Genomic DNA, 274,710 nt, shown 5'->3' on the forward strand with positions numbered 1-274,710 from the left:
CTATTTTATATTCATTACGTGATTGTTTCTAGTTAATTATTTTTAACAATCACTTAAAGAGATACGTGATTTAGATGATGTCACATCATATATATCAAATAGATATTTTCAATAATAATTTTTATCTATATTTATTCTTTTTATATACGTGTGTGTGATGCAGATAATCCTAATCCCAAAAGATCCCAGAACATGGTTAACAACCTAGATTTTATTTGTATCAAAAAGTGGGACATGGACTAAGAACAATTAATACGACTTAGGTTCTATTTGATAACACGAATATTTTTAGACTATTTTATTATTATTCAAAAACAATTTATTACTATTGATAAATTATTTTATTATTATTCACAGATGATACTGAGATATTCTAACATCCAAACAGAAGCTAAATACTACCTAGTTACAGTCTCTTAAGTTTCAATTCATATAAAAGCTAAAAAACTTTTACGAAGTGTCGTATGAAACTTCTTTGGATACTCACTCCAAGAGATATGAGCTAGATTTGAAGATTAGCAAGGAATCCAGGTAAAGGCAATCGATGGTTCGCAGCCAAGCAAAACCATCACCTCCACGTCATTAAAAGCAATCCATTAGAGGGCCACCAGTCCTTTATACCATACCCAAGCTAGTCCCTGAGGGAAAACAAAGTCGAAATTTCTTTGCAGACAACTGATCAACCTGAACCAGAGTCAACAAAGCTCTTTAATTATATTATTTAAACAAAAATAATCATGATTTTAGAACTAATCCTTTAGGATGTGTTTGGATATTAAAGTGAGTTGAGTTGAATTGAATTGAGATGATAAAATATTGTTAAAATATTTTTTTAAATATTATTATTATTTTAAAATTTAAAAAAGTTGAATTGTTTATTATATTTTGTATTAGAATTTAAAAAAATTTGTAATGATAAATTGAGATGAATTGAGATGAATTTGAAATCTAAACTCACCCTAATGTTTTGGTCAATAGCCTTCTGCCACATCGGTCACCCAACCTCAGTTCTCACCTTGAAGGTTGGAAAAACTTGCACATTTGTTAGTATTTTATAAAATATTTGGTAATTTACCACTTTGAATTAAAGGTAATGGACGTAATCTCAAAATATACTAGAAATATTCAAGCAACTTTTTTGAAATTCTAACCAATCTTCAATTTCAGAGCTCTCTCTCAGAAATATCTCCAACTATAGAAAAGAGAATAAAGAAAGCGCACTAAGTAATTAATTACATATGTAACATGACAATTATAATTGTTTTCTTTGACTATCGTTTGCAATAATCAATGTTGATACATTTCATGCGAAAGTTTTGTATTTGAAGAACTTCACAAGCTAATTTATCTCATAAAATTAATTTTATAAGAAATAATTATTTATTTATTATAAACATATCTAAAATTTTGTTCGCAGATAATGTAAAATTATTCTTCAACATCATCCTTTACGTACAAATCAATATTTTTCTTGATTCTTGTCATATAGTATGAGCTCTTCTTCATCTTATGACAGATTTTAATATTATGAAAAAATTCATAAATTTAACTTATCTCGTAAATCGATTTTATAAAATAATATTACTCATTTCTTATCGGTATATCCAATACCTTACTCTCGAATAATGTGATATTATAACTCAAGAATATTTAACCCGAGGGATGGCATCGATGGACTGCACAGGTGCGTAGCAATAATGGCAGATAGCCAGCAGAGGCGCACACCAATGGCAAAAACAGTCGGATGTCACGGGATCCCTATGATGCCAATCCGAAATCAAATTAAAAAATGTTATTTATATTTATAATGGTATATGCATAATTATATATTGACAAATGAGTAATTAATATGAGAAAAAGTAAGGTTATAATCGAGTCGAGTCAAGCTGATATTTGATTTGTCGAATTCAGCTCGACTCAAAATATTCAAGCTTGAGTTCAAGATTTTGTTTATTCTTTGTTCGAGCTCGACTTGATAAGTTAAATTCTTAACTCGAACTCGTCCCACAAACGAGTCCGAGTCGAGCCGAGCTCGAGCTTGAATTATTATTTTTTATTTTTTTAAATAAAATTTAATAATTAATAAATTAAATAAATAAAAAATAAAATATCTAATATTGAATTTATATAACTAACAAGTAGAATTTCTATTGAATTATAAAATTTTAAGAAATTTATAAATAATTAATATCTAACTATTTGATATTTATCCAAAATAATAATATATTATATGCCTACATATATTATTAATACACATACCTTAATATGATAGCATATATCTATTTCATATATAATTCTCACATACTAGTATAAGAAATTATTAAATATAACTATAAAGTATATTCACTATATAGATATAAGTAATTAGATTACATATTATATATTTAATTATAAAAGTGGTATGCTTATATTATTAGCTAATATACATATATATATATACACACATAGGTGTATGTATATATTTATCAATATATGAATGAGTTTTAATCGAGTCGAGCTAACGAGTTTATTCGAGAATAAACGAGCGGGTCTTAACAAACTTTAGCCGAGTCGAGTCGAGTATGTGTCATTTACAAATTGAGTGGGTATTTGCTTTAACGAACGAGTTTTTTTTTTTTTTTTCACGAGTCGAATTTAACCGAACGAGTATCGAGCAGACTATTAAATAGATTAGGTCATTTATAGCCCTAATAAAAAGTTTGAAGTTTAAAAAATAATTTGATAAAATAAAATAATAATTATATAATATTGTACCTAAAATTAGAAAATTTATATTCATAAGTCTCACACACCTCACGCTATTTGTTTTAATATTTTCTCTTATTAAATATATAATATATAGATGATGAGTTGAAAAATTTAATTATTTAAAAATAAAAAATAAAAAATAAATTATAATGTGGTGTGTGAAATTTATAAATAACAATCTACTAAAATTATATAGACTGAACGTACAAATGATTGTAAATTAGTTGGCGAAATAATAGTATGCATCCACAGTCACGACACTTGTTCCAACAAGCCATGATCTAAGCCACTCCGCCATGAGATGCGCATAAGCATTTGTCTCCCACTCTGCACTACCCGAAGAACCACACACGAAATCCCCTTTAAAAAAAAAAAACACACACACACACACGCAGAAAAAGAGTACGAACAGAGCAGCTGCAGCGGGGAAAGTTCCATGCGCGATCACGCTTGAACAGAGCCATTGTCGATTCAAAATTCAAAAGCTTTACAACTTTCTCCAGGTGTTTGCTGTTTTTTTATTGACAAAAATCAATGGGTATCAGATCCACCATTCTAGCTTTATGTCACGTACAAATTAACGTTCGAACTCCAACACTATGCTTCAGGGGCTGATCTCTTCCTCTTCGCATCGAGGTGTTCTCTAAAATCTCTACAGCCAATGTAAAAATAGGGTTTCCGATAGGTTTTAGAGTAGTATTCGAAGTTTGAAGCTTTTTTTTAAATCTCTATCAATGTGGTTTATTTCTTACTGTTTTCGCCGAAATATTTCGTCGGTTCAGCTAAATCGCCCGTAAATATGGCGGTTTTTCAATTTTGAATAAAATATATTGCTATGTAATCTTATTGGAGCGAAGAATGTTTAAGAGATTGTTTTCGAGTAAAATTTTGCAATCTTATTCGTTACTGGTTTTTTATTTCTATTAATTTCCTTAAATTGTTATTTTTTTCAATTACATTGAATCATCATTGGCATGCATATGTAATAATTGAATAATTCTAGAAAAAAATCTAATAACTGAATAAGTCCATCAATGTGCTGTCTGACGTCTGTTGATTGTTTTTGAAGCCATTTGGCAATCATTATCTGCCGACTAGGAGTTTTTTTTAGAAAGCTTACGAAAGACGTTCTTTTTTCAAGGCGGTGATAAGGCGCTTTACTTGAACAAGTAATAGATAGAAGCCGCGGCTCTCTTTGTCTGGTTACCAAGAAACCTAGAATTTTCGTGGAATCTCCACCTCAGAACGGGTCACCCAGGTCGCGATTTATCCAGCTTATAAGCTTTTAGCGAGGTTTACTGAAGGATTTTTTTGGTGTTTGTGGTGGTTGTTCTGTAGGTGTTCATATAGGTTGGTTTAGTTGATTGGGTGCCTTGCATTGTGAACGACAGAAGCGGGTCTTGTTAAATAATTTGGGTGTCTTATCGTGCTTGATTTTGATTGTTTCGGTTGTCTTGGTGTCTTGCATTGTTGAGAACTCTCGGGGAATTTCTGTAGGGAATTAAGTTGATGGGAGGTTGGAGTTCAAAAGAGGGAAGTTGGAGGCAAGCTTCATCTCTCCGTTCGAATTCTTCTCCACGGAGTGGATATCAATTCCCGTACGAGAGTCAGAGCTATTCGCCCCAACAATCATATTCGTCGCAGCAATACTATCATCCTTCACAAGAATATGGCTCACAAGACTATGGTGGTGGTCAGGCCTCTGATAATAGAAGTAATCTGGAGAGTAAGTTTTTGAGAATCGCCGATAATTACAATTCCTTGGAGCAGGTACATCCCCATGAATTATCACCTTTTTATTTTGTATTTTTGGAATGAGAGGTCACATGCAAAACGGGTACAGAAAGGGGCTGGGGCATATACTAGATTTGTTATTCCGTTTTATTTTATTCTTCAACTTTGTTTTTCAGGTCTGTTCTTTAGTACTTTACCCTTCCAAAACAATATAATATTTGTTAGTCCTATTGAGATGGATTTATGGTATTTAATAATATTGGGATATGCTCAATGTCACGCAGAAATTGGTCTATGGATTAAAAGAAAAGAAATACCTCATTTTTTAGGAAAATCCTCCTGCATGCCTTTGATGTCACTATAAAGTTTTGGGACCTCAGTAATCTTATACCTCCTTGGGCTGGTCTCAGTTTTCACTGTTCTGGTAGGTTTTGAGCTTGACTTTATGGCATCAAAGACGTTCTAGAAAATGCTTCATCTGTGAAAAACATTGTAATCTTGTTTAATACCTTACCGCTTTCATTTAGATTTGCAAGTAATTGGATTTGTGGTGGAATGCCGAACTCCTAAGGTCCAACTAATAGTCCAAGGCAGAAGAATCACTTATTGATAATGTTACAGAAAGATGTTCAAATTTAATAACTTATCAAAAAAAAAAAAAAAAGATGTTCAAATTTAATATGGTCACTTGATGCTGATTTGTTACATCACGGACAGCATAGTGATGATATTATATAGGTCTTTATAAGACTTACCTGTAAGTGATGCATGTTTGAATGACATTGCCTCTGAACACTTGGTTACTGTAACAACAAGGTGAACTCAATGTTTCTTCCTTGCAGGTGACTGAAGCTCTTGCACGTGCTGGCCTTGAGTCTTCCAATCTTATTGTTGGTATTGATTTCACAAAGAGCAACGAGTGGACAGGTTAAGTCTCGTTTCTAATCTAATGCTGTAAATATGCCGGTTCTTCTTGTTGAGCGTGCTGAACTTCATTTCGTGAATAGGTGCAAAGTCATTTAACAGGCGGAGTTTGCATCACATAGGAGATGGTCTAAACCCCTATGAACAAGCAATATCCATTATTGGGAAAACCCTGGCTGTATTTGATGAGGACAACTTGATTCCATGTTTTGGATTTGGAGATGGTATTTTCATTTGAATCAGTTAGTTCATTTGTGTTATAATTGTTATTATTATCATTAATTATTATGTTTCCATTATGACTGTTCTAATTATAATTGCACCACTGAGATATGGGAGTGATAAGCACCACATTCATGCCTTGGCAGCATCAACACACGATAAAGATGTCTTCAGTTTCTATTCAGATGAGAGATTTTGTAATGGCTTTGAGGAAGTGTTGAGTTGCTATAAGGAAATCGTCCCCCACTTACGACTTGCAGGTTTGAATTTTACTTCATCAACCTGTTTTAATAAAATTCTTATTTACTGATAAAAAAATTTTTTACTTCACCAATGCGTTGTTCTAGTTTGAGATATTTCTTATATCTACAAACTTGGTTTTTACCCTTTATGCAACTGTTACTTGTTGCAGGACCAACTTCATTTGCACCAATAATTGAGATGGCTATGACCATCGTGGAGGAGAGTGGTGGCCAGTACCATGTTTTATTAATAATTGCAGATGGACAGGTATTCTGCCTCCATACTAGATATAACTTTTGTTGAGCAAGCTGATCAGAGGTGGACATGTTACTCATACCACAATTTTGTACAATGGGAAATGGCCTTCAACCTGAAAAGAATAAAGAATTAGTTTGTCATCACAATTGCAACTTTTAAATTGAAATCAAGCTAAAATAGTTGAACTGAGTCTACGAGTATGAGACTAGTTATATGGCAAGATCTGCAAAAATGTCAATTGAAACATCAATATATGGCAAGTTTCAGTGAGCTGAAATTACAAGGGCAGGGCAGAAAAATATAGGTGGTGTCTGTAAATTAGTTTTTCCTAAAGTATATCTAAGTTTTACTTTAAAAAAAGAAAAAGAAAAAAGAAACTAGTATATATAGATTGCGTTGAGTTTATGATTGCAATTTTGTTTTTGATTGGTGAGTTTATGATTTCAAATCATAGTGATTTGGTAATTTCCTCGCTTATAACACGTTGTTTGGGCATTATATGGTAGCTTTACGAACATATGCAGAGGAACCAACCACTCTGGAATTTTGGCATTTATGCACCTCTTAAGTTGGTGGTCATATTGCCACCTACCTAACCTTACCATCTCTGTAGTCTGGTTTTTTGACATAGGCCTAGGTCTTGCATGGATGAAGTATTGAGTACACCAGACTGTAATCTGTATTGAAAATATATAATACTCTTACAGAAAGAGCTACAATAGTTCTTGTTATTGTGAATGCTATAGTTAAGCTTGCTCTGCATCACTTACTGGATGTTCATAATCAATCATTTATTTTCGGGTTTTCCCCACTTGGGGTTGGGAAGGAGAGGTGAGGGGGTTGGTGATTTCGTTATATTGCTCTATATAGTTGAAGTGATCTCATTAAAGCGATGGTTGCCTCAGGTAACTAGAAGTGTTGATACTGAGCATGGCAAGCTAAGCCCGCAGGAGCAGAATACTGTTGATGCCATTGTTAAAGCAAGGTGAGTATGGACTAATTTGTTTGCTCCAATATTTTTTGTTTGTCCCATGGTTTTTTGTCTGATATGTATATTTGGGTACAGCAAGTTCCCTCTGTCAATTGTATTAGTTGGAGTTGGAGATGGACCTTGGGATATGATGAAGAAATTTGATGACAATATCCCTTCTAGGGACTTTGACAATTTTCAAGTAAGTTCTGGCAGACATTTGGAAGTTCCAAATTTCCAGTGTTTTCTCCCTTTCCTGTGTCATTATTGGAAAAGGCTTGATTGAAAATGTTATTTTGTTATTTTGTTATTTTTCTTCTTTAGTTTGTGAATTTTACGGAAATAATGTCGAAGAATGTGGCTCCACCCCGAAAGGAGGCAGAATTTGCTGTTGCAGCCTTGATGGAAATTCCTTCCCAGTACAAGGCAACTATAGAGCTTAACATACTGGGGTAAATCAATAATTCTCTCTATTTTGATGCCTTTTCAATTCCTTTTTTTCACATTTCTTTTTACTTGTGGAATAGTGGTAGGAAGGGCTTTTCTCCCCAAAGGGTTCCCCTCCCCCCGCCTCTCTATGGTGCAGCATCTTCCAGCAGCAAACCTTCTCATCCTGGTAGGAAGGGCTTTTCTCCCCAAAGGGTTCCCCTCCCCCTGCCTCTCTATGGTGCAGCATCTTCCAGCAGCAAACCTTCTCATCCTTCAAGTTTTGAACCCAGTGTCCCTCATTATCATGCAGACAGCAGGCCTGTCAGCTCAGCTCCACCGGCTAGTAGTTCCGCCGATGATAACCAGGTAATTAGGCTTTTAAAACGGTATGCATTATTTTTCGTCATTCGTAATTTCTCTTATGACAAGCTGCTGTTAAAAAGAGAGGGAAGAAGAATGCCATTTCTTAAGTTAATTATGAACAGAGAAAGAACTCTTGGTGCTTCTTCTACGACTTAGTTTGTCTAGCATGTAATTAACAGGAAATCTGTGTGATTAAAAAAATGTGTGGCAGTACTTGTATTAGTTTAGAGCAAAAATTGTCTCATCTGGAACTAGCTTATCATGCTTCTTAAGGGATTTAGATGGATTTACTACTGCTGTTCGAGACTACATGGTGTACTGTTTATGATATACATTCACTTGATACTGGAAGACCTTTACCCCAAACACATAAGAAAGCTATTGAGTCAATACAAGACCAAGTTAAAAATTGATGACATTGCCAGGTCAGCCATTCCTCTATGATGGGGAAACACTGTTATAAATGAAATAGTGTCATACTCATAAGCAATACTCCTGTTCGTTGAAAACTACCATTTTGTTTAGAAACGGCTTATCATGTTTTAGTGGAGCATTTGAACTTAGTCTATCCCTGCTTGGCTTGCTTGCTTGCCGTTTCAATTGTTTTGGTCATGGAAAATTGTGGTCCAATTAAAGGGGACACAATTCATTATAACAACAATTTAGATCTGGAGGTTTCAAGTTGGGATTGACATTTTGCATGGTTTTGGACAGCTTTGCCCCATTTGCCTCAGTAATTCCAAGGACATGGCCTTTGGCTGTGGGCATCAGGTAGATTTTCTTCTTTATTTAAGGTATTATCAATATTTAAACAAGTTATCAACATTCATATATCTTTATATGGCAGACGTGTTGCGAATGTGGAACAGACCTCCAGTCATGCCCAATATGTAGGAGCCCAATTCAGACCAGAATAAAACTCTACTAGCAACATTCTTTCTCATTTGGAATTTTCCAATTCGCTTGATTAAAATTATTTGTAGTTAGGTTCTTGTGAATCTTGCATGGAAGTCGATTTCATTAACCCCTGTAATTACTTTACTCGGATGGATATGCTGTTTGTAGGTGTGGTTTGGCCACATCATTTCTGTATTTACTGCGCATATGAAACAGCATGTTGGCAGAGAAATCTTGTCAGTTATTATTATAAATGATGTTTTCCTGGTGAGACTTGCTAGTTTTCTTTGTGTGTCCTCCTCGTCTTGTTTAGGATTCTCTTATGATATGTCTTTTTCCCGATTCAATGTGACAAATTTTCAAAACATGGGTTCTATATGGGCTTCAAACCATCGAGCAAATGTCTCTCCTATTGCCGTCAGATTCTTATCCACGGCAAAGGTCCAAACATCTCTTCCCAGTAGAGTGGGGACTTATTTTAAGCCATAAAATTCTACATTTCTTAAACGATACCGTTTCATTGGTGCCTTGGTGGCCTGCTTTCTGTAATTTGAAGATGATGGATTGTGTATTTTCACGATCAGAATGAATTCCCACATGCCGTTGTCCGTTGATAAATGCATAAAAAGTATACGGCTTCTGTAGAGTCAGCTCGGTTTGTTGCAGCTGTTCCTGAAATATATCAACATCCAGTGATCCATCGAACTGGTTGACTATGGAAATCTGATGGGTTTATATAAACTTTATTGGACCCTTGACCCATGTCATCCTGTTCCTGCCCACTAGTCAACAGTTGGTGTAATTAACCTTGTGTCGTCTTCTGATCTCTTTAAGATTATTAATGTACTGAAGAAGTAAACAAGATGTCTGTCTATTAATAATTCGATTGGTATTGTTTTTTTTATTTTCTCCATTGTTAGAGAATGAGCACCGAGCACGCATGTATTTACTTCGACAATACTGAACGTATACACGAAGTTTAGAGGTTGTTCAATTGTCACATCCTTTGTCATCAAATCAGAAGTAAACAAAGCATATTGATAGTTATCTTCACCAACTTACCCAGCCACCCATCATCATTTAATGTCCCCAACAGCTTCTGAAAAACCAACCCCCCCATCTGTAATGTTATTACTCAAGAAAACCAACCACTCGAGTCTCTGCATATCTTCCTCCCAGAGTTTTCTTTGTTGTTGCCTTTGTTTCTTTTCTGAGAAAAGATGGCCATGTCTTTGACTGCCAAGTTCCCTTACCAAAGACTTGGACACGATGTTGGGTTTGATGATCATGATGAAGAAAGAGACAGAGTGGTTATGAGATCGAGAGGTTGGTACAGGTTCAAAAGGGTGTCCATAAGGAGGAGATTCAGGCTCAAGGTTCCCAACTTGAGAAGGTTGTTGAGGAGGAAAGTTAGACTGCTATCTGCAGTCAGAGTGTCATGGTCTTGGGCAAAGGTGGCGAGGAGATTTAAGGAGAGTCAGGCTCATTTTGGTGATCTCTTTGCAGGAAACTACCTGTTCGTTCAAGTCAATCCTTCCTCATTGAAGTGCCTCAAGAGGGATAACGACCTTAATGGCTTGTCCTCTAGCTACTCTCTTCCAAGAGTACTTGCTTAACTGGTTTTCATGTCATGGTCATCATATAATTTACTCCGCCTGTAATGTATTTTAGGCTCTTATGTACGTACGTAAGCTTAGAATGCTCTTGCTTTCTGGGTTTATGTTTCTTGCTATTTATTAGACAATATCTCTTCCTTTCCAAATACCTCCTGAAGCAAAAGTGGTGGATGCAAGTGTTGGGCATTGCATCTGCACACCACACCGTCTTTGCACTTTTCCAACATTGCAGACTTGAAAAAACTTCTTCAATGTTGGGGAAAATGAAAGTTACACAACATCTTATGGTAAATTTGTCTATACCATAAATACAATTCCTGTTGGTGACATTAATCCTACAGTATTTTAACGCGGTTTTGTAAATGCCATATGCAATCGGTGTGGAACACAAGGAAAGAAAAATGATAATAATAATAATAATAATAATAATAATTTTTTTCCTCCAGAAAAAATGAAATTTCCAAATGCACAATAAACAAAAAGAAATGATATATATAAGCCCCAAACGCACAAGGCTCGTAGAAGCCCTATATAAAAAAGTGAATCTCACTGTAAAAAAGTGTAAAAAATTTAATTTTTCTTGATGGGACTCACATTTTTATAGAAGACTTGTACTTACATTTGGGACTTGTGTCTAGGGGTTAAAAATACACTTGTGGGAATTGCTTCCGAGTGTTTCCAGCAAATGGCTGGTTGCTATCTAAATCAATACCTTTTTGTCATGAAAGTGGGGCTGAAAGCTGAACCAATTTATTTCAGCGGCATACTCGGGCTTACAATAACAACATGATAATTCCGTATATATTAATAAAATAATTTATAAATAATAGTGAAATAATTTAAGTTCAAATATTTTATTAAATCTTGAAAAAGAAGAGATAAAAAGTTAACTAAAATTATTATAAAGTTAAAATATTATTTAAATATAATATTTTAATATGATTTTTCTTTTAAAATAAAAAAAAATATATTATTTATAAGTTTGAAAAATTTATAATGATTAGGTAAGATAGATGAAAAAGTTGAAAATTTGAATTGAAAAAATATTTCGTATTTAAATGATGTCTGGGAAGGAAATTATGAAAAGTTTTGAAATCAATTTCATATGAGCATCCTCAATGAATTAACTAAAAACTAAATTCATTGAGTATTTAGCTATTAGTGAATAAAATATGATCACAATGTATTAGCTAAATTCTAAATAATTAGACTTTAGCTACAGTGACTTTCAAAATATTTTTCAAAATTAAAAGTTACTGCAGATAGACCAAATACATATTTTATCAATTACTTCTTTTTCCACTTTCTCATCAATTATTTCTCTTTTCTCTTTCTTATCAATTGATTCGACTGCTTCGACTTCTTCTCTCTCAATTATTTCTCTTTCTTTTTTCTCATCAACAACATTAATTTAATTAGAATATGATTAGTAATTCACATATAATAGGTAGAATGATAAAATAGTATAAAATTAATAATTAAAAAATTAATATTTTTTAAAGTAATATTATTTTATTATTATATAATGAATAAATTAATAATTCAATGTGAGAATTTGATGTGAATGAAATAGTTAAAATCAAATTCATCTCATATTATTCTATTGTTATATAATGAAAAAATAATTATTTCAACATAGGGATTTGAATAACCAAAGCTAAATTCATCTCACATTAGTTAAAAGTCTTCTTTAATTTTGGCTAATCCATTAAGAATCATAATGCCCAAACATAGCCTAAATCATAATGAGAAATACTTTAGGACCTTAGGTATTATCGGCGTATCTGAAACTGCCGATTCTCAACAAGCTAAAGATCACGAGGAAATCGCATCTCAAGCCAAGATCACAAACGGTCAGCAGCAAATCACGCACAAGAGAAGGAGCTGCATAAATTATGGGATTTGATTTTTGTATTTGAATTTTGAATGTATACGTTACATTTACATTAGATACTCTAATTGTATTATATATATAGAAATGTATGTACTCATAACAGAGCAAAGAAAATAAAAATAACATTTTTCATATCTTATCTTCATAACATTTACATGGTATCAGATTAAGCCATCGACCAACGTCACTTGCAAAACTCCTTCTCCTCATCATCATGTCTGATGCTCAACCCAATCAACTTCCCCTCTTCAATCCCACCTCTTCACTCAATATCACTAAACTTAGCTGTACGAACTATCTTACTTGGAAGGCTACCATGCTTTCATACTTGAAAGGCCAAAAAAGATTTTGATTATCTTGATGGTTCTCTCAAACAACCATCAAAGGAGATTATTGATGTTGCCGGCACCAAGTCTCTAAATCCCCCGTTTGACATTTGGGAAACTCAAGACAACTTAATTCTTAGCTGTCTTAATACCTCACTTACTAATGAAGTTCTTGCGCTGGTCGCACCTTGCACTACTTCTCGTGAAGTGTGGCTTGCTCTCACCTCTTCCTTTGCTTCTTAGTCCAGGGCTCAAGTCATTCAGGTGTGGACTCAACATTCAACAGCCCGCAAAATTAATCAGACGACAAGTGAATATTTCATGCACATCAAACGTTTGGCAGACAATCTTGCCATTGTTGGACAACCTTTAAACAATGACGACCTCATTACTTATCTACTTGCTGGTTTGGGACCAGAATATGACTTTCTTGTCACCACAATTTCTGCCCGAGATGAATCACTCACATTTGAGGAGGTATACTCTATGTTACTTACTTGTGAGGCCCGCATCACTCATCACTCTCAGTCTTCCCCTATCTCAAATGCCTCAGCCAACATAGCTGCAAGGCAGCCCAACTCATCTGGAAATCGTGGCCGTAACAATTTTGGTAAAGCCGTGACTTTGGAGGCTCATCTCGCGACAATGGTCAAGGTAACTATTCGTCTCGTAACTCTGATTTGTGGTATCAATTATGTGAAAAAAGTGGTCATATTACCTCTCGTTGTTACAAACGCTATGACCCTCATTTCTAGCCCCCACCTCTACGTCGATCAAATTCCTAAGCCAACCTCTCCACCAACAAAACTCAGCAGTCGACTGATCAAGATTGGCATGTTGACTCTGGAGCAACGCATCATCTGTCAAACAACTTCAACAATCTTAATGTTCGTGGAGAAGAATATGTTGGCACTAATCAAATCCAAGTCGGTGATGGTTCATATTTGTACATAACTCACACTGGCACCACCTCCTTATCCACACCTTCAAAGTCTTTCATTTTTGATAAAATTCTTGTTGTTCCACAAATCACAAAAAATCTTATTTCTATTAAAAAATTTACTCAAATTAACAATGTTTATTTTGAGTTTCATGATGATTTTTTTTTCTTATTAAGGATTACTCGGGAAACGTCCTACATAAAGGCCACAACAAATATGGGTTGTATTGTTTCTCTCAGCCTATTCAACGAATTGTCTCTTCTGTCTTCATCGGTGTTCGTGTCTCTATTTCTGATTGGCATCGAAGATTAGGCCATGCTTATTTTCGCACTGTCAATCAAGTCTTGAAATATTAGCGTATCTAAAACTGCCGATTCTCCAAAAACTGAAGATCATGAAGAAATCGGATCTCAAGCCAAGATCACAAACGGTCACCACAAATCACACACAAGAGAAGAAGCTGCATAAATTCTGGGATTTGTTTTTTGTATTTGAATTTTGAATGTATACATTACATTTACATAGATACACTAATTGTATTATATATAGAAACATACACTAATTGTATTATATATAGAAACATCTGTACTCATAACAGAGCAAGGAAAATAAAAATACCATTTTTCATATCTTATCTTCGTAACATTCACAGGTATCAATGCAGGTACACCTAGCCTTTTATAGGTGAATTCATGTGGGACTCACTCACTCACTCACTTTAATGTTTCTTTATTTTTGTGGGGAGTACAACTTTTTGGACGTGAAATTAATATGTTTAATAATTTTTCTTTGTTCCGACCAATCTTGAGAGTGTACATAGCATCGATAAAGAGTTTCTCGACAAGTGCACTCGCGATTAATTCACTTATTAACAGCTGAATATCCATTACAAAATGTATTTTTACATGTAGTGATCACAATACAAAATCTTTGACCTAAAGTTTATTAGAAATGATAAGATCAAATCAACTTCCCATGAATCGATCTTGGGATGAAATTAGAATTGGGTCAAGAATCAAAGATCTCCGCCCATTATTTAACGTCGACGAGAGAGAAATAGACATGAGAAGGCCCAATGGATGCCTGGTCCAAAACAATTACGCTAATGACATTGAGAACCAACAGAACCTAATTACTCGGCCTGAATGCATAGCCCAGCCTAGAAAAATGGAGCGCTTAAACCCAACAGCTGAGTGGGAAACAATCCCGGAGCGAAGGGTTTTGCAGGGACAATCAGAATTCAGCAACCCCCGATTGAGAAAGTGGGAGCACTGTGATCGATTTTTCTCAGTGGTTCAGTCCAAATGAAGCTCCTCCTCCGATCTATCACTGGTACTCAACCGCCCTATCTCGAGTTTCTCCATTTTATTTATTTATTTATTTATATTTTCATAGAATGGGACTTCTCTTTTCAGGGCAGCATAGGCCAGTGGCTCGAGAGCTGGGACGTCGGTACTTCGCGGCGTCCACAGAAAAATACGCCAAGCGAAACTACGCAAATAATGTTTCCGAGTACAACACCGTTGTCGGCTCCCTCACTGCCCAAAGAAGGTCACCTTTTTTTGCACCCTCCCATTTCCATAAACATCTTATTCTTGTAAAACTTAATTTTTCTTTTCAATGGCATTTGACTTCGTTTTGTATCTCTCTGGGCGTGTTGTGAATCTTATGATAGGCATTTCTTGTTGAGGGATGTTTACGATAATATGATGCTGAACGGAGTGCAGCCCACTAGGGACGTGTTCCATTCATTGATAGTGGGGACCATGAAAGGCGCCCGCTTGCAGGACGGCTTTTACTTCAAGGACCAAATGAAAGTCATGGGTTTGCTTCCTGATGTATGTTTACATGTCTTTCTTCTTTTCTGTATTCCCGGTGATTTAATAATTATCTGTATATGCATGTATGTACATATGCCTTTTAGATTAATTGGGTACTTGAGGTTGTGTACGTGATGTGATGTTTTATTTTCCGTAAATTTCTTTTTCCTGCTACTCATATGTATACCTCCGGTGTACTTGGGTTATGCCTATCTTTATCAATACAATTATTTCTTACTTATAAAAAAAAGTTTATTTTTCCTGCTAGTGTGGAAATTTATTGTTGTGATGTTCTATTAACGGTGAGAAAAAAAAATTGATTTGTTTCAACTGTTTGACATCCGTTTGTCCAGTAATTAAGTTGATCCAAAGTTTGTGTTTGTGCTCTGTATTCTCGGTCTTTGTCTGAAGATTTTGTATCCGTAAGTTATTAATCAATTTGTTAATTGCAACGGCGGTGAATGTTATAGGTTAATTTATTCAACATTTTGATCTCGTTATGCGGGAAATGCAAAGACTCTGACCAGGCAATCCAGGTAGATTTTAGGATTAATTTTTACTCAACACCTTATTTCATTTTTAGGCCTCTATCAGCTTATTGCGGCCGATTTTGTTCCCTGATAATGTTTGCTCCTTGAATAAAAGATTTTGGAAGAAATGAATAAATCTGAAGTGAAGCCTAATGCCCAAACTTTTGTCTGTCTACTCAATGCATGTGCAGCAGCAGGGCATTTAGATCGAGTGTATGTTATTTCTTGCCATAACTTGTCTGATTGAGGGGCATTTCAGCATAAACATGTTCTGAACAATGATCCACTCTTTGATGTGATAGGTATGCAATTCTCCATGATATGACTGCTGCTGGTGTTGGGTTGAACAAGTTTTGCTATGCGGGACTCATAGCTGCACACAAGAACAAGACGCCTGTAGCAGATGATTTTGCCACCAAAGTAATTATCAAGTATGCTTTTCTGCCGTAATCATTCTATTTTCTTTCATTTTGCATAGTTATCTCTAATATTATTGTTTTATGGGAAGGTCATTGAGTTTGTTGATAGGTCCAAGGAGTTTCTACCAGTTGATACAGCAAGTGTAACTGCTGAAAACTTGATGATGGGTGTTTCAGAAGAAGAGCTGTATAATCTACCCACTGCCAAATATGTTAACAGGCGTGGAGCTTTTTTAAAAAGGCAACTGACTGTTTATCATGTTGCACTTCATGGCTGTGCAGACCTCAGGAATGTAGAGGTACTAGCTGACATCTTTGATTATGTCTTGATTTTAGATGTTAAGCCAACCTATGAGCTCCATTGGGTCTCTGTTCGTTCGTCTGTTCTTACACAAACAATATTAATCTAAAATATGACAAGGTGGATGGTGTTGTATTGATGAATAGACAATGCTTGGTCCTTGATTTCTAGTGAAAGGAGTTGCTTTACCACTGGTACTGGAATCTTTGCTCAGGAAAATCTAGTCGTGAAACTTCACAGTTGGCATGTTTCTTACCTAGACATGGTCCAAAAACTTGTTTCCACCATCAGCTTAGTTGACGCTCTTGTTGCTTTGTTTATTTTTCCCTTTCATACATATCTTATCGTCATCATAAAACAAAAAAGAAAACCTTAACATGTTTTTGAAAGATTTTGTCCTCATGGTTCAAATAATGCAATATGTAACAGAAAGCCATGAGAAAAAATTTACAACCAAAACAAACATTGTAGATTTGAAACCCTAATATGGATATCCTTACTTATTGACCAAAAATTTTCTTTGTTATTTCGGAGTATAGTGATATATTTATTTATTTTGATTGGCACTGGTTGTCTAAGAACAACATCCCGACTAATCTCGAGGGTGCATAGGCCCTCGACAATGAGTTTCCCTCAAGTGTACATCTGTTAATTCAAGGAAAAAATCTCCCAATCCGATGGCCCCTATAGATTGTTTGCACCCATGGGGATTTGAACCTTAGACATGGGGGGAGCATACCCCCTAGCCCAAGGCCTTTACCACTTGAGCCAACCCCTAGGGGTTTAGAAACCATGGATTTTCATTTTTCCTATTTTGTCAATTAATACTTTAGCTTTTAGAAAATTTATTGTTGAATGCTCTATAAGGTAGTTATTAATGATCTTGGTAGGTGATGGAAGCTTTGTTGGAAATGCTAAAGAACAATGGAAAAACTCCTGATGTCTTCATCATGATGCAAACTATGAGGTAAGTGGTTTTCGGCCACTAATTTCAAAGTAATATACTAATATTACAAAATGAGCTGTGTTCTTCCTTAGTTGCAGAAAATGATTATATGCATGTATGAGTAAATAGATATCAAAATCTCCATCGTTACGTAATAAAAAAAAAAAAAGATATTAAGATTATGGCTTAAGTTTCAGTTCTTAGCACTCTTTAGCTTCCTTTGGGTGTATCCTTAACATTTCCACTGGTTATTTTTGTAAGCTAGCTTTTTCATTTTCTTTTGTTCTATACTTTGGTTCATTGTGTGCGATCTGTCTGGAATATTATCTCTGTCTGCTAGACTTTACTCCTTATGTTATGTTCTGACAGCTTTCTTATCTTCATATTTGTGCATGCCTCTGTGTTTCTGGAATACTTTTTCTATTGCTGGGTTTTTCTCTTGATATCATGTGATGTTCTATCCATTTTGCTTTTATTTTGTGGGCGGTTTTTTTTTTTTGTTCCCATACTCTGTGCGCATGAAGCAGAGGGGGCTCTTGATGTAATATTCTTTTACTCTTCTTGTCTGTCATATCTTATTGGTCCTTTTTTTTTTTGCCATCTCACTACAAATGTATTTATATTGTCTTCATCTACCATATTTATGCAGGTGCTATTTACATTCAGGGGACATTGATGGCGGTCTTAAAACTTTTGAGGACTACATGATTTCAGGGAGGCCTCCGGCAATGGAACTATATGTGGTCAGTTTTTGACAAATATCTTAAGACATCACTTTGCTGTTGATACTGCATCTAAGCCATTGGACTAACCTATGGATGTTAAACTACTGTAATTTGTGTGGTTGTAGACACTTGTGGAGGGAGCCATGGTTGGGCATACTCCCAAGGGAATGCAACTTGCTCAAGACACGCTGGTATGATTGACTTAATGCACAGCTTCTTGATTCTGTTCCTGATTAAGATCATTGTTGTGATCTTCATTACTCGATCTGGTGTCCATGCTATAATGCAGGTAAATATGAATTCCAGGGGCTTCTTCTTGAGCCAAAAAATTGGGAGTGATCTCCTCCTTTCAGCTTCTGGAGAAAAGGTATGCAAATATTTAATTTAATTGCTTGGTTTCATCCCTGTTTAAGCTGTCGGTATATTCTCTAGTTTTCTTGCTATCAGATATATATTGGTTTTAGCTGTCTGTTTTCCAAGTGAACTATTAAATATTTCCTTGCAGACTGGTGGATATACTACTGCCAACTATATATGGGATCTGATGCAAGCTCGCAAAGTGACTCCCTCACTTCCTGCCGTGGAAGCGTATTACAAGGGCTTGAAAGTGAGTTTCTTGCCTAGAAAGTGTATATTCTTGTTGCTTCTATTTAAACTGCGTATATGACTCCCAAGTTTCAAAGACATCAGACTTGGTTGGTGGACTGCAAATGACCATGGACGTGTCAATTAGGAAATCATTAGAGTTTAATATTGTTTGGAAAGGATTTGAAATCTTTAAATCATACGAGCTAAAAACTGTTGTTTGATTTGGAGGGGAGCATTGGGTTACATTAATCATGCCACGGCTAGGATAGTAAGTATAAAGTATCACTATTCACTTGAGCACTGCAGTAAGCTGGAAGAGGACATGGACATTATTTCTTGGCTCGTTGTGAGGCATTTTTTCATAGATCTAACGCGAGTAAAATGAAGTTAAAGATTGTTTTCAAAACAGCACAATCAGAAGTTGAAACTGTTCATTGTAGAGTATTTTGGTGGGATTTCCAATTGGTCTTAAGAATGCATGAAAATTCTGGGAATTGTTTCTAAGCCTCACTTGCTGGTCCTCGTATAGCTGAGTATCTCTCAACATATTTGTATTATGTACATATCATTAACTGTTTCTCGTTTTCAGGACCGCGAGATACCGGAAGATGATCCACGACTGTTACTGGTTTCTCGGACTTACAACATCCTTCAGGTGAGATTTGGAACGGGACCCGGAAGACCTTAGTTGGATGATAAGGAAAGATTTTGCATGGAGATTTTTATTTTTATTGTACCCAACATTATTAGGTATTGAAGCGGGATATTTGGTATCAAAGATTAGTACTGGCCTAATCTTCTGTGTAATAAAGATCATGTTGAATTGGTAGGCATGTGAGATTCATAATGCTCACTGAAAGTGTTCCCAGCTTCATACTCTTATCTGCAAATTTAAAAGAGAAACTTGTTTTGAGGGCATGAGCTCGATGCCTTATCTTGAGTTATTCTATTTTCAAGTTGGTGTGTAGAACACCTAATCTATATTACTTAAATGGTAAGATTTGATTTGTAAGATTCAAATTTTAAAATTTATTTTACAAATTAAATTATGTTATGTAAGCACTTACTAGATGTGTTTTACACGCTAACTCGAGAATAAATATTTTCTATCTGTCATATATTTATAAGAAAATAAGGGTGTGCATAAAACAAGTGCGAGCATGCTCATTCCAATACACAAATTACCGCAAAAGCAAATTTAAAGTTTAAACTCTTGGAAGTATTTATATTTCTATTCCTTCTTGCTAAACTCCCATAAAAATTATTTACTTTTTAATCACTGATCATTTCCATATGTTAGGGCATATTAATTCAGAATTAAAGTGTCTTATTCTAGTAATAAAAGCAATTGATATATTTTATATTAATTTGAAATTTTAATTGTAAAAATATACGTGAAACTGAGGGATACAAAAAATATTTTATCTTATCATTACACATTTCTTACATTTATATACAAAATATAATAAAAAAATTAATTTTTTTAAATTTTAAAACAATAATAATATAAAAAATAATATTTTATTTAACTTTCATCTCAACTCAATATCTAAATTTTCTCGAGTCGGGTTTTGATTCACGGAGGTAGCAGAAATAAAAACAGTGCGTATAGATTGAGTTTCATTAGGTTGCCTCTCAAAATGACTAGAGTCACAGAAGTCAGAACTCCCCGACTCTCATCTCTTCTGCCACTCCAACAGACTCGTGCCGCCGTTTCCTCGGCCTCCACCAGTTCTCGGCAGCCGAAGACATTGGATTCTGGTGATTCCTTATGCTTATAAATCCGTTTCTCTGTTTCTCTTATATCTGCTTGTATTGTTTGGTTGCTTTATATGTTGCCTTTGTGAAGTGTGATTGTTGGCTTTCTTTTCTGTAGCTTGAATGGATGACAAAGAACGCAATTTTGATTCTCCACACTCGGACGGATGTCCAAACGTGCAGAAATATAAAAAGAACCTAATTATTGGGCCCAACAGAACCTAATTATTGGGCCTGAATGCGTAGCCCAGCCTAGAAAAATGGAGCGCTTAAACCCAACCGCTTAGTGAGAAACAATCCCGGAGCGAGGGTTTTACTGGGACAATCAGAAAACCTCGATTAAGAAATTGAGAGAGTGAGAGACATTGTGATCCATTTTTCTCAGAATGAAGCTCCTCCTCCGATCTATCACTGGTACTCAACCACGTTTCCCTATCTCGAGTTTCTCCAATTTTAATTATTATTTTTTATTTCTTAGATTTTCATAGAATAAGACTTCTCTTTTCAGGGCAGCATAGATCAGTGGCTCGAGAGCTGGGACGTCGGTACTTCGCGGCGTCCACAGAAGAATACGCCAAGCGAAACTACGCAAATAATGTTTCCGAGTACAACACCGTTGTCGGCTCCCTCACTGCCCAAAGAAGGTCACCTTTTTTTTGCACCCTCCCATTTCCATAAACATCTTATTCTTGTAAGACTATTTTTTTTTTTTTCAATAGCACGTGACTTCGTTTTGTATATCTCTGGGCGTGTTGTGAATCTTATGATAGGCATTTCTTGTTGAGGGATGTTTACGATGATATGATGCTGGACGGAGTGCAGCCCACTAGGGACGTGTTCCATTCACTGATAGTGGGGACCATGAAAGGCGCCCGCTTGCAGGACGGCTTTTACTTCAAGGACCAAATGAAAGTCATGGGTTTGCTTCCTGATGTATGTTTACATTTCTTTCTTCTTTGCTGTAATCCCGCTGATTTAATAATTATCTGTATGTGCATGTATGTACATATGCCTTTTAGATTAATTGGGTACTTGAGGTTGTGTACGTGATTTGATGTTTTATTTTCCGTAAGTTTCTTTTTCCTGCTAGTGCGAAAATTTATTGTTTTGATGTTCTATAACGGTGAGAAAAAAAAAATGATTTGTTTCAACTGTTTGACATCCGTTAGTCCAGTAATTAAGTTGATCCAAAGTTTGTGTTTGTGCTTTGTATTCTATGTCTTTGTCTGAAGATTTTGTATCCATAAGTTATTAATCAATTTGTTATTTGTAATGGCGGTGAATGTTTTCGTGTATGTTATAGGTTAATTTATTCAACATATTGATCTCGTCATGCGGGAAATGCAAAAACTCTGACCAGGCAATCCAGGTAGATTTTAGGATTAATTTGTACTCAACACCTTATTTCATTTTTAGGCCTCTATCAGCTTATTGCGGCCGATTTTGTTCCTTGATAATGTTTGCTCCTTGAATAAAAGATTTTGGAAGAAATGAAGAAATCTGAAGTGAAGCCTAATGCCCAAACTTTTGTCTGTCTACTCAATGCATGTGCAGCAGCAGGCCGTTTAGATCGAGTGTATGTTATTGCTTGCCATAACTTGTCAAATTGAGGGGCATTTCAGCATAAACATGTTCTGAACAATGACCCACGCTTTGATGTGACAGGTATGCAATTGTCCGTGATATGACTGCTGCTGGTGTTGGGTTGAACAAGTTTTGCTATGCAGGACTTATAGCTGCACACAAGAACAAGACACCTGTAGCAGATGATTTTGCCACCAAAGTAATTATCAAATATTCTTTTCTGCCGTAATCATTCTATTTTCTTTCATTTTGCATAGTTATCTCTAATATTATTCTTTTATGGGAAGGTCATTGAGTTTGTTGATAGGTCCAAGGAGTTTCTACCAGTTGATACAACAAGTGTAACTGCTGAAAATTTGATGATGGGTGTTTCAGAAGAAGAGCTGTATAATCTACCCACTGCCGAATATGTTAACAGGCGTGGAACTTTTTTAAATAGGGAACTGACTGTTTATCATGTTGCACTTCATGGCTGTGCAGACCTCAGGAATGTAGAGGTACTAGCTGACATCTTTGATTATGTCTTGATTTTAGATGTTAAGCCAACCTATGAGCTCCGTTGTGTCTCTGTTTGTTCGTCTGTTCTTACACAAACAATATTAATCTAAAATATGACAAGGTGGATGGTGTTGTATTGATGAATGGACAATGCTTGGTCCTTGAACTCTAGTGAAAGTTGTTGCTTTACCACTGCTACTGGAATCTTTGCTCAGGAAGATCTAGTCGTGAAATTAGGCTGAAACTTCACAGTTGGCATGTTTCTTACCTAGGCATGGTCCAAAAACTTGTTTCCACCATCAGCTCAGTTGACGCTTTTGTTGCTTTGTTTATTTTCCCATTTCATACATATCTTATCTTCATCATAAAACAAAAAAGAAAACCTTAACATGTTTTTGAAAGATTTTGTCCTCATGGTTCAAATAATGCAATATGCAACGGAAAGCCATGAGAAAACATTTACTGCCAAAACAAACATTGTAGGTTTGAAACCCTAATATGGATATCCTTACTTATTAACCATAAATTCTCTTTGTTATTTCGGAGTATAGTGATTTATTTATTTATTTTGATTGGCACTGGGTGTCTGAGAAAAACGTCCTGACTAATTCCGAGGGTGCACAGGCCCTCGGCAAGGAGTTTTCAGCAAGTGCACGTCTGGTAATTCAAGGGGAAATCCCCTAGTCTGATGGCCCCTAGAGATTGTTTGCACCCAAGGCCTTACCACTTGAGCCCCTAGCATGGATTTTCATTTTTCCTATTTTGTCAATTAATACTTGAAGCTTTTAGAAAATTTATTGTTGAATGCTCTATAAGGTAGTTATTAATGATTGTGCTAGGTGATGGAAGCTTTGTTGGAAATGCTAAAGAACAATGGAAAAACTCCTGATGTCTTCATCATAATGCAAACTATGAGGTAAGTGGTTTTCGACCACAAATTTCAAAGTAATATTACAAAATGAGCTTTGGACTTCCTTAGTTGCAGAAAACGATTATATGCATGTATGAGTAAATAGATATCAAAATCTTCATCGTTACTTAAAAAAAAAAAAAATATATTAAGATTATGGCTTAAGTTTCAATTCTTTGCACTCTTTAGCTTCCTTTGGGTTTATCCTTAACATTTCCACTGGTTTTTATCTTTGTAAGCTAGCTTTTTCATTTTCTTTTGTTCTATACTTTGGTTCAGGTGTGTGCGTTCTGTCTGGAATATTATCTCTATCTGCTAGACTTTACTCCTTATGTTATGTTCTGATAGCTTTCTTATCTTCATATTTGTGCATGCCTCTGTGTTCTGGAATAGTTTTTCTATTGCTGGGTTTTTCTCTTGATATCATGAGATGTTCTATCCATTTTGTTTTTATTTTGGGGGCGGTTTTTTTTCCCATAGTCTGTGTGTGCATGAAGCAGAGGGGGCTCTTGATTTAATATTCTTTTACTCTTCTTGTCTGTCATATCTTATTTGTCCTTTTTTTTTTGGCCATCTCACTACAAATGTATTTATATTGTCTTCATCTACCATATATATGCAGGTGCTATTTACATTCAGGGGACATTGATCGCGGTCTTAAAACTTTTGAGGACTACATGAATTCAGGGAAGCCTCCGGCAGTGGAACTATATGTGGTCAGTTTTTGACAAATAACCTAAGACATTACTTTGCTGTTGATACTGCATCCAAGCCATTGAACTAACCTATGGATGTTAAACTACTGTAATTTGTGTGGTTGTAGACACTTGTGGAGGGAGCCATGGTTGGGCATACTCCCAAGGGAATGCAAATTGCTCAAGATGCGCTGGTATGATTGACTTAATTTACAGCTTCTTGATTGTGTTCCTGATTAAGATCCTTGTTGTGATCTTCATTACTCGATCTGGTGTACATTCTATAATGCAGGTAAATATGAATTCCAGGGGCTTCTTCTTGAGCCCAAAAATTGGGAGTGATCTCCTCCTTTCAGCATCTGGAGAAAAGGTATGCTAATATTTAATTTAATTGCTTGGTTTCGTACCTGTTTATGCTGTCGGTATATTCTCTAGTTTTCTTACCATCAGATAATATTGGTTTTTGCTGTCTGTTTTCCAAGTGAACTATTAAATATTTCCTTGCAGACTGGTGGATATACTACTGCCAACTATATATGGGATCTGATGCAAGCTCGCAAAGTGACTCCCTCACTTCCTGCCGTGGAAGCCTATTACAAGGGCTTGAAAGTGAGTTTCTTGCCTAGAAAGTATATTTCTTAAACGTGTATTTTTCTTGTTGCTTCTATTTAAACTGCGTATATGACTCCCAAGTTTCAAAGAAATCAGACTTGGTTGGTGGACTGCAAATGACCATGGATGTGTCAATTAGGAAATCATTAGCGTTTAATATTGTTTGGAAAGGATTTGAAATCTTTAAATCATACGAGCTAAAAACTGTTGTTTGAAATGGAGGGGAACGTTGGGTTACATTAATCATGCCTCAGCTAGGATAGTAAGTATAAAGTATCACTTGAGCACTGACTGCAATAAAGCTGTAAGAGGACATGAACATCATTTGTTGGCTCGTTGGGAGGCATTTTTTCATAGATCCAACGCGAGTAAAATGAAGTTAAAGATTGTTTCCCAAACAGCAAAATCAGAAGTCGAAACTGTTCATTATAGAGTATTTTGGTGGGCTTTCCAATTGGTCTTAAGAATGCAGGAAAATTCTGGGAATTGTTTCTAAGCCTCACTTTGCTGGTCCTCCTATAGCTGAATCACTCTCAACATATTTGTATTATGTACATATCATTAACTGTCTCGTTTTCAGTACCGCGAGATACCAGAAGATGATCCACGACTGTTACTGGTTTCTCGGACTTACGACAACCTTCGGGTGAGATTTGGAACCGGACCCGGAAGACCTTAGTTGGATGATAGGGAAAGATTTTGCCTGGATTTTTTTTTTTTTTTTTAATTGTACCCAACATTATTAGGTATTGAAGCGGGATATTTGGTTTCAAAGATTAGTACTGGCTTCATCTTCTGTGTAATAAAGTTCATGTTGAATTGGTAGGCATGTGAGATTCATAATGCTCACTGAAAAGAGAAACTTGTTTTGATGGCCTGAGCTGGATGTCTTATGACTCTTATATTGAGTTATTCTATTTTCAAGTCAGTATGTAGAGTATATCATTTACATTAGTTAAATCGTAAGACTTGATTTGTAATATTCAAATTTTAAAATTTATCTTTCAAATTAAATTATGTTATGTGAGCATTTTACTATTTGTCATAAATATTTTCTATTTGTCATATATTTATAAGAGAATAAGGGTGTGCATAAAACAAGTGCTTGCATGCCGCAAAATCAATTTAAAGTTTAAACTCTTGGAAGTAATTATTATTTAGATCTGCAAACAAAATTATTTACTTTTAATCACTGATCATTTCCATATGTTAGAGCATATTAATTCAGAATTAAAGTGTCTTATTCTAGTAATAAAAACAATTGATATATTTTATATTAATTTGAAATTTTAATTGTAAAATTATACGTGAAATTTTATTAGGTTTGGATAAAAAAAATATTTTATCTTATTATTATAATTTTTTTAAATTTTTATATAAAATATAATAAATAATTTAATTTTTTTAAATTTTTAAATATTAATAATATTAAAAAATATTATTTTAAAAATATTTTATTTAACTTTCACCGTAACTTATCTGATGTATAACTCAAGAGAAAAGTTACACATCAGTCGGAAGCCGCAACACACCTCACTTCAATTTTTTTTTTTTTATACTCAATACATTGAGTGTGCTGCAGCTTCCGGCTAATACAAATGTTTTCTCATAACTCAATATTGAACACTCTCTCGAGTCGGGTATTGATTTAGAATAAATCTTCTTCATGCACTACTGTGTGAAGAAGTCCCAGCACACCTAACGTGTTGGAGTGAAAAAATTAAAAAAAAAAAAAAAATAATAATTATGAAGGGTGTGCTGCGACTTCCGGCTGATGCGCAGCACAGCCCATTGATTTATTTAGCAGCAGAAATCAAAACGGTGCGTATAAATTGAGTTCCATTAGGTTGCCTCTCAAAACGACTTGTCTCAGGTCTCCCCGATTCTCATCTCTTCTGCCACTCCAACTGACTCGTGCCGCCGTTTCCTCGGCCTCCACCAATTCTCGGCAGCCGAGACCGACATCGGACTCTGGTGATTCCTTATGCTTATAAATCTGTTTCTATATTTCTCTTATATCTGCTTTTATTGTTTGGTTGCTTTATATGTTGCCTGTGAAGTGAAGTGTGATTGTTGGCTTTCTTTTCTGTAGCTTGAATGGATGACAAAGAACGCGATTTTGATTCTCCACACTCAGACGGAAGTCCAAACGTGCAGAAAAATAAAAAGAAGAAGCGGTTATTCAATGAAGCAGAAGAGGTTTGCAATGATGTAAGCGCAAGAAAGGATAAAAAGAAGAAGAAAAAGCGTTTTTTGGTAGAAGCCGGGAAGGCTGAAGATGGAAAAGAGGTTAACGGAGAGAGTCGTACAAAGGAGGAGGAGGAACACGAGCTTAATGGAATGGGTTTGCCGGTCGAGGGGAATTCGGAATCGGACGTTGAGGGTGCAAGTAGTCGGAAAAATAAAAGGAAGAAGAGATTATTGAAGGAAATCGCGGCGGCTAACAGGCGCGGTGTTTGCTATTTGAGTCGGATTCCTCCGCACATGGATCACGTTACGCTTCGTCAGATTCTCTCTCAGTTTGGAGAATTACAACGGATTTATCTCACGCCTGAAAGTAAGTAATCATTTAAATTTTTAGGATGGTTTTCGTTGTTTACTTCTTCTTCTTCTACTTGTTTTTTTTTTTTTTTAATTTCTAAATTTTCCATACATGTTTGAATTTTGATTTTATAACAGATCCTACTGCTCAAGCACATCGTAAGCGAGCTGGGAAGTTTCAACAGCAAGTATTTTCAGAAGGGTACGTGTGATTGGTATCCTTCTCAATATCTCTCATTTTGGCATTACAAAGCTCTATTGCATTGTTATTGGCAGCGTCCAGTTATTTGATACACATTTTTTCGCTGTGTAGATGGGTCGAATTTACGGATAAAAGGGTTGCCAAGAGGGTTGCTAATATGTTAAATGGCGAACAAGTTGGTATGTGGTTTCAGAGGCTTTGTTTAGCTTCACCACACACACACACAGAGTTATATACGCACTTTCCAGTAACAGCATTCCCTTTCTCTTGGAATTGATAATAATTTTCTTCTTTTTTGGTTCTTGTTTAGGTGGGAGAAAGAGGTCGTCATTCTATTATGATCTTTGGAATATCAAGTATTTAAGTAAATTCAAGTGGGATGATCTTACTGCAGAGATCGGTATTCACCTCTATAAATTGTCTTGTGATATATATAATAGTGCTTAAAGCAATTTACCTAAGTTGAGTTGTTTCTGTTGCAGCTTACAAGAGTGCTGTTCGGGAGCAGAAACTAGCTCTAGAAATTTCTGCTGCCAAAAAGGAACGGGATTTTTATCTTTCTAAAGTTGATAAGTCCCGTGCTTTGAATTCTATAGAACGGAGATTGGAGAAGGTAGATATTTTCTTTTGTAAAATCTTAATACCATTGCTTGATCATTTTGCTTCTGAAATATTTTGTTCCAAATTATGAGTAGATTGACATAGTTAATGTTAACATTCGGCTTTGGATGCCTTTGATTTTGTTTTTGATTTTTTAATATCTAAATCTTGTACACTTATTTATGCATTATCGCTACTTATAAAACAACAATTATGCATTATTGCTATTTCACTAAAAAGGGAAATTTCCCATAACAATACTAGAAGATGTGGTCTTCTAACGAAATGGCATCTTCTCCAATAAAACAAAGGATGGAGAGGCCAACGGTTATGGAGTTGTGTTTCTTATTAAAGAAAAACATGACATTTTTCAATAACTTTGCAAAAATTTAACATTGTAATCTATGTTTGGAACTATTTGATATGCTTTGGTACCATTGAAATATTCGACTTCAATTAAGCTATATAACTTCTCATCATAGCATCTTGCATCCTTAAATGAAAAATGAGTGTGCTTTTCGTTTAAGGGCAGTATTTTTAAAAAATCTAATGGGAGTTTATGAATTTTGTAGTTGATACACTTTGTGGCAGCACATATTTTCTTGTATGGGATTCCTCAATTGTTTTCTACTTGTACATTTTTGCTTACTTGTAAACCGGTGTGAAGGACATCCCCTCTATGCCACTAACATTGCAAAACTTGATTTGTGAGAGAAGTTTAAAATTAATTTCTATTACAAATCTAATCTTGGCATATCAACAGAGTGGTCAGTTTATCTTCTAAACTGACTTGCAAGTATAATTTTTTTCACTTATTCTGCACAATAGGTTAGACACAAAGTCGGTTAGAAGTTGACATCCAGATTATGAAGTTGACATGATCTTTGTTATCTGGCATTTACAGAAGCAAAAGCTTAAACAGGGGGCGGGAATGAATTCTGAGCTCCCTGTTAGCCAGCAGGTAGCAAAGGTGATTCGGCACTTCCCACAAAAGCAACCGGTTGCAGATAATGCAGGACAAGCCAAACCCCAACTTTCTAAAGACATCCTGGGTGGGGTGAGTGCAGTCTGTTAATATACAGAAAATTCATAAATATGATGATCTTCTCGTTTAAGTTTGCCCATAATTGACTTTGCAGGTATTTGGTGGCTCTTAGCTGCGAGTACTCACCATATCAAGTCGAATACTAGAATACAAAGGTACTGTGCACCTTTTCTGAGTGCACCTTGGGTTTGTAGTTTTGAGTTCCTGAAAATTGTAATGAATCAACGGCCATTGTTGGCTTGGTTGTGTTCTTTTGATCAATACCGTGGCGCTTGGACTTTTTGGAGAGTGAAGATCAACAATACTTTAGAACAACAATACTACGGTGATCGATGTCCAAAGCATATAATGTCATTGGTTGGAATGCATTTTACGCTGACTTGATAGGAAAGTGGTCAGTAGAGGATTTTGATTTTCAACACGTGGGGTGAGGCTTTGATGTTCTGATACCGACCCAACCTTACCATCCTATATCAAAACCTAATTTTAGGATTAGGAGGAATTTGTGGGTAGGACTGACCCCCATATTTGATCAGGAAAAAAAAAAAAACTAGGGGAACATCAGTATCAAGCAAGCACACCATCTTAAAACAAATTTACCCAAAAAAAAAAGAGAAGAAGATGATAACCCCCATCGCATTAACCAATGTTGTCATGGTACAACTTATCATTTTCGTAAAGCCATCTTTGAGCACTCGTAAAGAGAACAAACAAGTCTGTCCCAAGAACAGTTGAAATCAAATCTATACATGTTAATATTCTCAACAAGTCACGTTGCAGTTGAAATCGTGTTTGTTTATAGAAAGGATAAAGAAGAAATTAATTGCAGAGGGATCCAATACAGAAGCTGCTTCGGTTTCAATTAGCGCAACATCCACCTCTCTGAGCCACTGTTCCATCTCTCGCCCCCGATGCACCTTGGGGACGCCCATACCCAACCTTGATGCCAGATGACTGCAGTTATTAGCAAAAGGGCAGTTATTAGCAAAAGGGTTGTCAATAAATTATAAAACAAAAAGATAATATCTAGATGCTCCTTAATACTGAGTTATACTTGAGTCGATGAAGTCCATATTAACTAAATTTTGGGTGGTTCTAAATTTTCCTAGTCCTGAACAGAGAGTCCAAACCATCTAATCATGTCTTCACAATTCTTGAATTCCTGATGGCTCTACCAACACAAAGCCACAAGAGATCGAACTTCAATAGCCTATTAGTCTAACAAATTGATTTTAGCCAACCAGATCTCCGTTGTTCATACGTCATCCTTTCAATTATTTGTCATGCAATAAAAGAAACTACAATACTAGTATGTGGAATTATAGTTAACAAAAACAACTCAAGATCATGTCCCAACTCCCAATATCCCAAAGTTTCTCTCCAGCATAATGACTTAAGCGTTACCTCGTTGGATACATCAAATACACCTTCCTGAATATTCTGAAGGATTTTTGCAGCAGTCCTTATGAAAGCCTGTAAGATTCATGCCATATATTTAATTTAAGTTGTACGAAAAATTGGAAGGTTTGACTTGTAAGGATATAATTTTTTTTTTTTTATAGGTAACTTGTAAGGATATAAATAAAAGTACAGAAGTATAGAAGAGAGGCCATTTTTGAATTTGATAGAGCTATACATCACCTCTTCAACATTTTGAGCTGTTCTTGCAGATGCCTCCAAGAATAAAAGTCCATTTTCCTTTGCAAATTGTTCGCCTTCCTCTTTGCTAACAGCCCTCCGATGTCCAAGATCACTCTTGTTCCCTATGAGCATGATTGTCATGTTGGGATTTGCATGCTGCCGAGCATCCTCTAGCCAGCTTGCTAGATGATTAAATGTCTCTCTCCTGGACAAGAAAACAAATTAATGGTTTAGTTGTAAGGTAATCAAACTTGTGTGAGAACAGGGGATTGGAGGCAGGACAATTGGACAAATATAGAAGTACTACACCTCCAAACCTAACATAACCTCATGACTTGTCAGCTAACCCTCAGAGCACACTGGCACAAATGATTATATATCAAAACAAAGGAATAATTGGGAGTCTACCCAAGCATGTACTACTATTGGTGCCCATATAGGCATCTCTCTCTCTCTCTCTCTCTCTGAGTGACGCGCGCGAGCGCACACACACACCTGGTTATGTCATATACCAAAAGTGCTCCAGCTGCTCCTCTGTAGTAAGATCTAGTGATGGACCGGAAAGATTCTTGCCCAGCCTGAAAGAAAAGCACAAGTTCCTTGGTTTATGACTATAATCAGTACACCACTAAAGTAAAGGGATCAGTGAGAGAAGATTAGGTGGTTAGGTTGAACATATGGACTTACAACTTGATGATCTCATACAAAAAATTATGATAAGAAGACGTTACGAACTGACAACATAACATAATATGATGTTTACTCTTGAATCTTTGATGGGATCCATTGACATGATTTTCTTCTATCTATTTCTCTTTTAGTTAGTTAGGCCTCTCTCTTGCATACAACCTGCATAGTTAGTTGGAGTGGGCCTTTTGTGCTTTTCAATGCAATTTTTATTACTTAAAAAAAGACATAACAACTAAAACTTAATAACGTCTATCTAAAATCGGTTAAATACTTTGTAATAAGAGAATGTGTTAAATTTCTACATTACACTATTTTTTCATCTTTCAAATGTTTTATTTTTCAAGGAGCACGGCTTGTTCAATCAAATGCTTGTTTCATCCCCGTCTGCAACCAGATGTGCAAGAGCTAAGCAAATAACCTAATCATATAGGAAAATTACATTATTTAGCTAAATTTTGTGGAGCAAATGACAGCATAGCATAGGAAATTATTGTTGGTAGTTACAAATTTTAAAATAAATAGAGAGAAAAATAGCCTAGCATGCTTATTAAAAGAAATAACCTCTCAAAATAGTATCTCCAATCTTAAAACCTACATTTTTCCAACTTCAATTTGCCCATATTGTACCGAGAAAGATTTTCTAATTACGGCTAAGTTCATTTCTGACAATAATTCTAAGTTTCAGTTATGCCGGCGACGGAAATAAACACATTAGGATACCCTCTCTACAATACATACAAACAGACAAACTAGTGAAAAAAAAAATTAACGCCCAGTGGTATTAGTATTAGGCTCAGCCAAACGTGGGTTTCGGCATTCTATGATAATAAATAGAAAGAAAAACTATGAATTTAATGTTATGAATTATCATTATTCTTTCTTATAAAAACAAAAAAAAAGAAATATCATTATTCTTTTTTTGCATAAGAAACAAAAACAGACTTACGGTATCCCAAATCTGAAGCTTGATGGGACGGCCGTCGATAGTGACCATTCGAGCTCCGAACTCGACACCAATGGTGAGATCATGAACGGGCTGGAATCTTTTGTCCGTGAATTGCAAGAGCAGGCACGACTTCCCTACACCTAAAAAAACACACCAATTATGCCCCCCACCCCCAAATTATCACCAACCACAGAAAAACAAAATGAAAAATGAAAATAAAAACCTGTGTCGCCGATGATGATGTACTTGAAGAGGTAGTCGTAAGACATAGCGGATACGAAGTAGTGGAGAGATTAAGAGCTTCGAGTTTGTTCGATTTCTTGTGCGCGCGCGCGCGTGTTTCTTCCGAGTATGGAAAAGAAAAAGAGTTTATGGTTTGAGAGTCGGAGACTTGAAGAAGGAGAAGTAGGAGAAGAAAAGGAAAGGAAAACAACGGAAATTTTATGTCTGTTTTGTAATTAAGGATAGAGCTGGGGACGACACGGTGACGTTTTGTTTACATACGTCGACACGTTAAAGCTTTGCTTCAGCCTTCAGCCAGCTTCTCTTTGGATCCCTATCGTAAAAAATCTATTTATAAAGTCTTTTTTTTTTTATAGATTTTGATAGATTTTTCTGTTACTATTATTATTATTAAATAAAATATCTTCATATTTTTCACTTTACTATGTCTTAGGGACAAAATTAAGGACCCGTTTGGTATTATAATTATCTCATCTCATTTCATCTCATTTTATTATTCTAATTTTTCTAATTTTTTTAATAAAATATAATAAACAATTCAATTTTTTTAAATCTCAAAATAATAATAATATTAAAAAAATAATATTATAATAATATTTTATTTAACTTATATAAAATCATTTTATCTCACCTTATCTCACTATCAAATTCAATATCTTAGTCATCACCCTTTTCTTCATATCCATCGATTGAGTTGACATTCATTACCTTCACGAAGATATCTTGTATTGGATAATAATATTATCATCAATTATAAGTTAACACAAAATATTTCCACATTATTTGTTGAAAAATCTTTTTTTTTTTTTTTAAATGCGTGTCAATATTATCAGTACCTTATTAACTTGTAGAATTATATTTTATTAATTAACTTAATTATTATCAATGATAATTATGATGGTAGAAGCACCATGACTTGGAAGAATCATACTTTATGTCCATTTTCCTAATTGAAATAAATTTAACATCACCCGGCCGTGATGTTCTAATGAAATAAATCTAATGTCATCAGAAACATCACCCGGCCGTGAACATTCTACATAGAACAAGTGCCTAGAACTTCACCCTGTAATGCTGACTGCAGGATGATTTTCACTCTTCCATTGCATCTCCTCCTTCAACCTTCTCCTTCAATGGAGTAATCTTTGTTATGAGAACCTCTGTAACCACATAAACATGACATAGTCAAACAATCTACAAATAATTTCACCCAAGAGAAAGCATCTGGAACAGACGCAAAACACAAGGGGCTGGCTGAATATGTCAACGTCTCTGTCTTTGCTTCAACATAGGAATGCAAATAAAAATAATAATTAAAGATTAAAAATAAAGCTTCCTAGCCAAGACTTCAAGACCAAGCCAGCCATAAATGAAGATTGAGGAGTATCTCACTGACCCGTCTTCTTAGGGAAAGAAAAGCCTTTTTGATTGACAAAGGTACGGGGATTTGGTAACAGATGATTTCTAAGGTACTCCTTGAGCCCCTGTGCCAGATGTGAAACTTGCATCAGAATTAGTCTAAAAAAGAGGTGTAAACTTGTAGGGAACAACAAACCTTGGTTATTACACAAACATCAACATTGCTTCCTCTTCCCAGAGCATATGGCTTCAACAACAAGATTTACTCCTTCCTCCTTCTGCACCACAGGAAGAATAAAAAACGAACTAAGAGAAAAAGAAATTCAGATTCAATTAAGAATGTTGAAGTAGATAGTAGGTCTTGTTCAAACTGCTTCTGTCCTCTACAAGTTACTAGGTTTTTTTTCTCTCTCTCGGCACAATTTACTAGTAGCTCGATATACAACATTAACATATTGACAGTCATATGCAACCTTCTAAATACAAAACTTCAATTTGAATATGAAAAGATAATCAGTAATCATCTTAATAAATGTGTAAGATGTATGGAGGTTGTTTATGTATCAATACTACTGAGTCATTGTGCTAGACTGTTAGTCAACTTATAACCAACTTTAAAAGTAATAAATGCTTAACTCACAGTCAGGCCTTCTCTGTACTTGGACTCGAATATGGCCATAGCAGCAAGTGAACCAGATCCCATTGTTGCAAATGGCAGTGTGTCAGTTGATCCATGGGGATATATCTATAAAAAACAATCCTTGTAATTGTGAGAAAGAAAATAATTATGCAAGCCAAGAAAACAGTCATTTTCCAATTTAATTCACGAAAGCAAACTCACAGTATGCAGATGAGATCCAGTAACATCAACTCCACCAAGAACCAAAGCCGCTTGCACATAACCTTGGTAGCTGGAGAAGATATTGAGCAGTTAAAATCATATGGTGAACTTTTTATTTTATTGTTAAGTAACAAATGAAACTTAACTTGAAAAGGTGTTTCTTCAGAAGGGTCAGTGCCGTGACAACCCTTGATTCTCGACCAGTATGGAAGCGATGCAGTTGTAGCTGTGAGCTAACCCTGTCTAAAGAAAGCAAACATCAAAACAGTGCATTAGTCATGCTCATAGGAAGATGATAAAACAATTTGTATCAGCATATGAGGTCATGCAACATAACATCATCACATTAAACTCAGACCTAAAAAATACCAACAAAAGGGTGCAACATCATCACATTAAACGCAGACGTAACAAATACCTGTTACTGCCTCTGTATCAGCAGCAGTTCCTGCTCCACAACAAAATTTTTCTCTGTTCTTTTAATATATATTTGCATGATTTACTCATCGACAAAAAAATCCGCCCAACCAATCCAAAAGAGTTGTAATGAGTTCAATTATGAGTTTTTTTTGTAGCATTTCACCCAAATTAACGAGAACCCTAAAATCTACGTCCTAAATCTCCTGAGCAACCAAATGGGGTCATATCAGACTCTAATTTTCAGAAACCATGTGCTTTAACAAGCCCAGATCAAGGACCATCTATCAAAATCAAGCCCTCAAATTTCCCAGATCAAAAGCCACATTTTTTTAAATTCTCCCTCTCGGCTAGAAGTTAACTAAGCAATTAGAAGTTAGTCACCTGGAAGGAACATAATCCCAATAACCAGTTCAGTGGGTGATATTCTGATATTCGTACAGTACTATTTTGTGATTCATCTTTATTTTTAGAAGGTGAACCAGAGAGCAAAAACCACACTAGAATCGAAAAGACCGAAATCTCGGAACTAATGCCGAAGAAGAAGAAGAAGAAAAACAGAAGAATAGGAATAACGTTTCGTTTGTATCGTAAACTCCTTTCGACTCATCACAATAATATTTTTAGAATAGTAACGTTAAGTACTTATATAATTATTTAAAAAAAAATAGAGTTTATTTATAAAAAATTAATTTTTTTATATGAATTTTATATATATATATTTTTTTAAAACGAGTATACGATATTTATATATTCACAACTACAAATATCATTTCTCTTTTTAAAATCCTGCTACGTGTCCCGAATCCCGAATTCAGAATTTAAAAATTATTTTGAAAATAGTAAATTTTTTTTTCTTTTTTTCTAATATAATTTTTTAATCATCATAAATATTTTTTAAAAAAATAAAAATTCACAACATCATTAAAAAATATTTTTTTAATCATTTAATAAAAAAAAAATCCCCACATTTTTTCAATTCTAAATTCGAAATTCAAAATATTTCTCAATTTTTTTAATTTTAATATAAAATATAATAAATAATTTAATTTTTTTTAATTTTAAAATCATAATAATATTAAAAAATAATATTTTATAACAACTACGTTAAAACAAAAGAAACACTCGGCCCCACCGCTCCAAACTGGGCAGGAAAGAGAGAGAGGAAGTCAAGTTTGACCCATTTACGGTTTGAAATTAATAAGGGTAATATATTTCTTTAATTTGTTTTCTTATTTTTATCGTTTATGTATTTAATTTTTTTAAATTATAATTAAAAAAATAAATATTAATATATTTTTATTTTTTAAAAATATTTAAAAAAATATAATTTACATTATGAGCATACCAAGTGAGTAAATTGAGGAGGCATAATAACACTACTCTTTACGGTTTTATTTTGCTGATGTTATGATTTTTTATTTTTTAAGTTTTAGATCTTTCTAATTATCTAAACCTTATAATTTTTTAAATAAAAATATATAGAAAAAGAAAATAAAATATTGGATCTTCATCTAGATTATTGTTTACTAATTGATAAAATGTAATCTTATAAAAATCTAATAAAATTCTTAAAGGATAAGAATGTTATTTCAAATTCCTTTAGGCTAAAGAGTTGGACTTTGATTCAAGAGCTTCTTGCTTCACCTTAAATAATTAAATCAGCTTGCCTTTGTCAAATAAATAATTGAGAGTGAAAGGAACTTTGGGTACAAAGCCAACACTTATTTACATTAATTGAGGATGAGAATGAAGAATCTTGTTCTTTGATTTGGTAACAAAGTATTAAAATTATATTCCTTAAGATTATTGTGAAAATTTGGATCATTGGAAAGTTCACTTTTTGTTTCCTTTTTATTCAAGTGTCACACTGGATTATGTTTCACATTAGTGATCTGACAATTGGGTGTCATTGTCTCTAAAAAAATTAGGAATTGACTCTTTCTATCCATATATTTTTCACATCCTGGATGGCTCCAAAAAGCATAAGCATTGTAATCTTAGGACCTTCTTTTTCTTTACAGGAAATGCTGTTTTTACATATTAAAAAAATATATATATTTGAATACATTTGCAGCTTCATCTATTTTTCTTCTCTCTTTTTCCTGGTAAGCAAATCATCAAGATCTACAATAAGCCTACCTAATACTGTTTAATATTCATGGTAGGCTTCAGTTTCAATCGGTCAGAGGAGGTTCCTTTTGATCCAAGCCACTTCTCATGCCATTGACCCAGACCTTGTTTAGTGCTTATAATATTGCTCATAAGCTCAGAGTCTTGGAGTTTTAAGGACATAATTGAGGTGAAAACACAATGAAGATCCCCCTTCCCAATATTATTCATTCTATTGGGTCAATCTCCAGCTGCAATCCTCTCCTGAACTGCACATAAGGGTGAGCAAGTGGATATTCATCTGCTTTTGTTTTCCACCTGATGCAAGCAAAAGCACAAAAAGGATAGCTTCAAATGGAAGTACCAATTGATCACATGAATTTTGAGTGCTAATTCCACCTTAATCATGACTAACATTAACATTAATGCGTGTCTCTGTTGAAAATGCTATGATGAGAACTGCTATGATTAATGCCAATATTAAAATGGCTGCTGCAGAAAATGCAGCAAACCCAATTATATAGATTCCTGAATGGGATTCAGCAGGTTACTGCTAGATTAACCTGCACGTTTCCGTCCTTAATCCATGCATGCTGTCATCTAGTGGGGGCACTTTACCTATAATTAAGGACAAGATGGTGAAGGAAGTATGCAATCTCTACTTTTGCAAGTTCAGCACCTGGACACAGCCTTGGCCCACCTCCAAACGGTGACACTTTTTTGCTGGTTGATTCATCCTGACAATGCGGGGGGCAAAGATCAAAATTCGATCATACAAGGTCAGGAAAATGTCCATTACATGCAAAAATGCATAATATTGAAAGATCTGTCTGTATCTATGTAAGCATCCAAGCCATTTCCTTTTGATAGTTTAGGATGCAAAATACAGGAGCCTTGAAAATGAAGAGTGTAAAGTGTATCTTTTAAAGATTACTCAAGGAAGGTGGACTTTTTGTGATAAATGTGATATTTTTTATATAAAAAAAAGGTATACCGTACAAGTTCAACTGAGGTGCCTTGGTTAATGGGCTACAGGAGGCATTGATACTTACAAACCATCTCCAAGGATTGAATTCTAAGGGATTTTCATGGAGAGTTGCATCAAAATTCACTGCAGTCAATATGGGGAAAACCTTCCATCCTGAGGGTATGACAAACTCTGCAAAAGTTCAAATCATGATCTCTGTTAAGTAAGAAGCAGCCATCATCAAGGAAATACACAGACATGTAATATCAACTGTACATGATGTAAGAACCTTTAAATGTAATGTCTTGAAGAGCTTTCCTGTGAACAAACTTGACTACATTCCCACATCTCATAGCTTCACATATTACCTACGACAAATTCGAGCATATAATTAGTTCTGTATGGAGAACTTTATCCCGCAATGAAAAGTAGATTGTGTGGAAAATTAATTTCTGAAATGATGTTATACATTGGAAGTGAACTCCATCTTCTTATAATCTGCCCAGTTCAAGGTTTCCCCTTCCTCCTTGCATTTCCTTATCCCTTGGTGTTCTTCCTGCATAAATGTTGAGTAAACTCCTCTTTAGCATAGCACATATAGTATTTTTACAGCATGTAGAGAGAGAGAGAGAGACCTTCAATTTTTCTAAAGCATTTGGTGCATGCCCCAGAAAGTAGACAATCAAGGCCATAAGCGTTGCCGTTGTCTCGTAGCCAGCTAGCAAGAGGTCCAATACAATGCTTACTTTCTCGTCATAGCTTAGGCTTTGATTTGACAAAATCCCATCTAAGAAGTCTCCTCCTGTAACCCCCACATTCCTTTCTTCCCTCTCTGTTATGATTCCTTTCACGGTGGAGCAAAGTCTTGCTCTAGCCTAAAGAAACCAGTAAAATGGAGACTAAATTAAGCTAGCTTGGAGAAGTAGCTTAACATAGTCATAATTTAGTTATATATTACCTTCACAGCTTTGGAATAAGCGCTCCCAGGGATTTTTAGAGGCAAAGACACAAAACCTGTCATGAAAGTCTCGAAGTCTTCTAATATGGTCGAGGCAATTGGCTCCTCTGGTTTAATACTCAAAAGATGCTTCATCATGGTATTGAGTGCAAACTGAAATGAAGACCAAGATGAATTCAAGTATACCATTATATTCTGAAAGATGGTGAAAGTAAATACTATATATACCACTTTAGCTTCTTTGTAAAACGAGACTGCTTTACAGTTTCTCCATGAATCCATCATTGAGATTGTCAGAGTCTCTACAGAATGAAGGAACTCTGGTGATGACTTGGACATGCCGACAAAGCTGACAGCAAAGCTCCTAATCTTCTTGTGAATGTCTCCGGACACAATAAGCAAAGAATGCTTGCCAAGAATGTCATGCATGGGCTTGGGGTAGCTGGCTTGAAATAGCTTCTCTTCATTCTGAAGAATAAACATGTTGAGTTCATGGTCGCAGGAAACTATGGTTGGTGAACCAAATAGATGGGACTTGAAAATCCTCCCATACCTGCATGAAAACAAAAGAAAATAACCATTATGTAATGTAATAACTAAGCCCTGACAATGCATTGATTAATTAAAGTTGGCTAGATACGAACATCTACATACAAATAATACTGTTGATGTTTAAATTCATTAAAAAAAACGAAAAGGAAAACAGAAGCAGAAAGTACAGAAAATTGGTAAATCACCTAGAGCAATGCTCTTGTAAGAAGCTCCCTAAAGAGTTTGATTTATGGGGTTTGAGGAAGCCAATAGTCTCCCCCAAAAGGGGCCATCCCATGTTACCAGGAGGTAAGTTTGGAAGCTCTTGTTTTCCAAAAAAGTGTAGGAGAAGAAAAGCCAAAGCTAGTCCTAACCAGAGAGCTAATATAATAGACAAAAACATCTCTCTTGCTGAAGAAACTCAAGAAGCTTGTCTTGTTTTGATGACTCTCGAACTCTTGCAAAGCTCTCAGCTAGTTTGTTTCCCTATACTTGCAAATATATATATATATATATATACACACATATATTCTCAGATCATCTCTGGAATACTTATTGTAGATTATGCCTTGACATTTTTTTAACTAAAGAGGAAAAAATAATAAGGGTAAGTTATATTGGATGAGTGAGTTTGGCTCCAAGGAAAAGGGGAGGGATAGGCTGGAAAAATGAACTGAAATTTACATATATCATAGATACATAAATTAAATGGTCTTTTTTGGTAAGATGGCTGATCTTTAGCAGTTGGGGATTTTTTATTTTTATTTTTAAAGTTTGGAGGACCATTGACCGAATTTAAGAAATTCAATTTTATAGTGATAATGCTTTTACTTATACATAGATAAAAGAAGAAAAGTCAGAAAGGTGCAATGATCATCATTGTCTCTCCCAAGATATGAATAAGAAATATAAACAGCAAAGCAAAGGGAGGCTCACCGAACCCTCTCAAAGACCAAAAAAGCCTTACTAATTTGCTTTCAATGTCAAAACATTATTCCAGCTCAAATAAATGATTGGGTTGTTTCTTATTACTGTTTATCTATTAATTTTTTTATATCTGATTTTTTTTTAATTTTTAATTTTATTTAATAATTAAGGAAAAAAAATATTAGTAAAGTTATATATATATTTTTAATTTTTTTAATAATTAAGGATGTTAAAAAAATACTTAAAAAAAATAATAAAAAAACTTGAAATGAGATAGAAGAGCAGTAATATGGTAATAATCCTATCACTATGCTTTTACTTACCCTACCCACACCAAAAAAGTCGCCTTCTTTATGTCCGCCTCCTAGTGAATTAGGAAATGTACTGCACTTGTTATCTCCATTAATTAACTTAGTTGTGGTACTGCAAAGAATGCTTGTTGATATGGTTGCCTTCTCTATTTCCAGTTTTTTCTTTTATGTTTGGATAAACTCTGCTTAAAGTTGTTTCTTTTTTATTTTATGCCGATTGTGTGTTGATGGGTTGAAGGAGAGTGCAGACGGAATGAACGCGGGCTGGAGATGGGAGAGGAGGTGAAGATTCAAATGGATGAATTTTGAGAGACGCACACGTTTTGTTGTAGGGGAGAAATTGGTCACTTTACTAGAGTGTGCAGTGGCTGCTGCCAAATAGTCGCTGCACCTAATATTTTTTCTTACAGACACTAGCGGACGATGTAGTGAGAGGCTTGAACACGTACATAAACAACGCGAGTATGTTCCCAAAAAGGAGAGCATAGAGGGGGCATACTTGGTTAAATTCTACCACTTTTGACACCCTTAGAGAACAGATGTGATGAGTTGCTTTTCCTTTTCTGTGGGTTTTGATGTGGATGTTTAAAATTTGTAATACAAACCCAACCCCAAATTTTCTTACTGCTTTAGTTTTGCATGATGAAACCCATCTTTGGGCTTCTTGTGAGATTTTAAAAAGAAGAAGAGGTGATGCAGACATCTGCAGAGGCAATGAGAGTAAGGGAGGCAAGGAAAGGGAAAGTGGGTCCTTCTGTCTGTACTTTTATCCCTGTGCATGGTGCACGTGCAATGGATTTGGGACCCCCACCCCACCCCCCAGTTCATCTAGAACTTCTAATTAGCTGGATATCAATTCATACTGCAATCATGGTTTCCTTGTTCTTCCAATTTTTTGAATTTCTCAGTAAGTATATATACGTCCATGTTAATATTATACACTTTCCACTGAATGAATACTCAGTCAAATGTTTATAATGAATGTTCACACAGTAGATGGCATGCACAATCTGGTGAAGATGTATCGCCTCTAACTCATCCGTGGGAAACATTCTCATACCTCTTTATTCCATCTTGTATTAATTGAATGGATGCATGCAGACCTTGGACCACCATGACCCCACACTTGTTTTTTTCTTACTAATGAGGGAGAGAATGTGTGTGTATAAACATTCATAATGCTAACAGTGCTGAAAAAAAAAAAAATTATGTATGATCACTATTCATTTTTACATTATACTTATAGCATAGAGTACGGAAGGTTCATTTTGAATTCCTGTATAGAAAAATCATAGTCTTTCATTGTCACTTTAACAAAACAGAGTCCTGTCTTATCCTTGGCATATGGCAATTACCCTTTTTGTGTACCTCTTTCTCTCTCACACTCTCTCTCCATCTGATATAATTATAGACAACCTTTAGAAAAGATCGACTTTCTCGAGTTTTTTTATGAGACCCAATTGCACGTTTGAGCAGACAAATCATGATTAGTCTTGTCTTCTAGTTGTGGGTCTGGCGAAGTTTGAGCTACGAATGAATCCCTAGAGGCTAGAGGGACAAAATGACTGATTCCCTTTGGTTAAAAAGTAAAACCTATTACATAGTAATCAAGGCATGGGTTGATTTTGTTTGCCCAAAAGCCGAGAAAGGGGCAGGGGAGGGACTTGCAGGCGGAGAGACGCCTGAGAAAACAAAAGAATAACTATACAAGTACAACTTTTTTACCGTTCTTTATATAATTATATTTTAAAATGAAAATATTTATATATAAAATGATATTATTTTATTAAAATATTACTCATTTAAAATATTGAAAAAAAATTATATGTATATCATTTCTCATAGCTATTAGGTACACATATGTCATTTTCGGTCGTACTTCCGGCCCATTGATGGATAGAGTTACTCCAATCGCAGGAAGATGGAAACGTGGGCCTGTGGCTATGATTGAGCCTATCTATACGTTGGATGAATCATCCATTAGAAGATAGAATTAAGCCCACCAATTGGCACATCTAGTTCAGTAGCTACAGTATATGCCTAGGCCCAAGAACAATGAACTTAGCAGCGGTGAGGTCATCATATATTATCTTCAAAAATATTCAAATCGTTTAAAAAATTTATTTTCTTCTGGAAATCCTAGGCAAAAGTTTGGAGTCTTTGGACTATCCTAAGCTGAATAGGACATCGTCCCCCGAGCAAGGCTTTCCCTCTCCTTTCTCCCTACCCCTTATCCTCTCCCTCTCCCTCTCCTGCATCCATCCTGCTCTTTAAAGCTATCGCAATGGCTGAAAGTTGTTTAATTTCTACGCCAACACTATTCACCACCAAAAACCAATACCCATTTCTCTCACTTCCCTCAAAACCCGTCAAGCTCTCACACCTATCATTCTTATCCTCTCCGTCTCCCCATTCATGGGTCTCCCTCAAGCACAAGTCTTCAACCTTCCGTGTAGTCCCGCTAGTGGCTCAGACCTCAGACTGGGCTCAACAAGAGGAAGAAGAGGAAGGAGAAGAGGGTTCTGATGGCTGGGAAGGTGAGGTTGGGGGTGGAGAAGAGAGCTCTGGAGAAGGGGTTTTGGAAGAGAGTGAAAAATTTTATCCTGAGCCACCTGAAGAGGCTAAACTCTTTGTGGGTAATTTGCCCTTTGATATTGATAGTGAGAAACTGGCTGAGGTCTTTAATCAAGCTGGGATTGTTGAGATTTCTGAGGTAACGTTTGCATTTTTTTAAAGAGAGAGCTAAACTGGAAGATAGTGAATTTTGTGATATGGAATAATGTTATTTTGTTGATTTTGTTATAGGTAATTTACAATAGGGAAACGGATCGGAGTAGAGGGTTCGGGTTTGTAACTATGAGTACTGTTGAAGAAGCCGAGAAGGCTGTGGACATGCTAAACCGTTATGTGAGTTGCTCTTCTCTTCGTGTTCAAATCTAATTTATTGTATGAACTATGTTATCTTTGAACAATTAAACTCAGAACAAGAATATCGCAAACGCAAGCATGCTGAATTCGTTAGGTCATTGTGCAGCCTAGCTTGATATGATGCCGTTTATTACATTTCATGGGTTTCCTTCTCTGCTACTCGCCACTCCATTTCACTAAATATGTATTTTTATCAGTACACCATTTCACTAAATATTAGTCATCTAATGCACCACACTCACCCCTTTGCATTTGTCTCAATGGAAATATTACCATGCAAACGTTATTGAGTCATGTAAGAGCCATGTAAAAGCTGTGCGGAAACCAATAGCTGAGCAAAGCTGCAATTGTGTCGCTTTTGAAAAACTGGAGACACCCAATCATTGTTTTATGGTAGGCCTGTAGGATAGAAAAGCTTTTCGTTATATCCATGTTTGTTGAATATAAAATGGTTATAATTCTTTTTTTTTTTTTTTTTATAAGTAAGAAGTAAATATTATTGATGCGAATGAAATAGGCATAGCCCGTATACACAGGAAGTATACAAAAGAACATAAAATGGTTATAGTTGTAATCTCCAAGTACCTACGTATATAAAAAAAAATGTAATCTCCAAGTACCTGAGTTCTTTATGTATTGCTAAACAGGATTTAAATGGAAGGCTTTTAACAGTAAACAAGGCTGCTCCTAGAGGGTCACGAGTAGAACGACCCCGAGTGAATGAACCTTCTTTCAGAATCTATGTTGGTAACCTGTCATGGCAAGTGGATGATGCTCGTCTGGAACAGGTTTTCAGTGAACATGGGAAGGTAATTGATGCCAGGGTTCTTTGCGACCAGGAAACAGGCCGTTCACGAGGGTTTGGTTTTGTTACAATGTCCAGTGAGACAGAATTGAATGATGCCATTGCTGCTCTTGATGGACAGGTTACTTCTATACCCTGTTTCATTAGAAGTTTGGATTCCATTTTCATTTGCGATTCATTTTTTTTTTATATAAGTAAGAAGATATTTTATTGATATTGAATTCAATTGCAAATCATGCAAGAGAAAATCCTGTTAAGCAATGGATTTTAGGTCAATAGGTGCTTATATCAGAATTGATGCTGGTTATCTTAAAGATATCATTCAGGCAATCCATCTAACGTTGTCGTTTTTCTTTTTATGCCTCGCGTGAACATCTTTGAGTACTCATGGGTATTGCAGTTAATCTACTTATCAAAATTGGATATTGCAAAGAAAACTATTAGATGTTGTTTAGATAGTGAGATGAGATGAGATGAGACGGTTTTAGATGAAAGTTGAATAAAATATTGTTAGAATATTATTATTGTTTTGGGATTTAAAAAATTTGAATTGTTTATTATATTTTGTGTGAGAATTTGAGAAAGTTGTAATGATGAGATGAGATGAGATGAGACACTCTCACTATCCAAACGGGGCTAATATGTAAATTTAGGTGCAAGGTGCACACTGAGTAGCATTACTCTTTTAGTCGCCATAAGTATGTTTTCAAAACCCTCTTGCAATTAAAACTGTATGATCACCAAGCTTGTGGTAAAACTCAGATTTTTTCTACAGTTTCTTTCATTTTGACATACAACCTGGTTCTGTCTTGCATTGATGGTGCAGAATTTGGACGGCAGAGCTATAAGGGTAAATGTTGCTGAAGAACGACGAAGGCGCGGATCATTTTCTTTTTAAGAAGATTGTTATTAAAGGCTTCACATTAACACTTCCAGTTTGGTTCGTTTTCTCTTCCCCCCTTCCCCCTTTTTCAAAGATAGTGGTGATAGGAAAGTTTCATGTTAGGAGTTTGGAGTTTCTCTGTTCTGAGTGAAGTTAAATTGATAAATCTTGTATTTGTAGTAAGACTTTTTATCACAAAATAGATCATCTACATTTTATCTAAGACTTTATCTACAAAGTTTGCCAAATCAGTTTTAAGTGTATGTGAATTTATTTTTATTTTTTATTTTTTTATGTCCATAAAAAATCTACCTCAATACTTGTTTACAAGGGCTTAAAAATTTATCAAAGGTTAATAATATATCTGATAAAGGAGAAGCCTAGGAACATCTTTCTCAAAATTTGGAAATAATTGAGAAAAACTTATTAGAAGATGAGCTGGAGGATCAATGGCTATGACAAAAGAACTCAAAACAGTTATGTTTTGCTTATCATCCAAGCTGTGTTCAATAGGAGAAAAATCATAATTGTCTAAAACAACAAATAGTAAAATTCAAACAGGGCCATCATTGTTGTTCAAATACTGATCATAGTGTTTGGATTATTCTGTACATGTTTACCAAACAATAAATAATTTTTTAATAATGAGTTTTTTAGTAGGGCTCTATAATTAATTAAAAGCACTATTATAAAAAACTCTATTTCCTACCACAATTCCAAATGAGGTGTTTTTTATTTTTATTTTTATTTTTTATGCCTTGATTTTTTTATGGATTTTAATAATTATAACTGCCAAGGTGTCTAATTAAATAAGAATTTTAGATTTTTGGGTTTGGGATTTTGATTTTGTCACTACCAAAGAGTCACTACGGTATTATTTATAGAAAGGGTATCGAAAATGTGTATCGAGTAGTGTTTTATATATATATATATATATATATTATAAACATTTATGTTTGTTTTTAGTATTTTTTATAAAAAGAATATACATATTTTTTAAAATGATTAGTATAAAATTAAAAAAATTTGAGAATCATTTCTATTTTCACATTGCGTAATTGCAGTTATTTTTTGTAAAGAGAAATAATATTTACAGTCATAGAATATATAAATGTATCGCATTTATTTAAAAAAAAAAAACGAAATATAAAATTCATATAAAAAAATTAATTTTTTTATAATAAATTTTATTATTTTTTAAAAAAGTGCACTTACACAACTAATGACTATGTAGCTCTTTTCTAAAAAGTTAGACCCTGGAGCCTAGTGCACAACCAATATGGTACTGTACTGGTACTGGAGAGGCGTCCGCTTTGTGTAGAAGTTGTGGGTAGTCCGAGGATGCTATTGTTAGAAGAGTCGTTCTTCATATCATGAAGAGAAGAATGGCATGGCATGGCCTGTCCATACGGGAAAAATTAAAGAGACTGCACGGTTTATTCATGTGGGTCTCTTATTTATTCACTTTTTTCAAAGCGACTGCACGGTGACTGCACGCTCACGACTGCAAGTATCATTTCTCAAAATTAAAAGACGTAAATGAGATAAAGGCAGCTGCTGGGGGAGAAGGAAAAATAGGAAAAAAATAGATTCTTGCAGTCTGCTGTTGCTGTCCCAGGAAAAGAATCTGGCCTTTACTTTTTCTTCCTAACTCACTCAGGGCTGAGTTATGCTTACGATTGGTAAGTGAAGTATATTGGAATTTATGAATTTAGGAAGAGGCAGGTTATACGATCGTGACTGCCTTCAACGATTATATTCTGAAATAAATGCTACATTGTGATACGAATCTTCTTCGACGTATATGCAGAGGGAATGGATTGGTCTGTTGTAAGCGTTGTTAAGATATAAAATAAATAATAAAATTTAATTCTTTTTATTAATTTAAATTTTTTAAATAATTGATAATTTTATATGATATCAGATTAGAAGTTTTGAGATCGAATTTTGACTCTACATTTTATATTATTTAATTAAATATTTTACTTATTTGGACAATTTATTAAAAAAGAGTCTGACTCAAATACGAGAAAAATGTTAAGATATAAAATAAATAATAAAATTTATCTATTCTTATCAATTTAAATTTTTAGAACAAGCATAGATTTCACACTTGTAACCTAATCGACAAGTGGCGAACTCTGTATCTTTTTTTTTTTAATTGAAGTCAATTTGTGATTTTTAAGACCCTTTTTCTTGGCAAAAAGAGAGAGAAGAGAACAATTTTTTTTCTTTTTTTCTTTTTACACATTGACCAATTCAAACTATTATCATGGAGAAAAATCTATGAAGCTAGGAGATTCTACAGCCATATTGCTGTATGGTAGTCTGCATGAACCATTCATATCTTGGGTTTTTTTTTTTTTTTTTTATTCGTTTTCAGAATCTAACTCGTTAAAGATTTTCTAGGGTCGTAATCTAGAGACTAGAGGTTCATACAAACTACTGATACAGATTGATTTGGGGGGCCAATCGAAAATGTTAAAAAAAAAAATGGGTGATGCACATTGTCACAATCATGGTCAGGGCTTTTGTCTTAACGTTGCTGGAATTTGAACCCAGCTGGAAGCAAAGGCGATTATTCAAATGAACTTTATTCCATTATGAGATATGATTCTATAAAGGGACGAGCATTAAAGTTTATCGACTCATGTTTACTGTGTCCTCTCCTTCTTTGAGTAGCCAACACAAACCATGACACAAACACCAGCCAATGTGCAGCAACTGATGAGAGGTGACCGACTCATGTTGTCATCCTCCGATGACAATGTGATGTTGGAGCAGATTCATGGAACCCATTCTCCTGATGGGCGTGAGGTTGATGTCAGATCTCTTCTTCGTATTGTTGAGGACATACTCAAACGTACCACGCCAAGCATTAATACCATTGCTGCCCTGGTGATGATCTAATGCAGAATGCTATATATATATATATATATATTTTTTTTTGTATATAAGCAGTTGATTTATGCAGATTCTCTCAGTCCAAGATAGCGTGTAGCCCTGTACTTAGTATTTACACCTCTTTGGCTCTTTTGCTTACCCAATTTAACTTTGTAGGGTATTCAACCACCTACAAAAGCTTTAGAGGACAAGACCTATCAAGCCAGCTTCATCGGCGTTCCAGAAGCTTTTGCCCTGGATCAAATTTCCTGCCATGTTAGTATAAACCATTAAAAAGATCTCTCTCTCTCTCTCTCTCTACACACACACACACACACACACACACACACTTTACATTCATTGTTAACTTGTGTGAATATCGACAATTGGACAGTTAACCTGCCAGTGTTCGGGTAGCGGGGGTGCACATGCAAATACAATCTCAATATTGAATATGCTAAGTAATTATTCATGGGATGCAAAGTTGGTGCTAGCCTTATCAGCTTTTGCATTGAACTATGGTGAATTCTGGCTTGTTGCTCAGAACTACACTTCAAACCAACTTGCCAAATCAATGGCAATCCTTAGACAACTACTTGAGATTTTGGAGCATTCTAACATCCTAAAACCCAACTTTGATGCAATAAATAACCTTACCAAAGTGATGCTGGATATTACAAGATGCATTGTGGAGTTTAGGGAGCTAACAGCTAAGTACAAGACAACTGATATTGCTGCACTGTCCATGGCCTTGGAACATATACCAATTGCTGTCTACTGGACCACCAGAAGTGTCGTGGCTTGTGCATCCCAGATTGTTGGCCTTACGGGATTGGGACATGCGTATGTTTTCTATTTCCATTACATTCCAAATCCTTCCAAGTGTTGTCATTGCAATCCTGCATTTCTATGCATTTTTTTTAAGAATAACCAACCCCAATATATGCACTTACATTTAAATGCTGGTTTGCAGAATATAAGCCTGTTAGTCCATTACCAAGTATTGAACTTAAAGGTTATGTTAATTTAAACAGACAGCCTTTAGAACTTGTCCAATATGGTGTATAGATAGATTTCTTTCTTCTCTAACTGAGATTTTTGGCAGCATGCTGTAAGCCCTGTTAGTGAGCATATAAAAGCTTTTCCTTTTGTCACGGCCATTATATTAGTGAATAAACTTTATTCATACTCTTTCCTGGTGATTATTTTGTAAATATATCATTGCAGCTGTAGTAAACTAAAACTTTTATCCAATTTTGAAATTGTTATTAGTTCTTATTTAGAAGAGATTTTTTCATGCAGTAAATGAAAGGTAAGATTCTTATTTTGGTTTCAGGCACACAGTTTTAACTACAGAGGCTTTGGAGCTATCGACCCTGACTCATAAGGTCAGCAACATGCATGGTAACCTAGCAACTCAATTGGCTATGTGCAACAATCATGTAGGTGAGTTTAGATCCATTGTGATGTTACATATGCACGTACTTAATAAGCAAATAAGCCTCATAAATTGAATGGTGGATGCTGCAATGTCACAATTTGGTGCAGATGAAAGAAAGCAAATTGAAGCTTTTCAGAACCTAAAAAATTTGTTTGACATGACCCATGATGACAACATGAGGATTCTCAGGGAATTGATTTATCCAAGGGATGACCAACAACCACTTGTTGATGGAGCCACCAAAAGAAGGGTATCTCATCTTTTCATTTCATATGCTATGACAGAACAATCATATTATTGGCCAGATACAAACACATATGTTGAGTAGCGACCTATCGTAAATCCTATTAGGCGCAAATTATATTTTCGAAGTTCTTTCTTATTATACAAAAACCATGAAGCTTCTTAAATGGCACTCATAATTTTGCAGTCAATAGTTTGTATAATTTCATATGTCCTATGTCAAGGTATGTAATGAAATGCAGCTCTTTTCTCAATAATGTTGTAATTATGAATTAGTCATAAGCAAGAATCCATAGGAATCAGGGATATGAAATGAAAAGAAAGGAAAATGCATAGGTTTAGGGTGTGCAAGCCCCATGTAGGCCATTTGAAAAAAAGCGGGATACTTTTTCATAATTGATCCCACTTTTTATTCAAAGGGTCCAACGAACACCCAAGTTCTGTATTAGTATTGCTCGAACATAAAATACTCCCTGATACAAATTAAGAAGGTATATCATATATTCTCAGCTTATAGTTCCTAACAAATGTGTATGACCAAATCAGGTTAACATTGATGTTCTAAGGAGAAAAAATGTTTTACTGCTCATATCGGACCTCGACATGTTGCAAGAAGAACCTACTATTCTTGAACGGATATACAAGGAGGTTTCACAAATTCCAATAAAGCAGGAGAGTCAGTACGAAGTTGTGTGGCTCCCGATTTTAGACCCAGATTCCCCATGGACTGAGACTAGGCAAAAGCAATTCGAGAATCTGCAAGCAACCAAATTGCAAGCAACAATGCCATGGTACAGCATTCGCCATCCTTCCTTGATCGAGCGAGCAGTGATCAAGTTCATAAAGGTGGTCTGGAATTTCAGGAAGAAGCCAATTCTTGTGGTGATAGACCCGCAGGGACGGCTTGCAAATACAAATGCGCTCCACATGTTGTGGATTTGGGGGAGTATGGCCTTCCCTTTCACTAGCACGAGGGAGGATGCTCTATGGAAGCAAGAGACTTGGAGACTTGAATTATTGGTGAATGACATTGATCCAACGATTTTGAACTGGGTACTTACTTTATAACAATGAATAGTTAGCAGTCAAAATGCTGTTACAGATACGACCGTGCATGCCACCATCATTCATGTCTGCATATTCACGACTGATTCACATGTACATGCATGTATGAGATATTTCCTATATTTTTTGGCTGAATAATTATAGTACTCACATCATAGACATGAATTTTTGCGACTGTTGCCGTTACATGGCATCAATATCTTAGTGTGCATTGTGCTTTTTACCCCCAAAGTTAAAATGCTAAATTCCTTGCTCCATCAGATATCAGAAGGAAGATACATATGCATCTATGGTGGAGACGATATAGAGTGGATCCGAAAGCTTACGACAACCACACGTGGTATGGCACAAGCTACTGGCATTTCATTGGGGATGGTTTATGTTGGAAAGAGTAACCCCAAAGAGCGTGTGAGAATAAACACTGAAACCATCAGAGTAGAAGAACTCAGTCACTACTGGACGGACATGACTTCTGTTATGTATTTCTGGGTTAGGATAGAAAGCATGTGGCAATCTAAGATGCAACTAGGAATAAATGTAGAGAACGATAGTGTAATGCAAGAGATTATGACATTGCTTAGCTTTGATGGCAGTGAGGGTGGATGGGCCTTGCTCAGCAGAGGATCGTCTGAGATTGTTAGAGCAACAGGGAGCACATTTTTAAATTGCTTAATGCAGTATGATGTGTGGAAAGAGCAAGCACAACTAAAGGGTATTGTGCCAGCAATTAGAGATCACCTTACGAAGCTTCAAACCCCACATCGCTGCAACCGCATCGTGCTACCAGGTACTGCTGGGAGGACGCCGGAAAGAGTGGTATGTTCAGAGTGTGGACGTACGATGGAGAAGTTTATCATGTATAAATGTTGCAACGAATAAACAGGCACATACACTTGTATTACACATTTACCATTATACTAACATTGCATGATGCTTCTTATTGCAGGCATGTTGTAGATTTTGTTAAAGATTCAAGAAAACATGTTTTCATACTAAAAACTGCAAGTGTTCACAAATTTTTCCTTTCTGTGTTTGCTTATCATTATAATACAAATTCAAATTACCTACCAAGGATAATCGCATGAAGCAATCAAAGAAGAGAAGTTTAATTTAACAATTTGGCAAATCAGTTCCTCTTGTTGCTTGTATAGAATACTATAACAAACCTCATAGCCTTTCATCTCATAATTCAGACAACAACAGAAGCAGCAACACGTACAAGACTTGACGACCAAGTCTTTCTCATCTTAATCAATCCTTATTAGGATTACTATTTAAACATTTTCTTATATGATTTAGATAGCAAGCTTTCTAGTCTAAAAGATGTACTCACCTCCCTTTATTTACTTTTTATTGTTTTGCCTATCATCACCATATGGATGTTCCTCTTGAGCACATGAGTGAGAGCACTGAGAGAGAAGAAGGATGCTCTGCCTCCTTAGACAAAGTACATAATAACATAGGCTAAGAGTAAAGCACATCTTTATTTAGAACAAACCTGGTTACCATACTGCTTGCAATTATCAACACACCATCCCTACTTACAAAGGTTAGAATCAACTTTGCTTATGAAAAAACTTGAGAATATTTGATGATTTTTAAGCAATTTTCGTGTCAAACTCTTAGGAAGGTTGAAATGATTTCAAGAATGTGAAAAGGAATAATGAACAAAAAATAGAAGCCATATTTCCCCAGTAAGCCTACCCAATCAATTGGCAAATTATAAGGACTACCATAGAACATGTTTTCAGAGTCCATTTCCATTTCCAGTTGCCTAGACTGCATACATGCCTAGGTACGTACGTAGTTCCATTAATCAAACTACAAAACTACACAAAAAACATGGGGACTAAACGACTACTGAAAGACATATAAACACTTCCATGACTCAAGTACTTATTGTAAACAACAACACATGATTTGAAAGAGATCAAAGCTGCCACTCTCAGAACTTCCTGCCTATATTGCTCTCCTAGTCCTAGAAAACATAGATCACGTCGAAGAATAAAGCAAGAGTGGCTTTATTGCTCATACCACATCAAGGAGTCATTCCAAAGGATTTTTTTGGCTTTGTTTTATTAGGTCTAAACCCAAACTGGATTTGACTGTAACATTGACTCTATTTGTTAAGGTATTATAAATTACAAAGAAATGACATGCATATAATATGTGATATTGATCAGTTTTTGTTTGCAGAATGAAGAAAAGCATGCAAGCCAAACAAAAGCATTTAGTAGTAGTATTTTGCTTATTAAATTAGATACGGCCAAAAGGCATGGGACTAATTGGAAGTCTTCACACAATTGTTTGGAGTTATTAAGGCAGGTTTTGACACCAAAAGAATGTTATCAAGAGTTTCCAAATCCATGATTGCGTATGACCAAAAAGCATATCAATTTGGCCCCACAGTTCCTTTTGGAAGTACATAATGCAAGCTTGGGAGTGTATGTTTAAGGCTTAAAGTTTTATTTGCTCCTCCATTATCTTGCTTTATTGGCTAACCAAATCAAATCTTCAAATTTACATACACCAAAAACAAACAAAGTCAGGGAATCAAATCCCTCTCTTTCCCTTTAAAGCTTTACCATACAGACAAGAGTTGTCAGCTTACCAATACAAGCAAAAAAAAGGAATCAAGTAAGGAAGCGAACACCAAAAAAAAAAAAAAAAAAAAAAAAAAAAAAAAAAAAAAAAAAAAAAAAAAAAAAAAAAAAAAAAGAAGAAGTAAGGAAGCGAACGACAAGATTAGCTTTCAATATGTTTCTCATTGGTTACAATTGATGGCCATGATCCATTGAACCCAAATGATACTGCATATTCTAGCTCTAGGGACTATTGGTTGCCAATGGTCCAAACATTAATCTTGAAATAAAATAAATAGTTTCTACGATCCAATGCATGTTTATTCTTTATCAATTTTTAAGCGAATAACTTTTGCCAATATACTAAGCTAGCCATGAGACATGGGGACCACCATCCAAAGCTAGGCTTCCCCTTCACATACAATGGTTAACTACAATGGAAGCAAGGAAGTTAATGCAAATGAACTTTATTCCCTTTATGATGGTTATATAAAGAGCTGCAAAATTGCAACAAACACACAAGCCATATCCTCTTCCTCTTCCTGATCTAAACCTTGAGTTTTTAACTCTTGATCTTCGTGTTTTTTGTATCTTGCACAACATGGAGAGAAAGGTGCCAGCTGGTTCGTCGCAGCAATCCAACGTTGCTAGTTCTGCACAGCAACCCACTCGGGCTAACAATCCATTGCAGGTTCCGTTTTCGCAACCCAACCAGCAATTGGGTTCATATCAGCAACCCAACCAGCAATTGGGTTCTTTGCAGCAACCCAACCAACAATTGGATTCTTTGCAGCAATCCACCCAACTTGGTCCTGTGCAGCAACCCCGTCTGACCAGCAATGTTTTCCAAGGTTCATTAATGCAGCAACCAAGCCAATTGGGTAGTTTCCAGCCCGCCAACAAGCTGGGTTCTTTCCAGCCCAACCAACAACTGGGTTCTTTGCAGCAACAAGCTGGCCTGGCCAGCAAGTTCGCACCTAATTCCATGCAGCAACTGATCAAAGGTGATCGAAGCATGATAACATTGTCCGATGACAGTTATATGGTGAAGCAAATTCAGGAAACCCATAATCCAGATGGACGAGAAGTTGATGTCAGACCCCTTCTTTATATTGTTGAGGACATTCTTAATCGTGCCACTTTGCCTGCTGAAGGCATCATTACAACGGTAAATATGCTAATCCTTCACACAAATGTTTCGGGAAAAATAAAAGAAAGAAGCATCAACAAACTTGATGCAACAGATGTATATATATGTAACTTATTTGAATGAATGAATGAGTTAATTATAACTAATTATTTGCATCTTCGTTAATTATTTTCATATCTAAGTACTAGCTGCTTGTATTTTATTGCAGGGTACGCAAGCACAAATTGAAAACTTGGAGGACAAGACCCACCAAGCCAATCTCCTTGTCATGCTTGATGCTCTGTCTTATACAATTGATCGAATTGCTTCCGAGGTTATACAAATTTATGATTGCGACACTTTCAAGTCACATATGATATATAGATCAGCATATGTTTCTCACAAATTAGCAAATACAGCATCATTCATGAAACATGACATATATACTTCCTTCTCCACGTACAAATCAGTAATTTGCATATATCAACTATAATATTTGCAAATAATCTATGAATTTTCAGATAGCATACAAGGCTTTCAGTGGCATGGATGCACACCAAACGACACTCTCAATATTTAACATGGTATCTCCCTTTGCATGGGATGCTAAGCTAGTGCTGGCCGTAGCGGCTTTTGCTTTGAACTATGGAGAATTCTGGCTCCTTGCCCAGATGTACTCAACAAACAACCTTGCCAAATCAATGGCGCTCCTGAGGCAGGTACCTAGCCTCATTGAGCATGCAGGCATACTAAAACCCCGATTGGATGCACTTAATGATCTACTTAGGTCGATACTGGAAGTGAGCCGTTGTGTGGTTGAATTTAAAGAACTACCATCCATGTATATCACCCAAGATGTACCTGCATTAGCCTCAGCCTGGGCACATGTTCCAACAGCTGTCTACTGGACCGTAAGGAGTCTTGTGGCTTGCGCAGCTCAAATTAGTAGCTTCACAAGCTTGGGTTACGAGTATGTTTTACCATCCATCTCAATATGCCGTCCTCATATCCTTGAAATTAATTAGATATTGTACATTTCCTGACATGACTTAATTGGTAAGTAATATAATGAGAAATTGTTAATATTACTTCATAAAAACTAGTGAAAAATAGTCGTTGCAATCCTCACTGCTAAATGGCGCTATTGATTTCAGGTTTGTGACATCCGCCACAGAATCATGGGAGCTATCCACCCTAGCTCACAAGCTCAAAACCATACGAGACCATCTCAAGAAGCAGTTGGAAATATGCTACCAATACATAGGTAAGCCTTCTTTTTTGAACTTTTTGTACCAAGTGTGGATCATGAAAGTATGCCATTAAAGAACTGCATATGAAATATTTAAAATTTAATGCAGAGGAGAAAAGGGACATTGAAGATTTTCAAACGCTTGTCAATCTTTTTGAGATGATACACATTGACAACATAAAGCCTCTCAAGGCGTTGATTTACCCAAGGGATGATCTGCAGCCTCTTGTAGATGGTTCCTCCAAGAAAAGGGTGGGCTCTTCTAAACACATCGATCCCTATCATTTATTACTACTATATTATGTATTTAAAATATTAGTTGAAGTAATTGTTTTTGTAAAACAGGTTAACATAGAGGTTCTTAGGAGGAAGAATGTGTTATTGCTCATTTCGACCCTTGACATCTCCCAAGACGAGCTCTCGATTCTTGAACAAATTTACAATGAGTCCAGGCTCCACCCAACGAGGCAAGACATTCAATATGAGGTTGTGTGGATCCCGATTGTGGATCGTTCCGTCCAGTGGACTGATCCCATGCAAAAGCAGTTTGAGGCCCTACAGTCTGGCATGCCATGGTACACGGTGTACCACCCATCCTTGATAGGGAAGGCGGTGATGAGGTTCGTCAGGGAAAGGTGGCACTTCAGGAATAAGCCAATCCTTGTGGTGCTAGACCCTCAAGGAAAAGTGGTGTCTCCTAATGCAATCCACATGATGTGGATTTGGGGAAGTAATGCCTTCCCTTTCACTAGCTTGAGGGAAGAAGCTCTCTGGAGGGATGAGACTTGGAGGCTTGAGCTGTTAGTGGATGGCATTGACCAAACAATACTGAACTGGGTAAGTATATATGCATGCACGTGCACTAAATTACAGCTAAATGCTCAAATCCATATACCTACTTAGGTATTTTATTAATACTCGAGGTTTGTGCAATTTTCTTTTGATTGAATAGGTTAAAGAAGAAAAATACATTTTCGTGTACGGAGGAGATGACATTGAATGGATTCGAAAATTTACAAACGCAGCACGCGCTGTTTCGGTGGCAGCGAAAATACCCATAGAGATGGTCTACGTTGGAAAAGGTAGCAAAAGGGATAAAGTCCGGCGAGTCATAGCGACCATCACAGTAGAGAAGCTGAGTACCTGCTGGCAAGACCAAACCATGATATGGTTCTTCTGGACCCGCCTTGAAAGCATGTTGTTCTCCAAGATTCAACTAGGCAAGGCTGACGACCACATGGATCCCATGATGCAAGAGATCAAGAAGCTGCTTACCTACGACAGAGAAGGCGGTTGGGCTGTGCTCAGTAAAGGGTCTAGCGTGGTGGTAAATGGGCATGGGAACACAATGCTGCCCACTTTGTTGGAGTATGATTCATGGAAGCAGAATGTTTCCGTGCTTGGCTTTGATTTGGCTTTCAAGAACCACCATGACATGCTTCGTGGTATTTCTCACCCCTGCTCTCGCTTTGAGTTCTCGCATGTTGCCGGAAAGATCCCGGAAGGCATGAGATGCCCCGAGTGTCACCGCGGCATGGAGAAATACACTACTTTCCTCTGCTGCCATGATGAGGGTATTCTAAGCATACTGCAGTAGTGCCTCTGCATTTCCTTCCAGCTACATTGCAACCATGCATATATATATCTATGCAAGATATTGCTGCTGCATGCTGCTATAGCTCCCAATAAGCACCTTTTTTCCCATGTTATTTTAATCCTTTCTGCTGTATGTACGTAATATGATTTCAGTGTGATCTCAGTGGCCACTTTCTGTCCACTTATATTATCGGTTTGATGCTATATATGTATGAATAAAAGTTTGTAATATTGTGTGATGTAATCAACCTTTTATTTGAGATTTATATAAAATATATGCACTATTGCGTTATATTTTCCTTTCCCATCCCTACCTATTTTTCTTGACTTCAAGGTTCCTTTCCCATTCCTAACTGTTTGATGTCAAGTGCTTGTTTAAGTTTGAGTTTGAAAGTTTAAAAAGCTCTTTTAAAAAAGATGGTATGTATGTTTGATAAATTTATTAATAGTGCTTTAAGTACATAACAAAAACGAAATTCCAATTTTTTAAAAAAACACTGTCTAGATTGGTAATTAAGATGAGATGAGATTTATCATATAATCATTATTAGGGGTGAAAAAAATACTGGTAAACCGGCGAACCGGACTGATCAATGGATTTGGTCTAGTCTGGTTTGGTTTGGTACCGGTTTCATTTTTCTTAAAACCAATCAAAACTAGTCTGGTTCTAGCTTTCTTTTTTCTAACATCAGACCGGACCGGTTCATACATATATATTTAATTTTTTATATTATATAAAATAATTTATACTTATATGTAAAATAATTTATATTATACGCTAAATTGCTAATTAATATAACATTAAATTTTAAAATCCTATTATTCATGTATAATAATAATAATCTAATAACATAAAATTAATATAATATAAAATTAATCTTATAAATCTTAATATAACATTTGATATAACATTATCATTAAAAGTTTTAATTTTATAACATAAGATTTTAATCTTAAACATGAACAATTGATCATATATTATTAATATAAACTATATATATATTAAGGATAAATACATTTTATAGCGTAATAAATTATAGTATGTACTCTTTTTTATAAATACATTTCTATACACTTGATTATATACACTCATATAAATTGTATGTCATCATCATATTATCACTAACATATATAATTAAATATATAAATAAGTTAGATACTAACATATGTTAGTTATCACTACCATACATAATCAAATACTATATCACTGTATATATGATACTATTATATATATATATATATATACACATACACTAATATTAATGCTAATATCATTAGTAATCCACTATATATAAATAACTATATAAATAACTATAGTATTAATAGTTATACTAATATTATATCACTATATCACTATTATATGGTTATACTCACTATATAATCCATTAATGCTATACTAAATTGAAAAAATCGGATTGGAACCGATAAAATCGAAAGTACCAATTTAAGGGTAAAATCGGTGAGGTATTGATTATTCAAATCTCAAAATCGGTGTATATCGGTTCAGTTATAAAATATGTCCAAAACCGAACCGATTACGCTCATAATCATTATAACTTTTCTATACTTCTATACAAAATATAATAAATAATTTAATTTTTTAAAATTTTAAAATAAAAATAATATTTTAATAATTTTTTTTTTAAATTTTTATTTCTTCTCAACTCATTTTTATAACCAAACGAGATAAAATTGAAGCTTTTGTGAAAAGTTCCGACAAATAAACTATACTATATTTTTTTAAAGAATATCGCAACTAACTTTAAAACTATTTTAGGTGCATGTTTATCTAAACAAATATTTTAAATATAGAGATTTAAACTTTACCATAAAAAACTATATTTTTTTACCAAAACTCCAAACTCTATTTTTCTCGTAAAATTGGCACTTGGAGCTAGCCCCTCTGCCTCAGTGGTAGAACGTCAGTCTTATAAACTGGGTTTAAGGTTGGATCCTGCATGGGGGCGATTTTGTGTTTGACAAATTACAGTCTAGTTTGCAGTTTACTTTTGTTTGTTTGTTTGTTTTAAATTAGGTAAAAGCCAGAACTTCGTCGAATTTTTTTTATGATCATAGTATTAACAAACACTTCCCAACCTCTCCTTAAAGCGACGGCATCCCCTAATCAGAACATCACATCGCAATTCACCTTCACCAACACCCCCCCCCCCCCGGGGGTGCCCCCGCGGCGGCGGCATTCCTTCCTCGACTTCAATGGCTTCAGGGTTCCACAAGCTCCTCAGAAGATCGCCGGCCGCAAGATTCATCGCGGCTTTGCAAAATCCACATGCCCCGAATCCTACAGCATCCCTTATTTTTTCCCAGACCCGCATCGAACCCACCGATCCAACCCCGTTTCTGGGTTCATCCAAAGCAGAGAACTTGACCGATTCCGAGTTTTCGAGGATTTACCCGAGCTTCCCATTTGGGTTTTACTTGAACCCGATTTGCTCTTGTTTGTCGGTCCCGTCCGAGGCAGAGGACGCGGTGCTTGGTGATTGCGGGACCGTATGGGCGGATAGTGTGAAGAAGAAGAGGAAGAGAAAGATGAACAAGCACAAGTACCAGAAACTGAGGAAGCGTCTCAGGAGGCAGACTTAGGTGCCTTTCTTAGGTGAGACTTGATGATGTTTTGCGGACAGTATCAGATTCGCTAACTTGTTTAATTTGAAATTTAGTGTTTTGATGCTGAAAACGATTACTTTGTCGTTCTTTTAGGCTAAATATTGGAAGAGATTGGTTGATTTTGTATTCTTACCTTTTTCTTTTTTGATCGGAAAAATATGAGAAATTTGGACCATTTCTCGATATGTGCGTGTCATCCTTGCGCAGGCTTTCTGGTAATATGAAGAATTCTTGGTGCTCATTTTACTCGGAAACCTGTCTAATTTTCAGCTGTTTTGAAGTATATTGCTAATTTTTTGGTTGTGGAATAGGATACATCCATCAGGGTTTATGTTCATGTATGTATGAATGTATATGCATGGGGCTTTTGGATTGTAGCATATGTTTGTTTGGAAATTATGAACTTGGCTTTACTGATCAGTTTATCTAAAGGCTGATTTTGTTGTAGATGAGAACTAGACCTCTAGGTGTAGAGACCCATCTATTTCTCCTCCTGCTGCCCTGCATGCTGCACTTTAGCGTGTCTGCTTATGGTGAACTATTAATGCAAAGCTTGGGACTTTTTCTACTTTTAGCATGGACGTGATTTATTTGTCACTAACAAGGGCACACTAGGATAATATATTGGGATGTGAGTATTGCATAATGTGACCGTGGTATTATATCTGCTGGGTTTTTTTGAACGCTAATGGCAGGAATCTGAGTATTTATGCTTGAGAAGCCCTGTTTTCTATGAAAAAGTCGTCTCCTATATTTGTTACACTTTTCTGTTTGAGCCTTTTGATGTGGACTGTTGATTATTTTGTGACGTTCTAAAATCAAAGATGTACGCTTATTTTCTAGTCTTTGACCTCTCTCCCATTATTAATTATTGAAATTGTGGTTCTCTGTTTTGCAAATGAGTAATTTATAATTAACTGAGAGGGGATGACGAACTGGGTTTTCATATGCATTTATTGCGTGTGTCTGTCCGTGGAGATAGTGATGGAACATATGTGTGCGTCATAAACATCGATATATCTAAATGTACACGTCTTTTGCATAAAACTTTTACAAGACATTGAATCAAGGTTGTTACGGTTCAAAAGATTTAGTGTGAATTAAGATCAGCCAAACAGTCGTAATATTGTAGTCCTGAATAATTATTCAGAATGAAGATTATAATAAGTAAGTTAGTTGTAGATCAGCCAAGAGAGGAAAATAAAAAGGTTGGATTTTTATATGCAGCCGTGCCCCCTACTCTAGTTGGGCCATGCAGTCAACTTCATAAAAGTGAGCATAGTTGTAAGATTTGTTATAATTTTACCAATTTGAAGATTACAGGGGGAAGTGTAGAAAGATACAGTTGCTTCTTTAGTTAGTCTGGGAAAGAGATGTTACCAATAATAATAAAAAAAAGAAAAAGTAAGGCTGAGAAAAAGATGTTGAATAAGAGTTATTTGATGCCTGTTTAGGAAAAGAAGGATGAAAACGGCCATGATACCTAGCATCTAGCGAGAAGGCAGGTCACTGAGTAGGATTTTGGTGACGATTGTTCTGATTTGGAACTCTTGGAATTTCTGTCACTAATATCAGGGTATGAACATAGATCTTAGTTGTATGTGAAATATGTTGATTTATGGCTGTGATTCTAAAGTCTATTTAGCCAGTTAAGGTTGGGAAAATGAAGATCAATGTTGCTGGGAAGAAAACTGGCCTTGGTAGTGCCATTTTTTCTTTGATTGGTATTTGATTTTGACTTTTCATCCTGAAAATGACTTGTTTATTGAGTAACAGAAGTCTACTTTTGAGACTACTTACTATGGACTGCATGTTGCAAGGGAAATGAGTGTAAATTTATTGGTGGCATCTTCTGTTATAGTGGATGAAATTTCTCATCCAATGAGAAAATCAGTTTTTTAACAATTTTTGGTGGTTTTGGGGTCAAGAAAACCTCAGACCCTGAGTATCAGCTTTCCAAATTATGGCTCATCGATCGCAGTCGATTCCGCTGGATGGATTTTGGAAGCTATCTCTGCCTTTGGATTTCCATCTCCATTGGGTAGAAAACGGGAAGGGGTGCTTTTTAGTAACAACATCACCCTATTCCTTTGTTTCACGTGAACATCACCAGATAAATAAATAAAAATAAAAACGTTTCTTCCGAGCGCTCGTTCTCTCACGTTTCCCACGATCTTTGGTACCACCGATCTTTGATAGAAGGGACAACCCCTCCTCGTTACTGACGGGAACCAGACAAATTAGATCTGCTCAGTGCCGACCAGGACCACAGCACCAACTGCGTCTGCCACCCTAATGGTATTGGGTGCTCTTCCATATTAAACTGGGCCCAGAAAGTTTTTTACCTTTTTTCCCTTGTGTTAGGGCACCCCCATTTGCCGGTGCTAAATATTAAACATTTGCAAGATGGTCCATTATAGTATATACACAGGAATGAATCTCTTCTAACTTTTTTTTCCTACTTATGACGAGTAATCTCAAAAACTGTGCAAACGAAACATGTGTTTTATCCAGTTAGTTTCTGAGTCTCACATTCTCTTCAATGTTCAAACTCATTCTCCATACCATAGTAGATTCACACAATACATGTCGTTGAGAACAATGACTGCAGGTTTCTGAAATGTTAATCTGGTGCTCTGATCACCCCTGATAACTACTAAAACCTTCTCACGGGTTTCCTTTTGTGGGTTAGACATAGTTCTGTCATTTGTTTTCAGAAAGTAGAACCATAGGAACCACCCAAATATATACATACATATATATATATATAATATAAATCATGTGAGTCATTTTCAAACAGTTCTGCTGCGAGCAACAGACATGTCTCATCCTCCTCCAATCCCAAAACAAGAAGATAGAGTTAAGGAGAGTGAGACCCACCACATCTTTCTCTTTCATTTGATTAAAATTTTATGGACCACATGAAGACACACACATCCCATTATTCAGTCACCTTTAATTCTACATTTGTTGTTATTTAGTCATTTTACCTGCAAGATTAGTGCTCGTCTTGTGACCTTGATTCTAAGCACAGTCCTTAAATTAGGGTCCATGAGGTGTGGCTATTATCATGGTTTGTTGCCTCTCTCTCTCTCTCTCTAGATATACATATATATATATATATATATATATGTAGGGATCCTACCTGATATTGGTAGACCAGAAAATCAAAGTGATTAGTTTTGACTAAACCACAATATAATATGTTCCAAATCTTATATTATACATCTCTCGTGAACTTTTTGCTCTGTTGCTGTCTTGGGATACGAAGTATCCATTAAGATCGGTGGTCCTATTTTCATTGGATCAATCTTTTGTTATCTGCAGCATATCTGGTTAGGAGTTCTTCTAATAAGATCCCAATCATGTTGGTGTGCATGTGTTCATGTTCATGTCCATATTTTAAGAATGTTTTTTGTGTTTGCCATCATTCATAAGTACAGGGGAGGATTGAAGTGAAGGAGGAGTGTCGTTTTACATTTTCAACTCGTGATTTGAGCTCTATATTCTGGTAGAGAAAATGGCCTACTATCATCCCTTCTGCATTCCCTTGGAAGCATCAGTACTACCTTGCAAGCTGGATCTCTGTTTACTAATGACTACGTCGCATTGGTAATGAAGCCAAGCTGGAATGTCAAGAAGAGTGTCACCACTTAGAACCCGATTACATTTTTATTTATTAGTGAGAAATTAAACCAGATCTCAAAGGTCGATGGATGAGAGGCTTTTGCTTGAATTTGGGGTACAAAGCTGTGCTCGGTTGCATACATTCCAGCTGGCTTTCAGTCACTTCACTTGGACTTTAAAGTTTAAAAATCAAATAAAAGATGTCTTAAAATGGCCATCAGAGTCCACATGAAACCACACAAGTAGTCCGTAATTAAATAAATATAATATTATTAGATAAATAGAGAGATAATGAACTTCCTTGGAATACTGTTTTTGGGAGGAACAAGGCTTGTTATCATATAAGGATAGTTTGTTATTTATCTCATTTTATTTAATTATTATAATTTTTTAAAATTTTTATATAAAATAAAATAAATTTTTTAAATTTTAAAATAAAAATATATATTCTAACAATATTTTACTTAATTTTTAATTTTAATATTAACTTATTTTTTTCTCATCTACGAAGACAAATGAAGTGAGTTTCGCTCTTGTATCTCTCAATCCTTTTGCTAACATGTCCTTCTCTTTCCTTCCCTGTTCAGATCAACACTTTCCCTACACCATAACATTCAAAAAATTTTTTTTTTCTTTCAAAAAAAACAAATGAATTCAGATCGAATTATCAACCTGAATGGGGAGGGGGGGAACTTAATCCTCAAAAGTAAAAGAGTCCACGTGTAAGAGTGGAGTCCAAAATAGCAACTTACTTTATGCACATGACGGGTTTAACGGTACCAAAATAAGAATTAAGAAAGAAGCAAACTTGGTGTATTGTATTGTATGTTGCTACTTTGAGTCCGACCCTACGTCCATCATCATTCCATGCTTACTGTGACCCAAAGTGCAACAAAAATAAATAAATAAAGGAAAGGCAAGAAAGAGTAAATTAAAGCTATCAAGCAAGCAAAGATATATCTATCTATCCCTCTCTCTCTCTCTGTGACTTGAGTGTGGACTATTCTCTTTTCTCTTCTTGTATCTTTTTCTTATTGCAAAAAAGTTTCATCTTCTGGAAAAGAGAAGAGAAAACAAAAAGAGAGATGCAAAATAGAATGTCGATCTGAATCGCTTCAGTCTTTAGTGTATTAACAAAAGAAAAACGAAGATTAGAAACTTCGAGGCAGAGACAGAACTTGAGAGAGAGAGAGAGGGAGAGACACACACGCACACACAGATGGGTGGGGTGACGTCGTCCATGGCAGCCAAGTTTGCCTTCTTCCCGCCGAACCCACCTTCGTACAAGCTGGTCAAGGACAACCTCACGGGTCTCCTGCTTCTCAGCCCGTTTCCCTACCGCGAAAACCTTCCCCACCGCGAAAACGTCGAGGTTCTCAAATTGCCGACTCGCCGGGGCACCGAGATTGTCGCCATCTACATTCGGCACCCCATGGCTACCTCTACTCTACTTTACTCTCACGGCAACGCTGCCGATCTGGGCCAGATGTACGAACTATTCATTGAATTGAGCATCCACCTCCGCGTCAATCTCATGGGGTACTCTGAATTTCGCTGCTGTCTTTTTCCCTGTGTCTATTCATGCAAGATTTGAACTTCTTAATTCTTTTTTTCTCGTTGTTTGGTTAGTTTTGGCATCTGGGTGCCGTAAAATTTTGGGCTCTCCTTGCTTTGTTCTTACTGATTTTCGAGTTTGGCTAATTGGTTGTTTTGCTAGTTCTAGGTTTAAGATGTGGTTTGCTAGGAACTTTGTGGGTGATTTTGGTTGTGTCCTGCTTTGGTTTTTTAAGTGCAAATTCTGTACGTTAAGCTTGGATTGTTGACAATTAGCTAAAAATTGAGATTCAGTTGGTTATTTCTAGTTCTAGAGTGATTAATTTAGCTTGACGATTTGATTGGAATTAAAATTTCGTATAACTTGAGTTGCGTTGTTGATATATAAATCAATTTAGTAGTTTTGGAGTTGTATTTTCTTCGTTTGATCTACCTTTTCCCACATCTGGTGCCATCTCTTTGTGAATTCCGCAATAATTCTATGTAGTGATCGTGCGGTTTGCATTGTAGGCTGATCAATTGATCACTGCCAGAATTGGGGAGTGGGTTCTGGCTCTTTTTTATAAGTTGGCGCCTTGGAGGCAGAGCTTTGTGACCGTGATGAACAATAAACTCACTCCCCTTTTGTGGACTCACACTAAACCTCCCATTTTGGACTCTCGCGTGTTAACTAGATAATTATGTGTTACTGCATAATTACTACCCCGTGCTTGTTGTCTGGTGTGGATAGGCAACTCCATGCCCAATTATCGAGTACATTATGGTGTGATTGGTCCAGAAGTTTCTAAGTATGGGTTTATTATTAGATGTATTTATGATATTCTTGTTGATGAGTTATACTTTGTAAGAATGTCTTATCTGGAGACGTTATCTGTTACTGCATAATTTACTACCTCGTGCTTGTTGTCTGGTGTGGATAGGCAACCCCATGCCCAAGTATCGAGTACATTATGGTGTGATTGGTCCACGAGTTTCTAAGTATGGGTTTCTTATTAGATGTATTTATGATATTCTTGTTGATGAGTTATACTTTGTAAGAATGTCTTATCTGGAGACGAAGTGTCTGACAAAGCATAAAAATAGCAGCTTTCTCATACAGATGGGTAATTCTGTGCAGGTATGACTATTCTGGATATGGGCAATCATCTGGAAAGGTTTGTTGGAAATTTGAAAGTTTTTGCTTACAAAACTACCTTGTTCTGTAACTAATGTGGCAATAGTGGTCAGTATTGAAAGTATCATCTTAAAGCATCTCTTTCCGCCTTGCAGCCTAGTGAGCAGAATACATATGCTGATATTGAAGCTGCATACAAGTGTCTTGAGGAAAGCTATGGTACTAAGCAGGAAGATATCATCCTTTATGGGCAATCTGTTGGCAGTGGCCCCACTTTGGACCTTGCAACTCGACTGCCTCAATTAAGAGCTGTTGTTCTGCATAGTCCCATACTCTCTGGCTTAAGGGTCATGTATCCTGTAAAGCGTACATACTGGTTCGACATTTATAAGGTAATATAATTCTGTTTGGATTTCCTTTCATATTTATTAGGCTTGATCAATACATTAATGAATTGTTTAATCGAATAGGATACTGCTTTCTGTTGTTTGAGTGCAGAATATTGACAAAATACCACTGGTCAATTGTCCTGTTCTTATCATTCATGTAAGTATGCTAATCTAAATTTTTCTGTTTTATAATTGCACATGCTAAATATCATCATCATATTAATTTTAGATGTATGAGACAGGATTTTATTTCTTCTTTAATATGCTGCTTATTGCCACATGAAAATATAATTTGATACGGTGGAAGTTAACATAACTTGGGGAAATCTTGTTTGCTTGTGCTCGAGGCATTTTGATATTATTTCCTTTTTAAACTTTTTACTGCCGAGTGAATATATACAATCTTAGTTTATCACCAATTACAACTTTTGTGTCGTCCTATGGGTTTTTTTTTTTTCTTTTCAATCAAGTCTGATTAAAGTGGTGCTGCATATGTCTTGAAGCCCCAGTAAGGGGTTCAATTCAAAGTTTAAACAAGAAGATAGCTGTCATATTGGTGAGTACAAATTGCCAGTTTTGGAAGATTGGCAAGTTGCACGTAGTTTATTAGTGATGGTCAAATAAGTAAGAAGTCACCCTCAGTGAGAGAACTGTGGGATCAGTGCTCTCATAGAGGGGCTTTAGTTGACATTTCTTTAGGTATGATTTAGTTGAGTCTCTGTTCTAACTTACTGTTTGGATGGTTAACACAACATCTAGCTTCTTCAAAGGATTTTGTTTTTGACATGTCCCTCATGAACAACTTCTAGGGATCAGAGAATAACAACACAACGAGGGAAAATAGTTAAGTTGTAATTTGTAAATACATAAATGGAGCCCTTCTATTTCTTTTTTATTTTTCTTATATCATTTCATGTCTCGTGTTTGGAAAAAATAATCTGGGAATGGTGCATTCAATTCAGTGCGTGTACACTAATCGTATAGTTAATACAATAGAGAGAGAGATTTTAGTGGTAGAGCGGAACAAACAACATTTTTCACTTGGAAGGCAGGGATTCTAGTCAAATTTGTTTTGCCATTTTTAATGTCTCTAAATCATGGACAGTAGTAATATATTTTTCGTCATTAAAAGTCTGGTTTGCCGGATGCTCCTAAGAAAAATGAGAATTATACCACACATGCTGGTATAGATTACTTCTTTCGTAATCTGACTGTTTTGCATTCTTTTGTAGGGGACTTCAGATGAAGTTGTTGATTGCTCCCATGGTAAGCAACTCTGGGAACTGTGCAAGGAGAAGTATGAACCACTGTGGCTTAAAGGAGGAAACCACTGCGATTTGGAGCTGTATCCTGAATATATTAGGCATCTCAAGAAATTTATCTCAACTGTTGAGAAGTCTCCTTCCCAAAGATACGGTTCCAGGAGAAGCACAGACCAGTTTGAGCAGCCTAGGAAGAGTACTGATTTTTATGAAGTTTCAAGGAAGAGCACTGATCGGAGAGAGAAACCAAGGAAGAGCACTGATAGGCCTGAAAAAATGAAAAATCTGTCCACCAATGTTGATAAGCTAGAAAAATCAAGAATCTCATTTGACCATGTGGAAAGGTCTAGGAGAAGTGTTGATTGTCACGAGAAGTCTCGGAAAAGCATCGACCACCCGCTGGAAAGAGCACGAAAGAGTGTTGATCGGCTGGATAGAATACGAACTGGATGATTTTTCATATAAACCAGTTGTAAAATTCATTCACGGGTTTGGTATTGTGGGGGATTTATTTGGGTTTTTCTTTTTCTCTAAAAGCATGGTTTTACAGCTGTGTAGCTTGGCTTATGGCAGTTCTATATAACTATGGTATGAAAATGAGAATGGGTATGGTGTTACAATGGGATTCTGTTTTTAATTACCTACTGAGTAGTTCAGTACCTCTACCTCTATTTTCCTTGATTTTCATTTTCTTTGTAGTCATTACACCAACCATTTAAGCATAGATTTTCTCCTTCAGTCAATTGTACCCATAATTTCAAAAGAAAATCTATTTGCTAGCCTACTTATTGATACACCAAACTCATGGAAGCCTGTCTTGGATCTGATTTATTTATACATTGACTTGTAAAATCTATTTGCTAGCCTACTTATTGATACACCAAAGTGACCAAACTCATGGAAGCCTGTCTCGGAGCCTTATCTCAAATATACTCCCTAGTTTTTGGGGTCACAGCTTCCTTGTCCCAACGCCCCAACCTCCCTTACTTCCCCCTCAACGAGCGCTTCCAAAACCACTGTTATTCCTTTCGTGCTTCACTTGGTGCAATTTCCCTGTCAGGTCAGTGAACTTGGTGAAAAAAATACCCTGAATTGGTTAATAAGATTCAGCTATTCACTAAAAGGTTGGAGTTTAATCAAGAACGCTGATTAATCCCACTTCTGTTATTGTATGATTTGTATAGTATTATCATTGAGGAATTTGACATTTGGTGACAACACATTCTGCATGACATATAATCAGTACAATTCACGTGTACCAGAGAGTGAGAAAAGAAAAGAAAAAGTACGTGATAGACAATTTGAAAGTGGTTAATTCTACTCTTCAATGGAAACAGCCTGAAGCTCCTTGACATTCTGATCCCAAACTGAAACAGTGAAGCCTTTTGTTGCCCCGGCATAATATTTTCGAGCTTGATGAATAACTGAACAAAACTTCTGTTATAAATTCTGTTTGTGAAATATATTGTTGAATACAACGTACAGTCAGCAGTATTGGGTGGCAGAGCCATCTAGTAGAGACAATCTGGGTCTGCGCTCCCTATGTTCGACTATGGCTGATGGTGGCAGATGACCAATGCAAATCTCATGCACCGTTGCAAAAAGTGGAAACAACTCTAGCCATCCACGGTGACTTAAGACCTCATAAACCTCCCTAGCTGTTGAGACACCCTTTGAGAAACAAATAAAAATAGATCAGTTGAAGAAAAATAGAAAGTATTCACAATCCAAATAACACTTTTTTAATAAGCTGATCCAAATAGCTATACTTAATTTGTTCTCTGGCATTCTTCTTCTTGTAGTTTTTTTTATAGGTGCTTAATTGTTAGTATCTGTAGATTATGCATGTTAAAAATGTTACAATTATCTAGCTCAAGTGTTCAACTCATTAAACCTTTTTCTCTTGTATTTATTTTTATTTTCTTCTTAGTCCAGAGGAATTCAGCACTTTATTATGGTTAGTTTCAAATATAAACCTGTAATTTCTGGCCCTGCAGCATCTCTGCTTCAAGCTCATCAAATGACCTGCAGCCAAGTAAGAACAGGGTCACACATAGATATTTTTTATTATAAGATGACAACTATGCATTAGAATGGCAAGATTAACCTTTTCCCTCCATTCTTTGCAAAAGCTTCTGCAACTTTTCTGTTTCTTCCGCCCACTGCCATACATGTTTGGTTATATTAAAAGCAAAATTATGCTGTAAGGAGAATTAAAGGAATCTATCAGCTTCCTTACAGCAAGTTGTAATCAGGTCGGCTACACCACAGCTCTCAAAGAAGGTGGTATCCTTAACAGATGAAAACAACAACTTGGAAAATGCCTTCATCTCTCTAAGACCAATTCTCATGATTGCAGCCTAAGCAAAAATAAACAGCCAAACCAAGATGAATGGTGAAGCAAATGAGAATTAGCTTAAATACCTTCTAGATAGGTCAGTATTGTTTTCACTCACTTTTGTGTTATTACCCATCTCTAAGCCATCCACAAAACCTGTACCGTAAGTGATTCAGTTCTCCATTACTCATTAAATTTGTTAAAAGGATACTACAAAGAGTTATGTTTACATACTAACCTGCTGCTAAGGCCACAACATTTTTCAGGGTACCGCATAGTTCTACCCCTTCCACATCTTGAACCTATTTATAAAATAAAAAATAAAGAAATAACAAACAAAGCATGCTTTAGATATTGAATCGATGTATACCTATCCATACCCAATATAGAAAATGGCACTTTGACTTTAATGTTTCTGCCATGTTATAATCTATTAGTCTTAGAGATCATTCAAAGAGAATTCCTTTATTCATGTCAAGGTTTCTTCAATGATTGAAATTATAGTTCTTTATATCCCTTATTAAATATTTACTAACTTAATGCTTATTGACTGAACAGTGTGTCTATTGCACTCACAGCTGTGACCAGGAAATAGGGAGTACTAAACAGTTGAACCCATTTATCTGCAATCTGCCTGTTCTCTCTGTATCCAACTGTTGCTTCGCTGAACTTCTCCATGGCAATCTGCATGGTAGCCTCTAGTTTCAGGAAAAGCCGATGACCAATGAAATGGCATGTGAACTTTGAATCCCATGAAGAGTTATTGGTAACTTCATTAATTACCTCGTTGGCGATGTTGGCCCCCATTAGGACACAACAATTAATCCCCAATTGCTGGGAGATGAGAGAAGAGATCATGCAGGGGCCTTCCATTTTGACCTCCATTCCTTTTATAAGGGAAATAGCCTCCACATTACCCTTTATTTTCCCAACAAGCTTCCTACATATTCCCTCCATAAATTGATGCGGTGTGACAAAAACCAACATGTTCGCATCCTTCACTGTATAATGCCCCCATCCGAACAACAAACCAGGTGATCAATCGAAAACCAAAAATCAAACTGTAGACGTTAATGAATATGACATTATCGTAAAATATGACACTGTAAAAAGCAACAAACTCATCGTACCTGCATTTTCAAGGTCTGGATCCGCAACAACATTTTTTCCGAGCTTAACACCAGGGAGATATTTAACATTTTCCTGTTAAAGAAACTAAAATATTTCAATCGAGAAATACTGAAACACAGATGATATTGAAGTCATGCAGGTCATGTGATTTATTTACATTGATACTGTTGATGACATCTGTGAGCTTCGCACCAGTTGTTAATGTTTCCTCGTACACCCACATCCTCACTTCATCTGAATTTCATAGGAAAATTAAATTCAAACTTGATTTCATCAAACACCCATTTATGGTCGGTGACGAAAAGAAATCAAAATTCTCTGCATCAAGTCGTACGCTATTTGGAAAATCAATTCACCGTGCCAATTACATTTATCCGATATTGTTTAGAAGCACATTGCATTATTAGAAAACGAAACAACATATTAAAACAAAAACAATCAGCAAGAAAGAGAAAGCGCAAATACCATGGAAAGAGCCGAGCCTAAGGGTGTTGGAGGCAAGGAGCTTTGCAGCCACACTGCCCCAGTTTCCGCTACCGACGACGGTGACTTTGGATTTGTGAGCAACCCCATCGCTGGAGAAGTCGTTGCTGCGTGGCGCAGATGCTTCCACTTGTGGTCGTTCTTGGGGTTCCATTGCTGGAGACATGGAGCGAGAGAGAGATGAGAATGATAGGTGTAAGCGCGGAAGAGGGATTGAATGATGAAGGCGAAGAGCGAGTCTAAGAGGAGAAGAGGGAGTCATTGGGGCGGAGAAGCCATACACGCACCGTGAAAAACAATGCGTGTCATGTTAAAATCTCGGCGATCTCATCCACGTTGTGTCTCTACGTGAGGTGTCTCCCTCTTTCTTTTCTTTCTTTTTTTTTAACTGTCATGAACTAAAAAATTAAGAAAAATGATATTTACAGTCGTAAGTGTGTAAGAATCGTACAGTCGTTTTAAAAAAAATAAATAAATATGAGACTTACATAAAAAGAAATTAATTTTTTAATAATAGACCTTACTCTTTTTTAAAGCGACTGCACGACATTTATGCATTCCACAAATATATGTAACATTACTCAAAAATTAAATATAAAAAATATTAGCTGAGCTACAATCAAATTACTGTTCATAAAATGCTATCTAGAATTATAATTTTACTATACGTACTAACATGTCAATCAAATTGCCACTTAATACGTATAGTGTTGTTCGTAAAATTGTGGGTGATTATATCATTACTCATTGTTGTTTAGTATAACACTGCAATTATAATGATTTTAGTGTAGTTACAAGGGTCCGTACACATGGATTACAGAATTGGAAAGGTGCGAGGAAGTTGGATAGTTTCAGATTCTCTCAGTTTAAAAAAGATTGGGACTAAAGAAGGCAGTTGGCATGGCGTGAGCTCATTCTCCCGCATCTAAGGAGTAAAGAGAATAATACAATTTTATTTTCCGTCGAGAGGTGTATGAAGCTCTTAAATTTGACATTTGTAATGAATGATTGAGGCAATGAGCAGAGCAGGTGGAGTGTGGTCAAAGTGTCAATCGAAAAAGGATTTTAGCTTATATGTCTGCTATCTCTTTCTCTTTTGATATATTTATGTCGACTTATGAACATTTCCTTCAGAAATGGAACGCCAAATTAACATGTTTCCTTCCAACCAACCATCGAGGTAACCAGTTTAAGGTATATTGAATTTGTTTTGTAAAGAGATGATTCTAAAAGATTTAATATTAATCAAAATATTTATAAAAATAATTATTTTTATCTTTTTGTAAGATCTTTTAGTTTGAGAATTACGTGTATCGAGGGGAAGATTAAAATAATAATAATAATAATAAAAGCAAATCTGAAAGGTGAGCCGAAATTTGAGCTTGTAAATTCACCAACACAAAAATAAGTTTGATCTAAGCCACCAGATTAGTTTGATTTTCGAAAAGAAAATATATATTCATCATCCTCTCATCATGTGGCATTAAATGATAGGTTCACAAGTGAAATATAATAAAGTCTCCAAAAAAATAGATAATGAATAGCATTACTCTTTAAAAAAAAAGGACATGCCTCGAGCCCAAAAAAAGAAAAAAGACCTGTAGTGGATCAGCATTTCTATGAATGTCTATCTACAACAACATGCTCTATAATTTAGTTGCATTCTATCCCAAAAAATACTTATTTTTCTGGTACACCTTTGTGCTCAGCTGCACATGGCTGGATCCATGAAAAGAAATTTTCCTCCCAGAGTCCCAAACGTGGCGTCTTTTCACTTCAGCAAGTTGAAAGGTTGAAGATTATTTTAACATATATTCAGCGACAACATAGGTAATAGAGCAGTAAAAGATTATAAAAGACCGTCCAAAGGAGATGTTCTATGATAATTAAGCATGGCATTTGGTACCACAAAAAAGTAATGCAATCCCAATCTGCACTGTGGCTTTTGGAACATGGGCAACCACATACAACTGTTTATCCCTGTGCAGCCAAGCCACTGTGCCCAGAAGGAGAACGAGAGATCAGTTTCACTCCCATTTGCTTTATTGCTCAAGCAAATTCCATAATGGTGCTCATATAAAGTAGTAAGTACATTTCCCTCTTTCCGCATTTGTCGGTTAAATTAACAAATAGGTTTTAGGTACTAAAGTATACTAGTGAATGAGACTTGCAACATCTAGCCTCAAGCTTAGTCAAATTGAATGATGCAAGATTTGAATAATGAAATTAGCTGGTCGTATACTGGCTCTCAAGTCAAGAGAATTGACAACAATAAACTGTGCGAAAATGATGCAATCTGGACCCGTATTACCCATTTTTAACTAGCCAGCATCATGTTTATGCATTAGAGAAGATCAAAAGGTTATTCTAATAAGTTCAGTATCTATATCCAATATCCCAGCTCTAGACAAGGCCTGTGAGAGCTTTGGCTGCTTCAATCTTCACGGGTGTGCTTGAGGTTAGCAATCAAAGACCACACCTCAGATTTCAGCAAACCAAAGATTTCATGTACAAGTTTCGCCGAACTGCAAACTAGAATAATCTTCTCATGAGCATTGAATGTGTTCAATCGCCCAGAACTGAGAGCAATTGAAATTGCCACCATCTGGAATTTTCACCGATTGCTTTACTCATAGTTGTGCTAACATAAGTAGAGTTGCCACTTACTCAAATCATGTCTCAAGCCAGTACCAAAAGATATAAAACGCTAACAACTAAGTAGCCACTCACTACAGTTACAAACAGAAATCTCAGCAGAGGAAAAGAGAGGGAAGCCTCACTCAGGGGTCCAGCTTATTGTGCACAGGCCGCCGCCTGTGAGGTAGAGAATAATCCTCGGACCACCACTGAGGCACCGGTTCCTGCTCATTTATTTGTTTCCTTTCCATTTTCAGCCGGTAATCCGGTAACCCCTTAACACCTGCAAACTAACAAATGTTGTTCCAAGCAAAAATGCAAATAAAATCGTAAAAACAACACAATAAGAGCAATCTGTTTCTACCTGAAAGATGTGGTAAGGCAGCAATCGAGTGGCATTGACCAAGAAAGAAAAGGCAAATTATCATCTTAAGCACAAACCCTACCTTCATGTTAATCCTTCGCCATACCATTCCCTCCCAACTCCCTATATGCTATGCAAAACTTCTTACTCTGGCCACCTTTTATGAAGATGATAAGACTAGTAAAGGACCCACTGATGTAAAAATAAATAAATAAATAAAAGAAAAAGAAATATGCACTTAAATAATGAATAGATGAATCTAGCTAATTTAAAAAGAAGAATCTTAGAGGCTTAGCTGGGGTTTCTTTTTGTTCTTTCTACAAGTATAAACTATCAAGCCGTATAAAGATAGATGGATATTGCCACTTGGTCCACATTCTTGAAATAAAGTGTACCATTCAGAAGACTGAAGACTGGGCTCAGCCGGTCATCCAATCAATCAACTAGATGGTTTGATTGGCAACCTCTCAAATGCAAACTAGCACACATGAAGAAAAGGCCAGCAGATTATTGAAGCTGCTGCAATTATGCCTATTGAACCATCATAGTATTTCTGCCTGAAGCTCTTTTTTTGGAACCTCAATGGTACAACAGAACCATCTATGTGAAGTTGGAAGAACTTCATTGTTGCCCGACATTTTCATTAACTGAATTTCTCTCCTCTTGCCAAAGATTAGTCAACCTTCTTTTATATGAATTATGACTTACCCAGCAACCACAGCAGAGGTAGCTGTCACTCCAACAAGCACTGAAACATGCACATCCCAATCATCATAACATGCATCATTTGCATGACAGAAGCATTCCATCAGCATTAAAACATATTTTTCACTGGATTCTTATTTTTGAATTTGTCATTAAGAAAAACATCAATCATTCGTGTACAATGCATAACAATGTGTAACGTTCAAAAATTGAAAAATCGCTTCCTCCAGTTATATCTAAGAGGCTGGGAAAAAAGCCATTAAATCAAATGAACTTTCTGATTGACTAATGTCATATCAACTCAAAAAATAAGGGCATGCTACTCCCTTCGAAGTCAGTGTCTGGAACAACATCATTCCTAAAAGAAAACTGGAAGGGACAGTTGGTGCAGCATCGGCAAATAGTGATTGGCAAGTTTCAGGGAGCTCTGTCAAAGGGCTGCGTATCATTGTAGCAAACATCCCAGACAGCTTCCATGGCATCCTTTGCCGCTGCTTCTGAGCAGTATGGATTAGCAATTACTGATTTCATGACTCTTCTTTGCACACAGTCCTTCAAAATTCAAAATCAAACCAACAACCATGTTAATTACATGTAAAAGAATACCTAAAATATGCTATAGTACATAGTGTATGGCATGTATTGTGCAAGTAGACAAAGATTAACTGTGCATGAAATAATCCTATACAGTTTATCCCTTTTTGCTCACCCAAAAAAAAAAAACTCTTAAGACGGTATGCACTCCTAGTTTCCCCCTATAAAAGACCTGCCTTTTCTCTACATCTAAAGAAAACGGATCACATCAATTGGTGAAGCATGGTTGGTAATACAAAACAGTGAAAACTTAAATAAAACAAGAACTTAGTACATAATATATATATACATGTGCACAATGCATACACAAGGGAATTATGAGAATGTACTTCTAGGTCCTCAACAGTATTCAGGGCATATGGTTAAGATACTTTAATTTCCTTTAGGTTGAGAGCAAAGGTCTCACTTAGGTTATACCAATAACATGAGGAAAAATTCTTCTTATTGTTGTATTCAGGAGTAATGCAGGTTACTTTCAATCAGCCTAAGTTATTCTCTGAAGCAAGGAGGTATTTAAAACCTTCATTGCTGAATTCTTCATCTAACAGAATGATTGAAATCCCATATCAAAAGGTGGGCCATAAAAAAACCACTGCCTTGCTAGGGTATGTATTGAAACCCAATATTTCAAATAGAGCCATAACAGTAACTACTGCCTTGCTAGGGATGGTAATAAACTATAAAATTCCACCTCTGGTTCTAATATTATAAAGTTAGAGTCCTCGAAGAATATATGACTTTAATAATGAAGCATCCTTCACAGGTACACCAAATACTCTGGTGTTGGATCTAACCAAAAGTTGAATCAGTTTCCTTGGAGCACCCTCACATGCCCTAATTTAGATATGATACCCAGTTGACTTCCTGTAAGGTAATGAGCACTTGGGGCTGGCATATGAATTTTTGAGCTGCCACAAAGCTGGTAAGCTTCTCATACCTTAAAATTAAGCATACTGTATCCAGTGGCATGAAGGTTAGTTAGGAATACTTCCATTTGTAACTGGTGATGTCAAGTCAAGAGATTTATGCTGAAACACCTAACTCCCCATGCAAATAAAAGATTATGTCCTCTCTGTTCCACTGCTGCCTTACAACTGAGTGTTTTGGTCTTTGCAGAAATCACAATTGAAAATATAGCTAAAGTGATGGAAATAAAATATTCAAAGCTATCAGATACAGGAGAAGAGAAAAATAGAGATGGAGGTTCTTTCTAAAGAACTTGTTTAAAATGAAAACAGAAAAACTCACCTGTTCATGGCCTCTTATCTTTGTAAAACCCCGCAGCAACTCCCGTTTGTAGTGGCAATCACCACTTAGATGACCAGCCCGAATCTGTTGCACGTAGATAAATGCATCATTTTTAATTTTATACAAAATGAGAAATTTATATGGATTAAAAAATTTCATCACAACTAATGCAAACCTCACTACAAGCATGGTGAGCACAATTAGCCCAGTCCAAATTTGCAGCACGACAGTCATCATATGCATGAATTAGCTCATGTATCACCACTTGATTGACCTCATCTTGAATGCTCATGTGATTACTACACACCACAATCTACAAAAGGTCCATACAAAAATGGCAACACATTACCCCTACACACTCAGAGAATTAGCATATAATAAACTTTTTTGTGAACGAAATATGGATTGTAAAGGAACTCTTTATGTAAGCAATTTCAGAAAGATCACATCCGACAAGATAAAATTTCATTTTGGCCTTGTATACCTACTTTGGTTATGAAGTAGATACCAGTCAATTACCAATCAATAGCTATGTAAGATGGGTACCAAATGACATACTTTTTTTTTAAATTAAAAACCATACGCATAAAATTAGCATTTGAAAGAAGTACCATAATTTGAGCGAACTAAAACAATTAAACCCCAATTACATTGAAATACAAAAATATCAATTATAGTTGTAAATTTTAACTATAACAAAATAATAATACCCCTTCGCCACGAACGTAGCCGCCGCTGATCTGCTTGTCGCAATGGACAGCCTTGATGAAGTTTTCCCCAACCACACACCCAGCTTTCTCCAAATGCTCCCTCAGAAACTTCACCATCGGAGCTGTCACAGAAAAATTGAAGAAACGAAGTCCGTTAAACAACCAATCCATGTTTCGTATTCAGCAGGAGGGGAAAAAAAAAAAGGAAAGAAATTGAAATCGCGATAAATTCCTAAAACCCTAAACCCCGACTATATGTATCAGATTAATTTTCTATTAGAAAAATAATGGAGAAGTCTTGAGCATACTTCGGAGACTTCGTCTGATCATGTCCTGGCACTCCTCTATGGACTTGCCGCCGTTGACGGCGGAGGAGAAGCTTCCGGATCCGGATCCGGATTCCGGGGCGGGTTCCTCTGCCATGATTGTGTGTGTGGGAGCCCTTGTTTGCCGTCTTTGACTCTTTTGTTTGGCAGAGGAGCGTTCTCCCTCGCAAAGTGATTTCCGGGTCAATTTTCAGTCCGGGTCTTTCAAAATGCTTGGGGCCTGGCCCCTGGCCCTTGGGGCCGGGTACGGTTACCTTACTGTACAGTATTGAGTATACGCTTTTAAACGGCACGAACTTTCTCTGTCGTTTTCACGATGTCAAAATTGTTTTGCCTTCGAAAATTAAAGTTGAATTTGCTTTAGAATTCATCATTTTTAATTTTTTGAGTTATCTAATTCATTGATATTTTTTTCTTCAAAATTAATTAAAGATCTCATCATAATATCATAAATGTTCATGTAGTACGTTAGATAAAGATACCTATAAATAAAACAATAATATTAATTATTTATATAAGCTATACAAACCACATATTATTAAAATATTCAATGCATATATTATAAAATTACACATGATTTATACGTTCTAAATTTGTATCACTACCCCAATAATCAAATAGCATCACTACCGCGCTCAAATAATCAAACCAAATAAACTAGCCCAATAGATAAATCCATTAATATTGGTGACTTAAAAACATGCATGAAACCTTACTGGTCGACCCCACACACACACATATATTTATATTTATAAGTAGTACTAGTGTTCGAGATCGTGATTATTAATGAATCAATTAACGAACCTAAGCGGTAGTACTTCCTTTCAAACATGTAATCCCTGATGATCTATATGTATACAATTCTATTATATACAATCACTTTTACGTATTTCTTATATATTTTATTGATGTGATTAACTAAAATAATTATTTCATATGAAAAAAAGTGACGCAATTAATCACATTATAAGTAGAGTGCGTAAGAAGTATTCAAAAGTAACTCTACATAGAGTTTTTTATATAAATATATATAAGTTATAATTAAGGTTATATATATGCATGGTAACTACTATAATCACTTTAAAGTTGCGTTTAGATGTTGAGATAAGTTGAGTTGTGAATAATAATATGTTGTAAGTCCCATTGAGATGAGTTTAACTTTTTGAAGTTGAGATGAGTTTAAATTTTTACATAAAATTGAAAAAGTAATAGGTCTCATCAATAATAGATTTGAGATGAGTTGAGTTGGATCCAACAACCAAACACAGCTTGTGTTTAAATGTTGAGGTGATCTCAATAATTTGAGTTAATCTGTAAATAGTAATATTGTATGAATCTCATTGAGACGTATTTGAATGTATAAAATATGTTAAGATAGATTTAAACTTTTTATAAAAAGCTGAAAAAATAATTAGTTATATCAATAATTGATTTGATATGGGTTAAAGTGATCTTGACATCCAAACCTAGTCTTATAAATTGAACCCCCATCGAACGTTAATATATAATATCTTGATGTGTGTGTGTGTATTCTTAAGATATATCAAAATTACCAGATCGAATACAATTTAATTTCTGTACGTACGTACATGTTGATCAGATAGGATGATGATGATGTATAACGATCAAATTAACTTACAACTGGAGTATCTATTTCGGCTGTGATACAAAACCCAAGTTTGGCACTTTATCGAAACAAAAGACCCGCGCAAATCATCCCCAAGACCACCAAATCCGGTCGGTCATCCAATAGCCCTCCTCTCTCTCCTCTCCTTTGCCCTATAACCGACTAATTAACCAACTATATCTCGATAATCGAAATGCGAAAGCCACCGGCCTCCATCTTAACCCTCCTCCATACATTTCCCTAATTTTCCTCCCACCCCTAACCCTATATATTCCCTTCTCATCTCTAACGTCTTCCCTCATTCTTTGGTGCAGTGTTAATTCTCTATATATCTTTAGAGAATTACTGCAATCTTTAGAATCATCTTGCTGATCTTTCATCTCTCCTAACAAAACGCAGAGAACCCACAAAAAACATAAGCAAGATCAAGTAATAATGGCTCGTAAATTTATTGTTTTGGCTTTGGTTTGCATTGCCGTTGCTGGAGTGGTGGCAGCCCAAGCTGAGGAAGCTCCAACGAGCTCTCCCAAGGCCTCTCCCACCCCGAAATCCTCACCCACCACTCCATCATCGTCACCTTCCGCTGCTCCAGTACCAAAAGGCTCAGAGTCATCCGCTCCTAAGTCATCAGCATCCAGCCCCACCGGCTCCTCCTCACCCAAGGCTTCTGCTACTCCCACCTCCACACCTGCCGCCTCTCCTTCGGATGCCTCCTCCCCCGACACTGGCGCCTCTTCTCCTCCCGCCCCAGGCAGCGAGTACACTGAAGGACCCGCAGCTGGACCTACCGCTGATGAAGCTCCTGCAGCCGCACCCATGACAGAAAGCAGCGCCTCCGCCCTCAAGGTCTCTGCTGCCGCTGGTGCTGCCCTCGTCGCTGGCTTTTTCGTCTTCTAAATTAAATTAGCGACGAGATTGAGATCGTGTTGTTGTTGTTCGCAACGAGTAAACTCTTTATGCAAGCAGCATGTGTTTATGATTAATTCATACGTGTGTCAGATTTTCAATCCAGGGGAAAGCCGTTTAAATACAAAAGGGACATGATCTTCTAGTCTAGGAGTCGGTCCTAATTAATTTAATTGTTTATAACTTTTTCGATTTTTATTTATAAATGTATGCACGTGCATGCATGCGATCGATCGAGTTTCTGGGTTATACATGAGACATTCTTTTGGGAGAAGCAGAATAATTTTCATTAATTTGCTGATCTTTTGTGAATATTAATTAATTTGGCATGCATGCATGCATATTCTAAATATATAATTAATCTCATTAATGATATTCGCCCCTGCATGCATATATATGCTGCATGCATTGCTTATATATATAATAATTATATACCTTATAATATTCTCAAGCAATATTAATAGTACTCCTTTTTTTTCTCAAATAAATTAATTTGCTTGTTAATTTGGTTATTTCATTTTTTTTATTAACCCTAAATATTTTAAATTTCCGTTGACCAGATCATGATCATCATGAATACATACATAACATAGTTTATTTTGAAGTAACATTCATTTAAAACGTAGCAAATTTTACTATTATTTAAAATGTTGCCAACACCCGCCCGTCGACCACCTTAATAAGTTTTAATGTGTCGGCCCGTACGTAGCTGCAACATTAATATTGTCGTGAACCATATATATATATATATATATATATTGTTATGGTGCTCCTTGTAATCTAATGTAACTTCGGTAGACTGTTGTAGTGTAATGAAGGTTGGGCTTGGTTTGTAATGAAATGTAATGAAGCTGCTGTAGAAAAACAGAGTGATTTGCGGAAGAAATAAATTGCAGGAAAGGTGTTTGATAAAAAGACTCATAGACTCATTTGTATTGCTAAGGGAAACTTCGAGGGTTTCCAACCTCCAGATCTATTCTTTTTCCAGGTTTCAGAATGCATCTTCTCTTCCTCAGTCCCGTTCCTTATGCTCTGCAGAATAACAAACCAATCCAATACATTACTGACACGTAGCCTTTTAATAACTAACTAATGCAGGAAACAAAATACAATAGAAAGCTGTAAATCTCCAGTACGCCAAAACGGTGCGTCAAGAGCCATTTATTGAAACTGTGCGTTTAGCTAAATTCCCCAAACGGTGCGTTGGGCCTTCCTTCTTCAACGTTCCAAGCTCCTTCTCCTATTCTTCATTTCTTCATTTCTTCATTTCTCCAGAACCTTCCACGCAGCTCTTCTCTTGCCCGTAAGTCCTCTTCAGCTGCCTTCCTTCCCTTCTCTCCAAGAGGCCATAACATATATATATATATATATATATATTAAATATATATACACTCAACCGTATGATCAGTGTATACACTCAGTAGTACACGAGTCTGACATGAAAAAGCCTAGATCATAGCTCATCAACGTCAAAATGAAAGGGCGGGCAATTTCACCAAATTAATTAAAGGCCATTTAACTTTATCCATCGATCGTTAAATACAGAACAAATCATAATTTGCATGAATGTTATTGCATGAGCAATACTAGTAGATGTTCAGAGATCATCTAATTGGTGATATGCATGAAATAAATAGATTAATTATATAGTCAGTCATGTATCATGCAGAAATTAGGTAACTAAAATTGTTGTATGTTATCCGGCGTGCGTCGGAGCATCAGACCCACCATCTCTCAAGTCCAACACAAATATTGATTATTATATATATATATATATAGAGAGAGAGAGAGAGAGAGAGAGACGTGCCCTTGATCATGTAAAGTTAATTAGGTCCTCGAGCGCGCAGCTGGCAATTCTGCAGATTGACGACAGGATAAAGGAGGGAAAAAGTTTATTCCGACATATGTCTTTAATTAATTATTCACCCATTAATCATGCATGGTAAAACCACCTTGTTGCCTAGCTATATATATATATATGATTGTGTATGCTCTATTAATTCGTGATATGTACGTAGTAATGATCAATCGGTTGCTTTTGATCTTAGTGGCAGTGTGGCGGACTTACGTTCCTAATTAATTTGGAGCAATGTTCATTGATGCTCATGACTTAGACGTACGTACATTATTATAATGTCGTTTTCTTCTGATCAATAACCCATCAAGCCACTGACTTTCAGTACTTATTCCTTTTTAGTTGCTTTTTATTTGCTATTTATATTCGAAATTAATTATCACTTCAGTCATGAAAATAAAAATGGAATATAGATTCGAGATTAATTCAATAAAACCGAATTCTTGAGTCGTCCGATGTACGCATGCATGACGCATCCACTGGCTGATCACGATGAAAAGGCCGATTCCACAGAAATGAGAGGGGGCTTTTGGGAAGTGCAGAGGGGTCCGGCCAAATCGATCGGGGTTAATTTGAAACGTGCATTACAAATGTCAACTAAATCGGCACTTTATAACTTCCGTGTCATTAGACAGGATTAATTTTCAATAGCATCGATCCATGATGTTTTATAAATTAAGCTATATATAGGCGGAAGGAAGCTGGAAGCAGTACTGATCTAACTTCTTACGTACTAGTAGTACTACTAGTCCAGCTTAACGTGGCTATATGATATATATAAAGAAGTGACTTAATACTATATATAGTCTATTATGGTAAACTGCTGGCAAACAAGCTATATAGATGATCTAGAGTGATTAATATTCTTGATCTCATCCTTAATTTTTGTTCTTGCTTCCCCGCAGTTATTTTCTACTCATATTAATGATATCTCATGCGCGCGTGATCATTTAGCTAGCAGTGGGAACCCTTCCTACACGTAAGTGCACCAGCAGTCCTGGTCATTGAGCCCACCAGAGAAGATGGCCTTGCACTCAGGCTATTTGCCCTGGCATAGCTGGATGATGCTCCTGCGCCAGACTGCAGGAAGTATGCCCCATTCAACAACAAATCCCCTTCCGACCTCCAGTTCCAGTGCCTCCATTCACTCTCTGGTGCATCTTCATGCTTTGTCACCTCTTTTCTAAACCTCAAATCGGGTGCCAGAAATCTGTTGCCTTGGCTGTAAATTGTAGGCGCAGCGCTCCCTCCAATGGCATACATTTCCCAGTGAGTGTAATCATTGTTCACCACATGAAAATACCCAAATCTGCACCTGCAATATATAATGTTTGTAAGCAAATTAGACCCCCAGGGTAGATACTATGTTTATCATGTACTTCTGAATGAAGTCAAGGGTAAATCTGCAATTTCCACTTTTGAATATTTTCCTCACGCGTAGTACGTACGTACCTTGGCATTCTCTGTACTAGCCCTTCTCCAAAGTGATTAAAGGCTATAGTAACTTGCATGTTCTTGTCTTGTGTGTACGCGTCATTGTGGCCTAAAAGCATGACCTTGTCATGATGAGTCATGTAGTTGTTGGAGATGGTGATGGCGGTGGATCCATGGATAGCATCGATGAGGCCATCATGGCAGTTAGACAGTGAGCAATGGTCCACCCATATATGCCTCCCGCCAAAGATGGACACTCCATCACCGTCCGATCTGGTCCACCAACCAGAATGGTGAGGGGAGTTCCTTATATTGGCATTCCCTCCTTGCTTACAGTCATGGATGTTGATGCCATGGATGATGATGTTAGAGACATAATGTATGGTAATGCATGGCCCACCGGCAATATGGACACTGGCACCTCTACCATCGATGGTCTTGAAAGAGTTCATGACAAGCTCTTGCTCCAGCTTAATCACCATATCTCTTTGGAAAATGATCCACAAAGGCTCATCTTGTATAACTGCGTGTCGCAGAGTACCGGGCTTGGGATTCACGGGGTCATCGTTGCCGGAGTCAGTGACCACATAGATGCGACCATTTCTTCCTCCAATGGCATTCTTTCCGAACCCGATGGCACAGTCGGCTAACCTCTGGCGGTTCTTCTCCCAGTTGGGGTCGCACCTCCAGCAATCATCAATGGGGTTTCCGGTTCCGCAGGAGAGATAGGCCAAGTTCCTCCTGGAGGCATTGATGCTCCTATATACCCAAAAAAAAAAAAGTGACACAATTTCAGCATGCATAAATCATAGTACAGATCACTAAATATCCTTAATTAATGTATAAAGTGAATTTTAACTACCTGTGCACATCTTGGACGACAAGATCAGGGTCTTGTAAAGGAGAGGAGAAAACGAAACCTGGATTGCTGCTTAGAAAATAGAAGAAACTAAGAAAGAAAATGGAAAGATGGGCCATTTTCTGATCTTGGGGATAAGTACTAGTACTAGTTGAGGGGAGGAAATTAGAGATCAGTACTAGTGGGGGGGAGTGAGGTCATGTGGTGCAGACATGGTGGATTATAAAGGAATAAAAAGCCGGGAGTAATGGCGTGATTAGGCAGGTTGAGCATGTGGGGTGCTCTCATTATCGTAATTTCAGGGCCTTTTTAATTTTCTTGTTCTTTTTCAGTTATACATCCGGTAGTTTGAAAGTACCGTTGATCAAGCCCTCATAAATAAAACCCTCCAAGTCAAATTGGTTGACTCTTTGTTTTTCTGATGGACCCCACGGACTTTTATTTCTCTGAAATGAGAATATAGAATTTTTCATAATAAATATTACTACATTTGAATTTTTCCATGGATCTAATTAGGTTATGTGGTGGAGTAGAATCTTAAAAAATCTTCTTCAAGTAACGAGTAAACAAATAATAAAGTAATTAATTAGCACCCAACAAATTATAAAAAAATCCATTTTTAATTAATGATATCAATGATCATGTGTTGATGGTCAACGATTTTATAAGACTAATTAAGTAATAGGTGCACGATCAAATTATTTTTACTCATGATTGTGCACGACATTTTGTTAGAATTAAGGTTTGATTGAATTATTCATAATGTGCATTGAGGTTAATATATATGTAATGATTAATTATTTATTAACTAGTCTTGATAATTTATATATATATAATAATAATTATTAGCTAATCTCTATGAACATTATATATTAATATAAATATATATATATATATATTCTCGATCGTTCTATCAGTAAATGTTATGCCGTTCAAAGTGTTTGCAAAAACACTAATTAGTTAAGGACATAACATTTCGTACTAACATAAAAAAGTATCATGTTATCATATTTAAAAAAGAAATGATATTTACAATTTTAAAATGTGCATGAAGTCACACTTCTAAGGTGGATAAATATGAGACTCACATGAAAGAATTAATTTTTTAATAATAAACCTCACTCATTTTTAACGGGAGTCCTGTGCGAGATTTATATATACTATTTAAAACTATATCTACCATTACTTTTTATTATATATTATAAAATGAGACGTAAAAAGGAAGACGGTATTGTAAAGGAGAAAAATGTCCATAGCTCATAAATTGGGCTCAGCCCATCAAGATATCATTAAAGGACAAAAGAATGAGATAATAGAGATATAAGGACTGCAAATACCAGGGAAAAAGTGAGAAATAAAAGAGATATGAGGGTTGTAAAATGCCAGGTTAGGAGAATAACGCAAAAAGACTCACGCAAGGGAGATCTGCCACCTGGCATCCAAAATAAAGAGACGAACAAGGTAGAAAATGAGAGGCCTAGACAACATAGAAGGGGACTAAACTAATGAAATAGAGAGAACGGCAAAAAAGAGACAAACGGATAAAGAGAGAGTTTTAAGACAGATAAGAAGATCTTCAACCTTCTCTATATAGTGAGATATGAGGATTCATGAGTAATTATAAACATATATATATTATATTGGAGACTTCCCTCCTTAAACTTCTGTGGACGTAGGCATATTATCAAACTACGTAAATCTTGGTGTCATCTCTTTTTACTTTCACAACACTTATTTTTTATTCACCGTCATAGACGTACGAAACGTCACTATACAGCCACACTTGAATACTATTATGGACTCTAAACAATACACATCGTGACACTGCCTACGTAGATTTGTCCAAGCCCATGAAACACGACATTAAGAAGTATAATGTTCACGATCATCATGTAGTTGATGAATCCCTCGCTTAACGATCGACTGCGCATTCATCTATATATCGATGATTTGGACAAAATGACTTATTTAATTAAAAACTTACCCGAACAAAAAGACTGATGATCCGAATGAAACTCATGTTTATTATTTGCGAAACCTAATTGGGCTGACTTTGGGGTCGTGAGCAGTGGAAAAAGGTGACCCTCAGTCCCCGATCTTCCTACTTGAATGAATTGGCTCCTAACTTTCTTTGTAAAATGAAAGTAAGTTAGGTGTAGAAGCTGATCTCGATCGCATGAAAAAGAGAAAGTACTAATTCAGCCGCGCGGCGCTTATATATATATATATATATATATATATATATATATATATCTAATTAATTAATTAATTAATTAAGGGCTATTGTTTTCAAAGATTCTGAACAACATTTACTGTATGCGCGCATGTTTCCTCTGACTATATTTACCAATGAATAATATTAGATATAGTTTTCAAATGGGAACTACAATGTAAGCCTATATTATTTTAACTTTAAAATTTTTTAAAATTATAAAATTATCCCTCCTTAAATTATATTTTCTCTCATTTAATAATGTGCATGCATATACAATCTCCATTTGAAGACTGTAAATAGAATTTCTCTTTATTAATTAATTAAGGACTTATATACAATGAATCGTTGGTCAAGATCCAAGATCAAAGGTCCTGATCAATTTAGTCCGTATTGGCCGTAGTAAAGTACCATGCTTTTTATAACTACTTAATTTGCATGCATGATCTCCGGCCCTTTGCTAAATTTTCAAAGACATCGTAATTATTGTCAATTAGTTTGGTATATATACAATATATATAGCATGAGATCAAGTCATGATGATCAGATCAAAAAAGTTGCCTCTCTCTCTCTCTCTCTAAAAGTCTAGCTAATTATTCTGTCATTGGGTTCAGATTCTGTACACTTGTGGCTTAATCACGTTATATGCATGCCATGGCCCCAACGGACTATCTGGCGATCGATGAACTTAATTGAAAGCATTATTAACAAAACATTGACGATAACATGAGGTTTTATATAACGAGTAATACTGCATACAGTCGTGAAATGCGTAAATGTCGTACAGTTACTTTGAAAAAAAGTAGAGTCCACTGTTAAAAAATTAATTTCTTTTCATGTGGATCTCATATTTATTCACTTTTTTTAAAACGACTGTACGGCACTTACACACTCACAATTATAAGTATCATTTCTCTTATATAATTATTATATATAAAGTGATCATGCACGATTGAGTACAATGCATGATGTAGCCAAAGCAATGATTTTATTGGACCTAAATTAATGTATATATCTATGGATAGTGCTACATGTATTTACACTTTTACTTACACGATTCATTTTATTAGTTTTTTTTTTTTTTAAATTGAATTTTAATTTTTATTATTTTGAACATATCAATAACTAATACGTGGAGAAGTAAGATTGATATAAAATTAATTAAACTAAAGAACAAATTAAGTATACTAGTACTTTGTCATTTTATGCACAAACTAATTCCCAAATTGGAAATTCTTACATGCAAGCTGCCAAGTTGATTATAATAATTATAATATGATATAACCAAATGAAGGACTTCGATCGTGTGAGACTCAAAATGGCATATATATATATATATATATATATATATAATAATGCAACATTCCATGCCATCTCTCTAGCTACTTTTTTTCTTGGATGCCAAATAAAGATCATATATATCTATCCTGCACCACTTTATGAGTACAGCTTCTTCTAATATATATCTAAGTACCAACTCCCCACCCAAACACAAATAAATATTTAAAAATCACACACACACACATATATATCAATAGAATATTTGTTGATTTTTTCATTTATTTTATGCGTTCTTTTTGAAAACCGGGGTGAGGCATATGCTTTTGTCTTTATAAGTATTTCTCCTGCCTACGAGCTTTGTTATTCATCATCTCTATATATTATATATTTTTTATTTTTTTAAAATTTGATTTTATTCTTCTTAAATTAATTAAATTATTCTACTCATCATCCATATACTATACATTCGGTAAGAGAAAAAAATAAAATAAAAATATATATAGTATATGAGAATAATGAATAAAATTTTTCCCTACCAAGATGCATTCTTTCTTTTTTGAAAAATTCTACTACATCATTCCTATACCACACACACTATATATATATATATATATATATATATATATTACTTACCAAATTTATAGTATATAGATGATGAATTGAAGAATTTATTTAGTTCCCGCTAGAATAAAATTAAAAAAAAAAAAAGAGAGAGAAAGAAAAATCAAATATAATGTAAGGTCGCTGACTCGCACGTGAATGTTTGTGGATCAGGAGGGATTCCTTAGGTCGAAAGTAAGCCTTGAACTTGGGGCCGAAAGTTCAGCCCAGTTTGTTTATCCATGCCCAAAGAAAAAATTAGCAGTCTGCCTTTTGTTTTTGTTTTTTTGGTGTTTGAGCCTGATTCATACATGGACTGTTAAATCAGATCCAGACGGTCCAAATAATTACAACCGTGAAACGCATGCACTCTGTTCAACACAACAGTGTCCCGCTCCCACTGCCAAAATGTGCACGCAAATGATCTTTATAGTCAGTTTGTGAAAGTTTGCATATTTATTTTAAAAAATATTAAAAAATATGAAAATTTTAATTTTTTAATAATTATAATATTATTATTATTATTTAAAAAAAAAAATGTGAGGTTTGCACAATCGTTAATCTAATTCCACCGACACCTTCCCATCTTAAAGTACAGTAACCAGTTGTCGTCGTAAGGGCATTTGGTCTGGTGGTAATTGTATGGTCCTCGCTTACGGTCCGTCGGTGCGAGAGGTCCCGAGTTCAATTCTCGGAATGCCCATCACCACCTCAATTCCAGAAGACCATGGAAGCAAGCACGACGTCATCAGCATTCAACTGTGCAATTGGGCTGACCAGTAACAAACTGCAGTCTGCCGCCATTTATAAAAGAGGTACTTTTAAAATTTTAAATTGGGATATTTCTTTTTCCGCCAACTTGGTACACGTGGGCTGCCAGCAGTACACTAAGGTGAAGACAAAAGCGATAAAGACTCGGGTCCCACCCTACACTTTTCCGTGTAAAGCTCATGCTGATTGGAGGATTTTTTTGCCCGTCATCTCTGGACATTTCCTATTGTGCCAACAAAATGTAAACCCATGTGTGTTAAGTAGAGTCGAATGATGGCGATAGTCTCACACTCAGTAGAACAGTGAAAATTTTGCCGTAATTTCTTTGGGAGCCTTTTATCTTCGGACCAAACACAATTAAGCAGAAGTAAGACCAAACAATGCTCTTACTTAAGAAGGATATTTGCAGCTCGAGTTATTATATTTTTAAATCGGTATTTAAAATATATTATTTAAATAATAAAATTTAAATAAAATTATAATATTAAATAATACGTGACATGGATATTTAAAATCATAAGATTACTCTTGCAGCATTGCAAAGGAGCTAGCGAATAAGGCACCCATCACGTGAATTAACATTACTCAAGAGTCCAAGACTCACAACGTATAAAGTATAGAGTGCAGCTTTTATTGCTAAAAAGAAAAATAATTAAAAAATAATAATAATAATAGGCTTGAAATACCCAATCCACCATCCATCGGCAAACGATATCTGGATAACAACACAATCCAGTCCCTCACCCAAATCCCAATCCTCTCGGCCCACGTGTCGATAAAAGCATTCTATCACTGTCATCCCTCAATACGAGATAGCTGACTCTAACCCCTCTCCTCTCTCTTACCTTTCTTCCCAACGGGTCCAACTCCTGCGGCCCCCACAAAAAGTTGTTCACTTTTTCTCACAATTTCTTCATTCCCCGGCTTCAACCAGGAAGAGAGATCAGCCTGAGGAAGCCATAGAGTGCCTTGTCTGTGAGTGTGTGAATGCGCTGAGAGATCATGTGCAACAAGAACAGTCCTCTGGATATGAAAACCAGGTCTCGGACTAAGAAAGAGAAAGCCAGAGCAACGCTTAAACCAGCACGCAAAACAAGAACCAAGACCAGGAAGCCCAAGTTCCTCAGTCTCCGCCTGGAACTTTCCTCAGAAAACTCACCAACCTCTTCCCAAATGACGCACAGCCACAAAAACAACCAACACGATGCAGATGATCACAGTAGCCAGCACCAGCTGAACCTGTTTCCTCTACACCCGGAAAACCTAGTGGACGACAAAGACATACACGACGAGAACGTGGCCTTCCTCTTCGACACCGAACCCGGCGCCACCCTTAACAGCCTCCTTGCCGAGGCTTCGACGTCCTCGGAGGATGACTCGCTCTTTTCCCCGCCGTCACTAACGTACGCCTACGGGGGAAAGGATAGGGATCAGGAGGGTGTTGATGTCGGTGGCAATTACTGTAACAACACGAACTCCAAGCTGGTACGGACGGCCATGAGGAACAAAGAGAGAGAACCGAGTGAGGAGGAGAAGTGGGTGTGTTACTCGGAGGTACTAGTGGAGAAGAAGGAGCTGGAAGAGGTGAGCAGCTGCACGGCGGACGTATGGCCGCCTTGTGCAATAAAACGGACGAAGATGCAGGGGTTGCTGTCATTGAAGCTTGATTATCAGGGCATCTTAAACGCTTGGTCTGGAAAGGGCCCGCTTTTCATTGCCGGAGAGTCCCCCCCACAGACTGTGCCTGACTTGCACGAGGATCGGTTTTTTGCCCATGACGGTGCCAATGTAAGATCTTAGCTACGTACAGTTCTATATCCTTATTATTATCTCAACAATTTTCATAATTCATACACATATGTTTAAATTGTGAAGCTGGATGAAGATCATAGCTATATCATTGTGGTATTAATAAATTTTTTTCGTATTTGACTCCGGCCGATTGCTTATTGGAATTCTGGGCAACATCACTTTTTCGCTTATGGTGGCCCAAGCGCACCTTACCTAGCTGTGGCTATGGCCCAGTTCACCAACACTTTTTGTTGTTGGTTGGAATGCCTGATATTTTCAGCTTTACATTACTGCAGTGACCCATAGAAAGATTTTACTCATGTTTACTACATCACACGTGATTTTTTTTTTTATTGAATAAAATAAAATATGGTGTATAGTATAAAGATCATGACCAATATAGCCTTATAGGTGCTCGTGACCGGAACCCAAGCTTGCAGGAAGATCAACATTAATCCACATTCTTCTTTTTCTTCACTCGCATGGGAGCGGGCTTGGGTTAGATTGGGGTTGTTTCCTTATAAAAAGCAAAACAAAAATAGTGGGGTTGGTCTCTTACTTTGACACTTGCTAAGAGTTTTGGGAGGAATGGAATGTAAAAGAGTAGAAACCTATCATTGGAAGCCTTTCTAGGGCCAATAAACGGTTCAGACTGCAGAGGGCATTGACAATCAATCACTCCTTCCAATAATAGATAGATAAAGCTAATTAAAAAACTGCTATAATTGTCAAATCAAGTGTTTTTTTTCTTGTGTCTTAAAGATCCAAACATAAAAGATATAATATCTATCATTCCATTATACTATATTATATTCTGTCTTGGTCCATCGACATCGGCCAGAAACGAATAACCAAAAAGTAATTTGTATAGTTGGTCTTGGAACTGCATGCACTGAAGTTGGCTTGTGACATTTCATGTGGATTGGGCAGATTCTAGGGGATGGTTGGGGCAACGTTGGTAACATATGGGCGGTTCCAGAAATGGGTTGCAGTAGTGCTGATATTGGTGGCATGAAAGTGGAGGAGGAAGCGGAAGGCAAAGATGGTTGGAAGACAAGGCACAGAGAAGCAAGCGTGTTGAGATACAAGGAGAAGAGGCAGAACAGGCTCTTCTCAAAGCGTATCCGATACGAAGTTCGAAAGCTTAATGCTGAGAAGCGACCCCGTATGAAGGTATATAACCCTCACTCTCTTTCTTTTCTTCCTTTTTTTTTTTTTTTTTAATGTGAAATTATCGTATGAAGAATTCTGCTATGATAAAATCGCTACTTATTTTAAAAATTCAAATCAGATAAATTTTATTATTTATTTTATATATTAAAAAAACTTAAGGTGATATCTTACAATATTTATTAAGTACTTAAATATTTTTTAAAAAAAAAAATTAACGAAGAGAGCCATAAATGACTCACTTCCTCTGATTTCAAAATGTGGATGTTCTTTCATCTGACATCTGTGACCAAATAATGACACTGGTAGTTATTAATCAAGAAGAGAACTGGAGGTGATCTCGAGAAGTTCTGTGATAAGTGTAAATGTAAATTTTTATTTTGTGTTTTTTTTATAATTATCTTTTTTACAAGAGTAATTAATTTTATAAATTAACGTCATTTTATTTTATTATTTTATAATAAAAATAATTTTATAATATAATAAATCACATAAAATTTTATTAATTTATAAAATTATTTTTATATAAGATGTCGGTAGCTAGATTACTTCCCAAAAACAAATTGACACAAGTCGGTGGCCATCCCCAGTAGGGTTTTCCAATCTAGAAAGAGTTCCATTCAAGTTAGACTGCCTGTGAAGTGTGAACAGGGAAATAGTTAGGTTGCGATTAGATGTTAAATTGAATTAAGTTAAGATAATAAAATACTGTTAAAATATTATTATTTATTATTATTTTGAGATTTAAAAAAATTAAATTATTTATTATATTTTATGTTGAGATTTGAAAAAATTATAATGATAAGTTGAAATGAATTGAGACGATTTTAGGTTCCAAACAAAGCCTAATCAACATTTCCGATGTGTAATGTGTCACGTCAACATATTAATTGAGAAAATGGTACATGATGCTGAAACGTCTAGCTAATTCTTGCCATTGCTGAGGCTACCGGCAATCAGTATGAAATTCTGAATTCATTAACCCTAATTTTATCTTGTTAGAGAGGATGTCCCAATTCTGTCTCATGTTTCACTTTCAATCGATGTCACACGACCCACACCGCTATTAATTTCAAAGCTACCTTATTTTGACAAGTCTTTTTTTTCCAAAAATTTCTCAGTAATCTTATCCTATCCTACTTTAATTTTTGGTCGTGACAAGTACTGTTTGATTAGTTTATGAACAACTGGTCAAACCAAACTCTGTCTGAGATCTCTAATCCAAATGGACTTTGCTCAATCTTATTGTTCTTATCTTTGAGACTCCAACTGATTGTTGATCATCCCTTCAACATGCATTTCAAAGAACCAAAGGTTCAAACTTCTAACAGCAAATAACGGTTAGATTTTTCGGGATAGAACAAGAACAAAAGTTATTAGAACTTAGTATATTATAAATTAAGAAACATTGGACATGTTTATTGATCTGGGTATGTTATAATCTTGTCTATTTGTCGCCAATGCTACATCAATTTCATCTCGGTGATTGATGATCTCTTAAAAATACTTTGTGCAGGGTCGATTCGTGAAGAGAAGTTGAGAAGGCATAGACTCTTGGACTTTTTCTTTTCCTTGCAACATAGTAGGGGGCACTGAGATAATGTTAGTCAGTGCCAAAACAAATCCAAATGAATAAAAAAACAAAAAGAAAGTTGTAGACGCACAGAGATTTAAGTTATAAGGAGTGCCTACTTTGGAATAATGGATGAGATCCATTCCTGTTTGCTTAATTTTCCCATCAATTTACAGAGCCAAATTACGTTTATTTGCAGAATGTTTGGGACGTCAGGTTAGGGTGTACTAGTGGAGTTACGATACAATACTATTGGCAAAGTTAATAGAAAAATGTTACTTTGTCCACTTCATTTTTTGACACTTCATATATTTTAATTTTTTTTTACTTAATAGACTACTGGTTAAGAAATTGATTATTAGTGTATTAATATTTTTTTTTATATTTTTTAAAAAAATTTTAAAATGATAAAAAAATTATGAATTAAAAAAACTGCATGCGTTCCTTACAAGTTCAGACACAAATTTGAGGAGATTTTTATTTTATTCTCAGAAAATCCCTTTGCAGTCATAGTGAATATTGGGATTCCTTCAATACTTTGTAATAAACATCATGCTCTGCTATAAAAGTGAACAACGCCAAGAAGAAGAGATAGGAATAGGATACAGTCTCAACATGTCGTTTTCACATTAAATCACCACTAGGCATGGGTCAACTGTTTTTTGAACATGACAGTCAACATAAACATGTCTCTGCATCCCAATACGTTTTCATTTGCATAGTAACAGAAGCAAAACAGGATTAGAATCTCCTTCAATTATATCTTCTGAATTTAGAAATAGAATATAGATAGTTACAACATGTAGATTCCATAGTATTTAATGTCGAGATATTATGGGATCTCACATTGTGTCTATCTTAATTTAGAAGCTAATTCTAGAGAAATTACTTTGGCACAAACAACTGCAACAAAATAAAAGTTAGGCTCCCAAGATCAGAGACACAAATTTCAAACCCCGGAACAAAGTTCAGTTGAGGATAATTAACCTTATAGCAAGAACCAAGTATTCATGTATCTTACCTTAACAGAACATGGAGATATAACAGAAAACCCCGAGGCAAGGAGGATGATAATGTTCGAAACAGCAGAAAATTATGGTGACAGAAGAAGAGAGAGCACAAACAGCTCAAACACAAAGCCTTTGTTGGGTTTGTTCAGTTGTGCTCTCTATCTTCTGTCAACACAAATAATTAAAACCATCTTCTCAAGCAGAAAATCATCACCAACCTATTATACTCTGTGATCGGGAAAAAGAAAAGCATCCATCTGCATCAGCAGTCAACAGAGCACATGCAATATATATTGGATCAAAGATGTTAGAAAAATAAGAGATGGAACCACATATGCTGGAATTTATGAGACTGTAGGAGATTTTTGCATACCATAGATAGAGAAAACAAACTCGATCCTTTGGTGTTGGAAGTTGGAACGCTTTAAGTCTGTCAACTCAGAGAAAGTTGTGGAGTGCTTTGGTTTGGGGTTTTTACTTTTTTTTTTTTTTTTCTAACTTTTTAAAGGAACATGGAAGTGAGAGGCTGTCTTCTCTTGTTGATAAGAAGGGCAAAGGGGGGGATCATTATAGATATCTGAAGCAAGTGGGTAGATGATAGATCATTGACTTTCATAAACTTGGTCTAAAGTAGCTCTGCATGCTAACCCTTAAGCTAGCTTTCATTATCTTGGAAGATGACTTTTTTTATGCATATACTCTGAATAATATGCATATCCATGGCTGGTACATATATGTATTTGAATACAGAATATTATCTGCTCTCTATATTATCTCTGGAAAACAAAGTAAACAAAAGGCAAAACACATGCTGGCTCCGAGTAGATCCATTAATTGGGGATAAGAAAAAGTAGATGCTCGTCTCTTATCTGCATACAATTGTCTCAATCAATCGATCTCGATCTGGAACTTTCGAAACAGAAATATAAGGAAATATCTATCAATACCCCCTTTCATCTGGAACTTACACAAGCTACCTAAGACCCCAACACGATAAATCAATTAGGACCTATAGAGACTTTTTAGTCCATGGAATTGTATTTAGGCTTCGCTATTATTCTTGTATTGGGCTTTGTCGCTCCAGCTCTGGGCTTCTTGTTAATATTATGTGGCCATGACCCAAATTAAATTCAAGCAATTCTATCCAGAATAATGATACATGTATAATCATTTTTATAATATTTTATATAATTATATTTTAAATTAAGATTATTTTTATAAAATGATGTTATTTTTATAAATTATTTTAGAAAAATATCATTTATTTATATAAAAAGTTACGAAAATTATTGAATGTGTATTATTTTCATGCTCTGCTAGGGTTTAAGGTTTTCTCTTCTTATTAGGGTTTCACGTGGTTTGCATGGTCGCTGATGAGGCTCTGCTGCATCCGGCAGGCCTCCCTCGGTCATTTGCAGACCTTGTCTCCGCTGTCCCGCAACCGTTGCCTGAGATGAAGGTGTTTTTCCATCCTCCGAAAATTATAGATGGGGAGCTCTGTTTTACATTCTCTGCAGAGGAGATTGAACGCTCTGCTACGCCTTTCCGATATTCCATAGTGATCAAGTTTCTCCAATAGAGGCCTTCATTAGATGATATTAGAGTGTTCATTCGTTCCTGATGGGGACTGTCAAGCATGCCAGTTGTCTCTTCCATGCAAAAACCGCATAATGTCTTTATACGAATCTCCAATGAAGCGGATTTTAACAAAGCATTATCTAGAAAGTCATGTGATATGAATGGGTGTACATACCGCCCTTATGCTTGGACACTAGATTTTGATGAGAAATTCGAGCCCTCTTGTGTCCCGGTTTGGATTTTTTTACCAAGACTTCCTCCAAACTTTTTTCATTCTTCTGTCCTGAAGGTTTTGACGACACCTATTGGGAAGTTTATATGTTGTGATAATACGACGAAATGTGCAACCAGAATGGACGAAGCACGAGTAAGTCTTGAGGTTAACGCGTCGAAGGAACCTATTCATTATTTTTGGATAGGTCGACTTGGGCTGCAAGATAGTCGGTGGCAGGAGGTAGTGTTTGAAACACTGCCTGCCTATTGTCCTTCTTGCAGATGCCAAGGGCATAATGCTACAACCTGTCGAAGTGGTAGTGAAAAAAAAAAAGAAATTGAAGGGGGGCAAGTTTGGGTAAGGAAATGAGAAAAACAGGGCTTGATGATGAGGCTACTCATGTTGAAGATGCCCCAAAAATTACAGGTGTGAAGGAGCCTATTGAAACTGAGGAAAAACATGAAAGTGGCATGGGAGGGTTTTTGGATCTTCAGGGTTCTGGAAATGAAAAAGAACAGGAGCAAATGGTTAGTCCCGCTGTGTCTAATGAAGGTGAATGCAGCTGTCCTGAAGGGTCTGTAAATGATGGTCCTCAACACGACGTGGAGAAGCTTTCCATTATGATGTGGAAGGCTTCTAATAATTGTTTGAGTGTGGATGCTAAGGTTAAAATGGTTGGTATTCACCTAGCCTCGAGATGTAATTGCTGCTCCTCAGGGCACATTAAGGATCTTATCATATGCTTTGTATTGATGATTTTGCTCGACAGATTTGGCGCCTGGCTTCGGTTCAGTTCGGTATGCATATGGGTATCTTTTGAACTTGGCAGGAACAAGTTAATAATTGGTTTCGTCGTGCTGGTAATGGGTCTCAAGTTAGGACTATCTTTGGTATTCTTCCTTCCCTTGTTTCTTGGAAGCTTTGGAATCGGCGTTGCAAAGCTAGGTATGAAGGCAAGTTTGAGACAGTGGGATCGGTCTGGCATGTTTTTAAATTTTGGATTCATAGAATTATACAGTTAATCATCAAAGTGTTGAGACTCCCGATTAAGGATTAATTTCTTAAAAAGGTTAGATATTCCGGATTTAATTCCAAAACCAAATAAGGTTTTTGTGGTTAAATGGATTAGGCCACAGCAGAACTGAGTAAAACTTAATATTGATGAGAGTAGTTTGGGTAATCTTGGGTCAGCTGGTGCTGTGGGTATTATTCGGGATTCTAGTGGTAATTTATGTATGACTTATTCAGTTTTTTTAGGCCAATGTTCTAATAATTTTGCTGAGATGAGAGGTTTGCTGGAAGGGGTTAAAAGGTGTTGTCAGCTTGGTTTTCATTAAGTTCATATTAAGACAAACTCTCAAATACTTGTTAGATGGATTACTATAGGAGAATGTAATATTTGGAATCTTGAGGACTTTTGAGAAGATATCCAAACTTGTCTTGGTTGCATGGAGTATAAAGTAAGTCATGTCTTTCGAGAATGAAATGTTGTGGCTAATTTTCTTGATCTTGCAAAGTAGGAAGCTGGAGGTTTAAATATGAACTGGAATGACGACAGTCAGTCGTTGCCCAGTGCCCAGTAAGCTTAGTGGCCTTATTCGCATGGACAAAATTGGATTGCCGCATATGCGGCTATCATAGTGAGATATGTGATCCGTTGCTTTTGTTTTAATTTGGCATTTTAATTATTGTTGTGCACTAACGATTCTATGCAAGTTGTTTTTATCTCTTGTTTTGTGTGGGTTCTTCTTGTGGTTTTGTTTTTCTTGCTATGTGGGATCTTTGTATGTTGGTCTTATAGTTAAGGTTTTTTTTTGCTTGGGTTTTAAGATTTTTTGTAATCACGATTTTCCTCCGCCACAAATGAGGGCTATCAATAAAATTGAGGTACCGTCCTCTTTTTAAAAAAAAACATAAATAAATAAAAATATGTGTGTTTTTCATCTTTATTTTCTTTTTCTATTCCCAAAATTTATTGTTTTTCATATATCTTAAATAGTTACTTCTGTTAAATCCCTATTAATTAGAATTAGTAAAATGAGATGCAAATTATAGCTTTCATTCTTGTTTCTCCCCCTCTCTCTCTAAACAAACTCTACACTCAAGAAAACTATTTATTTGTGACTAGTTATTTTCAACGAAAATAATTATTTCTTGTCAAAATGAATCTATTTTTGTCGCAAATAATCCTTATCGTCGTAAATAATCCGTTACAAATATTTGTATTTCTTGTAGCATATATATATATATATGGTGTCAAATTATTCTTGTTTGCCTACAATTTTTTTTTTTTATTATTGGACTATACTAGCTTTTATTAATATTGTTAGCATAGCAATAGCAAGTAAGGGGGTGGGGTGTGCATGAGGAGGTGTGAGGGGTCTACGAATGATATTGTCCAAAGTTATACAACAAAAAAAAAAAGAATTGAATACCTGTCATTGGACCCCTTTGCCCCGCACTTTGAGAACCTAAAATATTTGATTCTTTAGGATATTTTCTTCGAATGAATTATCAATAGAACTCACTCCCTTTTGGCTCAAGCAATCTATACATACATGCTGTGGAACCCATAAAATGCCAGCTTTTAGCCATAAAAATAAACTTACTTTAGTACTGCTTTAGCTTTATTCCTCAAAATTCTATGAGTCGATCGGCGTGCACGCATGGGTCGTATATATTATATAATGAGGGAAAAGGCCAGGAAAATAAGTGAGGGAATGATTAATACAAAGAGATCACCCATATATATATATATATATATATATATATATATTAGCTTAAAGCCAGCATTTAGAGTTGCTCACTCACACACAGAAAAAAGGGATACAAGCAGCAGTCCCTAATCTAGCCAAATGGAGAAGGACTCATCACCTTGTTTTAGCATTGTTTTTTTTAATGGTTAGTACTGAACAATATGTTTAATTAAGTTTTTTCATTCATACACTAATGGTATGAAAGGGAGCCCCAATTGATTGGTCTCCTGCCAAGCCATATTGTTTCCTCTCCTTGGTAGCTGGATCTTCCAGCAGCAGCACCTTGTCCTTGTCTCTAACCCCAACCATGTGTAAGTATTCACCATCCTCTCTCTCTTTCCCTTTGAACAGTAGCCTTTGCTCTCCTGGCTCCAAACCAGTCACCAATGACAGTATCATCTTCAATTCTCCTGAACATATATATATATATATATATATATATATATTCAAATGGAAACTTAATCACTTCCCACAAGAAATTAAGATCATCTCCTATACATGCTCAAGCTCATGTTCTGATCAGAGGATCCAGTACAGTAAAACAATGCAAAAACACTGATTGTAAGCAAGTACGTACAAGATATGCATGAGATCAAGGCATAATTACCAAAAGTTGAAGTGGCTTCAATGGAGATGTCATGCCATTTTGAGACAGTTGATGAGACTCTAACTGTGATCATTCCCTCTCCCACACTTTCCCCAGTGTCTCTCTTTTGGACAAGCATGCCACCAGGTCGAAGTTCCCATTTGATTTCACTTATGCCTCCACAGCACCCTTTTTCTCCTCCTTTGATTTTGTTGCCATTTCCACTACCACCACTGAGCTTTGAGCTGCTTCTGCAAAACCTCTTTGACCTCAACTTGATCATGATCTTTCCTCTCTCTCTTTTAGCCCTCTGATCTATCTCTCTCGTAACTCAAACTCAATGGAGAAGACAAAGTGCTTGGTGGTTTGGTAGTAATATATATAGGAGTAGAGAGCGTGCATTAAGCTATGAATATAAAATACAAGTCGCCTTTAGTTTTGCCATAAAATTAAGGCTTATGTTGGTAATGAGACAATGAGTTTGTGAACAATATGGGCACAGTTTCGTGTGGTAATTTTAGGCACATGGGGGTGGGTGCTTCACTACACGCTTGCTTGATTAGCGGGCCAAACCCAATCGAATTGATTGGTCAGTTGGTCCTTTTCGTAAAATTTTATGTTTCTTTTGATGGCTAGCTTCTATCTAGCTAGTCTTGGACTCTGTTTAAAAACCGTACTGTCAAATTAAGGCCTTGTTTGGAAAACCAAAAAACAAATAAAAAGTATAAATTTTTAACCTTAAAGAGTACATGGAGTTTTCTCTTAATAATCGTAAGAGTAATGCATGACATAGTTTTAAAATATGTAAACTGTGCACTCTTTTTAAAAAATAGTTAGATTTATTATTAAAAAATAATTCTTTTATATATGTTTTAGGTTTATCCATATTTTTTAGGTCAAGTGTGTAAAACTTATATACCTTATGATTGTCGAGATCATTTTCCTCCTCACACTATCCTTCACTTTTTCTTTTTTTTTTAGAAAGCACTAACTTAGAGTAAAAGAAAACACCTTCCATCATGGGTAGCTAAGAGGCCCCGTTTGGATAATAAAAGTATCTCGTCTCATCTCATTTCATCTCATTTCATTTCATCGTTATAATATTTGTAAATTTTTACACAAAATATAATAAACAATTCAAAATTCTCAAATTTTAAAATAATAATAATATTAAAAATAATATTATAATAATATTTTATTTAACTTTTAACTCACTATCCAAACCATACCTAATATACAATTCAAAGTTCAAAGAGACCCCAAATTGATAAAATAGCTTCTTTTTTTACTTTTCTTTTTCCTGGATCCGAAAGGTCATAGCTCTCAACTGTCCCCATGGAATATATGTTACATTAAACATGCAAAGACATGAAGTTTTTTTGTCCGGACTCGTAAACTTGTGATTTTGGTTTAATATTGCTTAGTTAGGTGGTGCTTATATATATATGATTAATTTCTCTTTTGGGTTTGCTATATATATATATATATATATTTGTATGGATGATTGACTAATCTTTTGGGCATCAACCCATGTGGGAGACAGTTAGAAAAATATAGAGTCTCTAGCTCTAAACCATGTCCAAGACTCTAAAGTCCTCATCTTTATATTAAAGATAAAATTATCTGCTGAAATTAAGGGATAAGTAGCCAACTTAACAGTGAAAGATTCTCTAGACTTGCACTTAAATTACTAGAATATAGCCTCCTGACCAGACCTATTCAATTAGTGTGCGACAACTACTAATTATCTGGCCATCCGAATTGGACAGTTCGTGTAAAGTGACCCATTAAAATTTACAAGTTCCAGCTGACATAGCACTTGCAGAGGGAGAAATATATGAAAAGGGCAATCAGTTTCTAATTTTCTATTAGCTTTTATGCAGTGGACACCCCACATGTTCGGGTAATGGTCCTTAAGAGATAGATAGGCTCGTGGGTGTTTCTGAAAACCAGTTTAAGCATATGCGTACGAAGAAAAGGTGCGTAGGAATGGGCCCTGTGCTCATGTTTTGCCGCGCATTCATTATCCAGGGACCAGGCATGGGCAAAGCAAGCCATTTTTCAATACTTGCAGATGAATTATTAGCATATATATATATACATGTTCTTGCCTCAACCTGAAGAATTAATTTGTTTTGGTCAAAGATTACTGTTCATAAGAAACGCAGAATTTTTGTTTTAATCGTTGAGAAATTGGCAGCAGGAGCACGTGAAAATATGGAAGATGATGATATCTACCATGGCAGGCAGGCAGGCAGGCTAACGCACATTACAAGGGGAAGAAAGGGAGAACAAGATTGATTCTTTCACGCATCCCACAAGATTTGCTTGATCTTGTTGGCATGCTGAATCAGAAGATCATATGTATATATATAGCCAGAGATTTTATGCGCATCGAGGCAACGTCCATCTCAATAATAATTATATATGATCAGTTGCAAGGCATGGGCTAGACTATAATAATAATAATGTTTATATGCAATGTCTTCCTCTTTGTTCTATTGTGTTATTAATTGTTTTTAAGCGATTTCATTGAATAATGTCACGTCAATATGAGTGAGATCAAAACATAGTATATAGCATTTTTTTATATTGTAAATAGATTTGTATTTAGCTTGCTATATTTTTTGGAAAAAAAAAACTATTTATACGCCTGTGTAAATAGCACACATTTGACAAATTATTTATATGATGTAATTTAATTTAAAAAATAAATTTTAAAATTTAAATTTTATAAATTAAACCTTACCATTAAATGATATAAATGATATGTTCTGTACATAATAACTATTTTTTGGGACCTGGGAATTGATCAAGATTACAAACAATTGGTTGGGCTGGTTGTAAAATAGGCCCAAATATCATAACAAAACTACATACATAGTTAATGTAGTTTACACCAAGTTCCCTGTTTCCGGTTTTGGGTCGGTCGGAACTATTCAGTTCGGATTTGAGTTCTGGCCCAACTAAAATTCTCTGGTCGGCCCACAGTTTCATCGTATTATGACGTCGTTCCTTTGATGGGATATGCTGGTTTTTTTGACACATTTATTAATTTTCAGGTTTTCAGGCATAGCAGCTGCACTGAATCACGTCCGCGTTACTGATATTAACGTGACCGCTCGTTCTGGGTGCAATTGAATGAATGGCTGAGAGATGACCACAGCGACACAGAGAATACGAGAAGTGCCTAAAACCCACTTCAGACATCCACTAAATTCTGCCTGCAAAGCTTAATCTTGCAGCTCTCTCTCTTTCTCTCTCTCTCTCTCTCACCTATCTTCGAGGTACGAACCCACCAATCCAAACTCAATTGAACTGTAAGTCATAACCAAACCTCACTTGCTATTTGCCTGTTGTTTCTCTCTCCTCTTTTAGGCGAGAAACTTTTCCAGAAAAAAAAAAAAAAATTGTCATTGGAGAAAATACTATTCCTTCTTATGTTTTATAGAATTTTCAGTTCTTAGTTTTTGTCTTTACTTGTAAATTGTATACGAAAATGCAATCCTTAACCACTTTGCCATCAAAGGGTGACCTTTGGGTGGTATCTCAATCGGGCATTGAACTGGGTTCTCATAGAATTGAAACTAGGAGGAGAAAGAAAAAGTTGAGGGGCTTTGGTTTCCCTGTTTGTCATAGTAGAAGTGCTGGTCTCTTGATGCTTTCAAATAACGAGGGAGTTGTTCGGCGTGGGGCTTGCTGTGGGAGCTCAGAGTTCGATTTGGGATGTGGGTATTCTAAACTTAAAGTTGAACTCTTTCGTGTACCTAAGAAAAGTCCTTTCAGTGCCTTGATTGCATTGGCTTGGGCAATGGAACACCAAGCAATTGGGAATGAATTTCCTAGAGAAGGATCGGATTTTGTTAATGGGTTGTCAGGGAAAGTTGAGAGCAAGGATGGCGATTATATTAATTTGGGTGAAGTGGATGATAATAATGATCATAAAATGGGAGATGATAACATCGAGAGTGCAGAACAAGATGGGGAAGGGAAGACTTCAAAGGTTGATGTTCGTTCACTAGCATGGAGCTTACGATTTGCGAGAACTGCGGATGATGTGGAAGAGATTCTAAAGGACAAGGGTGAGTTGCCCCTTCAAGTATACTCATCCATGATCAGAGGTTTTGGTAGGGACAAGAGAATGAATTCTGCACTGGCTGTTGTTGATTGGCTTAAGAAAAAGAAGCTTGAAACTAATGGATTGATTGGCCCTAATCTTTTCATATATAATAGTTTATTGGGTGCAGTCAAACAGTCTGAAGAATTTGGAGAAATGGAGAAAGTCTTGAATGATATGGCGCAGGAAGGGGTTCTTCCTAATGTTGTTACCTACAACACTTTAATGTCAATCTACTTAGAGCAAGGACGAGGTGCTGAGGCCCTTAATATTCTTGAAGAGATCCAGAGGAAGGGCTTCAACCCTTCTCCAGTTTCCTATTCTACAGCTTTATTAGCTTATCGAAAAATGGAAGATGGGCATGGAGCTTTAAGTTTTTTTATTGATTTCAGGGAAAAATATCATAAAGGTGACATAAAGAAAGTTGCTGATGAAGATTGGGACAGTGAATTTGTTAAACTTGAGAAGTTTACTCTTCGTGTTTGCTACCAAGTAATGCGACGATGGCTTGTGAGTGGTGAGAACTTGAGTAGCAATGTGTTGAAACTTCTCACAGATATGGATCTTGCTGGGCTTCCACCTGGTCGGGAAGAACAGGAACGTCTTTTGTGGGCTTGTACCCGTGAAGAGCATTACATTGTTGTGAAGGAGTTGTATAATAGGATAAGAGAGAGATATTCTGAAATTAGCTTATCCGTCTGTAACCATGCAATTTGGTTGATGGGGAAGGCTAAGAAGTGGTGGGCGGCTCTGGAGATCTATGAGGATTTATTGGACAAGGGGCCAAAGCCAAATAGCATGTCACAGGAGCTGGTAGTTTCTCACTTCAATATTCTTCTTGCCGCAGCTAAGAGAAGAGGAATTTGGAGATGGGGTGTTAGGTTGCTCAACAAGATGGAAGAGAAAGGTCTTAAACCTGGAAGTAGGGAATGGAATGCAGTACTTATTGCCTGTTCCAAGGCTTCAGAAACTTCTGCTGCGGTGCAAATATTTAAGAGGATGGTTGAACAAGGTGCAAAACCTACAATAATCTCCTATGGAGCCTTGCTTAGTGCACTAGAGAAGAAGAAGCTCTATGATGAGGCCCGGCAGGTGTGGGACCATATGATCAAGGTAGGAGTTGAACCAAACCTGTATGCCTACACAATCATGGCTTCGGTTTTCACTGGGCAAGGAAAGTTTAATTTGGTTGATGCCATCATCAAGGAAATGGTTTCAACAGGTATAGACCCAACTGTTGTGACCTACAATGCAATAATTAGCAGGTGTGCACACAACGGCATGAGCAGTGTAGCATATGAATGGTTTCATCGCATGAAAGTTCAGAACATCTCCCCAAATGAGATTAGTTACGAAATGCTGATCGAGGCTCTGGCAAAGGATGGAAAACCAAGGATTGCGTATGAGTTATATTTGAGGGCTCAGAATGAGGGCCTTAACCTCTCGTCAAAGGCTTATGATGCAGTCCTACAATCCTCTCAGATTCATAAAGCAACTGTTGATTTAAGTGTTCTAGGTCCTCGGCCTCCAGATAAAAAGAAAACCCTCCATATTAGAAAAACTTTGACAGAATTCTCTACCTTGGCAGACGTTCCCAGGAGAAGTAAACCATTTGTCAGAAAGGAAATTTACAATATTTCACATACAGAAGGAAACCCTTAAGTGATTTGTGACGATGAGCTCTGTACAATGTTTTTCTTTTCTCCCATATTTTAGCTTATGTGGACATGTAATAAACTCTGAACCAACCTTTTTAAGGCGCAGCTCTGATACTGTTGTTCGCTGCTTAAGCACCGTCTCTTATGCAGAAATTCAGAACAAACGACAACCGGCCAGGTATATTCCGATGTGGAAGGCTAATAAAAGCATATGTAATAAACTCAACCCTCTTGCTTCTGAGTAACAAAGGGCTTATGATCGAAAACCACGTTCGCTTTCATAATCAATGTCACAAACGTTTTCAATCATCCTGGTTCCTGGAATGAAACTTTTCTACAGAACTATTTATTTGAAGATGTTTTATAGGATCCCCTTATATTCTCAAACAAGTACTCCGCATTTCTCTATACTTTCTCGAACTATTTAATTCATTATGCTTGAATTGTTACTATTTTCGTGCTTTCCATATGGAGCATGACCTACCCCTACAATGAGCTGTAGATGCCGTATTGCAGAAACATCAATGAGAAATCACAGTTGCTTTAAACAATATTTGAAGGTTTGAGCCCCTCTGAGTGATCAATTGGAGGTCCAAAGCGATTGATCTATTCCCGAAAAATTCTTTTCAGCAGCTACTATTTACCACCCCGCATTCTATGAAAAAGTTATAGGTATGGGGTGTAAGATTGAATGGTGACTGATGCATAACATTTCTCATCTATTTCCAATGGTTGAAATAATTTATTTTTTTTGTAAATAATAATAATAATAATAATTGTTGTTGAAAGAAACATTAGAAATGATCTGAATTTATAAAAACTCGCTGGCGATATTAACACTTTTAAATACAAGTACGTTTGACGAAAAAATAATAGAACATGGTATACCAGAGCAAATGCTTGTTGACTAGTCTATGATTGCCATCAGCATAATTGGTCTGACTGGAGTATGAATTTTGTTTCCCAGGTTTCGAATATGGTAGCCGATTCAAGATTTCTGACAGATTGAACAAAATGACACCGCATAATTGAGACAAATACCTCTTAATTGTGCTGCCTGCTGCTTGCTTCCTACCATTGAAACATGACGAGGATACTCTCAAATTGCTCAAGTATGGGGTTCATTATGCACATACCACACTGCAGCTGTGAAACTGCTTTTTGTGACCATGAATACTCTGTTTTTTTTTTTTTAAGATTCTTTTAGTCACATTTCGACACCAAAAGAGACAGAGCCGCTCTTAGCATTTGTGATTTGTCTGAACTTTTTATCTTGTTCTGTGCACCCTCTAAAAAACAGCACATTTTATCTGTTATCAATCTGCAGAAATGATTGGGAACTGTACTGTGTGAGTCAGTGACAACTCAACATCTCAAAATATGATGTTTCGGTTGTAGTTTTTTTTCTTGACCAAGACAAAAGCCATCGGCAGACATGTTACTATACCTAATTTAAAAGAGAAATTTTCTGGTTAGTACTTAAAACATGGCTTATCTCAATGATGCAAAACACAGGGCATAATTTTCTTTAGTTTGTCTTCTTTTTCTTGCCGCAGTGGAAGAACTTAGTTTTCTCTCGAATTTTTATTGGTATTCTAAGATGTAAAATAAGAGATAATGACACACTACAATGTTTACAACGATTCGAGATTGCATGAAAGGTTTGTCAACGCAAGCACTAGTGCATAATTTCCACGCGCAGACAGATGATGCCACGAGAAAGGGTAACAGTTATATTAATCACTCTAATAATGGAAAACAAATAAATAAATAACTTGGGCCCCTACCACAATACATTTTTTTCCTCGCACATGATATATAATTAAAGAAAAATTCTTCTCATGCTGTGATATATCGTCGCCTTTTGGATTCTTCTGTTGATTCTTGGCCAGTGCTGTGAGCCAGCTCAAGCGGCTCAGCAATAGCAACTGTACTCAGGTCACTTGTAGCATTTAATATGAGACATTGAGAGTGGGCATATGAATTTTTTGTGCTAATAAAAAAAAAAATGATTCATCCTCAATCATCAGGTATCCAGATTTAAAATTGAATATGGCTAATCTCCTGTTGTGAGGTTGGATATATAACGCATTGAATTATTTCACGAGAATTATCCCTTCCGTTCCCATGCACCAATTTGCTGTGGCGTCCTGCCCATGAAAATGGCCGATGGCTATGGTGAGTCTTGTCAACAAGAAAATATAAAAATAAAAATAAAGATTCCATCCAATAAAATATTAGGAAATAGCTTTGCAAGCATCCAAACGCTTTTCAAGTTTTCCTCGTTTCCCATGCAATTGTTTATGTTTTTCTGGTCAGTGACAGATTGGAACTGAGCCCAACTTGCTTTTCTTTTGGGGTGAGCACAAATAATGAGAAATATATTTGATAAAGAGAGGAAAGAAGGAAAATTTTGGGTGATCGATCCTTGATCTTGAATCTTTGGCCTTTGGATTCAATCCCAAAATCCTTTTGGTGCGTGCTTCTTAATTTTCAACGTTCGAAAAAAAGAAAGCAACACAGAAAACAAAACAGCCACCTGTTGTTTTCATGGTCATTTGGTCCAGAAGAACAGTAAAGCAGTGATTTTGTTTAAGTTTCTGTCGTGGGTTTGCAGCAAATTGTCTTTCTGTGTATTTGGTATTTTATTTTTTATGGTTACAGGCTATTGTTGGGAGTTGAGGTGCTGAAGATGGCGTCTTTTGTTATTGCAAGTCGGATTGGAGTTGACTATGGGATGTGGCCGTAGTGATTTCTAGGGAGATTTGGGTGAGCGAGGTATTTCGGGACAGAGATGGAATCTCCGAAGGGGGTTCTGGCTTCTTTGTGGAACTTCATTTGCTTTCTACCTATCTTCAGTGGGCTTCTGATTCTGGGTACCATTAAAGGTCAGTGTCAATTGCTTTCTACCTTGAGGTTGATGTTTGAATTCTGTATACTGAGAACTTGAGAAGTTAGAATGCGCATTTCTCTATTATATCGTAGACATAGGGTACAACCGTACAAGGTTTCATAATGTAAAGCGTAGCATCTGAAGCATTGATTGGTGAATCAAGATATATTGTCTGTATGCTGAGTGTGACTTTTGGTCAACACATCAAACTTTTAACCAAACTCTGATTTCAGGTATCATTTTCTGCCCGCTGATATGCCTAATCATGACAATCGGAAATTCTGCCATTATTTTGGGTCTTTGGCCAGCACACGGTGCTTGGACATATTATTGCATTGTGAGGTGCTTTCATTGACAATCAATCCACCGTCCTATTCTAGTTACCTGATCTATTTATCTATATTGGTTAATCTCTCTCATATGTTGTGTATTTCTTTAATGGGCAGAGCTAAACGATTAGGACCTGTTTTGAAGCTAGTTATCTGCATATGCGTTCTACCTTTGCTCTTGATTTTGTGGCCAGCGGTTGGCATTCTTGCGAGTATCATAGGTGGAGCAGCGTATGGCTTTCTTTCACCAATATTTGCTACTTTTGATGCTGCGGGAGAAGGAAAGACTAATAAACTACTCCATTGTTTTTATGTATGTCTTCGATATTCAATTTCAGTCATTATTCATTTTTATTTTCACTCTCTTGTTGCCTTTAAGCGAGGTCTTTCTTTTGCTACATTTGCAGGATGGGACTCGGGGAACTATTGAAGGGAGCCTCACTACTGTCAGAGATTTTGGGGACGTTTGTTACCATTCCTACTTCTCATATATGGATGACCTTCGACAAAAGGGGCCTCCAGATGTGGACTATTACGATATTAGGTTTTCTCTTTTCTGCTCTACATATGCTTCTTGTTTGGTCCATGTCGCTGCAACACGCTAGTGAAGAGAATATATTATTAGGCACAAGTCCTTCCTGATGACCAACTAGGCATAAGTTATCAATATTCTCCTGAGCCATATAATGAACATTGGCTCTTGAACATTTACAAACATGGTTGTAATATCCATGCATTGACTTTATATTTGTGATGGACGGACCAATCAGAGGTGAGAAATCTTAGTTCTATCCTTTACTTATGGTTTTTCTGCTTCATACATCATCTTTAAATTTGTAGTCGTAGGTCCCAGGACTGGTAGAATCAGGACTTACTTCAGGGGGAAGGGTAAAAAATGGACCATACAAAAGAAAATTAAAGTTAAGCTTGCAATACTGAGAAGATATTGAACACCAAAACTTGTTTGGTTTGGTTTTGACTCAAAATTAAAAGCAAACTGACTCAGTTTTCAAGCAGTTCGAATATATGCAATTTGAAGTTGTTTTGTTGTTAATATAGCCAGATGACCCTTGTAACTGCTACCTTTATTGTTAATATTCGTAGTTACCATAGCTGTCTCCCTTCATGTGTCCATGCTTGTGCTTTGTGGGTTTCTTTTCCCACTTCTTTCTCACCTGGCCGTACCTTAGTATAAGACTGGCTTTAAGTGTAGAAATTTAATTAATCTGCCATATGACTACAGTAGTTAAGCTTTGTGGAATGCTTTCCGCCATGAACTTATTTTGTTTTATTGATTTGTTTTGTTGACTTTTTTGCAGATTGCTTTATCTTCCTGCTGCAGTTATAGCTGGAGTTCTTGGCTCCATCATTGATTTGCCCTTAATCTCACTCATTGCTATTTGCAAAGGCCCTTACATGCTCTTAAAGGGATGGCACCGTTTGTTTCAAGACCTTATTGGTCGTGAAGGCCCTTTCTCGGAGACAATATGTGTACCTTTTGCTGGTCTTGCTATCCTCCTCTGGCCATTGGCAGTTGTTGGGGCAGTGTTATGCTCCATGGCAGCAAGTATCTTTCTTGGTTCTTATGCAGGGGTGGTTGTTTATCAGGTGAAACTGTTGTTTGGTTAGCTCAATTCCAAATGCTGATTCCTAGTTGTTTAGTTATCTAGCTTGTTTATAGATTGTTATTGAGTATTTTTCTGTTGTTGACAGGCATTTGGAAGTAGCATCTTGAATTGAGCTAGTTTGTTGTTCACGTGAATGAGACCACAATTACAACTAAAGAATGGCACTAAATGTTTTTTAGTGCGCTTTAGTGATAATCTTGCATTGTAGATTTATATTCTAAAGATAATGAAATAATTACATTTCCATGTGGTCTAATGCCCTCAACTGCAATAGTTCATTATCATTTTCTTCAACTGGTTGCTGTTAAACATCTCTTTCAGTTTAAATCAGAATAAATTGCAAGTTGTCTCATCTTTTCTAGTTGCACCAAAAGTGGCCATTCAGGCAATTTATATATTTGATTGTAATGTCTTTGAATTACAGGAGTCCTTTTGATTTGGGCTTTTAGCATTTAGTCTGTGTAGCACACTGATTAGTGTGCATGTTTGGCCTTTGGATTATAGGAGTCCTCCATTTGGTTTGGGCTTTGCTACATTGTTGCATCCTTGTCCATATATGATGAATACAGCAATGATGTTCTTGGCATGCCAGAAGGATCCATTATGCCCAGGTTTTGTTCGGCACTCTAATGCTTCATGGTTTTGGTATAGGGCTCATGCAGTTTTGACATGGTTTTATAAGTTTATATCAACAGGCCACATTTCCGAAAGAAAAATGTGCTGTCTCGCACCAGCTCTCTTGCATCTTCTTTCTCAAGGCCCAACTCTTTCCTTAATGCTCCTTCCCGCACAGTATCACTCAAGCACACTATGGTTGAGTTGAAGCCACTTGAGGTATCTTGTATAATTGCCTTAGACATTGAAGGAATGTTTCTGTCTGGAATGAATTTCTGCTCTCTATTTTCATGTATTTGATGATGCATAACTGAGCACTTACAATTTTTGTAGACGCCCAAGTTTTTAGCTCATGATTTAGGTGCTGACTGAAAGTTTGTTCATTATTCATGTAGCTACTTGATCGCTTATTCAAGGAGATGCAACGCCAGGGGGAGATTATGGTTTCTGAAGGACTAATAACACTTCAAGACGTTGTAGATGCCAAGTCTGATAACGGTAGCCAAGTTATTAGCATAGGATTACCAGCTTATTGCCTTCTTCAGATGCTTCTGCGCTCTGCAAAAGCCAATTCTGTGGGTTTATTGTTTGGTAAGTGAAAAAAAAGATATTGTTAATCTACAATACTTTGCAAACAGTTTTTATGGCAGATAAATAAATGCTTATTGTACATGATTGATGTAGCGGACAATGTTACTGAGATCACTAGCACAAACAGGCCAGAAGATACCATCTTTGATTGGTTTCTTCACCCACTTCTGATCATCAGAGACCAGATTAAAGCTGCGAACCTTTCTGAGGCAGAAGAGTACTGTTTCTCCAAATTCGTTTTGTTATTTGGGGATCCTGTGAGGTTGAAAAACTCAAATATTGGCTCGCCACCTGAATCTGATCGTAAACGAGCTGAACTTGATGCATTAGCCCGAAGGTAATAAAGTGAAAATACTGGCTTGGACCCTCTTGAGTTCCTGAGATTTTGTTTTCTTTTATTTTCCCCTTTTAGTAGTGCTGTTTGATTCGTCCTCTTATTTCATCATGCAGGCTGCAAGGGATTACCAAATCCATCTCAAGGTATCCAACTTTTAGGCGTCGTTTTGGATGTCTTGTCAAATCCTTATCGGATGATCTTGCCAAGAAGAATGGTTCATACAGCAGATCATCAAACAATGAGCCGAAAACAATTTTAAGATCAAAGAGTGCCTTTGGACGAATGTTTGGCCAGAAATCTTCCATGAACAAAACAAGCAATGATAAAGAGCCGCAACAAGTTGTAAGAGATCATGTGGGAATTTTGTGATGAAAGATGTCAAATGGTATATTTATAGTTCCAATCTTAAATTCTTTTTCCTTGATTTCCCAATTGCATATTTTTAATTGGTAGCCTTTATTCACTCCCAGGTTTATGAAGAAGTACTACTAGTAGATAGGATCAATCATGTTCTCCCATGCAAGAAGTAATTTTCCCACTTGCTGAGCTATAACCTGCTGGGTGGGACGGCGCGCTTCTCTCCTCCATTACACTGACAAAAGAAGCATCATGTATTTTTATGTTGTGCAAACCCCCATTTTCCTTTTATCCGTGAAGAACACTACTGTTGGTTTTTCATCAAATTGATGTATTATCTTGCTAAAAACCTCCTACAGCTAGCTTAAGGTTCACTCACAGTCACAGACTGATCACTCTTGGTTTTCTGATTGAAAGCACCATTATATATGAAGTGGAATAAATTGCGTTTGACAACTCGGCCATTAATTAAAGAGGAGGGAATTAGAGAAAGGCAAGAAAAATTATATGTTTTAAAAGAGAAAAGACATTTGCTTTCGTGAATTGTGTAACTGTCGTGTAATCGTTTTGAACAAAATGAATAAAACTTGCGATTTGTATAAAAAAAAATTAATTAATTTTTTAATAATAAATTTTACTTTTTTTTAAAATAATTACACGATATTTACGTATTTTACGATTGCATGCGTAAAAGTATTTGGAATTAGGAAACCAGAATGTGCTCGATCGCTATAGAAACATTCTCAGATCCAAGAGAAAAACCTTTTTGTTTTTCGCTTTTTTCCAACACGAAAGAAAAAGCAAAACATATATATATATTCTCCATACATAAATCACGACATGTTCAATTAAATCCCACGTAAAATATAATCTTCGAACGAAATTAAGAAACTAACAAAGACCTTTGATACCCTTAAAATTCAAACAAGTCGACGATACGTACAACAAAGTATATAGCAGTAGTCTGGCATATATAATAAATATAGTTGGAGATAGACTATATAATAACCTAAAAACTAAGCACCATATATGATAAAGCAAAGCAAAGAAAGAACAATGCAGAGACTACTCCAAGCGAGGAAATTAACCGCAACACGGGCACCAGACGATTTGTCACCTTCAGATGGAGCTGACTGCTCGGACTCCGCCGACATCACCTTTACGATCAGCCGCTGACCCTTCTTGCAGTGCCCGGATACTCCACTAATGAAGTAGAAAGGCCCCGGATAATCCAACCTAAAAACTGTGTTCCCGGTGTTGGAGAAGAAGTTGGGGTGAGAGGAATTGCACCTCTTGTAGTCTGTCTCATTCACCTCCATAACCGAGTCCTTCTCATACTTAAAACCTGCACCAAAAGAAAAACGCAAAGAACCAAACCACAAGAACAAGACATGAACATCGATATTATACCGAACTTGTGATCATGTCTTGAAACACTTAATTCTCTGAAACACATGTCATGAATTTGGAAGTCCATCTGTGTCCATATATATGCATGTTGAGGTGTAGTACTACTTACGGACAGTGTCGCCAACTCGGAAGCGGGTTTCAGAGGCCCAGTCATTGTAGATCTTGCTATCATTGGCCTGGGGGACGACCCAACCTTGGGTTTGGGTGCCTCCGACTTGGAACTCAAAGGAGGATACTGGGGAAAGGCCAATATAAGAGAAGACGGTCAATAAGAAGAGCATTAATGCTGTAATCGAACTCATGGAGAAAGAAGCCATTAATAGCAGCTTTTGGAAGTGTGATATGCGAGAGTTAGCATTATAGCCTAGAATTGGCTAGCTTTTAATATATACCAAGGAAGTCAGGGCGCGTTGAAGTTGGTTAACTGCATGCACACTCACCCGAGAGAGGGGATGCATGCATGCAGGTAATGGAGATAGTGGGAGGTTGTGGTTAATTAGCTTAATACCGTTTTCATTTTGACTTGGTCGGTTAGTTAATTGGTCTAGTCGATCCATATTAAATTTAAAGTAGGGAATTTTGAAGGGCATTGGGCAATTAATGAGAGTAAAAAAAGGACAACTTTGATAGTTTGAGAGATCAATTTTCTTGAAATAAAATTAGAAAATATTGTTCATTAATTCATCCCCGGCCCCAAGTATATATATTATATATTCATGAGAATCTACTTATATATAATATATATTCAATGAATTGCCACACTTTTTTAAAGAAATCAATGTACAATTATCATGTAATGGATAATGATCAGGCCAGGATCAAGCTGGTGGCGACTCATGATCTGAATCAACAAATTATATATCAACTCCAGAAAAGATGCAACTTTTAAGAACTTGTATTTGTCCGTCTTTATTTCCTTCCTCCTATATATATACACGTACATTACATACGTACGCAAAGATTTGGCAGATGATGAAAGAGCTAGGTCTAACAAAGTACTATCGTATTAGAACTAGATCACGATCGATCGACATGCATCGACCGCGCGCCATTTATTCATCATTACTGTGCGTGATCATCAATTACCGCGGCAAGCTGCAAGCTAGTCGATCGATCGTACGTGTTGTTCAGAAACAGCAAAACCATTTTTTCTGCAAACAGATACATAACAAATTATAAATACTACATATATAAAACTTCAAGAGTACTTTAATTTCCTACTAAAATTAAAACTACTACATTAATTATATATATTGATAACAACATGATGATCTCATGCATTGTGACGCTAATTTGTTAATCGTACAATTACCGTTTGATCATCAGGATGTTGATTATTATTTTCTTGTGATTTAGATTGATTATGATTACTGCTTGGATGAGTACTGGCTGCTGCTGCTGCACTCCCAGTGTTATAAGTACCCTTATTAGATTTCTTCTCATCTCTGGCTTTGCTGAATATGACCGTAAACCCTTCTGCCGACGCCGGATTGTTCACATCCCACTCCCCAAACTTAGGTAGAGGCCGACCCTTATCCTGCTGCATTCATTCATGCACATATATTGATTCACAAACATATAATTGCAGATATATACTGCATATATAACGTCATGATCATGTGCACCATGAATCTGATTATTATATAAATACATCACATATATGCATGAACTATGATGGTTTCTGGCCAACATATTTTCCCAATAAACTTTTCAACATATATATAATGAATTTATAGATCTGGTTGCAATTAATTCAACATGATTTACATACATGATATATGTGCAAAAACACAGCTACCAATTAGCAGCTATTGCAGATTTCCTACTAATAATATGTATAAAACCGAGTAATGTCCCGCATGCAATGAAAAAGAGAGAAGAAAAGATCAAAAAGCAAAGAACAAGCTGGATTCATACGTACCGACGCCATTAAAATATATCGCAGGATCAGCTAATTGATCCTGATCCTGTGAGAATGGGAGAGAAGCAATGATGCTGATCAGATCATGAGAAAGAGATCAGTTGGGAGATTATAGAAATGGGGAAATTAAAGGAGAAAAACAGGAATATGGATCAGAGAGCGAGTAATAAGGTAGAAACGTCGTAGACAATTAGAAGCGGGTATAGATTCTTGGTCATCGTTGAGCGAGGCATGCACCCATGCATGCACGTTGGTCATGTCCGCGTTCGTACATATCCCCGTCTGTTTTTCGTAACCTCCTGTCTCTTCGATCTCCTCTATGTAGATCTTGGAACTAATTTATTTAACTGAAACTTATTTAATGCCACTTTTTTAGTAAACGCGACAAGGGATCTTTCTACTCCTTAACTTTAAACACAGATCCATGAGCCACCGTTAATTTATAACTATATTAGATGATGATAAATGATTTCTAGCCTTCTAAATATATAGAAAGGTAGACAAGTCTCCGAATGTGGCAACTCGATCGTCTTGGATCATTTGAGTTTGGATAGTCAATTAATCAATCATAATTTGATAAATAGCTATATATGTTTGGTTAGTGAGGCGTGATTTTACTCCAAATTATCTTATTATTATTTATAAATTATTTATTACTATTTAATTACAGATCATTTGACATCACTTCTACATCCAAATGTAACATGCAATGTACCAATCGAGTTAGTAGTGTTGGGTCCACATTCTTTTTGTTTTACCCTTCGTATAAATCGTATACGTACTACATATTTAATTTTTAGTGGATTTATTTTGATTATAATGTCATTATCTTCTTTTTAGTGAAAATATTTTTAAATACATGATTAACAACATTTATAAGATTAAGAATATATTATAAATAAATATAATATTTTAATTATAAAATAAAGATATTCCTATCCCTAAGTAAGAATTGTTACAAATAAAATTATGTTAGTAATTGAAGAATGAGAAACTAATTTCAAAGAAACTTATCTTTTCAATTGGTATTTTTATTTTTAATCCTTGTTTGTATTTTTAAAAACCAAAATTAAAATTTAGGGAAGTGATTTAACAAATATATTTATAATATATATATATATATATATTCTATTTAGGCTCTTAAGTAAGATATCATAAAAATTTGAAAAAATAAAAACAAAGTTTACAAAAATAAAAAATAAAACAAATCATATATAAGTTTTGGGGGGACCTCATCAATGTAGGTCACACAGATTGAAGTGAGTTTCGACTTTCGAGTATCTTGTGACGGTGTAATCAAGGAAAGACTATTAATTGGTCTAATAGTCCTTAATTGTAATTATACAAAGGGCCAAAAAATCATTCATAATTTGGGGATTTTCGTTGTGAATTTTTTAAACTCCATCATATATCATAACAAATGTTTAAGGTGATTTTATCATTTTATTAATATTTAAGATAAAATACTCACTAAAATTGAATAATTATTAAACAATATAAAATGAACTCAGATTATAAAATTGATGATAATTCTATTATTATTTGAAAAGTACTGTTATATTTATATAAAAAAAATCTATAATTTTACAATTTAACGTATAAATTTATAAATTTATGAATCTTGATATTGGATTATTGAAGTAGAAACGTTCATTTGCAATTCTTTTTCAAAGCTTTTTCTTCTTCTTTTTACTAAATTAATTTTTTTTAAAATTTATTAAATTAATTAAATTTTTTTACTTATCATTTATATAGTACGAATTTAATACAAATAAATAAATAAATAAAAATTACCATCTAGCAGTAAATACTGGGATGCCGCAAAATTTATGTTTTTTATTTTTTTAATTCTCTTTCGTATTTTTTAATATTTTTAGAAAGATGTGTCGTGTGGTGCTTGATAGTGATGAGTGCGTTATTAGATTTCGTACTTTATCCCAGACGACCAGCCTATCAGAGAGTTCATTTCTCCGTCTCCCTTGGTCGGAAGACAGTAATGGCGACGGGTCTGTTCAGGAGAACAATCTCTAGGGTGTCCGCATCAAGATTCGTGTGGGTCCGGGCCCACGCGAGCGAGGCCGAGGCGCAGCAGGTGGAGGCTCGCGCCTCCACGACTCTCAAGACCTTCTCCATCTACCGGTGGAACCCGGACAGCCCGTCGAAGCCCGAGCTCCAGGACTACCAAATTGACCTGAAGGAGTGCGGGCCCATGGTCCTCGACGCCCTCATCAAGATCAAGAACGAGGTCGACCCCACCCTGACGTACCGACGCTCGTGCCGGGAGGGCATCTGCGGTTCCTGCGCGATGAACATCGACGGCTGCAACGGCCTCGCTTGCCTCACCAAGATCCCGTCATCCGGGTCGGCGACGACGATCACGCCACTGCCACACATGTTTGTGATTAAGGACCTGGTGGTCGACATGACCAACTTCTACAATCAGTACAAAAGCATCGAGCCCTGGCTTAAGAGGAAGACTCCACCCGTGAAAGGCAAGGAGATTTTGCAGAGCAAGAAGGATAGGGCCAAGCTGGATGGGATGTACGAGTGCATTCTCTGCGCCTGCTGCAGTACATCCTGCCCCAGTTATTGGTGGAACCCCGAGTCTTATCTTGGCCCCGCCGCTTTGCTCCACGCTAATCGGTACTGTTTTAATTTAATGTACGAGATTTTGTTACTAGTTATTGGTGGAACCCCGAGTCTTGTTGAATGTGATTGGCTTAGAACTTCTTCTTTTTATATAGGTCTTGGCTTAGAACTTCTTAGAAGGAAAATTAGGTAATGTTATGAAGGAAAATGTTGTTTTCATCTTGCATATTGTGAAAATATAGTTTTTAGCCTATGTTGTGGCGTAAGTTATATGCTTCATATAAAAACATAGAATTTTTGCTTCCCTGTCTTAAAAGAGTTGTTTATATCTTCTAGAAAATCTAGATAACTCTACCATATGGTGAATGGGAGATCTAACATTGCTTGAGAGCTACATGTTCTTGTGGTTTATAATGATGACAAGGAATTTTGTTTGTGGCCTTGACTAGTCTTTTTGAGTATATCTATAGGATAATGCTTAATCCACATATGAAGGCCATCGAAAGCAGCCACCGATTCTTTTTTTTTACTTAGTAATTAAGGAAGTAGTTTTAAATGATGTTGTGAATTTTAAAAAATATATATATATATTATGGCTTTGACTTTTCTTCTGGTGGTTACAAATGGTATTAGATAGTCTCAGTCAATTTCAGCCAGAGATAGAAGTCATGCCACATATAATGGAATGTTTGATGTGGACGTCAGTGATTTAAGAAGTGAGATTGTGATATAGAATCGCACATTGCATGGGAGAAACAAATTGTTATGATGTATAATGATTACAGGGGATTCTAATTGTATCATTGACTAGTTTGTTAGAGTATAAGCCAAAATGTAGTTTGAACTTTTCCTGGGTTGTTTCACTTTCTTGGGAGGCTCTTAGTTTGATTCCGTATTAAGAGTTCTTGTGGATTACCTGATAACAATTCTTATGGGTGGGATCGCGTCACGAGTTTACAAGGTTTACTCTATAGGGTTGGGTCCAAAGGACCCTGCGTCTGTGAGGTTGCATGTCACAAAAAAATGTGGTATTCATGGTTAGAGTGACACCGAGTCAGAAATACTTAATATTGTCTTGGCTACCAAGTACCTTCTTGAAAAGCCTTCAATTCCAATAGGGGTATACGCACAATGACGATATAGTTAAAAACTATACTCGCTAAATCCATTTTCTTTTACTTTTTAGGATCATTATCTCAGCAGGTTACTAGGAACAATATCTTAATCTACACCTAGAGAAATGGAATTGTTGTGTTGCCTTAAAGGTGCGGATTGATCATAGTTTCAAATCTTGTTATGTCTGTATCTTTATGTGCTCATCCTAGAATCTATCTTTATCAAAAGCATTGGCCTGCTTGTAAGTAATATGGTAGTTCTTAAGATTCTTGTGTCTTGGTTGTACATGCTGCAGGTGGATAAGTGATAGCCGTGATGAATATACGGCCGAACGGCTGGAGGCTATAAATGACGAGTTCAAGCTCTACCGCTGCCATACCATACTCAACTGTGCCCGTGCCTGTCCGAAGGGCTTGAACCCTGGAAAGCAGATCATTCATATCAAGCAGCTCCAACTATCTGGTGGCGCTTGAGTTTCTAGGTTCATGTAGTATTGCATGCAGATGTGAATTTGACCAGTTATTATGGTATAGTTTTGGTGATCCAGGCACAGACAGCTGTGTATTGAGTTAATAATGTGAAGAATCGAATGTGTTGTTACCTATCCCCTTTGTACCCACAAAATTTGAATTCAAGTATGGTCTTTCTTTGCTATTTATAAATAAAAATGTTACTAGAACTTCGTGGGTATCTGGAGTTGTGATGAGATGAACTTTTTGTTTTACATGAGGTATCATTCCATAAAGAGTCTTGTTGTGTCCCACAATACCGGGTTTAAGGAAAATATAGATGATAATAACTTGTAGTTCACGAGCATAAACTAATCTCCTCATACTTTTGTCCTGAGATCATTTGATATTCCTTCAACAATTTCTAAAAAAAAAAATAATATATAGTATTGTAACCCACGATTACACTGTGATCTTAGTATATGTTTATAGACTACTTTTTTTTTTTTTATAAGTATGCTGATAGACAAAAACACATAGTTTCCAAGTCACATCAAATGATCAGTTTCCTCTTCTCCTAACCCCAAAGAGGTCTATATAAGCAGGTTATATGAGAAAACTTCACCTACAGTGCAGCTAACCTTAGATATTAAGCACATTGGTTAGATCATGAAGAGGATGAAGTTGTTGGCAGTAGCAGGGTTTTTGGTTTTCCTGGTCTCCATTGAGGTTAGGACAAATCTTGTTCAAGGAAGCACTCGACTTTCACTTGTCTCCGACTCTCCAAACCTTGAACCATTCCAGTACGTTACTGTAACAGGTGATGCAACTGAACTTGCACTTCTCATTGGCTTTTAAGCTCAGTTCCGAAAAATTTATATAGATAGGACAGGAAGAGCCGCTATATTCATTCACTTAATATGGCTAAAACTTTCTGAGATCTTGCAAAATAGAGAGGGAGTACTGTAACATTGGACTGTCTTTTATAGGATGCAACAATGACTGCGATACAGCATGTTGTAACTGTGATATCAGGAAACAGCCACCACTATGCGTGCAATGCTGCCAAGAATAGCCTTGACATGAAGGTGTGCTTTTAGGCACTCGGTCTGGTTCTGCAGGTAAGCATTTTTTTCTGCACTTCTTGTGATCTAGAATGGGGATCTTGTGTAATTGTTTGGAAAGTTGTACTTTCAATTCTCCAATGGCCAGAGGCCCAGAAGAATACAATTGCACAAGGAATTCTCTCTGTTATTTAGAAGAATGGTGAGATTACAATGTCATTTATTTCAGCCACCACAACAAAATCTCTGAGCATTACATGCCCTAAGTTGTCAAGATTTACAACAAACAAGGAACTGAAACTAGCTTAAAAGATGGCTCTTAAAACATTAATGGACAAAGTAAAAAGTGTAGGGGGGGTTATATCCTCCTAGAAAGACCAAGAAATACAGCAGCAGAAGAGATTTGTACCCTAAGATCGGCAATATCCAGATCATGTCCACCTTCAACAAGACCCCACCTGTCCATCTGCACAGACATAAGAAAGAGCAATTATACTTAGGAAGAGAAAGTCACGGGCTACATCCTAATGTCATTAAGTGTTCATTTCTGCATGGATGCAAGACAGAGAGAAGGGAAGGTGGGGGAGATGGGAGTAATCCAATGTAAGCGATGAAAACCTGCAAATCTTCTTCAAGTCTAATCAATTCAATCGCTTCCTCAATTTGCAATTTCCCACGAGAGATTCCAACTGCAATAATCAAAGAATGTGCTGCAGCTGCAATAGCATCAATTGCTGCCAATTCACAGTCATCTGTTTTCTTCAGAAGGTTATCTATGGCCTTTATGAGACCATCTTCCTGCTTCCCACCAAAAAAGCTGGTGTAGACGATAGGCTTAAAGCCAAATTCAGACTCTACCCAACCAAGTAAAGGATCGATTTTCTGCACTTGAGATTCTACAAAAAATAAAAATAAAAATTAGTAAGGCACCATAGGCTACATTATTTAACACATAAGAAGATCCATGTCCACAGTCCAGTAAAAAGACCGTATGCTTACACATACACATAAAGCATTATATATATATATATATATTTTTTATAAGTACACATAAAGCATTATATTATACCTAGCTATTGCAAAATTTACTTTAAAAGGACTCAAACTGCTAGAAAGAAATGCAGTTTTCTAGAATGGGCACTGATGACATACTACAGAATTTCCTTTTTCTTTTTCGGATAGGTGACATACTAGAGAATTTCCTAAAAGAAACTTCTTAGACTTTTAGCAACATGAAGCTCCTTTCCTGAGAGAGAGGTAGAATCATCCAAGTATTCTTAACAATCTGGATAAATCAGTCTATGAAGACCAGGAAACATAACTACACAAAGTGATAAAAATCCATTGGCAACAACTCACTATAGCCTTGGCACTATTCATTGAAGAAGTATCGCTCTAAATCAAATACACATTATAATTTAAATCAAGGAGTGAATAAGTACGATTACATACCATAGACGCCACGTGTCAGATCATTATCTTCCGGTGCTCGACAGAAGACCAAATCTTGGTTAAATTTCTTCAACAAATATTCAATAATCTTTGCTCGGTTGAGTGGAACTCTTTCCAGTGCAGTACAAGCAAGTCTCATTAGAGGCATTGTGAAGGGTCTGATCCCATCTATTTGCTACAAGCAAGAAAAAGTATGAAAAAACCAATGTCTAAGCAAAAGAAAGCATAGTAGCCCTGAAAAAATAAAGAAAAAGAGTGAATTTCAAAATCATTTAAGTCATTGTAAATCCTTCATTTTTTTTATCAAATTCAAAGAATTCGTCCCCATTCATCTCATAAACAAGTTTAAAACTGAGCATAACTTTTCCGACGGAGATAATGAGTAATGATATACACATAATACATTTCACAACAATGTTATAAGATGATGGTATATTTGGATCTTACTTTTATAAGATGTTTTACGAAAATGTCTCTAGTTTAAAATATAGTTGTTTAAAGTGTTGTAAAAAATGTTTGCGCGGGAAATACTTCTAAGGTGATTTAAAGAGTAGTCAGATACCGTGAAAATGTAGACAAAAAAGTCCATTTCAGTCTTTTCAGATAAGATAGCAGTACAACAATCCAAGCTTTAGCACGAAAAAGGATGACAACCCATTCAAGTTTAAGCAAGTCCAAAAATAGCCACAAAAGTATTCGATAGTCGATACAAATAACATACAGAACCGAAGTAAATTTTAAAAAAATGATGTAATATAAAAAGAAAATTACATAATTTTAGCGCACCACGAACCTGGTATTCCCACTCAGCAGCAATGGCCTTAGCGAGAGGCAATGTAGGGAGCTTGAGGGGCCTCTTGGAGGGCGTCTTAAGCGTCCGATAATCAAGCATTACCGTCCACCCAATACCACCATCGGCTTCTCTTAACTTCACGTCCTTGTAGAACCTCCTCCCCACTGTGGACCCTGTCACGAAGGACATCGGCATCGTTACAGAAGACGCCGTCTCGGGCTTCGAGCTCGGCGCCTTGACGTAAATTCTGTCATCTCTGTCGCTTTTGTTGGTGTTGTTATTGCTATTGCCATCTTCTTGACCTTCGGGTGAGAACGTGAAGGAAGAAGAAGGGTCGTCAAATTGAGGGTCATCGGCGGTGGCGATGGAGCTGGTGAAGAAACGCGTGTGGGACTGGGATGAGAGTGGTGTGAGAAATTTGGGGTTCCTTTTGAGATAGTTTAGGGTTTGCTTTACAAGTGAATTGGCCATTTATTGAGAATTTCCTCTGGATTTTTGTTTCGGAGCTTGTTGGAAACGTGTTCGTTCCAAGCCCGCTAGGGTTTTGACTGTTTTTTTTTTTTTTCAGAGGAATTTGGATCATTTGGATTTTGGACTCTCGAAGATGCTTGTGCCTGTTTAGATACTAATGTTCAATAGAGTGCTCTAACACCCTCTTTGAAAAAAGGAAAAATCCATAATTAATTCAAAAAAAAATCCATAATTAAAAAATAATTATTATTAAATATAATCATGAATTATATAAATACCAATGACACACATTAATATAAGGTAAAATTTATTATTAAAAAATTAATTTTTTATTTAAATCTCATATTTATTTATTTTTTTTAAAAAAAAATATAAAACTTGCATTCTATATATAGAGGTTTGATGTGCATCAGCCGGAAACTGCAGCACATCTTACGGAAATTTTTTTTTTTTTCACTAATGCGTTGAGTGTGCTGAGGCTGCCGGCTGATGCACATATTTTTTCTTATATATAACAGTCTTCTCTCTTAAAAAAATAATTTTTTAATGTATATCCCAAATTTACTTTTTTTTTTTAAAAAAAAAAACCCCTAAAACCGTGTTTCTCATTTTTTTTGGTCGATTAGATTTTTAGATCGAATTTAAAAAAAAAAAACAAAAATCTATAAATTACACTTGCTTTCTATTTTTATCTTACTAAAATGAAATGATAAAAAATAATTCAAAGATAATAAAAAAAAATCCCATTTTATATAGTAAAATAGGAATGCAGTTTATAGCATGACTCGTATTGATGATTAGATCTTAATACAAGAAATTATAAAAAAATGATAATTTAAAGGAACAAACAAACAATTTAGCAAAATTCATACACCTTTTCCTCTTTTCCTTTCCGAGTTTTGTTATATACAAGCAAGTTTGCGTACTAATCTGCAAACTAATGTTGTTGCCTTCATATTCTAAATTTAAATTAGTATTGTTTTCAATAAAATCTACTTTCTGACCAATCACATTGAAGGGGTGCACGTATTAGTACGCATAAACGCTTACACCTCGATTTTTTCTTTCCACATAACAGCACAAGCTATTCTTTCGTATTCATTTCATTATTTGTAAAATCAAGTGTTTCTTTTGAGGGAGAAAAAACACAGAACCCCACTAAATTCAAGTGACTTTTACATTGAGTAGAGCAAAGTTTATGCATATTCATTCAGACTCTCGGCTGTCAACAGATAAAACAAGTGGCTCTCTACTTTCCTCGATGGATTTAGGGGAGACTTGGGGTTCCTTGTGAGGATAGAGCACAAAACGTTGACACATGAATATAATGTCAAAGATTATGGACACCTGCAACAACACATTTCATCAAATATTTTCAAATAATAATAATAGAAAAAAAAAAAATACAGATGCAGGCAACCACAATATATTCTATACCAGGCATAACAACATTTTTCCCATGTTCCCACGAAAGTTCACCCAAGAACCTGGTCAAAGGCAGCAAGTTAGTGATATATCATGCACAGGGGATAAATTTAGATGGCAAGATCTATAGTTGGGGAAGAAAGTACCTTGATCAGTAGATTGCACAGCCATTTGCATCAAATTTTTCACCCCTCCACAAAAATCCAGCAAAATGTAACCAATGCTGAATCCTTCCGTGTTCTTTCTCGCAAAATTCATAAACACCTACTTTTCACAAAAAAGAAGAAGAAGAAGAAAGTTATTAATACATGTTGATGACCACTTCAGTTGTAACTTCCAGAATAAAGTTTGTACAGCTTCATAAATGGTTAAGCGATTGCAAAAATTCTTTTTTTCACCATTCCATGGGGTGAAGGCAATTGAGACGACAACAATTGGTGAAACTTCCCTCTATTACCAATTAATTGGAGGTAAACAGTTTTTGGAGCACATCAAAGCCATGCATGTCAGAAAGCTATCTCACTTCAGCATGTAAATTTGCATGTCATTATCTAGTATATGATAAGAGAAGCATATATTTCAAAAACCAAGCCCAATGCTATTCTACACATCAATGCCCCAACATCGACCCTCCTGTCCCGATACATTCTTTTAATGTCAGTGCCTGTATGGACTTTCCATGTACAAGGAAATTGTCAGATCGCACTGACCAGCATGGCCAAAAGATTAATCCTTTCAGCATCTCCTTAAATAATACAAAACGACTAAAAGGGGTAACAAATCTGACCTGAGGAATATATTTGATGACTGTCATGAAAACTTGAATTGAGCTGCAAAAGAATTGAGTTCATAGAAAGTTAGAAGGAAACAATATCCTAGTCAAACTCAGTTCTTTTGAAGTTAACTAAAGAGATAAAATTTGAGAAGATTCTGTTAGATAGGCATATGGGAAAAAACACTTTGTTCAGTAATCTGCACCACTACATATCACAAGCAACATATATTACAGTAAATGCAAATTGTATATTTTTACTTGTAATCCCTCCTTTTGTCTCCATTTTTTGTGGGAAGAGTTTGCAATGTTACTAGCACAGGGGAAGAAAGGTTATCCTACATTGCCTATTTTTATCAGTAAGGATACAAAAGCCTCTTTTCATCAGTAAGGATGCAAAATAAATGCCCCCTTAAATTGAATACAAGCAATGAATGCAATCAAGGTATACAGATAGCAATTATCTGCCCCAATATTTGCTGAAAATAGGACATTTCATTTTGCAGTGTATGGGGGCCCATTAATTTCAACCTAAGCAGCTTAATGATCGCTGTCAGTGTGAAATCCCTATAACCAAGTGACAAGGACACCTTTATCAAGTGCCCCTAAGTTAATCCATATCATCATGCCAAATTTCCAGAAACTCAGCAAAAAGCCAAATTTAAGATTGTCCACTTTCACTAGATTAGTTGGCCTGCCAAGATGGCCTTCACACCAGTGTAAAGAGAAAAGTTTCACAAGGATAGGAGTCTAGAGTTTCTTTAACTTTCCAACACATGGGCTTCAGCAATTTTCACAAACTCTAAAAGACAACAGATTATATACATTGTCATTATTAGAGAAAAGCTAAGCATTAAGAACCAAACAGGGAATAACCATATCTTATTATCTTATACAGAGTGAAAAGCATTTTATTGCCCAGAACTTTACAGCAGCAAAACTAGTACCGGAGACTATATAAACAAATGCAAGTAAGATAGCAAAAGTAAAAGTGAAGGCCTCTACACCACACACCATCCACATGGCATAATTTGATATGTAAGATTCAAATTTTAAAATTTATCTTCCAAATCAAATCATGTCATGTGGATGGTGTGTGGTGTAGAAGGCTTAGAATATATTTATTCTTATGGTAAGAGTAACGCTATTCTGAGTCAAATTAGAATAGATTACCTCAGTGTAGAACTATACCCTTTTTTCCGTAACTAATGTAGAATTATACTTAATGCAGGCTTTGTGGTAATGGAATATATCCTGCTGATGTCGAAAAGCAAACTTAGAAAAAAATCACTTCACATCTAATGCTCATCTAATAGGAATGACCATGTTGCAGTCACTATTGCCATTCATAAAGATGAAATTCAAGGGGAAGAAAAAACAGAAATACAATATCTTATTTGAAGATGGAGATTAGCCAAAGCCAGGAACGGCTTGGCAAAGCTATGAAAAAACAAACAGCAGCAAACAACCATACAGCGGATACGATTGCAATGGTTATCTTGGAAACCTTCTGACCTCCGCGCTGTAGGAAACCATCAAAAGAGGTCAAATGAAAACACTCAATATCTGATAAGAGTACTAAAATAAAGATCTACAGGTGGAAGAAGATATATATGGTCAGACGAGTAAACCACATACTTCATAGATTGCAATCTGGAGCAAGATAATTGATGTCACAAGAACAGCGTGGATAGAGAAAGAAACATCATTTGCAGCCACAGGTATCATCTGCAGTAATTAGAATAACAACAAAACAAATGAAGGGTTATAATTTATGTACTAAACGTTAAAAAAACCAAAAATAGAGCGCTCAACCTTTAACACGCAGAAATGAAGTTAAACCATTCAGATTCTACATACTGCCAATTTCAAATATTGCCTTGATCTTAACTTGCACTCTATTTTCTAAAACCAAACAAAAAATTACCTGAAGTCCTGAACAATAGAAAAAAGCAACTAAAGTGCCCATATCATCGATCCTATCATATTTCAAGCGATTATCTTCACCTAAAGAAAATTTTGAAAAACATACAAAATTAAATGAATAAATTATTTTTTGTTCTTTTCTTTTCTTCTACGAGAAAGCACCAACCTGTCCATAGCCGTATTTTTCGAAGTATTGCTTCTGAATAGCGGAGCTAAAGTAGAGGGACGCGTTGTGTATCAGATAAGACGTGTGCTTCGTTAAGTTCAGTATTACGAAGTCGAAGCTCAACCCCACCACACTATGTTCACATCCCAACACAAAAAAAAATCAGCCAATCAGAATATAAAAAAAAAAAAAACCGTAGAAATGAAATCCAGGCCGAGAAAGAAGATGATAGGAAGTCATTTGCGTTGCAGGAACTACGCAACTTTTCCTACGGAAATTAGAGATGACTTGCGGGTAGTAGCACAAAGTCCACGACAAGAAAGCAGTCCATCCCAGAACCTGGTACGTGATTTCCAGCGGAACTGAATTCCACGAAGCCATATCTCTATTCGACGGTGAGAGTGACCGACGAATTTACTTTTTGTTCTACATTTTTCCGAGGACACACTGTCCTATGCAGTGTCCTCGAACAATTATATATATATATATATATATATCCCTGTACACGTCATCTCCATTCATTTTGCTGCTTGCGTGACCCATACGTGGTAATGCAATGTCTTTTCCTTACAGTTTTATTATATTTTAGTTAATAAAAAATAAAAATTTTATATGCATATTTTTTGTATATTCTATTAATAGAATTGGTTCTGTTATTTTTTTAATATAAAATAATTATTTTAATTAATTACATTTATATAATACATAAAAAATATATAAAAATAATTATATATAACAGTACTCATAAACGCTTAACACCATCTCAACAGATCCGGGCTGGTTGGATTTATTATCTAAAACCTTTTAATCATTAATTAAAATTTACTACAATTATAAAAGAAAATAAAACATAAATACCTTTTCATATTAAATGATTGTGTATTTAATGCATTAATATATGAGTTTGCAAGTAAATTCTCTCAAATAATCACATGCGAATGGTACGAATACCATCGTGAGTTATTATGAACAAACACAATTATATCCATAACTCCACAGCTACTTCTGTTCCACAGCTACTTCTGTGTTTTTTCTCAGGTTAATACATAAAAAAATTAAAAAAAAAAAGAAGAAGAAATGCTTCGGCAACAAAATAATTTCACAAAAATAAATTCACAAATTAACATAATTTGATGTAATCCGTCAAATTATAAAATAAATGTAACGTATTACACGAAGATACATCAATTTCTAGTTTATTTTTATAAAACTTTGTAGCACTTCTAAAAAAAAAAAAAGTAGAAGAAAAGTTAGAACCATGCTTGACTAGTTTTGTTGCATTACAAGTTTCTGCCTGTACTGCCACCTTTGGCATAAAGCCATTTGTTTCAAACTTTTTACATGATGGACGATGTAGAGCTTTACACATTTTCTGATTGTGGCTGATCATCAGAAGACTTAACAAGCGGTTCTCTGTTTTCCTCAATGAGTTTGGGAGAGACTTGGGCTTTTTTCTCAGGATAGAGAATATAATGTTGACACATGAAAATGATGTCAAAGAATATAGATACCTGCAACAGCATATTTCACCCAAGTTTCCATGATAAACAAAGAAAAAAGTCAAAATACTTGTTGATGCATGGAATAATGGTTTCAATGACCAGTGAAATATCAATAACACTTAAAATCGTACTTAAATGATTAATTATGAAGTTAAAACAAAAAGGAAATTAACAAGAAAAAGAACAGCAAAGTTATATGCACATGTATTATGGTAAAAACATGAGAAATGCAAGAACATTGGTAGATATCATTTGCATAAGGCAAAGAAGGTCATAGTAAATCAAAGAAGTGGAGAATATTCTATACCAGAGACAGCAACGTCTTCCCTATGTTTCCATAAAAGTTCACCCAAGAACCTGGAAAAAATACAAGTTAAAAACCTCTTACGCTTTTTTTTTCGCGAGGGGGAAGGGGGAGGATAAATTTAGATGGTAAGATCTATGGTTCAGGAAGAAATAATAAACCTTGATCTACAGATTGCACAACCATCTGTGCATAATTTGTCACCCCTCCAAAAAAATCAAGTAGAATGTTGCCAATGCTAAATCCATCTGTGCTCTTTCTTGCAAAGTTCATAAATGCCTGTATTTCATAACAAATCCATTAGTACAACATTGATGGCCACTCAAACTCTTACTTTAAGTACATGGGTCACAATGCCATCACAAAATATTAAGCAATTAAAAGCATATTTCTCGTGATCTTATGAGGCAAAGATGATTAAAACACCTAAGATAATTATCAAAAAAAAAAAAACTCTTATTGCCAACTGAGCAAAAGTGAACTACTTGGAGCATATCCAAGCCTTGGGTGTCAGGAACTATCTCACTTCAGCTTATTTATGAGTGCCACGTTATGACAATAGAAGCATGTATTACAACCACCAAAACCCAATTCCATTTTCCGATTGGTGGTCCAACTTACCCAAGTGCTATGATGGCAAGTAAAATAAATGAGAAAAGTCAACTTTTAGAGGATCGTCCAAACACCCTAACTTTTACAAATGTTATAAGCTTAAGGTATGATCCTAAGTGAAATACGATGAACAAAGCCAAATTTTAGATGCTTGTCCGAATAACCTTCTATCCTAGTTATTTTCTTTTCCCATGCAACCCCAAGAATAATCAAGTAATTGAAGTTCCAATATATTATGGCTACAAAAGAATGAAAGCAATGTCTGTGCAGGAGCCTGGCTAGTCAAATAGAAGATAATTATTGGGCTGCATCTATCAGTATAACCAAAAGATAAAGTAATTCATGTATCTGACCTGGGGAATATACTTGATAACTGTCATAAAAACTTGAATTGAGCTGCAAGATAATTGAATTCATAGAAAGTTAGGAAATTTAAAATCGGGTCTAGGCATCATTAAAAAGTATAATAGCAGTCAAAGACAACACTTTTATGGTGAAGTGAACAGAGAGGTTTAAGCAAGTTTCTGAAAGATAGACATGAGGGGAAAAAATTTGCATCGTGTTCTGCACCATTATATAGGGTAAATGGTGTAATAACGGCACACAACTGTCAATTTACAAAAACACTTATTGCAACCCCTCCTACTATCTTTGTTTTCTATTTCTTTTTTTGTGTGCAGAGGGAGGGGAGGGGTAGGAAGTCTTGGGAATGCTTTTAGACAGAGGAGAAAGGCAACAACCCCAGAATGACCCATTCTTTCAGATAAGTAAACAGAAGTGCCGCTTGAAAAAAAAAAAAAACAATGAAAGGAATCAGGGTACAAGGATTTGAAATATCAGCCACCATATTTGCCCAAAATAGGACACCTCACCGTACAATTTTTGGGGTCAGTACTTTCAACCTAAGCAGGTTTGTCATCACTGTCTTAATGGCAATCTCACTCTTCCTTATGGCTAAGCCATAACTTAGAAAGCTCATTGATGATAAATTTCAACGAAGAACCATACTTGATAAGTCAAAGAGGTAATCCAAGATATTATGCAGATGTGAAAGATTAAGCATAACTTGTCAACTGGTAATGCCATTCACACAAGGTTAAAATTCAAGGCATAAGAACATAAAGAGAACAACTTACTTAAAGATGGTGATCAGCCAAAGCCAAGAATGAGTTGGCAGAGATATGAAAAAACAAACAGCAGCAAATAACCACACAACAGAGACAATCGCAATAGCTATCTTGGAAACCTTCTGACTTCCACGCTGTACATAACCATCAAGAAAGGCAAAATTAAATACTCCACTCTCTAAGCATTATTAAGATAGAGATCTGCCACCCATAAGATAAAGAAAGCATGAACTCAGGGAAAAAGAGTGAACCACCTACATCATATATTACAATTTGGAACAAGGTAATTGCTGTCAAAAGAACAGCATGGATAGAGAAAGCAACGTCATTTGCAGCCACGGGAATCATCTGCAATAATTTAAAATGACAACAAAACAAATCAAGGGTTAGTATAAAAAAATAAATAAATAAAGGGTTAATAGTGTATGTGTTAGAATTTAAACAATTAGATTTACCTCTCTCTTTTCAGAATTTAAGCTTTTGGACCAATGTGTGATTTGGCATTATATTAGAGCAGAAGTCATGAGCTCAAACCTAACTCCCCCTTTGAGCCCCCATTTAATTAAGTAATTTATGTGTTAGGCCCACTTATTAAACGGGTCTATCCCACATATGAGGAGTGTTAAAATTTAAATGATTAGCTTTACTCTCTCACTTCCTCCCATCATCTTAAACTTTTAAGATACATATTGATTCAATGGTATGCAAAGAACACAAAAACCAACTCGAGCACTCATTCTTTAACATGCACAAATTAAGTTGACAGTGCAGATTATAGACACCGGAAATTTTAAATGTTGCCTTGCTCACTTGTACATGTGTCTCTCAAAACCAAGATAAAGAAATAACCGAGACTATTGACAGACGTAACTCTATTCCCCGTACCATCCTACCCCACCCCCACTTCCGCGACCAAAATAAAAACTGCTGGTAGAAAGTCTAATCTAGGCTAATGTCTTCTGCAGTAGCCAGCAAATAAACACACCACATTCTTGATGACAATGGCTCACCCAGAAATGGGATTTTGATATTCATTACTTCAAGTTCACCACTTCAACGCCTCTGTCGACATCATATGTAACACGACCACAGCAATATGTAAATTGGGTATTGTTAACGTCGTGTTTTATACGCCTTTGGCTTATGAGTGAGTGGGAAATCCTATAATCCTAAACTCAACAAAATTATTTACTCTTAATTGAAAACTAAAAATAAGTTGTTTTTTTTTTTTTTTTGGCGTTCGTAGTGAGAAAGCACGAACCTGCCCATAGCCGTATTCTTCATAGTACTGCTTCTGAATAGCAGTGCTGAAGTAGAGGCATGTGTTGTATATGAGATACGAAGAGTGCTTCGTCAAATTGAGCAGCACGAAATCGAAGTTCAACCCCACCACACTACGTTCACGTCCCCAAAACGGAAAAGATTTAACAAAAATGAAAACCCGTGGAAATGAAATCCAGGCCGAGCAAAAGTATGATGGGAAATTTTTGTTGGGAGGAATACCTTTTCCTGTGGAAATTCAAGATGACCTGCGGGTAGAAACTGATGGACCATGATAGGAAAGCCGTCCATCCCAGAACCTCATAAGTGATCTCCAGCGGAATTGAATTCCACGAAGCCATTTCTCGATCGCTCTCTCGGAGAGGAAGCCGTATGAACGTTATTGTTAATAAAGGAATCCTTTTTCCTAACGTTCAGAGTCAGAACTGAAGACCATGTCCTGTCCCAAGCGATGAAAGGGCAGTCTTTTTCTTGTACACAGTTAACTGATATCTGAACCGTCCGATATGTGTGTGATGTGGTGGGCCCGGTTATGAAGTTGACGGCCCTTGAATTTTACGCCTTAACGAGCATTTCTCTCTACAATTTTTTGTTTTTACTCTGAAACTTAAATATGACTATGACTATATCAAATGTGTCTGTTGTTATATTTTTATTTTTTTAATAATTAAGAAAATGATTATTAATAAATTTTTATTTTTATTTATTTTTTTGATAATTAAGAATATTTTAAAAATACATATAAAGAAAAATAAAAAACTCATTTACACTAATGCACATACTTGAAATGCACATTTAGTATGTACCGTAACATTGTCCATTATGATATTTTATTTATATTTATAGACCAAATACTTAAATAAAATAAATTATAGATATCTTTTTTACGAGTCTTGTTAGATACAAGCGGTTTGACACACCAAACAGCGTACCGTGTTAACATAACCTTTTTTATTGAAAGAAAAAATAAAAGAAAAAAAATTTTGAGAGAAAAATAAGGTCTTCTATATTATAAAAATTATTTTTATCTTCAATTCACAACGTTTCATTAAACAAATGTTTTACATGTCAACATCTGTGCGCAATTTAGTGCATGAACTTGCTTGCAATTAGATTTTTTTCCTTTTTTATAACTACAAACATTAAAAAAAAAATCTACAATAATGAATCTATAAATTATATGTTTATATAATACGTTATATTTATTTAATAATAAAAATAATTTTATAATCTAACATTCAACATCATATCATGTTAATTTGTAAATTTATATTTGTAAAATAATTTTGTGGCTTAATCATTTTTTTATAAGCCTACAAATTACGAGTTAGTTGAAGTGCAGAAAATTCTAAATGAAAAATATCATTTTTCCTCTTAAGTTTATTTGAAATTGAAATAAAAGTAGGAGCAATTTATCTTATTTTATGATTTTTTTGATGTAGCGATTATTTAAAATTTATTTTTTTATTTCTTGGTTAAATATATTTACTGTCTATAAAATAAATCACAACAAAAAAAATAAAAAATATTAATAATATCATTTATGTTATTTCGAGACGTATCTACGTGGACATTGTTGCCAAACTGCCAAGTTTTTTTTATTGGCAGTTTGAGCCCTACGAACCAAGACGGAATTAAAGCCCAATTCATTCTTCCAATCCCATTATAAACCTTATGGGGAAAGGTTGTTAGGTATATACGAACGCCTCTCTCTGGTCTTGCTTACTTCATCAACTTATCCTGACTGCCCGTTTAGTTTGACTTTTATGCAATATCATGTCACGCAATGCGTGCTCTACAGATCTTAGAATGGTAGTGTTTTACTTTTATTCCATGTGACAAGTCCGTCGACTTTTAATTAGTTTTTATTTTAAAAAACTAAAAATAAAATGTTAATTTCTTATCAACGTAGTAATAAAATTAAAGTGAGATTAGAATCTAATATATAACATTTTTATTTTTTCAAAAAAAATGCTATATATTAAAACCATTTTGCGCTTCTCGAATTATGTTGATGGAAGCAAAATATACTGCATAACTCTTCTCGTAATATCTTCTCTTGATACCAATCAATTATAATATAATTTAGATAATTAAATAAATTTAAACTTTTAAAATAAATGATGGGTTTAAATATTAAAATAAGATTAAATTATATGGAGGAAATAAAATATCTCAATCAGAATAATCAAATCCAATCTATCAAATGACCTCACAGGAAGATAAAAGAATGAGAGAAGAAGAGAGAGGGGATGAAAGCTCTGGGAGGATAGGTTGTAAGAAGGAAAAGGGAATAAGTGACGTAAAAGATGATGAGACATAAACGAAGCAAGGGTTAAAAAAAAAAAAAAAAAAAAGGGAGTAGAAGATAAAAGAGAGAGAACTAAATGAGTTTAAGGATTTTTGGCCAGGCTTCTTTAACCTTACGACAATAGCTCCAGTGATTATCTCTCTACTAGAAGATAAACATATGCTATATATTGTATAGTGGGGATGAGAAATTGTAAATAAGTATATCATAGTGGATTATCCCACTCAAACGACCTGTGGATGTAAGCAATATGTCGAACTATGTAAATTTATATGTCTCCCTCTATTTACTTTTTCTGTATTTATTCCTTGTTCACTATCATGATAAAAGTTGGATAAAATATTGTTATAATATAATTTTTTATAATATTTTTATTTTCAAATTTGAAAAAGTTAAATTGTTTATTGTGTTTTGTGTTTGAGTTTGAAAAACTTGTAATGATTAAATAAGATAAGAGCACTCTCAATGGCTATTGTAAAATACAATTTTCTTTAAAATATAAAAAAAAGATGGTTGAAAGTCTCTTCTATTGGATCATCTATTCTATTTCTATTTTATATTTAGTTACAGTAAATCTTCTACATGTAAAGGTAACTATTCATTTCTTAAATAATTTTTTATTATTTCTATCTCATTTCATCTTCTTTCTTTTTTATCTTATTTTCATCTTAACCATTTTATCACTTTTGCACAAGTCTCACTCCCATTTATAGTCCCTTTAACTTTTATGCATGCAAAAGTTTTGATATTGTTAATAATAAAGGTAGATATTTTTTATCGTTCTATTTTTTTTAATTAATTTAAAATATTACATTATATATAAAGAAATATTACAAATATATGATGTATAGAGAAATATTTAAAATATGATGCTGTGTAGAGAATATAATATTTGAAATAAATAAAAAAGATTAAAAATTTATAATATTTAAATGATATAAAAAAAATAGATAAGTTGATATATGACTTATTGTAAAAGTCAGTATATAAAATAAAATAAAAAATTTAATGATGTATTTTAAAAAGTAGGATAAAGAAGCCATATTGTTCTTAATTAGATAGTTTGTATATACAAGGATATAATTATTACTTTTTAATAGCTGATATAAATGTCTTGAGTTTTAAATACTTATAATATATATTATATAAGAGCGGTGTTATCTATAAATTTTATATTGTGCATATTTATTTAAAAATATATTATTTTATTTTATTTCTAAATATATCTAAAGTCATTTTTATTATATGAATAAAAAGATAAAATGCGTAGAGAATGTAATACTTATGTATAAGATTTTTCATTATATAAAGGGACCGATACGCACGAAGAAATATTAAGGACACAGCTACATCGGTCAGTCGCTGTCCGTCCGTCCGTACCTCTCACAATCAGAGAAAAATGGCTTCGTGGAATTCAAATCCGGTGAAAGTTATGTACCTGGTTCTTGGATGGTCACTGCAGACACAGAGAGAAATGGCTTCGTGGAATTCGATTCCGATGGAAGTTATGTACCAGGTTCTGGGATGGACCGCTTGCCTATCATGGACTACGGCTTCCTATCCTCAAGTCATCTCCAATTTCCGTCGGAAGAGGTAGTAGCAGTACGGTAAAAAGTCTATAACACTAACTACTATTGTCCCCTCCCTTTTTTTCCTCGATCGGCACGGATGTCATTTCCATGGTTTTTCAATATTGTTGTTGCTTTCTTTCTTGTTTTTTTGATGGGTGTGAACCTAGTGTGGTGGGGTTGAGCTTCGATTTCGCGGTGCTGAATTTGACGAAGCACTCCTCGTATCTCATATACAACGCGTCCCTCTACTTTAGCTCCACTATTCAGAAGCAATACTACGAGAAATACGGCTACGATGAGGTTCGTGTGCTTTCTTCTCGTAGTGTTTAAAAAACAGAGAAAGAGAGTGGAAGAAGATCAATAACGGTGAAAACAGAAGAGAAATAAGTTTTCCATAAAGCATAAGAAACAATTTTTTTTTAGGGTTCCACTGCATATGTACACATGTAGATCGACGATGCTGACCGAACGTATTTGGACTGCGTTGAGACGATGAATTTTAAGTTCAGTATATCGGGATCTGCTTTTCATTGATTTTAGGCTCTTTGTAGCTCATGCTGTTCCCTTTTTGGTTGCATGTCCAGGTCAAGAAGGCAACATTTGAAACTGGTGATATTGTGGTCCGTCGTGATATTGAATTGAATTGAGATGAGTTTAATTTTTTATAAATAATAATAAATTGAGATAATAAAATAAGTTTTATGAGGTTCACTTAATATAAATTTAAATGTGTTTAAATGTTAAGATGAGTTTAGATAAATTTATGATAAGTTAAAAAAGGTTATAGACTCTGCGTGTAAATAGGTATTAAGTTGAAAATTATTGTGAGTTTTACGTGTAAAGAGATTTTGAATTAAATGAGTTTAGTGATTTGATAGTTGAGTGTTTAGATATTAGATTCAGTTTAAAATTAAATTAAACTGATGTCGTTTTTACAATTTATCTTAATTCATTTCATCTTATTTAATTATTATATCTTTCTTAAATTTTCACACAAAATAAAATAAACAATTCAATTTTTTTAAATCTCTAAATAAAAATAATATTAAAAAATATATTCTAATAATATTTTATTTAATTTTTAATTTTAATCTCAACTCATGTCTGCAAAAATAAACAAGATAATTGATCTCAATTAAATCCAATTTCAATCGGGACCAATCTGTCCAAGTTGAAGGTTTTTGGTGTTCTTTACATGAATTGGGTACCATTTGTCTTATTTGTTTGTATTATAATTACTGCAGATGATACCTGTTGCTGCAAACGACGTGGTTTTCTCTGCCCACGCAGTTCTAATGACAGCAGTTATCTTGTTCCAAATTCTAATCTATGAAGTATGTGGCTTACTCGTATATCCACACCGAGTTCGTATCTTCTTTCATCCTACAAGGGTTCATCTATATTACATAGTATTTTGTTTTTTGCGTAGTATGGTGTTTAATTCGATCTTCCTTTCTTGATGGTTTTGTAAAGCGTGGAACTCAGAAAGTCTCCAAGATAGCTATTGCAATTGTCTCTGCCGTGTGGTTGTTTGCTGCTGTTTGTTTTTTCACAGCTTTGCCAACACATTCCTGGTTCTGGCTCATATCTATCTTCAAGTAAGATGCAGTTCCGTTTATGTTTTTTGTACCTTTGAATTTCAACCTTATGTGAATGGCAATAATGGCTGACAACTTTCATGTCTGCACACTGCAAAAGATCATGGTCATTCGATGCTTAGTGATTGTCCCTTCTTCTTCTTCTTGCAGCTCAATTCAAGTAATCATGACAGTAATCAAATATATTCCCCAGGTCAGATTACTACCCCTTTTCATTGAGACGGTTAAAGCACAAAAACCTAATAACAATATTAAAAAATAATATTCTAATAATATTTTTTCAACTTTTTATTATCCCATCCTGTCTCTGAATGCAAACCAATGTCATCTATTCTAGGTGTTTTCATTGTCTTCACCTTACAAGATGGTAAAAATCTTGAGAGAAAAAAAAAGGTTGCTTGTAATTGCTGAGATAGATGACTTTTATACTTAAGTCCCGTTTGGATTCAAAGATGAGATGAGTTGAGATGGTTTGTGAATAATAATGAGATGGGTTGAGATGTTCAATCCAAACCGGCTCTAATAGTTACATGATCTCTGGAATATCCATCCACATTTCAGTTATGAATTTTATTATGAAATATAGGCGTTTATGAACTTTGCGCGAAAGAGCACAGATGGATTCAACATTGGTAACGTTTTACTCGATTTTTGTGGAGGGGTGGCTAATTATGCGCAGATGGCTGTGCAATCTATTGATCAAGGTTCATCTTTTCTTCCTCAAGCAATGATTTTGACATCGAAATTGATCCCCACCCACCATGCACAACATATTACCAAAATTTAATGCTATTTTCAGGTTCTTGGGTGAACTTTAATGGAAATATGGGGAAGATGTTGTTATCACTGGTATGGATATTTCTTTGCTTATCTGATTTAAGAACAGCTTCTATGCCCCGTACTATATATGCTTTTAAGGATGTTTTTTTGTATGTGTTGGGATGTGTCTAAAAAATTGGATGGAATATGTTGTTGTAGGTATCTATTTTCTTTGACATTATTTTCATGTGTCAACGTTTTGTGCTCTATCCTCGCAAGAAGTCTCAAGTCTCTCATAAGCTCATTGCGGAAATCAGAGAACCACTCGTCAAGTCTGCTGACCGCCCACAATCAGAAAATGTTTAAAACTTTGCTCTGCTCTAAATTCTAATTATAATGTCAAGAGTCTATTTTAAGGGCTGTGTTTATTTCCAAAAGAAACAAATCAGATTTCATGTGAAACGAAATCATATGGAACATATTGTAATATTTGGAAATAAACACAGCCCTTAATTTGATGGGATTAAATATAGTAAAAAATATTATTATATTTAAAGTTGTATATAGATTGTGAATATATTGTAAGCCTATCTTTACTTTTCACGAGATATATCATGTTAAAGAGTAAATGGAATGTTTGGATTCAAGAATCACTCCAATTCATTTTATCTTATCTCATCTTATTATTATATTTTTTAAAATTTATATGTAAAATATAATAAATAATTCAAATTTTTTAAATTTCAAAATAATAATAATATTCTAATAATATTGTATTTAACTCATCTAAAACCGTCTCAATTCATTTCATTTCATCTCATTATATAAACCACACCTGATAGTAAAGTTGACTTATTTTTTCACTTAAAACAATCTTGTTCATTCATTTTTCAAACAAAACGTTTCTGAATTTTTAACATATGATGCAAGTCAAATCCAATAAAATTAAGTTGCTTGTTCCTCTTCTATGTCTTTCGTATAATAAATCGATGAAATTAATGTAAATCCAATATCATGCTGTTCTCAATCTTATAACTTTTTTCATAATAATTCATTTTTTATTTTAATCAGCCAACTCGACTTCCTTGTCATTTCATCTAAACGAGCTGTCTGATCTTGCTTTGCTTGGTCCACACGTACTATGTCCAACCAGCACAACTTGCCTCCCAAGCTTCTCTCCCTATAAAATGAGAGTCACAACTCTATCCTTTCTCATTCATTTCCTTCTAGCCCTCAACACACACCAAAACATGAAGAGAGAGGGTCGCCAACATGGGATGGTTAGGACTTACCGGATCCTACCATCTTCAGTAGATCCAAGACCCGAAACGCGGTTCATCAATAAATTTGATTCGCCCCCAACTGCCGGGTTGTTCACCAAGGTGCCATCCAAGCCCACCAATCACTCAAAGTTTACAGGGAAGTGTGCTACCCCACGGTGCACCGATTGTCACGTGCACCCAACAAGTAAGTCCAAGCTCAAGGCTAAAGGGGCACAGAAGCTAAAGTCAAATGACGTCATGATAAATTCTCGATTTATCAGTTGGCGGATCATGGATGGGCAATCCGGATTGAATTTTTCCAGTATCTCTGCCACTGATCTTATGGATCATTTGTCAAGTGATTATATGGATGATGATGAAGTTTATGATCTCGATGATGAGCATAATGAATCGGTGGATCTTACATCTAGAGGAAACGGCGACATAGAGGTCGATACTAAAGACAATAATAAAGAAAAACATGTTATAGATGATGATGATGGAATGAGTTTTTGTGATGTGGGGTTGAGATTGGATCGAGTTGAGGAGGAGGAAGGTTGGTGTTTAGTGGGGGAATGGTGATTGCTAATCTATGGTTAATTTATTATGACCATTTCGAATGATTCCTTTGTAGCTTTCTTTCTATCATGCGTCCTTTGTTTACTTAAAATAATGTAATGTACAACATCTCTTAGTGGAGAGGTTGTCGCAAGCTCTTATTCTTGGTTTTTATAATCGCAAGTGTCGGCAATAGCTTTTTAAGTATTATTGGCTTTTCACTCCATTAATAGTGTCTTAATCTATATAGAAACTAGAAAGAGATGTATTATATACAAAAAAAGATTTTATAAAAATAAATTCATAAATTGATGTAATTTATTTGTTACATATATTTTATAGTAAAAATAATTTTACCATCAACATTTCACATCAAATTACATTAATTTATAAATATAGTTTTATCTAAATTTATTTTTTATTAAAGTATTCCTCAAATCTCTCTAGGACAACCTTACATGCTGTCTAGAAACAAAAAGGGCATTACCACATGGGCTGAAAATCTATTGGTGAGCTCTGCGACTATAGCTTGACTCTTGAGAAACATGGGCCTGAGCGAAGGTGATAGGCCCATTATTGGACCCGACCCATAGAAAAATTTACTTTTTAACGTAGATCCCACGTTTGACGAAACCTTTTCTAAATGGTAAAATTCTATCTCAACAACTCCATAAGGTGGGAAGGATCCTAAACTACACGATGATTTCAATTCATTTACAAAATGCTGATTGCTGGGTACAGATGAAATGGAAGTATTTTACAGTGCATACGCCTGCTAAGTACTACTAATTTCATTAAGAACTGCTGCTTAAACGTGTGAAATTTATCCAAATCGAAGTGCTGGTATCCCTGGCTGTTTTTTCTTTTTGGCACACAGAGTCATTGTGCACATCTGAAAGTCGCTCTAAGCTTTAAGCAGCAATGGTGTTATTGAATGATATTGGACCTTGTTCAATGATATTCTGCTTTCCATTCCTAAGTGCGATATTTGTGGTTATGGCTATCCATCTGAATATTTGGAGACGTATTCTCATGAGTATCCACTACAGATTGTGGAGTGAGAGAACGAGTTGGAGTTTGATTATGCTTTCCATGGAGATGCTTGGAGCCGCTTCTTTTGATTGAAGGCCTATGAGGAGGTAGAGAGGATGTGCTCTCTGCCATGATGCAAGTGGGCTTTCTTCCTAGCTTGGGTGACCTTGGTGCCAATGGAATCTGCACATAAGAAAGGATGCATAATCATAACTTTTGCAGATTAAAATAACACCACTCAGGATGGCCATTTAAGTTTTACATAGATGAAGAAATCGAAAGACAAATGAATTTCGGTTTTTAGTCGATGTTTTCTTCGATGCTGTTTTAAATTGATGTTTCTGTTGCTGCTTTGTGAGACTTTATTACAGGTCTTTTCCAGTCTCCACAAATGACAAACAATATATTTGGTGTAGCAAATCTATTTAACGATACCGAACAGCTAGGAAGGTCACAAAGATACCTTATTCATCTCATTCTGTTGCTCTTTTATTTCCTTGTAAAAACTAGGCAGTGGCCTGGCTTTGAAGCAAAGGCTTTGGCGCAGTTTTCTAATTTCTGTTTCTGCTTTCTCCTGCACAAATGGTCAATAAATTGATGTCATTGACTGAGAAAATATTTCAAGATTCAAATTTAGCTTGGTGATGAGATAACAACCATGATTTTTGTTTGCAGCTGCACTTTTTGTGCATCATTAGCATTGAATTTGTCTTCTAGCTTCTGGAAGCAACAGGGGAGAAATGGCAAAGATATACAAATCTGTGAGCTACATATTTATAGTCCATGAAAGAGTTCCTTATATAAAATTATGAAAAGACCCAGACCAAGCCTTGCCTTCTTTCTTCTTGCAGCTCTTTCCTCTGTCCTGAAGCTGAAAGGGGTGGATAAAATTGGGGACTGCATTTTGTTTCTGCATGCACTCAAATATTTGGAACAACTGGCATTAAAATAAAAATTATTATCAGAAATCAAGGGCCTTTAACTCCTTCAAAATGATCTGTTCCACATCGGATATTCCTAAAATATCTGTTTGATCTTATAAACTTAGCCTTCTAGAAAAAAGAGTGAAAATAGTCTGTTCATTGTGTTTTCTTTCCTTTAAAAAAAGGTTTTTACCCGTTACCATGAGTCCCATTAGCGGTAGACTGGGAGTTGATGTATGTATTTTTTCTTTCCATACCACCCCTATAATCTGCCTAGAAAGAACAATCTCTAGTTCCATTATCCACTATCCCTAGTATCGGGAATGCACTATGTATTAATCAAATATGAACAATCTCTTGCAACAATATTAGTGAAATATGCTTACTCAGTAGGAAGCAAGCGCCATTTTTGGCTGACTTTTGTGCTCTCAGAGGCTGAGGGATCAAGTGGTGTCCTGGCCCTGTGATTTTCAGACGTCACAATATTTATGTGCAGGACTTAAAATTTTGAACAAATGCCCCATCTGTAAGAAAACATATAACTTTTGAAAGTTTTTCTTATTTAGTTTCTAAAATTAGGGTACCTTCTCTCTGCTGACCAAGGGGCAGCTGAAGGATGCCTTCGTACCTCATTTTTCGATACCTGCAGTTTGAAGATGCACTCATCTTAACATGATTGATGAAAACGGAAAAGTTGGTAGTTCATTCAGAAAAAGAAAATGGTCTATGTGACCAGGTGAGGGGAACAAAGAAAAAGCACCGTAGTTGGGGTCTTCAAAGGAGTCGAGCAATCTTTAGATGTCTTGGAAGAACTAGCACCAGGTCTTGAACTTTCAATCTTCCGGATAACTTTCGAAGTTAACCTATTAATTTCTCTAATGGGAGTGAAATTGACTGACTTGTAATGTGATTTCGGAGTTGATCTCTTCTTATCTGCTGAGTGTATTGCAGACTTCATAATCATGGGAGTAGCATTGTTATCCTTCTTGGGACAAATAGGATCCACGTCTTTGGCAGGTGAAGATGGGACCTTAGTTGCTCTACCTTGAATCAATGAACTTGAGGAAGAAAGTGATGGTTTCTTCTTGCTCATTGACGCCAAAGAATCTTGATTCGAGTTTGAGCTCTGTTGCCATAACAATCATGTAAGCACGATGACTTAGAAATCAAAAACAAAATTCATGAACATAAATCAAATGTGGTACCCTCAATAGAGGTTTCTCCATTTGGGGCGTTCCACCGAGCTCCGTTTCAGCTAACTTGTGATTATCAACATCCCTAAGCTGGTTCGATTGTTCAACTTCCAACGAATTCACCACAAAAACATGATTTTCAGGTACCAGATCAGCTCCATCCACAATGCGACTTTCAAACTGACCCTTCTCAGCGTTTGAACCAAAATCATTGTCGTTGACAAAGGAATATGCTGCGGTATATGGAGTAGCGACCACATGTTGTTGGTCAATAACCTCGTTGGAATATGGAATCACTATCTCCGAATCAGGGGGACTGATATTGTTAGCTACTTCTTCTTCAGCTGTTTCATTGTTTGATGCAGCATTAGCTTGTTCAAGCAAAGCTGCCGCCTTTTGAGCAGCGATTTTCTTGTAATGAGCTTCAAAGAAAGCTTTCTTCTGAGCTACAGAGCCAGGCCGGGAGTACCTTTCCGCCTCTTCAACATAGCGGTTGTTAGAGAAGGTAGACCATTTCTCCCAAGCTAAGGACTCTGACATGAACCTCCCAAATGAGATTGACTGCCCCAGATCATGAATAGGGTTACCCTGAAGAAGAGGGAGATTTTTAAAGCCATTGAGAAACTAAAACTGCCGCAATTCAGTCCAATTACAAGATGAAAGAAAAAATTTGAAAGTAGTTATGCAATCTTATACAAGAAACTGAACGGAGGTCGGGAAACAATATCGTTGGGAAGGTAAAGGAATATGTTTGGTTGGTGTAAAAAATGCAGAAAGAATACGAGTTTAGGTCCTTTTCTCGGTTTTCATTTGGAGAGAAAATTAGAAAACTTACCCAATCAGGCTTTACATAATTACATCTAATTTTTTGAAGCAAGAAATTCTATTAGTGGATGCTGAGATAATTTCTAGTTCAATTTTCTGTTATTTTCTCAGCAACCAGAAATGTCGTAAGAGAAACCGGAAAGAAAGAAAAAAGAACAGATTCAATACTAAATTTATGCAAAGACCATTTCAGCGAATGGTAATAAGCAGCCCATATCCACGACTAACAAAAACAAGAAAAAGAGTACTCAGATTGTTGTGTAGTTTCATGAACTGACCTCGTTGGCTTCATTGGAAATGCCAGAAGTGTAGGAGAATGGTTGCATGAGACAAGCTGAGTCGGACATGCTTCGTTGGTTGTTGCAACCTCAACAAATCGAAGCTAGAACCGTTAATGCTCCTCTGTCGTTCTATGCCGTCAATTTCTCATAAGTGCCGTTTAAATTTGAATTTCAAATGGAAAGAAGCGAAGAGTCCATGTCGTAGAAAAGTAGGCTATATGCAGATGAGAAAGAGGAGTGTACTGCAATCTTTTATTTCTGAAGTGGGGTCTCCCGAGTCCCAACCATGTTTGGAGGAGCTTCGATCTTTTTCAACTCGACCTGGGCCCCACACCTTGAAACTAATAAACAAAAAAGATATATCTACAACGTTCACTTTTTGGCAAATTTGAATTCGAAGATGCCCTCAATTATTCTCTCTATTATTTTTTAACAGTATTATGAAAATTCTATAAGCGACACTACTCTCTTATTTTCATCTCATTATATAAGATATAATATATATTATTATTAAATATTATTTAATAATAATAAATATATCATATTTTACGTAATAAAATAAAAGTGTAATTTATAGAATTACTCAATTCATCTAATGACCGACTATTTTAATATTTAATCCTAAAACCTGAACAATATTTTTAAACCTGCATATACGGAATTGTCGATGGTTTAAGCAAAAGGGAGAAGGAGAGAGGATGATGTTTTGGGTGGTAAGTTAGATGGTAGAGGACAGAGATGTAGATGTTGAACTACCAGTAGTTGCAACGTTACCATGTCAACTAACGAGGCAAATGTTGTGAGAAGTGCAAGTTGGTCCTAGGATGGATGCTTGAGATCTTTGTTCTTCTTCATATGCAACACCCGAAGCTCCCCCAACAATTTCTTTCACTCTAATGTTTGCTTAAATGGGTGGGGGCGACATGTATCCCATCTAGAACAAGAAGGAAAATAAATTGAAACTTTAAAAATGTCTTAGGTGGCTCGTTTTAATGGCTAAAATGACAAAAAAAAAAAAAAAAGGTCTAAGGCAGTGGTTGATCACGGCATGAAAAAGTGATTTATTTTTTTTGAAATGCATGATGGCATATCGTAAACTTCGTGGAGCAATGATATTCATACAATACATTTCATAATATATTTCACAGTATATGTTTTAAAATAGAGATTTTTGTAAAGTGATGTTACTTTTATAAAATATTTTACTAAAATATCATTCATTTTAAAACATGATTATGTAATTTGTTATGAAAAGTGATATGTATTTATCATTTTTCACCTGACAATGGGGAATGGGGTGAGGGGGTGATTATAGCGAACATGGCCAAAAAAAAAAAAAACAGCATCAGTATCCCAACCATAGTTCCTGTTAGAATATTACAGTAATTCATACAAAACCAAAACTATGAAACACATTAGGCTTATTTTGTAAGGGTACAAGCACACCACTTGCACATTAACCAAACAGTGAGCAAGCGTACAATATGAAGAAAAGAAAAAAGAAAAGTCTCTCAAGTATAAAATCTCATGCAGATCTCTTCCCACACATGCTATCTTTTCTTCATAATGTCCTATTTCTCATATGTCCATCTTGATCTCTGTAAAACAATACTAAAAAATATAATAATTAGAAGGATGAATGCTAGAATGGATTGGTCTTGCCGATTCCCTGTAGCATGCAATGTATTGCTGTAATTCCCAAAAAAATAAGGATTTGTCAACACTGCAAAGTTGCCTCTCACGTCTTCATATCAAAGTATCAAGTATGTGAAGATCTTCTCTTGTTTCTGTAATTTTTTCCTCTTGTTCTTTTTTTCCGACTGGAAAACACCACAAACATGACTGCCAAGAAACCAAAACCAGCAAAAGCCCATAGAGCAACAAGCCAGAACCTGAAAGAACTAAACATCCTGTCTATCACGGCAGGCTTTGACAATCCATGAGAATTATTATTTGGCAAGTGGTTGCTTCTTGCAGCATTAATTTCATCAAAGCTACCAAATTTCCTTGACATTGCAATTTCCTTTGCTGTATTCGGCCTCGAGGTGGATAGGGTACTGGGATCAAGGCAGTTCCTCTTCTCATGATGCAGGCGTAGTGCCTCGTTCAGCGTCTTTATGCATTCTATGCTAAGCAGGTCACGCTGTAGTACGTCCTCATTAGTGTGATCAAGTGTTGAAGGATCCGGTGGGTCTGGAAACTTTGCCCAGCATCTATTAACCATTTCAACATCCCTATAATTTGCCTTGTCAAAGCTCCAATTTCCAACTCTGAACTCCAATCCATAGTGGAAAACTCTATATTTGACACCAGGTTCAGGAATATATCCAGGGTATATCAATATCTCCCTGGTAATGAGATGCCTTAATTTCAACTGCACAGCAGATAATGAAGAAGAGAGGAGAAGAGGGGCACTTGTCAGAACATTGTAGTCGCTCATAGGAAACTACAACTCCTCTGACCACATACATCATTTTGCCACATTCCATGAATAACAATGTAAAGCGTACCAACCTATAATCTAAATTATGAGTTGCTTTACAAGAAATTTAAGTACCTCAGCTGCACCGAATGAATAACCATACATCTCACTTATCCACCCAGATTCATATATATCGCCTGTGATATTTTTGGCATAATGAGCTTTGTCAGCACGGACCTCCTCTGTTTTATGCAGCCATAGCAGAGCAAAATTCCGGAGATCATCTATATGCATGATGATTACACCTCCAACCTTGTCACATGCATCAGGATGGCGAGTATGGAGTTTTGCAAGCTCATTGTCACACCCAATAAGGTACCTGGCATGCATAGTGCATAAATAAGGGAGTCATATACATCGTATGCAATTTCAAATGCAGGAAAGAACATGCAAGCAGTAACAAGCACTTGCACAGAGAGAGAGCGAGAAAGAGCAATGCCTAATTGCACTCAAGTGCCTAGAAAACACAAAACATTATAGGGGTTATATGTTGCTGTATCTTACTCGTAGGGAGTTGAAACTGGCCGCCCACGTTCTGCATTGAACTCCCATGGAGTAATCGGACCTCTTAAGATCATATCTGCATCAAGAATTACTATGAACTCGGCATCAATATTTGCATGATTAAGCCAGTGAAGGACCGCAGCCGGTTTATTGATTGCTGGATACCTGACATTGAATAAAACAAAAGTACATTTTTTATCCTCCCCTGCGATTCATGTCATCACATCTACTTCTCTACACATTTTCTATCTTCTTCTTCTTCTTCTTCTTCTTTCTTCTTCTTTTTTTTTTTTTTTTTTCTGCCCAGTTTTTAGGAGGGGCCAGGGCCGGGGAGGGGTAATTAGCATTACATATTCAGCTTCTCACAGATATATTAAAAAATTCATTTTTTTTTTTTCTAATTCTTGTTGTGTCATGATCTGGATATACATGTTTGTATCCAGATGATTTAAGCAGGTCCCCCCAGTGGACATGTCAAAAAGAGTAGAGTCCTAAACAACTCAATGGAAGATAATTGAACTCATATAGTGGTAAATTCTGTTTCTGATCACAAATTAGAGACATTCACTAAAGTTTAAATGTTTGTTTGACCGTAACCGAGATATTGTCTGGGATAGTGGTAGAGATGCAAATTAAACACACATGAAGCAAATGGCTGGATGTCACTGCTGAAATTAACATCGGGGCCTATAAGGAATCTATCAGAATTTTATTGCTAAACTGAAGAGAATAGAATTACCAATCGCCTGTTAATGGATGTTTGCTCATGGAAGGAACATAATGAGTAGGAGCCAGGTCATGGCCAGTGTACTGCTTCAAGTCTTCATCGGAACAGCTGAGAAGTCGTGTGATGTTTCCAGGCTGGCCACTCAGGTGGAAGCTGTGGACAAGTCCTACAGTCTGCCAATCAAAGTACGTTATACATTCTGTGGAAAAAATGGTGTGAATTTTTGGATATTGCCTCCCAGGCTCAGCAATGAACTGCTTTGGTACAGCCTGTATTGATTCTTTCTCAGTTTGTATAGTAGCAGGAGTTAGAAGTTTTGGCCGAGTAAGTTCAGCAAAAGTTTTGCTCCTTAAAAAGCTCAAGTATTTTGACCAAGTTGGTTTAGAGCATCCATTTGCCTTGTGTTGTAATAAAAGACCTTCATTCAAAGTGTGAATGCACTCTATACTTAAAAATAGTGCCCGCCTTTTATTTGGATCAGATTCCATCAGATGTACCTGCACAAAGAAAGAATCTTAAGTTTCCACCATACCAACCAGGAAAATATTACTTTTGCAGAAAAAATAAAAATATTGAATGAAGTTTGGGATGTAGAACTCTATGCCACAGTCCAAATGGTTGTCACAAAAATGACTCAAACCGTTGACATTTTATTCAGTGCTTCATCTAATTGAAGCCTATAAAAAATCTGACCCTAAAAGGATCATCCTTTACTTTGATCATATTAAAATTATGCATAAAACATGAAGCCATAGACATGTGTGGGCTTCTACCGCACAAATTTTTTTCTCTATGAAAATGCATGATCATTTTTTATTGGTTAAAATACCTCTCTAGGAAATGGAGGTTCAGGAAATAGTCGACCACAGTCATAAACTATATCATCCTCATGGTGATCTAGTTTACTAAAAGACCAATTTCCAACACTGAATGGCAAGCCATAGTGAAGAAGAATAGGTTCAACTCCCTCTCGTGGGATGTAGCCAGGGTAGATCATCAAGTTATCATTGATCTTGTGCTGAAGACCAACCTGGAAAACCCACATATTATTAAAACATTCAGCAAAAGATAAGATGTCAGGAACTGCAGCTCAAGTAGTAGATGGTTCAATTGGAGTTGATATAATAATGGGATACAGATCCATTTCTAGGTTATAAACTTTTGTCAAGGAATTCAAAGCAACTTACTTCTGCAGCACCAAAAGAGTATCCATACATCTCACTGATCCACCCTTTCCCATAAATATCGCCAGTTAGATTGGTGGACCAGTGAGCTCTATCTTCTCGCACTTCTTCTGTTTTTGAAAGCCACAAGGGAGCCAATGCTCGAAGATCATCAATATGCATGGCTAGAAGCCCACCAACTTTGTCACAGAGTTCTGGGTGTTTTGTGTGCAACTTAGCTAGTGCATTATCGCATCCAATCAAGTACCTAAAGGAGAAGTCTTCAATAGGCATTGAAAGCAACAGTCTCTAAAAGAGGCTAAAAGAACTCTTGCATAAACTTTCCTGAGAGAATACACTGCTATGACACAGTAACGCTTTAAAAAGAAAAATCTAAGAAATCGATACCCATAATAAGCTGCAACAGGTTTGCCTTTCTCAGCACCAAGTTCCCAAGGTATTATAGGGCCTCGGATGATCATGTCTGCATCCAGAATAACTACCCAATCAACATTATCAGCATCTTTACTGTGTTTAAGCCAGTGCACAACTCCAGCAGGTTTATTAATTGCAGGGTACCTACAAAGCCAAATAAAGAATTACTTTCTTTTCCCCCCCTTTAGGGAAAGGGTTCCCGGAAAAATGTAACGTGTAAGAACTTTTTCTTACAAACAAGCAAGCACCAAGATGATAATACAATGAAAGAGATTATGGAAGAGAACCATTAGTACAAAATTTGAGAATAATATTAGAGTGCAGCCAAAAGGACCCGCTAAGAAGCATAAGGCAGAATTACTAGAAAACAAAAAAAGTAGCTAATGCCTGTATGCTGAGATTTCGCAAGGAAACACCCTTTTTTGGTATATAATTTGACTTATTCTAGAAGAATCTAGAGCAAGAACAGGAACTGAAGAAGCTCTTGAAAGCCTCACAACTTTCTTGAGAGGCACAAGACATAGCAACCATCGACAAAACCTCTAATACAAGAACTGAAGCATATATGATGCTGAAAAATTCGATATTCAGTACAACAGCAGACTTCACCATTATGTCAACAACATAAAAAGCGTAATCCTAAAAAACATTTCTCAATTAACAACACCAAGCCACTGCTACCACCAGCAATATATCATATCCACATTTTTCTCTGTGACACAGGAATCATTATTTCTTAACTGCCAGCCAAACTTGCTCTTTATTGAATTTGACATGCCTTTTGATACAGTTGCACCTTCTAAACTCAAAATTTTGTAAAATGCTGTTCTCTACCTTAGCTACACACCTCTCAATCTAACTCAGTTTCAATCCTTGGCCCTTACCTCAGCTCTTCCTGCTCATCCTCATGGCCATTAAACGCCATGGCACCACTTACCAGTATAATCACACTTCACCTCGCCTCCTACTTTGCAGAATCTTAGAAAATTTTGATTTACTTGGCTAAACAATACAACAAACGGTTTAAATTTCACCTCTACTTTCTACACCTACAGCCTTGTGTTGTCTAAATCTACTTAATCATATAAAAACTACCAAGCAAATTGACACTTCTAAAGCAAGGAAAACATGACGCATTCAAGAGAGAAATTACGAAACGATATTTTTTTTACTCGCCGCATACTTAGACCAAACCCATTTGTTAGTAACACATACCAATCAAGAATTCCAAGGCAAACTCGGATTTAAATTCCCAATTTAGACAAAGAAGGAAAAAAATACGAAGAAGATCAATAAAAATAGTGTTCTTGAAAAAGTAAAAACAAAAAAGGGAGAGAATTTACCAGTCTCCAGTCCTGGGGTGTCTGCTCATGGAAGGGACCTCAAGCGTGGGAGCCAAACCCATCCCTCTATAGTTCTTCTTCTCCTCCTCTGTACAGCTGAGGAGTCGGGTAATAGGCCCTGGTTGCCGGGCCTTTCTGAAGCTGTGCATCAGGCCCACTGTCTGCCAGTCGAAGTAGTTCTGGCACTCCACCGAGAACAGCGTGTGTATCCTCCACGGAGCCTTCCGACCCGTTTCCGCGCTCCACCCAGGACCCATCAATCCCACGACCACCAAGACCAAAATCAACAACTTCGCCATTTGCAGCAGCTCCAAATTCAGGCTCCGATTTCAAATGGGTATTGCCGGAAGGATCTGAATCTCATGGCTTTGATGAATCTCACAAGTTTGGTTGAGGTCAAAATGAGTACTTTTTCTTCATTCATGTCCGTAATTGTGGTTGTCTAATTAAATAACTAAACACGATCAAAGTCCTTACACTCATTGACTCATTATCATGGGTTTTAATTAAATTTTAATTTTGTGAAATAAAAAACTGTTTAAGAATAAGAAAAAGGAATCCTGGGTTGAAGAAGTGAACATACTCCCCTGGCTGGCTCACATGCAAAGCTCCATCAATCACTGTCGCAGACTCGTTCTAAATTCTAACTGCAGCCAAGTTTGGAAATCAACGAGTGAACGACACCGTTATTTGAATGAGAAATTATATTTGCAGTTTACATCGTTGTGTAATTTTTTTTTTAAATAATAAAAAATATAGAATTTATATGATACAAATTAATTTTTTAATAATAAGTTTTATTTTTAAAAAAATAATTATACAATATTTACATATTATATAATTATATTTAATATTATTCAATTTTTCAATTTTGTAAGAAGCAAACGGCATCGTGCTGGGAGAATTGCTGCCACAGTAAAATACGTGATCACTGTCCTCAAAACTTCTCATAAATAATAAGTACAAGTGCAAATCTCGTTGATTGGGTAATTTTTTAAAAGAGTTATTTTATTCTCAGGGTATAAAGCATATTATTTATTTTATTTAAATAGTAAGATTTAATTTGTAAATTTAATTTTTTTTTTCCAAACCAAATTATACCATGTAAATATTTTACAAATTTTTTTAAAAAAATGTTTGAGGGATTCAAAAAAATGTTTGAAAAAAAGAAATTTACTCAATCGATAGGGGTGTAATCAATCTGGTTTTGGACAAAATTTGAAACCGAATCGATATGTACCAATTTTATATTTTCGAAAAGCGATTACCCTCCTAAACAGATACCTCCAATTTTACCAGCTTCGGTCCAGTTTTCTGGTTTTAATAATATTAGTATATATATTGGTATTAGTTATAGTGATTAGAATAACTATATATTAATATTTGTCATAGTGATTTTAATTTATTATAACTATATCATTGATAGTGATAGTATTAGTATAATTAGTATTACTATATTATTATTTCATATATAATTATTTAGTATAGTGATTTATATAGTAATTTATATATAGATTTAAAGTATATTACTAATTGTAATATAGTATCAGACTATTATTCTTGGGTGAGGGGTCTAATAATTTTTTTGAATTGATAAGCTTATTAGAAGGGGTTCAAAGGTTTTGGCAGGGTTAAGATTAAGACAGACTCTCAATTACTTATTAACTGGATTACAAAAGTAGCTTGTAATATTTGATACTTAGAATATTTATGGGAAGAGTAGCAACCAGCAGGGTCTCTTGGGCTGCATGGAGTATCGTTTTACCCTTATTTTTCATGAGGATAATGTCATGGCAGATTTTTTAGCCAAGCAGAGAGCTGAGGGTTTAAATATGGATTGGACTATTAATAGTGAGAACTTGATCGGTCACCTCCAAAGTCTTCTTCGTATGGATAGAATTGATCTTCTCTATTTGCGGTTCAAGTAGGTTTCTACTGATAAGTTCTATTTGTTTTATTTGAGTTGATATTATTTGTTGGTGTTTTCTTTTTGCAGGTGCCTTTCGTTTCACCATTTTTACTTTATCTTGGTCCTGTAATTTTTTATTTTTTAATTTTTTATGAATGTTACTGTCTGTTTTGTATTGTGGTTGGGTTGTTTAATTTTTTAATGCATGTGTTTTGGTTTTTGTTGAAAATTTGTAATCCCCGTGCATCTGGCTATAATTATGATTTTCTTCCGCCATAAATGAGGGCTACCAATAAAAATGAGGTACTGTCATATTATATATAAATATTATATATAATATAAAAATATTATATATAATATTAAAAAAATTAATTTAAAATATATAATATAGCAAATCGGTCTAGTCCTAAAAACTATAGAACTAGAACCGCACCGGTACAAGCCGATTTTGGAACTAAGGGAACGGGTCCCGAACCAGACCGGTTCCACAAGTTCGGGCCAGTCCAATTCGGTTTCCTGGTTAATTTTTAGACCCCTACCAATCGGTGAAGAATCATCGGTGACTATAGCAACCCTTTACTAAATATGCTCTACACAACTAAAGAATTTAATTTTTCCTCTCAAAATATTGAAGGAGCCATCTACGTGTTGGAAGCATTTTTATTGGGTAGATTAATAATAGGGATAAGTCTCACATGAACAAGCCTTACATAAATATTTTGTAAAAAAATAGACTCTATCAAGAAAAAGTTAGTCTACGTACAATCTCTATTTGGAAACTGCTCACGCAAGTCTATACAGTTAGTTATCTTTAAAAAAAATTTAAAATTACAATAATATACTTTTGAAAATGATTTTTTTTTTCCATTTACCCCATACATCAATGGGTCTGCACAAGCAATTCCCTATCTAGGACTATAAATAGAATTTCTCATAAAAAAAAAATTTTCATATTTTTCATAATGAAATATATTTTTTTATAAAAAATTTACACGAGACTAGCACATTTGTGGCTTATATATATTATTATTCTTATTGAGTATTGATTGAACATTAGAAGAAAAGAGACCCTCAAAGTCAAAGCCCAAGTTAACAGGGGTCAACTTAAATGGGCCAAAGCCCGTGTCTCAAAATTTTTCAATTCATCTAATTTTATTATTATAATTTTTTAAAATTTGTATATAAAATAAAATAAATAATTTAATTTTTTTAAATTTTAAAATAAAAATAATATTAAAAAAAATATATTATAATAATTTTTTATTTTCATAATTTTATCTCATATGTGAAAACAAACGAGACTAATCACCAAGTTGATATTTTGTTTTTAAGTACCTTTCCCTCTAACACTACTTCTTAGTCATCTAATCTTTTTCTTTTGAAAAGGGTATTTGCATCAAAATCAAAGTGAGAAATATTTTAACCATAAAAAAATTTTATGAACATAAATTTATAAACTAACATAATTTAATGTGATATAAATTTTTAAATTTATTTTTATGAAATCTTTTTACAAGTACAAGACTTTTCAATCGGAGTATCCTTCAAAAGAAGCTAAATTAAAAACAACCAACAGAAAAACCAGAAGTCGATGTCCATGCATGAATAATTTGAGCCATTTGAGATTTTTTGATATAGAGAATCCGAGAGCACCGGGAAGAAAAAAAAAAATTCTATATATATATATATATTAATCGAACTTCCAAAATTAAAAGATTAATAATCAAATATACAATTACAGAAATTTATTTAATTATTATCAATGTTTGGCTTTGGGAGACCAATGCCTTCCGTATTCCGTAATGCAGGTAAAGAGATATTTAACTACAGATGCATGCACGTCAATAATTAATTAAAATAAATAAAATAGAAAGCCATATATATATATATATATATTAATATATATGTTCCATTTCATTAATTACTTGGTCCCATTAACGAATTAAACGAAAATTTTTATCGAAAAGTTAAAGCAGTTTCCTATAGCATATTATTTTAATTAATCCTATAATGATTAAAAGAAGCTTAGTCTCGGTAGACATGACTGACTGATAATCATCATGGCCGTCTAGCGATAATTTGTTGTTCTCTTTGCTGTCCTGTACGTCTTGTGATGTCAAATTTTAAAAAGAAAAAAGAACAAAAAGATACATAAATTAGGAACAACATGGAATGAACCCCCACTTTCATTATTATGATGGATGACACTAGAAAGAAATTCACGATTACATCAAAGGATACCCAAAAATTAAACTGCAAATAAATCAAGATCATGAGGGTAGAGAAGCTTTTAAACCTCACCGGTCGGAGCTCTATCCAGGTGAAAATGAAAAGAAAAAAATAAAATAAAAAAGGAATTCCAATGATCAAATTATAAGAAAAGACATGATATCATAGATCATGACATAATATATATATATATATATATATATATAGATAATGGCTGGTTTGTTTATACAAAATCAAACTATCTTATCTTTTCTTATCTCATATAATCATTACAATTTTTTTAAATCTTCAAATAAAAATTATATTATAACAATATTTTATTCAATTTTAAACAAAACATTTAATCTCATCTCATCTAAACTGTGTAACCAAACGAAATATACTATCTTCACACACATCCTTCGTAAAAAAAATAGATCCCACGGTAAAAAAGTCTAAAAAAGGCACATTTTCTAGTAGAGTCTACTTTTTTATAAAAGGCTTGAGTTAGATTTGTATATCTAAGACACTTAACATTATATATTATATATATATACATATATGTATATATATATGCATATACATATGCACACAACTTAAGTTTTATTATTGAAGACCATAGTGTTGAAAAAAATGAACGCACTCAAGTGTCTCCAAGTGTTTTGAGCATTTACTTTTTGCATGAGATCTTTAATCCACCATATGAATCAGAAACGATATCGCGAACCAAAAATTAGAACAAATGGAAAGGACTGGCATGCAGTTTCTTACTTCATAGAAAGTCACTCACAATCATCTTCACAATAACTACTTCTTCCAACAAATTTCTTGCCCGGTGTTCAAGAAACTAATTAAGACACTTTTCATCCAAAAAGAAACCATAGATACTTGGGAGGTCAGATGGGAGTGTGTTCATTTGCTGTTTTGCAAGAAGAAAAGTTCCTGTTCCAGATAATTGAAACCATCCCAAGAGAGTACGGAATCCACACTTTCAACCCATTGTTGTAGAGACTCTTCTTGAATAGAGGACGATTCACCCATAGAGGGGTTGACAGAATTTTCCAAGCTATAATAACTTTTTGTGTTGGTTTCTTGATGAATCCATGATCCAAAATCCAAGCCTCCCCACCAGATGTCATAACTGCTCAGTAGATCGTTTGTTTCATCCAAGATTAGCTTCACTCCATCCATTTTCTCCTCCGTTCCTAGAGAATCTCTCTTGGCATGACTATCCATGAACTTAAATTCCTCACTTTTCTCTTCTCCTTTCGATGAACGTGACTCTATTGCTGTCTCATTTTTATCACTACTTATTCCCTTTTGCTCATTGGGCTCGTGAGTCACAGGGTCTAAGCTAAGGAGCTTTAATCTCTTCTTGATTCGTGTATTCCAATGGTTCTTGATTTCATTGTCTGTGCGGCCAGGAAAATGTGCAGCAATCTTAGACCACCTGCAGAAAGTTTTTATTAGTTTTAGGAGAAAAACCAGCTTTGCCACTCAGTATCCTATGACATTGATTATAAATACTATGCTCTTATATAAGCACTCATACCTGTTACCCAGACGTGAATGAAGTTGAATTATTTCATTCTCTTCATTTTCAGTGAAACAACCTCTCTTAAGATCTGGCCTCAGATAATTTATCCATCTTAATCTGCAACTTTTCCCACATCTCAGCAAACCTTCATGATGGTGTACACAAATTAAACCAATGTTTGAGAGAAAGAGGAGAGGGAAGGGGATCAGGGTCATATCGATCAAAACATACATACCTGCAAGTTTAGGAACCATTCTCCAGCAGTGGATGCCATTGTTGAGGATGAAGTTCATGAGCTTGTGATCTTCCTCAATTGTCCATGGACCTCTCTTCAATCCAATCTTATCACAACAAGGTTGCCTTCCCATTTTACAACTCTGGAGCTTGTGATCCTACCAAGCAAAAGTGAGGAAACCCCCGAGCCAGCCTATTGCGGGTCAGCAATCAAAGGCTTGCTTATATAAAGGAGCTTCTGGTCCAAGCAAAGATGCTGCCAGGTCATTCAGACATTTAAAAAAAAGAGCAGGATGTTGTTCATGGAGGGAGATTAATGATTGAATGGAAAACCACTCTGAGTTTATTTCCAATAAAGCATTGAAGGTTTTGATTATATATTGACCAGCACTCTTATGGAGACAATGGAAAAGGTCACGTTTTGAGAGACACCACAGAAAAGAAGAACCAGACGTGGGTCGTCCTCGTTGACAAACTCCTTTTCTTATTTTTCTATATTTTTGCTACCAAAGTAGTCTCCCATTGGTTTTGTTCTATGCAGAGCCAAAATAATAAATAATAGCAAGAAAATTGATTAGATTCGTTGATTCTCTAAAGGCTGGCCAGTTTTTCCTCTTCTTTTGTTTGAAGGCTGGCCAGTTTTGTCGTTTGGAGGCAACTCTTCCCATTTTTTAGTTTAAAGAGTTGGATACCTTTCATCAAACATGTAAGTAACATAAAATTCGGACCGTGGATTCATTTGGAAGCGAGAAACTCAATGAATCCAAGTACATTGGCTACACGACATGGTTCATTAATAGTAGAATCAAGGAACCAATGTCCTCCCTGTGAGACTGTAGGGTCAGTACATACAAATTGAGATGATTAAGCATGAGATGAATGACATAGCAAATACTCAATCACTCGCATGACTTCTCTGCAGAAATTGATTTCCTTTCTGACCCTTGTTTTGGGAGGTTAAATAAATACCTTTCTTTTCGTTGGAATGTGCAAATCCCACAGTCATAGAACTATTAATTTCCCAATTGGAAATTAATACCAGACCCATCTCCATCCATGACATCTTCTTGGTACAAAAAATAAGTAGTAGATGTTGACAAAGGCAAGCTAGAGTTGGAGGCCGGAGCATCTGGTATTCTGCCAATGCCCGAATGATCCTGCCCATATAGCAACTGCAGAGCCATAACAAAAAAGAGTGCACGTAAGTTGTCGTTGATGCCTACCAAATACCCAGAAGACAAGAAAGAAATTATTAGTGAATAATCAAAGATGCTCGTGAAATCATGGTGCTGACAAAACCATTGGGCAAAGAGGTTTCACAGTAGTTTGAAGTTCACAATCATCACTTTCTTTCGCTATAAAAAATCATTTCCTTGAGGTTCCATCGCTTTCTGCAGATAGAAAAAAAAAAAAAAGAGAGAGATTCACTTGAATACCAATAATATTGTATGTATCGAGATAGGCATCAGAAAGAGCATAAACCATTAATCGAAGCAGAATAATGAAGAACAAAAAGAAAAAATAAATATTTTTGGGAGCTTTCTAGCCTCTGACCATTAAAATATAAAATAAATAATAAAATTTATTTTTTTTACCAATTTAAATTTTTAAAATAAGTGATGATTACACATAGTATCAAAACAGAAATCTTGAATTTGAAGTCTGACTTTACACTCAATCCAATTAATTAAATATTCTATATGTTGGGCCACCTCAATTAAGAAAATCTATTTTTTATTTTCATTAGCTTAAATTTTTAAGATAAGTGATGATTATTAGGAGTGTAAAAATTGACCGAAAAATCGAAAAACCAGTTCAGGACCAGTTCCCTTAGTTCTAAAATCGGCCGGTACCGGCACCGGTCCAGTTCTAGTTCTAGTTCTAATTCTATGCTGTTTAGGACCGGACCGGACTGGTTCATTATATTATATATTTTAAATTAATTTTTAAAATATTATATATAATATTTTTTTATATATAATATATATAATAATATAAATTATAATTATATATAAGATAATGTTATTATAATTTATAACATAAAATTTTACTTTTAAACATGAAAATTTATTTGATCACACATTTTAAACATAAAATATATATTAATAACATTTTATGGTCTAATAAATTCTCAATATATTTCTTTTGATAAATATATAATATATTAGTAATATTAATATACATTAGCATATTAATTACATTTTACACCCTAATATTAATACTATTAAAATAAAAAAAAGTAAACCGAACCGAATTAAAACAAATAAAATTAAAGATATTGATTTATGAGAATAATTAATGTGTAATCAATTTTTAAAAATATAAAACCGATATGTCGATTCAATTCTAAATTTTATTAAAAATTGAATCGGACCGATTACTTTAGTGATTACACACTGACTGACTAGAATATAATAAAGCAGACTAGAATTGTTTTTTGGGACACTAGTTTCACCTTTTACTGCTGCCAAGTTGCCAACGGATCATCTGCAACGCTTGAATGCGTGTAATGGATGAAACAAGATTTTTTTGAGGCAGAGAAGATCATGAAAGTTTGACGTCGACTGCTTATATTACTCACTTTCTTATCTAATCAGGTTTTTCTTCTTTTTGAAATACCGTATAGTTCATAATAAAAGAATAAAAATATAATGATATTCATATAAATATGTTAACTTTATATCGGACTATCAGAGCTTCAATGTTGTTTATTAAAATCTTATATTTTTTAGAAAATTATAATATTTCAAAAGAACATAAACTGTTGTTCTTAAAGATAAAAATTACTTACATTTTTTTTTTTTTAACAAAAAGGAAGGTGAGAGAGACCAACGTAACTACTCTCCCTGAACATAATCATAAGAGTCGCTTTGTGATGTAGAATGTCCAGTTTGAATCATAACTATTGCCTAATGAGCAAGCCCATCCACAACACCATCGAATTGTCAGCTAGTCCAAAGCCTATCCCATAGATTCTTAGTTAGGCATTTCTCCTGCAAGCAGTTTCGACTTACGCCCAACTCGAACTCCTAATTTCGAGACAATGAAATATCAGCTCGTACCAATTGAGCTATCACCTTGGTGGTTTTACTTACAATTACTTACAAATATATTTTATAAAAATAAATTTAAAATTTGATATTATTTTATATAATATGTTAAATTTATTTTATAATAATTTTTTTTATAATTTTAATTAAATACATCAATTTATGAATTTATTTTTATAAAAAAAAATTATGATAAAATGATTGCATTGTGTGCCGTTAGAGCATTCTCATTGACTTGATCAAATTTATCTTCAAAATTTAGTTGATATCACACTTTTTACATTTACATATTCCATTTAAATTCAACCCCACATTAGATTATCCATTTATTCTCTATATAATAATAAAATATTATTAATTTAATAATTTTGTTATTTAATTTATTTTTATCACATTTTGTATCTCTACCAATTAAATGTTAATAATAATTATATTCTAATTAAATTAATATTAACAATAATAATATTTTCAAAAATAATTTAATGCTAATAACAACAAATATTTGGTTAAATTCATTTTAAATTCTATCTAAATTTCTTAATTACAAACCAAATAGTATTTTTATTTGGAGTGAAAAAGTAATATTTTAATATTTGTTTGAAATGAGAAATTAAGATTTTAATATTTGGTGATTTAATTATGGTTCTCTATCTTTGACCAATTACTATAATAAAAATCTAAATTATTTTAAATTTATTAAATTCAATATAGGATATTTTTTATATCAATTATATAAATTTTAGACAATCTCTTCATTTGGCAATACCAATGAGATTCTCTTAGGCAAGTTTGGGGGGTGGGATGAGACATAAAATTCTCATCTCATCTCATCTCATAATTATATCTTTTTCAAATTTCTATATAAAATATAATAAATAATTTAATTTTTTTAAATTTCAATTCAATTTTTTTAAATTATAATATTAAAACATAATATTTTAAATATTAAAATAAAATATAAAATTTTTATGTCATCTTCAAATATGCCCTTCTCAGGTACGCCAGTCCCAAAATGTTGTCAGAACCTTCTCAAAATCTGGACGCTTTGCTTTATATGACGTGGCAGATTTTAGGAATGTACTCTTTTGAGTGGGACCCACGTCCGGGGAAAAAGGAGTCCGCAATCCGGCGAATATGGTGTACCATTGTAAAAAAATCTAATATTTATTTATTTAGAGAGGAGTGCACGAAGGAGCAAGAAAGGTATCCAATATGGTGCCTGCGCGACCATGGCAAGATAATATATATATAGTTGTGTTGTATACAGATATTTTTATATATTTTTTATACACTTTATTGATGCAAAATAGTTATTTTATATTAAAAAAAATGACATAACTAATTACATTAATAAAATATTTAAAAAATATACAAAAATGATTGTACATAAAATTTTTAATATATATATATATTTATTTTGTGTGCTTTTTTTCCCATTTCTCAAAATATTAAAGACAAAACAAAACATTTCAAATGATAAGTTCATAGTCTATGTATTATGAGATGTTGATGCGTTTTTTCATGCGAGTCGAGTACAATAATACAATTGTACGATGCACAATAATGATTTGAACGATGATACGATACTTGTATACTTATTCAAGAAATAAACATAAATAAAGTATATAAACTATAAATAAATAGAGATAAATAAATTTAAATGAATTGACATAAAAACCACAAATCATTTGGGGCTAAGTCTATTATATCGGTTGATTTTAAGAATTTATGATGACCTCTCATATCTTTATATACAATAGAAAAAATTAAATTCTAAAAAATTTGAAAATGATGTGTAAAAATTCATTCCCGCTTTATATAAGAGAAAATGCTAATTTGTTTCCTCATTTCACCCCTCACTTTGCCCCAATATCCTTTAATAACCTTCGTCGGTCAACTTACCTCTCATTACAATGGACTTTCAATGGATAAGACATTTCATATAGCTTTTTTATTAGCACTAATTGTTTATGAGTAGACAACATTAAATTTCAAGCGCAAAGCAAGATCCAACCAAAAAATAGCATCGTGGATTTTATGGAAGTTTCTATTTATTTTACGGGCCAAACAAATAAATCTTTCTTGGACATTCCTTAATTATTCTAAAAAAATGTCAGATTTATCTTACACTTCCATATTTATGAGATTAAATTTACGACATTTTTAGTTGTCTTACATGGTAGTATTAGAAGGGTGTCTGTCCAAAAAAACAAAAAAAAAAATGTTCTCTCCATTATTTGAAGGATTATTTTTTAATAATTTTTAAGTATATCTTAAAATGCAAGAAACTCTTGAATGGACAAAATATAAAATCTAAAATAATATAGAATTACTAGCTAATTCTCAATTTATGTTGTTGATGTGAGCGATATAATATTATAAGCTATCGTTTAAATATAAAAAATGTTTTATTTAATTTTATTATTATAATTTTTTTAAATTTTAACATAAAATATAATAAATAATTTAAATCTTTTTAATAATAAAATAATATTTTATTTAATTTTTATCCTAATTTATTTTTTCTCAATTTACAGTGCAAACCAACTAAGAATAGTAGAAAGCAATTAACAGCAAGCAATTATCAGTATTTTTTTTTTTCCTTTGCCCTTTCTTTCTCACTGGCAAAGGACTAGATAGTCCTTGAATAGTTATGAAGTGTCGTGATGTGGTTGGTGGTTCAGCTTTTTGGCAAACGAAGCAGGAAGTACACGATTGGCACGGTACTGACGCTTTAACGACCGCATATAAACCGACACAGGCGGCCGAAACAGCAAAAATCTATGATCGGATGTGGTCGTCCCTTCCTCTCCCATCATCAACCCCCCGTAATAGCACCTCCGATTTTCTCTCTCTGTCCCTTTCACCATCCACCATCTCCCTCTCTTCCACTCTCCCACTTGCACGCACACACGCACGCTTTCCTCAGAGGTTTCGAGCACCCCGGAGAAAGTTTCTTTCTTCTTGTTTTTTTTTTTTTTTGTGATTGTTGTTTTTGGTTTGAAAGGAAGTTCAAAATCCACTACGCCGAACGAAATCTAATGAATGAGAGGGAAGAAGAGGTACTTCTTGTGGAACCTTGCGGTGTCTCTGTAGTAGGCAGCGCCGGCGGCAATGAAGGATCGTGGTAAGAAACACCGCGACGTCGTTTCTTGGAGCAGGTTCTTCTGGTGCACCCTCTTCGTTATCTTCTCTTGCGTCCTCTTCACTGGTTTCACCTTCTCAACTTTCCGCCTCCTCTTTGGAGGTACTGTGATTGATTCATTTAAAACAATATATATGTAATTCATCTTAGAATTTACGATTTCTTTTCATTTATCGTGATCTGATTTGGTTCTATTTGTTCACTTTTATTTTTATTCGATATAGTGCTGAGTTATTCTAAAACAGAAATAAATGAAGTAGTACTAGTAAAATAGATTGAATTAACTACTTTCATTACTTCGTATGATCATCTGAACAGAAACGTTTCGACCAGCGCTGGTCTTTAAATGGCGAGCTCCGGTGATGGAATCCATTTCTGGCGACTCTCCAGTCACTCGGTCCATCTCAATTCGAGAGACGGTTATGCTTCCAGACCAGGCTCTTATTTTCCTGAATTACCTTCCGTCGGCTCGGTTATTTACCAAAGAGGACATTGACTGTGTTTATTTCTCCGCCGAATCGTCGCAGCGACAGCTGAGGAAGCCGCCGTTGGACGTGGAAGGCGGCGGGGATCGAGATAACCAGATCGTACGGTGCCCGCGCCAGCCACGAGGCTTCACGGTCTCGCTTGCCTTGAAATCGAGCGGCCACGTCCCACCACCGGGGCCCTCGCACAGGTGGGACTCGCTTGCATACGAAGCCATGATCGATCGGGACAACACCACGATCGTGTTCGTGAAGGGCCTTAATCTACGGCCCGAAAGACTCTCCAATGTTTCGAGATACGAGTGCGTGTATGGCTGGGATTTCGGGAGACCAAAGTTTTTACTGAGGTCCGACGTCGTATCGATCGCGCAGGAGATTGTACGGTGCAAAACCCCTTTGAGTGTTCTGAACAGCCCACGTAGGATGAGCACGAGCAACAATTTTGTCAAGGTCTCAGTCAGACCGAAAGGTAGAGGAATCTTCCGCTCCATAGCCCGACCGGGGTCGGGGCTCCGCCCTGGAAACGACCCGTACACCCGAAAACAGTACGAGATGTGTGTATGCACCATGCTGCGCAACCAAGCACGGTTCTTGAAAGAATGGGTGATGTACCATGCCCGAATAGGGGTGCAACGATGGTTTATCTACGACAACAACAGTGACGACGACATCGAAGATGTGATTGATAATGTCGTGGACATGTTATCCAAGACCAAGGACATGGACAAGGAAGTCAATTACAATATTACAAGGCACGTGTGGCCATGGATCAAGACCCAGGAAGCTGGGTTCTCCCATTGTGCATTACGGGCAAGGGACACGTGCGAGTGGGTTGGGTTTATTGATGTGGATGAGTTCTTTTACTTACCATCAGGTCTGGTGCTGCACGATGTGTTACAAAACCAATCGAGGTACAGCTATGTTGGAGAGGTGCGTGTGTCGTGCTACAGTTTTGGGCCATCGGGTCTCAAACACGTTCCGGAACAGGGGGTGACTGCCGGATACAATTGTCGGCTGGCGGCACCGGAGAGGCACAAGAGTATAGTGAAGCCGGAGGCCTTGAACTCCACATTGATAAATGTTGTGCACCATTTTCATCTCAGGAAGGGTTTTGAGTATGTGAATGTGGACAAGGGAGTGATGGTAATTAATCACTACAAGTACCAAGTTTGGCAAGTTTTTAAGGAGAAATTCTATAGGAGAGTGGCTACTTATGTGGCTGATTGGCAGGATGACCAAAATGCTGGGTCCAAGGATCGAGCCCCTGGTCTGGGAACTAGAGCCGTCCAACCGCCGGATTGGTCGAGCCGGTTTTGTGAGTTCACGGACAATGGCCTCAGGAATCAGGTATTGAGGCTCTTTGCAGACCCAGAAACACAAACTTTGCCTTGGCAAGAGGTGGGTGAGCAAGCCAATCATAGAAAAACAAGGAATAAAAGGAAAGCATAGTGAAAGTTTATGACTTAATTTGTAAGATACATATAATGTTTCTAGTTTTTGTTTTTTTTTAGTACTGTTTTTTTATAAAGGAATTATAAGTTGTAAACAAATTCTTTTGTAGAGAGACTCAAATAGAGGCAATTTAGAAATTAGACTATGACATTCATACTCGAGAGACATCTTCATGACTGACTTGATTGGAATTTTATTTTGTTATCTTTATACTCCTCAATTTCGTGGAGTGATGGATGCCTGTTAAGCATCATTTCCATGGCTGCTAATTTGAAAACAGAATCATATTGAGGAAGATCGAGGCCAGGAAGTTGGGGAGAATTCTAAAGATTGAATTGTTGTTAGAAAAAGCAATTACTACAATCCCACTTTAACATATTTGTAAAAGTGAAGTGTTACCTACATAAAGAGAGTATATACAAATAAATCTACAAACTTATGTGGTTTCATATGATCTGTTAGATCTATTTTATAATAAAAATAATTTTACAATCTGACGTATTGCATCAAGTCCTGTCAATTTGTGAGTTTATTTTTATGTAATCTCTTTATGGTTAAAGTATTTTTCTTTATAAAAACCGAAGGACCATTCACGCAGAACTTCCATAATTTAACCAGTTGGGAAACTTTCTTTTGAATCATATTTTATTTTTACTAAAATGCAATATACATACTCTCTTTTCCAGTATGTTTTGATAATTCTAATCACTCATTCTCTGAAAGAAAATCTATTTGCAAGTCTGCTTTTGATATATACTCAAGATGGCATGGTGTGATCAGTCTCATGATGTCGTTGATGAAAAAATGTTAGTATTTAATGTTTTTATAAGAGTAATGCGATGGACAAGTCCTAAATGTATAAAATTTACATAAATCTTTTGTAAAAAAAAATGAAGAAAAGTAATTAATATTTATTTTTTGCATGGTGAAATTCACTTTTTATAAGGGAAATGATTTCAGAGTGGGTCATGATAAAAACTACCGGATGGTTTTTTTTTTCTTACTAATGGTTAAAAAAGTATTTTTTTAATGAATTTGTGATTTTTCTTAAAAAAAATATTTAAGGAATTTGAAAAAGTTTGAAAAAAAATTTCACTATTGGTGACTTTTCTCGAAATCAATTCTCAGTTAGTGTAGCAATGCCCTTTCATAAAATGCATGCGTGAGATTTGTACATTTAAAATTTGTATATATCATTATTCTGTATAAATATATTTGTTTAAATAAAATGATAAAAATGAGAAATAACATGTAATGTAGAAAATAATAAATAAAATTTCTCTTTTTAAAATTATAATAATATCTTAAGGATATTTTTTTTTCATTTAATAAAAGATCTGCACCAAATAGAATTTCTCTTATAGCTATAAGAAGTTACACATGCAACATAGACGGACCACGATCCCACGGTGAGAGATCAACGGTTGGGGGTTATATCGTTATAGAGCACTCAGTATTGTCTTGATTCATTAATATCTTATAAGATTTTACAAAACCCTTATCACTTAATTAAATATATTAGGTGATGAATTAGTAGTTGTTATTCTTGTTTCTTTAGTTATGATTGTGCTTGTTCAATTAGTTAGATTTTTGGTGGTTTGTTTTTTCGGTCTAATTCGAACCAAATCGAGTTTTCTTTAATTAATCAGTTCTGATGTTCTTGCAGATCTGTCTAGTTTGCTTTCAACCGAGCACCACTCCTTGTGGACATAGGTAGACTCAATTTTAAATGAACTAAACAAAGCCTAAATTTGAATTTAACTCAGACTAGAGGGGATGCCTTTTTTTTTCTTCCCAGATACATATATTTCTTTGATTTGTTTCTAGGATTTTAGTTTCATTGATTTCACATTCTTAAGTCCAGTAGGATGGATGAGTCCTGGCTCCTGAGTATTTATTTATCTTCGATTGTAGTTTTTGCAAGAAATGTTTAAGATCCGCAGCCGATAAATGTGGTATCAAGTGCCCAAAATGCAGACAACTAATTAGGTAACTCTCAGCTGTAATTTGAAACTAAACAGCTATAGGCTTTCATGTTCACAGGGTTTGTTTGTTTATAATAACATTTACTTGAGTTTGCAGCAATGGAAGATCTTGCAGCGTGAACACGGTCCTTTGGAATACAATACAGCTTCTCTTTCCAAAAGACATAGAAGCAAGGCAGGCAGCCAGTGCCTTGAATAGTCAAGAAGCAGTGTGTCAAAACCGCCTGGAAACAGCCTTTTTATCTTGCCACTAGTGTTATCTACACTGATTCTGCCTCTGATGTATGGGCTGACTAAGAAGAAAGATTTTCTCAAAATAACGCTACGTGCCGTTATCAAAGCCGACAGGCCATTTCTTCCTTACGACAAGACGAGTCATCTGTAGCAATTTATTTTAGCAAGCTGAAGGGGTATTGGAATGAGTTGGCATCTTATTCACCATTGCCTCCATGTAATTGTGGGGCAATGAAAACTGTCCATGATCATGATCAAGAAGAAAAAGTTCTTCAATTTCTTATGGGACTCCACGACTCCTATGCTACTGTCCGTGGATATATTTTGCTGATGAATCCTCTATGAAGGAAACTGAAGAATTCAAACAAGTGACAACTCAAGTCCAGCTACCACAATAAATATAGCCAGATTTTGTGCCTTCCGTGATTCTAGGATCAGTTTTTATTTCTGTAAATAATGTCCTTTATTGTGTTATAAACTTCCTTTTTTGTATGCCTAAAATTAGGCCTCTCGGGTTGTACATATATGCAGAGCATGAATAGAAACAGATTGAGTTTTACAATTCAAAATCATAGCAGTGTTAAGCTTCTTTATGGTATCAGAAGAGCCAAACCTCTAACGAGTATATTTCCTTCCTTGCTTCCTGCGACATGGCTGTCATTCCTGCCTCTACAACTGATTTTTCCATTATCACCATCAATGCCTCAACCACCATAAACGAAAAACTCACCCCCTCTACGTTCCCTCAATGGAGGGCTCAATTTGAAGCCTTACTCACTGGTTATGATTTAATTGATTTTGTCACTGGTGTCAAAAAATGTCCTGCCATTGATGCCACGAACTCCAATGCCTCCAAAGCCGCGAACTCCCATTGGGTTTGCCAAGAGAAACTCATCCTCCACGCCATTCTTGCTTCAACCTCCACCACTATTACCCCCCTCCTTGCTGCTTACAAAACCTCTCATGAAGCTTGGAGAGCACTTACAAATTTATATGCAGGAAAATCACGAACTCGTGCGATGCAGCTCAAGGAGGACTTGACGTTGAGCACTCGTGGCACTCGCACAGTCACTGAGTTCCTTCAAGCAATCAAAGTGCTTGCCGATGAACTCGCAATCATTGATCACCCTGTTTCGAATGATGATCTAACCCTCTATATCCTCAATGGATTGGGTCCCGAGTTTAGAGAAATTGCGGCACCCATTCGTGCCCGTGAGACCTCTCTAAACTTTGAAGAAATCCATGATCTCCTTGTAGGTCATAAGAGCTATCTTCGTCGGTTAGAGAATCAATCGGCAGCAACTTTTGTTCCTACTGCTAATTACTCTAATCGGCAAGGCAGAGCACCTGGACAGCCAAAACAAAGCCCTAAATCTTCCTCCCACAAGCCACGCAGCAACAACGGGAACCACAAAAATGGGCCCTCAAATTCGGGCTTCAGGAAATACAAGCCCAAGTGCCAGTGGTGTGATCAAATGGGCCATAAGGCCAAAAGCTGTCCAAAAATGCCTTCGGCTGAATTCACAGCAAACTGTGCCGGATCCTCCCGTGGAAAAAATCAAAAGTGGCTCGTCGACTCGGCGGCATCTCACAATGTGACCACCAATCTCTCTAATCTGTCGATTCACTCTGAATATGATGGTACTGATGAAGTGGTAATTGGTGATGGATCAGGTTTGCCCGTATCTCATATTGGTTCCTTATCTCTTGCATCGTCTAAACGTGTCTTTCATTTACGTGATACTCTTTGTGTTCCCACCATTCAAAAAAATCTTATTTCTGTTCATCACTTCACCAAGCACAACAATGTTTATCTTGAGTTTCACCCTACTTATTTTTTGGTGAAGGATCGGATCACGGGGGCGACACTACTCAAAGGCGAATGTGAAGATGGAGTATACCCATTTCCGGAGAATCTACCATCAACCTCCAAAAATGTCGTTGCCTATGTTCATGAACGCACCACCACCGATGGATGGCACAAACGTCTTGGTCATCCTTCGTCAAAAATTGTTCATCATTTAATCAATGCTTTTTCTTTACCAACCAATAAGAATGATCATTTATCTCTTTGTACTTCATGTTCTCAAAATAAAGCTCATCGCCAACCGTTTCATTCTCATGGTCTCTCTATTACTACTCCCTTGGAATTCATTTACACAGATGTGTGGGGTCCATCTCATGAAATTGGTATTGATGGTTCAAAATATTATGTTATTTTTGTTGACCACTATACCAAATACATTTGGTTTTATCCTATGACTCATAAGTCCAATGTTCAAACAATTTTTCCGCAATTCCGAAATCTCTTGGAAAATAAGTTTTTAACACAAAAATAAAGAGTCTTTATTCTGATAATGGTGGAGAATATATCGGGCTAAAATCTTATCTTTCCATTCATGGGATTAGTCATTACACAACCGCTCCTCACACTCCACAACAAAATGGTATGTCTGAAAGACGACATCGCCATCTTGTTGAGACTGGACTTACATTACTCACAGATGCTCACATGCCTCTATCATATTGGCCATATGCGTTCCAAACCGCTGCATACCTCATAAATCGAATGCCCACCTCCACGTTGCACAATCAATCTCCTTTTGAAAAATTGTTCAAACAAAGCCCAAATTATATCAAGCTCAAGCAATTTGGATGCCTATGTTATCCACTAACTAGGCCTTATAATAAAAATAAACTTGAGCCCAAGGCCCAACCGTGCACCTTTGTGGGCTATTCTCTCTCCCAAAACGCATATATATGTCTTCAACCTAGAACCCGAAAACTCTTTCACTCTCGGCATGTCATCTTCCACGAAAAAACTTTCCCTTTTCAAACTGCAAACCCTAACCAGTCCGTGCCGTCCTCATCTTCCCTAGCCGAAGAAAGACCCTCGGTCACAATCCACTTGCAGAAAGTTTCCCTCCCTCCAGCCTCTCATCTCCCTCGCAATCCAGAATCTCCGGTATTGGGTGCTGACGTCTTGACATCGCCTGCGCATGGGTCCTCTCCTGAACCGTCTCCTCTCTAGGTAAGTAACCCTTCTCCTCCTCCTTTGATTTCGAATCAAACACCTCCATTGCTAGTACATGAAACCGAGGTTTCTGAGAACAATGAAGTGCGATCACGTCGCATGACTACCCGATCCATGAACAACATCCATAAACCAAAAAACTCATTTGTTGTCACTAAGCATCCTCTTCCGCCCTCCTTGGAACCCACGAGTGTTACTGAAGCACTCAATGATTCCAGACGGCGTGATGCCATGTCCTCCGAATTAACTGCTTTAATGCGTCACAATACATGGCAACTTGTTCCATCACCGAATGATTGTAATATTGTTGGTTGCAAGTGGGTGTTTCGGATTAAGCGGAATGCAGATGGATCTGTTGATCGGTTCAAGGCCAGACTCGTGGCCAAAGGGTTTAATCAGAGACCAGGACTGGATTACACAGAGACATTCAGTCCTGTAGTAAAACTAGTCACAATACGCACTGTGTTAACCCTTGCTATTATGCAAGGTTGGTCTCTAAGGCAATTAGATGTCAACAATGCCTTTCTTCATGGGCATCTCACTGAAAAGGTCTATATGAAGCAACCACCTGGTTTTAAGAATCCGGAAAAACCAAATCATGTTTGCTGCCTTACAAAGGCCATATATGGGTTAAAACAAGCACCTCGTGCTTGGTACTCTGCCCTCAAACAAGCACTGTTAGCATTTGGTTTTATCAATGCCAAATCCGATTCTTCTTTATTTGTGTTTCATGATGGTCCTCTACTTGCCTACTGCTTAGTTTATGTCGATGACCTGATTCTTACTGGAAATAACTTGACATTTGTTGCAAGCATTATTGATAAACTTGGGAAACAATTCTCCATTAAAGACTTGGGATCCTTACACTTCTTTCTTGGTGTTGAGGTTCTCCCTACAAAAAATGGCCTGTTTCTATCTCAGCATAAGTATATCCGAGATCTACTTGCTAAAACAAGTATGGATGGAGCTAAGGATGTTACAACTCCTCTATCTACCTCAGTTCCTCTAAAGCTGTCCGATGGCTCCTCATCTGTTGATTCAACCGAATATAGAATAGTGATTGGAGCATTGCAATATCTGTCTTTAACTCGGCCTGATATAAGCTTTGCAGTAAATAAACTCTCACAGTTTATGCACTGCCCCACACAAACTCACTGGACAGCAACCAAAAGACTTCTACGTTACTTGAAGAACACAATTTTTCATGGAATCAATATCAGCAAAACTTCAAGTCCAGTACTCACATGTTTCTCGGATGCTGATTGGGCTGGTAGTTTGGATGACAGAAAATCAACTTCAGCCTATCTCATCTTACTTGGTAGCACACCTATTTCATGGAGCTCCAAAAAGCAACGTGCCATTGCAAGATCATCCACAGAGGCTGAGTATCGTGCTTTAGCAATGGCTGCAGCTGAGTCTATGTGGCTGCTATCTCTTTTTCAAGAAATGAAGTTCACATTACCACAGCCACCTATACTTTTGTGTGACAATTTGGGCGCCACCCAACTCAGCTATAATCCTGTCCAGCATTCAAGGATGAAGCACATCCATATAGACATTCATTTTGTGCGAGATTTGGTTGAAAAACAGATTCTTACTATTTGACATGTTCATACTAACAACTAGCTTGCAGACTTGCTCACCAAGCCCCTTTCCAAACAACGGACAGACTATCTAAGAAACAAAATCGGCCTATCTGATGGTAGCCCGTTCTTGCGGGGGCGTATAAAGGAAACTGAAGAATTCAAACAAGTGACAACTCAAGTCCAGCTGCCACAATAAATATAGCCAGATTTTGTGCCTTCCGTGATTCTAGAATCAGTTTTTATTTCTGTAAATACTGTCCTTTATTGTGTTATAAACTTCCTTTTTTGTATGCCTGAAATTAGGCCTCTCGGGTTGTACATATATGCAGAGCATGAATAGAAACAGATTGAGTTTTACAATTCAAAATCATAGCAGTGTTAAGCTTCTTTATCCTCTCCCTTCTCTTAATAGGTCTTATGCACTTGTCTTCCAAGAAGAAAAGCATCGAGAGATCACCAATTCTCTCCATAGTTCTGATGGCATGACCCTTGTTGTGAATTGATCTTTTTCGGGGTCACGTTATGCTTCAAATTCCAATGGGAATGGCTGGGTCGTGGAAAGGTAAAGATCGAACATGTGATCATTGTCGCAGACAGAGATACCTATGATACCAAAGACATTATTTCTAACAAAGTTGTCCTGAATTCAGAGCTTTGAGTCCTTTAGGAATTCAAGACACTGGTTTATATCTTACCCAGCATTGAGTCGTCTAGTTAGTTGATTAGTCTTTTGAGTTTAGAGCTTGCCACACATTAGAGTGGTCTCTTTAAGTAATCCTATTGTTATCGATAGGTTGTTCCATTTTGCTTAATTATTTGTTTTGTTGGATCGTTTGCATAAAAGAATATGAGGTGATAATTTAATGATTAGGGTTATTTATCAATGTGAAATCCACGAAAAGTTGGCTTTATGATGGAAACATCCCTCAATCAGAGTTCTATGTAGTATGAAACATTAAACGGATTCACATTAATAACAATATATATTCTATTATCATAACCTCATGATTGTCCAACCACTTAGCAAATAACTAAATTAATTTAGAAAGGTCAACTTCTATACGCTGCTTAACAATCAGCCGCTTCACGTATCTTTCAATATTTCCTTCACCTAACTATGAGCACCACAACATATTTCACAGCTTGGGGGATTCATAATTCTCTTAAGAATTCATAGTGTGAGCACTGAGCCAGCTTTACAAATTCAGACTTCTACTGTGCAGCCCTTAAATAGTCAGTCCAAAAGGCAGCAGCAGGGGTTTTCATTGCTAGTTTCTGTGAGAACACTTGCGTGCTAAGTACTGACTTCTAAAGCCCTCCCGACTTCATTCATTATATATAATACAAGATATTGTAATCTTGGACTGACCATTTCTCCACAAATTGTAATAATAATAACAATATTGAATTACAATAATAACAGCATCTTGGACTGAGGAAATAGAAGAACTAAACAAATTGATGAAAACCGGACCATTGGGTACGTGGTAGGTTGACTAAATGGACAAAATGCGCCATTGCCTTGTGTAACAAGCAAGTTGGGTAAGTTTAGGAAGATTGTAGCACCTCCATTACCATGCATTTCCCTATTCTATAAAGCTTCCACTTTGAGACACAATAAGCTCACTCATTGCCTGAATTCAGTGGAGATGGCAACCAGAATGTTAGGGCTTCCCTTTGCCTCATTTTGCACGATACTTGCAATGCTAGTAGCAGTGGGTATGTCTGACTCCGTTTGGGACTATGTGCACTCACCTACATCAAGTCCGTCTCCTAACACAGGCGCTGGACATGGTGGCTCTGCTGCTTCTGGTTTCTCTCCTCACTTTCTCACCACGGTTGTACTTGCAGCCTTAGCCTTCCTTTTGCCGTTCTGCCTCTCTTTCTTGTGCTAGTTGCTTGGAAAGCAGCGAGTATCAGGATCCGTGTAGTCATGTTAGTGCTGCTGTGCTGATTTTGGTCTATTGGATTCAGGCTTGGGAAGGAATTAATTTTCTCGATTGCTTCTTCATAATAAATGGTATTCAGTACTCTTAATTTGAATGTTGTTTGATGTAACATGGGAGTAATTATAATTACGATAGGTGATATTGTCATTGTAATTTAGTTTCTCATAGTAAGTTGGTTTTATTTCTGTTGTCTGAAACAGAGACAGAGTGCACGCATGCAAAGCATCCATATCCATTTCAAAAACACGAGTGGCGTAGTAAGTAAGTAGTCCACTCGTGGTATTCAAATTTTAGCAGCAGTCCTTTTTCACAATCAGATGTAGAAGAAATTCAAAATTCATTAATTAGATTTATCGTCCGGCTTGTTTTGAACATGCAATCCCAAACTATCACCATTCTTCTCTGCTAAGAGCACACTTCACAAGCCAAACACTCTGCTCCCATTGGTAAGACAAGCGGCTTTCCTCCGTTGATTTTTAGACAAGTTGCTCAAAAATATCAACTAAATGCCACAAAATGGTCCCAACACATGAAAAAAAGGACCCAGCCTCCTATAAACGCCCCAGATACAACTGTATAAAGTCTTGCTCCTTCCCATCATTACAGCTTTTCACCTGTAAATAATGTCACTTGAATGCGAGGATTCTGCTAGCAAAACTGTGGTTCTTGGAATGATTTCCACAACACCTGACGACTCTTGTGGATGAATCGTGGATATCAGCAGATAATATATGATCGATTGTTCAGGGGACCTGGGAATCTGGCAGCGCACCTACCAAAAAACGATCTTGATGTGCAGTAAATGACTTAATGGAAAAGCTCTCTCAATGTCGGTGTGAATGCTTTCGGCTCCCAAAAGAAATCTCACCCTTTTCCCGGTTTCTTCTCTGCAGAGTCCTCAAAACAAAAGAAATGAAGCCAATGGCGGCCATGACATAAATTGCTCTGTATGGAGCCAAGGCTAATCCCGAGAGATAGGAATAGTATCCGGCAACAAGGTAGACAAAATCAAGTCTCACTTCCCTGCTTGGGATGCCAGGAAAAGAGAACGGGTAGTAATTGAACTCAGGCTTTGAATTGCAAATACCATGAAGGATGACACCAGTGCAAAGAGCAGAATCCAGGAACCATGAAAAGCTCTGGCCCATCCCTATTCTCTGCAACCATGCCGGAAGTCTTGTTAAGGCCAGCCACATGTTTGAAATACACAGCATAATTGATTTTCTTCAGTAGGTCAAGGCAACATCATGCCTTAGTAACTTTTTTTTTTTTTTTATAAGTAAATAAACTCTAACGATGGTAACAAATAATATATGTGGTGTTTCCGGGATCAAATGGCATTGGAAGAAACCATTGATCAGGATAGCCACAAACGTTATATGTAAAGCCCAAGCCATTATACTGCCTTAGTAACTAAGTAGAAGGTTTTAATTCCAAAGCTTGGAAATTTGCTATGCAATATATATCCAAGAGCAAAGCACCCATTTTGTAACCATGTTGTGTTTACTATGAAGACAAAATAAGTTTGATACACATCATGTCAAGTAGAACCCAATATTAAGATACGCCATAGAACTGAAGATTAAAAAAAAAAAGGGAAAATATAGACATATAGAAGCAAAATCAATGGATGCTGGGGCAGTAAACTCAACCTTGCAGAGATCGACTTTCAAACAAAATAGAAAGAGATGTATGGATAAGATTGTTAACTGCTTGGGTACTTGGTTGGGCCTTATGCATGCACGTGTGTGTGTGTGGGTGCACGTGTAAGGTTATTTGCAGTCGGTCTTAGGTATAAACTGAGCTTAACATACATCTTCACAGTGTAGGAAACTAGAATGCGTTGATAGCAGTGATGGTAATTGCTCGAGCATCCAAACTTTCTTTTCATTTGTTTTAAAGTCACAATCTAGACAAAGAAAGGGATATATTTTATACCTGCAACCAAGCCACAAGTGAGGGAGCAAACATAAGTGCTGCAACAAGATGCAAAATCAACATGCCATGCCGGTGATGGAATATCTCTAATTGTGAGTCCCCAAAACTCTTTGGAGAGTCTAGACTATTGGAACTGTTCTCTTCCAAAGGCAATCTCTGGTTGGATTTTTCATCAAATTTGGATGTAAATTGCCGAGACCCATCATTGCCTTTATTCTTATAGCCAAATAATTCTTTTCTCCATGCATGGCTGCGAAAGGAAGCCGTCAAAAAACTGTTACAAAAACATGAAGCAACACTTAGGATCACCATAGTCGCAAATAATGACACATGAAAATTTCAATATTATCTTTCTGACATTTTTTTGCAAGTAACATTATCTTTCACCATACACCGGGTTTGATTAAAGAGTTGAGCAAACAAAATACAATAAGCAATTATTAGTTTTATAATACAGCCTTTAAATTACATCCCACTTGTGGATGCTTGAGCTTTAACTGTGAGTCAAGTCTAGCAGATGGACCATAATTGAGAGCAAGGAAAAATTAGTGAATGCTACCACTAATCTGCCTCCGTATGTCATCAGACTTTAATAATTTAACAATGAAGCATGACTCTAGAAAATAAAGAACAACGAAATAAAAGTACATAAACAGGACCAGTTAAGGGCAAATCACAAAACAAGCCCCTCCATAATTTGGGCCAAATTCCCATCAAAGACCATCCCATGCAGTGTTTTCTCATGGCTGTCAGACATTAGCGTCACTAAATAAATACTAAATTGAACATCAAAAGCCATTCAGATCAATACTGCTACCAAAGAAGAACACAACCAGAGCGTCCACGCACTCACATAACACAATGTGAATGTGTACGTTCTCAAGTGTCAAGAAATAGGAAGCATGCAGTGCTCCACCTTTTCAATGCTTTTGAGTTTTTTTTTTGGTTGAGGCTGTTCTCATAAGAGATAATGTGTTCCATATATCCCGTGCACAAGGGACTAGCTTCTTGTCTAGTTACATCCTATCATGCATTCCAGTACAGTGAAACAGATCAGATGAACAAGTTTTCCTAGTTGCATGGCTGTCTTGCACATCATTTGTGGCAGAATTTATTGAAATTTAAGTTACCTACTTTTTTACCGTGTCATCATTCTTGAGATGGTTTATAGAAATTGTATGTTCTAACTTTCCATGGCTTTTACTGACATGCATGCGTAAATACTAATAATTTTGCCCATGAAAGAGAGAAATTCCTCCACAGTTTTTTGGCAAAATATATTACTTGAGAGAGAGAGAGTAGCAGCACATAGCATACAGTTAAGCAAATCCACAAATTTGAAGCCCACATCTTTTTTTTTTTTATTGTCACCGAGTGTCCAGGAACAACGTCCCGACTAATCCCGGGGGTGCACAGGCCCTCGGCAAGAAGTTTCTTGCAAGTGCACCTCGGGTAATTCAATGGGAAAATCCCCCAGTCCGATGGCCCCTAGAGATTGTTTGCACCCAAGTGGATTTGAACCTTAGACGTAGGGGGAGCATACCCCCAAGCCCAAGGCCTTTACCACTTAAAGCCCACATCTTTATTTCAATGATTCACGCATCACACCATAAAAAAAAACCAAGAAGGAATTTAAACTTGAACAATACCTGCACAGCATATCGTGACAGCCCAAAGCATGAAATAAGAGGAGTGCAAATAATCCTAGTGCTGGGTGAACCAAGCATGCCAACATAACTGCAGTGAGTGCTGTAACAAGTAAGGGATTGACTCTTAGAACCCTTACCACCTGTTTTATGATTGGATTAGATCAAAATCGACAAGTTAACATTTGCCCAAAAACATAAAAGGAAAGAAAACAAAGTGGGATATAAATTTTTGTGCCACAGGAAATTTTTTCCTTATCTGGCTGGGCAGAAGTGAAGACAACATGATAGCACAAAAGAAATTTTAGTCCAGTCCACCAGAATCCATTAATTGCACATTTGTATCAGAGATATGTAGTTACCTTTAACGAGGAAAAACGGGAGGACAGATTAATAAACCAGTGAAAAGATCCAAAGCAGACTCTTCCTTCCCACACCTCCCACCTGTAAAAAACAATAGTTCCTACCATTCAGCAGATGGAGTTTTAGACTTGGGATCAGACAAATGACTAATATACAGATAAATAAAAGAAAATGTCAATGTGTTCAAAGAAAACATGTTTTTTGTTCAATTTCCATAAACAAAAGTGGTGTAGTATCATTTAGTCTATTCACATTGAGTTAAAAAATATTATTGGTAAAAAAGGAAAAAAATAGTGGTATTTCCAAGTTTTCATGTAGATAATGCAGAACCATGTTGCAAAGATTGGACACTTCAAAAACAGCTAAAGAGGGATTCTTAAATACACTACAAAAAAAGGGGGAAAAACAGATACACCAAGTACTTTCCCTTTTTCTCTTCTCATCTTGGTTCAGGCGTGAGGGTGGGTTTCTACAAATGTTACAAATAAGATATCTACAATTTAAAGTGACAAACACATCAACTCATATCATATTCCATACTAGTGGGATTGTAGAAAGAGCCTACTAACCTTGTCTTAATGAAAATATGTATAATGGCAGCCACATAGAAGACCAATTGGGTTACCAAAATCAGAATGATGATGAACCCATTTGCAAATAAGTAACAAACCACTGAGACAATGATGAAGCTAGCAAATGGAGGAAATGGTTGGGACATCAAAGAGGTCAGCAACAAGGAGACCAAAATTGGGACAATGGCAAGGAAAAAAATTGGCACTGGCATTCTCAAATTGGATTCTACAGCTGATAGCATCGAAGGTATGGGCAGATCGAGATCCCAGGAACGTGCTTGCCGCATTAGAGCAAAAAAGATTACAGCAATGGAGAAACCAACTATCTGCATGAATACAGTTTAATAACATTATAACCGCTGCTAGGTATGAGGCATAGAAAACCAAAAATTATAATTGCCTGGGCTATGAATTAATGGCAGTTCGTAATGGTCAACTACATTCAGAAAATATCAGTTACTTATTGTCGAGCCTTCTATCGAGAACAGTAACACTTAGAACATGCTTAAGGTTGATTAGTTTCTGATGTGCATTTAAATCAAACGTCCAATTTGCTCTTCATTATTTTTTTTAATAAGTAAAAATTTATTAATACTGATAGGCGTAGCCAAGTATAGTGGATGTATACAAGAGAAAACACCTAGTTGGGGCAATTTGCTCTTCATTATAAAACCTATCGGATTTAGCAATTGCTTGGACATCACTTTCAAGATTGCTTTAGAGAAATTAAAAGGTTCCCTCATCATATCTTGTGTGTGTTTCTTCTCACTTGTATACCACCTGTGTAATCGGGCTATGCCTAATTTTGAAGATCAATAAACTTGATTAATTATAAAAAAATACCTTGTGTGTGTTTCCCAAGAATTGCATTAAAAAACACAACATTTGGGCATTCATAGTTTTTCTTCGAATCTATAGGTGATAATTCCATGCATATATTTTTTAATAGATTGCTGCAAATTAGAAGTTCAAATAGTTAATCATTAAATCTCTATAGCCCCAAAGTCTGAGTGTAAAAGGAATTATTGTCACAAAATTGCAAATGAAGCATATAGGGTAAAGAAACATCGTAACTGCATGCTGTTCTTCCAACCAATTTGCTCCACATAACCTTGATGGCAGCCTTTGGCCTTGGATGCTATGAGAATGGAAAACCCATCCCAATGTTTTCTACTCATAATAATCTTTTATAAGAATTGTTTGGCAACAACTTATTCAAGCAAGAACCAGAAAATAGTCTAATAACCCACAAAGGTGAACATAAATATAATAGACCGAAGCAATTATGTTTTTTGAAATAAGCACCAAATACATACAAACCCCAGTAGGCAAATATCATGCACAAAATTAGAATATGCATCCACATCACCACTGTTTAAACTTATCACCTGTGGACTGTACAAGAGCAAAAATCTGCTGGAAGCTGCAGTGACAGAGACAGTGATGCTTGTCCTGTATGAACAATGTGGGTCTACCTGAGCAAAGTGATGCAGACATTAAAACCTATGATCAGTAACAATGGGGGAATGAGATAATGAAAAAACACTATAACTTGCTACCATTGCATGCTAATATCATATTAAGTGACAAGACACTTTTATTTAGGTGACCTCTTACCAACAGCAAAACAGTAGTTTTCTCAGAATCCCGAGTTGAACCCCAAAGTGCTGGTGAGGAATCGACAACAATTGTCTCACTGTACAAATTGGGAAATATGTGAAGACCAGATGTATCATCCCACACAAGTGCAACAGGCGGGAAACAACGCAGTTTACAAAGCCCTGTAATAAAGAGGTGGCTCATGAAATCTGTTGGTCCACATCTGCCAAAATCTTAGTCCAATTCACTACAACAGCCTGAGATCTAAGACCATTGGTCAAGGGCAAGCTTTTGTTAAGGTTGGATAGTCTACTTCATCCAAACACATGTTTGGACAATTGCAAGGACTATCCACCTTTACTCTTTTGGACATATACATCAGACTAAATGCATCGCACATGCTTTTGTTTAGCCTACCACCAACTTAAGCAGGTAGTGTCTTTTATTCGTAAAATCTGTTATATATTAGCCACTCCTTTCACTTATCATATATGTATATATATAAAACTCTAAACTGACTACTGAAAAGCGTATAGATTACTTACTACTGTTGTCTACATTTCCAGCCGCTTCATCTGGTAGCCCAGAATTTTTAATTCCACATCCAACAGTTTTCAATGACAGAGTGACAGGAAGAAGCCCTAAGCTAAGGGCGAAAGATAGATTGAGAGCAAGGGGATGATCCTCCTTGACAAGTGTCTCCTGCTTCACATCAAAGTCATGAACCAGTGAAAGATCAGTGAACTAAATTAATGGAAAAAAAAATGGAACAGATAAAAGTTCTATGATTTCATATTCCAGGTAGTATTTAAGCCGCCTCATGAGATAATAACCTTATGAGAATAAAAAGATTGAAGCATGGATAAGGGAGGAAACTCTATTTTCCCTTCCTCGGGATTAAAGAACTGCCCAACTGCCATGGATGCTGCTGGTGGAGGTCTGCCTGAAACAGTCTGAGAACCAGATTGTCACCAAAAGAATCCATACCAGCAATAAGCTTATACAAAGTTTACATTTCTGTTAATAAAGGTTAAGAAAAAAATATCCTAAGACTACCAGAAAAAACAGTCCCTTGCAGGAAAAAATAGAATATAAAAAAGCAAAGGTATGCTTACGATGGTGCATCCATGAGATAGAAGCATCACACAGAAAAAGCAAATTGTTAATAACCTCCCAGTGCACAGAAGCCGTCGTGCGAGCAAGGGTCATCGTCGATGGTGGTAGGTTTGCCGGCGAGGTCTGGGGTTTTGGAGAGTGAGCTGGCAGCTTCCAGAGATTTAGTTTTGAGCCGACAGCTCTCTGAAAAAGGGTTGTGTAGTGTCGAGAAGGACATGCTGTAGTCGGAGTCAGCACAAAAGCAGTCGAGTGTGGTGGTCGGAGGTCCCACCGACTTTTTTGTGCCGTCTGTCATGCCGGAGTATGGGCTTCCGAATCCAGTGAAGGATTTGGGCTCTCCAAGAAGTTTTTTTCCTCTGGAGATGGGTTTTTTTTATGGAAAGAAGTTGGAGGATTGTGTGGGAGCTGATTTTGAAGCTGGGATGGAACTTTCTGAAACCTTTGTTGTACCTAGTGAATCTGTTGCAACTAGTGTCTCAGGTTCAGACTCAAACATGCAATTGACTTTGTTTGACAATAATAGTACTGGTGGGGAGGGGGCTGTTTTAACCCCTCTGTGTACACTTCCTCCCAGTTCTAAATACGGGAGTAGTCTGTCAAATTGGGTGTTTAAGAAGGTAGATGAGTTACAAGCTGTTATATCTCTTTTGGAGGTTACGAAGAACAATTCAAGGCCCTTCTTGTGGCACTTGAAGATAGCCATTCGAAGTTAGCCACAAAGCGGGATAGGGAACTTAAAAGGCTAACTTGTTCCATCAATTATGATGTAAAGGAAGGGAGTGGCGGAATGGATAGATCGAAAGGGAAGGGCAATCTATGTCCAAATGAAGCCTAAGATTTTATCTTGAAATGTACGGGGGCTCAATGATCGCAATAAACGCATTCATATCAAATCTTTATTGCGAATGTGGAAGGGTGATGTGGTGTGCTTTCAAGAAACAAAGTTGCGTTTTATTGATAGAATAATTGTGCGGAGTTTATGGGAGTGCTCGTATGTGGGTTGGTCTTATTTAGCCTCTTGGGGAGCCTCAGGCATGGTATTATTAATATGGGATAAAAGAGTGGTTGAGGCGATTGAGGAGTGTATTGGAGATTTCTCGGTGGGGACTGTATTTAAAAATATTGTTGACGGAGGGAAATGGGCATTTGTAGGCTCCTCCTTATGTGGATAGGGAGAGGAGAAGGTTGTGGGAGGTGTTGACGGGCATATACTCACTATGGGGATGTGCCATGGTGTATGGGGGGTGATTTTAACATTACTCGCTTTCCAAGCGAGCGATCAAGGCATTATCAGAACACTGTGGCCATGGAGGAGTTATCTGAGTTCATTTTTTATCTGGATCTTATGGATCTCCCCTGGTAGGGGGGAGTACACTTGGTCAAATGGTCGAGTGTGGTCAAAATTGGACAGATTCCTCATCTCTCCTTCGTGGGAAGCCCACTATCCAGAAATCATTCAGAAATGGTTAACCCAAATCAGCTCAGATCATTTTCCTATATTACTAGATTGTGGGGGCATTTACATGGGTCACCAGTACTTCAAGTTCGAAAACATGTGGCTAACATCGGATGGATTTGTAGAGATGGTGCGTGCTTGGTGGTCATTGTATCAATTTATTGGTACTCCAAGTTTTATTCTTACAGACAAGTTGAAGGCATTAAAACAAGACCTGAAGAAGTGGAACTTGGAAGTTTTTGGCCACATCGATGATCAGAAGTCAACACTATTGGAGGAATTGCAGGAGCTAGAGGGCAAGGAAATATTGGGACATAATTCGGAGGAAGTGTTATTGAGGAAGGGCACGGTTGTGGCAAATTTGGAGAGGGTTTTGTTGTCGGAAGAGATTTCATGGCGCCAAAAATCCAGGGCCCTTTGGTTGAAAGAAGGTGATAAGTGTACGAAATTCTTTCATAAAGTGGTCAATTCACATCGGCGCAACAACGCTATTGAGTCGCTACATTCAAGTTCTCAAATGCTATCTTCTTCCCCTGAGCTAGAAAAGCATATTGTGCACTATTATGAGACCCTTCTCTCATAAACGGTTTCTTGGAGGCAGAAGCTCGATGCCTTGCCTTTTGAAGCAATTGATTCTCAGAGTGTGAGTATTTTGGAGAAACCTTTTGATGAAAAAGAGATCAACACGGTTATCTCTGGGATGGCTTAGGATAAAGCACTAGGCATGGATGATTTTTCTATGGATTTCTTTCAAACTTATTGGGACATAGTGAAAGGTGATGTTTTGCAAGTCTTTAGTGAATTTCACTCTTTTCAAAAGTTTGAAAAATCCCTTAATGTGACGTTCATTGCTCTCATTTCTAAGAAACATGGGGCTTTGATTATTGAGGATTTCCGCCCTATAAGCCTTGTTAGTGGTGTTTATAAGATTATTTTGAAGGTTCTAGCCAACAGGTTAAGCCCTGTGCTGGAACATATTATCTCCAAGCCTCAGAACACATTTATCCGTGGGAGACAAATCCTGGATTCGGTGCTTATCGCAAATGAATGCTTGGATCATAGACTACAGGAGGGAGGTTTAGGTATTCTTTGCAAGCTTGACATGAAAAATGCGTATGATCATGTGAACTGAGAATTCTTCTTATACTTGCTTGAGAGGTGTGGCTTTGGGAATAGGTGGATTTCCTAGATACGTCATTGTATTTCAACCGTCTGGTTTTCAGTTCTAGTTAATGGTACACCGGCTGGTTTTTTTTATAGTTCTCGGGGTTTACAGCAGGGAGATCCTCTTTCTCCTCTTTTGTTTGTTGTAGTTATGGAGGTTTTAAGTCGGATGGTGCAGGCCGCTTTTGGTGGAGGTTTCTTATCTGGTTTTAGTGAGCAACAGGTTTGATGGCCCTATTACCATTTCACACATTCTTTTTGCAGATGTGTGAAATGGTCTTTTGTGAAGCGAATAATAGCCAGATCCAAACCTTATGAGCATTGCTACTTTGCTTTGAAGCAGTGTTAGGGCTTAAAGTGAATCTTGGTAAGTCCGAAATGGTTCTGGTGGGTGCGGTCTCAAATATCCTTAGTTTAGCAAGCATTTTGGATTGTAAGGTGTCTTCTTTACCAATGAAATATTTGGGTCTTCCATTGGGTGCAACTTTCAAGGCTAGAGCTATATGGGATTGGGTGGTGGAAAAGATAGAGAAAATGTTGACTGGTTGGAAATTGGTGTATTTATCGAAAGGGGGTCGTCTCACTCTTATCAAGAGTATCCTTACAAACCTCCCCACATATTTCTTATATCTGTTTCCTATGCTTGCAGGGGTGGTGAATATCGAGAAACTCTTTAGGGCATTCTCTTTTTTTTTTTTTTTTTTTTTGGGGGTGGAGGGGGGGGGTTTTGGGGGAGGAGAAGAAGCTTCATTTGGGTAGTTGGAAGACAGTATGTGCCCCAATTGTTTATGGGGGATTGAGAGTGTGTAATTTGAAAACTTATAATAAAGCTCTATTGGCGAAATGGCTATGGAGATATCACTCAGAGGGAGGATCATTGTGGAAGGAGATTATAGAAGCTAGATTTGATGCTGCTTGGGGTGATTGGTGTTCCAATGAAATGAGAGAAGGGTATGGAGTGGGTTTATGGAAGTTTATAAAGAAGGGCTGGCCTTGTTTCGAAAAACAGATTTTGTAGCCGGTGAGGGCAATCGTATCAGTTGTTGGTGGGACGTGTGGTGTAGTGTGGTGATCATGCATTGGAAAGGGTTTTTCCGGCTCTCTATCGTATTGCAGCTAATAGGGAGGCTTCAGTGGCGAATATGCGGTTATTTGTTCATGGTTCTCATCAGTGAAAAAGAATGCGAATATGCGGTTATTTGTTCATGGTTCTCATCAGTGAAATATTCTTTTTAATAGGGATTTTCATGATTGGGAACAATCTATTGTCTCAGATTTTTTTAGTCTATTATGTTCCATGGAGACTCCTCTGGCATAGTGTGATAGTTTGAAGTGGAGGTCTAGTAAGCACAAAAAATGTACTGTTAAGGCGTATTATAACATTTTGGTTACACAGGACCATAATCCATTTCCCTGGAAGAATATTTGGAGGTCTCGTGTGCCTTCTAAAGTAACATTTTTTGTATGGAACGCCGCTCTTGGGAAGATCTTGACTACGGATAATCTGTGGAAGAGAGGATGTGTAGTGATGGATTGGTGTTGCATGTGTAAAAAGAATGAAGAATCTGTGGACCATCTCTTACTACATTGTGAAGTAACAAGGGTGTTGTGGGATGAGATCTTTCAAAGAGTTGATGTTGCTTGGGTTATGCCTTTGAGGGTGGTGGATTTGTTGGGTTGTTGGAGGAAGATGCAAGGCTGTCAGCAAGTGGCAGCAGTGTGGAAGATGATCCCGTTGTGCATCATGTGGTGTATTTGGTCGGAAATGAATGCACGCTGCTTTGAAGATAAGGAACGCTCAATAATTGAGCTGAAGAATTTCTTTCTCGACACCTTAATGCTTTGGTTTTCCGTTATTGTATTAAACGGGGACAATGTCCATGATTTCTTGTCTCTAATTTCTCGTACTTAGAATGTCTTTAGGTGTTCTTCTGTATACCTCTTGTGTACATGGCCTATGTCTATTTCATTCATATCAATAATATTATTTCTTACTTATAAAAAAAAAAAATAACCTCCCAACTTGATATAGTAGAAAAAGAATCTTCATAAAAAGAAAATACCGGACGAGGTGCAACTGAGATGGTCAGAAATCTGAATCCATGCATATCCTCTGGTCCCAACCAAAATACAGCAGATGGAGGAGCTTGCTCAGTCTGACTCCCAGGTTCAATCTAATAAACATAGAGCAGGTCAAGAAATATAAGTAATGCCAATCATATCGGCTGAACCGATTTTTTTAGTCCAGCCAGTCTCTGATATCAACCAAATTTAAAAGTCCTACTTAAGGACAGCACTTCACCCAGACAAGACAAAAAAAAAAATACACTCCAATTTGGGAAGATGCACCGAGTATAAAAACAAACACGTTCATAAATGTGAGTTCTAAAAGAATGCCATGAATACAGTAGTTAGTACCTGTGTTGGTGCTGGTCCTGATGGAATAGACACCATTTTCAACGTCACCTCAACAACCCTACCACTCAAAGGCAAGTTTGAAGTTGAAGTTCCTTTTTCTGGCCACAGATGAAGTCTGACCCCAGAACACGGAGCAAGGTTTGTCACAAATACGAAATGGTTTTTCCCATTAGATCCCTACACCACGCAGGCTGAATGTGAGTAACCTTTGGCTAGGATTTTAAAATAGAAACATAATGAATGAATGGTATCGCAAAAATGTGTATATTTAATATGTATATGAGGAAGAAAACAAAAACAATACCTAATGCGACAAATATAAAAGAAGATTAATCATAGTTATTACATCTGAGAGCATCGTTGAGCTTTTGAGGACTAGTATTTTTTTATGGATAGAATATAAAACAATATGGCACCAAGGTCAAAGAAACCCTTGTCTAGAAACATGAATCATGAAGAGGGGGAGAACTATAGAGAATAGGATATCTAAGCAATCAACTGTGGGGAAAAGAATAAACAACAGAGCAAGTTTCTTTCTTATGAATACTCTGAAGGAGCTAACCAGTTTCTGGATGTCCAACCATCGCCTCCGACCATCCATTGCTAAAACAGTGACAGTGGTTGTCTGAACGTATAGATCCCTCTCAAGGCCATCATCACTCCAATGAACATTGCTGGGACAAGCGGCTGAAGCATGCGGTAGAAAAGTGAGAAAATTTGTATGATAATACCGTGTAACTTTGACTATAATGTCTTATGTAAGGGTGCATTGAGTCCCATATGCTATGAAACTTAAGCTCTAATGCATAGTTATACATCAAAAGAAGCCCGTCCTTGCATGGTTAAATATGCGAGGGTCAAAACAGTGAACATTTGACTCCAATAATTACATCAAGCCTATTTATGCTTGCATGTAAAGCATAATTTCAAACTGTTGCGCTTTTTCAACAAAAAGAACTACAGTCATCTTTTTCTTCATGGTGTGGAAGTTCATCAAGGCATGACCCTTCAGACCCACCCTTGTGTAGTAAACCACCCAAGAAACCTACCCACCAAAACCTTGTATCAATCTAAGGAAACTCCAAATGTGGAATTGAACCCAGGATCTCTAAGTATACAGCGACTGAATTTCATCATGAAATTAAAAATTTTGAGATATTTGTTGAAAATACTACTACTGATACTCTGAACCAATCATCACCAAATTACTGCTTATTCATGAAACCCTCATTATGAAATCGGATTTCTGAGTTTGGTCAGGAAAAGTATTATAAACATAGCAACTGGGCATAGGCACTTAAACCACTTCTATATGTCTAAAATGTCTAAAAGCATTTGCCAAGCAAAAGCACATTCAGAGTGTTTGGTAGCTGTCTATAAAGTAAGGCCCACGACAGATATGTGGCATTTTCTGTTTCCTTGTTTTGTCTCCATGAAGTGCAAAATAAGAAATAAATGAACGGTTTATAAACATAAGATTTCAGATTTTTCTTTTGTACACTTACTGAGTACATGGGCTTTGCATATTGATTCATTTCTAATAAAACTTCTTCTTACTTATCAAAACAAATAAACATAAGATTTCAGATATTTCTTAACAGCAGCACATTATGATTTATGACAGTTATACAGAAGAATAACAACTTCAGGGAGATATTTTAGTTCAACCATACCATTTGGAACAATAGTGCTGAAGTTGGTTTTCTAGTTTACCAAGGCCGAAAGTTACTGCTTTCACTCTTACTACCTAAGAATTAGAAGAAATTATCCTCATTTAAAAGCTCAAACTTTTTCTACCAAAATCACTAACTTGGCATCAAGATCGATTCAGCAACTTTGCTTATAAAATAAAAGAATGTTCCAGAACTTTAAGAAAACTGAAATGTGCAACATGTAGTTTTCTGACAGTAGAAAAAAATAGAGAATAATATACCAGCTGTATGTTTGACATCCTTGATGGGAACATGTTTCGGCTTCTGGGATGCTAATTGTGATTGCATCTTCCAATTGAAGCTAGGTGGTATGCCACTACGAAGCATCCTTGTGAATATCGCAAGTCTCTGTTGAGTGTTAGGATATGGTCGGCCTGTTCTGGAGTCTATCAAACTCAGAAGAGTGTGTGACACCTAGAAAAGAACAGACACATTAAAAATAATTTTTTTTATCAGTAAATAAGAATTTTTTTGATAAGATATAGGCATAGCCCAACTACACGGGACATTATAATCATTTATCCAAATGTTTAAGTTTGAATGGAAGAGAGTTTCACTCACTTGGATAACTAGCTGATTACACCATAGAATAGCCTGATGTTCCATTGACAACCACACATTTTTCATGCCAGTACTACTTATCATAAAGCCATTGGTAGAAGGCACAATACCATCAAGGGATTCTAATTTTGTTCGCACCTGACAACGATATCCAAAAATGCTCAGTGGACCAAATTAAGGTACATACAAAGCTTTTTTTTTTATAGGTAATCAAGCAGTTTTATTCATAGAAAGCATTTACATAAATACAACAACAAAAATATGAACTTTCATGGCAACCCACTAGACAGCAACTTCAAACATGGACAACTGCATTAAAGCAGGGTTAATTCATCAACCAAAAGAAACAAAAATGAAAAAGAGAACTTGCATCCACCATATTACATGAACCATCCACAAGAAGCATGGGAAAAACAGCAAGCAGACAGCTACTCTAGAGTGTTTACGAAAGCATCATGCCTAGTCAATTTGCCAGATACTGCAGAGTTACATAGAGCTACTAGAAAAACTAGATGTAAGAAAACAGAACTGAGATCCTAATTGACCAGAGTTTAGTTCTGAATCATACAAACATATAAAGAACCCCTTTTAGTTTAATTAGGCAGAGATTCTGGTGGATTGCCCACCCTACTAAAGCAAAAGATGCAAAGATACATGTACCTGATAATCATGATAACCGCCAGAAATGGAGACAACAACAACATGAGAGAGTACAGGATCAGACACAAAACGTCCAGCGCGAGTGGTTTCAACCTCATATCCCTTTCTCCATTGTTGATTTACACGTGCAAAGTAATGACCCAAGGAAGGCTGCAATGCCACAGGAGGTGATCTGAATAAAATAGGTAACCCAATTAAAATTTGATCAATACAAAAAAATTTGTAAAAACCAAAGCCGTCTTCATTAAAGGGAGAAAAACGCCATTTCATTGAAACAGCAAGACTCACTGGTGTGGGCTTGAAAGTGTGAGAACAGTTTCAACTGCTGACTTCCTCAAGCGAGGATGTATGATAGCAGCTCTAGCAACAAAACCACCCATAGAGTGGCCAACCAATATCACACTTTTTGGCAAACTCCCCGAGGTTGCAGCACCTTCTTTTTCTCGAACATCATATGATGCTCTGTACTGGTCCAAAATCTGTAAGCATAGGCATATGATAGCTTTTGCATAAAGGTCTTCAAGAAAACATACACAACCACAATTGACGACAAGAATTGACAAACTCAATAAGTGCTAATATGGTGTAACAGGATCAGACGTTGATGACAAGATAAGAAACAGGGAAAGAAAAGTGTGGTCTGAAGCTATGGAGAAAGGTAATAGTGGACACTAAGAGTTGCATGGTTCTTGGTTCAGTGAAAAAGTTTAATGTTTCAGTTTAACGTCATTAACCTTTCGCATTGAGAAGTACAGTGATAGCATCAGTTTTTTTTTTTTTTAATAAGATGTTCCATGTCCTCAATATTTTTTTATATAAGTATCCCATGTCATCAATATTGACACCTATATTGAATATGTTAGTTTAATTACAAAGTTTGATGCCATTTATCTCAATTTTCAAGATCTTCCTGATTGGCAGTTCTAAAAACATGTTCACTGAAAATATTATCTGATACATCTGTGCTAAACAGAGAAAAGAGTTCAAGAGTATTTAATCTTAATTGACCTTATCATCCAATTTTCATATGCTACTAGAGTCAATAATGCCAAAAATAAAGAAAGAAATACCCTGTGAATGGCATTTACAACATATTCTGTATGTTCTTCAAGTATTCCACCATCCATTGCAGAATGTTCACCTTCAAGATCCACTGCAAACCAGTCTAGCCTGCAAGTATATCGATTGGGCAATTGAAAGCCAGCTACATCGAAATCCACCCCTCCCTCTTCAGGAGTTAGGGAGGCTTCTTGATAAAATGTATGCTCCAGAGGCCCTCCTTGATATGCTCTATCAGATTCTGCTGCCAAGGATCGTACCTATAAATTGTAATGACCACAAAAAAATCAAAGAATATCATAAAGATGAATACTCTCAACAATAAAGGCACCATATTTGATACCATATATGTCTATTGTACAATACATTCCAACACTTTCAATGGGATCTGATCTACTTTATGTCAGATGACATAACCAAATATTTGTTGTATCATATAGTGACCATAAAACTCTACACTACGGTTATGATTATAAGATTTTAAAAAAATAATTATATGAAAAGTAAATGATTATAAGTAATAGCCAGGAGTTTCGGTAATATTATAATCAAGTTAAAGAGACTATGAGGACCTTGCCTGTTTGTAGCTACCACCATTGCCTGGAATAAAAAGGACGGGAATGCCACTAAGCTTCTTAAGGTGCTCCTTAAAATCTATCTTTTTCCATCCTTCATGGTACAGATACAATCCATACTTTTCTGATGATACGCCTACCGGAGATGAAATCGGAATATATGTTGGATACATGTATGTCATAATACAACCATTCGAAATAGGTTTTAACAAGCCATACAAAGCAGCTAGACCAGTCCATACGGCTACAGCCACAAGAGTCGCTACTCTAAATTTTGCTTTAAAACCTTGCATTGTTCTGGATCAACCTTTTACTCCTCGTCCAACTTACTTTGCATATCTTTCTATCTGCACCAAGAAACTCTGCCCCAAAAAAGTAAAAAATTAAGCAAACAAATTTCGCTAAAATATTAACAGTAAAAAATTGCATCCATCCAACCGCAACACTTGAAACAAGCATCAGGACAATGGCAATATATAACGCATGAAAACGGTTTTGGTCAACATCGTGCCCCAAAAGATGTTACGAAGTCCACAATTTATTATCTCTTTCAATTTTCCATGAGAAGGCGAGCAATTTTCATTCTATTTTTCTCTCTGTTTCGTTAATTCTGAAGTAGACTTTAACTAATGAGCGACCGATGTTTTTCCTTTCAGACCGAACCGTTAAACAGTCTAAAAACCGACACCTGTACAAACTTTGTGCAAACTAACACAGCATACGTAGATTCATACATCGTATAAAGCGATAGATAGTCAATCTATCGCCCTCCATGGTTTCAAACCGGAGTTCAGAAGTTAAATAGTAACAAAAAATTGCGAAAAGCTATTTGGTTCAGATCGAAAATACTTGAAAGACAGAAATATCAGTTTCGCACAAAGTTACATTAATTTGAGTGTTATATTCGGGATTGCGAGAGAGAGAGAGACTGAGAGAGAGGTGAAATAAAAGCGAACGGAGAGCAGTACTCGGATAAAGCAGATGGATCTGAATCGCGAAAGAAGCTGAAGAGAGAAAGAGAAGAAGAATGTGAAGGACTTTCTTACCAAATCGGAGAAACACCGGAATCTCTGGCTGATTAAACTGTGAGCCTCAACTTGCGGAGACAGATCCGCTACTGAGAGGTCTACTGAAGTGTATATTGGTCCTATAGGGAATGGGAAAGGATATATGACAATACATGGAAAACGGGTGTCAGATCGAGCTATGGAAAGGTTACCAGCGAGGTCTTTTCTCTTGGTAACAAACTTTCTCGGTGGTAAGAAACTTTCTCTAAAGTGGTTTATTTTCTTCTCTTTTTCTTTTCCTATCTATGTCTTTGATAAATTCGCGATTTAATTATAATTCAAATTAATTTCTCATAACAATTTGAAAAAATCTATTTATAAGACGGGCGTGGATAAGATACCTAGTAAGCTTTTGACATGGTAAGTACCGGTGGGAGGCCTGCACAACGGGCTTGTTAGCTCAGTGATAGAGCGCATAATTGCCACGTTGTGCCTGTGCCGTGCCGTGCTGGGCTGGGCTGCGAGGCCTCTCAACCGCATGGATAGTTAAATGTGCTCATCAGTGCCAGATGCTGAGATGCATGGAGATGTGAATCGTCCAAGTCACATTAGCATGGCATACTACTCGTATTCGAATCGGGATTTGAAACCATACTACTCCGTATATAGATGTGGCGATTCAAGTAAGATCTAATATAAATTATTTAAATAATTTAATTTAATTTAAAAGATAAATTTTTAATTTTTAATCTTATAAATAAAATTTTATAATTTAAGTGAAATGGATGATATATTCTACACGCTAATTTAAAAATATAATAACTCGTATAAATGTTGTACAGATACATCTAACCTTATGGGGAGTTCACTGATGCTACAAAAGGTGCAGAAAGTTGTAGAAAAGGTTTTGTAGGCATTTTTAATTTCAAACGGTTTTATATAAATCAAAACTGGTTGAACTTGTTCAATAATATTATTCCTCAACTTTCTTTTTGTAATTTTTTTATTTTTTGTAAAGTTTATGAGATTTAATTATGGACAAAAAATGGTGGTAATTTTAGAAGTTCAGCTTCCTTTAAAAATGAGGACCATTAATGACATGATCAACTAATGTTAATCACATTTTAAGTAGTTTCAAAACAGAGGCTTCCACTAGACAAATAGGATAGAGAATATCTCATGCTTGTAAACCTATCGATCAATGTAAAGGAGTCGGTCCAAAATTCTTTGGAACTAACTAAAATCTGTAGGGGGGGTCGGCCCAAAATGCCTTATCTGCTGTGGCTAAGTCTATGTATTATCCAAACATAAGTTTTTAAAAAATAACTCACATAAAATAAACATACAATTCGATACAACCTAGATCAACAACACCACACTGAAACCTTATCCAGGAAATGTATTACTGGAACAATCCTGCTACCCTTGAAATTTCTTTGGGTTGCTTAAAATTGCAGTAATACAGTTTTCGTGCCTCTTTTTTTATATAGGAAAGTAGGTAACTCCCAGTAAGATTCCAGGTCATGATCTTCCTGGTTATTGTCATGCGAGGTGACTAAAGGATCGCCTTCAAGAACAAGAGTAGTAGTGATCTGCATATGCTTGAAGTTGAAGATAAACAAAGCGGCTTTTCACAGTCGACGAGCCTGTGAGTTTTCACCGTGTGCTAGCCACAGGCCAGGCCTGGTAGATTGCAACACACGAGCCTGAACACCGCGCTGGCACCAAGTGCCATAGCCTAAAGTCACCATTTGAACTCCCTCCCTCAAGTGCTTCCAGCATTGGGGTGCATTGGCTAAACTGGCTTCAGCTCGTTGAGCATGACCAAGAAAGAGAGACCCAGATGTTTCTTGCGAGAGAATCATCAGTATATTCACTCCAAGGTCATCTTCAGCCTCTTCTGTGGTTCCCAAGGGTTATTCAATAAGTGGAGGAACCACAAAGAGGAACTGCTTAAAGGTTTAGACACAAGCCCCAGGGACCCAATCTGAATGACATTGGATATTTATAATTGAAGTGGGAATTCTCATCAAAGCTCTCCCAGGCTGAAACCGTATAAGGATAAATAAAAAAAAATGAAGTTTGTATTGTACTTTGGAATTATCGGTAGTCCAAAACTCTTTTTAGCCTAGGCGGTGTCACTGTCTGCTTGCTGAGATCCTATATGGGAAAGTCTCTTTCAATTTGAACAATCCAAGGTGCAACAAATGCTCACACAATAATTCCAAAACTCTTTAATAATTAATTGGGCATCATCAACAATGAGCTTGATCCAGTGATGTCTCCTAAATACAAGTACACAGCAAGAGAGGGCATTTCATAATATTCATTGCATTGAACTATTGAAATCTATTGATAGCGATAGTACATCATAATTCACAGGAAAATTTTGACAAGAACGTCCAAATGTGGCGTTCGTTTGTTGAACTAAATCCTACTTTCAGACAGTTTCTCTATCTTACAAAAAGAAGAGGAGAGGAAAAGGAATAAACCTGAAACTAATAACCATCTGCCGGCAGCTTTAGGAGCCATATATAACCTAAGCAAGATATCATAATCCCCAAGTAGTGGAAGTGTTGTATGATATCACGAGCTCATCTTCTAACAGAACACGCTCACAGGAAAATGATCATCTTTCTGTAATGTAAACCTCAATTTTCTTGTATCCTACTTAATAAGAGAACTCGTGACATCAAAGTGAAATGTATTTATTGACCCAGATGGCAATGTCCTCGGCACAGGCTTGAGCCAGTGGAGTCTTGAGAAGCATGTCAAGGATCACGAATTCATGAACTGCATTCTTGTACTCAAGAACGGGAGCAAAAACATTTACCTTCCGTAACTCCTCTGAGTAAGCAATGGCTCGATCTCTCATCCAATCATGTTCTGCCACTACTGTTAATGTTGGAGGCATGAGCTTCAAAGGAGGCCCCCCCGTCCTGGGATAAGAGGGTTGGCAGCTGGGTGGTCCAGACTAAACTCTTCATCTGGTAAGAATAATTTCCATGCAAGTGTGCAAATAGCCTTGTCATAGAAGTAGGAATTTGCTAACTTTATCTCGGAATGTGTGGGGACAATTCCAATGAAGAATGGGTCATAAGGACCTGAGCAACCACTTTGACAGGATCCAGAAGCCTGCCCGCCTCTACAGCTTTCTGAGCCACATAATCTGCAATGTTTGCACCACAACTCACAGCAAGGAGAACCCATCTGTTTCAATGAAATAAAAAAAGGTTTAGAGATTTGTTGAATAGCATTCAAGTTCTTCTGAGAGGGGTTTCTAAATGGCTTCAAGGGGAACAGCTACAGGGGTACAATACATACATATATATATATATATATATATATATAATCAGCATTTGAAGCTAATTTTGTGATGTTACCTCATGTAACCATACCTAAATCTGGCATCATATCACGTCATTACAGTATCAAATAAAGCCTCCTATTCCAGGAGCATAACTAGCTACCCAACTATATCATTTGTATTTTGACATGCATCCTAAGATAGTTCCCATAAGCAAAGAAGCGCATAGGCAAAGGGGTCCAAATCAACACAATAGCACAATTTATGCAAGATCATCCAAATTTCCAGTTCTACTTCTGGAAAGACACAGTTAACAGCTTTCTTTAGATAGTTTTTGGTCTAAATGTTGGCGGTTTTTGGCCCCCCCAGATTTAGATTTTCTGGTTCCGCCCCTGGAGCCAAGTACTTTTTTTGATGAGTACAATGGAGCCAAATACTAACAAACAATCAACATGCATGGCAGGAAGAAAGATTGAGCAAATGGCAGTGAACTGTGCATTATATATTTCAAAAAGACCCAAGCAAGCCTGAAAGGCCGCCCTCGCACCTGGACTCTTTCTTTCCACTTCCGGTCCAGGTTCACCATTTCTTAGCAAATCCTCCTCACTTTACCATTTACAGATGAAACTGAACTTGTTAAAATCTGAACTTATGTAGTGGAAACAAACAATGACCGGTCCTGGACTGAGCTGAACTTGTTAAAATTCAAAAAAGAAAAAATGGAAACAAGCAAAAGCCTGTTATACTCTTAGAATGTACTAACTTCCACTGATGCATGGTAGTCTAAGCAGCAATGGACCCAGCTCAAGAAATAGACCCAAAATCAGATATTAGACCAGGCAAAATCTTGAGAACTATATCATAAACACTAACATAAATCTCAGATTTAATTCGCATCACCTATTTCTTGAATGATTAAATATACAGCTTTAACCATGGGTGATGAAATTTGGTTTGGTTACTTTAACACCAAATTGATATTTGGCCAACACTTCATTATCAATTCCACTCACATTCATATGAAGTATGAACACCGTTCTTTTTTTAACGATGAGGAATTCCGAAAACTGTGCAACTGCAACATGTTTTTTAATATGGTTAAACTCCGGACCTGTGTAACATAGATTAGATAAATCATCAACTTTTCACTATTGAGATATGGCCTATAAAAATTGTTTACGCCACAGGATTCGAACATTAGACCTGAAAGAAGCATACTAACAAGATCAAAGCCCTTATCACTTGGACCAATCCCTAGGGATTTAAGTATGCACAACATTCTAAACTTGAAAACATTCCAACACCCAACGATTCCAAATCTAGAGCCCCAATTTCCCAAATTAATGATCTACAAGAGCATTGCATGCCTGCTTCGCAGATCACAATTACCCAGCTCCCAACTTCTACATAATTTTAAACCACATATGAATTACTAGAAGATTATGTATAACTAGAAACTGGTAAGAGCCTTAGTGTTCATGGTATGCTCCATCCAGGTTTAAGGTTCGAATCCTTGGGTGCAAACAATTTCTTGGGCAGTCTGAGAATTATTTTCAATTACTTGAGGTGCAATTCCAAAAACTTCTTTGCCGATAGCATGTGCACCCTATAATTAGTTGAGCCTTTGTTCCATGGAAAATGCTACATGCCCCGCTGGGGGCTCCCGCTAGGAGCTCCCGCTGGGGCCGTAGCATTTTTTTATATATATTTTTTAAATTTATTTTTATATAGATATTTTTAATAATTTTAAATATTTTAAAAAATAAAATAAAAATTATAATATTATTTAAAAATATTTTCTTAATTACGAAGTAGAATAAAAATTAATATTTAATGATTTGTATTTTACTTTCTGATTAATAAAGTGTTTTTTTTTTTTACTTTCTGATTAAGGAAGTGTTTTTTAATGATTTGTTTTTTACTTTATGATTAAGGAAGTGTTTTTTAATGATTCTTTTTTTACTTTCTGATTAAGGAAGTGTTTTTTAATGATATTTTAAATTTATTTTATTTTTTAAAAATATTTATAAGTGTAAAAAAAATCTATATAAAAAATAAATTAAAAAATTATACATAAAAAAGTACATGTTAAGCTCAACGGGAGCCTCCAACGGGGGCTGTAATATGATTATTTTAAATATTTAAAAAAAAAATCATAATATTATTAAAAAAAATTTCTTAATCACGAAGTAAAATAAAAATTATAAAAAAATATTTTTTTTATTATTTTTTATTTTACTTCATGATTAAGAAATTATTTTTTAATATATATTTTTTACTTTTGGATTAAAAAAAATATTTTCTTAACAATATTTTAATTTTATTTTATTTTTTTAAAATATTTTAAAATATTAAAAAATCTATATAAAAATTATTTAAATAAAATATATATTAAATAATACTACAGTCCCAACGGGAGCTGTAGCACCACCCTTGTTCCACATACCCGGTACCAATAAAAAAAAAATAGCACGAATCAACGTCACATCTTGTACTGAATAAATTTCAATAGTCATCAGACATCATCAGATAATAACACATTCATCAATCATATTAATGTCGGAACAATGTCGCATCGAAATGCAAGCATTTTAAAAGAGTTATTCTATACAACAGTTTACTGTACATTGCACTCTTCACACATCTTACGTGGCGTCTTCTTTCTTTTTTTTTTTTTTTCTTTTTTTTAACCCAAAGAGTTATACAGAAAATCACAATGTGATTGAGATAGTTACCTCGATGGATCTGCGTGCGCTGCCAACCATGGCTCAACCATCAACGCCCCAAACGTGTCCACAACATGAGACTTCTTAAGCTCGCCGCCGCTCCGCACATTCCCCAGCAAAAGAAGTCGTTAGCCACTGCGTCATTGCTACCACTGACCCAACCGCCACCGTGAAATCGCAATATCATCGGTAATTTACGACGATTCTCAGGCAACGGAGAGTACCCTCTGTAAACTCATCCGGCAGAGCTCGAAATCAAATTCAAACCGTCCATGTCATTGGCGGAACCGTGGCTATTCCTTCTAGGCTCTTCCTTAGGGTTGCTGGGAATGTTGGGAGGGCCATAGATGTTCCGGCGCAAAGAGTAGCTGTGAAAATTGGAAGAGTCGAGTTGGGGCGAACCTGGACCAACATCGAGATCTGAATCGGATCCGGGGCGTTTTGCGATGGAGATATGGGATTTGGGTCTGGGAGGTTGGTGGTGCCGGAAAGAAACGCGCTGTATCTTCCTGGATTGTTTTATACAAGGAGTGTGTGGCTTTTCAAATTACGGGGAAAAAAAAAAAGTCAGAGCTAATAAAGGATCAGAAATTATAGATGGATTATATGAGACACTGGGGTTTTGAAATGGGTGCGGCTACAATGCCGGCCCATTTTGACCGCTGAGCTTACCGTCCAGCGTAAAATCTTTTTTTTTTTGTTTCACATTTTTTTTATATATTTAAATATATTTAAAAAATAAAAAAAATACACCAATACATTTCAAATCACTTTCTTAATCATTAAGTAAAAACAAAAAAAAAGAATTGTCACTTTGGAGAGGCAAAGCAGTGTTTCTCTTTTGAAATTGAAGATTGCTTGATATCGGGGCTTCAATGGCGTGGCGAGGTGAGAGAGAGAGAGAGATGTGCGCGAGAGTGATGGGCTTGTTTTGGCTATACATGCAAGTTTAGGCTGTTTCTTCGGCTCTTACAAAATTTTTCTTTTTTCTTCAGGGTTTTCGTATTGAATTCGGTGATGTGCCGAGGGCTTATCCGTGCCAGGTGTGAATCTGTGGGAGAGCCAGATTCGTATGTGGTGTATTTTCGTGCAACCATGCTCGGATATTGGTCCGAGCCAATAGAATCAACAGATATGCTATACATCAGCCTACACTCTCTATACGCTATAGTTTTAATTTTTTTTTTTTAACTCAATACACTAAGTTAAGTGTGCTGAGGCTATTGATAATTGTAAATAGTAGACTGATGTAAATAATTTTTCTATAATCAAAGACTTGGAAAACGGTACCTAACGATCCTAACCCATAATCAAAAATTATTTACATCAGCCTGTAGCCACAGCACACTCAATGTACTGAGTTTTAAAAAAAAAAACATCATGTGAGGTGTGTTGTGGCTACATGCTGATGTATAGTCATTCTCACCCATAATATATAGATTCCATTACTATTATTTTTTTAGTTTTTAAAATTTGAACTGCTTGGTCATTACGATATTCAAGATAGATAAGTTAGGAAGTTTATGTAGACGAAGTAGTGGTGGCCCTAAAATAGATGTATGCTCTAAAGTTATTTGGGCCCGATGGATTTGGGACAGATTTTTATCAAAACTATTGAAACATACTAAGAGATGAAACATGTCGAGCTGTGCTGGAATTTCTAAATGGTGGTAATATGAGCCAAGGTCTAAATCACACCTTTATTGCTCTTATACTAAAGGTGAATTCCTCTACAACAGTGAAGGATTATAGACTGATTAGCTTGTGTAATATGTTGTACAAATTAATTTCAAAAGTGTTGGCTAACAAAATCAAGAAGGTGTTACCAAGATTATCTCCTCAAATCAAAGTGTTTTTATCCCAGGAACAGGAAGGTTAATAACTGATAACATAATGATTGCCTATAAGATGTTGCACTCTATGAAGACAAAACAAAAAGGTAGAGTTGGGAGCATGCCAATCAAGTTAGATATGTCAAAGACCTATGATAGGGTGGAGTGACCTTTCTTTGAAGCCATGTTGAGAAGACTTGGGTTTGGGGAGAAAATAAGTAGCTTGATCATGAAATGCGTTTTTTTAGTAAGCTACTCAATTCTGGTAAATGGCAAAGCTGTAAATAATGTTTTACCCTCAAGAAGTATAAGTCAAGGGGACCCCTTATCCTCTTACATGTTTATTATACGTGTTGAGGGACTCAATCAGTTCTTGCTGGATTTAGAAATGAAAGGTGAAACAAAGGGAATTGTTGTTAGCAGAGGTGGCTTGAGAGTGAACCATCTTCTATTTGCTGATGATTGTATGTTATTTTGCCGAGTTAAGAAGGAAGAATGAAGAAATATAAATTCAATTCTTGGTGTCTATGAGAAAGCCTCAGGGCAAGTCTTAAATAAACAGAAGACTCCAATATTTTTTAGCTCCAACACGATAAATAAAGTGAGGAGGAAGATATTCCTTGATGCTAGGGCAGTGGTTTGTGATAGCTATGAGAAATATTTGGGTCTACCAGCTATAGTTGGGAAGTCAAAATATAATACTTTCCGAAATATTAAGGAAATGGTATGGTTGAAGATGCAAAGCTGGAAGAATAATTTTCTTTCAAGAGCTGGGAAGGAAGTACTCATAAAGGTTACTCCAAGCTATCATTACGTATATAATGAGTGTCTTTCAGTTGCCAAATAAGCTAAGTAGAGAAATTGAAACTCTGATATCCAGATTCTAGTGCAGTCACCACAAGAAGGAAAAAATTATTCATTGGAAGAAGTGTAGCTGTTTGGGAATGGCAAAGGCTAAGGGAGGAATGGGATTCAGAGATTTGGAAATTTTCAATATAGTTATGTTAGCTAAACAAAGGTAGAGACTATTAAAGAAACCCCAGTCTTTAGTTGTCAAAGTGTTATACATATTTGGGGTCAAAAGTGGCTACCCACACCTACCACTCACTATGTCCAGTCACCCAAAAGAATCTTACATGCTAACTCTAGAGTATATGATCAAATTGATGAACAGGAAAGGGCTTGGAAGGAAGACTTAGTATCTGTAGTGTTCAATGAGGATGAGGCTAAGGTAATTTGCACTATTCTATTAGTCGACTTGGGGCTACAGACAAGCAAATCTAGGGTCTATCAAAAAATGGTAAGTTCTCGATCATGAGTGCTTAACATATGGTGCAACAGAGGAATGAGGTAGGGGAATGTGGTCCTTCCCATGATGGAGAGGAGAGTGAAATGTGGAACCTTGATGTTCTTAGTGCTGTCAAGCATTTGTTATGGAAAGTTGCAAACAACATTTCGCCTACATGGGTGAATCTGTGGCAAAGAATAATTATTGAAGATCCAAACTATCATATATGTCGAATTGAAGAAGAATTTGTGATTCATGTCTTATGGAATTGCCTAGCAACAACTTATGTGTGGGGTGAAAAAAAGAGTCATGTTAACAAGTGGCTAACGTGTGGTAGGGATTTTGTACAGTTGTGGATAGAAATGTGTAGAAAGATACAAAAATAACAACTAGAAGAAGTAGTGGTCATTATGAAAAGTATATGGCACAGAAGGAATAAATATGTTTTTGAAAACAAATTTACTAGTCCAAGTAGGATTGTACAGATAGTTATTGCAAGACTTGAAGATTATCATAATGCAAATATGGAGAGGGTGGGAAGTGTGAAACGAGATGAAGGAGGTGTGAGAAGGGGTTGTTGAAGGTAATAGGTACAACGCTAATTTTGATAAGGCTCTAGATGTGGGAAAGCAAAATATGGGATTGGCAATTGTGATAAGAGATTGTAAGGGTGGTGTCCTAGCATTGATGTTTATTGCAAGAAGATATGTAAACTCCCATTTTCTGGCAGAGTGCAATGCTTATCGAGGGCTATGGTGTTGTGTTCAGAATTAGGACTCTAGAATGTGATATTTGAAGGGGATGCAAAGGAAGTAATTGATGCTGTCAAGTCCGAAGATGAAAATGAAGATGAATCTTGGAGAGGGCATATTACAGAAGATATCAAGAAGCTATGGCAAAATAGCAGGCAGTGAACATTGGCTTTCAACCATAGGGAAGGAAATGAAGTTGCACACCAACTTGTAAAGATGGCTTTATAGATGGAAGGAGAGCAGTGTTGGATAGAAGAGGTCCCCAAGAACATTTATCCTTTGATTGTAAAAGATAAAAGATGTAATGTGATCCATTAATGAAATAAATACGATTCAGTCTTCAAAAAAAAAAAAAAGATAGATAGGTTACAATTTAGGGAGTTTATTGTAATTTAGGAAATTTAGAGCTACAAGATCTCATTATAATTATCATTGCCTTTTTTTGTATTAAAATTAAATCTTGTCACGCTTGTAGATAATTACAAATCTTTTATCTTATCACGTATAAAATCTATCAATGAAACTTACTTATTTACAATTAAATCGCTTGAAATTTAATTCAAAATAAATGTTTTAGTCACAAAATTTATAAAATAACGTAAATTAATGTGATACATCATATTATATAAAATAAATTTAATATATCATATCAAATCACATCACATCACATCATAATCAGCTTGGACAATGTACTTGTAATGTTTTGGTAGGATGTCGGGTTTATGGAATAAGAGCAGCACTACACTTCCTGAAAAAAATATCCCGAATAGTTGTCCCGAACAGCAGATTTCACTTTTTTATTTTTCTTTTCTTTTTTTCATGTATTTTTTTAATCATCATAAATATTTTTAAAAAAATAAAAAAATTCACAACATCATTAAAAAACACTTCTTTAATCACTAAGTAAAAAAAAAAAAAATTCGGAACACATTTTCGGAACACCAATTCGAGACGTTTAGCATTTCTGACAGAATAATAACCCAAACGAGGGGTAGATTTGTCAATCACGCGATCGTATCAAAATTATCAAGATATACTCTCCCAGTGCAGTCAACACGCAAAGTGATCGTGTTCTTAATTTGAACATTCTATACATTTGCTAACTTATCATCGAGAGGTCCTAAAAACAACCCCTCCACCTCCAATTGGATTACAAAGAGAGCCAATTCGTGGTAATCTAGAAGTTCATCTGGAGTCTTAGGTAATTAGTCTAGAAGAAAGACATGGATTACATGAAGAGAAGTCAAGTTGAATAACGAGGAAAGCAATGAAATGGATGCTGCGTTCATACTGCCTACAAAACTCTACTATCTTAAAACAATTTTATGTCAAAGCAATGGAACACCCAGTAAAGGTAAAAACAACAAAGTTCGATGATACATATTAATAAATCAGAAGATTTGAGCCTACTTCCATTGAACCAAATACACCAAAAAAAAAAAATGTAGCTCATACATGTCAAATTCGAACTCTTCCCCCTCGTTTCCTTTCCCAACTACTTTGCGGGCTAAATCTTCATTACCAAGGCGATCTGCAGCACCCATTTGCTTTGTCCATCCAATTGAATATATACAATCCAGACGTGCTAAACCAAAATGGGGCTGCTGTCTTTGACTTTGTGGTTCAATCACCTGGCAAACCAACAATACAGGAATGTGATCAACCAAGGAACTAATATCTAATAACTACTACTTTGATCTCTCATAACTTAAACCACAAAGTCTGTTTATGGTTGCATACCAATTTATGTTTCAAACCACTAGAATCTGACTCGCGGAAACCTCTCTCTAGCCAGAAGAAGCACGAGTGGCATTTCTTGGAGAGACAAGCACTGCTTCTTTAACCGAAGCTTTCATTGAAGCCATTTCTTCTAAGCGCTTCCACGTGGCTTCGCGTTTCGATTTCATTTCATTCTCGTGTGCCTCATCTTCCTGAAACTTGAGCAAAAACTCCTCAAATAGCTCAGGGTCAGTATCAGAGAAAATTTTGCGAACATTTAACGTCAAGTTCTGTACTGCCAGGTTCCAGTGGTTTCTTGCATTTCTCTCCAATGCAGGGAAGATAATTGGCAGTATAACATTGCGATTCTGTTTGATCAGGTTCTCAATGTGATCGTTGTTCCATAAAAACAAAGCCCTCTCTGCCACCTGTATAGAAAGGATATGCACATCACGGTAACTGGCTAGCTAGAGGGGTTTCTCATTTGGTATTTTTTCTCATTTGGTATTAGATGTATGACTTCAGAGTAAACTAAATTCAGGAATCGTAGGGGATATAATTTAAACCAGCATCACTTACAAGGATCTAAATTTTGCTGTGGCATAAGGTTTTTTATGAATAATATATATATATTTTTTTAATAACCGAGGGTGTCCTAGCCAGCTTGCGCGCACCTCGACTAATCCCACGGGACCCTAAAGTTAACGACCAGGTAAACCTCCAGTGGCCCTAAGGGGACTCGAATTGGTAACCATTGGGGAGCAAAGGCTGGACCAGCTGAGCTACCCCTCAGGGTTAATTATGACAACACTAAAGTATATATTTTATGTATGTGGCCAAAGACTAGGAATTGGATTCTCTAACAATTGATATTTTTGAAGAACTATGTTCAAAGGCACATGATCTGGAAGCCCAGATTCTAGAAAGAAAGGATCTATGAGAAGCTTGTGCGTGCACGCAGGAAGAGGGGGCATATAGAGTTCAGAACCAAGAATTATAAATCTGACTACCTACAACAAGCAAATACTACCAAAAAAATCCTCAGAATTTATCCATAGACACCTAAGAATGAAAAGATACCCCTTACCGAATAGGCGTAAATATTTTTTTGATAAGTATAAGGATCAAGTGTAAATACAAAGCAATTGAACATTATTGTTAAGAATAATTCTATTTGAAAAACTTTACACTACACACCATCTACGTATCATAATGTGATTTGGAACATAAATTTTAAAATTTGAATCTTACAAATCAAATTATACCATGTATGGTGTAAAAAATAAGGCCTCATTTGGTTACACAAACCATCGCATCTCATCTCATCTAATCATTACAATTTTCTTAAACTCCACAAAATACAATAAACAATTCAACTTTTTCAAATCCCAAAACAAAAATTATATTTTAACAATATTTTATTCAACTTTCATCTCACCTCATCTGTGTAACCAAACGAGGTCTAAGACCTAAAATTTGCACCTAGTCTTTTTTATTTTACCTATAAAAAAACTTCCACATAGTCTATACAACCTTTATTAAGCTATTACATGAGAAGATTATAAAAGTAGAAGGTACACTAACACCATCACTACTACATTAACCACACAATTACTAGATATCAAAATTATTAAAGAGTAAAGATAAAGTATATAAAAATTATTAATTTTTTAATCCATTTAATTGGACTCTTGAGATTCAATTTACCAATGTTGCCATTGCCACCACCAATAATTCCTGGGCAGCCACCAACAGTCCACAATTTAACCCCCAACCCTCTGCAAGACTACCATTAAGCCATGGCCCATGACAGTAAAACAAGCTCTAAAATGCCCATCTAGACTCTAGATTGCAGTACCATTTGCCACAATACAGTTACAGCACCATACCAACACACCACCAGTAGCTCCTTGATGCTGCTGAAATAGTACCATTATCCCACAGCCAAAGAATAGCTCCATAATCACAGCCTAGTTACCAATACCATTCCGCTGATCAAGATCATCATCACCATTTGTTGTCAAGCACCTCCAGAATCCTACTATGGCTTAGATTGGGCTAATACAACCAATTATACCATGTCCATACATGGACAAATATGTTAATCACACTTAAGACACGTGAAATACTTAAAAGGGATATACAGATTGCATATATGCCTCAATTCAACCCCTCGGTATTTGTGGTTTATAACCCGGCATGCATATGCAATGGTGTTATGAACAGAAATGAGAACTCCCTAAATGAATATATATCAATGCAAACCTGGCCACACATTCAAGAGTCACCATTAGACATGACCTTGTCTTGGAATCCTAAGACCAAACGCTAACTAAGTCATCACACTTCCAGATGATTTGGTGGGCGGATTACATCCTCGCTTTAATGACTGGCATTTCATAATATCCATGTGCATGACAGCAAAAACATGAAATTCAAAAAATGGCTAAAAATTTCCGAACTTGAAAACTATAAAATCTTATAGTTAGGCCAATCTCAAACAGTTTTCTTTTTAATATATAAGAACATGAAGCATCCCGTCGCTTTACCACCTCAGCTAAGACCAAGGGCAAAGTCCTCATAATCTTTCTCTAACCATTTTGCCCTCATAATCTTTCTCTAACCAAGGAGAAAATTCTATCAGGGTGAGTGATAAAGAGAGTCTTTAAAGCTATGGAAACAGCATAGCATTTCCACCTCATCAAACTTATCTGTGAATTTTAAATGTAAATTGACAGAGAAAGGGGGAGATGATATATGGGCGAACCACGGAAGTGAGGACATTACTCAAAAACCAGTATTTCCAATTTAATGAATTTGATTTTGTGAAATGCAAATTCTAATTTTATTATTCCATTAATCTAGATAAGCCCAAGACAGATGACTGTTTACAAAATTCATATTCTAAAAGTTTTTGGTTTTATACTAGTCTAACAATGCAAAGACTTGCAAAGAAAACCACATGGACCAAACTCGCACTTGAAATGAGAAAGGGGGGAGGAACTAACAAGTAGAAACTGATAGAACTGGTAAAAAACCTACCTGGAAATGTGAACTGCTCAAGCAACGGCCAATTTGGCGAAACAAGGGCACCATACACCGCTGGAACTCAGCAGGCTGAGTTGCTTCTAAAACTTCCTCCAGCTCACCTAAGAACATGACCTCCTTAGAACTATTTGTAATTGGCCAATACTTTAGTAAACCCCGTATAATGGTATCAGCAAGTTTGCAATCTTTCTCCACAAATTGGGTTATGCAGTAAGATAACTGCTGATGGTACATGGGAATGCATTTTGGCTTATGAAGTGGAATAAGTGCCCGAACAAGAAAGAGCTTGTGTTCTTCTTTCAGCGGCAGCGCAAACCCATTAATTATACTACCCAGAATCTCCAACAACTCTGCGATCCCATTATGCTTCTCAGTCTCAAAGATAAAACGAAAGAAGATGTTGTTGATTGCTTTCCTGATGAATGGTCGATGCACCATAAATTTCCCATAAATACGGTGCAGAACCGTTTTCAAGTAATCCCTCTCTCTTGGGTCCTCGGAATCAAAAAGATCTAACAACTTGAGAACAAATGAGTGATCAATATACCTCTTAGCCAACTTCGCATCTGTCTCAGGTGACGCCACAACCCTCAAAAAAAATTCATAGACACCTTGCAAGTGAGGCCACGCAGGATCCATTGACGGCTCCTCCTCTTCCAAATCAAAGGCTTCCAAGACTTTATTCTCACGGGGTGGAGAAGTGAGAGTTCTAAACAAATTTATGGATACCATCTTTATTATCTCTTGCATAACATTTTCTGAGAACTTCCCATTAGCTGAAGCAACATAATCCACAAGTTCAACCAATGTCTGTCGCTTGATGTCCTTTTCTTTAAGGTCCTTTGTTGGGTCAGTAAAGTCAAACACAACACAGCATAAGTTCAGCTTTTTAATAAACAAGTTTTGCTTCTCCGAATTCGGAACATCTTTAAAACTAGGCAAAGCCTCAAACGAGGAAGCTGCCAAATTCCCATTCAGCTTTGAGTCCACAGCTTGCATAAGCTTACCGGCATGATTTAATCCTATATTTGAAGATTCAAAGCCTGGAAAAGATGTAGTGCCTGGATTCCCATATCGATTATTTGCTAAATCACTGCTTCTTGAACTGGTAGAAGCATTTGAAGAGGAGGTAGAGGTTCCCCCTCCTTCACGATTTTCAGCTGACTTAGAGGACTTGCGTGGGAGCTTATTAAGTATCTGTTTGATCATAATTTAAGTTGGCAAAACAAAGGCTCCCTCCTGAAGTTTAAGAAATCAATACCTATCGAAAATCATCCAAAAAAAAACACAGCATCAATTATAGAGAACAGATGATTCTCAGTCAAACAATACATTAAACCAAATTCAAGCCACATCTATCACTCCGCATGTCCATTAAAGAGATGATCCACCCTCGGAAGATTTTTAATCTTTGCTTGAATTTAAAAATGGTCCAACCGACCCGAGCGATATCTAGAATAGAAGCATCAAACCCACTCCATACGATAAGCAATAAAATACAAGAGACATCCCAAGCTAAAAATCACATGGAGAATTTAACTTCCGATGTCTCTTCAACTAATTGGAACAAAACACAAGCTAGCTTTTCTCTAATAAAGTAATAAAGGATATTTTCCCTTGTTACAACTTACAACAGTAGAAATGTGACCTTTGGAATTACACTGAAAAATCCTGAGGAAGAAAACCATTGGCAAATCCAAGAAAACAAAATAAAAAATTAAAATTCGTATCCTGCGATTAATCCCCAGAAACTTTAACTTCTTTGTTCAACCAACTTAAAAGGGAAAGCGATAATGAATATCCACCTCTTTTCCTCTCCCTCTCTTTTGTTCAGTTTTCGCAATATGTGCATGCTGTTCAGATGGATCGATTAGGAGTAAGATCTGGGTATGATCTAGAAAACCAGATGGCATTCCCCAGAAGCAACCTGCAATTAATTTCACAGAAAGAAAACAAGACAAGTAATGAACAACATTAAACTCAGAGTTATAAGAAAAAAAATGAGAACGAACGAACACGAGAGAGAGAGAGAGAGAGAGAGAGAACAGCCAATAAAAGAGGAAAAAAAGGGGGCGAGGGGAAGCAAACCACAAGCATCTAAAGAAAGAGGATTGTTCCTCTATACTCCCCGAGAAAGTTCATCTACTCCTTTCAGAGAGAGACAGAGAGGTAGAGATAGAATCCAAAAAATGAAAAAAGAAAAAAAGTGGGCTTAAAGAGGAGCAATCTCTGGCTGCTATTGTTGTTGAAGTTGTATTTTTGTTATAGCGAGAATCATTGTTGTTGATATTTTCTCTCTGTTCTCGCCTTTTCCGTTTCAACTTTCTCGGCAATATATTAACCTCAAAACTGTTCTTAATTTTGTTTTACTTTTTTAACTTTCTCCAGCCTCCAGGTAGAGAGAGATAGAGAATGGGATACCTCTGTGACGAAACTAGCCCTTCATAGCCCGCTACTAAAGCGGTACCGAGTCGGAAAAGATCAGGTTAAAATCGTACGAATGGCTTAACATAATCAAGGAAAAAGTACTTACCACGCGCCACTGTAATGGGCGTGGGTTTCGTCGCTGTAAGTTGCAGTGTACAAGAAGTTCCACTTTCAAACTTCAAGTCTAAGCACCCAGTTGGATAACAGATTCCACGTCCCCTTTAGACGCGTCCACGTCTGGCCCGCCTTCCCCTATCTTAATCCAATTGTGTTTCAAAATCTTTTACAATTATTTTTTTTTTAGATTTTTTAGAAATTGTGTAATTTGAGGAACAAATTTCCGGGTTGGATTTATTTTTTATTTTTTATTCTAATTTTTTAGAACAATCATGTTTTAAAAAAAAAAAAAAATTACACCAATCTAAAGCAAACTCTCTGATAAAAGTAAAATTCATCATAAAAATTTCTCGAACTTATAAAATTCAAACTCGTATCAGCATTATCCTTTATGTTCTATTTTTTGTCAAGTTGAAATAATAAATTTTTATATATTTTTGGACTGAGAGTGAATTTTTTTTGGAAAAAAAAAAAGTTTCTCAAAATGTAGAAAAAACCCGAGTGGGCAAACTTGGGGACAGGGTTGGTAACTATTCTTTTGGGTTTGAGTAGTTCTTAAGTTGAAATTTTGATTAGAGACTTGAATTCTAATCATCAATGATGACTGTTCTTATGAAATAACATAAACAAGAAATTAGTCTAAGTTTAATTCTCATATTTTGTTGTATTTTATTTTATTTTATTTTATTTTATTTTTAAATGTTGGTGAAGTAGTGGTGTTGTTGTCCTCTCACATGAAATTAGGCACACGCGAGGCACTCTCTCTCACTCTCAGTTAGAGATAGAGAAGAGACCACTTCATATTTTCTTTGGTGGTGGGAGAGTTTAGAGACAAATACTAGTGATAGAGAAGAAATCATCGGGATAATCCCAATAATGCTAGTAGTAACATCATGAAAATGATATGAGATAGAACGAACAAAGAAAAGTAACACGGTATGAGGTGGATCTCTTGTTTCCATTACAAGATTTCTTTAAATTGTCGGTGTTGAAACAGAGATAATTCTAGAGAATTATAGAAGTGTATATTTCTATATGTATTAAACTATACAAATGAGGTTTATATATAGTGAAATATGGTCAAAACAAATAAGGAAATACAAATAAAATGAAAGATTCTAACCTAGCATAATTGCAGGAAATTAAGGATATGATCTAGCATAATTACAGGAAATTAAGGATATGATCTAATATTCTAGGTATATTCTAAAACTATTACACGTGGGATCCACAACCTTTTTCAATTCAACACTTCTTTACATGCGAGACCTACAACATTTTTTAACTTTTCATAAATACATATAAATTCATCTTAACATTAAAATACATTTAAACTCATATTAGGTAGGCCCCACAAAACTCACTTCACCATCTCAACTCACTGTTATTCATAAAGAACTAAACTCAGTTCAACTCAACATCCAAACGCAACCTAACATCCCTCCTCAAACTCTTAGACTAGACGAAATGGATTGGGCTTGAAACGGGCTGGGCTAAAGAGTGATGTGAGGTGTGTGGGACGAGTGGGGATGACACCTAGAGCAGTTGAGCAGCACGTGTGATAGTGGAACGGGAAGCTTTTGACACGAAAATATTGATAAAATTCTCAAGACCCTTCTATGATATGATTTTACGAAAGTTTGAGTGAAAATTGAACGTAAATTCCTGATAAGCGTACTATCAAGTGCAGGAAAGCCAATTGTTGATGTTGAAGAGAGAAACACCAGATGAACAGCCGGCTTGCACGAACAAAAAAACTCATAATGATGGCTCTGATAGACTGATACCATGTTGAAATAGAGAGAATTCTGGAGAATCATAAAAGTGTATATTTTTGTGTGTATCAAACTATACAAAGGAGGCTTATATATAGTGGAATATGGCCAAAAGCAAATAAGAGAATACAAAGAAAATGAAATATTCTAACCTAGCATAATTACAAAAAATTAAGGATATGATCTAGCATAATTCTAGGAAATTAAGGATATGATCTAATATTCTAGGTATATTCTAAGATACAAATATATACACTAACAGTCAAATATACGATTGGAAACACAATGTTATAATTACAAAGAACTTGTACAAAAATAAACTCACAAGATGTTGTAGTCTAATGTAATATATTATATTTATTTCATAATAAAAATAATTTTATAATATGACGTATCATATTAAGTCATATCAATTTATGAGTTTATTTTTATAAAATTCTTTTGTAGCTAAAACATTTAGTACTACTTTTGGAACAATAATTCCGGATATTTAATAAGATTCACAGTTTCCTTTTTCATACATGTCCTCTTTGAAGGGGGAAAAAAAAAACTGTTCATATAAATGTTCAATAAAAACTACATTTGATCCACTACTATCTTGAAAATTTTTATTATTTTTTGTATTTTACCATGAAGGTTATAAATTTCGAGACATTTATTGTGAGACGCATCCTGTAAACAGGAGTAATTCTACTCTTAAGCCCATTTTTTCTCCACACACACTCGAATGAGGCGGACTTTTTTTTATTATTTTTTTCAAAACATTCGTTTTACTCCCAGCCCCTCCCCACTCCTGTGTTTTACCCAAAAAAAAAAAAAAAAATCTTGAATCACCCTAGGTGACCCATTCAAATTTTTTATTCACCCGCATCGTTCACAGTCCAAGGTTCTCTCTCTCACACTTTGGGTTTTTCTCAAATACAAAATCGTAGCTTTTTATGGATGAATTTGATTTTTTTTTTCTTTGCAATGTGGAAGTTAGAAGTGGATTAAAATGAAATGTTGATGCTTGAGATATAATCAATTGACCCAAATTTTGGGTTTTCCTTCCCAGATTTGTTCTCTACAACGAGTAATGTGGATGTCTAACCTAGAGAAAAAATATGGATTAAATATTTAAAATCTGAGTACTGTATTTGAGGAAAATCCAAAGATATAAATTTGTATAGTGCAAAGAAATTTGAAAAGGTTGATTCCGAATTTTGGGTGTCAAAAATGCTACGGACAACCAGCCCGTAGCCCCGCTACGGCATCGCATCTGACGTGGCTAAAATAAAAACAACATTGTTTTGCAAAAATGGAAAACAGAAGGGGCTCTGGTTTCCATCCCCATTTTCTTCATCTTCTTCTTCCTGCATCTCACGATTACGTTTCATTTCGCCCCCCATTTTCTTTTTCTATTTTCTCCACTTCTTCCTCTCTTCGTCTTCTCCACGTCACAACCAAACCCACGATGGTTTTGGGTCTCTTCTCTTCGTCCTATCCCTTGCTCTTCGTCACTCTACCATCTCTAGCTCCGTTTCTACTTCTACTCCAAGGTATCGATGCTTCGACCCCACGAACCCTTACTCTCCCTCCCCCAATCACAGCCCCCGATCCTTCTCCGTCCTCTCTCCCACTTTCAGGAGATCACAAAATCCAGATGGAAACTGGAAATGTCCCTTAACAAAGAGTAGTCCATTACTCTATTATCATCCACGGCAAGGACAAGAACACCAAACAACACAGTGCGACATAGAAAAGCGACGTGATGGGGTTCAAGCTAATACCTTTGGAATTCAACAAAATCTGGATCAAGAACAACTGGGTGGCCTCGAATGCGACAGCCAGGAGCTGCAGCATTACGCCCCAAGAGTCGAACCTGGCCTCGTCGTAGGCGACAATGGCGACGCCGAGGGAGATGGAAACCATGTTTGAGCATGGTGTCAGACTTGAAAGTGTCCTTTTTTAAGACAAGGCCGATGGAATAGACAGAGACGAGTATGAGGGCCTTGAGCATCTAGATGGAGACAGAGAGATAGATATAAGTGGAATTGGAGAACCAGAGGGAGAGAGAGTAAAGGGCGCCGATGGGGACGACAGACCTATTGTAGAGGTCTCGGATCATGGAGGCGGGCTCCTCCACGACCTTGAAGACGCAGACGAGGAGGTAAGTGATGGGGGAGCAGAAGGCCATGAGAATGATGGTGAGCGAGATCGGGAAGGGCCGGTTGTAGAGCTTGCGATCTAAAATGTACTTGTTGTAGACAATGACGGAGAAGCTGAGGGCGATCCAAAGCCCCTTATATTTTGCATTTTTGTAAAATGATGTCGTTTTCTTTTTAGCCAAGTTGAACGCGATGCCGCAACGGGAATACGAGCCGGTTGTCTATAGTATTTTTGTTTGGCATTTTGGGAGAGAGGGTTTGGTTTAAAACGCAGAAAAGAGGGAAGAGTAAAACGAAAGTTTTGAAAAAAGAAATTAAAAAAAAAATCACCTCGTCCGAGTGTGTGGTGTTGGAGAAAAAAGATGCCTGAGAGGAGAATTACTCTTTAAACAGACCAATCCGACGCAACCTGCACGTTGGAATCCTCGTTCCGAGCCCAAAAACCAATAAGCAAAAACAAAAAAAAAACAAAAACAAGAAGAGATGACCGTGCGCCAGTTAAATCTACGAAGCTGTTGGGATAATCATATCAGGAGCATAGATCCAACACCCAATACAAATGTCGCAATGATCGATATGCCATCTCCCAACCATTTCAGTGGGCCATAGGCATTTGAAAGTTAATCCCACGTATCCAATGAATTTGGCACATCCAGACCCAGACCCAGTTAATTCCGTGTAAGCTCAAGACAGAATATTAATTTTTGGAATTAAATACTCCACATAATTAAAACTAAAGGAAAAAAAAAACACACACACACACACACAACGCTTTACTAAACCATATAAATAAAATTAATCCACCTGTTACAGACAGTAATTTCTCATTCCTGTGGTATCCGCAGAATACATTATCTCAAGTTCATTTTCATTACAAATCCCTCGAACACATAGTAATCAGTCCATCAACAATCGACCTAGACAGTTAAAACAAGATGCTAACTGAATGCAGTTTTGCGGCGCTACACCAATCAGGATAAAAACCAAACTTCACCTTCTACTTGAACATGGGAGGTCGCATTTCTCTTCTTGGGTAACCTTAAAGAACAAAATGCCAAGCAAAGTTTCCGACCATACCATTGGGCTGTGGATTTTGGTTGCCGAGACCAGGTCAGCATTCCAATGTGTTACCCGACCATCTCACGTTCCAGGCATCTGTCAGGTGCAATTGGCACATAGTTCCCTTCAAACAATCGGGATAAAGAAATGTGCCGAATGAATGGGCAGAATTTACAGAGCATGAAGGAAAAGAGACATCCTACAAACACCGTGTCATTCAATAATAATGACAGGAACGAATATGACACCACAGCAATCAAATTATCAGGGCTCGACAACATGAGGAAAGTTGCCCGAACATGTGTTTCAATGCTCCATTAAAGCCGATTCAGTTTCTGACAGAGGAGCTGCGACAAGAAGGAACAAACTGTCAGACAGTGGTACAGAATGGGGATGCTGTATATGCCATTCATGCATTTTATGTAAAAGGGCAAATATATCCATGCCATGCCAGCTTCTTTTGTATTTTTCTTTTGTATTTGTCAGCCTCTATCTTGCCAAGTTGCACAAGATAGAGGCTGACAAATAATGGGTCCAAACTCCCAACCAAGATCAACTGGTAAATATTAAATAATCTGACCATATAAATTGCCACAAAATGCACTAAAAAGATATTATATAATATAATATCTCAGGTCAGCACCAGGTCAGCACAAGTTCGTGTTAACCAAAAATATTAGGTTTTTGGTTCTGACAGTATTGCAGTACAATACCAGTAAATGGCATGCTAAAAGTAAAGCATTCAATAACAAGAATGTAATCGTCGAATAAAAAATAACAAGCATGTAAACCAACACAAATGCCTACAACTTGTATAGTTTGTGGCCAAAACAGCATACCAAGCAAGTCTTCGTAAGAATCTGCTAATAGCGATGTGTCCATTAGCAAAGGAGGTGAGAAGACCTGCTCCTGAGATTCCTCAAAGTCATAAAATGATCTTTGTGCATCTGAAGTTGCACAATTTGAGTCGCTGACTGAGAGAAACCCATTTACGCTGTCATATTCATTGAGTGAATCCAAATCATTTAACATGTCTGGAAACTCATCATACTTGCTCCTGACATCAGGAGCTTGATTCTCAAGCAAGGAATTGTCTGCTTGAGATACAAACAACCTTTTACTCCTAAAAGAAGACACTTTGTTTTCTGCACCCAGATGAGAGAACCCAGTTGTTGAAAGAGGTACAAAGAAGTGCTCAGAGCTTTCATCAGAATGATTGTTTCGTAATGATTCTGAATTACAAGATTTCATCAACAGAGCAGCTTCTCTTACAGATCTCTTCAAGTTCTGAACGTAAGTATTATCACTATCTGCAAAAACATCCACATTTAGAATGACTAAGTCTGTTTCTAATAGGTAAAATAGAATGCGTTAAAAGCCAATAAGCTTGTATTTGCAGATGGCATGAAGTGAGGAGCAGGGCAGATGCAGAAACCTTGAGGCATATTTTCAACTTGTTTACTTGTAAGAGTCTGGTCCTGAGATTTCCTTTCAGGATGGTTTTCTATTGGGTTTGTTTGAGGAGCCGAAGTGTTTCGTTTTTGCATATTTCCACCTTTTCCAGAAGAGTTTGGTGTCAAGCTAAACAATTGTGGGAGCTTTAAAGCAGGAGGACTGGCTGAGACCTTGTCAAGCAGAATGGTAGACATTTTTGTAGTCACCTCGGCAACATCATCAGTGCTACTTTCCTGAAATTTTCCAGAAGACCCAAAAGAAAGTTCTATAGGAAATTGCTCAAGGTTGGGCAATCAAAGTATATACAAAGCTTTCTATGTCACACACTGAAGACTTACCAATGTCCTTCCACTGCTTTGAGCCTGAAGAGGTGAGGTTGATTGGCTACAATGTCTGGTCATGGAAGGCAGAGCAGAGGATATATTCTGGACTTTCTCTGTACACTCTGATATTGACTGCTGTATGGCCGGAGCAACTTCCTTAAGTTGGTTAATGAGTACCTGCACATGAGGAATATTTGAATAGGAAGTCTAGAATTTTTTATTTTTTATTTTTTTGGATAGGCAATCAAGACATTTTATTCATAGGAAAAGGAGGCATAGCCCAAGTACACAGGACGTATACTTATATCCCTCCCTCCCACAGCTGTCTTTCTTTCATCAAAACTGTCCCATTCTGCTAATTGACTATCAAAAAAGGAAAGCATTATAAAAATTTACTATTTTAAGTTATGCATTACACCCAACATTTTTTTTGATAAGTAATAAGTTATTTTATTGATATAAAGGTAGGCATAGCCCAGGTAAACTAGAAGTATACATGTGAATACACCTATTTAAGAATTACAGCCAACATTGGCACCCGTAAATAAGAAAACAAAAAAAGCATTACAATTTGAATATCAATGATAGAAGAGCAGTTCCAGATTATTTATTAGAAAAAAAGGTGAGGTGTCATGGCACAGACTACTTCTTCCCGAGAAGTAGGCTCCTAAAGTAGAGCTTCTCTACATGTAAACCAAAATATATATATATATATGTGTGTGTGTTATCAGTCATCAAAGGCTTTAAATGAGAATTTCAAACAACAAAATAACTCGCTGCATAATATGCGCCTCTTCATATCTTCACCTCAGGTCCTCAACTAAGGAGTTCCACTAATCATTGTGAAACTGCGATTTGAGTGGGAGGCCATGGCGGTGGGTTGTTGTGCTAGTCTCCACGGGGGTTTAGGTTTCATGGATGAGTCCTAAGGGCTCCTGCCTTGGAGTGGTTCCCACGTCATAAAAATATATATATATATATATATATATTGTTCCTTGAGTAGAAAATCAGGCCAAAGGTAGAATAACTAAGAATAGAGAAAGAATAGCATGGAGAATAGGTGCATGCATTACCTGAAAGCTAGCCAAGTGTTGCTGATGCTCAGCAAGAGTTGCAGCTAATGACTCAGCGTGGCCACTTGTACCCCCATCCTGTGAGGTTCGTAAAATTTCTGGGCCTTCCCCATTACTAGCTTTTGCCTACAGAACAAATGTTAAAAATGACAATACTTCACTAAGAGGTAAATCAATGCCTTAGTTCGCAACTTAGATAGTAAGACAACTGAATTATTATTTTTTTTTATAAGTAAGAATAATTTTTTTGATCCACATAATTAGGCAAGCCCAAGTACACAAGAAGTATACAAGATATGAACCTAATTACAAGCTAAGCGCCGTGAAAAACAGCGTAAAAGTCATTAAAACTAGTCCCATTCAATACAATAGCTGAAGCCCAAAGTAACCCTGTAAGACAACTGAATTATCAATATGGAGTCTCCTAATTCGACATTTAAAAAAGGTTTTTAGATGACAGAAGGATATAATATGTACATGCCAAACTAATTTTTTTTTTTTTTAATAACCAAGGGTATCCGAGCCAGCTTGCGCGCACCTTGACTAATCCCACGGGGCCCTAAAGTTAACGACCAGGTAAACCTCCAGTGGCCCTAAGGGGACTCGAACTGGTGACCATTGGGGAGCAAACCCAAGGCCGGACCAGCTGAGCTACCCCTTAGGGTTATGTACATGATAAACTACTAAGAATAGTGCATCAAAGAATGGAATATTCCAAGTTTAGATAAGATCCGTTTGGGTCCCCTTCCAACTTCAACAGAATAACAATCAAGGCAAACAACGTCACTCACCAATCACCATTAATGAAGCTTTTAAAAGTAAAGCTTTAAGAACTAACAAATAGGATGATGTGGTCCAAACATGTAGATTAAAAATAAACAAAACCAAGGAAACCACATATCGCACCAATGTTTTGGACAAAAAATGGGGAAAACCAGCAAGAAACATAAAATCTCATGGACGACCGTGAGGATGTTAATTTGAATTTATTTTCAGGACTTGAAATTTGATTTCTAAATCACCCATGGCAACCAATAATCTCAAACATGCCATTGCAATGATTTTTTTAATGAATAAAGGAGCTAGACGCTGCAATCACTGAACAGAAGACAAGGCTCCATATTGAAACAAGTTCATTAGTTAGTAAAGGATCTTATGTTGTTGTAAACAGCTTGCATAAAGCAACGAGCATACCAGATGAAGTGACTGCTTATGAATACGCTGTAAAGCATGTGTCCAACGCCTGATGATTTCAGCTACATCAACGGTGGGCTGAACTCTTCCACTCCTATCATCTACTCGAGAAAGTGTTCCATCATTTACTTGTAAATTGGATGAGTCTACATTCTTCTTCAGCTTTTCCCTATTTGAATTGACATGTGTTCCATCACTCTGCTCTTTTTCATCCATCCATGTTGAATGAAGGTCACCAGGCTCAACAGACAAGACATCTGAATAAGAAACCTGAGAACTCTGATCCATAGCTGCAAGCAAAGACGATGCAGAGATGCGATACCTGAAAAAGAAATTTATGCATGAGTAAGTAAGTTGGAAAAAAAAGGGGATCTATGAAACTTAGAATGATGTGGGAAGCTAAATTACCTATGCTCACGGTGAGCAATCAAGTCCTCAATAGGACCTGAAGCAAGAACTTCATGTTGACCTGTGCATGAATGTGATCAGCTCTAAGGTGATCAGAATAGAATTGCGAGAAAGAAGGAAATAAGAATAAAATAAAATAAAAAACAAGAAAATTTCCAAGCTCTTCTCATTCATTCAGAATCCAAGAAAAACATGTCAACCAACATGGAAAGGCAGTTCACTCATCCTTCAGTTACTCCCCAGTATTTATTTGTGCCAAAAAACTCAGTGACATAATCAAACTCTGGAAATCCCCAAATAAATATGATCACAAATCATGGCTATATCCAATCAACAACAACAGTAGCCACAGGCAGAGATCAAAAACAAAATAACTACTGAAACATTACGATTTATGACCACGGCCAACTTCTTAACCTAGGATATGCGGCCCAACTCAAACATCAATGGGCACAAAATACTGCCTTGCATATCTCACAAATTCATTATTGTAGTTAGCACTCAATTGGGTGAAGAAACTTATATGAGACCAAAGATTCAAAGAAAAGAACAGAAACCACAATTTCTATTTGCAGTATAAGAGTTTCCCAAGCAGGAAAGCGCTCTAACCACTGTGCTCAATCTAGAAAGAAAGGAGCAAAACTCATGGAAGGAACAATTCTGAACATTAAAGCATTAATCCTTCCAAACATTCTAGATGATATGGAACGATATGGATTAACTTAGAGAAATCAAGGACCCAATGAAATAATGAGAACTTCAACAAAAATCAGAAAAGAAATATGATCCTCCTGTACTTACTTTTTCGAGCTAATATAGACTCCCACAAGCGAGTAGCCTTTGCAACTAAATGGGAATTCTGGCTTGAACTAGATACAAGGTCATCCCAAAGTTCCCCTTCCAACTTCACTTTATTCCTCAAGTCATGCAATTTTTCCAGCTCTTGCTGCAAAAATGCCTAAGTCCAAGTTTTCCAAGAAAAAAGGTTAAGGAAACAAACCTAAAGCCACATTAAAAAAGAAGATAGATTTCAATTTATTAAACAAAAGCCCATTCCGAGAATGCGAATGAGTTTGCCTCGTACCTCTTCAGCACAAAGGCCACGAAACTCTGCAGTCATTTCATGAGCCAAATTTGACCACATGGCCTGTCGATGTACCGCTGTTTCTGCATTCTTAAGAAATCTCCTCCGTTCAAGTGCTATCCTTGCCTGTTTAAGACATGAGGCTTAGACCACTACTATTGAATATCAAGCGGATTTGAAAACTGTTGCTAACAAGGAAATCAAATAAAAATATAAACAAAAAAAAGGAAGCAAGACATCCAACATATAAAATAAAACACTTTTCTTGAACACAAACACAGCCATTATTACCAGTGCATTATAACATTAAATAGTATAAGGAGACCAAGTAGTCAATACAGATCATGTAACCACTGATGCACAGCACAAAGAACTGAAACTACATTATTCTGTGTCTATTCTTTCATATCAAAAGAAGATGATTAAAAAATGCCTACCAATCATCTAATCCATTCCTTTCTTTCCTTGCTTAGCTTACGGGCTTGAAGAGGTTATTGCCTGTACCATTAGCCTACGATTGCTGGCATATTAGACTACTAGCTAGCTTAGCGGGACTAGCTTGAATGGATTTCCTGCCTTTCATAGCTTACAAATAGATATTAGTAGGAACTACAAACAGCTATCAAAACCGGATCAACTAGATGTTCTATGCTTTCAGATCAAGTCATCCATCGGTAGCCCAACAACGCGGTTAAAAAAATATTAAAAAAAAAAAAAACCTAAAAAAAAAATGGGGTGAAACTAGAGTTCTGAATGTCTATCATCTTTATCATGTTAAATGCCATTTTGAATTAGCCCACAGGAGCACAGCCATACTTATGAACTTCAGCAATTCACAGATTATCACTCCAGGCACCTTCTATCACTGACTTCAAATAGTTCATGTTTTAATGCAAAAATATAAAATATATATATATAAAAGCAGTACTACCTTTGTAACAGGAAGTAGCGTAGCCGCATGAGAAAAGGCTACATCTGTCAATGATGCAGGCAGTGGATTAGAAGCTATGTCAGCTGCAAAAGTTCTCCTATGAACCTCTCGCAAAGCATGCAAAGAAAGTTGCCACAAGAGTTCAACAAACCTGAAATTAACATGTGAAGATCATGATGGTTATATCCACAACTACCATACCAAAACACATAAAAGCAGAAGCAATCGAGTTATTTGGGATGGCAAAGAAACTCTTCATTATTGCTCCAAATGTTATATGATTATCTGGCATAATTCCTACATGTTGACTCGGCTGTTATTTATCACTCCAATACCAAAATAGTAGCCTCTTCCTAATTGCTAGGATAATCTAGTAAGCATAAAAGAAACTCATAAATCATAAAGTTTCCATGCCGGACCAAAACCAAAACTTCCACTTAAGGAGCCTAACACAACCATTTGGTTTAGCCGAGATCAGTAAAACAGCAGACATAATTGAAACATCAGACTCTTATTTCTGCTTTTGCTTTCCTCAGTTTTATCACCAACCAAACGCACTTCTACTAAACCCGAACATAACTTCAAAGAAAAAATGCAAACACAGAAACCATGACAAAAAGCATCCCAACCAACCTCGGCCCACAACACGTAGCGAGCGAGGAAACCCTCGAATTGCTCCTCGGAAGCGCACCTTGCGATTCGAGCTCACTAATAATCCCTTGCACAACCTGAGGCAAACAATATCACAGCAACACATAAAAACTTCAAATTCGAGGGAAAAAACTGAAAAAAATAGTTTTAAAAAAAACAGTAACACAATCGAGTTTTATTTACCTTTCGGAAATCCCTCGATTGTGCCGAGTCGAAGATTGGCCAGACCTTGTCGAAATCCTGGAAAAATCCCCGAAACAATCAGAGAAAAGAAAAGAAAAACAGAAGCAGATCGAAGTAAAAAAAAAAACATATACGCATATGCGTAAAGCGAATGTAGGTAGAGTAACGAGGGCAGAAAAGTACTTTGGTGGATTGAATTGGGCCACGGAGGGAGGAGAGGATGAAGTAGAGGAGCTGTTCGCCTAATTTAGGGTTGGAGTGGCGGAAGAGTCCGACCCGAGGAGTACCATTGGAGCCTCCGACTCCGATAACAGCCGGATCCAGCCCTAACAACAAGCAGTTAGTGTACATTGCGCTCTCAAGCTCTATCTCTCTCTCTTTCTCTCTGTCCATCGTCATCACCTTCACCAGTCACCACCACCACCACCACCACCAACCTCTCTCTCTCTCTCTCTCTCTCTCTAGGTTTCTTCTCCGTATTCTGGTTGTTTAAATTTCCTTTTGATTGGTTCTTTTGTTGGGACGAAGGTCCTTGGGGAAGCTAGTAATTGCAAAGTTGAACCGCGATTTGAACAGAAAGGGGTGATTTTAGAATAATCCAAAATGCTAGTTAAAGATGCATTTTTATTTTTTATTTTTTATTTTTTAAAACCGTCCCCTTCTCGCTTTGATTGCCTGTTGTTTATGGCGTATATGGGCCTCGGGGGGCGGGGGAGAACACGAAATTTAAAAAAATTAAAAAATAAAAGAAAAAGGAATCGTTCTCGTCACGTATAATCGCCGACTTATGGTATTTGAAATAGCGGAGGGTGAGGGTGGGGCCACTGCTACCGTGCCCCGGTGGAACTGTAGCCGGCAGGCCTGGTCGAAAAGCCACGGTCACCTTTAATTTTGTATTATTTGAAATAAGAAAAATTTATACAACTTTTTACTATTTACATAAATTTTATGCACCACATTTTTTTTTATATTTTATTAATTTTTTTATCAAATATTTAATATATAAATAATAAATAAAAAAATTAATTTAATTTAAAAAATTAAACTAAAAAAAAATTTAAAAATTTAAAATTTTATAAATATATGACGTGTGAAAATTTGAAAAATTGTATAGTATTGCTCTTTGAAACAAAACAAATATTCAACTTTCACTCTAAAAATATTTTAAATTTAAAATAAAATATTAATGATTTGTCTAAATCTTTTTGGAAACTTTAGAAAAAAAAAATCTTTTTGGAAAAAACACAAAAATCATTTTTTTTAAATCTCCAAAAATAAATTTCCCCCAAAAATTTTATCCAATTTTTTATCTCCTTAGGGAGATTTGAATCCAGATGTCACCTTTGAGATATTGAGATGGTTACTACTTTTGGTTAAAAAAATATGCTTGAATTAGGATTTTGCTATGGGCTGGGAAATGCTTATTGAACCGATGGTCTATCGGTGGTTTGACTGATGATTTTTTATATTTTATATTTATATTTTATTATTTAGTGATTAAGAAAGTATATATTATTTAATTTATGTATTTTTTATAAAAAAAAAAGTATTTAAAAATGTAATAAAAATACTTGAAAGAAAAGAAAAAAAAAACTATCGATTCACTATCGGTCCCAGTAGATCTATAAATAGATTTTCTTATTAATATACATGATGATTGCAAAGCCAGATTTTGAATTGTATCTGTTGCTTAGCTTGGATGCCAATTATCTCTTCAATATATATATATATATTCAAAAGGCAACAGGATGAGTAAATTAAAATGCTATGTGGGCGAGGATTGGTCAGTGGTAGTGCCACGTGTGGCTGTTGATTGTCGAAGTGGTTGTCACTGAGTTTGCCTCCCTTTGATTGCTGCTTCATCCACCATAATAATGCACAAAGCTGGTGTGAGCCAACTCTCTCTTTGTTGTGCCTGGGTTGAACGTCTTTTCATTGTGTGCGCGCAATGCTTTTCCACTTTTTTTTCTTCTTCCTGTAAAGGTGCCCTTTCTTCCATTCTTCCATTGTAAAAGACCAACTTATTAACAATGATAAGTTGTTTTAACTGTATTAAAAGGTTTAATTTAAATTTGTTGATCTTTGGCTAGTTTGTTTTCAGATATGAGATGAGATTAAAGTTAAAAAGTTGAATAAAGTATTCTTAAAATATATTTTTTAATATTATTTTATTTTAGAATTTGAAAACGTTAAATTATTTATTTTATTTTATATTAAAAATTTTAAAAATTATAATGATTAATTCTGAAAATAAACGAAGTCTTAATCTTAATGTCGAGCCCAGGTTTTATTTCCGAGTACCAGGCCCAATAACATAGCAACAGTCTATAGCGGCCCATATTTGGTGAGCTTGTGCGCGTGAGGCTGGACACTGGACAGCAAAGGCCGGCCCATTGTTGGGGACCTTGTGCACTTGCACTTATCACGTGTAAGCGCTTACTTGAAAAAAGAGGAAAGGAATTCCAGTCTGGGATGGGTTGGAAAAGTAAGGCATAAACAAGATTCGCTATCTTTTGTTCTCTAATGTTTCTTGATGCTCCTGTTCCACTACCTTTGAAGAGAAGAAGACTCGCGAGCGTTGATCCCATGGAGGTTGAAGCGGCCAAGGTCTTTTTCTTTCAAAACTCTAACTTCCTGGCATATTTAATTCACGAACGTTGTTTCTACGTACTGGTTCAAGAGTTTGTTTTTTATGGTGGGTCCATCTGGTTTTTTTCTAAAGATAGTCTGGTTTACTCTAATTGTTGAACAATGGAAGATTGTAGCCGTGGATTTCGTGTGCTGATCATTCAATTGTGGGTTTTATTTTATGCTTTAAATTTTGGGTAAGTTTGATTCAATTTATATTTCCTCATGTCCGGTTCTTGAATATACAGTTGATATCAAACTTGATTTTGGAAAAACATAATTGAGTGGCACAAGATAGGATTTCATGATGGAAGACAATGAATAATAATTAGATTGATTGAAGATATTGTGAACTATAGTTGACGAACAATGAGCATTGTAATGTGTATCTATGAAAAGCTCGCACCTTGGTAACATACCAAGTTTACAATTTACAATATCGGGACATTCCTGAGCTCCAAGTTTAAGCAAGCCTCATTAACTTGGTCTTATGTGTTTAGTGACAAATAAATTAACATTATTCATGTTGTCTTCTCGAACTGTTGAAGAAAGAAGTTGATTTCTCACCTTAAAGAAGCTAAATAGTTATTGGGGGTGTTCTAGAAGAGAATTTGAATATTTTGTCGGCTTGATATGAAAGGTTATGGACTTATCTCGGGATGGATGAGGTGTTGGGTCGTGTCCCATAGGAGTGAGTGAGTTAGTTACCAATCCAAAAAAGAGGCTATGGACTTATCTCCCAATTAAGCCCCCTTTTTTAGTTACCAACCACTTTCTCTGTCAATGATGGTACTGCCATTATGAAATTGATAGATGAATGTTTAAAAGATTGCATTTCAATCATGAGTAGTGCTACATATACTTACAATTTTACGTACAAAAATCAATTTGTTAGTTTTTTTTTTAATTCAAATTTCACAATTTTCAGCATATCAATAATTGACACATGGAGAAATAAATTTTGCACAAGTTGTTCTTAAGTACAATTAGCATTTTCCTTCAATCATTGTTAATCTCAACCAAGACTATGTCATTTCAGTGTCACATGGTTTCTGACATACTCTACATGTGTGATGTTATGTTGATGTATACATATATATATTTTCAATGATGTCAGGCGAAGTTTGCAGCTATTAAAGAAAAATTTGGACGAGAAATCCGTGTGTTCGAAACATCAGCAGCTTCTCCATCATCACATGAAGTGTCCAATAGTGGTATGCAGCATCATTTCAACTTTGGTGCCTTCTACCGTAGGCCACAATATCCACTCAGTCTCAAAAGTTCCCTACCTGTCCTGTTAAGCTTTGGAACACCTACAATTTTTTCTTTTCGCATCCCTTATAATGGTCTCTTTATTTTAATCAGTACTTATTTTTTATGTTGTACAGCAGAGGAGACAGATGACTTCTATGAGTTTACTGCTGAGGATTATTATCGAATTTCAGCTTCTAAAAAGGAAGGTAAATGTTGAGGATGCCCCTATTTTAAAAGATGAGATGGTTCTTTTATTGAATCATTTTAAACACTTGCTGAAGGTCTTGAAAAGAAAATGTGATTGTAAATTGTAAATTCTACTTTATGGTATGGCTTGGTGGCTTGTCAAAAAAAAATATAAATTGTTTGGTTGATACTTGACTTTGCGTTATGAGTTTTGGTACTTATATCTCATGGCATGTCAGGAATATAAGCAAGGAATGGGAAGTCTCTTCTGCTCTTATATTTCTTGGAAGTCTTGTTTACATATACATATGTTCATACTGTTTATGTTTCCTGAGAAAAAGTTGGACAATATGAGAAGTTCAATAGAATCCCACTGCAAAACACATACCCCTGTACACTTATCGGTACAAGAATGCAGGTGCGTGTGTGTATGATGTTGAATACTTCTTCTAAGGTGTTAATGGAATAGTTTACAGATAAATTCTTGAAGACACGAAAAATTCGAGAAGCAGAAGAAGCGGCTCGCAAGCCAAAAATAACAAAGGTGCTTCATGAACCTTTCTTGTTAAGACTCTTTTTCTTTTTTTTCTTTTCTTCTTTTTAATTTGATAGGCATGCATGGTATGATGTAAATGTAAACTTATTGATGAATTTATCTGCTCACGCATGCAGGCTGTCATTAGGGTTCGCTTTCCTGATCATCACACATTAGAGGTCACATTTCATGCATCAGAAACAATTCAGAGCTTGGTCGATCTTCTCAAGAAAGTGGTTACTCGACCAGAACTGCCATTCTATATATGTATACCTATCAAATTTAAAATATTCCTTACCTGCATTAGATTGGATATTTTTTGTAAAAATTATCTGAAAAGCTGATTTCAATAAGGATTTCTAAAGGTAAAAATCAAAATGCAAAACTTGGTTATGTTGCAGATACTGCTCCTCCTAAGAAGCAGATAACAGACATGCCACAAGATTTTTACAATGCTGGCTTTGTTCCCGGAGCAATTGTGTATTTTTCTTATGATCTACGGGAAGGTTAGTAATGATTTTGGGTGCCACAATTCAATTGAAGTATTTTGTTGGCTTATTCATCATGACTAATTATAATTTCTTCTTGGCCATTTAATACTATTTCACACTATTTATGGCTTATCCAAAAAAAAAATATTTTCTTTTTTTTGTTTAATGATTTCATGTGAATTCTGCAAATTGGGTGCTTGGTGATCGAGAACTACTCAAAAGGAAGTGAAGTTCTTTTAAGTTAAACTCTACGTGGTCCGATACCAAAACTTTGATTTGCATCATTCATAAAGAATTCGACCCTCACCCTCCCTCTTTTATTCTGTTGTTAGACTTTGGTTTATGTAATAACGAAAACTAATTCTATATTTTTCTTATGCCATCATCAGGTGATGATTCTACAGATGCAAATTCAGCTCCCTTCCTTCAGGAAGAGATCATGTCTTTGAAAGATTTGGACTTTAGTACTGAGCAGAGCCAGCAGGCAGAGGCTGTTCAGTCTGCACCAGAACCTGTACCAGTAACACCCGCCCCTGTCGTTCAAGAACAAAAAGCTGCAGGGAAAAAACCTGTTAAGCCCAAGTGGCTGAGAATGTGATTACGCCGACTCTGGAGGTCAGGTCCTTGTTCCTGTTTGAACCTTTTCTTCCAATTTTTAATTGATGCTCATCTCATCTCATTATACTAACTACGGGTATCGGTTTTGTTCTTGCAGGCAACCTCAAACAAGTAACCCCGACAGTCGTGACATATTGATATCTCCCTTATGTTTCGTGAAGGTTTGTGTTGTGCCAAAGTTGAAATATGTACGATGCCTCGGTCCGTTGGAAAGAACCTGGCTGGATATTTTCTTTTTCATCTCACCTTTTAAATGGGTTTCTGTTTCTTTTCAATGCTGGCAATGCTTTCCGTCAAAGTATGACGTGACTTGTCATGATATGTTAGCAATATAAATAAGGATAGTTTTAAAACAACCTTTTTTTTTTAACTCTGATTGTGATTCATTCTCTTTAAATATGTAACTTTTATGTTGAGATGATAACCCGTGGTGACAAGTTCAGGCTCTCCAATTCTTGGACTGATTGGGCCTATTGGGTTTACACAGGCACATTGTGCCATGAGGCGATAAAACGACAGAATTCGGGTTTAACGTTTGGACTCTTCTTTTTTCTTTTTGTGGCCCATTTTAACTAATTTTAAAATTAGTTGTTATTCTAAACATAATTCACCAAAGAGCGGTACTATTTTGTTGTCGGTATTTTTTTTTTGTTAAATATTTTTTTAATATATTTAAATATTTTTAAAAAAGAAAAGAAAATTATAAATATATTATTAGTTACTTTCTTAACTATTAAATAAAATAAAAAAATTAAATACATTTGCAATTAAAAAGAGCATATAAATTGAAAAGGCACAATATTATTATTCATTCGCCAGATCAAGTGTGTGGTGTGCATTGTCGGCGAGGGAAAAAACTCCAATCCGTACAGACTTACACGTGACGAACTGACACCATGTGCTTTACGGAAGGGATATGGATATGATCCTGTGGATGTTTCATTGGCTGAATATTTTATAATAGAGAAATCCTTAGTGTCTGTTCGGCTGGTTTTCACACAAAAATAGATTGCTACTTATACAATTACACGTATGCCTTCCATCATATCTATCCTAAACCAGCAAACATAAAAAATTGATTTCAAACATAAATCCTCGCATAGGCCTTCGTCCCTCGCACCACCCCCTTCATCCCTCACACTGTACGAGAGCGGTTACGACATCGTGCTCATCTATGGCCGGCCTCTCCCGCCGTTTGATGAGACCTGCTCTACCCTCTCTCCTCCTCCAAGCCTTCCGATGACTTCGACTATGATCGCCCCTAGTACATCTCCTACGTCGAGCCCTCCGCCTGTCACGACAAGAGCCTTGAGACTTAATACAGCAGTTACGTCCATCCCAAGCCTCGACCCCCGCCCCCTCCACCCGGTGAGTGAGATTTTGGAGGAGGTGAGTATGGGGCCCGAAGTCAATGCTCAACTCGAGATTGTGGGTTTGAGATGATTTTCACTGTGATTTTGAATAGATTATGGTTTGATTGTGGGTGGATTTTGGTTTGATTGGGTTTTGATGGAGATGACTGACGGATATGGGAGAGATTGGCGATAGATATGCGTCGAACTGAGATGCTTGTGTCGGCGTTGGATTGAGGGCAGAGAGATCAGCGAGGAAGAGAAAGTAGAGAACGGTACTGAGGAAGATGAGGCTATTATGTACGAGGTGATTGTCTGTGATGAGGTGTATTTCTCTTATAATATTTTATCCTACGTGACTTGAGATGAATGAATGATTGTTTTTGTGAAAAAACTAGTCCAATCATTATGAAGCAGTTCTCTTTATAATATGGTATGGAGCTCTTGACAGATGCAACCCATCACTATTGGTTTAAGTAGTTCTTATTTTAATGTTACATTTATAACGTTACTCATATAAAAATGTGAAATTATGTTTCATAAGTAGTTAAAATGCTTAATATCGATAGTAAATACTGATAATTTTTTTTTCGTTTGATTTATATATTCTTGTCCAAACTAATAATGTTTATTTGGTGAAAAAGACAAACTGATATTAGTAATAACTATATGATTGACAGTGGATCCTTGTGAATCTGCCAGATGGTATTAAATGCTCAAATAAATATTATAAAACTTATTTTATATGTATATCATTTTATGAAAAATTATATTCAACAGTCTTATATTACATATTTTTTTTATTTTTTATTTTTTTATTATTTTTTTAATAGATATGTGTGTAGGACTGTCGAACATGCTAACACATCATTCTATAATTCTATCACATTATAAAATGTGATTCCGTACCATTATTTGACAATAAAGGTAAACGTTTATCTTCTAATAGCCATCATTAGTGCGTTCCAGCTATAACTAAACATGGTTACATGGCCATGTTTGGCAAATACGAGCTTTTAAAAAAAATTTCGTAATTTTACTATTAAATATCATTTGAACATCAAAATATTTAAATTTTAAATTTTTTCAACTAATAATTATTCAAACATAAAAATCAATACAACTTTTATTAACTTTAAAACAAAAATTATATTAACAAATTTTATGTTGAGATATTTTTTTAATTTTATTTATTTACTTTTACAAATTCTAATACAATCTTTATTTTTAAAAAATATTTTTATTTAATTTTTTATCACTCTCTTTTTTAAAAATTTAATAAAATATATTCACTTATTTCACTATTATTTTCAAAATTTTGAGATAGTTGCATCCAAACATTACCTATAATTAAAGTTGATAAAAGCAATACATCCAAAGAGCATCACTCCGTTCGTGACATCCATTCAATATAGGAAACATGATAATATATTTTTATGATAAAGTTTGTTCTTACTTTCTTTTCCCTTTCCTTTATGCTGTCTGTAGCCATTATTGGACAGTGGGTGGACAGGTTGACCCCAGATTGGTGACGTTGCTTGTGGTGATTGGTGGAGCTAATGGTACAAAGTTTGGGTTTCTATGAAACCGGTCTACCCGACACTTATGTCGGTCGATCTCGTTTATTTTCGCAGTCTTATGTCGGTCGATCTAGTTGATTTTGATAGACGAGATGAATTTACGTGAAAATTAAGAATTAAATAAAATATTATTAAAATATATTTTTTATTATTTTTATTATTTTATAATTTATTATTTTATTTTATGTAAAAATTTTAAAAAATTATAATAATTAAATGAGATAAATTGAAAAGTTTTATGAAAACAAACCAGACATAAGTTACTATTTAGTTTAATGAGATTAGATAATTTTAGATGAAAATTAAAAGTTTAATAAAATATTATTTTTTAATACTATTATTATTTTAAAATTTTAAAAAGTTGAATTATTTATTATATTTTATATGAAAATTAAAAAAATCTGTAATAATGAGATGAGATAAAATAACCTTACTATCCGGCTTAACTTTGGAGGACTGTTACCGGATATAGTTTACAAAGGGATGCCATCATCCCCCATAATATATTTTAAATATTTTATTTTATTCTTATTAAAATAGTTAAATTATTCTGCTCATCATCTATACATCAAATACTTATTATGGAAAAATACATATATATAGTATGTGGTGTATGAAAATGCTAAGTAGAATTATTGAGTTTACAAATATGACACAATTCTTTTGAAATAAAATGAGCTTTATTATTAAAAAATAAATTTTTATGTGAATTTTATATTTATTTATTTTTTTTAAATACACGACACTTTCGTACTATAAATATAATTTCTCTAATTTTAAATTATCTTATAAATTAAATCTATCTCATATCAATACAGCCAAAGAATATATCCTTCAAACGAAAATTTGTAAATATTTTGTTGTTGTTACAATATATGATATTTCTTGAATAAAAGTCAATTTCTTGTAGACCACATTGTCAAAAATATAGAAGTGCAGATTTTATAAAAATAAATTTATAAATTAATATAATATATTATTTTTATTTTATAATAAAAAATTTTTTAATTTAATTTATTACATCAAATTACTTTAATTTATAAATTTATTTTTATTAAATTTTTTAACCGAAGATATTTACAAAAATATACGGAAATCTCGAATAAACTGGCAAACCGTTCAAGTGGAAGAAGTCTACCCACAGTTATAAGCTTATTAAAATCTCCAACAATAATATTTATGTTTTTTTTGTTGCCTTGAAATTCTATCATTTCAACCTTCCGACGATAAAGATTAATGTTATTATTATTATTGATATTTCATCTGCATTCAGAATTTTAGAAAGAGTAATATTAGAGAGAAGTTATTATAAAAATGTATATTTTGTATTTATTTTGTGACTATTTTTAGTTGATTATTTCTAATACTCATTTGAAGAGATGTGTGGTCTATATGATACCATATTATGTATATAAAATAAATACTCTCAATAATAATTTCTATCTATATTTATTCTTTTAGATATCTAGATTTCGATATTATTATCTTTTTGTATAAAAAAATTAATGGTTCTCGAAAAAAAAAAGTTAAAATAATTATAATAAAAATGTAAAATTTAATAATCAAGTTGTCGTAAAGAAAATCCAACGAACTTGATCCGTCATGTGTGGATAGGAGAGCTTAGGCAGACAGAGCTTGGCCGACAAAATAGTTGTCCTAAAGAAAATGCAACGAACTTGATCCGTCATATGTGGGGGAGAAATAGGAGAGCTTAGGCAGACAGAGCTTGGCGGCTGATAACTGGGCTGAAAATTTTAAAAAATTGTAACGAGAGGAGTGACATATTTTCTCTATCCAAGACCCAGAGATCTAAACCATAAATAAAAGAAATAGAAGCTCAGAGCCCACCATCCATTACTACCTCAAATTTTCCACTCCAAACTTTGCATCAAAAGGTATTTGTGCTTCAATATCTGTTAGCTCCGCGGTCTCGTTTCTACATCCCTTCACCTGATTCTTTTTCGCATTTCATTTCATGTTGTTACGGAATTTCTAGTTCTGTTCAGAGCTTTCAAATCGGTCTTTTCCATGATTTTGATTTCCGTGTTTCGATCCCCCTGTTTACGCGTTTTTGTGGATGTTGAGATCCATATAGAGAGTGAAACAGTATTAGTTTTTACTTTTCCATCTGTTTGGTTCTCGAGAAACTCAGAAGAAATATATTATGAAAAATTGAATTTGAGAACTACGCTATATGCTCTATTCCAACGATCAGTTTTGTAATTTCGAAGCATACGGCTGTTGTTTTCTAATTCTACTAGCGACCAAACGAGACGCAAGCGTTCTAAATCGGTGAAATCCTTTTTTCTTTATTTTTTGGCTAATCTGATCAATTCCATGCACTGAAAATTGATTGCCCCGTTGGCTCATTCTATTCCATGCTCTGGAAAGTACAGGGAAATCCTTGTATCTCCTTCCACCAGTGTCCACTTTCTGTACTATGCTTACAGCTTATACTTTTCTTAATACAGACTGCATCATGAGAAATTGTAACGTAGCTGGCTTTTTCTTGTCCAGGTTTTAGAAGATGGAATCAGGATCATGGCACGTTGAGAAAAGAGATACTTCAAGAGACGAGCCGTTCAGAGATGTTGACAATGTCCCCGTAACTGGGTGTCTCTCCATTGTTGTGCTCGGTGCTTCTGGCGATCTCGCCAAGAAGAAGACCTTCCCGGCACTCTACAACCTCTTTCGGCAGGTTTTGTTAGACTCTTGTTTAACAGTCTTTGTATTATTTTCGTGAATTATATCTATCGGTATTAATTTTTATATGATTTTTGTTAAAATGTATAATTATAACGATTGTCCTCTCTCGTTTGGTCAGTATATTTTAAGACGATGGTTTCAGCTTTGATATTAGCATTCTATCTATTTTGATGGAAGTTTCTTATTCATGAAAGACAAATGAGAATATGATCTTCGGTCTCTTAAGACTAGAGAAGAAGTAGAGTTACCGGTTATTATTAGGACCTGTGAACTTTGTTACTCACTTTGAAAGGCACATGATTGTCCCCAGGGATTCCTACCCCCCGATGAAGTTCACATTTTTGGCTATGCAAGGACTAAGATTTCGGATGACGAGCTAAGAAATCGCATACGTGGGTGAGATGCCTTCTGCTGTCAGTTTCTATTTTATAATATCAATGTTTGGTGCGAGGTCCCTTGCTTGGAACTTATTTCTTATAAATTACATATTAATAAACCTTATTTGCAAGGTTGATATTTGGTAGAGGATACCTACCAAAATTACCTCAATTTTTGTCACCTTCATTTCTCTTTTTGAATATTTGTTTCTTTGATTCTTATCTTATGCCTGCTCACTTCCTTTTGACTATTTTTTTCCCAAAAAAACTGTTTTTGTTATTTTTCACTTAAACTATGTCTTCAAATGTTTATCAGAATAGCACATGGCATGGATTGATTTAGATGTGATAAAACTGCAGGTATCTTATTAATGAAAAAAGTGCTTCATCAGAGAACTCGGAGAATTTAAGAAAGTTTCTGCAACTGGTGAGCACAACCATTATCCAGCATTATTTTGGAATCCTTTCTGTAGTGTGACTAGAGTCCCATAAGTACATTTTATTTTGTAGGTTAAATATGTAAGTGGATCTTATGATTCCGAGGAAGGCTTTCGGCTGTTGGATAAGGAAATCTCAAAGCAGGAATTATCAAAAAATACTGTGGAGGGATCGTCTCGGAGACTTTTTTATCTGGCACTTCCTCCATCAGTTTATCCATCTGTCTGCAGGATGATCAGGCATTTTTGCACGAATAAATGTAAGTTTCTCTTAACTCATATTTTAATTTGCAACTGGAATTATTATAAAATCTGGCGACTAATTTTTGGTCATTCGTGTTTGGATGGGTGGTTTCATTCATCATTGTTGAAAGATCTTGCACGGAGATTGTTTCTTTGAAACAATACACAACTACATAAATTGGATTCATATGTACATTCCTATACCTTATTTGACATGCTTCTAGAGAGTTGCTGAAGATGAAGAATTTAGAAGATAGGATAGGATGCTCAGCTGGTTAGCCATTAGTCAAAGCAGAAAGATCACTATCTGATAGCATAATTACACAGCACTCATAGAAGTTGCCATTCTGTTGTTAAGGGTGATTCTTGGAACTTTTTTGCTGAGTTGTTGGAGTTATAAAGATTTTAGTACTGGTATTTTTTTTCCTAACATTGCCCTGATGGCAAGGGAGAAGTCTAAAAGATACCCGAATTCTGTTTACATACCTGGACATCAGCAAAAGAAAACTAGGCCTTCTATTCCTAGTTAGTGTCTCAATTAATTCTTTGTTGTAATCTTGCTGAACCTGCATGCCATTTACAAAACTGCAAAATGTTGTTCTCTTAGCTAAAGTTGATTTAACTAAACAGTTGGTCGAATCGGGCATCTTGGATTCCTGTATGAGATTTAGATTTATAGAGTATCTGACACAGACCTTTCTGAATGAGTTCATCTAATTATTCCAGCCAATCTTGGTGGATGGACAAGGATTGTTGTTGAGAAGCCTTTTGGCAAAGATTTGGAATCTGCAGAGCAACTCAGTGCCCAGATTGGAGAGTTATTTGAAGAACCACAAATTTACCGTATAGACCACTATTTGGGAAAGGAATTGGTGCAGAATATGGTAATAAATGTAGATAGGCCTTAGTTATTTATTTTGTTTCAAGACTCTGATTATTTCTCTTCTTATCTTAAATATGCAGTTGGTTCTTCGATTTGCAAATCGCTTCTTCTTGCCCCTTTGGAATCGTGACAACATTGACAATATACAAGTGAGAATCCTTCTTTTGCTGATCATATTTTAAAGTTACTTATCGAAGAAAAAAAATTCTTCCCCATTGTTTACATGATTTTTTTTTTCCACTTATAAAAAAAGAATTACTAATAAAAAAATGTTTGAAATTTACTCACCTAAGGTGAGGCTGCAAGAGTACATTACTAGTCATAAAGTCCAGGCAATATCTTGTTCTCCTCCAATCAGTGGTTACCTCAATATATAAAGTTGTAACTTCCATTTGTCACCTTAATGTAACTTTCGTATTTCCAAGTTCAATATGTATCTTATTCGCATGCTTCTCTGGCAGATTGTGTTCAGGGAGGATTTTGGGACCGAAGGTCGTGGTGGATATTTTGATGAATATGGGTATGCACAATAAATGCTTGTGCCTCAGTTTGTTCTTTGAGCAGGAGCTTAAATGAGCAATCATTTCCTTGTCCTCTTTAAAATTTTATTTTTAATATTCAAAATTGATTACTTCTATATCAATTCCAAGTATAAAAAAACATGTATTTGAATATTTTTCAATCACTACTTACATGCTAGTGAAAAAAGAAAAGAGATATTGGTGGTCCTAAAATTTTAGTTCTAAGGCCATATTTGTTTAATGGAAAATATATCACATGACCGATGAAAAACTAATCTTTTAAGGCAGAAAATGCCTTGATCTTCCAAGGAGGCACTTCTCGTTTTCGGAACCCAATATGGAAATACTGTTTATGAATAAAATTTAAATCCATTCAGAGCCAATTATAGAGGATATCAGGAATGAAGTTAATAGAAATAAATTGGGTTTTTGAGATGAGTTTTCTTGGGTTTTGTCAAAGAGGCGGGGCTTGTAGAAATATGGTTAACTTGAGAAAGTTAGTGGGGCTTGTAAAAATAGTGGGGCTCATTCAAAATGTGTTTAGGAAGAAACTTTCTGTGAGATGTGTCTTTTGTTAGTTTTTGAATGATTTCCAGATTTTTTTTGAAAGATTACTTATCCAAAAAGATTGTTTTTTGAAAGATGAAAAATTGTTTTGGTGTTTAAATTATGTTTGATTTAAGATGACTTTAATTTTGTGCTTGCCTAGTTTTATATGTTAAATATATTAAGGAGAATAACTAATAATTTATTGTGTTGACAGGATTATTCGTGATATCATTCAAAATCATCTGTTGCAGGTAAGACCTTGGCATTAAGAGAAAGTAGATTCGTATCCTTAAAGATGCCATCTCAGCATGATTGATTATTCCTTAATTATTGTTTTATTGTTGTACCCTAAATTTTAGTATTTCTTAGTTATTTGTGTTGCTTCTTCTTTTGATAATATACTTGCATGAATTTGGAGGATCTTGTGTGTGTTGTAGCAACATCTTCAACTGTAATGTTCTTTCTTCAGAGTTTAATGTTAATATATATATATATATATATTCTTTCCTCTTGAGTTTGTTATCCCAGCCTATCGGCAGAAAGATGAAATGTGTATAAATTTTTGCATATTGATATTGCTCATTGTTCATCTACCAAGTGCAGGTTCTTTGCCTAGTTGCCATGGAAAAGCCAGTTTCTCTCAAACCTGAGCATATTCGGGATGAGAAAGTGAAAGTACGTATCTTACACCGCAAAGGGGGGAGTTTATTTCGGTTATTATCTTTTGGATGTTTATGCTCTGAAGCTTCTCTTACAGACTAAGAAACAAAGATGTGTTGATTCCCACCCTCCACATCCTTCTGCCCGTCTCCCTAAAACTGCTTTATGATAATAGGCTTTTTTTTTCCTCAAAGAGCCGGTAGCCATATGGTAGTGGCCCCGTCCCAAATTTATTAATTAACCCTCACTTGTGGCGGAGGAATACTGTGGTTACAAGTCAAGTATAAGGGAGTTTACATATAAGAAAATAAAAAAACCTCCCAAAGACAAACCAACCAAAACCAAAACAAAAGAAACAAAAAGACAAACAATCTAAACAAAGCCTATAAAAAACCAAGAAAAAAACTAACAAGCCTAAACCAAGACATGAAAAAAATCTAAACAAGCCTAGAAAAAACAAGAATAGAAACAAGCTAAACAAGCCTAGAACACAAATTAACGACGAAAATACGGGAGGCCTAAAAAATCCAGCCGCACAATACCTTTTAAAAACCGGGGAAGATCTTGGTTACCATTATATGTGACATTCGTCCCCATTTCCCCATCTCTAGCAAGGAAATCCGTTGCATTGCTACCTTCCCAAAATTTATTAGCAGCCACAAAATTAATCCCCTCAAGCTCCTTTCGCAAAACCTCCCAAAAATTCCAAAGATACCATAAACTACATTTGCCGTTGTGAAGCCAATCAACAACAATTTGAGAATCACTTTCAATAATCACATTGACCATATGGAGCCGTTTGCATAGTCTAATGCCATTCAAAATTGCTTTCACTTCGGTGCCATTATTCGTACCAATCCCATAATAAACAGAAAAAGCCCCTTTAACCATACCATTCCAATCTCTAATAATGCCGCCCCCTCCCAAGTTACCAGGATTGCCTCTGCAACTCCTGTTGCAATTAAGCTTCACCCAACTCGTAGGAGGCCTAGACCATTTAAGAATTTTACCAGGTCTCATAGAAGTACGAAGCCTCTCAAAATTAAATTCTTCCAAAATCTTCAAATCGTGCATGGATAAGTTACTAAATGAATTAATGTTATTCGCCAATGATTTACTCCACACCCGAACACTTCTCCAAACAATCATAGCTGAATCATACTTTACCATCCATTCTAGCCTTACATCTTCTCTTCCAAATGCACTAAGTGATAATACAAGGAATTAAACCAATGAGAGTACCTTTAAGAGAGGATTTTTTAGCATAAGAAAACCAGGCAGCTACTCTATTTCTCCATGGTAAACTGTGCCTACAAGGAATACCCAAAGCAATACTGGCATAAAACTAGACATCAAGAGCCACGGCCCCCATAGAAAAAATATGGTCGATATTTTCTATACATCTCTGATCACAACAATCACACGCAGAGGCAATAGACACACCTTTACTTTAAACGCGAAGATCCACGGGCAAACGATCCCCAAATTTTCCACAAGCATAGAGAGATATGTTTAGGAAGAAGCTGGTGCTAGAACCAATCATGCCATGGTAATTCCTGACCTCTTTTTCTCACCACCTCCCAAGCTGTATGAACTACCATTACCGGAAGGTTTCCACACAAACAAATCTGGACCTTGGGTACCATTAGTAGGCATCTGTAAAATTTCCTCAACAATCTCCTCACCAACCAGCTCCCTAAGAATGCCCTCATCCCAAAAATTATTGGACCAACAATCTTGAATACGCAATCTGTTATTAACAACATCTTCAACCCTTATCAAAAGGGGGCCCAATGCCAACCATCTATCAAACCAAAAGGAAGCATTACCACCACGCACCAGGACAGTCACATTATCCATAACTTTCGGTAGCATCTTTATGATCGATCTCCAGAATCTAGAATCAGTCGGTCTCGCCTTGTAAGTAGAAAAATGGCCATGACAAAGGTATTTGGCACGTAAAAAATCAGACCAAAGATTATTGGACGACATAATACGATAGGCAAACTTCATATGGAGTGATTTTTTAACCTCTTTAAGGTCTCTCACGCCCAACCCTCCTTCTCTAGTAGGCAAACAAATATTACTCCACGACCTCCAATGATATTTTCTTTTACCATCAGTCTCTCCCCAAAAAAAATTAGCTAACAAAGCTTTAATACGAGACAACGATATGGAAGGCACACTTAAGTGGATAGGCATACTATTTAAAACATGCTTGACTAAAATCAATCTACCACCCGGCGATAACAGCTTAATCTTCCAACCGTCAACTTTTTTCCTCACTTTATCAATTAACGGTTCAAAAACCCGGGCTGTCAATCTACCGGAAACCAATGGCACACCCAAATAGGTAACAGAAAACTTACCTTCCTTAAAGCCCGTAAGACTCAACAAACTCCGTAGAAAATAAACATAGAAAATAAAACTCTCTCTGTAGATCTAAAGGAACCTAAGAGTTTTGAAAGCCTTTTTTCCCTTAGAAAAAAAATAATAATAATGTTTTACAATTGACATAAAACTCTTCCCCATATAATTTTTCTTCTCAGTTATGCGAGTTCCAGACATATCTTCTTACATTGTTTGCTGATTATTGCTTGAATCTCAGGTTCTTCAATCAGTTCTTCCAATTAACGATGATGATGTTGTTCTTGGACAATATGAAGGCTATAGGGATGATCCAACAGTTCCTGATAACTCAAATACTCCAACTTTTGCAACTGTAATTCTGAGAATAAACAATGAAAGATGGGAGGGTACTATCTACTTACAATTATTTTTATCTTCTTTTGAAACTCTTTTATTGTAGAGTGAAACATAATATCTGAACCCTCATTTGGGTATCAATTAGAGCATAATTTTGTTCAACCTCTTATCATAGTCAAAGCGAATTTTATTATTCAGGTGTACCATTTATACTCAAGGCTGGGAAAGCATTGGATTCGAGAAAGGCAGACATACGTGTTCAATTTAAGGATGTGCCTGGTGATATATTCAAATGTATGGCACATTACCTTGAGAATTCTGTGTGACTTATCTTCAAGATTTTGCCTGGTTCCTTATACATCTTACAATTTTCTATGTTTAACTATTTATAAAAAAACTCTCACTGATAGATGACATACCTTTTACTTATGATTATACTTGTACATTAATGAAAATCACAGAAGAATTTTGGGTGTTAAAAGTGAGAAAAAGCATGATTATTGCCCAAGTGAACACTTCCGTGAGGATTATAGCGTTGGTTAATGTGCAGAATGGCACATTTTCTGTTTCTGCCATGATTAGTCTTCTAGTCTTCTTGCTTGCAATATAACTCCATATGGTCTTGCTGCCACTTAACTCCTTTGTTGGCTTTCCATTCAGCATCTGTGTATTGTCGTCACTCTTATCTCTGCATCTGTATCATGCTTGATGGTCTTATCGAATATTTGGTCACCTAAAAGTTATTATCTATTTATTGAACATTGTCTTCTTATTCAGGTAAAAAGCAGGGGAGAAATGAGTTTGTAATACGCCTCCAGCCTTCAGAAGCCATGTACATGAAGCTTACGGTATGTTTCTGATTCTAATATCATTGTGAGAATTGTTGGTCCCACAATGTTTGAGCTGTACCTGTCTATGTTTTCACGTGCTTCTTGTTGAGACCTGGTGGAGCATCAGGAAAAGTAGAAAACAGTGTGCATGTGCTTGCCTATTGAATTATTTTCGTTGTGTATTTTTTCCAGGGTTTTTCTAGTAGCAATCATACTTAGATCATACTTTTGTAGAATTTTCCCTGACGTTACTTAAATTCGTAGAAAATTCTGGTAATATAACATTAAGCTTGTTTTTACTTGAATCCTCTCATAAGCATTGCTGATGGCGTCTAATTAAGTAACTTTACTTTTGTCTGAAAACCCATTTCTCACAATGTCTCTCATGCAGGTCAAGAAGCCTGGACTGGAGATGCTGACTATCCAAAGTGAATTAGACTTGTCGTATAGGCAACGTTATCAAGGGGTCACAATCCCAGAGGCTTATGAACGTCTAATTCTTGACACGTATGAATGATCCTTGCCTTCCTTCCATATTGTTGGTATCTGATAATTCTGAGAATTAATATCATGGTGTTCCATTGATTTCTTACTCATTGAGAAGAAGAATTTTGTTTTACAGAGTAAGAGGTGATCAGCAGCATTTTGTTCGCAGAGATGAGTTGAGGGTATGAACATTGTACATTAAATACAATATGTGTCAGCTCAAAATTTGACGGTTGTGTGAACCATCAGGCGGCATGGGAGATCTTCACACCTCTTCTGCACAGAATTGATGGTGGAGAAATGAAGCCGGCTCCATACAAACCGGGGAGCCGAGGTCCTGCAGCAGCAGATGAACTGCTAGAAAAAGCTGGTTATGTTCAAACACATGGCTATATATGGATCCCTCCCACCTTGTAGAGTGCTGTATACTTGCAAAAATGGACTCTGGTGTATCCATCCTGTTGCCTGCCGATATCAAGTTTGCATGAAAAATGGCTCTTTTACATTAATAAGCTTAATGTAAGCAATACATATGCAAGTAGTATGACTCGAGCTTAATAAGCTCTCTGATCGGAACGAGTAGTATGACTCGAGCTTTACACAAGCAATACGAGACAATTCTATGCCCTTTTTGTAATAAATTGCTAAAGCTGTTTTTCACTTTGTAATATGAGTTTTTCTTTGTACGCATTTAAGGAATAAGGAATTGGATGTGTCACCGGAGCTTCCACACCCTATGAGTATATTTAGCATTATTCTATTAGTTGATGCACCATATTTTAAGTATCGAGTAATAATTTGTATAAATCTCAAATATATAAATATCATTGAGATGTTTTGTAAAAAATAAAGTAGACTTTACCATGAAAAAGTATATATAAATCATTTTATTATTATATGATTCACTTTTTTACTAAAAGCTTGTATACTAAGAATCATATTATTGAGTAATTGTTTGTCTAAGTGACACATTTTTATATGAATAATGGTACTCCCATCGAGAGTGGGTCCTTGTTTAACTGCATTAGCATTGATTTTTCTATATGCATATGTAAAATCATATTTTTTGAAAATTTATTTTACATATCAAGAAAAATTCTCATATTAGATTATGCATCTTTGAGCTAAATAATAATAAATTATTATTTTTTTATATTTTGCAATTAGCACCACTGCAAATTCTATCATTTATCACCCACTATAATTTTTTTTCTAAAATTCTGTTAGTTGGTGGAGAGAGAGAGATGGGGAAGGAGAGAGAGAAAAAAGTAATAAAAAAAATTTAGAAAATGAACATTATATTTTTAAATTTATAGAAATACTATTCATAATTATGTAAATTTTTTATATGAATAATCAAATATAGCCTAATTTAATGTCATATCATGCAAATATGTAGATGCATATACAGATGCATAATCTAATATTAATGCTTTAAGTGATACTAAGGTCCCGTTTAGATAGTAAAAATATTTCATCTGATCTTATTATTATAATTTTATCAAATTTTTACACAAAATATAATAAATAATTTAATTTTTTCAAATATTAAAATAAGAATAATATTAAAAAATAATATTCTAATAATATTTTATTAAACTTTTAATTTTTATCTAAAATTATGTCATTTTATTTCATTATCTGAACTGTTACTAAGAGTTTGTGATTTTTTTAAAAAAAATATTTTAAAAAGTTTAAAAAAGATTATCGATAGAAGTTTTCGATAATCTTCCTGGATGGGTGCTGCGTTACCCTTTTTATATTCCTTCCAACACAAGGGATTTTATTGTCAAAAAGGTTCAGAAGTCTGTACTTGTCCTTCCAACGCAAGTTAAATGGACATAATTTGATACAATCAAGTTGGGTCTCGGGTCTGGTGATTTTTCCGGACCGCGTTGGTTCCAAGCTATACTAAAAAGGGATATAGGTGTTACGCTCGGACGCATTAAGGTGCTGTCCGACGGCCCCGAATATCGGCCCAACCCAACCCAACAATTCAAAGACCAGGACACACGGTTGTGTTTTTACTTCCTGTGATGAAAGTTGCCGCGTATGCACGTCTCTCATTGTCATTTCTTTCGAGACAAGTTTAGGAGATGCAACCTACAAGTTTCTTGCTTCCATTGATTTTATTTTATTTTTATTTTTATTTTATTTTTCTTCTTCTTATTATTAATTTATTAGCATGTTTTATGTGTTGATGTTCTTCTATAATTTAAAAAAAAATATATTTTCTCATTTATTATTAGACTATACAATATATTTTTTTTTTGAAGAGGTTGGGATTATATTTATGGATTTAATTTTCGTTCGGCAAAAAACAACAAATTAAATTTCGGAAAAGAATAAAAAAGAGGTTAAGGGGCAAAGGAAGCATATCCATCTAATCCCCCCCGGAATGCAGAGTTCTTAGTTCTATCGGTCCAAGGATCATCTGGCTTTCTGATTCTCCACCCGCCTCCTTCCTCTCTCGCTCGCTCGCTCCCTCGCTCGCAGTCTCCATCTCTCGCTCTTTATTGCGAAGTCTCTTATATTAGGCTTCTTTTCCTTTTTCCGAACCTGTTGCGATCTTTTCTTTCTCCTTCCTCTTCTTCACCTCAATAATAAGCGGGTGTATATAATTGGGTTGTTTGACCCGGTCTGGGTGTCTTGGCGTAGGGTTCCTGAGATTCAAGAATGCCTCTCAGTTTCTCTAATAGGTACGCGGATATGAATTGTGAGGGTCCACACGATTCTTGGAGTTGCTGGGGTTTGAATTCTGAGTTGGAGGGTTCTGATTGCAGCGAAATGGGCAAGGCTGAATTGGGCGGCTATGGCGAATCGGTGGTGGCTGATGACGTTATCGATAAGTTGCCTAGTGATCCATTTGGAATGGATATAAGGTCTACGATTACGATCACGGGTTGGTTTAAAAATTGGGGGGAGGAATCTGATTCAGGTTGTGATGGTTTTGGGATTGATGAAGCGGAAAATGAGAGTGCTGATCCTCATGGACTATTTGCAGGGTTAAATTGGGTTTGGAATGGTTCCATGAAGTTTGCACCTGATTCTGGTAACATGAAATTAGGCGGAATTTCAATTCCTTGTGATGGGTTTGATGGACTTGGGGTTGAGACTGAATTTCTTGATGATGCTTTTGCACTGGATGGAAATGTGGAGGATTTTATGAGTGTCAGCCGTTTTGGAAATTGGGTTGTGAGCAAAGGAGATCGGGAGTTGAGGGATTGCGGGAAATCTTGTTTTGATGACGGTGAAGGAGGTGCACCCCACGATGCCATGTTTTTTGCTTTGAGCTATCTGGGTGTGCAGGACCTTCTCAATGTAGAAAGGGTTTGCAAATCTTTGCGCGATACGGTTAGAAGTGATCATCTTCTATGGAGAACTATTCACATTGATCAGCCGTTGAGTGAGAAGATCACGGATGATGCTCTTCTGAAGTTGGCTAACAGGGCACAAGGTACCCTTCAGTGCTTGAACCTAGTGGAGTGCATAAGAATAACTGATAGTGGTTTGAAGCACGTACTTGAAACCAATCCAAGACTGACAAAGGTTGGTATTTATAACTTTTTTTTGATATGTTTGGTATTTATAACTCTTAAGTATCTTGGAACGTATATGATTTGTGCTTTTCATATCTAGTCGCGTATAGTCTCCATATGCTTTCCTGTTTCCTTTTCTTCCTCTGATGTGCCTAATGATTTCATGAGGTTAAAGTATATAGTCTTGAAACTATTTAGTGACTGAAGAGAGCATTGTCTCATCTTCCATTATTTTTTATTCAATAAACAAAGATACATAAAATTTCACGTATTATCCTTTCTCTTATACATCACTGAATGTGATATTTATGCCTTTTTGCATCTCAATCAAAATCATAGGGCATTCAGGCATTCTTTACAACTTGAGCGACTTTAATGTGTTTCAGATAGCTTTTGAAAGATTTGTATCGTTTTCTTAGCAGTTATCTTGAAAAAAAATAAACGTGTAGATGTAACACCCTACCCCTATATGGTTAGGAATGTCACTTTCATAACATTACATAGAGTCAGGCTATAAGAGATCCATAAATACTTCAAAACATGACTGAAAATTTAATTAAAACTTAAAAGTAATGATGGAAAAACCACATAAACTGAAAATTAGGGAAAGACCCTCAATTTCATTCTATTCCAACATAAACCGAATTCTAACCTATGTGATGAGCGCTTATTGACTAGGGCATGGTCTCCATTGCTGGTTCTAGTTTTTTTTTTTATTGGCACTGGGTGTTCGGGGGTTCTAGTTTGCATCCTCATATTTAACCTCACCAGAGGTATTTAAAACATAAAAAAAAATGTGATTTGATTGCTTAGTAAGTAGTCCCAACATACTGTAAATAAGTTGGAAACAAGTTTATAAAACATTCATATGTATACACACGCATTTGTGCGCTTCACAAACCATTTTCATTAATCTCTTGGTGATCAACACACATTTGCACCTTATGTATAAGGGGTGGTGGCCCGCCCATACAAGATGGCTTGCTGCTCCTCTAGCTTTGGTGCCACTGCACATTAGTTGTTTTTTGAAATCCTTAACAGGCATTCCTACAATCACATCCTTTTTCTTTTTCTTTCTTTTCTTTTGTTTATCTTTAACTTTCTTTACTTTCCTTTGCTTTTCATCATGTAATACGTGTCTGTAAAAGTTACACTTCACATAGCAGAAGCATGCATATAAAATCATTTACATTCACACATCTTTTTCACATATTATTGGATGCATAAAAAGGGCTACGAAAGAAGGCTACAGAACATTGTATTACATGAAACAATCTTAGAGAAACGTTGCATTGACATTTGAAGACGTAAGGGTCTGATCATGTCTACTACTTCTTAGCTTCAAGAATTTCAATACGCCTCATTCTTTCCTACTCCTGACATGAACTCTTGAACATTAGAGAAAGATACCCAAGAATTTTTGTAGAAACTGGACAGCAAGTGACAGCCTCTAAAATTGATTACTTATACTGTTGGGTTGTATAGTAGGTGGAAAACTTAGAATTAGTGAATTGATTAAACTGTTGGAAGATAAAACAGTTACTATGTCTTGGAAATTGAAGGGGGAAAGCTCTTGCTTTCCAGGTAGTGGTGGCAGCAATAGGGAAAGGGAGTGATAGACTAGGGTTTGAATTTGGGAGCTAACATGTACAGATTTGTAAGGAAAGGACTTCAGCAATTATTCCCTGGGAAAACCGTGAATCGAGGTGCTGAAAGTCAAAGGATTTTCTCACCTAAAGTTGCAGGAGACTTGGAGAGTGATCTATGCTTTCCTTACTTTCTGGAGGACTTTGGGGAAATGTGTTCTGTGAGGGGTTGTCAAACCTGGAGGAAGTCTAGGAATTCTCCAGTCCCTTTTCTATTGTTTTTTAAAAACAGGCTGAGTGGCAGCAGAATTTTCTGAAAAATCGGTGTGGTGGGAGTAGACCTGCAGGTGGCGTGGCAGAGGGGGAAGTGCTATCTGCCCTGTGGGACGTGAAGGTGCAACTGGATAAGTTGCAGAACCAGGTTGATAGTCTAATTACTATTGTCGAACTTAAAGAGGAAAGGGGTGTGGAGGAAAGGGCTGGGCCTTGGCTGAGTAAGGAGCTTCGGGCTGGGCAGAAATCAAAGGAGTGCCCAGGCCCATCGAAGGAGGGCTCAGGCCTATCAAAGGCCTTTCAGACCAGGCCCACTAGTGGGCCTCTCGAAACTAGGCCCAAGCCCACTGGGAAGAAAAGGTCGTCTCCCGTGTGGAGGATCTGCCAGGAAGCTTCTAGACGGGCCTTAGCTAACGGCGGCCCAACCATTGTGCCAGAGTCCTCATCGGTGGCACTGCGACCTGTCGTGGGTCCTTTGACGACCTAGATGGCGCTGGTGATGGAGGCAGAAGGTGAGTTAGGGTCACGATCTAGGCCTTTTGAAGAGTTCTTGCCGCTGTGTGTTGTCACCTCTCCCCTGTGTGGACAGAAACTGCCGATGACCACCATAGAGGCGTTGTCTCCCCAGATGGAGGCCCCTGTGCACTTCCTAGACCACTTGGAGTCTATGTCGATGGGAAGGGCCCTCTCAGGAACTTGTGAATGGGTAGGAACTTGTGAATGGTTGGAAGGTGAGGTGGAGATGGCTGTGGAGGTGGAGGACGACGATGGGCTACGTCAGAACTTGGCTAGTAAGGATTCGAGGGTGTCCCTGAAACTCAGTTTTCCACTAGCAATGTTTTGGTTGAATGGTAGGACATGAATATTTTCGAGGAGAAGGAGAGGAGACCAATTTCTAACCTGTAGTGGGTTCCCAGTGAAGGGTAGCCTATCCCGTTGAATCGTATGTTACCCAATGAATCAAATATGTCGGATTGGGTGCTCCGAAAGGTGAAGGAGATCCAATATTGTGTTGGAATGGAGTGTATAGGTTATGAAGAACAGTTCATGGCCTTATTTATTGCCATAGAGGCAGACCATTCACAGTCTAAGAAGCTAGGGTCTAAAAAACAGCGGGAGCTCAAGCGCCATACTTGGTCGATGAATGATGAGGGAAGCTCAAGTCGTGCTAGAGCCAAGGGGAAAGGACTTGCCTTTCCTATATGAAGCCGAAAATTGTATCTTGGAATGTCCGCGGGTTGAATGAAGTAAATAAACAACTTTGTATAAAAAATTTGCTTCGGGAGTGGAGGGCGGACATAGTATGTTTACAAGAAACTAAGCTGAATTTTGTTTCTAGGAGGATTGTGTGAAGTGTCTGGAGTTGTACTTATGCGGATTGGACTTATCTTGCTTCTAAGGGGCTTCGGGTGGAATCTTATCGATGTGGGATAAAAGAGTTGTGGAAAAAATAGAGGAGTTCGTGGGGGAGTATATTGTGGCCTACTCTTTCAAGAGTGTGGTAGACAATTTTTTGTGGGCTTTTGTAGGTTTATATGGACCAAACGTAGACAATGATTGAAGACTTTTATAGGTGGAACCTTCGGGGTTACATAGCTGGTGGGAGCTTCCCTGGTGCATAGGAGGGGATTTCAATGTCATCAGATTCCCTAGTGAACAATTTGGAGATAGTAGGATGTGCCCAACAATGTTAGAATTTTTAGAGTGTATATTCGACTTAAACCTGTTGGATATTCCTCTCATGGGGGCTCTTTTACTTGTTCGAATAATCAGACATGGTCCCGGCTGGACAGATTTCTAATCTCATAGGAGTGGGAAGTGCATTATCCGAAGGTGTACCAAAAGAGGTTGCCACGTCTTTGCTCAGACCATTTTCCCATCTTGTTGGATTGTGGTGGCATACAAGGAGGGTGCCAATCCTTTAAGTTTGAAAACATGTGGCTGAAAAGTGAAGGCTTTGTGGATAAGGTTAGGCAATGGTGGTCTTCATATCAGTTTCTTTGTACCCCCTCTTTCATTTGAGCTGGTAAACTTAAAGCCTTGAAGTATGATCTTAAGACTTGGAATGCTCAGTCCTTTGGTGAGTTAGGGGAGCGAAAGAAATCCATGATGGAGGAGTTGCAACAATTTGAGAGGATACTTGAGGATAGAGGCCCTTCACCAGAGGAGCTACAACGGAAGGTAAAGTTGAACTCAAAATTGGAGAGAATTCTATCTTTGTAAGAGATCTCTTGGTGTCAGAAGTCGAGAGCATTGTGGTTAAAAGAAGGGGATTGGAGCACAAAGTTCTTCCATAGAGTTGCTAATTCCCATGGAAGAACTAATACCATTGAATGCTGAATATTAATAGTATGGAATGCAATGAGGCCCCTAGGATTCGGGAGCATGTGGTGAACTTCTATGAACAATTGCTTTTAGAATGAGAGGGTTGGAGGCCTAAGCTTGATGGCCTCGACTTTGACACTATTGAGCCTCAGGCAGTGTCTTGGTTGGAGCGGCCTTTTGAAGAGGCGGAAGTTTTTGATGTAGTGAGACACATGGCTAAAGATAAAGCTCCTGCTCCAGATGGCTTCTCGATGGGCTTCTTCCAAGCTTGCTGGGAGGTAGTGAAATAGGACATCATGAATGTGTTTCAGGAAATATTCTCGGTTAGGAAGTTTGAGAAAAGCCTTAATGCCACTTTTATTGCGCTGATCCCAAAGAAGATTGGAGCCTTGGAGATTAAGGACTTTCGACCTATTAGCCTTGTGAATGGGGTGTATAAAATCATCTCTAAGGTGCTTGCAAACAGGTTAGGGGAGGTCTTGGGTTAGATCATCTCGAAGCCACAAAATGCGTTTGTTTTGGGTCGTCAAATTCTGGATTCAGTCCTTATAGCAAATGAAGGCTTGGATAGTAGATTAAAGTTAGGGTGGACGTTTGACTCTCATCAAGAGCACTCTCTCTATCTTACCTACATATTTTTTGTCTTTGTTTCCCATACCTGTTAGTGTGGCGGCTCGAATTGAAAAATTGTATCGGGATTTCTTATGGAGTGGGATGGGGGATGAAACCAAATTTCACCTGGTGAGATGGGACAAGGTGTGTAGACCAATCTCGTCAGGTGGTTTGGGTGTAAAAAATTTGAGAACTTTACTTGGGAAATGGTTACGGAGGTATAACATGGAATCAGACGCCTTATGGAAGTAGGTGGTCGATCGCAAATATGGGACCTTGTGGGGCGGATGGTGTACTGAAGAACCACATGGGGCTAAATTGGCTAATGGTGTGGTGTTTTGGAAGTATATTCGACGTGGATGGGGGGAATTTTATAGCCATGCTAGAGTAGTGTTTTGGGGGGGAGGGGTCCTGAATAAAGTTTTGGAGGGACATATGGTGTGGGAATGAGGCCCTTAAGGATTCATTTTCAACTTTTTCGTGTGGCTTGTAATCAAGATGCTTCATTAGCGGACCTCATGTTTTGTTCAAGGGACCAAGTGCAGTGGAATATCACTTTTAGTAGAGCGGCGCAAGATTGGGAAGTAGACAGTTTTGAGGCTTTTTTCAGCCTATTATATTCTGTGAAGCCGAACAGTCATCAAGCTAATAGGTTGTGGTGGACACCTGTGGGTAAGGGCATTTTTTCGGTCTGATCTTTCTACAAGTCCCTTTCACATCTAGCAAATACTCAGTTTCCATGTAGGAAAATCTGGAGGAATAAGGCACCTCCTAAAGCGGTTTTCTTTACTAGGACAGTAGCGTTGGGGAAGATTCTGACTATTGATAATTTGCGGAAGCGACAAGTAGTTATCCTCGATTGGTGTTGTATGTGTAAGAGATCCGGGGAGATTGTAAAACGCCTCTTGTTACATTGTGAGATAGCTAGAGCCTTGTGGTTGGAAGTGTTTAGCCGATCTGACTTATATTTTGTAATGCCTGCAACGGTGGTTGATCTATTGGCTAGCTGGACGCTTCTGAGAGGAGTCTCACAAATCAAAGCCGTATGGAAAATGATTCAGACCTGCATTATGTGGTGCTTATGGCAAGAGCAGAATGAGCGGACTTTCGAAAACAAGGAGCAGTCACTAGAGGAACTTCGTACTCATTTTTTTCATACTTTATTTCTATGGGCCATAGCTTTAGATTTTAATGGCCTGACTTTTCATGACTTTCTAGTTTTTAATACTGTGACCTAGATAGGTCTTATCTCTTGTATACCATCTTATGTACTTAGGCTTTGCCTATTCTTTATTAATAACATTATCGTTTACTTATCCAAAAAAAAAAAAAAACAAAAATTCTGAAAAATTGTGGTGTGTTTGGTTAACAAAAAGATATAGTTTTAAGGCATAAAGCCCAGTTTAAAGCCAGCCTGATTGGCTGCAGATTCCTAGTGGTTTATGGATTTCTTATAAGCTTCCAACCTTTTTTATTTATAAGTAAAACGGATTTTTATTAATACAAAAAATTGGCATAGCCCTAATACAAAGGACGTATATAAGAGAATGCGCCTAATTAGGAGCTTGAGATAGATACAAGGAAGTCATGAAAATTTAGTCCGTTGATGCATGATTCAAGCCATCAATTTATTTCTATTCTATTTGTTATCATCATTATTTACTATTACCAAATAAAAAAAGTACCACAAATAGTGAAGAACTTACTTTTAGGAATCATTAAATCCTCACATTGAAGTCTATAGCTATAGCCTAGAGAAATGATGTATTGAAAAAGAAACTTTTAAGATCACCTTATCAAAAAAAAGAAACTTTTAAGATCATCCAGAGAGAGCTCCTAATTTTCGAAGTTCCAGTTATTTCTTTCCATCCAAATGCACCATAATAAGCAAATGGAAGCCATCTTCCACACTGCTGCAATTTGGGGATTGCCTTAAAGGCCTCTCAAGTTGGCAAGAAGATCGACCATCCTCCGAGGCATAATCATGCTAACCTGACTCTGCTGAAAAATTATTCCATAAAGCCATGGCAACCTCATTGAAGGAGCAAGTGATCCACCTTTTCTTCACTTTTTTCTACCATGCAGCACCAAAGTTTGGAAGTTGAACTTTTCAATTCAATAAGCAGAAAATCCTAGGCTTAATGGGTTTGGCAGGCTTGATTTCTTTGGTTCTAGTAGCCTCATTCCCCCTTAATTGCAGCTAGGTCAATGACTGTATCCTTAGGGACTCGGCAGGTTTCCATAACAGTCCTAATTGAGCAGTTTTATACTCTATGGGTCTTGATTATATTCATACTACTATAGCAAATTAACACCATAAATGAAAATCAATCAGCAATTAGTATTATACCAACTGGTGCTTATAACATAGGCCAGTCGGAGAATGATAAAGTTTTTTTTTTATAATTAAAAATCAAATCTATTAATTCCAATAGGCGTAGCCAAGTACACTGGATATATACAAGAGAAAACACCTAGTTGGGGTGCAAAAAAAGAAAAAAAAAAGATAAACCCATCTAGGAAAATGAACCTAACAAAGCCCTAGCCCAAGCCCAAAGAGGCACCTGCCCAAACCATGATAAAGTTACAACTACTTTACAACTCTATTTCAAATGGGGATAGTTATGTAAATTTAAAATTATTTTTAATGAAGTGGCACAATTACATTGGTTATAATTGTAAAGAGTTGTAAAATAGTTATAGATGTATCATTACCCAGGCCAATTTGTTTCATTGGTGATCTCATTTGAGTTGGGATCTATATGGCAAAAAATTTGACATCTTTTGCAGCTCTTGATGCTGCATGTGTCAGGTTGTTCTTTTTTCGATTTTCATCTAAATCTTGAGTCAGCAGAACCAAAGGTTTCTAACTGTTGCTACTGATTCCTTGTCCTTTTCGATTATTATGTTTATCTTGAACTTTTATTAATTCATTATTGGCTAACTTCTTGTATGCAGCTAAGCGTCCCAGGATGTGTCAGACTTAGTGTTGATGGCTTATTGGATAACTTAAGGGCCTTCAAGTCTGTTGGCTTGCCTGGAATAAAGCACTTAAGAATTGGGGGCATCCACAGTATAATGGACAAACAGTTTGAAGAATTGCAGTTTTTGCTGAATGCAGATAAGCATATGCCGCTGAGTGCCCGCCGACCACGGATTTATCGTGGGGGGAAGTCGTATCTCTCTTCTGATGATGATTGTGCCATCGACGTTGAGGTCTGCCCCAGGTGCCAGAAGTTTAGACTAGTTTATGATTGTCCAGCAGAGAGTTGTCAGGGGAAACATCAGACTGCCCAGTTGTGCAGGGCTTGCATACTCTGCATAGCACGCTGTATCAATTGTGGGCGCTGCATTAAGGACCGTGATTATGAGGAAACATTTTGTCTAGACTCCCTGTGTTTGGATTGTTGGAAGCTTAATGGACAAGATAGGCCAGGTGAAAAAGGTGCACCATCTTTCATCGAGAGACCTGGTACCAGTTTTGCTTCTGTGGCAGATAGGGAAGATATTGTGCATCGCCATTGGATGTAGGTTTTGTGGTAGAATCACATCGTTTGGCTGGCTGCCCAGATGAATAATGCAAATGCCACTTGCATAGATGCTAGGAGTGGGAACTCCTGTAATCATGAAGAATATGCAGCTTGTGAAGACAGTGGAAGTGTACCACTAGCAGACCTCTAACAGCGTAGTTGGTGCCTTGTCGCTACCTTGATATACGATGTTCAAGGAGAAGAGGAATAAAATAAAGAAAAAAAAATGAAGAAAACGATTGAATGAAACAAGGGAACTTGGGGAGATGAAGAAATAAAAATAAAAGGGAATGCTGGTCAAATAAAGATAGGCTTTTGATTTATAATTTTTTGTGTCGAGTAAGGATTATCTAATGCTTCTCTGGCTCCTGGCGTTACTATTTGTGTTCTTTGACGACGAAGAAGAAGAAACAAAGAGGAAGAAGAAGAAGAAGAAACAAAGAGGAATGCTGGTCAAATCAAAATAGGCTTTTGATTAATAATTTTGTGTCAAGTAAGGATGATCTCATGCTTCCGTGGTTCTTGTCTGTATGATTTGTGTTCTTTGATGACACTGAAGAATTCAATTTGTACGCGTGACTGTGGAAGTTTGGTAGCATCTGCTTCTGGTAACGTTTGCTGAAGACCACTCTTGTCATAAAAGTTGGGATTTTTTCAATCGATGCAGATGAGGAGAAATCATGCTAAAAGCAGAGACTGCTGGAGGTATTATGACACTTGTGTTTTGTGTCAACTCTGTGATACCTTGCTTTACATAGGCAGCTGTTGCACCTTGACTGATCTATTATTTTTCATGGGATCTGTTGCAAAGCTGTTCCGTTTCAAGTAACCTATAGGTTTAGCTTTCCCATTTGTCTCCGGGGAAAAAAAAAAAACAAAAAAGCATTCCCATTGTCTTGTGATTTGGTGATTTGGTCTTTGGCAACCTCATAATATTGTAATCGACCAGTAGATGAGGAGGATTGTATGTCCGTTCTTGTTCTGTTGCTATTGTTCCCATGGAGTAGCATCTCATTCTCGATAAGGAAACCTTACTCCATTTTGCCCCTGCTTTCGTAATGAGTGAGAATTGTTATGCATCTTATTCAAGTTCTTATGCAGGATTGGGTTGAGTATAAATATGCTTCCAATCAAACAGTCTTTTAACACATATTGCATCCCATGTTTTTCTCTTCTCCCCCCACATATCTAGATGTCAATTTATTTTTGCGATAAAGTTGGTTAGGGCTTGCAAAAGACTCTGTTTGGTGCAATCTTAGCTTATCCCCACTTGCTTGAAGGAACAGAGTTTGGAATGTAGGCGTATGGGGGTATGATGCTATAATAATTGTGTCTAATCTCATGCACCAGATCCTCCCATGGTGATGATTTCTCATTATCTATGTCCGTTGTTAGGGTATAAACACAACACACTGTTCAAGTGTTGTAACAGCAATGAAATGTCACCAGTACTGTATCTGTAACTTGCAAACTGTATCATCATATATTGGAAGAAACTCATATTTGATGGCAGAATTCGATTATTCCTGAAAAAACAACACTAGTAGTAGTCGACATTCTATTTGGCCTTTCGGATGACCAAGAACAGATCACGATAAATCTCCATTGAAGATGTCACTTAAACCCCTTTTGTGTCTAGTCAATTAAATCCAGCATCAACGATAAAACTAGTAATCAGACCGAAAAAAATATATATATATTTGTAATTATGAATTATGTAATTACATCGTAATCGTTTTGAAAAAAGTGAATAAAATATAAGATTCACATAAAAAAAAATTAATTTTTTAATAATAAATTTTATTTTATTTTAAAATAATTTCATGACGTTTATGTATTTCACGATGACCTAAAATTATTAAAAGAAAATAATGTCGAGTTGGACATGTATTGTCGGTTTGGGATATATTTAGGATACGTTGGGGTAGCCAACATACTTCAGCACTTTCCAAGTATTCTCGTACTATTAGAAATATTTTACAAGCCAAACAACTTAAAATATTCTCAATAGGACCCACAAACCAATTCCAATGTCTACTTATAACTATTCACAAACATTCTATAATATTTATCACTATTAAATATAAATAAAAAATAAAATCACTATAATATTTATCACTATTATATATAAATAAAAAATAATTTCACTAGAATATTTCTTTATATTATATATAAATAAAAAATAAAATTACTATAATATTTATCACTATTACAAATAAATAAAAAATAATTTCACTAGAATATTTATTTGTATTATATATAAATAAAAAATAAAATCACTATAATCAGGGGCGAAACTCGAATTTGGTGCGTGGGGGGGCGATTAGCAAAGTGTATCGTATGTAGGGGTGAATGAAACCGACATTAAAAATAGTAAAGTGTCACCGAGATTTAACATTAACTATATAAGGTTGTTATCTAGGGATAAACTAAATTATTAAAGCCACTCATCTAAACCTCTCATTTGAGCTCCATCGAACTCAAATGAAAGATAAAAATTGAGATAGAAATAGACATGTAAGATTTTTTGAAGCAAATGATAAAAATTAAGTAAACAAAGATAAATTTTTTTTTATATCTAAGATTGAATATTGTAAAGTCTCTATAATATATATAGAAATAGCTATAAGAGATTTGTTGCATTCACTTCTAATTGTTAACTTGATAGTAGTATATATGTACTTGCTAATAAAACTAATCCAAACAAGCTAGTTGGTGAAAGAGTTAAAATGAAAAGTGTAAATAAATAGGAAAAATGAGGTTGTAAATTTACCAAATAGCTTATAAAAAAAAGACGGAGATATTTTATTGCCTCTTATGAGATGTAAAAAAAAAAAAAAAAGTGAGGTTTTATTAATGACAAAAAATAGGTATAATTATAAAAAAATTATTAAAAATTAAAAGAAACCCAGACAACTAAGTACTAAATGAGATTTTTGAAAATGTTTTGGGGGGACAAATTATCTTTATATTTAGATATCTTTAAAAAAACTATATACCAAAACATGTTTTTGAAAAATTTTGGAGGGGCGATAGCCCCCCCAACCTCCAACGTGGGTCCGCCCCTGACTATAATATTTATCACTATTATATATAAATAAAAAATAAAATCACAATAATATTAATCACTATTAAATATAAATAAAAAAATAAAATCACTATAATATTTATCACAATTATATATAAATAAAAAATAAAATCACTATAATATTTATCACTATTAAATATAAATAAAAAATAAAATCACAATTATATATAAATAAAAAATAAAATCACTATAATATTTATCACTATTAAATATAAATCAAAAATAAAATCACTATTATATATAAATACAAAAATAAAATCACTATAATATATAAATAAAAAATAAAATCACTATAATATATAAATAAAAAATAACATCACTATTTATCACTATTATATATAAATAAAAAAAATTAGTATTATATATAAATAAATAAATAAAATCACTATAATATATAAAAAATAAAATTACTATAATATTTATCACTATTATATATAAATAAAAAATAAAATTACTATAATATTTAAATAAAAAATAACATTACTATAATATTTATCAGTATTATATATATGAAAATAAAATCATTATAATATTCATCACTATTATATATAAATTAAAAATCAAATCATTATAATATTTATCATTATTATATATAAAAATAAAATAAAATCACTACAATATTTATTAATATTAAAAAATCACTATAATAAAATCACTATAATATTTATTACTAAAAATAAAATTACTATAATATTTATGAGACTCACATATTTTTCAACTACTTATCAAAAGTTAACAACTCAACATACTTCACACATCTAAACAACTTAAAATATTCTCAATATGATTCACAAACTCACTCCAATCTCTACTACTCATAAATATTTACAAACATTCTCAACATTTTTCAAATATTCTCACTACCAAAACATACCCTTAAGATTTCGGGTCAACAACTACGGCGTGGCTTGGGGTGAACGACTCAAATGTCAACACGCAACCGTGGATCTCGACCCGAACCACAACCCACCGACTCCAGACCCGACGTGAAGTATCTCTCTTTATATGTTCTTTTGGTTCCGTCTCTCAGCTTGAACCTGAAGCAGAGGACAAAGTCGCGAACATGGAGAACGGTGAAATTCCCGAAAACGCTAACGAGCGTAAGTTTTTCCCATTGTTATTCATCCCCCCCAACCTTATTATCTTCAAGGATCAATGGCTTTTGTTCGTTGAGTTACTTCTCAATTTCTTTTTTTTTCCCCTTCTTTGTGATATTCAGATTGCCCTGGTACCCAATCAGATTCTGCTGGAAAATCTGACGCTTGCGAAGGATGCCCTAATCAAGAAGTTTGTGCTACTGCTCCTAAAGGCCCTGACCCAGGTTCTCTCTCTCTCTCTCTCTCGCTTATTTCGTTTTTTTTTTTTTTTTCCATATTGACTTTGAATTCGGATTTGATTAATTATTTTGACTTTTTTGTTTGTTATTCAAGTTTAGCCTTGGGCCACATCCATGCATGTGTTCTGTGCCGATATTATGTTTGTTGTTGTTACTTGGTAAACTTTGAGTTCTTGTGACTCCTGGAATTATGATTGCAATTAGAGTGCTCGTTGTTACTTGCACCTAGATAGGAACTGTGCTGAACTAGTAAACAATGTGATGAAGGATTTTGCTTACATCTTGGAATAAGTCAGATGTCCAAAACGGGAGAGACAGGAAGTTCTGGTGTAGAATTCTTTTGTGAGTCTTCTCTTAGCACGTGGCCTTATGATTATCCTTTGTTACGAACTATGGGACAGGTATACCAAGTCATTCTTTAGGCATTTGAGGTTGTGGGTATCTTTTTTTTATAAGTGGATTCAATCTGCTCACAATAATATTATCCATAGAGTAAAGTGCCAAGGAATACAAACTACTTCCTTGGCGTAAATAGAAAGGTGAAAACATATAGTCATGAGGTTGTGGATATCTTTCTGAAGTCTTCATTTGTGATTGTGTTCTGAAGTGTTTTTTATAATTGACAAAGGTCTTGCATATAAGTCTAGTGATTTAATATTCTAGGCAGTGGGTATCCTTACAAACGTTTTGCCATTACATATATTATGTTAAACTACTGCTTCTCCCAAAAGCTTTAGGTGATCAGAAAGGGTAAATCTAATTACTTAACCATTATTCTTGCATCCTTTCTCTTGTACCTATGCTGTGGATTCGGAATTTTCCTTAATAAATGGATCCAAAAACATGAGATTTTGACTTCTAAAATAGAATGCAATGTGTGTCAAGATTTGAACTCAAGACTTACTCTAATACCATGTCAAATTACCATTTGTCCCAAACGTTTGAAGAGATAGGAAAGGGAGAATCTAATTACTTAAAAATTATGCTTAGATAGCATCACACACCATCATAAGAAAGCAGAGGCAGCCAAAAGAAATGGGTCAATCAAAGATACTAATAAGAACATTTCCCTGATTCTTATATGTCATCTACTGAGCATTTATTGAAATAGTTTCAGGTTCTAGCTTTAATTATCATCATTTCTATATGTTTCAGGTTGGTAGCTCGTGTTTCTGTCCTCCCTTAATTCTGCTTGGATAAATTTTGAGAGAGAGAGGCCTTTTGCTGAAAGTCAATTAAGTTTACCAATCGTCATAATTCCTATTTGGAGGCCTTATAATGAGTAGGATACATATTTGGTTCCAGTTCTTTTTGCACCGTGATGAAAGCATACTGCATCTCCAAGATTGAACTGCCAGCTGTTGCATTGTCTTAATGGTCTTGTGCATTACCCAATGTGTCAAAGCTACATTATTGATAATTTCATGCAGATTCTTTTAATCCAAATATGAGCTGTGTCTGTGGGTGAGAGAGAGAGAGAGAGAGAAGGAGAGATTTTTTTTTTTGTTTGGAGGGGAGGGGAGGGGAGGGGGGGGGGGGTGCTCTGCTAAGAGAATTAACTGTGTGGAATTCAGTTATTACAGTTATGCACGACCTGCAAGGTATTTGGTCATGTTTGCTTTGGAATGGTGCATGTTGTGTTCTGTGATTGTATTGAATGTCACAAAAGTGGTATGCTTTTCATCATAACATTTCCGATGTTTGTTTGTGCAGACTTGGTTGCAATCACTGAAAGAATGGCTACTGTTAAGCATAAGATACTGGTTTTATCGGGTAAAGGTGGAGTTGGCAAGAGTACATTCTCTGCCCAACTGTCGTTTGCTCTGGCAGCTATGGACTTCCAAGTGGGTCTCCTTGACATTGACATTTGTGGCCCGAGCATCCCAAAGATGCTTGGCCTAGAAGGTCAAGATGTCCACCAGAGCAACCTTGGCTGGTCTCCTGTTTACGTTGAGTCCAACCTTGGGGTCATGTCCATTGGATTCATGCTTCCTAACCCTGATGAAGCTGTCATATGGAGGGGTCCACGCAAAAATGGGCTCATCAAGCAATTCCTGAAGGATGTATACTGGGGAGAACTTGATTTTTTGATTGTTGATGCTCCTCCTGGGACCTCAGATGAGCACATCTCAATTGTCCAACTGCTCGAGGCTACTGGAATAGATGGTGCAATTATAGTCACTACTCCACAAGAAGTCTCCTTGATTGATGTGCGGAAAGAAGTGAGTTTCTGCAAGAAAGTTGGAGTCCAGGTTCTTGGGGTTGTTGAGAACATGAGTGGCTTGTGCCAGCCAGTGATGGATTTCAAGTTTACAAAGATGACAGAGACAGGTGAACAGAGAGACGTTACAGAGTGGTTCAAGGAGTATGTGAGAGAAAACGCACCAGAGATTCAAAATTTGTTTGCTTGTAGTGAAGTCTTTGACAGTAGTGGTGGTGGTGCAGAAAGAATGTCGAGGGAAATGGGTGTACCTTTTCTTGGGAAAGTACCTTTGGATCCACAGCTTTGCAAGGCAGCTGAAGAAGGTAGATCCTGCTTCATTGATAAAAAATGTGGGGCAAGCGCTCCTGCACTGAAGATGATCATAGAAAAATTGATTGAAAATCAGGGGTTCTCAAGAATGTTGGTTGCTGATGGCGCGTAGGTGGTTGGCATCAGCTTGCGGTCCTTGTGGATTAAAATTTTGTTTGTCTTTTCTTCTGTTCCCCTTTCTATCTATAGTAGCTTGAATCTCATTTGTATTTTTTTAGCTTGATATGTGTGAACTGATTTGTTTAGAACATGACTATTTTTTTAATGTAATGAAAACCTGTGGTATTTGTTTTTTTTTTTTTTTAAAGAGGTGGTATTTGGTTTTGATTGGCCATGCGCTGTGCAAAATAGTTCTTTGATGTGTTTTACAGGTGATGTTACTCTTATCTTTTTGGTTTATACACGAAAATTGAAAATTCAGGAAACTTTTGTAAACAAACAAGTAATAGCTTTTGAACTGGGCTTTTGAACTGATTTTGTACTTAATTCTTTAATTTTGCCGAAATTGGTCAGCCAGAAACAGAAATGGCTGATCACTGATGGCTCATATTTGCCTCAGCTCAAAGTACCTCATTCATTAAATGCATTAGCTCAACGCAGACAATGGACACATTGGAACTCGACTATTCATGGTGAGGACTGGCGAGGTTGTATGTCGTAATTTCTGCCGTTGCCCGGCGTATTATCATATATTGTATAAATTTTATTTAATTCTTCTATACTCACGTGCAATATAAGCTAACATGTACTTTCATTTGTTTTTACTGTAGTGTATAAATACTGTGTAAATGCATATTCAGAATATAATATCAGTTTCTAGAATTTTCCCAACTCTCTCTCTCTCTCTCGACTTTCATCTTGCTTTCCCTCTTATCATGGTATCAGAAGAAAAAACCCTAACCCTAGACTATTGAAGCGTCTTCATGCCCATTCCCACCGACGAATCGTCTTCTACCAACCCTAATCCTTATGTTGTTCATTCCTATGTAGATTATTCGAATCTATATTATCTTCAGAGTGGAAATCATCTTGGTGCGATGCACGTCTCCCAACCCCTCATTGGTGATAACTTTCTTACATGGAATAGATCCATGTTTATGGCTCTTATTGCCAAAAATAAACTATGTTTTGTTGATTGTGCTTTGCCGAAACCTTCTTAAGGTAATCCTATGTATCACACTTGGATTCGTTGTAATATTGTTGTTCTTTCTTGGCTGCTTAATGCTTTGTCCAAAGAAATCGTATCCTCAGTCCTTTACATTGATTCCTAGGAAGAAACTTAGAGTGACTTGAAGGAACGATTTGCACAAAATAATCAGCCTCCTATCTTCCAGATCCGAAAGACTATTGATTCTTTATTTCAAGAAAACACCGTTGTAAGTTCCTATTTTACAAGTTTCAAAAGTTTTTGGAAAGAAATGGTTCATTTTCATCCTCTACCTCCTTGTTCCTGTGGAGCTATCAAACGGATTGTTGATTACCAACAAGAGGATTATGTCCTGCAATTTTTTATGGGGTTTAACGAGTCTTATGCCCATTTACGTAGTCAGATTTTTCTCTCTAATCATTTTCCTCCGATTAATAAAGTATTTTCTCTTATTCTTCAAGAGGAAAAGTAGCGAGAAATTGTTTCTGACTCTTTATATTCTAATTCGGCTGTTGTTATGTTTACTAATCATGATTCTAGTCAGATGAAAGGCTCTGTTGTTAGATCCAAAAATGGTAAGCCATCGGCTCCTCATAAGGATAGGCCTTACTGTACCCTCGTAAGGGCGGAGAGCATTTAGTGGCTCCGGTTGGTTACCTTCAACCTTTCTGCCTAATGCATTCTCAAGAAGCCCTGCTTATAGGCTTCCACTCTAGGGCTTGGGCAGTATCTAGACTTGCATATTAACTTCAGACAATACCCGTGCAACACATCCAGAAAAAAGTAGAATTGCAGCTTGTCTCAACCACAAGACAAGCTTCTGCGACAATGTCAGTGATGATCGTATGCATGTACGTATGGGCGGTGCGAACGTCGAAAAACAAGGCATTGGATAGAACTGCCAACAAAGTATAGATGGCCGATCCATATCTCATGTTAACGTAATAGAGCACGGCATCAGCTTATGCAATTTTCTGGCTAAAAATTAGCTATAAAAGCCCTCAGCATGTAGTAGCTTCAGATGTGAATATCTCCATCAGCTAATTCGGGAAATAATTCAGTCTTGCCCTTGATCTTATCCATGCTAACTAAACAGATCCTATTAGGACATATTTCACATCATGTACTGCTTTACAACCATACATACATTGCCAAAGAGTTATATGCATGCAAATGTAACAGAAGGAAGCCATCCTTTAAAGAAATAAATCATGTCATTTATCCCATACTACAGTGCACCGATAGGCAATATAGGGCCACCCGTGATGGGCCATAAAATTTTAAAAAAGAAACGGTCGATTCTCAAAACAACTTTAGGACGACTACATCTGGGAAACAAGGCGATGGTTGCAGGAAAGGAAAAAAATCCATGCGTTTTCAACTTGATCTCCAAAAACACCACAAATTCGGAATTTCTGATTGCTAAAAGAAAGTTTGAATCTTTATGGCCTAAGATACCAAAACAAAAACTTCATCGACTATAAACTAAAACCATCAATAATGCAAATCCGTGACCTTTTCACGTTGTTATGCCATCCTCATACCCTGAAACAAACAAATAACACATCAAAGAATTTTTTTATTAGTAATAAATAATTTTTTTTTTATAAGTTAGTAATAAATATTTATTGATAGGCATAAACTCAAGTACACAGGAAGTATATAAGAGATACACCTATCCAGGCTATTCATGCAGATTCAGTCCATTACAAATTCATACACATAAAAATATTGCCACTCAGACATGTGAACTAGATGTTTTGTGATAATATTCATTCCACCAACAGTGACACTTTTGTCAACTTTGGTGCACTGCCTCTTAAAGAATACAATTCACGATATTTTCATGAAAATGATATGTTCACATAATAATTGCATCATTCAATTCTTCGTTTTTGGGATGTTGAGTTAAGGCCTTCTAAATTTAGCTATGCAGGAAGCATACAGCACCTCCATAGTCAGAGAATAGATTCAGCGCATTTAATCAAGCTATAATAAAAACTATCTTGTAGTTATCTCAATTACCAAAAGCACTCCACAGTTCCAGATATCATTCATACAAAATGTCCTATCTTTCTTTACATCAAGCACCATCTAACTCCTGAATGTAATTGGCATGACATGAAATCAGGTAAACTACATAAAAAAAATAGCAATTTGCAACTTTTTTAAAGACAAGTAGTTAGCAATTTGCAACTTCCCACCGGTCAGATACTTCTGAATATAATGATCACTGCCTTAAAATTACTACGTTATTTCCACAAAGAAAATCACTTAACCTACAAAACCAGTCTACATTATACATATGTCAGAACTTCTCTTGTTGTCTTTAAATCAAAAGTAGCTTCAAACTGTTGTTCGAATGAAATAGAGCGGGTCCTATGTTAATGAACTAGAAGCCCAAACTCCATGTACAGCTTCCTTCTAAACACTATGTTTACAACTTCCATTACGCTTGGAATTACAGCATTGATGACCAAAATCCTATGTTCACAAGGCTCTTATCATTGCAAAACAACACGACACCACAAACAGCAACCCACAAAATCCTAGTTCCACGAGCAAATTTTAAGGGATAAAGTGAAGTCGAGAAGTTAAATAAATCAAACCAATCAGAACAGAATTGAAGAGATTAAGATGGAGTGCCCAAGTTCTAAGTAGCGACACAAAAGTACCAAAACATATAAAAATAAAAATCACAAATAGAACATGACCCCAAAATATCCTGATAATTTCTTGCCTACTTGGGTCTTCACTCATCGATTCTATTATTTCTACCACTATAATTTCAAACAAAACAACTCGGTAACAAACATTATTGTACCGGACTCAACGCGAGGCATTGAGAGCCATGAGTATTTGCTGACCGCCGGGCAGGTATGCCACATTTGGCGACTTGGCCAGCGTACTAGCGTTCTCCCTCATAGCCTCAATCTTCCTGAGCTCGATAAGGCCCATCCCAGCCTGTGCAGTGGCGTCCGAGATCATCTTGGCCGCCTCGCTCTCTCCCTCAGCCCGAATAATTGCGGCCCGCCTCTCTTGCTCCGCCTTCGCCACCACGAACTTGGACCGCTCGGCCTCCTGCTGGGCCACTTGCTTCTGCTCCACGGCGCGCGAGAATTCCGCCCCGTAAGACAGGTGCGTGATCGCTACGTCGTCGAGCACGATGTTAAAATTCCTGGCCCGCTCCATCAGGCCATTGCGGACCAAGGCCGAGACCTGAGGCCGCTCGGTGAGGAGCTGGTCGGCGTTGAATTGCGCCACCACGGCCTTGAGAACCTCGTTGCCGATCGATGGGAGGACCTTCTCATCGTACTCGAGCCCTAGGGTTTGGACGATCTCTGGCAGTTTCGTGACCTCGGGACGAGAGAGGACTCGGAGGGTCAGGTTGACCATCTGGAGGTCCTTGGTGCCGGAGACAGAGGAAAAAGTGTGGGGCTTGGTTCGGATGTCGAAGATGAAGGGCTTCTGGAGCCATGGTACCAGGAAATGTGTCCCCTCCCCCACGGTCTCGTCCAGTATTCCACGGAGACGGTCGAATATGACGGCTCGCTGCCCACCGTCAACGTTGTAAAGCGAGGAGTTGAGGACCGTCGCGGCTGCGCCGAGACCGAAGGCGGCGCGTGCGATGGTGGTGAGGAATGAAACAGCAGCCGGGCTACCCATCTTTAGAGAGTGTAGGGTTTTAGGGAGGGCTTTGGTGGGGTTTTATTTATGAGTCCCTCTTCGGAACAGCCCAACTGATTATAGGAGAAAAACAGCCCACCAATAACAATTAGACATGTAGGAAAATGGAGAAATATACGCTACACAAACACACACATGATTAAAACCCAAGCAAATGAAAACAAAAAGAGAAAGAGAAAGAGAACACTGTAGAAGCCTCTCGCCCATATCAGGTCCCTCACCCCTCCCTCCCTCCCTCCCTCTCTCTCGCCCAGACGAAACTTCATGATTTATAAGAAATAACAATCACCACAAAAGAGAGAGGGAGAGAGAGAGTTCGTGAAAACTTTGAGTGGAGGAAAAAAAAAAACAAAAAAATCTAGAAGATTGGTGTTGCTGTGAAATTTTGAGGCTACTGGTTCTGAGCTCCGGTACGAGCACTGTTTTTCTTTTGTAACAAAGAATAAATAGGCAGGAGCGGTTTGTTAAACTAGAATAGAAATGGATCAATGTTTCCTATATGGAACGGTGAGTTACGGGTTTTAACCCAAGGTCCTCTATGGGTAGCTCTCTCTAAAAGAAGGGTGAATATTTCCTACGACCCTTTCTCCTGCAGCTAAGGTTAATAGATAAGCAAAGACTTAAGTAAATGAAACCTCCGGCTCTTTCTTGCTTGCAGCTCTTGCAGGGGAGGGGTTTCGAATTCGCAAGAAGTTTTTCATTTGTTATGGGTTTTAGTTAAATGTGTGCTTCTTCAGTGTGCTGTAAAGTGAACGACCTACGTGGAAGACTATTATTGGAAGGCTGTTTATTAAGGCATATACTACAATTGCTTCAGCAGAGGAGGCTCACGAAAATTACTGGCAAATTCACTCGAGCACAGCAGAGGCGTAGACCCAGCCACGTCACTAGACAAGAATAACACAATGCACAAAGAGTTCCTCTTAACCCATACGTAGTTTATGGTTAAACAGCCCTCCAATGAGAATTAGACATGTAGGAAATTTTATGAGATACAGACTAAGAAGGTCACACCTGATCTAAGATGAAAAAACTCCTCGCATCCATGCCAAAGCATAGCATTGTCGTCGCCCACCACAAGTTGTCTCCGTAGTTTTAATGCACTCAGTGTCGTCCACCACAGTATAAATCATTGCGCCGCCACCAAGCTTCATCGCCCACCACAGTTCGTACCGCCCACTTAATGGTTTAATTTTCACCACTTTGTAATTGTTATAGTATGCTTGTAATATGGGCAACCAAAAGCAGAGGCAAACAAAATTGAAAGCTTTTGCAAAAAAAAAAAATTCGGTGTCGCCATTCACATCAGTTTCTTGCCATGTGTATGATGGCATCTGAAGAAGAGCTCTGCTTGGATGGGCAAATGAAGAAAGCAACTTTGTCCAAATCAAAGATAGTTCCGTAAGAAAAGGAAAAGTGATAGCCAATCAAAAAAGTGCAGGCATTGAATACCTTCTTGTTTACTTACCGAAGAGTGGTAGAGAAAAGGAACCAAGAGTTCATTCTCATTGCACCGTGAGGTCGAGCTCCGTCGCAGCTCAGGGTCGATATTTAAAAGACTAAACGGACAAGAGTAGGACTTTTTGTAGTGAATCAGTATTTAAAAACTAGTCGTTGAATTAATTTAATTCGTAGTCATCTATAGGTTTTTAATAGTTGTGTAAAGGAAGAGCTGCAAGGGAAAACCCGAGTTCTTGTCACCAACCAGCCACATTTTCTCCCCCAGGTGGATAGGATTATTTTGTTGTCTAAAGGCATGGTCAAAGAGGATGGAACCTTTGAGGAGTTGTTGAAAAATGGAATTCTATTCCATAAACTAATGGAGAATGCTGGAGAAATGGAAGAATAAGAGGCGGAAAAGGAAGATGGAATAAAATACAATCAGAAAAGCTCTAAACCAGCTTCTGGTGGACTAAAGAATGATCTTAAAAAAGATACAAGCTATAATAAGAAAGGTAAAGGACATAAATATGTGCTTATCAAACAAGAAGAAAGAGAAACGGGTGAGGTCACTGGTTTGGGTTGGTTCTAGGTTGGGATGGGGACTTCGATGCAAGGATAGGGAAACGGATACAGAATAAAAAAAATTTCACTGTAGTCAGGCGCATAAGTTTTAAGATAGAAGAGCTACATAGCAATAGGTTATTGGAAGGCTGTTATTTAGATATTAATAGTTGGACCGGTGGTAAGGTTTTCTCATGCACAAATGTACACTACACTAGAATAGTCTAGAATGATCCTTTACATAACATAAATGTACAAGATAGTCTATAAATACTATTGTATTACTATACAAATAAAGAGTAGGAAGAATTTTCAAATTACAAACCTGTTAGAATAAAAATCGTTGTTTGAAGCATTCTGTCGAATATTTTCAGTACCTTTTTATGGTATTAGACCAGAAAGGGCTAACGTCCATTTCTTTTCCCTTTCTACATATCATGGAACCAAAGAAGACCAACCCCACCATAAACCCCACCAAAATCAACTATGCTACTTGCTTCATTACCTAGAAACTCTCCATTGACAACTACCTATTATGGAAAGCCCAAATCCTCTCGTTCCTCAAAGGCCACCAGTTATTTGGCTATGTCGACGACTTTATTCCTACACCTCCTCCAACCATTGACGGCTAGCCTAATCCTGATCACATGAAATGGGTCCTTCAAGACCAATTAATCATCTCTGCCATCAACTCTTCCCTCATCGATATTGTCCTATCCCAAGTACTTGACTGTAATACCTCACGCAAGGTATGGTCTACTCTACGCAACATGTTTTCAGCTCAAACTTCAACCCACGTCATGCAAACACAATACCAATTAGCCACCCTAAATAAAGGGTCTGAAACAATTACTCAGTATTTCCACAAAAGCCAAATCACTAGCTGCCTCTCTCGGTGTAGCTAGCCAACCCCTTTCCTCTTTTGAGTTTATCACCTATATTCTTGCTGGCCTGGGTACCGACTATGAGTCACTTATAACCTCTATCACTACTCGAACCGATCTTCTGTCCTCCTCTCAAGTTTATGGTTATTTGCTTAACCACTAATCTCGGCTAGCCCACCAGACCGAATCTCTTCTTTCAGGAAGTCCTCTTGTAGCCCACACTACGATCAACAAGCCACTTTTCCCCTCCTCTAACAGAAGCCGTGGTCGTGGCACTGGTTGTGTCTCTAACTCAAGTCCCAACTTCTTTTCTAATCACTCTAGCACAAGACCCGTATGCCAAGTCTGCCACAAAATAGGCCATACCGATTTATCATGTTATCACTGTTTTAACCAGTCTTACAAAGCCTCTCCACCATCCTCTCTTACAGCTCACTACATAGCCCTCCCAAATCCAACGCCTCATCACAATCACTAGTTCCTAGACACAGCCGCAATAAATTACTTCACAACATATTTCTCTAATCTCAACTTAGAATATGCTCCCTATCATGGCATGGACCAAGTCAGCATTGGAGATGGCTATTCCCTTCCAATCTCAAACACTAGAACTGCTCAAATCTACACATCCACTGGCAAATTTATTCTCTGAAAACTTTTACATGTTCCTCAAATTACTCACAATCTTTTATCTGTTCGTTAGTTTTGATTAGATAATTCAGTCTATTTTGAGTTTAATTCTTATGGTTTTCTTGTGAAGGATCTACATACTCAAGAGGTGCTCATTTAGGGACCAGTTAGGAATGGCCTCTATATGCTTCCCACTGATGCTGAGATCTCCTTTTCTCCCACCTTGTCTTCTTCGACTGCTGCTTTAATTGGTGAACGAACCTCCTCCCAAATTTGGCACTCTCGTCTCAAGCACCCCTATCCACGAACCACTTCTTTCACCATCCGTCACTTTCAACTTCCTCTTACAACTAATATTGTGCCTTCTTCATGCTCGACCTGAACTCAAGCCAAGTCACATTCCCTCCCACATCCACCTTCCTCTTCTCGGTCACATAAAGCTTTTGAAGTATTGTTTCTTGATGTATGGGGACCGGCGCCTGTGCTGTCCTCTTCTAGTTATAGATTTCATCTTTCCATTGTAGACGATTTCATGAAATATATTTGATTTTTTTCATTACATGCAAAACCTGATGTGTCCACTATTTTTTTGGCTTTTTCACGTTACATCAGTAACGCTTTTTCTTCCAATGTCATTTATATTTAATCTGATTGGGGCGGCGAATTTCACCCCTACATCCTTTACTTAAATCTTTTGGCATCTCTCACCATATCACTTGCCCATATTCTCATGCTCAAAATGGCAGTGTCGAAAGACGCCATAGACACATAGTCGAAATCGGTTTGTCTTTTTTAGCTTATGCCTCAGTTCCTGCCAAGTATTAGACTGAGGCTTTCCAAACTGTTGTTTTCCTCATCAACCCTATGCCGACACCAATCCTTTACAATATTTCCCCATTTCAAGCTATATTTGGTCATTCTCCCGATTACTCTTTTTTGCGTACCTTTGGCTTTGCGTGTTGGCCTAATTTACATCTATTTAATTGTTATAAAATGGACTTCTGCTCTCAGTTGTGTGTATTCATGGGCTATACCCCTGATCATAAAGGGTATAACTATTTACACATACCCACTGGTCAAACTTATGTTTCTCGAGATGTCAGATTTAATGAGGCGCATTTTCCTGTCACTTATCTGCCCAGCTCATCGTTCATACTGGACCCACCTCCCTCTACTGCTCGGCCTCATAATCTCACATTAGACTTGCTTCCTGCTTCACTTAAGCTCACGTCAATACTCTTGCGCTCTGATGCCATTATCTAGTGGCCTTCCTCCAAACCATCCCTCTCCCTTATTGTTTCTATGTCGTTCTTTGTTCCTGATGAACCTTCCTCTTATACCGAAGCTTCCAAGTTCTTGGAATAGCGTAATGCCATGAGTACTGAATTTCAGGCCCTTCTCCAAAATAAAGCCTGGGACCTAGTTCCTGCCTTCTTCAATTTCAATGTCTTAGGATCCAAATGGGTCCTTAAGACGAAACGGCGTGCTGATGGGACTCTTGAGCAACGCAAGGCTCACCTTGTAGCCAAGGGTTTGCATCAGCAAACCGGCCTTGATTACCACTGTTTTCAATTTCATACCGTACAGGCCGGTACGGTCGATATTTGCCGTACTGGCCATTGGGCAGGTACATGTACTATATACGTTTCGTACTGGCCTCAATTTTAGCCAGTACCAGCCGATATTTCGGCCTTCAAAAATTTTTTTTTTTCATTTTTTCAAACTACAAGCTTATTGTTTAACCCTCAATTCAGATTAGACTATTTATAATTTATATATATGTATTTATATATAATTTATTCATATATAGACTATTATTTTAGAATATAATTTATTCATATATCGACTATCCGGAAACGGTACACGAAATAGTACCGGTACCGAAATATTTCGTTCCAATGCCTTGACCGGTACGACTACCGATACGATATTCAAAACATTGTTGATTACATAGAGACGTTTAGTCCTGTTGTAAAACTAGCTATCATCCATCTTCTAATTTTCATTGTTGTGCAAAATAAATGGCCTCTCCATTAACTCGACATTCAAAACGCATTCCTACATGGGGACCTGGACGAGGATGTCTACATGCAACAGCCCCTAGGTTTGTAAATTCTGACTTCCCTACTCACATATGTAAACTGCAAAAGTCCATTGTGGTTTGAAACAAGCCCCTAGGGTTTTGTTTTCTAAGCTAAGCACTAAACCGTTAGCACTAGGGTTCCATGGTTCCAAATCTAATTCATCATTATTTATTCTCTCTACTTCAAGTGCCTAGGTTTATGTCTTGCTATATGTGGATGATATTGTTGTGACTAGCTCTAATTCCTCTCTTATTACTCAATTTATTGTAGCCCTTCGATCATCATTTCCAGTTAAAGATCTTGGTGCTTACTTTTTAGGAATAAAAGTCTATCGTAATGCGACTAGTCTGTTCATGTCCCAAACACAATACATTTTTCACCTATTAACCCGCATTAACATGCATAACTCAAAACCTGTGTCCACCCCCATATCGGTCTCGATCAAACTCCCTACCCTTGATGGCAACTCTTTTGAAGATCCTCAACTCTATCGTAGTGTTGTAGGAAGTCTTCAATATATTGCCTTCAGTAGGCTAAAGATTTCTTTTGTTGTAAATAAGGTCTGTCAATTCATGCATTATCATCGTATTCCTCATTGACAAGCTGTCAAGAGGATTATTCGTTATCTTTGTCTGACTCCTAATTTTGGATTACATTTCTCTTCCTCTTCTTCCTTTGCACGCATTGTTTTCTCTTATGCTGATTAGGTTGGCTGTCCTAACGACCGAAAATCTACTGGAAGCTTTTGTGTTTATTTTGCGTCTCATCTTGTGTCTTGGGGCTCTAAGAAGCAACCCAATGTTGCTAGGTCCTCTAGTGAGGCCGAATTTAAAGTAGTAGCCAACACTGCTTGTAAACTACTTTGGTTACAATCTTTGCTAAAGGAACTTGGTATTTTTCTTACTAATCCACCTACACTATGGTGTGATAATATTGGAGTCACATATTTGTTAGTTAACCATGTTTTACATTCTCGCACTAAACATGTTAAGCTTGATTATCATTTTGTGCGAGATCATGTGGCGGCTAAAACTCTTCAAGCCTCATTCGTGTCAAGTAAGGACCAGCTAACTGACATTCTCACTAAGCCTCTCTCCACCGTTAGATTTTATGCTCTTCGTTCAAGCCTCACTATCTTCCCAATGCCTCTTGAATCGCGGGGAGATATTAAGGCACATACCACAATTACTTCAGCAAAGGAGGCTCACGAAAATGACTGGCAAATTCACTAAAACATAGCAGAGAGGCCTAAATCCAGTCACGTCATTGGACAAGAATAACATAATGGATAATTGTACACTGCAATAGGATAGTTTAGAAGGATCCTTTACATAACAGAAATGTACACGATAGTCTATAAATACTACTGTATTACTGTACAAATAAAGAGTAGGAAGAATTTTCAAATTACAAAACTGTTAGAGCATTGGCATTGGCATTGGCTATTTTACTCTTCAAATTTTAACTAATATGTAACTTTTTTACTTTTAGCTAATCATTCAAAACTTAAAGTCTACATTGGATTAGTCATCACACTCTCTATAGTAATAAAATATTATTATTTTTATATTTTATAATTAATTTATATTTTATAATTAATTCTATTTTCATAACCTCCTATAATCACTTATAATTTCTAACAATCATATTCATTTTCATTTTCACAATCCAATAAACAAAATCGATATCAATATTATCAAAACAATTCCATCGATCTTCAATACTCGGGAGAGGAAGAGGAAAGAAGGAAGAGAAATGAGACGCGGGAGAGAGAGCCAATATTAATAAATAATGTATTTGGAGGTGAAATAGTATTTTTTATATTTAAAGAAAAATATGAATTTACTGTAGCTGATATTTAGGATGAAAAGTATTTAATTAATTCAATATAGGCCAATTATTGATAAACTTATTTAAATTTAGAGATACAATATTATTTGAAGAAGTCAATGTGAATGCTCTTAGAATGAAAATCGTCGTTTGAAACATTATGCCGAATACTGGAGTTTAGATAAATTTGGGCGCCAAGCCTGAATAAACGTCACGACTACTTGGGCCTGGCCCTTCAATATAGGCCCAAAAGAGGAGCAGCTATTCATCTCTCTCCGTCCTTCTGCAGAACATAACGCTAACTTCTGTTTCAGAAGAAACCCTAATCTGCAAGACTCGAACCAGGTATTTGCCTTCGAATCTCCATAAAGATTCCCATTTTACCGCCCCAATGGTGTGCTCTTGTATGATTTGGAAATTTTCATCTTCCATCTCTTTCTGTCTCTCCCTCGCCGCAGCGCCGCTGTTTTCCTTGCCGTAGAACGTCCCAGCTCTGCCTTCCCCGCCATCTTCGCCCTCTCTCTGGTAATTTCTCATTCTCTCCCAATCATCACAGGTCTCTCTCTCTCTCTTTCTCTCAATTTATCTTTCTATTCTTCTGAAGATCATCTCTCTGTGTGGGGTCTTAGCTATCTTCATTGCTCTGATCCAAGCATTTCACGATTCAATATATTAGCATATGTGTGTGTGTGTGTGAATTTCTTTTGTGGCTGCAAACATATTGAGCTTGAAGCTACCAGCCGGCAACAGAACGAGTTCGCAATCGGTGCCGACTGGTGGGAACCGCCGGATTCTGTGCGGTTTGGTCTGCATGCCAAGAGCCAGACCTCCTCTGTTCGGTCTGCAGTTTGACCCCCAAATTGAACCGAGGACTAGGAGTTTGTTTACAGGCCACTAGAAGTTGTGTGGCATTGACGTTAGTAATTTAGATATTTGGCTATTTCTTTGGGCTATTTTGCGCATGGGCGTGACAGAGTATGTGTGTTAGTCTGATCTTGTAAAATTATGAAATCTAATGGGGTTTGAGAAGTTGTGGGTTTATTAGACGTTATTGCTTGTTTTTTTTTTTTTTTTTCAAATTTGTTACTGTTCTTGGATGCTTTTGAAGCTTATTTTGCTAAAATTCATCTGGTAGGGTA

At 36.2% G+C, this 274,710-nt stretch overlaps 40 protein-coding genes, 1 long non-coding RNA gene and 4 pseudogenes across 72 annotated transcripts in view; 23 read left to right on the plus strand and 22 right to left on the minus strand.

Moving 5' to 3' along the window:
- The first annotated feature begins 2,998 nt into the window (after positions 1-2,998).
- LOC109009644 (E3 ubiquitin-protein ligase RGLG2-like) lies at positions 2,999-9,059 on the plus strand. 3 transcript variants are annotated; one of them, XM_035693799.1, is made up of 13 exons: positions 3,072-3,384; positions 3,890-4,006; positions 4,246-4,518; positions 5,325-5,409; positions 5,490-5,630; positions 5,775-5,888; positions 6,041-6,138; positions 7,035-7,114; positions 7,196-7,301; positions 7,424-7,551; positions 7,627-7,894; positions 8,606-8,662; positions 8,739-9,059. In XM_035693799.1, the coding sequence occupies exons 3-13, from the start codon at positions 4,258-4,260 to the stop codon at positions 8,817-8,819; spliced, it is 1,419 nt and encodes a 472-aa protein (XP_035549692.1). In that variant the 5' UTR covers positions 3,072-3,384; positions 3,890-4,006; positions 4,246-4,257; the 3' UTR covers positions 8,820-9,059. The 3 variants fall into 3 exon arrangements, with proteins under 3 accessions (XP_035549694.1, XP_035549692.1, XP_035549696.1); XM_035693801.1 differs by lacking the exon at positions 3,890-4,006 and having other exon boundaries at positions 2,999-3,384; XM_035693803.1 differs by lacking the exons at positions 3,072-3,384; positions 3,890-4,006 and having other exon boundaries at positions 4,301-4,474.
- Positions 9,060-10,008: 949 nt separating this feature from the next.
- Positions 10,009-10,404, plus strand: LOC109010176. Its single transcript, XM_018990923.1, has one exon. It carries the CDS (start codon positions 10,009-10,011, stop codon positions 10,402-10,404), a length of 396 nt encoding a protein of 131 aa, XP_018846468.1.
- Positions 10,405-14,722: 4,318 nt separating this feature from the next.
- LOC109009653 (pentatricopeptide repeat-containing protein At4g35850, mitochondrial-like) lies at positions 14,723-19,834 on the plus strand. Of its 2 annotated transcripts, none has more exons than XM_018990232.2 (13): positions 14,723-14,897; positions 14,981-15,116; positions 15,241-15,403; positions 15,856-15,921; positions 16,031-16,128; positions 16,218-16,346; positions 16,444-16,633; positions 17,526-17,602; positions 18,231-18,324; positions 18,432-18,497; positions 18,596-18,673; positions 18,812-18,913; positions 19,484-19,834. In XM_018990232.2, the coding sequence occupies exons 1-13, from the start codon at positions 14,870-14,872 to the stop codon at positions 19,580-19,582; spliced, it is 1,326 nt and encodes a 441-aa protein (XP_018845777.1). In that variant the 5' UTR covers positions 14,723-14,869; the 3' UTR covers positions 19,583-19,834. The 2 variants fall into 2 exon arrangements, with proteins under 2 accessions (XP_018845777.1, XP_018845776.1); XM_018990231.2 differs by having other exon boundaries at positions 16,218-16,335; positions 16,424-16,633.
- Positions 19,835-20,551: 717 nt separating this feature from the next.
- Positions 20,552-25,831, plus strand: LOC109009652 (pentatricopeptide repeat-containing protein At4g35850, mitochondrial-like). Of its 2 annotated transcripts, none has more exons than XM_018990229.2 (14): positions 20,552-20,655; positions 20,771-21,066; positions 21,161-21,296; positions 21,423-21,585; positions 21,956-22,021; positions 22,131-22,228; positions 22,318-22,435; positions 22,524-22,733; positions 23,574-23,650; positions 24,267-24,360; positions 24,468-24,533; positions 24,632-24,709; positions 24,847-24,948; positions 25,532-25,831. In XM_018990229.2, exons 2-14 carry the CDS (start codon positions 21,039-21,041, stop codon positions 25,628-25,630), a joined length of 1,335 nt encoding a protein of 444 aa, XP_018845774.1. In that variant the 5' UTR covers positions 20,552-20,655; positions 20,771-21,038; the 3' UTR covers positions 25,631-25,831. The 2 variants fall into 2 exon arrangements, with proteins under 2 accessions (XP_018845774.1, XP_035549703.1); XM_035693810.1 differs by having other exon boundaries at positions 20,553-20,655; positions 21,141-21,296.
- Positions 25,832-26,781: 950 nt separating this feature from the next.
- Positions 26,782-29,703, plus strand: LOC109016041 (pre-rRNA-processing protein ESF2-like). Its single transcript, XM_035693814.1, has 8 exons — positions 26,782-26,925; positions 27,044-27,508; positions 27,631-27,694; positions 27,806-27,873; positions 28,005-28,094; positions 28,177-28,307; positions 29,199-29,351; positions 29,434-29,703. Exons 2-8 carry the CDS (start codon positions 27,049-27,051, stop codon positions 29,449-29,451), a joined length of 984 nt encoding a protein of 327 aa, XP_035549707.1. The 5' UTR covers positions 26,782-26,925; positions 27,044-27,048; the 3' UTR covers positions 29,452-29,703.
- A 234-nt stretch (positions 29,704-29,937) lies between these two features.
- On the minus strand, positions 29,938-33,072 carry LOC109009654 (ras-related protein RABB1b-like). Its single transcript, XM_018990234.2, has 6 exons — positions 32,840-33,072; positions 32,617-32,756; positions 31,476-31,558; positions 30,981-31,185; positions 30,744-30,812; positions 29,938-30,293 (listed from the first exon to the last, which is right to left on the minus strand). The coding sequence occupies exons 1-6, from the start codon at positions 32,883-32,885 to the stop codon at positions 30,198-30,200; spliced, it is 639 nt and encodes a 212-aa protein (XP_018845779.1). The 5' UTR covers positions 32,886-33,072; the 3' UTR covers positions 29,938-30,197.
- Positions 33,073-33,810: 738 nt separating this feature from the next.
- On the minus strand, positions 33,811-35,760 carry LOC109009646 (annotated as a pseudogene).
- Positions 35,761-37,598: 1,838 nt separating this feature from the next.
- Positions 37,599-40,357, minus strand: LOC109009656 (cytochrome P450 724B1). Of its 3 annotated transcripts, none has more exons than XM_018990235.2 (9): positions 40,251-40,357; positions 39,742-40,066; positions 39,514-39,666; positions 39,191-39,430; positions 39,025-39,111; positions 38,845-38,923; positions 38,641-38,747; positions 38,207-38,325; positions 37,599-37,906 (listed from the first exon to the last, which is right to left on the minus strand). In XM_018990235.2, the coding sequence occupies exons 1-9, from the start codon at positions 40,340-40,342 to the stop codon at positions 37,816-37,818; spliced, it is 1,293 nt and encodes a 430-aa protein (XP_018845780.1). In that variant the 5' UTR covers positions 40,343-40,357; the 3' UTR covers positions 37,599-37,815. The 3 variants fall into 3 exon arrangements, with proteins under 3 accessions (XP_018845780.1, XP_035549715.1, XP_035549713.1); XM_035693822.1 differs by having other exon boundaries at positions 38,629-38,747; XM_035693820.1 differs by having other exon boundaries at positions 38,641-38,745; positions 38,894-38,923; positions 40,251-40,342.
- Positions 40,358-43,395: 3,038 nt separating this feature from the next.
- On the plus strand, positions 43,396-46,149 carry LOC109009657 (28 kDa ribonucleoprotein, chloroplastic-like). The gene is made up of 4 exons (XM_018990236.2): positions 43,396-43,995; positions 44,088-44,189; positions 44,858-45,136; positions 45,842-46,149. Exons 1-4 carry the CDS (start codon positions 43,567-43,569, stop codon positions 45,911-45,913), a joined length of 882 nt encoding a protein of 293 aa, XP_018845781.1. The 5' UTR covers positions 43,396-43,566; the 3' UTR covers positions 45,914-46,149.
- A 2,419-nt stretch (positions 46,150-48,568) lies between these two features.
- Positions 48,569-52,472, plus strand: LOC109009658 (protein SIEVE ELEMENT OCCLUSION B-like). Of its 2 annotated transcripts, XM_035693831.1 has the most exons (8): positions 48,569-48,796; positions 48,959-49,057; positions 49,176-49,624; positions 50,118-50,227; positions 50,330-50,472; positions 51,012-51,256; positions 51,329-51,518; positions 51,792-52,472. In XM_035693831.1, exons 1-8 carry the CDS (start codon positions 48,593-48,595, stop codon positions 52,407-52,409), a joined length of 2,058 nt encoding a protein of 685 aa, XP_035549724.1. In that variant the 5' UTR covers positions 48,569-48,592; the 3' UTR covers positions 52,410-52,472. The 2 variants fall into 2 exon arrangements, with proteins under 2 accessions (XP_035549724.1, XP_035549722.1); XM_035693829.1 differs by having other exon boundaries at positions 51,012-51,518.
- A 2,149-nt stretch (positions 52,473-54,621) lies between these two features.
- On the plus strand, positions 54,622-58,380 carry LOC109009659 (protein SIEVE ELEMENT OCCLUSION B-like). Its single transcript, XM_018990238.2, has 7 exons — positions 54,622-55,280; positions 55,471-55,575; positions 55,763-56,211; positions 56,396-56,505; positions 56,600-56,742; positions 56,836-57,327; positions 57,443-58,380. The coding sequence occupies exons 1-7, from the start codon at positions 54,714-54,716 to the stop codon at positions 58,085-58,087; spliced, it is 2,511 nt and encodes an 836-aa protein (XP_018845783.2). The 5' UTR covers positions 54,622-54,713; the 3' UTR covers positions 58,088-58,380.
- A 1,666-nt stretch (positions 58,381-60,046) lies between these two features.
- On the plus strand, positions 60,047-60,966 carry LOC118349420. The gene has a single exon (XM_035693835.1). The coding sequence runs from the start codon at positions 60,301-60,303 to the stop codon at positions 60,685-60,687; it is 387 nt and encodes a 128-aa protein (XP_035549728.1). The 5' UTR covers positions 60,047-60,300; the 3' UTR covers positions 60,688-60,966.
- A 4,311-nt stretch (positions 60,967-65,277) lies between these two features.
- On the plus strand, positions 65,278-69,318 carry LOC109009662 (alpha/beta hydrolase domain-containing protein 17C-like). Its single transcript, XM_018990241.2, has 5 exons — positions 65,278-65,877; positions 67,010-67,046; positions 67,162-67,398; positions 67,505-67,552; positions 68,628-69,318. Exons 1-5 carry the CDS (start codon positions 65,558-65,560, stop codon positions 69,108-69,110), a joined length of 1,125 nt encoding a protein of 374 aa, XP_018845786.1. The 5' UTR covers positions 65,278-65,557; the 3' UTR covers positions 69,111-69,318.
- Positions 69,319-69,803: 485 nt separating this feature from the next.
- On the minus strand, positions 69,804-72,947 carry LOC109009660 (glycerol-3-phosphate dehydrogenase [NAD(+)]-like). Its single transcript, XM_018990239.2, has 11 exons — positions 72,592-72,947; positions 72,284-72,360; positions 72,126-72,198; positions 71,779-71,996; positions 71,572-71,679; positions 71,234-71,297; positions 71,114-71,151; positions 70,897-71,017; positions 70,765-70,819; positions 70,634-70,682; positions 69,804-70,328 (listed from the first exon to the last, which is right to left on the minus strand). The coding sequence occupies exons 1-11, from the start codon at positions 72,869-72,871 to the stop codon at positions 70,143-70,145; spliced, it is 1,269 nt and encodes a 422-aa protein (XP_018845784.2). The 5' UTR covers positions 72,872-72,947; the 3' UTR covers positions 69,804-70,142.
- A 3,472-nt stretch (positions 72,948-76,419) lies between these two features.
- On the minus strand, positions 76,420-79,360 carry LOC109009663 (mitochondrial inner membrane protease ATP23). Its single transcript, XM_018990242.2, has 5 exons — positions 79,176-79,360; positions 78,868-78,989; positions 78,333-78,470; positions 78,158-78,241; positions 76,420-76,867 (listed from the first exon to the last, which is right to left on the minus strand). The coding sequence occupies exons 1-5, from the start codon at positions 79,288-79,290 to the stop codon at positions 76,733-76,735; spliced, it is 594 nt and encodes a 197-aa protein (XP_018845787.2). The 5' UTR covers positions 79,291-79,360; the 3' UTR covers positions 76,420-76,732.
- Positions 79,361-81,255: 1,895 nt separating this feature from the next.
- Positions 81,256-81,717, plus strand: LOC109009647 (classical arabinogalactan protein 11-like). Its single transcript, XM_018990226.1, has one exon. It carries the CDS (start codon positions 81,256-81,258, stop codon positions 81,715-81,717), a length of 462 nt encoding a protein of 153 aa, XP_018845771.1.
- Positions 81,718-84,190: 2,473 nt separating this feature from the next.
- On the minus strand, positions 84,191-86,080 carry LOC109009664 (pectate lyase-like). Its single transcript, XM_018990244.2, has 3 exons — positions 85,878-86,080; positions 85,034-85,774; positions 84,191-84,896 (listed from the first exon to the last, which is right to left on the minus strand). Exons 1-3 carry the CDS (start codon positions 85,991-85,993, stop codon positions 84,536-84,538), a joined length of 1,218 nt encoding a protein of 405 aa, XP_018845789.1. The 5' UTR covers positions 85,994-86,080; the 3' UTR covers positions 84,191-84,535.
- A 5,416-nt stretch (positions 86,081-91,496) lies between these two features.
- Positions 91,497-95,559, plus strand: LOC109009665. The gene is made up of 3 exons (XM_018990245.2): positions 91,497-92,526; positions 93,460-93,702; positions 95,216-95,559. Exons 1-3 carry the CDS (start codon positions 91,741-91,743, stop codon positions 95,237-95,239), a joined length of 1,053 nt encoding a protein of 350 aa, XP_018845790.2. The 5' UTR covers positions 91,497-91,740; the 3' UTR covers positions 95,240-95,559.
- Positions 95,560-96,012: 453 nt separating this feature from the next.
- LOC109009667 lies at positions 96,013-97,093 on the minus strand. Its single transcript, XR_001999091.2, has 2 exons — positions 96,656-97,093; positions 96,013-96,539 (listed from the first exon to the last, which is right to left on the minus strand). It is a non-coding gene; the product is annotated as an uncharacterized LOC109009667 (long non-coding RNA).
- Positions 97,094-100,866: 3,773 nt separating this feature from the next.
- On the minus strand, positions 100,867-101,788 carry LOC109019565 (BAG family molecular chaperone regulator 2-like). Its single transcript, XM_019001874.2, has 2 exons — positions 101,438-101,788; positions 100,867-101,240 (listed from the first exon to the last, which is right to left on the minus strand). The coding sequence occupies exons 1-2, from the start codon at positions 101,697-101,699 to the stop codon at positions 101,014-101,016; spliced, it is 489 nt and encodes a 162-aa protein (XP_018857419.1). The 5' UTR covers positions 101,700-101,788; the 3' UTR covers positions 100,867-101,013.
- A 2,709-nt stretch (positions 101,789-104,497) lies between these two features.
- On the plus strand, positions 104,498-107,323 carry LOC109019566 (protein LOW PHOTOSYNTHETIC EFFICIENCY 1, chloroplastic-like). The gene has a single exon (XM_019001875.2). The coding sequence runs from the start codon at positions 104,916-104,918 to the stop codon at positions 107,193-107,195; it is 2,280 nt and encodes a 759-aa protein (XP_018857420.1). The 5' UTR covers positions 104,498-104,915; the 3' UTR covers positions 107,196-107,323.
- Positions 107,324-109,331: 2,008 nt separating this feature from the next.
- Positions 109,332-114,319, plus strand: LOC109008917 (uncharacterized membrane protein At3g27390-like). 4 transcript variants are annotated; one of them, XM_035693866.1, is made up of 12 exons: positions 109,332-109,369; positions 109,856-110,079; positions 110,318-110,426; positions 110,531-110,726; positions 110,821-110,957; positions 111,733-112,021; positions 112,546-112,652; positions 112,737-112,875; positions 113,052-113,247; positions 113,341-113,584; positions 113,698-113,969; positions 114,055-114,319. In XM_035693866.1, exons 2-11 carry the CDS (start codon positions 109,986-109,988, stop codon positions 113,951-113,953), a joined length of 1,767 nt encoding a protein of 588 aa, XP_035549759.1. In that variant the 5' UTR covers positions 109,332-109,369; positions 109,856-109,985; the 3' UTR covers positions 113,954-113,969; positions 114,055-114,319. The 4 variants fall into 4 exon arrangements, with proteins under 4 accessions (XP_035549759.1, XP_018844745.2, XP_018844746.2 ...); XM_018989200.2 differs by lacking the exon at positions 109,332-109,369 and adding an exon at positions 109,513-109,765; XM_018989201.2 differs by lacking the exon at positions 109,332-109,369 and adding an exon at positions 109,513-109,666.
- Positions 114,320-114,739: 420 nt separating this feature from the next.
- LOC109008835 (mavicyanin-like) lies at positions 114,740-115,706 on the minus strand. Its single transcript, XM_018989065.2, has 2 exons — positions 115,461-115,706; positions 114,740-115,286 (listed from the first exon to the last, which is right to left on the minus strand). The coding sequence occupies exons 1-2, from the start codon at positions 115,666-115,668 to the stop codon at positions 114,958-114,960; spliced, it is 537 nt and encodes a 178-aa protein (XP_018844610.1). The 5' UTR covers positions 115,669-115,706; the 3' UTR covers positions 114,740-114,957.
- Positions 115,707-116,091: 385 nt separating this feature from the next.
- LOC109008836 (protein NOI4-like) lies at positions 116,092-117,561 on the minus strand. Of its 2 annotated transcripts, none has more exons than XM_018989066.2 (3): positions 117,273-117,498; positions 116,664-116,891; positions 116,092-116,502 (listed from the first exon to the last, which is right to left on the minus strand). In XM_018989066.2, exons 1-3 carry the CDS (start codon positions 117,279-117,281, stop codon positions 116,479-116,481), a joined length of 261 nt encoding a protein of 86 aa, XP_018844611.1. In that variant the 5' UTR covers positions 117,282-117,498; the 3' UTR covers positions 116,092-116,478. The 2 variants fall into 2 exon arrangements, with proteins under 2 accessions (XP_018844611.1, XP_018844612.1); XM_018989067.2 differs by having other exon boundaries at positions 116,192-116,502; positions 116,664-116,888; positions 117,273-117,561.
- Positions 117,562-119,180: 1,619 nt separating this feature from the next.
- On the plus strand, positions 119,181-121,663 carry LOC109008918 (succinate dehydrogenase [ubiquinone] iron-sulfur subunit 2, mitochondrial-like). Its single transcript, XM_018989202.2, has 2 exons — positions 119,181-119,915; positions 121,273-121,663. Exons 1-2 carry the CDS (start codon positions 119,269-119,271, stop codon positions 121,448-121,450), a joined length of 825 nt encoding a protein of 274 aa, XP_018844747.2. The 5' UTR covers positions 119,181-119,268; the 3' UTR covers positions 121,451-121,663.
- Positions 121,664-122,656: 993 nt separating this feature from the next.
- LOC109008919 (ATP synthase mitochondrial F1 complex assembly factor 2-like) lies at positions 122,657-125,342 on the minus strand. Its single transcript, XM_018989203.2, has 4 exons — positions 124,736-125,342; positions 123,943-124,117; positions 123,109-123,386; positions 122,657-122,956 (listed from the first exon to the last, which is right to left on the minus strand). Exons 1-4 carry the CDS (start codon positions 125,204-125,206, stop codon positions 122,849-122,851), a joined length of 1,032 nt encoding a protein of 343 aa, XP_018844748.2. The 5' UTR covers positions 125,207-125,342; the 3' UTR covers positions 122,657-122,848.
- Positions 125,343-126,246: 904 nt separating this feature from the next.
- On the minus strand, positions 126,247-129,928 carry LOC109008920 (annotated as a pseudogene).
- A 664-nt stretch (positions 129,929-130,592) lies between these two features.
- Positions 130,593-134,764, minus strand: LOC109008922 (cystinosin homolog). The gene is made up of 8 exons (XM_018989206.2): positions 134,544-134,764; positions 134,302-134,434; positions 133,299-133,388; positions 133,050-133,174; positions 132,267-132,309; positions 131,463-131,580; positions 131,305-131,354; positions 130,593-131,006 (listed from the first exon to the last, which is right to left on the minus strand). The coding sequence occupies exons 1-8, from the start codon at positions 134,660-134,662 to the stop codon at positions 130,857-130,859; spliced, it is 828 nt and encodes a 275-aa protein (XP_018844751.1). The 5' UTR covers positions 134,663-134,764; the 3' UTR covers positions 130,593-130,856.
- Positions 134,765-137,979: 3,215 nt separating this feature from the next.
- On the plus strand, positions 137,980-141,061 carry LOC109010526 (cystinosin homolog). 2 transcript variants are annotated; one of them, XM_035693882.1, is made up of 8 exons: positions 137,980-138,225; positions 138,371-138,503; positions 139,448-139,567; positions 139,677-139,801; positions 139,952-139,994; positions 140,388-140,505; positions 140,601-140,650; positions 140,780-141,061. In XM_035693882.1, the coding sequence occupies exons 1-8, from the start codon at positions 138,032-138,034 to the stop codon at positions 140,924-140,926; spliced, it is 930 nt and encodes a 309-aa protein (XP_035549775.1). In that variant the 5' UTR covers positions 137,980-138,031; the 3' UTR covers positions 140,927-141,061. The 2 variants fall into 2 exon arrangements, with proteins under 2 accessions (XP_035549775.1, XP_035549777.1); XM_035693884.1 differs by having other exon boundaries at positions 139,448-139,537.
- Positions 141,062-141,779: 718 nt separating this feature from the next.
- On the plus strand, positions 141,780-142,605 carry LOC109011000. Its single transcript, XM_018992039.2, has one exon. The coding sequence runs from the start codon at positions 141,811-141,813 to the stop codon at positions 142,402-142,404; it is 594 nt and encodes a 197-aa protein (XP_018847584.2). The 5' UTR covers positions 141,780-141,810; the 3' UTR covers positions 142,405-142,605.
- Positions 142,606-142,818: 213 nt separating this feature from the next.
- LOC109010761 (protein WVD2-like 7) lies at positions 142,819-146,879 on the minus strand. Of its 4 annotated transcripts, none has more exons than XM_018991776.2 (9): positions 146,632-146,879; positions 145,541-146,116; positions 145,096-145,461; positions 144,920-144,978; positions 144,722-144,796; positions 144,247-144,322; positions 144,070-144,171; positions 143,876-143,986; positions 142,819-143,595 (listed from the first exon to the last, which is right to left on the minus strand). In XM_018991776.2, exons 1-9 carry the CDS (start codon positions 146,698-146,700, stop codon positions 143,356-143,358), a joined length of 1,674 nt encoding a protein of 557 aa, XP_018847321.1. In that variant the 5' UTR covers positions 146,701-146,879; the 3' UTR covers positions 142,819-143,355. The 4 variants fall into 4 exon arrangements, with proteins under 4 accessions (XP_018847321.1, XP_018847251.1, XP_018847476.1 ...); XM_018991706.2 differs by having other exon boundaries at positions 144,247-144,349; XM_018991931.2 differs by having other exon boundaries at positions 144,070-144,132; positions 146,632-146,878.
- Positions 146,880-148,001: 1,122 nt separating this feature from the next.
- LOC109011072 (peptidyl serine alpha-galactosyltransferase) lies at positions 148,002-153,892 on the minus strand. Its single transcript, XM_018992163.2, has 8 exons — positions 153,289-153,892; positions 151,919-152,089; positions 151,535-151,778; positions 151,177-151,377; positions 150,360-150,844; positions 149,621-149,785; positions 149,192-149,435; positions 148,002-149,008 (listed from the first exon to the last, which is right to left on the minus strand). The coding sequence occupies exons 1-8, from the start codon at positions 153,585-153,587 to the stop codon at positions 148,394-148,396; spliced, it is 2,424 nt and encodes an 807-aa protein (XP_018847708.1). The 5' UTR covers positions 153,588-153,892; the 3' UTR covers positions 148,002-148,393.
- Positions 153,893-158,146: 4,254 nt separating this feature from the next.
- Positions 158,147-160,551, minus strand: LOC109010672 (myb-related protein 315-like). 2 transcript variants are annotated; one of them, XM_018991603.2, is made up of 5 exons: positions 160,476-160,551; positions 160,146-160,348; positions 159,178-159,432; positions 158,958-159,087; positions 158,147-158,855 (listed from the first exon to the last, which is right to left on the minus strand). In XM_018991603.2, the coding sequence occupies exons 3-5, from the start codon at positions 159,308-159,310 to the stop codon at positions 158,318-158,320; spliced, it is 801 nt and encodes a 266-aa protein (XP_018847148.1). In that variant the 5' UTR covers positions 159,311-159,432; positions 160,146-160,348; positions 160,476-160,551; the 3' UTR covers positions 158,147-158,317. The 2 variants fall into 2 exon arrangements, with proteins under 2 accessions (XP_018847148.1, XP_035549795.1); XM_035693902.1 differs by having other exon boundaries at positions 160,146-160,544.
- A 4,463-nt stretch (positions 160,552-165,014) lies between these two features.
- On the plus strand, positions 165,015-167,488 carry LOC109011157 (glycosyltransferase family 92 protein RCOM_0530710-like). 3 transcript variants are annotated; one of them, XM_018992275.2, is made up of 3 exons: positions 165,015-165,054; positions 165,234-165,473; positions 165,690-167,488. In XM_018992275.2, exons 2-3 carry the CDS (start codon positions 165,341-165,343, stop codon positions 167,303-167,305), a joined length of 1,749 nt encoding a protein of 582 aa, XP_018847820.1. In that variant the 5' UTR covers positions 165,015-165,054; positions 165,234-165,340; the 3' UTR covers positions 167,306-167,488. The 3 variants fall into 3 exon arrangements, with proteins under 3 accessions (XP_018847820.1, XP_035549806.1, XP_035549801.1); XM_035693913.1 differs by having other exon boundaries at positions 165,026-165,054; positions 165,238-165,473; XM_035693908.1 differs by lacking the exon at positions 165,015-165,054 and having other exon boundaries at positions 165,186-165,473.
- An 8,928-nt stretch (positions 167,489-176,416) lies between these two features.
- Positions 176,417-194,177, minus strand: LOC109010443. Of its 2 annotated transcripts, none has more exons than XM_035693922.1 (19): positions 193,982-194,177; positions 192,938-193,297; positions 192,372-192,620; positions 191,590-191,780; positions 191,302-191,473; positions 190,642-190,779; positions 190,302-190,494; positions 188,931-189,055; positions 188,369-188,545; positions 188,014-188,124; positions 183,048-183,167; positions 182,760-182,916; positions 182,233-182,396; positions 182,004-182,090; positions 180,613-180,941; positions 180,043-180,124; positions 179,684-179,823; positions 178,035-178,284; positions 176,417-177,253 (listed from the first exon to the last, which is right to left on the minus strand). In XM_035693922.1, the coding sequence occupies exons 2-19, from the start codon at positions 193,226-193,228 to the stop codon at positions 176,921-176,923; spliced, it is 3,309 nt and encodes a 1,102-aa protein (XP_035549815.1). In that variant the 5' UTR covers positions 193,229-193,297; positions 193,982-194,177; the 3' UTR covers positions 176,417-176,920. The 2 variants fall into 2 exon arrangements, with proteins under 2 accessions (XP_035549815.1, XP_035549812.1); XM_035693919.1 differs by having other exon boundaries at positions 178,035-178,308.
- LOC118344341 lies at positions 177,404-177,541 on the minus strand (annotated as a pseudogene).
- A 2,082-nt stretch (positions 194,178-196,259) lies between the features above and the next one.
- Positions 196,260-200,522, minus strand: LOC109019735 (annotated as a pseudogene).
- Positions 200,523-205,095: 4,573 nt separating this feature from the next.
- LOC109019741 (serine/threonine protein phosphatase 2A 57 kDa regulatory subunit B' theta isoform-like) lies at positions 205,096-210,939 on the minus strand. Of its 2 annotated transcripts, XM_035693926.1 has the most exons (6): positions 210,703-210,939; positions 210,420-210,541; positions 210,246-210,285; positions 208,609-209,875; positions 205,588-205,994; positions 205,096-205,478 (listed from the first exon to the last, which is right to left on the minus strand). In XM_035693926.1, exons 4-5 carry the CDS (start codon positions 209,821-209,823, stop codon positions 205,635-205,637), a joined length of 1,575 nt encoding a protein of 524 aa, XP_035549819.1. In that variant the 5' UTR covers positions 209,824-209,875; positions 210,246-210,285; positions 210,420-210,541; positions 210,703-210,939; the 3' UTR covers positions 205,096-205,478; positions 205,588-205,634. The 2 variants fall into 2 exon arrangements, with proteins under 2 accessions (XP_035549819.1, XP_018857641.1); XM_019002096.2 differs by lacking the exon at positions 210,246-210,285.
- Positions 210,940-215,859: 4,920 nt separating this feature from the next.
- LOC109019740 (AUGMIN subunit 6-like) lies at positions 215,860-223,895 on the minus strand. Its single transcript, XM_019002095.2, has 13 exons — positions 223,625-223,895; positions 223,442-223,498; positions 223,241-223,335; positions 222,608-222,758; positions 221,677-221,802; positions 221,394-221,550; positions 220,593-220,653; positions 220,185-220,506; positions 218,991-219,116; positions 217,933-218,094; positions 217,575-217,827; positions 216,979-217,449; positions 215,860-216,486 (listed from the first exon to the last, which is right to left on the minus strand). The coding sequence occupies exons 1-13, from the start codon at positions 223,838-223,840 to the stop codon at positions 216,446-216,448; spliced, it is 2,238 nt and encodes a 745-aa protein (XP_018857640.1). The 5' UTR covers positions 223,841-223,895; the 3' UTR covers positions 215,860-216,445.
- A 2,007-nt stretch (positions 223,896-225,902) lies between these two features.
- On the plus strand, positions 225,903-229,577 carry LOC109019743 (plant UBX domain-containing protein 1-like). Of its 4 annotated transcripts, none has more exons than XM_019002100.2 (8): positions 225,903-226,048; positions 227,187-227,283; positions 227,458-227,529; positions 227,986-228,053; positions 228,182-228,311; positions 228,446-228,550; positions 228,925-229,150; positions 229,251-229,577. In XM_019002100.2, the coding sequence occupies exons 1-7, from the start codon at positions 225,965-225,967 to the stop codon at positions 229,131-229,133; spliced, it is 765 nt and encodes a 254-aa protein (XP_018857645.1). In that variant the 5' UTR covers positions 225,903-225,964; the 3' UTR covers positions 229,134-229,150; positions 229,251-229,577. The 4 variants fall into 4 exon arrangements, with proteins under 4 accessions (XP_018857645.1, XP_018857647.1, XP_018857650.1 ...); XM_019002102.2 differs by having other exon boundaries at positions 227,461-227,529; XM_019002105.2 differs by lacking the exon at positions 225,903-226,048 and adding an exon at positions 226,128-226,266 and having other exon boundaries at positions 227,461-227,529; positions 227,979-228,053.
- Positions 229,578-233,654: 4,077 nt separating this feature from the next.
- Positions 233,655-243,215, plus strand: LOC109019736 (glucose-6-phosphate 1-dehydrogenase, cytoplasmic isoform). 3 transcript variants are annotated; one of them, XM_019002088.2, is made up of 16 exons: positions 233,655-233,980; positions 234,603-234,783; positions 235,102-235,187; positions 235,529-235,595; positions 235,679-235,865; positions 236,575-236,732; positions 236,812-236,880; positions 237,193-237,251; positions 238,016-238,052; positions 238,405-238,476; positions 241,070-241,217; positions 241,366-241,461; positions 241,945-242,015; positions 242,389-242,504; positions 242,620-242,665; positions 242,733-243,215. In XM_019002088.2, the coding sequence occupies exons 2-16, from the start codon at positions 234,613-234,615 to the stop codon at positions 242,898-242,900; spliced, it is 1,551 nt and encodes a 516-aa protein (XP_018857633.2). In that variant the 5' UTR covers positions 233,655-233,980; positions 234,603-234,612; the 3' UTR covers positions 242,901-243,215. The 3 variants fall into 3 exon arrangements, with proteins under 3 accessions (XP_018857633.2, XP_018857635.2, XP_018857634.2); XM_019002090.2 differs by having other exon boundaries at positions 238,016-238,047; positions 238,400-238,476; XM_019002089.2 differs by lacking the exon at positions 233,655-233,980 and adding an exon at positions 234,197-234,377.
- A 1,603-nt stretch (positions 243,216-244,818) lies between these two features.
- Positions 244,819-254,606, plus strand: LOC109019737 (F-box protein SKIP14-like). Its single transcript, XM_019002092.2, has 2 exons — positions 244,819-246,032; positions 253,777-254,606. The coding sequence occupies exons 1-2, from the start codon at positions 245,160-245,162 to the stop codon at positions 254,347-254,349; spliced, it is 1,446 nt and encodes a 481-aa protein (XP_018857637.1). The 5' UTR covers positions 244,819-245,159; the 3' UTR covers positions 254,350-254,606.
- A 3,836-nt stretch (positions 254,607-258,442) lies between these two features.
- LOC109019738 (cytosolic Fe-S cluster assembly factor NBP35) lies at positions 258,443-261,600 on the plus strand. Its single transcript, XM_019002093.2, has 3 exons — positions 258,443-258,536; positions 258,656-258,757; positions 260,486-261,600. Exons 1-3 carry the CDS (start codon positions 258,500-258,502, stop codon positions 261,415-261,417), a joined length of 1,071 nt encoding a protein of 356 aa, XP_018857638.1. The 5' UTR covers positions 258,443-258,499; the 3' UTR covers positions 261,418-261,600.
- A 2,028-nt stretch (positions 261,601-263,628) lies between these two features.
- Positions 263,629-267,007, minus strand: LOC108982238 (prohibitin-3, mitochondrial-like). The gene is made up of 3 exons (XM_035693944.1): positions 266,931-267,007; positions 265,277-266,168; positions 263,629-263,997 (listed from the first exon to the last, which is right to left on the minus strand). Exon 2 carries the CDS (start codon positions 266,116-266,118, stop codon positions 265,282-265,284), a length of 837 nt encoding a protein of 278 aa, XP_035549837.1. The 5' UTR covers positions 266,119-266,168; positions 266,931-267,007; the 3' UTR covers positions 263,629-263,997; positions 265,277-265,281.
- Positions 267,008-273,806: 6,799 nt separating this feature from the next.
- Positions 273,807-274,710, plus strand: part of LOC108982239 — a 3,996-nt gene continuing 3,092 nt past the window's right edge. For 4 of the 7 annotated variants that reach the window (XM_018953547.2, XM_035693948.1, XM_018953549.2 and 1 more), the window contains exons 1-2: positions 273,808-273,916; positions 274,030-274,096. The gene's annotated coding sequence lies outside the window, so the exon portion shown is untranslated. Of the gene's footprint in view, positions 274,097-274,710 lie in introns of all 7 variants that reach the window. The other 3 variants (XR_004802395.1, XR_004802394.1, XM_018953550.2) reach the window with 3 other exon arrangements.

This window comes from Juglans regia, chromosome 1 (assembly GCF_001411555.2).
Source record: "Juglans regia cultivar Chandler chromosome 1, Walnut 2.0, whole genome shotgun sequence".
NCBI classification, from domain to species: domain Eukaryota; kingdom Viridiplantae; phylum Streptophyta; class Magnoliopsida; order Fagales; family Juglandaceae; genus Juglans; species Juglans regia.

Coding starts and splice junctions, on each gene's coding strand:
- LOC109009656 (XM_035693822.1), bottom strand. CDS start 40,342: ATGGGATGGCCCCTTTTGGGGGAGACTATTGGCTTCCTCAAACCCCAT. Junction 39,667..39,741: donor TTTACAAAGAAGCTAAAGTG/GTATATATAGTA, acceptor TCTTCATTTCAG/TTTGCACTCAATACCATGAT. Junction 39,431..39,513: donor CTTATTCCAAAGCTGTGAAG/GTAATATATAAC, acceptor TGGTTTCTTTAG/GCTAGAGCAAGACTTTGCTC.
- LOC109010761 (XM_018991706.2), bottom strand. CDS start 146,700: ATGTCCGACTCAGCTTGTCTCATGCAACCATTCTCCTACACTTCTGGC. Junction 144,172..144,246: donor GAGCTGCAAGAAGAAAGAAG/GCAAGGCTTGGT, acceptor TGTAGCTCACAG/ATTTGTATATCTTTGCCATT. Junction 143,987..144,069: donor AGCTGCAAACAAAAATCATG/GTTGTTATCTCA, acceptor CCATTTGTGCAG/GAGAAAGCAGAAACAGAAAT.
- LOC109011000 (XM_018992039.2), top strand. CDS start 141,811: ATGAAGAGAGAGGGTCGCCAACATGGGATGGTTAGGACTTACCGGATC.
- LOC109009665 (XM_018990245.2), top strand. CDS start 91,741: ATGTGCAACAAGAACAGTCCTCTGGATATGAAAACCAGGTCTCGGACT. Junction 92,527..93,459: donor TTGCCCATGACGGTGCCAAT/GTAAGATCTTAG, acceptor TGGATTGGGCAG/ATTCTAGGGGATGGTTGGGG. Junction 93,703..95,215: donor AGAAGCGACCCCGTATGAAG/GTATATAACCCT, acceptor TACTTTGTGCAG/GGTCGATTCGTGAAGAGAAG.
- LOC109010526 (XM_035693882.1), top strand. CDS start 138,032: ATGGCTTCGTGGAATTCAAATCCGGTGAAAGTTATGTACCTGGTTCTT. Junction 139,802..139,951: donor TGGCTCATATCTATCTTCAA/GTAAGATGCAGT, acceptor TTCTTCTTGCAG/CTCAATTCAAGTAATCATGA. Junction 140,506..140,600: donor TGTGCAATCTATTGATCAAG/GTTCATCTTTTC, acceptor TGCTATTTTCAG/GTTCTTGGGTGAACTTTAAT.
- LOC109009653 (XM_018990231.2), top strand. CDS start 14,870: ATGAAGCTCCTCCTCCGATCTATCACTG. Junction 14,898..14,980: donor CCTCCTCCGATCTATCACTG/GTACTCAACCGC, acceptor TTCTCTTTTCAG/GGCAGCATAGGCCAGTGGCT. Junction 18,498..18,595: donor AACTTGCTCAAGACACGCTG/GTATGATTGACT, acceptor GCTATAATGCAG/GTAAATATGAATTCCAGGGG.
- LOC109008835 (XM_018989065.2), bottom strand. CDS start 115,668: ATGGCTTCTTTCTCCATGAGTTCGATTACAGCATTAATGCTCTTCTTA. Junction 115,287..115,460: donor CCGAGTTGGCGACACTGTCC/GTAAGTAGTACT, acceptor CTTTTGGTGCAG/GTTTTAAGTATGAGAAGGAC.
- LOC109009664 (XM_018990244.2), bottom strand. CDS start 85,993: ATGGCCCATCTTTCCATTTTCTTTCTTAGTTTCTTCTATTTTCTAAGC. Junction 85,775..85,877: donor GTCGTCCAAGATGTGCACAG/GTAGTTAAAATT, acceptor TTGGGTATATAG/GAGCATCAATGCCTCCAGGA. Junction 84,897..85,033: donor CTAGTACAGAGAATGCCAAG/GTACGTACGTAC, acceptor TATATATTGCAG/GTGCAGATTTGGGTATTTTC.
- LOC109009657 (XM_018990236.2), top strand. CDS start 43,567: ATGGCTGAAAGTTGTTTAATTTCTACGCCAACACTATTCACCACCAAA. Junction 44,190..44,857: donor TGGACATGCTAAACCGTTAT/GTGAGTTGCTCT, acceptor ATTGCTAAACAG/GATTTAAATGGAAGGCTTTT. Junction 45,137..45,841: donor TTGCTGCTCTTGATGGACAG/GTTACTTCTATA, acceptor TTGATGGTGCAG/AATTTGGACGGCAGAGCTAT.
- LOC109016041 (XM_035693814.1), top strand. CDS start 27,049: ATGGATGACAAAGAACGCGATTTTGATTCTCCACACTCAGACGGAAGT. Junction 27,509..27,630: donor GATTTATCTCACGCCTGAAA/GTAAGTAATCAT, acceptor ATTTTATAACAG/ATCCTACTGCTCAAGCACAT. Junction 28,308..29,198: donor TAGAACGGAGATTGGAGAAG/GTAGATATTTTC, acceptor TGGCATTTACAG/AAGCAAAAGCTTAAACAGGG.
- LOC109009652 (XM_018990229.2), top strand. CDS start 21,039: ATGAAGCTCCTCCTCCGATCTATCACTG. Junction 21,297..21,422: donor TCCCTCACTGCCCAAAGAAG/GTCACCTTTTTT, acceptor ATCTTATGATAG/GCATTTCTTGTTGAGGGATG. Junction 24,534..24,631: donor AAATTGCTCAAGATGCGCTG/GTATGATTGACT, acceptor TCTATAATGCAG/GTAAATATGAATTCCAGGGG.
- LOC109009660 (XM_018990239.2), bottom strand. CDS start 72,871: ATGACTCCCTCTTCTCCTCTTAGACTCGCTCTTCGCCTTCATCATTCA. Junction 71,152..71,233: donor TGTTGTGGCCTTAGCAGCAG/GTTAGTATGTAA, acceptor CTTACGGTACAG/GTTTTGTGGATGGCTTAGAG. Junction 70,329..70,633: donor TGCAGGGCCAGAAATTACAG/GTTTATATTTGA, acceptor TGTTTCTCAAAG/GGTGTCTCAACAGCTAGGGA.
- LOC118349420 (XM_035693835.1), top strand. CDS start 60,301: ATGGCTTCAGGGTTCCACAAGCTCCTCAGAAGATCGCCGGCCGCAAGA.
- LOC109009654 (XM_018990234.2), bottom strand. CDS start 32,885: ATGTCTTACGACTACCTCTTCAAGTACATCATCATCGGCGACACAG. Junction 31,186..31,475: donor TTGGTATATGACATAACCAG/GTGTGTGTGTGC, acceptor TTTCTTGTCCAG/GAGAGAGACATTTAATCATC. Junction 30,813..30,980: donor CAGCTCAAAATGTTGAAGAG/GTGATGTATAGC, acceptor TGAATCTTACAG/GCTTTCATAAGGACTGCTGC.
- LOC109010443 (XM_035693919.1), bottom strand. CDS start 193,228: ATGCAAGGTTTTAAAGCAAAATTTAGAGTAGCGACTCTTGTGGCTGTA. Junction 182,397..182,759: donor TGGAAATGTAGACAACAGTA/GTAAGTAATCTA, acceptor TCTTTATTACAG/GGCTTTGTAAACTGCGTTGT. Junction 177,254..178,034: donor CACTTGTGGCTTGGTTGCAG/GTATAAAATATA, acceptor GCATGGTTGCAG/AGAATAGGGATGGGCCAGAG.
- LOC109008922 (XM_018989206.2), bottom strand. CDS start 134,662: ATGGCTTCGTGGAATTCAATTCCGCTGGAGATCACTTATGAGGTTCTG. Junction 132,310..133,049: donor TGGCTGATCACCATCTTTAA/GTAAGTTGTTCT, acceptor ATTATCTTGCAG/CTCAATTCAAGTTTTTATGA. Junction 131,007..131,304: donor GGAAGACGTTGCTGTCTCTG/GTATAGAATATT, acceptor ATGCTGTTGCAG/GTATCTATATTCTTTGACAT.
- LOC109010176 (XM_018990923.1), top strand. CDS start 10,009: ATGGCCATGTCTTTGACTGCCAAGTTCCCTTACCAAAGACTTGGACAC.
- LOC109019740 (XM_019002095.2), bottom strand. CDS start 223,840: ATGACGATGGACAGAGAGAAAGAGAGAGAGATAGAGCTTGAGAGCGCA. Junction 222,759..223,240: donor GCTACGTGTTGTGGGCCGAG/GTTGGTTGGGAT, acceptor TGTTAATTTCAG/GTTTGTTGAACTCTTGTGGC. Junction 221,551..221,676: donor GTGGCCTTTGTGCTGAAGAG/GTACGAGGCAAA, acceptor ACTTGGACTTAG/GCATTTTTGCAGCAAGAGCT.
- LOC109008919 (XM_018989203.2), bottom strand. CDS start 125,206: ATGGCCAATTCACTTGTAAAGCAAACCCTAAACTATCTCAAAAGGAAC. Junction 124,118..124,735: donor CTGCTGAGTGGGAATACCAG/GTTCGTGGTGCG, acceptor TCTTGCTTGTAG/CAAATAGATGGGATCAGACC. Junction 122,957..123,108: donor GACTTGAAGAAGATTTGCAG/GTTTTCATCGCT, acceptor ATGTCTGTGCAG/ATGGACAGGTGGGGTCTTGT.
- LOC109019743 (XM_019002100.2), top strand. CDS start 225,965: ATGTTTCTTGATGCTCCTGTTCCACTACCTTTGAAGAGAAGAAGACTC. Junction 227,284..227,457: donor ACATGAAGTGTCCAATAGTG/GTATGCAGCATC, acceptor TATGTTGTACAG/CAGAGGAGACAGATGACTTC. Junction 228,551..228,924: donor TTCTTATGATCTACGGGAAG/GTTAGTAATGAT, acceptor TGCCATCATCAG/GTGATGATTCTACAGATGCA.
- LOC109009647 (XM_018990226.1), top strand. CDS start 81,256: ATGGCTCGTAAATTTATTGTTTTGGCTTTGGTTTGCATTGCCGTTGCT.
- LOC109008918 (XM_018989202.2), top strand. CDS start 119,269: ATGGCGACGGGTCTGTTCAGGAGAACAATCTCTAGGGTGTCCGCATCA. Junction 119,916..121,272: donor GCTTTGCTCCACGCTAATCG/GTACTGTTTTAA, acceptor TACATGCTGCAG/GTGGATAAGTGATAGCCGTG.
- LOC109009662 (XM_018990241.2), top strand. CDS start 65,558: ATGGGTGGGGTGACGTCGTCCATGGCAGCCAAGTTTGCCTTCTTCCCG. Junction 67,399..67,504: donor ACTGGTTCGACATTTATAAG/GTAATATAATTC, acceptor GTTTGAGTGCAG/AATATTGACAAAATACCACT. Junction 67,553..68,627: donor GTCCTGTTCTTATCATTCAT/GTAAGTATGCTA, acceptor ATTCTTTTGTAG/GGGACTTCAGATGAAGTTGT.
- LOC109019566 (XM_019001875.2), top strand. CDS start 104,916: ATGCAATCCTTAACCACTTTGCCATCAAAGGGTGACCTTTGGGTGGTA.
- LOC109011072 (XM_018992163.2), bottom strand. CDS start 153,587: ATGGCGAAGTTGTTGATTTTGGTCTTGGTGGTCGTGGGATTGATGGGT. Junction 151,378..151,534: donor ACTCTTTTGGTGCTGCAGAA/GTAAGTTGCTTT, acceptor TGGGTTTTCCAG/GTTGGTCTTCAGCACAAGAT. Junction 149,436..149,620: donor CCAGTTTCAACTCCCTACGA/GTAAGATACAGC, acceptor TATGCATGCCAG/GTACCTTATTGGGTGTGACA.
- LOC109019738 (XM_019002093.2), top strand. CDS start 258,500: ATGGAGAACGGTGAAATTCCCGAAAACGCTAACGAGC. Junction 258,537..258,655: donor TCCCGAAAACGCTAACGAGC/GTAAGTTTTTCC, acceptor TGTGATATTCAG/ATTGCCCTGGTACCCAATCA. Junction 258,758..260,485: donor TCCTAAAGGCCCTGACCCAG/GTTCTCTCTCTC, acceptor TTGTTTGTGCAG/ACTTGGTTGCAATCACTGAA.
- LOC109009659 (XM_018990238.2), top strand. CDS start 54,714: ATGGAGAGAAAGGTGCCAGCTGGTTCGTCGCAGCAATCCAACGTTGCT. Junction 56,212..56,395: donor TTCACAAGCTTGGGTTACGA/GTATGTTTTACC, acceptor TATTGATTTCAG/GTTTGTGACATCCGCCACAG. Junction 56,506..56,599: donor AATATGCTACCAATACATAG/GTAAGCCTTCTT, acceptor AATTTAATGCAG/AGGAGAAAAGGGACATTGAA.
- LOC109008836 (XM_018989066.2), bottom strand. Junction 116,503..116,663: donor AACATCCTGATGATCAAACG/GTAATTGTACGA, acceptor ATCTGTTTGCAG/AAAAAATGGTTTTGCTGTTT.
- LOC109009663 (XM_018990242.2), bottom strand. CDS start 79,290: ATGGCAGAGGAACCCGCCCCGGAATCCGGATCCGGATCCGGAAGCTTC. Junction 78,242..78,332: donor CTCACCATGCTTGTAGTGAG/GTTTGCATTAGT, acceptor TACGTGCAACAG/ATTCGGGCTGGTCATCTAAG. Junction 76,868..78,157: donor AGATAAGAGGCCATGAACAG/GTGAGTTTTTCT, acceptor TGAATTTTGAAG/GACTGTGTGCAAAGAAGAGT.
- LOC109009644 (XM_035693801.1), top strand. CDS start 4,258: ATGGGAGGTTGGAGTTCAAAAGAGGGAAGTTGGAGGCAAGCTTCATCT. Junction 6,139..7,034: donor TAATAATTGCAGATGGACAG/GTATTCTGCCTC, acceptor TGGTTGCCTCAG/GTAACTAGAAGTGTTGATAC. Junction 7,115..7,195: donor GATGCCATTGTTAAAGCAAG/GTGAGTATGGAC, acceptor ATTTGGGTACAG/CAAGTTCCCTCTGTCAATTG.
- LOC109019736 (XM_019002088.2), top strand. CDS start 234,613: ATGGAATCAGGATCATGGCACGTTGAGAAAAGAGATACTTCAAGAGAC. Junction 236,881..237,192: donor ACAACATTGACAATATACAA/GTGAGAATCCTT, acceptor CTTCTCTGGCAG/ATTGTGTTCAGGGAGGATTT. Junction 237,252..238,015: donor GGATATTTTGATGAATATGG/GTATGCACAATA, acceptor TTGTGTTGACAG/GATTATTCGTGATATCATTC.
- LOC109010672 (XM_018991603.2), bottom strand. CDS start 159,310: ATGGGAAGGCAACCTTGTTGTGATAAGATTGGATTGAAGAGAGGTCCA. Junction 159,088..159,177: donor AATGGTTCCTAAACTTGCAG/GTATGTATGTTT, acceptor ACCATCATGAAG/GTTTGCTGAGATGTGGGAAA. Junction 158,856..158,957: donor CATTCACGTCTGGGTAACAG/GTATGAGTGCTT, acceptor AACTTTCTGCAG/GTGGTCTAAGATTGCTGCAC.
- LOC109009658 (XM_035693829.1), top strand. CDS start 48,593: ATGACACAAACACCAGCCAATGTGCAGCAACTGATGAGAGGTGACCGA. Junction 50,473..51,011: donor ATGGAGCCACCAAAAGAAGG/GTATCTCATCTT, acceptor TGACCAAATCAG/GTTAACATTGATGTTCTAAG. Junction 51,519..51,791: donor ATCCAACGATTTTGAACTGG/GTACTTACTTTA, acceptor TTGCTCCATCAG/ATATCAGAAGGAAGATACAT.
- LOC109019737 (XM_019002092.2), top strand. CDS start 245,160: ATGCCTCTCAGTTTCTCTAATAGGTACGCGGATATGAATTGTGAGGGT. Junction 246,033..253,776: donor CCAATCCAAGACTGACAAAG/GTTGGTATTTAT, acceptor TCTTGTATGCAG/CTAAGCGTCCCAGGATGTGT.
- LOC108982238 (XM_035693944.1), bottom strand. CDS start 266,118: ATGGGTAGCCCGGCTGCTGTTTCATTCCTCACCACCATCGCACGCGCC.
- LOC109019565 (XM_019001874.2), bottom strand. CDS start 101,699: ATGATCAAGTTGAGGTCAAAGAGGTTTTGCAGAAGCAGCTCAAAGCTC. Junction 101,241..101,437: donor TGAAGCCACTTCAACTTTTG/GTAATTATGCCT, acceptor ATATATGTTCAG/GAGAATTGAAGATGATACTG.
- LOC109019741 (XM_019002096.2), bottom strand. CDS start 209,823: ATGATCAAACAGATACTTAATAAGCTCCCACGCAAGTCCTCTAAGTCA. Junction 205,995..208,608: donor TGAGCAGTTCACATTTCCAG/GTAGGTTTTTTA, acceptor CTTTCTATACAG/GTGGCAGAGAGGGCTTTGTT.
- LOC109008917 (XM_035693866.1), top strand. CDS start 109,986: ATGGAATCTCCGAAGGGGGTTCTGGCTTCTTTGTGGAACTTCATTTGC. Junction 113,248..113,340: donor TTCTGTGGGTTTATTGTTTG/GTAAGTGAAAAA, acceptor TGATTGATGTAG/CGGACAATGTTACTGAGATC. Junction 113,585..113,697: donor CTTGATGCATTAGCCCGAAG/GTAATAAAGTGA, acceptor TTCATCATGCAG/GCTGCAAGGGATTACCAAAT.
- LOC109011157 (XM_018992275.2), top strand. CDS start 165,341: ATGAAGGATCGTGGTAAGAAACACCGCGACGTCGTTTCTTGGAGCAGG. Junction 165,474..165,689: donor TTTCCGCCTCCTCTTTGGAG/GTACTGTGATTG, acceptor TCATCTGAACAG/AAACGTTTCGACCAGCGCTG.